At 38.6% G+C, this 254,201-nt stretch overlaps 9 protein-coding genes and 1 long non-coding RNA gene across 16 annotated transcripts; 4 read left to right on the top strand and 6 right to left on the bottom strand.

The window, feature by feature from the left end:
- Positions 1 to 3,452: 3,452 nt before the first annotated feature.
- LOC111571071 (vesicle-associated membrane protein 2-like) lies at positions 3,453 to 15,307 on the top strand. Its single transcript, XM_023274138.3, has 5 exons — positions 3,453 to 3,617; positions 6,394 to 6,514; positions 7,534 to 7,692; positions 11,341 to 11,392; positions 12,489 to 15,307. Coding segments are annotated over exons 1-5 (351 nt in total). The 5' UTR covers positions 3,453 to 3,615; the 3' UTR covers positions 12,506 to 15,307.
- Positions 12,489 to 66,201, bottom strand: LOC111571070 (chromodomain-helicase-DNA-binding protein 4-like). Of its 4 annotated transcripts, none has more exons than XM_055017771.1 (41): positions 65,958 to 66,201; positions 65,417 to 65,567; positions 62,257 to 62,366; positions 61,835 to 62,065; positions 58,003 to 58,121; positions 56,633 to 56,898; positions 56,393 to 56,523; positions 56,146 to 56,284; positions 53,378 to 53,547; positions 51,211 to 51,444; positions 47,766 to 47,969; positions 47,469 to 47,677; positions 45,561 to 45,692; positions 44,919 to 45,018; positions 44,547 to 44,738; positions 40,469 to 40,669; positions 40,208 to 40,345; positions 39,789 to 39,910; positions 37,718 to 37,891; positions 37,471 to 37,612; positions 37,029 to 37,160; positions 36,802 to 36,919; positions 35,862 to 35,986; positions 35,661 to 35,753; positions 34,791 to 34,929; positions 34,536 to 34,705; positions 34,270 to 34,447; positions 33,527 to 33,616; positions 33,086 to 33,177; positions 32,237 to 32,370; positions 31,869 to 32,013; positions 30,271 to 30,424; positions 29,193 to 29,299; positions 28,851 to 29,103; positions 28,260 to 28,322; positions 24,643 to 24,822; positions 24,451 to 24,559; positions 24,209 to 24,341; positions 22,471 to 22,666; positions 20,944 to 21,113; positions 12,489 to 18,744 (listed from the first exon to the last, which is right to left on the bottom strand). In XM_055017771.1, exons 2-41 carry the CDS (start codon positions 65,475 to 65,477, stop codon positions 18,730 to 18,732), a joined length of 5,871 nt encoding a protein of 1,956 aa, XP_054873746.1. In that variant the 5' UTR covers positions 65,478 to 65,567; positions 65,958 to 66,201; the 3' UTR covers positions 12,489 to 18,729. The 4 variants fall into 4 exon arrangements, with proteins under 4 accessions (XP_054873746.1, XP_054873745.1, XP_054873748.1 ...); XM_055017770.1 differs by having other exon boundaries at positions 65,962 to 66,201; XM_055017773.1 differs by having other exon boundaries at positions 28,260 to 28,319; positions 65,962 to 66,201.
- A 27,691-nt stretch (positions 66,202 to 93,892) lies between these two features.
- LOC111571068 (cell division control protein 42 homolog) lies at positions 93,893 to 118,283 on the bottom strand. The gene is made up of 6 exons (XM_023274135.3): positions 118,194 to 118,283; positions 113,965 to 114,069; positions 101,838 to 101,910; positions 101,456 to 101,565; positions 100,998 to 101,195; positions 93,893 to 97,207 (listed from the first exon to the last, which is right to left on the bottom strand). The coding sequence occupies exons 2-6, from the start codon at positions 114,067 to 114,069 to the stop codon at positions 97,118 to 97,120; spliced, it is 576 nt and encodes a 191-aa protein (XP_023129903.1). The 5' UTR covers positions 118,194 to 118,283; the 3' UTR covers positions 93,893 to 97,117.
- A 15,058-nt stretch (positions 118,284 to 133,341) lies between these two features.
- eno2 (enolase 2) lies at positions 133,342 to 178,882 on the top strand. The gene is made up of 13 exons (XM_055017774.1): positions 133,342 to 133,596; positions 149,772 to 149,857; positions 151,378 to 151,473; positions 152,245 to 152,303; positions 158,973 to 159,042; positions 160,364 to 160,497; positions 160,779 to 160,870; positions 161,305 to 161,435; positions 161,733 to 161,930; positions 167,114 to 167,315; positions 171,388 to 171,496; positions 173,148 to 173,206; positions 177,700 to 178,882. Exons 2-13 carry the CDS (start codon positions 149,773 to 149,775, stop codon positions 177,767 to 177,769), a joined length of 1,305 nt encoding a protein of 434 aa, XP_054873749.1. The 5' UTR covers positions 133,342 to 133,596; position 149,772; the 3' UTR covers positions 177,770 to 178,882.
- A 2,354-nt stretch (positions 178,883 to 181,236) lies between these two features.
- tpi1a (triosephosphate isomerase 1a) lies at positions 181,237 to 192,953 on the bottom strand. Its single transcript, XM_055017775.1, has 7 exons — positions 192,708 to 192,953; positions 190,287 to 190,410; positions 188,964 to 189,063; positions 187,835 to 187,952; positions 186,497 to 186,582; positions 184,455 to 184,542; positions 181,237 to 182,095 (listed from the first exon to the last, which is right to left on the bottom strand). The coding sequence occupies exons 1-7, from the start codon at positions 192,817 to 192,819 to the stop codon at positions 181,977 to 181,979; spliced, it is 747 nt and encodes a 248-aa protein (XP_054873750.1). The 5' UTR covers positions 192,820 to 192,953; the 3' UTR covers positions 181,237 to 181,976.
- Positions 192,954 to 195,920: 2,967 nt separating this feature from the next.
- Positions 195,921 to 210,135, bottom strand: gnb3b (guanine nucleotide binding protein (G protein), beta polypeptide 3b). The gene is made up of 9 exons (XM_035948645.2): positions 209,974 to 210,135; positions 206,902 to 207,018; positions 204,387 to 204,532; positions 203,240 to 203,303; positions 202,276 to 202,432; positions 201,051 to 201,117; positions 199,636 to 199,837; positions 198,581 to 198,797; positions 195,921 to 196,977 (listed from the first exon to the last, which is right to left on the bottom strand). The coding sequence occupies exons 2-9, from the start codon at positions 206,968 to 206,970 to the stop codon at positions 196,871 to 196,873; spliced, it is 1,029 nt and encodes a 342-aa protein (XP_035804538.1). The 5' UTR covers positions 206,971 to 207,018; positions 209,974 to 210,135; the 3' UTR covers positions 195,921 to 196,870.
- A 5,781-nt stretch (positions 210,136 to 215,916) lies between these two features.
- LOC111569230 (CD209 antigen-like protein E) lies at positions 215,917 to 236,003 on the bottom strand. Of its 4 annotated transcripts, none has more exons than XR_002746200.3 (7): positions 235,815 to 236,003; positions 232,329 to 232,457; positions 230,219 to 230,392; positions 228,186 to 228,361; positions 225,835 to 225,950; positions 221,489 to 221,720; positions 215,917 to 218,652 (listed from the first exon to the last, which is right to left on the bottom strand). XR_002746200.3 is itself a non-coding variant. In XM_023271248.3 (6 exons), exons 1-6 carry the CDS (start codon positions 235,921 to 235,923, stop codon positions 221,540 to 221,542), a joined length of 885 nt encoding a protein of 294 aa, XP_023127016.1. In that variant the 5' UTR covers positions 235,924 to 236,003; the 3' UTR covers positions 219,488 to 221,539. The 4 variants fall into 4 exon arrangements, 1 of the variants encoding a protein (XP_023127016.1); XR_002746199.3 differs by having other exon boundaries at positions 215,917 to 218,643; XR_002746201.3 differs by having other exon boundaries at positions 215,917 to 218,640.
- Positions 230,800 to 232,501, top strand: LOC129350663 (uncharacterized). The gene is made up of 2 exons (XR_008604137.1): positions 230,800 to 231,060; positions 231,162 to 232,501. It is a non-coding gene; the product is annotated as an uncharacterized LOC129350663 (long non-coding RNA).
- Positions 236,004 to 238,206: 2,203 nt separating the features above from the next.
- On the bottom strand, positions 238,207 to 243,874 carry LOC111569228 (zinc finger protein 84-like). The gene is made up of 2 exons (XM_023271247.3): positions 243,723 to 243,874; positions 238,207 to 242,754 (listed from the first exon to the last, which is right to left on the bottom strand). The coding sequence occupies exons 1-2, from the start codon at positions 243,739 to 243,741 to the stop codon at positions 241,133 to 241,135; spliced, it is 1,641 nt and encodes a 546-aa protein (XP_023127015.1). The 5' UTR covers positions 243,742 to 243,874; the 3' UTR covers positions 238,207 to 241,132.
- Positions 243,875 to 245,230: 1,356 nt separating this feature from the next.
- LOC111569227 (oocyte zinc finger protein XlCOF7.1-like) lies at positions 245,231 to 251,250 on the top strand. Its single transcript, XM_023271246.3, has 3 exons — positions 245,231 to 245,459; positions 247,638 to 247,817; positions 248,246 to 251,250. The coding sequence occupies exons 1-3, from the start codon at positions 245,396 to 245,398 to the stop codon at positions 250,186 to 250,188; spliced, it is 2,187 nt and encodes a 728-aa protein (XP_023127014.2). The 5' UTR covers positions 245,231 to 245,395; the 3' UTR covers positions 250,189 to 251,250.
- The last annotated feature ends 2,951 nt before the right edge of the window (positions 251,251 to 254,201 follow it).

The following is a 254,201-nucleotide window of genomic DNA, read 5'->3' as shown; positions in this document are numbered from 1 at the left end:
CTGTTGCATATGCAATGACTGAAATGACGGCACACTTAACATACACACTGAACTCATACTAAATTAACTTGAGCAATGACTTCATCTCTCCACATGTTTGAGGAACCAAAACCATCCACTCTGGACTGTCCCGCCTGTCCCGCCAAGCAAAGATGGAGAAACGGCCCAAACGAAAGGGGGGCGCTGAAAAATTGCGCGAAAAAAGGCTTAAAAGCCTGCAAGTCGATGCAGCAAAATGCAGCAAAATAAGTGACATGTTTGCAGTTGCTTCCACTAGTTCACCTGCGGCAGCGAGTGCTGCTGCCAGGATAGAAAAAGAAGCCGAAGTTCAGGGGGAGTCGGAGGAAAAGGAGCAGGAGGAGGAGGACGGAGGGAGAGACATGACACAGCAGGGACAGATCGAGGAGGTCAGATTAGCTTTAAAACTATACCTTAACTGATTCCAGCTCTCTTTCTTTTCTTTATCATCTATGCATCTCTCTCTCAATCTCTCTCTTCATACTTTAAGGTTCCATTTTGGTGAAGAGCTCCACTTTTAATTCAAGTTGGTAATTTTGACACTTTGAAATAAAATTTTAAATAAAGTCTCTGTGAGAAGTGATAGAGTGTTTTTTTTTAACATGGTTACTCTCTTCCACGTAGGCTGCTGCGTTTTATTTTAATTTTTGAAACAATACAATGTGCACATATATCCTCTGGTATGTCGTATGCCTTGGCATATTGTATAAATAATCATGGTGGGCCGCCATGACCAAAAATGGCAGGGCCGTATTTTGGTCCCAGTCCAGCCCTGGGTTATAGCATGAATCTGTTATAAATCACAGGTTATAATATCACAGTGTTCTGCCAGAGTCTCACCCTTGTGGCTGATTCTGGGATCTCATACCTCCATGTTTCTCAACACCCCCTACTATGAGATCACAGTCAGCCCTTATAAATGACTGATTCTGGGATCCCATATCTCTGTGCTTCACAACACATACTAAACTATGACGTTTTTGTAACATTTTTGTACGTCATACTAAACTATGATGTTTTTGTGACATTTTGGACGACATACTAAACTACGACGTTTTTTTTCAAATTTTGGACGACATACTAAACTATGATGTTTTTGTGACATTTTGGACGACATACTAAACTATGATGTTTTTGTGACATTTTGGACGACATACTAAACTATGATGTTTTTGTGACATTTTGGACGACATACTAAACTATGAAGTTTTTGTGACATTTTGGACGACATACTAAACTATGATGTTTTTGTGACATTTTGGACGACATACTAAACTATGACGTTTTTCTGACATTTTGGACGACATACTAAACTATGACCTTTTTTCAAATTTTGGACGACATACTAATCTATGACATTTTAGTGACATTTTTCACGACATACTAAACTATGACGTTTTTGTAACTTTTTTGGACGTCATACTAAACTATGACGTTTTAGTGACATTTTTCACGACATACTAAACTATGATGTTTTAGTAACTTTTTTGGACGACATACTAAACTATGACCTTTTTTCAAATTTTGGACGACATACTAATCTATGACGTTTTAGTGACATTTTTCACGACATACTAAACTAGGACGTTTTTGTCGACATACTAAACTATGACGTTTTTGTAACTTTTTTGGACGTCATACTAAACTATGACGTTTTTGTGACATTTTGGACGACATATTAAACTATAATGATTTTGTGACATTTTTGACAACAAACTATGACTTTTTAGTAACATTTTGGACGACATACTAAACTATGACATTGTTGTGACATTTTGGACGACATTCTAAACTATGACAATTTTATGACATTTTTCACGACATACTTAACTATGATGATTTTGTTACATTTTTGACTACATACTAAACTATGACGTTTTTGTGACATTTTGGACGACATACTAAACTATGACTTTTTAGTGACATTTTGGACGACATACTAAACTATGACGTTTTTGTGACATTTTGGACAACATAAAAAACTATGATGTTTTTGTGACATTTTGGATGACATACCTTCCGTCTCAGACCTCCGGTGTCTCAGTTCGTGAGGGTGGGAGCGCGATAATACAGCAGGTTGCTATGGAGACGTCCTCGGTTGGCCCGGTCCAAAAATCAACAGGTGTCCTTGGGAGGGAGGGGTGGGGGGGGTGTGTGGGGGGTGGGGGGGTGGTTTAGGAGAGCTATCTCTTGGCCATGAAACTTCCAGAGGAGTTTGTTATTGTTCCAGGGGCGCCAGAATTTAATCAGTTTCCTTCTTGTTTAGGCGGGGGATAGGAGCAATTTCACCTTCCCCCTACTGCTCTCAACAATGTTACACCACAGCTGTAGTGATTCTCACCCTGAGGCTTCCACTTTGCCACTCACATCAACAGTCACACCAAGCAAATTGTTCATATTACGATTGAGTTCGTCATACCGAGCATCGGCAGCTGTGATCCGATCGTTTGCGTAGACCAGCAGTCTTTGGACGTCGTTTCCATCTGCGGTCTTCCTGATTTTCCAGAAGCTCAGGCCAGTGAACAAGCCAATTATAAGCAGGCCTGTCATCATAAATCCGAATATATAAACATCTTCCACATCCTCCATGGATAGGGGTGCCAGGCACATGATCCCCTTCCACTTCCCCCAGGCGTCGATCACGTAACCAGAGGCAAAACTCCCATCCGGGCAGGTAGGCTCCCCTAGGCCTGTGCTCTTTGTGGCGACAATCTTGTCAATTGCATTGAGAGACCAGTTAATCAATTCCATGATCGGTGTTTCGAAGGTCCAGTGCCAAGCGATCACTCCAAGTCAGACAGACGAGACGAGACAAAAAAGTGCAGCAAGCAGAAGACATGAGGGAGTGGGGAGAACAGAGATAGAAACGGAGCGAGCAAAAGTGCGACTGCCTCCTACGAGAGCTCAGACGTTTTTGTGACTTTTTTTCACAAAATTTCAAGGAAAGTCCTTTAAAATGTATGAAAACTTCCCCCAATAATTTCCAAAATTTTGCAGGAAAATTCCCATGACATTTCATATAAAACCCTCAGAAAAATTCGTGTAATATTTTCATAAAATTTCTATAAAGTTCTCCAAAATTCTTCTTACATTCCCACAAAATTTCTAGGAAAATACCAGGAATTTTCAATAAAACTCCTGTAAAATCTTGGGAAAATTTCAGTAAAATTCCTATAGAATTCCTGGATCACCTGAGATCACATATATACACTATATATATATATATATATATATATATATATATATATATATATATATATATATATATATATATATATATATAAAAAAATAAAATGGACAGCAGTGATTTCCGGTGTTACAGCCTCTGTGTGTGTGTGTGTGTGTGTGTGTGTGTGTGTGTGTGTAGGGGCGGAGTTTGTGTGTGACGCACTGATTTTTTTGTTTTTTTTCCTGCGCAGCCTCTTCAGTTGTAGTGTTTTTTGGTTTAACAGAAAAAGTGAATCAGGATATTGGATGGACAATAAAACTGAAGGAGTCCTTCATTTATATTTAGCTGCTCTCTCTCTCTTTCTGTTTATTTCTCCCTCACCCTCTTCTTCTCTCTCAGATTATCTCCATCATCCTGCCTAGGCTGAGATGTAAGTACTCCAACATGTTTTATTTAATTTTAATTGTATAGAAACCTAAAAAATCTCTCAGTGTCTATTCACTATTTCAAAACAAAGTCCACTTAATAGGCTACAGAGAGAAATGTGTCTTTAAACATCCAAGTTCCAGCAAAATTTTCCTTCATTAATTCATATTTTCTTCATTTTGAACACACCGTTTCTTCTTCAAACTTGTTATCACTCTGTGTTAAATGTCTGGGCTGCAACTGTACGACTGCAGAAATACGACCATGACTCACCGGCTGACTCACCTACAAAACTATCCATCAACATTGTGATCGGCTCTGCTTTTCTACAATCTGCATCAGCTCTTTTTCTATCAAACTAATTGATTCAGCTCACAAAACAACTGCGGCGAGTTCCATACAAGCAAAGAGACGATGTAAATACAATTACACAAACCTAGAAACACCTGGAAGATGGATTTTTTTTTCCAGAAGACGACTGATATTGTGTGGATTTGAAAGTATTGTTTGTGGGGGAGGGGAGGTGGAGTATTAGTGCGTGCATGTTGATCTCCATCAGTCCGGCTGTTGCTGCTGCTGCTGCACTAATCTTTCTCCATTTTCGTTTGGAAAACAAGCCTGTCTGGCAGTAAACGTGAGCTGCTGTTTGGTCTGATCAGGCATCCAACAACCTGCTGCTGTGTGGAAGTAAAAACACTAAATGCATTTTGTTGAGATGTTATCATTTGATTCTCCTAAACTGCTGATCCGTTCCAGCCGCCGATGCTTCGATTATGTGGACGGAGGCCAGAGTTAGATGAGTCATGTTCCTATTATTAAATTAGAGTTTGTGTTTTATAATTCAGACTGTGTGTTCCTTCAGTTTGAGCTTCATGAAGTTACCAAGAAATGTCATATTTATCTTTGTTTTCCATATATTGTTTGAAAAAAATATTTAAATTTAAGTTGTTAGTGAAAATACTCACAAGAAATGTCAAAGTCCTGAGCGCTAATTTCAAATAAAAGTATGTATCATGCAAATTTCTCCATTTTGGAATAATATTTAATGAATTGACATTGCACTATGGGATTAATAAAAGCTGATCTTTACTTATATTAGAATTATTTCAAATCTGCACATTCCTTGTTTTTTGAGATTTACTTTACTGTTGCATTTGGTAAAGGTGAGGCCAGATGTAGAGCAGTAAAATGTGTCGTATTTTTCTCTGAATTGTCATGGAATTGAAGCAAAAGGGAGAGAAATGCAAATTAAATAAAAGTTTTACACTTGAATCAATAACATAGTTACTACTTTGATTTTAATCACACAACTGCAATGTAAGAAGCTTTATCGTTGTTTTTTTTTTGGGGGGGGTCTCTGTCCTTTTTCCATTTTGCACTTGGTGAAAAAGTCTGTCTGGATTTCTGACAACATAACAGCCTCGCCTTGGTGACAAAGGCTACAAGCTTCAATCTTGGCTGAAAAGCTAACATTTAAAGATGTTTTCTTCTAGTGCTTGTTGAGTTTTTTTTCCTCTGTTTCTCTTCTCTCTGACCTTGGAGGCAGATGACGACATCAGTAAACATCAAGTATTATGTGTGCAGCTCACTGATGTTAACGAATTTCTAACTAATGCTTCTGTATAATGCTTCTCTCTAGCTTTGAACCATTAAGAAAATATATTCCTCCTCCTCTAAATGAAAAGTTGAATTCCAAAGCAGAAAAAGTACCTTTGGCTGGTCCGTTATATTCAGTGGTTTTCTTGGTTGAACAAACTTTAGCTTGATAGAACTGAGCTCTGACTACAGAGCATCACTGTCCTCTGAAACCAATCTATTTTTAATCTCATAAAACTCACGAATTATGAGAATATATTCAGTTTGCTAGTTATCTGAAAAGTTTAAAAATCAACAAGTCTATAGAGTCAAGATTTTTCAACAAAGTCTCTCAAATGTGAGCTGCAGCGTTCAACACGGCTTCATCTGGTCTCAAGTTAATTTAGTCTTTTTTAAATTGTCATGCATGAACACAGGAGAGGGCTATACATAATTCTGAATCAGTTAATTGATCTGCATGAGCACAGTGCTTTCATGTTCCTTTAATGGGACCGGCCACTGGTTTGAGGTTAGATGATTTCTGATTCAGAGACATGAAGCTACGTTGATCAGTTTAACCCTCGTGTCATCCTGCGGGTCAAAATTGACCCGTTTTAAAGTTTGAAAATGTGGGAAAAAAATATATTTTAACAGTGAAACTTCTGATGTCCACATTTTCAACATTTTGGGGAAATCTTTAAACATTTTTTGGTGGAAAAAAAAGAAATATTAAAAATGTTTCTTTAAGAACATTCACATAAAAATCAACCAAAATCCAGCGAAATTCACTGGATTCTGGTTGATTTTTATGTGAATATTCTTAAGAAAAGAAAATATTAGAAGTTTTACTGATATATATGGAATCACTTCAGATATGTTTAGGATTTTCTGGAAGATTTTTCTTACCAAATTTGGGTTTTCTTTTTTTTTTTTTTTTTTTTTAAATAAAACTTATAAGGTAAACTTTTAAGGAATTATTGGAATTTTCTCCCTGAAGGCTTTGCAAATTTTCAGAAATTTGGGGAATTTTTTAGCTGAATTTTTGGATTTTTTTTTTTTTTCAGACAAGGAAACAATATGTTTTGGTGCCTGTAAATGAGGATAACAGGAGGGTTAACCAAAGATATCAGTGGTGATGCAGAGCTCGTCTGTTCATGATGTCTTTGATGAAACATCCATCTCTCTCCATCTTTCTTTCACTGCAGGTCGACTCCAGAAGGAGGAGCTGCTTCAGGGGCCCCGGAGGGCGAAGGAGGCCCTCCGGCTCCGGCCCCAAACCTGACCAGCAACAGACGCCTGCAGCAGACTCAGGCTCAGGTGGACGAGGTGAGGAACCTCTGCTGTTAGAACCAGAGACTATTCAGGATCACTGTGAATGGTTTAGGGAGGACAGCTTCATCCAGAATGGATTCAATTTAACCCTCGTGTCGTCCTGCAGGTCAAAACTGACCTGTTTCAAAGTTTGAAAATGTGGGGGAAAAATTATTTTCACAGTGAAATTTCTGATTTCCAGATTTTCAACATTTTTGGGAAATTTTTGAACATTTTTTGGTGGAAAAAAAATGTTTCTTTAAGAACATTTACAAAAAAAATCAACCAAAATCCAGCAAATTTTGCTGGATTTTGGTTGATTTTTATGTGAATGTTCTTCAAGAAAATATTAAAAGTTTTACTGATATACACTATATATATATATATATATATATATATATATATATATATATATATATATATATATATATATAAATAAAAATAAATAAAAATCACTTTAGATATTTTTAGGATTTTTTTGGAAGATTTTTAGGATTTTTTTGAAAATATTTGCAAGAATTTTTTTGTCAAATTTGTGGGGTTTTTTTTGTTTGTTTTTTTAAATAAAACTTTGAAGGGAAACTTTTACAGAATTATTGGCATTTTCTTCCTGAAGGTTTTGCAAATTTTAATAAATTTGGGTAATTTTTTTGCTGAATTTCTGGATTTTTTTCAGACAAGGAAACAAGATTTTTTGGTGCCCGTAAATGAGGACAACAGGAGGGTTAAAGGAATGAAGCTAAATGAGCTCAAAGGTTGAAGATATGGGAAAAGACTGAAATTTTGACTTCACTTTGGATCTCTGCAGTCATTAGCTGTCATCTTGGTTACAGGTGGGATCATAATGTTGCACCAGGGTTTGTGCTGTCGTACAGATTCTCTCTCAGAAAGACCAACATCTTCTTCCAGACGTCCTCCTGAGCATGAGGACGTTCCACCGTCTATACAGATTCTACAATTAAAAGTAGAACACTCTCCAGGTCTAAGCTGGATGTTTACCTGACGGAGAGGCTGACGGGTGTTTTCGTCCTCAGGTGGTGGACATCATGCGTGTGAACGTGGACAAAGTCCTGGAAAGAGATCAGAAGCTGTCAGAGCTGGACGACCGGGCCGATGCCTTGCAGGCCGGAGCCTCGCAGTTCGAGAGCAGCGCTGCAAAACTCAAGAACAAGTACTGGTGGAAGAACTGCAAGGTGTGTCTGTTTTATTTATAAAAAATAAAGATTTAATATGCGTTTCCCAAGTTGAGTAGTTCAAGGTCTGTTGTAAAGATAATAATCCAGAGATTTATTCTGTTTTTTAATGACAGCTTCCTATTCAAAGCTGCTCATTAGAAACCAAAGGACACAATCTGAATTATATTGAAACATTTTCCCATATTTATAATCTTATTTATTATGTAATTTAAATTTCAACATTTGTTTTTTTTATCTCAGAACTTGAATTGTTCTTATTAAAGAGCATATTATTTTAATCTTGTACATTTTAGAACAGAATTTAGTTTTGTAATTTCTAAATTGTTTGCATTTTTTTTGTCTGAAATGCTGGTTCCTCTCCTACACACTGCTCTTATGAAATAGATGCTTAAACTTGGTAATATTTTCTGACAGCTCATCACACAAATGTTGCTAGAACGTTTAAAATCCAGTGATTGTGTCTGTTTTTATAGTTTCTGGCTGTAAAATAGTGTCATTTAGGCATTTAAAAAAAACAGACAAGATGCCTTATTTGGCCTCAGTGACGTCTGCTTGTTTTAGTTAGGAAATGAATGCAGTAAATATTCTTTCATGCATGTGATTAGAAAAGTATTTAAAGACTCCAAAGTTGTTTAAATCAATCCAACTGGACTTTAAGAAGGTTCCTTGAAGACGTTTCACCTCTCATCCAAGAGGCTTCTTCAGTTCAGAACTGAATTTGGGAAAAGACTGAACTTCAGTTCTGAACTGAAGAAGCCTCTTGGATGAGAGGTGAAACGTCTTCAAGGAACCTTCTTAAAGTCCAGTTGGATTGATTTAAACAACTTTGGATAACCATGACCTGGATGAATGAGAAACTACACAGACATATTTAAAGACTCCTACGATACCTACAACATGTTTTAAACAGCACTGGTGGTTAAATAGCTTTAACGAAACCATCTGGCTTATCAGAGAACGGATCTTTGCATGAAATTTCTGGACTACAGGCAGTTTCTGGGCATTTCTAGTTAGTTTCCATACTCTGTGTAAAACTCAACCTACCGCTTCAGCCAAAAGCTCCTCCATTTCCCCCACATGTTGACTCTGCTCACCTTCCTTCCTGTTGGAGTTTTGTTTGATGGCAGCTGGAAAACCTCAAGGTCACTCACTTCTGCCACCTCCTGCTTCGGAGTGTGTGGTTGTTGATCACACCTTGTTGGTTGAGGCCACAGCCAAGCCAGATTTACCATCCATCCATCCATTATCTATACCAATACCAATCCTCATTAGGGTCATGGGGGGCTGGAGTCTATCCCAGCTGACTTAGGGTGAAGGCAGGAGACACCTGGAGAGGTAACAGTCTATCACAGGGCTACATATAGAGACAAACAATCACATTCACACCTATGGACAATTTAGAATCACCAATTAACCTCAGCATGTTTTTTGGACTGTGGGAGGAAGCTGGAGAACCCAGAGAAAATCCACACATGCACAGAAAAAACATTTAAACGCCATGCAGAAAGATCCCAGGAAGGCCGGGACGCAAACCGGGATCTTCTATTAACCACTAAGCCACTGTGCAGCCCCCAGATTTACCCACTGAATCACAAGTGACAGTGGGTTTGATGCATTTTTCATAATGCTTGGGAATCTAATTTTAGCTTATGTTTTTTGTACATTTACAAGTTCTTTAACCCTCCTGTTGTCCTGTGGGTCAAAATTGACTCGTTTTAAAGTTTGAAAATGTGGAGAAAAAAAAATTTTCGCAATGAAACTTCTGATGTCCACATTTTTGGGAAATCTTTGAACATTTTTTGGTGTAAATAAAGAAATGCTAAAAATGTTTCTTAAGAACATTCACATTAAAATTTGACAAACGACACAAAACTAAACAAAAAAGAGACAAAAAATTTGACAAAAAGTTAGAAAGTGACAACAAAAACAGGACAAAAAATTACACAATTGACACAAACGAGACAAAAAATGACAAAAGCGAGAAACCAAACGACAAAAGATAGGCAACACAAGCAAGACAAAAAAACCACAAAACTACAAAAACAATCCTCAAAACAACGAATAAAGCAAAACACAAAATGACAAAAATAAGACAAAAAACACAGATGAGACAAAAAGCAAACAAAAAACAGAAACAAACGACACAAGTCAGACAAAAAAAGACAAAAACCAACAAAAACAAGACAAAATATTACAAAAATGAGACACAAAACAACAAAAACAATCTAATATTTTACTTTCTGATTCAAACAACTTGTCATGGTCTAGAAATGATTTTAAATTTATAGTTTTACTAATTTACAATCTGCAGTTAATGTCTTCTCTGGAATTTTTACACTTTGAGGGCCGGATTGGACCCTCTGGAGGACCGCTTTTAGCCCGCGGGCCTCATGTTGGACACCCCTGCTTTAGATGATTAGATGATGTGTTTTTGAGCTCCTCACTGCAGCTCAGTGAAACTTTGGTGAGAAACCAAAGTGAAAACTGAACCAGATTTGCCTCTCATCCGCCTCCCCTCGCTTCCTGCTCATCCATCCATCTCATCCGGCCTCAGGTGCCAGTCCTCTTCCCATCCCAGCTCCGCCTCCAAATGTGCAGCGCAGAGGGTCCAATCAGAGAAGAGATTACATTAGCGAGAGGAGGGGACATGTTTGAGTGGCGGCGGCGTCACCGAGAGGAAACATTTCAATCTGGATTACAGCGAACGTCGGGATTAAAGAGCCAGCTGTGGGTCGTGATGTAACTCAAAGCTGAACGTGTCCGACTGTCAGCCACCGTATGAAATCTTTGTGTCTCATTCTGCTTTGATGAGCCGAACTGTTACCAGTTTATTTTCCCACAAACGCCATCCTGCTGTCCCATATAGCCACTAGAGCGCCAAATGTGGATTAATCCGCCGCTGAAAATAGTCCCTCAGAAAAATTCCTGTGTGTTTGATTTAAAGGTGGCAATGAGAACATTTAGTTTAATTTTTTTTCATTTGTTTTCAGACGACCTGACTCTCACATCACACAAACACACAAATCAAACACACACAAATCAAACACACACATGCACATCAATCTCTCTCTCTCTCTCTCTCCCTCTACCCTGTTGTTGCGTTAATCTCGCTCGCCCTCCCCCCATCAGAGGTGATTTACTTTCTCTGATGATCATGTTATCATGTGGATTTTGTTTATGAAGCATTTAAATAAACACACACACACACACACACACACACACACACACACACACACACACACACACACACACACACACACACACACACACACACACACACACACACACACACACACACACACACACACACACACACACACACAAGCTTAAAATAGAGGCATCTGAGATTCTTCAAAATTCCAAACAGAAAAAAAGGAAGTATTTAGATCCGTCGTACGAGTAAAAAGTACTAATCCTGCTCTCTACAAAATATTTATTCCTCTTATATTTACACATTTATTTCCTTTTTTTTTTTTAACAGATTTATCTTTTATTGTGGCACTTCTGTGATTCCATACTGAAAATATGTCAAAGACAAAAACAATGAAACTCTTTTTTCCCTTTTCTGGGTGGAATTAAAGAGCTGTTTCATTTGATCACACTCTGGTTTTGTTCTGACATTTTGATTTTTGTCTTTTTTTCCAGATGATGATCATCATGGCGATCGTAGGCATTATATTTGTGGGCGTCATTTTCTGTAAGTGAAACTTCACTTTTTTACTGTTATTTTAAAGGCCTTAAACTTTATTCTGCAGTGCATAAAAATATATTAGTAAATCATATATTTTTTACTTTTCATACACTGATGCTTTTTTATCTTTAATACTGCATTAATATTAAGTTTGTGTCTTGCATGTTTTATGTTATTCTGTTTTTGTTTCATAATTAATTTTCTGTGCTTTTACTTCTAATGGAAAAAAAAGAAACCTGAACAGTTTCCAAAAATCAAACCCCACAAAAATACTGGAAAGTTACCATCTCATAAAAGTAGTCATTTTTCATTCTAAAATTAAATATTTTTAGCATTATTTCAACATGAGATCATTTGTATTTTTGTTGCTTTTTATTGTGTAAAGACAAATATTTACACATAAAGACAATGAAGTTCCATATAATGAATGACAATCACAGATAGATGTAATTATAAATGATTTTCATGAGTATTTTGACTGATTCATCTACATATTATACATGGATGAACACACATTAATTCAACATTTTTGTTTTGAAAGATTTCTGCAGTCATACAAGATTCCTCTCATTCATCGTTTTCTGTTTCTCTCTCTCTCTCTCTCTCTATATATATATATATATATATATATATATAAAAAAATAATAAATAAAAATGTAAAATATTCTATATATGTATATATAAATTGTAAAACTCAAATATAGAAAAAATAGCAAAAATAATATATATTTATTTTGCTATAAATAATAACAAATAGTAATTAAAAAATATAACTGATACAGGGTTTTACAGGGTTAAAAAAATGAACTTTTGTGGGTGTTCACAGTTACAGCTTTCTAATGTTATTTTATATTAAACATAATTATTCACAGTGTTTTTGTAATCATTTTTATAAGAATTTGTTGATATCTTTGTGTATTTAAAAAAACACTGAAAAACTAAAATAAATCAAAAATGTTTATTGAAATGACAGATTTTTTACAGTGTAGTGTGAACTAGACTACTGAATCAAATCACTGAAAATGTTTCATAAATTCCATGTCAGAAGTTTTTGTTTGTTTGTTTGTTTGTTTGTTTTAATGACTGTGTTTTCTGTCCTCAGTGTATTTCTTCTACTGAGCTGCTCTTCAGGGACGAACGCACAACTCACAGGACGAGTCTGAACCGAGATCCTGCCGAGACAAATCCAGCCTCTCCTCAGCTGCTCTTGGTCCTCCTTCCTCTTCCTCCATGATGCCTTCCTCTCAAACCTCCGTGCATGATCTGTGTTGTTCTCCACAAACTCCTCCTTCTGCTGCTCCAGTTCAGGTCACCTGACTTTCAGTAGCAGCTGTGATCATTTTTCTGTTCGCTGGGAGTCTGAGGGATTTAATCACATCAGGACAGTTTGCAGAAAAGTGAACCAAACAGACTTTTTCTTTCTTGTGTAAAAATCTTTAACCCACATTTGTTCAACAGTCCAAAATGAAAGAAGCCTCCTGATGCTGTCAGTTTATCAGTAGTTCTTAGAGGAGAAACTAAAACCAAATAGTCGCTTTACTTCACTTCTTTACTTTCTTGCTATCTGAGTTTTAAAACAAGACTTTGACTGTTTGGGTCAATTTATAATTGCGGTACTTTTTGTATCATAGTTGACATATTTGCTGTTTTCAGGCCTAAAATCAACATGGCCGCCTATAACCAAACGCCACAGGGCATTTTAGAGAAAGATTCTTCTAAATATTATATATACAACTGAGTAAAATTGAAATTGAAAGTTATATATAAAGATACTGCAGTAAATCTGTTGACTACTTTACATTAAATAAGTCAGAAAGCCTTGGAGTCTGGCCAGTCTTTTCTTCAGGAGGAAATGACATCATGTGGAGCAGGTCATGTGATCTGGAATTAACACACTTCCTGGAGAGGTGTTTAGTAATGGGGAACTTAGTGGAAAGTGATTTCTAGGACACAGAAACAATCTGTTATTTTCCATATAAAATTTGATTCCATATTTCCAAAAAAGAAATATTTGTCATGATTATTTCAACTTAATAAAAAGAACACAATCCAAACTATTTCTGAATAAACTCATTTTAATTTTGTTCAGCTCATTAGAAGGTGGTTGTTATTAAATTCAGACGGTTATTTAGTTGACATTTTAGTGATTTCCAGTAATTTTTTATTAATAAGTGATTGTTTCCATAATAAATAATTATGGAATTTGTAAAGACATGATCAAAATGAAAATAAAAACATTACTTTTTTTTATTTTAATGAAAATATCCATCCATCCATTATCTATACACCACTTAATCCTCATTAGGGTCATGGGGGGGGCTGGAGTCTATCCCAGCTGACTCAGGTGAAGGCAGGGGACACCCTAGACAGGTCACCAGTCTGTCACAGGGCTACATATATAGACAAACAATCACTCTCACATTCACACCTACGGGCAATTTAGAATGATCAATTAACCTCAGCATATTTTTGGACTGTGGGAGGAAGCCGGAGTACCCGGAGAAAACCCACGCATGCACAGGGAGAACATGCAAACTCCATGCAGAAAGATCCCGGGAAAGCCGGGACGCAAACCAGGGATCTTCTAGCTGCAAGGCGAAAGTGCTAACCACTACACCACTGTGCAGCCCTAATGAAAATATATGCAAGATATATCCCATGGACTTCAAAAGTCCCTCAATTATATATTGACCCATTTGCTGTGTCGTGGTTTTAAACAGATTTCAGGCTAAATATCTGGAAAAAAACACAGCATCTAGTAAATCAGTGGCACTTATCAGATAAATTGTCATCTTCACACAATTTTGTGCTCTGCAGCAGTAAAAAATTTCACTTTGGCTTAAGAATACCTGGAAATTCTATGTAGAAAATGTATCTGAAATGACCAAAATTAAATTTGTTGTATTCGTTTATTTGTTCAGGAGAATTTAGAGTTGGTTGGTCTAAAAGGTGTTGACTTCACAGCAGACAGGTGGTTAGAACTGTTTGAACAGGAAGTTTATTTTTCTTACAACATTTATAGAGAAGTCGTCCCAGTAAAAGCCGGAATTAGTGATTTTTATCTCAAATTTATTCCTAATAAAATAAAATGCAAGAGATCTGTATAAGATTGGAGAAAAGCTGTTTTATCAGCAAGGTTTATAGAAAATATAATGAAGTAAAGATTTTAGAAAGTGTGCTTAAGTGTGTGCACATGATAGAGTTAAATATCATCTGCATACATGGCTAAGGACTGTCAATCAAAATGGATTCCAGTTAATTATCCCAAACCTACAGACGGATAGGAAGTCTGGATAGGCTCATAGTGTCAGACACAGGTCACAGTTATGATAAATGGCCAAATATAACAAGAAATCCTGTTTGTTTTCTTTATTATACAGATTATAATCTGCCTGTAAAAGGACTGAAACAGTGAACATGTATTTTCTCTCTCCTGTGTTTTCCATCTGTCCTCCCTCAGCCTTTTCCGTCCTGTACTCATGTTTTTCTGTCAGCGTTGCTGCTACTGCTGCTAATTTAATTCCACTTTGAGCAGAAAATTCACCTCCTGGATAAACATGACTGGAATAATTTAGATATTTCTTTTCTGTTCGTCTGCCCAGCTTCAGTTTCGACTTAAGATGCAGTGTTTCTTTTTGTTGTGTTGTGAACCGACCTGACTTGTTTTCTGTGGTTTGAATGTGCAACATGTGTCTTTGTTCTTTCTGGTTCCTCTTTACATGAATGAAAACGTAGAATGTGAGTTTACTGTAGATATTAAAGCACTCATTATTTAACATGGAGGGATAAATAATTGCATTTAAGACTGAATGGTTAAAGTTTGAAGTGGAATTCAGGATCAGAGCTGCTTCTGTCCTGCTGGATGTTCTTAAGATGTTGAGAATGTTCTTAGAATTCAAATAAATTCATGTTTGCAACAGACATGGAGTGTTTCAGCTCTGATTTGTTAACTATCCTCAATATATTCTCAATAAACTCAAAAAAACATCATCACATATCTTAACCTTTTCAGTTATTACATTTTCTTTCATTGGAGTCGTAGTTTTGCCAACCTAGTCACTGTTTTGGCTCCGTTTTTGGTCTCTACCAGCTTCTAAGGTTAATATTTGGCTCTTTAGCTGCTAAAGGCTCCATTATGTGCATCAGCTGGCTCTAATTATTGCCTGTCTGCTGTGTAGATTGTGTGTTTTGGCTAATAAAGGACTTTTAACTTGTAAAATGGCTGCCTGCCATGGCTGGAAAGTCTGTTTTTATCATAGGAGCCTTTAGAAGAACACGAGGAGGCATCTGTACAAACAGTTTAAAGTATATTTACCAAACAGAAAGACCCTCTGAAAGCTGAAACCCACTGCTAAGTTTGACAAGTATGTGAAAACGTGACCAAAGTGATCCCATTTATCTGCCAGATACTGTTAAAACTGTTTCAACTCTCAGACGGTCCTTAAACTACTCATCTGCCACCTTCTGTTCTACTGGAAAGAATAACCAAATGTAAACTTGAAATCATGATATTTAATTTTTTCTGCATGTCTCATTTAAAAAATGTTCCAAAAATAAAGCATTTGCACCAGATCAAGTAAAAACAAAACCAAAAACTGTGAACTCCTAAAGCACAACTGTGAAGCGTCACAAAGTTTATGAAAGTTTTCAGGTGACCTGCAGCCTGAGATGGACGACAAGACTGAGGAATAAATGCAGCATGGCTCAAAAACAGGATACATGGAAGATATATCTTCCAAAACTTACTGCTCTGATCTCACTTTGGGTGACACAATGATGACACAAAAAATACTGGAATGCTGATGCAACACCACCAACATTATCCACCTCGAAGTAAGTTCGTTGTTGTCATAATGACAAACTGATTTGTTGTCGAGTTTTACCCATCAGGGAGGAATTGTTATAAGAAGGCTGGTTCTAGATCTCAAGAAATTTTTGGAATTGCCAAACTTGGTGGTTTACTTTTGTCAGTTCCATGTCATCTCAAGCTTTTTAAAGTGCATGAGGATGTACAGAGTTTACAGCTCTGAGGAAAAAGCTCTTCCTCAGTCTGGTTGTTCGAGTTCTTATCGACCTGAACTTTCTTCCTGAGGGCAGAAGCACAAACAGTTTGTTACCAGGACGGGTTGAATCAGTGCTGCCAGCCTTTCTCCGGAGATGACCAGCATAGACAGAGTCCAGGTTTAGTAGAGGATGTCCCACAGTCCCCTGAGCTGTCTTCACCACACTAGGAAAGTCCTTCAGATGTTTTGCCAAACCACCATACCGAGACAGAGAATGCTCTCTATGGTGGTTCTATAAAAGTGTCAGCAGCTGAGAATGGAGCCTCCTGAGGAAATAAAGTCTTTGCTGGGCCTTTTTTCCCCCTTTTTAACCAGGTGAGAGGCGTTCAGGGTCCATGGGAGGTCAGTGGTGAACCGGATGAGGAGAGGAGCATGGGTGGTCTTCCTGGATCTCTCGAGGTCCACGATGACCTCCTTGGCTTTCCTGGTGTTCAGGACCAGTTTGTTGTGTGAACTCCACTCAGTCAGGGGCTGGACCTCCTCCCTGTAGTAGGTCTGATCATTGTCTGATAAAAGATCCACCACAGTGGTGTCATCTGCAAACTTCACGACCTCAGGACCAGTGTAGATGATAGGCGGCTGCTGATTCTGACCAGCTGAGGCCTGTTGGACAGAAAGTCAAGGATGCAGGAGCACAGCGGTGAGGACAGTCCCAGGTTTGTTCTGGTTACGGTTCCACTACCAATTATTAGGAATATTTGGAAACCAGGGTTTCTGTGATGGAGCATCTGCACCTTCACCACAGGGACCATCAGGGGGCAGTAATCCTCAACATTCAGGAACTTTGGGGGCATTTCATAGCTCGGTATCACCAATTGGTCAAGTACAGCCAGCATTTTTAAAAACCTGCAAAACACTGTCTTGTTGACTCGCTTTTCTGCAACATTCAGAAGGGATGTGAGGTTGTCATGGACTAATTTAAACCTTTCCAAGGCTTTACTGTGGTAAAATATCACAAAGAGCTGGAGGAACTTTTACCCCAAGAAGTCATCTTTTAAGAAATAAGGAAATAAATGTGTAAATATAAAGAGGAATAAATAAATAAAAAATACATTTGTTAAAAATAAGGAAATAAGGGCGCCCGTATGGCTCGCCGCATTGAGCGGGCGGCCCATGTACAGGGGCTGGTCCCCGACGCAGCTGGCCCGGGTTCGATTCCCGCTCGCGGCCCTTTGCTGCGTGTCTTCCCCCGACTCTTCTCCCCTGTTTCCTGTCTCTCTCTCACTACGCCTATCTAATAAAAAGCCGACAAAAAGGCCAAAAAAATAACTTTAAAAAAAAAAAAAAATAAGGAAATAAATGTGCAAATATAAAGAGAAATAAATAAAAGAATTGAAAACAATAATCTGTTAAAAAATAAGGACATAAATGTATAGAGGAATAAATAAAAGAATAAAAAATAAATCTTAAAAATAAAGAAATAAATGTGTAACTGTAAAGAGGAATAAATGAAATAAATAAATTTGTTTAAAATAAAGGAAATAAATGCGTAAATATAAAGAGGAATGAATTTTAAAAAAAACATGGAAATATAAAGTAAAATTTTGTCTTTTTCCTTTTCCATTTTTCCATTTTGTCATTGCTTTTTCCTAAAAGGAAAAACTGTTCTTCCTGTTCTTTTTACTCAGTTATTTCACTTTTACATATTTCCTTATTTTTTTTAGATTTATTTATTTTTAATTTATTCCTCTTTATATTTTACACATTTATTTCCTTATTTTTTAACAGATTGTTTATTATGGCAATCCTATGATTCCATAAAAACAAAACAGGACATGAATATAAAATCATCAGTCCACAGATTGAATTGAGTTAAATCAGTTTTTAATGACGGTATGGAACACCAGGAGATATTAGACAGTAGTTTTATTTCTCCAGCTATGATTTAAGAACATTTTGGATTCATCTTTTTGTAGCCCCCCCCCTCACCCTGAAATGACCAAACACACAGTTTCTTTATTACATTTTTTTATTTAGGTCCCAAAAAACCATCATAATAACATTATATCAATAATATTAATACAGAAATTGAAAAAAGGAGGAAAAAAAATAAAATAGCTTTTCTGTCCACAGCCTCATTCTCGGGTTGGGGGGTGTTGGGAGGGGATTCGATCCTCCAGAAAAACTGTAAAGTCTGTTTTTTTGGGGGGTAAGGGAGATAAAAAGTGAACTGGGCGTGGCTTCAAGCTTGGGCGTGCTGTCCGTCATTCTGCTGTGCACCAATCAGGAATGTCGAGGTGAGGCAGGGGTGGTTGACGAGGTAAAGAGCCGAACTTCAGTCTACTGCTGCGACATCTGAGAAGGAGAAGAAGAAGACATCCTTCAAGCAGCTCTGAAAAGTGGATTTTTTAACCTGAGAATCCTGGATTGGTGCTGCTCATGTTGTGGGAATCTGTTTCTACAGTCACACTGTTGGAAACGATGGAAATTAAAAACATGAAGCCTTAATAGAGGAGCGATGAGAACGCAGAGGAGAGGAGGTTTTTGCAGAAATAATGTTCTGCCAGTAACTTCATCTGTGCAACAAGAAGTACCAGACCAGACGTATTTCAGAACTTATTTATAGATTGACTCTTTTTAAGGTTCTATAATTTCCCAGAGGCTTAATGCTTTGTTTCATGTTTTTGTATGTAAAAATTCCTCTCTGTTGTAAAGTTAAACAAATACTAGAGGACAAAGTATTGTAGAAAAGTAAAATGTTCTGCCTGTAATTCATATCTTTGTTGCTGTAAGCATCAAGGGACCAAAAAAGAAGTTATTTATTCTGCCGATTAATCAGTTATTGGAATTTTTTTCTGCCAAATATCGAGATCGGCATCGACCTCAAAAAATCCATGTCGGTCAGTCCGTATACATCACAGCACAGTGAAATTTTCTTTCCACAGCTTGATAGGAAGCTGGAAGCAAAAAGCCACAATAAACCAATTTAATAATCAACTTAAATCTGAATTTAAAAAGAGTCTGGTACATTTACAGGTTCATGGTTGGATTATTTGGGGTCTATGTGAACATGTTTACATGCTTTAATGTCCAAAAAATCCCTTTGATGTGGACCTTTGGCTCTTGTAAGTTTGTTGACCTTTTAAAATGGCACAAAATAGCAACTATATACACACACACACACGCATATATATATACATTAGTGGTGGGACGTGATTAAAAAATATAATCTAATTAATTACAGGCTTTGTAATTAATTAATCGAAATAATTGCAGTTTTGTTAAATAGCAATATTTGACACAATAAGTGAAGTTTTTGAATTCAAATAAAATTGTGGTTGACAGTTGAATCAATGAATACACGTGTTTATAATTAAAATTTATTTTTAAAAAAAAGGAAAATGGGACATATAGAAAAAAGTGATTTTGATGACTTAAAGCCTGAATTTAGTTTTTTTTTCCACTGTATGGCACATAAAATCAGCATAAGTAGTTCAAGGAGCTTCAGAAAGTAGAAAATCCAGAGTTTCATTCTGTTTTCATCTTTTCTGGGTCTGATAAATGGTGGAATTTTGATGGTTCTTTTTATAGGAATATCAATTTTTATTTATGTAATTTTTTTTTATAAACAAAAAGTTTATAATTAAGTTATTAAAAGAGATATTTTTGTTGTTTAGGTTATTCCTCCTCCAAGGAGGCAGAGCCTCAACGGAGTAAAAACTTAAACCACAAAAATGTTTCATTTCTATTTATCTGCATTTTTCATCTGTCTGCTACATTCACAGATTACTGCAAATCTAACTGCAATTATAGCGATTTTATTCAACATTTTAAGACTTTCTGTAAACTCAAGCACTATCTAGAAAAGTGGACTATTATGGGATGGCTACACCATTAGCCGTTAGCATGACTCGTAGCTAACGTTAGCTCTGGTGCTAACAGCAACATGTTTTACATTGAGGTGATACCGTCGGCTGGAAGTGACACAGTGATCAGAAAACTCTTTGTTGTACAATTTGCACACAACCAGGCTTTTATCCAAGCTGCCATCAGGAAGATTTTTAAAAGAAAACCTTCTGCCCAACAAGCTCAATCTGGTCTTCTTTCACTGTTCACCAGTGCCTGACTTCACTCAGTACTTCCTGTGCTTCTTCTTCATGGCCTCAAACAGACTTTAGGTTCATTACCGCCACCTACTGGGCTGGAGTGTTCATCAGAGTTACCGGTGTGCCAGAAATGACGGAGCTGAGGAGGGTGCAATTAATTCCGTTAATATTTTTAACGCGTTATTTTCGCGGTATTTAATTAATCGAAATTAACGCATTAAAGTCCCAGCCCTAATATATATATATATATATATATATATATATATATATATATTTCTTTGTTTGCAGTATACAAAGAAACTCACTGCAGTGCTAAGAAACATCGCTGCTAACTAGCGACAAAGACACAGCAGTGAAAAAGTAGAAATGCAGTTCAGTCGTTGACAGGAGTGGAATTAAATCCCAAATCCAGTGAGTCTTAAGTGTAACGATGTGTGATGTGTGCTACCTGCTGTGTCTGTGCCTGTGTGTCGGGTCCTCGGCTCGCCAGGCGGCTGAGGATGTTCCTCTCAGACATCTGGAGTCGCACGGCAACCGGCGGTATCCGGGCGATGGTTGCCGGGAGGCGAGTGACATCCGCCTTCATGTCACTCAGCAGCTCCTCCAGCTGCTTCAGCACTGAGGGAAGACAGAAGAAATGAGAAACTATGGTCTGTGCTGTACGTTATGGAAGTTCAGCTTAGTTTTATAGTTCTGAAGGTTCATTTTTTTAAAATCAGCCTGAGTCCATATTATTTCCTGCTGTAGTGATGGTAATGGATGTTCTGGAAACAAGAAGAAACTGAAGAACAAAGAAAGTTATGAAGAACTAAAAAGTAATAAATGACTAGCATCACCTCTAAACAGTGATAAGACGGAACTTCTCCTTGTAGGTACTAAATCCACCCTATCCAAAGCTGACAGTTTCTTTCTCACCATTGACAGCTCCAAGGTGTCCCCCTCCCCTCAGGTAAAGAGTCTGGGTGTCATCCTCGACAGCTCACTTTCTTTTCACTCCCACATTAATAACATTACTCGGCCTGCTTATTTCCATTTACGCAACATTAATCGTCTCCGCCCCTCACTCACCCCTCATACCACGGCCATTCTAGTTCATAGCCTCGTCACCTCCCATATTGATTATTGTAACTCCCTCCTCTATGGTGTCCCCCACAAATCCCTCCATAAACTCCAACTGGTTCAGAATTCTGCAGCCCGCATCATCACCCGTACTCCCTCCTTTCACCACATCACCCCCGTCCTCCAGCAGCTTCACTGGCTCCCGGTCCAATTCCGCATCATTTTCAAAATCCTGTTGTATACATTTAAATCCATCCACAACCTCGCTCCCCACTATCTGTCTGATCTCCTCCACATTGCCACTCCGTCTCGTTCCCTCAGGTCTTCCTCCTCCTCCCTTCACCTCTCTTTACCTTCTGCCTTCCTCAGCACCATGGGGAGCAGAGCTTTCAGCCGCTCTGCTCCCCAACTCTGGAATTCTCTCCCACCAGACATCCGTAACATTGTTTCTTTACCCCAGTTTAAGTCAAGACTCAAAACTCATCTGTTTAAATCCGCATACTCATTGTAATTTCATTGTTTCTTTTAACTGTTGTGTTACTTTGTCTGCTGTTTAGTTTTATTTATTTTATTGTGTTTTATCCTCTGTAAAGTGACCTTGGGTGTTTTGAAAGGCGCTGCCAAATAAAATGTATTATTATTATTATTATTATTATTATTATTATTATTATTATTATTAATAAACAAAAGCAATAAAGCAAAAAAGATGAACAGAATAAAGTCCAACATTTTGTGTGACAATATGAAGAGCCTATTTACCACATTTTTTTTTGGATTACTGGGAGAGAAAAGTATCTCCAAGAGTTTTCAAACCATCATGAATAGCGTTAAAGCCATTCTGGTGGGCGAGTATTTTAAAACGTACTGCTTAAGTTGATCTATTCTGCCTGTACAGAGTCTATCGTCTGGTCTTTACCTTTGTGCAGGACGGCGTTGGCCGGTTTGTTCCCGGACATGGACTCCTTGCTGAGGTGCTGGTGGGACTCGGCCAGACACTCCACCTCGCTGAAGCGGGTGTTGAGGGCCATGGAGGGGTGGGAGGGGTCCTCCGACATGTTGAGGTAGGCGGCGCGACGCAGCTGCTCCTCGATCACCAGCGCCTGTTCCAACAGCTGGAGAGCACAGAGAGAAAACCGTCATCACACCGAGCTTCATCTCACATCTTAGTTTGTTGTTCAATGGATATTTTTTAAAGAAAACTGGCTCCGTGCACATTCACTGATGTTCTTTCAAGAACTGTAAAGGTGCTGAAGTGTCAACCGTTTGCAGTAATGGGAACTAAATTACCGTATTTTACATTAAAAAACGGATTATTCCTCATCTATTGACTTGTTACTGACATTACCACCAACAGATGTTTAGAGCAGGGGTGTCAGACTCATTCTAGTCCAGGTTCCACATTCAGGCCAATTTGATCTGAAGTGGGCGGGACCAGTACAATTACAGCATATTAAGCCATAAAATTCGAAATTTTTCCTTTGTTTTTGTGCAAAAAAGTATGTTCTTCAAATGTTCACATTTAAACAACAAAACATTTATGAACAACCTGAAGTTTCTACAGAAAAATAAATTCAATTTCAGCAATAATATGCCTCAGTTTATCATTTACACATTACAACGTCCAGATCAGAGTGTCTACAAAGGAACACAACATTTAGTCACGATCAAAACAACAATCGGACAAGAAAAGACAAAAAAAACTGCAAAAAAACAAGACAAAATATTACAAAAATGAGACAAAATGACGAGAACAAAACGCAAAAAATGAGACAAACTACATGAAAGAAATCAGAAAAGAGCCAAAAAAATACGCAAAAAAGTGACAAACGACAAAAATGAGACAAAAAAGTTACACAAACAACACAAGTGAGACAAAAAACAATACACAAAACAATGAATAAAGCGAAACACAAAATGAGAAAAATAAGAAAAAATACATGCGTGACAAAAAGGAAACAAAACGACAAAAACAAGAAACAAAACAAAAAAACATGACACAAATGACAAAACTCAGACAAAAAACAACAACAAAAACAAGACATAATACTACAAAAATGAGACACAGAGCGACAAAAGAACAATGAGCAATCAAGTATTTTACTTTGTGATCAAAACAACTTGTCCAGAAATGATTTTAAATTCATAGCTTTACAAATGTACAATCTGCAGTGAATGTCTTCTCTGGAATTTTTACTCTTTACAAAGTCATCCTGCGGGCCGGATTGGACCCTCTGGAGGGCCGGTTTTGGCCCACAGACCACATGTTGGACACCTCTGGTTTAGAGGATTGTTTGACAGCAGAAATTCCACAATTTATTCAAAGATGTTTTAACAGAACCTCTGCACGGAGCCTTAATTCTAAATCTAACTTTAAAACCACAACATGTCCAGTAACTCTGATGGCTGCAGTTGGCTAACAGAAGCAAACAGAAATTCAAAACAAACAACACAAAACAGAAACCAGCAACCAGGTACACCAAATTTAAAGCTTAGTATTCTGAACAGTTATAGGGTCATAGATTTATGTTTGGGGTCTATTACAACACATTTACATGCTGTTATGTTCAAAAATTTGTTTTGCGGTGGACTTCAAAAAGCACTTGATTGTTCTTTAACTAATGACTGTGTTTCGTCTGTAACTTTCACATTCATACCTTGAATCTTCTGGCAAGGAACTTGTTCTTGATTTCCAGGAAGTTGCCTCTGTTCATCTCTCCTTTAAAAGGCTCATTGAGGATGGCGAACTTCACGTCGTTCTGGATGTCCTGCCAGCGGGCGTAACCGTGCCTGAGGGAAGCAGCGGTCAAAGGCAACAACTTATCCTGATCAGTTCACTGCTACATCCTCCAGACAAAACAAGCCAAACGAGCCAATCAATCAGGTGGGAAAAGGATACTGTATGATGCCAGCTAGCAGCCAGTAGTCGTGGCGACGGTGCCAGATCTCATTGGTTTTCTTGGTAACTGTGGCAGCACGTTCCTCATTCTGCCACAAAGAGTGGAGCTCTGAGAGAGAAGGAGGAGAGTCAGTCAGTGATGTAAACTTTAAACGCTGGTCAGTGTTTCTGTGAGTGTTCAGGTGTCAGTACCTGTGAATCCACCGTCAGCGATGTTGAACATGAACCGGGTCTTGGCCTTCTTCTTCTCCTCGCTCGGTCCGCTCACCGTGGCGGCGGCAGCAGCCGGCGCTGTGCTCTCCTTGCTGCTGTCTCCGTTCTGCAGTTTGGTCGCTTCCTCTGGCTTCTGAGCCTCTTTCTCCTCCTTTAGATCTGCAGGACAGAGGAGGAGCGATTAACAACCGGACAAGAGAAGTCAGGAGAGAGCTGGATGAGATAAACCAGGGGTGGCAAACATGCGGCCCGCAGGCCAAAACCAGCCTGGCAGAGGGTCCGATCCGGCCCGCAGGACCCTTTGTAAAGTGTAAAAATTACAGAGAGGACATCAACTCCAAATTGTGCATTTGTAAAACTGTAAATTTAAAATAATTTCTAGACCACGACAAGTTGTTTGGATCATAAAGTAAAATATTATTAGGGTCTGAGCACCGAATGGTGCGAAGACCCTATTGGAATGCTAGGGTTTATTAGGGTCCGAGCACCGAATGGTGCGAAGACCCTATTGGAATGCAAGGAATTATTTATTATTATTAGGGTCAGAGTACCGGCGGTGCGAAGACCCTATTGGAATGCAAGGAATTATTTATTATTAGGGTCCGAGCACCGGCGGTGCGAAGACCCTATTGAAATGCAAGGAATTATTAGGGTCCGAGCACTGGCGGTGCGAAGACCCTATTGGAATGCTAGGGTTTCTTATTAGGGTCCGAGCACCAAATGGTGCGAAGACCCTATTGGAATGCAAGGAATTATTTATTAGGGTCCGAGCACCGACTGGTGCGAAGACCCTATTGGAATGCAAGGAATTATTAGGGTCCGAGCACCGAATGGTGCGAAGACCCTATTGAAATGCAAGGAATTATTATTATTCCGCTTTTTTCTACGGACGTGGAAAATGCATTTTTGGCGGCCTTATCATACCCCAAAATGCATTAAACTTGGCATGCTCATCAGGACCTGCAAAAAATTTGATATTTTACGGGAGTTGCGCATGTGTGTGGGAAAATGGCTCTATAGCGCCCCCTGGAAAATTGAAAATTTGGTCATTAGGCCAACTTGTACGACGTTTCATCTACAGCTACAAAATTTTGTATGCATATTCAGCACATCAGGAAACCCAAAAAAGTCAATCACGGCCATACTGTAAATCCAACAGGAAGTCGGCCATCTTGAATTAGCTGTAAATATTTTGAGATTAATAACTCCGTGAGGGTAAGTCCGAGAGACGCCAAATTTGGCCAGTATATGCAACAGCCCAACCTGATAAAAAGTTATCAAAATGCTCTGCAAAAGTCAAAGGACGTGGCCATGGTGACCCCCAGAAATATTGATCCTTCGCCATGAAACAGGAAGTGGTGTCTAACTCAGCTGTACATGCTCCAATCTGCCTGAAATTTTACATGTGTGATCAGGGTCCAGCCCTGACGACATCCATGTGATTATGTACATTGACAGTCATAGCGCCACCTTGTGGTAGCAGGAAATTGACATTTTTTACACTTTGATTTACTATTCTTAGCACGTTGATCAGATTCACCTCAAATGTGGTGACATAAGCCAGAACACATTGATGATGATTCCCAGAGAAAATGGTGGCTCGTCGTCAAGGGGCGTGTCTGTGGCGGCGCGGCGAATTTCGATTTCTCGCCATGAAAATTGAATTATTAATATCTCAGCTGGAAATGATGCAATCCGGACCAAACTTGATGTGATAGACACCAGTCCAGTTCTGAACACATCCACATTCATAAATTTAGAAATACTCATAGCGCCACCTATTGGCAACAGGAAGAAATTGTCATTACATTTGCACGTGCCATTGCCAGAAACTTTGTCATATCGTTCAGAAAATTGGTCAGGTGAGTGGTTACACCTTGACGATGCCACAGTGTGAAGATTTTGACGATTCATAAAATGCTGTTACCATGGCAACGCAATGTTGCCGTAATAAACAAAGTACTTTTTGACAGGTTAGGAACACTTATATGCTCGCCAAAATTGCCACACACATCACGACTACTGAAATAATTGATATTTTAGACGAATTGCACATGATTGTTGCAAAATGGCTCCATAGCGCCACCTGGAAAATTTCAAACATTTACTACGGCCAGTACGTGTTACCTAGAATTATGAAACTTGGTAGGCATATGTAACTCATCAAGACGCACAAAAATGTAATTGACACCCATGGCCAAAACCCAACAGGAAGTTGGCCATTTTGAAATATATGTCATATGTTTTGACAATTTTGGGTCATTTTTAGACATTTTCAAAAGCTATAAACTCAAACAGGGTAACGCCGAGAGAGCTGAAATTTGGCCAGGATGTACAGCAGGCATGGGTGATCAAAAGTTATCAAAATGCTCCGCAAAAGTCTGAGGGCGTGGCCATGGCGGCCTCCTGAATTTTGATGCTTCGCCATGAAACATCAACTGCTGTGTAACTGCCCTAAACATGCTCCAATCTGCCTCAAACTTTACATGTATGATCAGAGTCCCGCCCTGATGACATTCACATGCTGAAATACAGCCACAGTCATAGCGCCACCTGTTGGATGGACAGGAAATGCTGTGTAACTGGCCTGTACATGGTCCGATCTGCCTGAAATTTTATGTGTGTGATCAGAGTCCAGCCCTCATCGCATCCACAGGCCGACATATACTCTCGGTCGCAGCGCCACCTGGTGGACATGCGTGGATTCGCCGACTGGCAAGGATGCGAGGACCCGTCCAACGCTGCTTGAAGCTTTAATATTCCTCATTGTTCTTTTGCCATTGTGTCATTTTTGTAATATTTTGTCTTTTTTTGTCGTTATGTTTCTCGTTTTTGTCATTTTGTTTCCTTTTTGTCTCGCTTGTGTTTGTCTTATTTTTGTCGTTTTGTGTTTTGCTTTATTTGTTGTTTTGTATATCGTTTGTGTCGTTTTGTGTTTTGTCTACTCGCTTGTGTTGTCTGCTTTTAGCTGTTTTGCTTCACGCTTTTGTCATTTTTTTTCTTGTTTGAGTCATTTGTGTAATTTTTGGTGTCATTTTTGTCGTTTGTCCATTTTTTGTCGCTTTTTTACTTTTTTCAGATTTTTTTGTCTCTGTTTTGTTTTGTTTCATGTCATTTGTCTCACTTTTTTGCCATTTTGTGTCTCAATTTTGTAATACTTTGTCTTGTTTTTGTTGTTTTTTGCCTTTTTTTGTCAGACTTTTGTCACTTTGGTCATAAATACATAGTTCAGTTCCAGATGACTAAATGTTGTGTTCCTTTGTAGACTCTGTGATCTGGAAGTTTTAATGTGGAAATGATGAACTGAGGCAGAATGTTGCTGAAATTGAGTTTATTTTTCTTAAGAAATTTCAGGTTGTTCATAATGTTTTGTAAAAAGATAATTCATTAAATGTGAACATTTTCAGAATGTATTTTTGCACTAAAACAAAGGAAACATCTGTAGTTGTGGTTATTTATTGGTTATTATGCTGTGATTTTACTGATGTGGTCCACTGGAGATCAAATTGGGCTGAATATGGAACCTGAACTAAGATAAGTTTGACACTCCTGAGATATACAGTGTGAAAATACTAAGAAAGAAAAGCTGTGGGTACCTTTCTTTTCATCTGCAGGAGGAGTGGTGTCCATTTTCTCTGTCTTCTCTTCTTTTTCTTCTGCTGCATCACAGAAATAAAAAATATTAAGAGGAAATAAAGATAAACCAGGGCTTTAAAGATCATGACAGACATCCACACACAAGTGTTGTTGCACCATTTCAGAGATAAACTCGAATTTCTGTGTCATGTTTCACAGAAGACATGAGGACACAGAAGTCCTACCATAGAGGTGCAGGACTTTATATAAAAAAAATGAGCCCACAGTGGATAAACATTGTGACAGAAAGAAGAAACTACTTGCCCAGAAGGATAAAATATTAAAATTTAACAAACTGTCCTTGTAATAATGCTGACTCATTGACAGAATCTGAGCCTGTGAAAAGTCAAAGGCTCAAATTGACACATTTTTAAATACTACAGTGCCTCTTGTGAGAAGTTTTTCACGTCGTATTCTACTGAATCGACTGTTTTCTTTGAGAATAAAATCAAAACAAACCCAGTTTCCTCTCCAGTGACACACATCATGACTCATTTTGGCAGCTGTCACAGTTAAAAAACAACAAACACTGTTCAAAACATCTGTCTTACCTTTGACCTCCGAGTCCTCAGGTTTGACCTCTGACCCCTCAGTCTTTGCTTCTGAAGGCGACTTGGTTTCCTCCGCTGCTTCTTCACTCTTCTTCTCTGCTTCTCCTTCTGTCTCCTTCTCGACCTCCTTCTCTTTGAGCCCCTCTGCTTCGCCGTTGCTCGGTTTGTCCATCTCCATCGGCTCCTCCCCGTTCTTCTTCTTGTCCTGCTCCTCTGTCGGACTCTTCTCGTCGTCGTCTGGGATGGCGATCACCTGTGGGAGACGAGGAGTACCGTTAGTCTCCGTTGTCATGCCAAAGATACAGTTGTTATCCGTGTCGCTCTAATGCATGACGTCTTTACCTCGTTGCTGGCTTTTGCTGGTTCTTTGCCATTCTTCTCCACCTCGACTTCCTTCTTCACCTCCTTCTCTCCGTCCTTCGCTGCCTCATCGTTCTTTGAGTCGTCAACTATAAACACATCCAGTCATTAAATATTTTTTGTTTGGCATAAATGGGACATGTTAACCCAAATACAGTGGTCCTTCGTCTATCGTGGTTTACTTGTCGCGGTCTCACTGTATCGTGGAATTTTAAATTGCGTTTGGTATTGTGGATTTTTCGTTATATCGTGGGATTTTTCCAGTATATAGGTATTTTTATATATTTATTATTGTGGCAAGCGACATTGAAGAACAACGCTGGAGAAAGGACATCTGCCTTTTACGCACTCTGCAACTGACAAATGCTTTTATTTTGACACACAAAGAAAGCAGCACTATTGAAAATGTGGCAGGAAGTGATCAAACACACTTCACATCACAGTCCCTGACAACAAAACACTTAACCAAACTAACTAGGCTGGATAAACCACAAAAACACAATAAAACACAAACACTGATAACACTGGAACACCAACATAAACCACAATAATGACATTTAAACCCCCAACCTCCCGAACTCCCACGGTGCATTGCAGCACCACAGTTCAGTCATAGACCGGCTCTGCGATTGCTACATTATTTTGATTATTTTTGCGGTAAAATAAGCATTTTCTAGCCTAAAAATTGGAAATGATCTAAAAAATTAATAATACAAACATATTAAAAGAATATTTAATGGAAATAAAATGCGTAGCATCCAGTGCTGGGCTCTGATTGGCTCAGCGACTGTCGCATCAGTCTTCTCGGTCTCCCCTGTATAGCAGTATTCAGCATCTTGTCCATTTCACAGATGTCTGATCACTGCATAGTGTTGCTCTGCTGTGTGGGGAGGGTTTATAAAGCCTTAAAATATACATAAATAATAGAATAAATCGCTACTTTGCGGATTTTCGTCTATCACGAGGGACCACTGTACACTGATATCTGCAGCAGCCAGGCAGGGCAGAGTGTGTGCTTGTTGGTTTAACTGTATAAAAAGTCAACCTGTGTGTGTGTTACCTGGAGCGGGTGTGTTGGGTTGTGTGTCGGCGGGGGTGCCGGTGGACGGGGTTTTTCCCGGAGAGTCGGGCTGAGCTGCAGCCCTCTTGTTCTCCTCCAACTCGGCCATCCAGGGCATCGACCACTGACCGTTGACGTGCTCGAACTCCTGAACCTGCACAGCACATCAGTTTCATTCAGTTTAACATCACTGCTCATCTGGAGAGTCAAAGCAAACACTGTCACCACGCTTCGCTTCCAAATGTTCCACATGTTTATTTTCTGCTGTCATATTTTTCCATCTAATTAACTGCTGTGTATTGTCAACAAATGGTAAACAGTCACAATGCTCCAGCTGCTCCTTTCATTCACTTAGTATTTTTTTTAAAACGCAGCAGTGAATTTCCAGAAATCACTACAGCTTCTGACACGCTGATCGAAACTTTTTAAAGATCTTTTTCACTCCAGTTCAGCTTAACTCCTATTTTACAATCACATCATTCAAACGATGACTTGTCTTCGTATGTTTCAGCACATCCCCACAGATTTACATGAAACCACTGAAGCCCAAATCAGCAAACTGACACCATTTATCAACCAGACCCAGAAAAAACAAGATTTCAGCCGTCGGAAATGGTATGGCGACTAAGCAGCCCTAGCGGAACATTGCGCTCTCTGAGTGCTTTTCTAGTTCTACGTCTTGTTTTTAAAAAATTGACAAAAATAAACTGTTTGCACCAGATTCTGCGAGCTGGATAACCAAGAATAAAGCAGTTAAAAATGTTTACTGTATGTCCTTTCTGAGCTACTGCAGAGAGAATAGTACCCGTTTGCAGCAAGTTCTCCACAAAAGAGTTTAAACAGTGTAACACACTATCACAACAATCATACTTTTAGTTCAGAGGTGCGAAACGTTTCTTAACAGCCTGTGATCAATTACAGAATCATTGCATCTATTGCAACAAGAGAGACCATATTTAGGACTACATTTTAATACTTCTGAATAGAGGTAGACCGATATATCGGCCGGCCGATATTTTGAGCCGATGTATGGACTTTTTTCAATATCGGCCATCGGCCGATATTTACAAATAAAAAGCTGATTTGTGATCAGGCACCTGTACGGGCAGCTGCCGCGACCACTTTTCCCTTAGAAGGACCCCCGGCACTGAGAGAGCGGAGCGAGTGAGCCAGGCAACAACAAGCCTAACCCTAACCACTTTCAGGTTACTTTTTAATTGTATTTTTTTGTAAACTTTAAGTATGTTTTTTATGTTATTGTACTTTTTCATTTTTTGTGTTCAATAAATGTTAGTGTTCTACTAGTGTATTTAATTTGTAATATATACATGTATATACTTTTAGTGTTTAAATTGCCTTTTGTAATCGATGTGCTTTTAAAAAAAAAAAAGGATATCGGCCTTAAAAATCGGCTTCTACAATCGGCTTTAGATATCGGCCATCGGCTGAAAATTTTTTTAAAAATCGGTATTGGCATCGGCCTTTGAAAATCCCATATCGGTCGACCTCTACTTCTGAACCCTATGAACTTCAAAACCCACCAGCTGATCTGAGCTGAAAGAAGACACAGAAGAGGCAAAACTAAAGTTTCTTTTTACCTTTTTGCGAATAAGTGACATAACACCGATGCGGGTGAGGACGTGTTGCCGTGACAACCCTTCTCTGGGGACACCGTCAGCAAAAGTCTCGGCCCCGTCGGCTCCGGGTTCACAAAGGTGACGCATGAACAGAGAGACGTAGGCTCTAAGAGAGGAAGGACAAGCAGGAGATAAAAGGGTTAATCTCCTGTAATATCAGAGAAAAAACATGATACAACTATAAAACTGTGATTTTCTTTTTATGTACTGAAAAAATGAGCTTTGTAAGAGGCTGATGGTGGAAATATTGTGCAAAAAAAGAGTGGAAACATCTGGAATCTGACCTGGAAGAATGATATTTTACTGAGAGGAGTAGCAGTGATTCTTACTTGAACTCTTTCTCAGATTTCCCTCGCAGGTCTCGAACCAGCCATTGGGTGGTGAAGGCGTCTTGAGGAGGCATCCCATAACGCATCACTGCATTCAGGAAGGCCTTTCTCTGCCGGGAATTGAAACCCAACACCTGGGAAACAGCGGGAGATCAAACGTTCACATACAGAACCTCCAGTCAAGCCTCAGGGGAAATAAAACCGCATTTCACAGTTACAGAAACACACAATAAAAAACTCTGTATGTCTGTAAACTGTCAGTCTGTGGCAGCATGAACACTGCGTGTCTGATGCAGATATTTAACCTTCGTGTCATCCTGCAATTTGAAAATGTGGGAAAAATAAGTATTTTCCCAGTGAAACTTCTGATGTCCACATTTTCAACATTTTTGGGAAATATTTGAACATTTTTTTGTGGAAAAAAGAAATGCTAAAAATGTTTCTTAAGAACATTCACAAAAAAATGAACCAAAATCCAGCGATTTTGATTTTTATGTGAATGTTCTTAAGAGAGTATTAGAAGTTTCACTGATACATATGTCATCATTTTAGGTATTTTTAGGATTTTTTTTGAAGACTTTTATTCTTTTTTTAAAATATTTACAAGAATTTTTTTGTCAAATTTGGAGGATTTTTTAAATAAAACTTTTAAGGGAAACTTTTAAGGAATTATTGGAATTTTCTTCCTGAAGGTTTTGCAAATTTTCAGAAATTTGGGGAATTTTTTTGCAGAATTTCTGAATTTTTTTCAGACAAGGAAACAATATTTTATGGCGCCCGTAAATGAAGACAACAGGAGGGTTAAGAGAAGGATATTTAACAGGCCCAAACGAGAGCTGAGCTGCTCACCTCAATGTTGCCTCCCACCCTGGCCAGCAGGGGGGGCAGTGGTTTGTCTTTGTCGTTCCTCAGGCCCTTCCTGTTCGGCCTGCGAGAGTTAGCTGCAAAGAGAAAACAGCTGTGGTGACGATACAGATAATAGCAGATACTGTACACTGAGACAACGAGCTGCATCACCCAAAATGTAACTTTTATATATTATTAACAAGTTCCTGCTTAAGGATTATTATATTATATGCTCTGAATGTATGATATTGATTCTTTGTTGGCAGCTTTTTATGGTTTCTGATCATCAAAAGACACTTAAATTATCACCTGTAAAAAACAAACAAGACTAAATAAATGCAGGACTTGCAGACTGCTACTTAAAACCAATTAATGCTTTAGAAAATAAATATCATATGGACAACATGCATATCTTAATCTTAGCAAACAAATTACAGTCCCTACCTTCTGTTCTCTCATCGAAGTCCTCGTCTCCCTCCTCTGATGCCACAGAGTAATCTGACTGGCCGTCGGACTGGTCGTCCTGCCAATCAGCTTTAAGACAAATTAAAAACACCAGTTAAATATCTATAAATGTTAACACTTCAATATCTATCATATGTAGAGCCACCATTTCTTTGCAGTAACTTGGAAAAATGTTGTACATGTTGATTCTGTTTCTTTTTTTCAAAACAAATATTTAGAAACTTCACCTTCATGATTTGTGGTAATACATCTGTGTCATAATGTCCACAACACAACGTTGCATTCTCTCTACTTCTAGTCCTGGTTGTGCTGTTTGCATAGAGGTGCAGGACTTTATACTGCAGCAAACAGCAAACCCACAGTGTGGAAGAATGTCACGACCCACTGACAGAGAGTCATCTGAGGTTTCACCTAGCTATGAAATCTGTCAAAAGCCCCTTCTTGTGATGAATTTAAGAACCTTTGCAAAAAAATACTTTTTCAGATACATGAATTATGTTTTTCCTTCGTTAAAGTTAGATCCAGACTATTAACGGATATGAAAAAAGTCAAAATAAAGCTCAGCTCATTCTTGGACATCCCTGGAACCTTAAATTTAAGCTTCAGTTGTATTTTTATTACACACACAGCTAAATTCCAGAAATGTAGACATCTCAAATACTGTCTGCTTGCAATTCAGGTTCTAAACTCCTTCAGAAAACTCAGTAAAAATGATTTCTCACCTCTGTCTTCTTGTGAGCCGTCGTTGTAGTTGACTTGCTTGCGGATACGTTTGCCTTTTCCCAGGTTTCGGGCCAGATCCTCCTGCTGTTGCTCATAATGGTGACGCAGCAGCTTCTCCCAGTAGTCTGGATCCACGCTCTCCTCCTGCTTGATGATCTCCCGCTGCACTTCCTCCTCCTGGGTAAAGACGAAGGAACGGGTTGAGAAGAAGAACAAAGCTGGATGGGTAAATTGTCACAGCAGCCCCGTGTCAGCAGGTGTTCACCTCCTCCTCCTCGTCTTTCACCACATACTGAGCCACTTTGAAGGAGCTCAGGTATTCGTTCATGCTCTGCAGCTCCGTGTCGTCTGTGGCATCCTGGTTCCTGTCCAGCAGCCGATCGATGGCCTTGTCGTCGTAGTGAATGATGCTGCTGTCCTCCTCTTTGTTTTCCCCTGAAGGCAAACATTAGCTGTTGTAACACACTTTTTTTCTCCAGTACATCTGTCCATGTGTATCTGCACTATAATCCATCCTCACCTTCTCCCTCGTCCTTGAAGAGCTCCTCTGTTCCAAACTTGAGGATGTCGTCCAGTTCCTGTTTGGACATGGAGCCGGTCTTGGATCCGAGACCAGGTCGCACCACCAGGTGAGTCAGCATCATCTTTTTCTTGGCAACCTGGACGGAGAACCAGTGAGGAAGGACAGATGAAAATGAGTTACTGTGAAATGTGGAACTGCAGCTGTTTGTTTTGACACTCGTAACTCCGAAATCTGCGTGAAGATTTGAAAGGCATGTCATTACACACACACAAAAATACAAATCTAAGCTTAAAATCTCTTTAAATCTTACAAAAACAGTTGCAATTATCGAATCATCTGTTAAGGTACGTGTCCACTAGATCTGGCAATTTCCTGCATCCCATTCATGGGCTATGTGAAACACACCGCATTGCATGCTGGTCTGGTTGCGGTGCGTCTCCCCGCAGCTCATTTGCATAAACTAGACTCGACTTCTACTTTATGCAATTTCGATGCGGCGTGCGAAGATCCGACGCATCGTGAAACTTTCGTCAAACATCTAAACCGGCCATCAGTGAACTAAAACCAGGACAGATTCAGCTGCTGCACAGATTATTTCTCACCTCAAACGTTTTCAGAAATACTTTTCACTGAACTGTTTTTGTAATAAAGGAGAAAGTCGCGACCGAGCCGCCATGTTGGTCCGACTTGAAATCCAGGAGCAGACAGCTCCCGAGTCTATTTTCAGATGCGATGCGTCTACATGCGGGAGAAATGCATCTAGTGGACACGCAGCAGTAGGAAACACACGCTAAAGGCCAAAGAATAAAGATGTTCTATAGGCCTCAGACTGAACAACACTAAGTGCAATACATCTGTCGTGTTTACCTGAGTAATCCTCTCCTCCACTGATGCCTTGGTGACGAAGCGATAGATCATCACCTTCTTGTTTTGACCGATACGATGAGCTCTGCTGAAGGCCTGAACGCGAACAAGGAGGAAAACAAGATGCACATTTCAATAACGTAAAGAAGCAGTTTTAACTCCTGTTTAATATGAAATTTAAGAGTGACAGCGATCCTGCTGTACCTGGATATCATTGTGAGGATTCCAGTCGGAGTCATAGATGATGACAGTGTCGGCGGTGGCCAGATTGATACCCAAACCTCCGGCCCTCGTCGACAGCAGGAAGGCAAACTGTTGAGCGCCAGGAGCTGAGGGATGAAGATGGTAAATAAGGCAGAAAAAGCTCAAAAAGGGCAGTTTACAGGTTTTCTAAAATTCTAAAAGACTGAAGAGGTTTATTGTCTAAAGCAGAGGTGTAAAACATGCGGCCTGCAGGCCAAAAGTGGTCCTCCAGAGGGTCCAATCTGGTCCTCAAAGTGTAAAAATTCCAGAGAAGACATTAACTGCAGATTGTAAATTAGTAAAACTATAAATTTAAAATCATTTCTAGACCATGACAAGTTGTTTGGATCATAAAGTAAAATACTAGATTGTTCATTGTTCTTTAGTTGTTTTGTGTCTCATTTTTGTAATATTTTACCATGTTTTTGTTGTTTTTGTCTATTTTTGTCTGACTTTTGTTGCTAGTCTCATGCTTTTGTTGCTTTGTTTCTCCCTTTGTTGTTTTGCATCTCATTTTTGGAATATTTTGTTTTCTTTTGGGTTGTTTTTTTGTCATTCCGATCATGAATCATTGTCCTTTTGTCATTTGGTGTCTCATTTCATAATATTTTGTCTTGTTTTTGGTCTGACAAAAATATTTTTTGCACTAAAACAAAGGGAAAAATTTGAAGCTGTTGTTATTCATAGGTTACTAGTCTCTGATTTGAATGGTCCGGCCCACTTCAGATCAAATTGGGCTGAATGTGGTCCCTGAACTAAAATGAGTTTGACACCCCTGTTCCAAAGCTTAGAGTGTGAACTGATGTGTCAATGAGCATAGCAACCAGAGGCGCTACAATAAAGTGAAGAAGAATGAAAAAGGGAGAAATAAATGTAGAAGGTAGTTTGTTTTTAGTCTCACCATTGAAACGGTCAATAGCTTCCTGTCTCATCCCTCCTGTGATTCCTCCATCAATCCTCTCGTATTTGTAGCCCTCATTCTCCAGGAAGTCCTCCAGCAGGTCCAACATCTTGGTCATCTGAAAAATAAAGAGGAGATGCTTTGTTAATATGTATAAAAACTACAAAAAAACTGATATTCAAGCAAATGTAACTGTAGCATCAGAGTGTTCATGAAGCGTCTCTTACCTGAGAGAAGACCAGCACTCTGTGGCCGCCCTCCTTCAGCTTCCTCATCATCTTCTGCAGTAGCAGCAGTTTCCCAGCAGCCTTTGTGAGAGCGGCTCCATCATACATCCCGTTGGGCATCTTTGGAGCTTCCTGTTTGGAGTGACCAATCAAAAGTTAAGGTTTGAAAAACGGTGAGATGACAGCAGAGAAATTCTGTCTAAAAAGAATATTTAGACAAAAATCTTTTCTAAAATGAAAACTGACTCCAGTTAAATCACAGTAAACACATTTTTTTGATGAATATTTACATTGAGGTAAATTATTCATTAGTTATGTCTTTAGTGTCCTGTCACAGCTTTTCCTGATGAATTAAACGACGTATTTTTCTGTATTACTAGAGAAATCAATGAACCCCAAGTTTAAATCAAATAATGGTTTATCCCTGGTGTTTGGGTCGTACCATTGCAGCTGCAGGGAAGAGGTAGGGGTGGTTGCAGCACTTCTTAAGATCCATGACGACGTTGAGCAGAGAAACCTGATTTCCGCCTCCTTTGGTGTTTAGGGCCTCAAAGTTTTTCGTCAGAATAAATTTGTAGTATTTCCTGCAATACAAACATTGAGCCTCATTTTCAGTCCATCCTCAACTTTCAAAGATCGGTGAGATCTACAAAGACCCTCGTAGCACTCGCTCTGCCCTCCTGACTCACTTCTGCATGGGGCTGAGCTCCACTCTGACGATGAGTTCAGTCTTGGAGGGCATGTGTTTGAAGACGTCAGCCTTCAGCCTCCTGAGCATGTGTGGACCCAGCATGTCATGCAGCTTCTTGATCTGGTCCTCCTTAGCGATGTCGGCAAACTCCTCCAGAAAGACCTCCAACTTGCTGCAAATGAAGATGCAGACAGGTGAGCTATTGTGTGGAGGGATTGTATTTTGGTAGCTGCTGTGAACGTGTCTGTTTTGGGTCATTGGTCAGGCCTCGTATGTGGACTCTTTGTTCCTTGGTGCTGAATTTACAACTTAATACCAAATCTGTTCTGTTTTAGTAAGCAATTTGTGTCCTGACATTTTATTACTGAACACGACCAGCCAGAGTGCTTTTCATAGTCGGTGTGATGCAGCTTCATTTGAGTGTTGGGTGGTTGAGATTACAGTTGAAACAATCAGTTCTTTATGATAAATCAGTCCCTCCAGGAATTCACAATGTTGCGATCACAATTAATTCAACCAACCTACGTGAATAAGTAAGAAATTCATCACTCAGGTAACCACTGTGTTTCTACTATGTGTATGACAAAAAAGTTCTTGAATTCTACGCAACCTTGCAATTTTGTCCAATCATCGCAACTTTTCTGCAATTTTGTCCCGCCTCCCGTGACTTCCACCAATCATAGCAGTCCCCAGCGCAAACGTAATGCACGTACGTCACCGAACTCACTTCCTCATTTATGATTCTAATGTCTCTCATTTACCAACAAAAACTACTGCTAAAGACTGTGAAAAACAATTCCCTGATGTTCTTCACCAAAGCGGAGCTGAACTGTTTTACACCCATGGAATATTGTGGTGGAAAACAAACGAAAACCATCGACTGATAAACACTTTTCTACCACAAACATATCAGAAGGTCTGAAAGGAGCGGAAACAGACCAGACAGATCACCGTGATGGAAGCTGTTGATCCAGATCTGTTGGAGCTCTGAAACAATGAAGGGAAGTTAGATTCATTGACAGATATGTCCAAATATGATTCATTCAATAGTAAATGATCATTTAGTGCCTTAAATCCACCAACCACTTCCTGTTAAACCAGTATCTGGCTGCTGCTAGTTTCCCACCGTGGTGCACCAGCTGGTGGAAATGGGTTGGAGTGTTAAAGAATTAGCTTAGGAAGAAATATTGGCAATTAAAATGTTGAAACATGTTCTAAAAGCTGAAGAAATGCAATTTTTTTTACGAACTGTCACTGTCTCCCACAATTTCATTGCAACAAATATGCTTAAAACATCGCAACTTACATCACTACTTTTTTAGAAAAGCTGCCACTAATTCAGGCATTATAGGACGCAACAATCTCGAAAAACACCCACAAAATCCTGGAGGGACTGACAAAACGGTCACAACATACAATCTAAGCGTTAATGAGAAGTTAAAAACAATGGAGTAACAGAGCAAGCACATTTCTGCTTAACAAATTTACAAAGCTTTGTTTTTTCCCCTTAAATTTCTGGACAACTTTAACCCTGCAAAACCTCTCAAAGTACAGAAATAAACCAAACTGAGAGGGGATCGAGATATACAATCTGTATATGAATTGTTTTAAAGGACTGTGTCAAGAAAAACATTGAAGAAAATTTTGATGTACAAGCATGAGAAAACAATGTCCACCACCCATGTCCAGTAAGGCTTGCTTGTGCTGTAAAAACTGTTTAATTAATCTTTAGAAGGTCTACAAGGCTATTTCCAGGTTCATTTCATCACCTTTACTTCTAGGCTCTTGGTAATTTTAAGGACTAGTCATACATGATGTATGTTGTTTAATTCAGAAAAGCCTCGCCTAATCAGATCTTCCATTAGCTGATACCCTTTTAATATTGGTCTTTATGTCAAGGGAAAATTAGGCAATATTAGAACCGTGTTGGTGGGATACTGATTTAGAAACCCAAAAAAGGTACGTGTTAAGTGCCTAGCAGAAATTAATGTAATCACACACAGTAGCCTGCTTGCAGAGATCCACCGTCAATACAGACAAAAAGTGAAATCATTAACAGCCAGACTTACCTGAACCTCTCAGGTGTGAGGAAGTTGAGCAGGTGGAAAAGCTCCTCCAGGTTGTTTTGCAGAGGAGTTCCAGTTAGCAGCAGTTTGTGCTGCAGAGGATAGTTGTTCAACACCCTGAAAAACTGAAGCAGAGGAAACAACATGCTTACAACAGCTTATGGTCCCGTGTGGTTTTACAAACAGTTGCACGGCAGTTTTACTACAGCGGTTTAGAGGAAATAAGCTTGTAAACAGAGATTCAGACAATAAAGCTTCCGATTCAATCATGTATCAAAGCAGGGCGTGAGTTTTTATAGTTAAGTACATGTATTGCCTGCTTCATTCTTACAGCAGTACAAAAATAATGCAGAATGGGTCACTTGAAAATTCCTGAGTTGCTTATTCTGAAGTTCCTATATTTTGCTTGTGTGTGTGCGTACCTTGGACTGGTTGTTCTTCAGCCTGTGAGCTTCGTCCACCACCAGACAAGCCCAGTCGATGGAGCCCAGGATGGCCATGTCGATGGTGATCAGCTCGTAGGACGTCAGCAGAACGTGGAATTTGATGGATGAGTCTTTCTGTTAGATGGAATCAACACCAAAGACCTTTAATTCAAGTTTTAACCCAAATGTTCTCGCATTAAACCAGAAATTCTTTATGAGTTTCCATTCCCGCCTTCATTCACTGCCATGTCCTCTCACCTTCATCCTGGAGGCCTTCTTCCCTCCTCGGATGGCGTTGTCCTCGAAGGAGAACTCGTTTTCCCTGATGACGGCTCTGCTGTCCTTGTCTCCAACGTATGTCACCACATACATGTCGGGTGCCCACATCTCAAACTCTCTCTCCCAGTTGATGATGGTGGACAGCGGGGCGCTGACCAGGAACGGTCCCTTGGAGTGACCCTGAAGGTGGAGAGAGGAGATCACTAGAACACATCCTACAGACCAGCAGCTATAAGCTTCAGTAAATACACTGGATGTTCACATCTCTGCAACATGACAAAATTACAGGACGTTTTATGAATGAATGAATGGTTTTATTTCGGTTACAAAATTATAGTACAAAAACTTCATTTTATGCGTTCAAAAAATATATTATACATTCTTGCAAGAATTTCCTCCCCCCCCCCAAAAAAAGAAAGAGGATCAAAAAGAAAGGAAAAAAGACAAAAAAACAGACAAAACAAAAACAGAAAATAATCAAACAAAAAAATATACATATATATACAATAACATATATTCACATATCTATACATGTACACATACATACATACACACACACACACATATATATATATATATATATATATATATATATATATATATATATATATATATATATATATATATATATATATATATACATACATATACACATACATATATATATACATATACATATACATACATACATATACACATACACATATTCTTCCCTTTCCCACCGCCTTCTACTCCCCCCCCTCCCCTTTTCTTTTTACGAGTTCTGTAACCGAAACAAGGAATAGGCAGAAGCCAAGGCTTATTTTGCCTATCCTGTACAATCCATAGAATCCCCCAGCAAATCAGTAATACATGAAATAAAAGACAAAAAGAAAAAAACAAAACAAGACTTTACTCTAAATTGTTCTTCTTATCATTTCACGTCAGTCATTTTACATTGTAATCCTGGATTATTTTGCCTTTCAGTGCTTTTTTGAAACTCACCAAAGATCTACACAGTTTCAACTCATCACTAAGTCCATTCCATAAAATAACCCCCAAATGTGAAACACATCTGTATTTAACATTAGTTCTTATATGACCTCTTTCAAAGATACCCTGTCCTCTTAAATTATAATTTTTTTCTCTTAATTTAAAAAATTGTTGAATACAGGTAGGAAGACTTTTATTCTTTACACGAAATAGTATTTCTAATGTTCTTAAATATACAATATCTAAAAATTTCAAGGTGCAAGATTCTATAAATGGTTTATTAGTAGTTTCACAGTAGGAAGATTTATTTATTATTCTAATAACTCTTTTCCAGAGTTTAATTATAGGGTCTATATATGTTCTATATGTATTTCCCCAAACCTCAACACAATATGTCATATATGGCATTATAAGTGAGAAATACAAAATACGCAGACCTTTCTTCTTCAAAAAATCCCTAGTTTCATAAATAATACCAATACTTTTAGATAATTTCTGTTTTATATATTCTATATGTGGCCTCCAACTGAGTTTATAATCTAAAATTACTCCCAAGAATTTGGTTTCATATACTCTTTCAATTTTAACTCCATTTAGGATTAATTGAGTTTCACAATTAGCCCTAACACCACCAAATACCATAAATTTGGTTTTATTTTCGTTTAATGATAACTTATTGATATTAAACCATTCCTTTAACCTAATCAACTCTTTTTCTACTGTTGTCAACAATTCCTTAATGTCTGGTCCTGAACTAACTAAATTTGTATCATCTGCAAATATAATAAATTTCAACTTATTAAGTACTGTACCTATATCATTCAAATAAAGTATAAATAACTTAGGTCCTAATACTGAACCCTGTGGAACGCCACAGGTTACTTTCTAAAATGTGACACAGCATTGTTAAATTTTACATACTGAAACCTATTATTTAAGTAACTTCTTATCCAGTTTAGTGTAACACCTCTTATACCATAACGCTCCAATTTCTGCAGAAGTAAGGAATGATTAATTGTGTCGAACGCTTTACGCAAGTCCACAAAAACTCCTACAGCATATTGTTTCTTGTCAATAGCTGTAGATATATTTTCTACTAATTCCATCACTGCTAAGGATGTTGATCGGTTACTCCTAAACCCATATTGATGGTCACTCAGTAACTCATATTTCTCCATGAAAGCATCCAGTCTATTTACAAACAGTTTCTCAAGTATTTTTGAAAACTGAGGCAGCAAAGACACGGGTCTGTAATTTGATAAAATGTGTTTGTCACCATGCAGAGAATTTGGATAGAAGTGCTTGATTAGATTCTTCGTCACCCCAAAGCAGAAAGCACACTTTCCAGGAGAGGACCCTGAATGTTGGAGACTGTGTGGGAGTCAGAATGCAAACCTTCGGCATGTTTTTTGGGAATGTCCAGCTATAAAAAATTTCTGGACAGAGATACACAAAACAATGGAAGAAATATTCAACACTAAAATACCATTTCAATGTAATATTTTCATCTTAGGAAATGCTGATATTCAATCAGGATACTCCAATAAATATCTATCTGGTGTTCAGATATTTGCTGGCAAAAAGTGTATAAACCAGGTACTGGCTGGCACCCGATTCCCCCACAAAGAAGGAATGGATAAAAGTTGTTCATGAAATTAACATAATGAAAAAAATTACTTTCTCAGTCCGTTTACAAATTAACACATTTATAAAATTATGGTCAAAATAGGTTTCATACGTGCAGCTTTCACAACCACACCCTCCATAGCTGACACATTTGTGCATCCTTAGTGGATGGGTGGACAAAACTGGATGGATGGAATACTGCTTGACCTTTATTTAAAAAAGGGACACTTTTGGTGCTCTATTATTTATTAGTTTATTAATTTTTCTTTCTCATAATGGACAAAGCAATGCAAGCACCCTGTTTCTAAGCACTTTTGTCGACTTCGTAAAATAGTTTTTATGACTTGTTTGAGACTATATCATGAAAAGAAAAAAGGACAAAGAGAAGAAAAGAGATTCAAGTTGCGCTCTACATTCTGAATACTTGTGAAAGGCTACTTTGAGTGTACTTGAAGTCTATGTTGTTATCCTTTGAAAATAAAGAACTGGGGGAAAAAAATCCAGGATTTTTCAGCTGAAATGCAGGCTGTGTTTACACAGCAGAAAGGAGACAAGTACAGAAAAAACTGAAATGTAAGTAGCAAAATATCAACTGTATGTCAAGTCTCCAACCTTATTTCCTCAGTAACAAATGTAGATACAACACTTAGCAAATTACTGGACATGTCGATTCCACGTTTTTCAATTTTTGGATAATTATCAAAGAAAATGAACCTTTGTTTTTCTTTTTTATATGATTTGTAACCTAAATGTCTCATAAAGCACAGAAGACATTTTAAGTTCAATTAAAATTGAGCAAACAAGGAAGAAAAATGCAGCAGCAGCACTAAACCACATTAAAACACGTGTAGAGATCAAAACAAACATAAATGCTGGTAAATCCAGAACGAAAACATAAAAACGTGATTTATAAAGTTTAAAAATCAGCACACTAAGTTATAGGATCTCCTGTGGCTCTGGCAGGAAGTGTATTCTGGCCTCCCACCTTTAGGTGGCAGCAGCCGCACACATGAGGAGTGTCTGAATGTTTACTGTTTGAGATCCAACTTAATGTCGTCAGATTTCACCTGACTTATACAAAATGGCTGGATGGCTCCTGACCAATAGGACGGCAGCTACCTACAGACTACCACAGCCACACACAAAGAAGTTCAGGAACGACTGTGAGCCAATAACTGCATCAAAAATGTCAAATTAACTCTTTTTAAACTTAATATGACATTAATTCAATAAAGATGACAACAAGGACAAACTTTAAATTCTTAATTTAATCCTCATTTTGTGTTGAGCTGATGTAGAAGCTCGGATTTCCAACAAACCGGTTGAGAATAAGCACTTCCACAGCATTATACCACAAAACCAGTGTATATAGTTTCATTGTGTGTGGCCCCTGAGGGAGCACAACACGTCTTTACAACAGAGACACACACACACAACACAGCATCTCACAGCTACGCACCTCTTTATACAGCGAGTAGAGAAAGACGGCAGTCTGGACCGTCTTTCCCAAACCCATCTCGTCGGCCAGGATGGTGTCAGTGCCCTGAGCCCAGGAGAACCGCAGCCAGTTGAGTCCCTCCAGCTGGTAGGGATGCAGCGTCCCCCCAGTGCTGTCCAGGTACTCCGGCTGACGCTCAAACTTTATGGTCGGCTGGAAACACAGACACAAAGTTAGACAAGGACAGATCAATGTTACGTAAGTTAGAGGGCAACTTTGCAAAAAAAAAAGATAAAGCTCAACATCTAACTTTTTTAGCTATCAAGCAGTGTCACAAAGTGGCAGGTGCATTGTGGGTACATATACATATAAAAGTCATCAGTTTTGACTTACATCTACCACTGGGTTCTCAGGAGGTCTGTCTGGACGCTTCACTCTTCCTTTCACCTTGATCTTCTTCCCAGGTTTGCCGTCTTCTCCCATCATCAGCTCTCTGAAACAAAAAAGTGTGAGTTTGAGGCTGCACTAGAGGCGCTTTTCCACTAGCATCTACTCAGCTCGACTCAGTTTAGGTCGTTTTTCATTACAACTGAGTACCACTTCATGGTGGGTGGAGTCGTCATAGCACGGTGGCCCGGAAGTTCCTTAACGTCATTTGTGTGCGACACAAACGCGACACAACAATGGAGGATATTGAGGTGATAGTAAACCTGCTGCTCGGTCTGTGGCTTTTTGTCAGATTCGAAGTAAAAGAAGAGGGTCAGAGAAAGCACCATCGCTGTTGCCAGTTTTTGTTAAAAATGGCGGGTTTGGTTTTCGTGAAGGAGTCGCTCTCGTGTGTCGTCACTCCCTGTCCAATCAGTGGCCTGCACTCTGCAGACGTCACATTATCGGCTCGACTCAGCTCACTGGGAACCCCGGCTGAGTAGGAACTAAAATAGCACTACGTCCTAATAGAAAACCCCACAAACCAAGTCGAGTAGATACTAGTGGAAAAGAGCCATAGATGTCGACATCGTGCTGAACTAGTCTTACCTGTGATTCCAATACTGCACTTTGTAGGGGTCAAACTCAGGTACGTCCATGTCCTCGGCCTCCCAGGTTGCCTGGTCGTACGCCAGTTCTCTCCACTTGATCAGGTAGTGGACGTTGTTCTTCCTGTCCACACTGGGGGGGGATCTCATTTTAATTCAAGTCATTTTCAGGTTTGTTACATGGTTCACTCCATAACTGTAAGCGTGACATAAATATCTAAAACAGTAAAACAAAATCCAACAGGACTTGTGTTGAACTGTTTTTGGATAAAAGCGTGTGCTGGAATTCATGTCATGGTTAAACCTCTGAACTCCACAACTGCCAGTGGGTTGAAAGGCATGAATCACCAAAATTACACCATTCGTCATGGCCAGGAAGTGTGAAAACACAAAGAATTGTTGGATAGTGAAAAGTCCTCGAACCACTCATCCAGTGATGTGCCATTTGGTTTGGGAGGCTTAACCAAATCGAAGCTTAGAATTTTGATATTTCATTCTACATGTAACGAAAACTTAAAATTTTTTGCTCTATGAACGAAAACATTACTGACTTAGCTACAGGAGAGCAGAGAGAAGAGATATAAATATATATATATATTATTACACAATTAGTTAAATATATAGAACATGTGGAGCAACCACTTTTGTCAGGATTGGTAACTTATGTGGGCACTTGGACAATAATGGACATATTTCTGTTTTTTTTTTACATTTTTGTAAAATTAATGAACTTTTTCCCTCTCTTATTGTGATTTCTGGCATTATAACTGTGTCTTACTGCACTTTTGAGCTCCATAGTTGTACTGTTTCCATAAAGGTACAGGACTTTCTATTGCAGTGAAGAATGAATAAAAATGTGACAGGACCAAAAACCACCCAATAACTGCTCGGAGCTCATAGCGTTAAAAAACAAAAAAGCTTTCCTGCAATGTACTAACTCAAAATGAAACAGCTGGTCAGCATTAACCCTCCTGTTGTCTTCATTTACGGGCACCAAAAAATAATGTTTCCTTGTCTCAAAAAAATCCAAAAATTCAGCAAAAAAAATTCACAAAATTTCAGAAAATTTGGCAAAACCTTTAGGAAGAAAATTCCAGTAATTCCTTAAAAGTTTCCTTTCAAAGTTTTATTTAAAAAAAAAATAAATTAAAAAATCCCCCAAATTTGGCAAGAAAATTCTCATAAATATATAAAAAAAAGTAAAAATCTTCCAAAAAAAATCCTAAAAATATCTGAAGTGATTACATATATATCAGTAAAACTTCTAATATTTTCTTTAAGAACATTCACATAAAAATCAACCAAAATCCAGCGAAATTCACTGGATTTTGGTTGATATTTTTGTGAATGTTCTTAAAGAAATTTTTTTTTTAGCATTTCTTTTTTCCACCAAAAAATGTTTAGAAATTTCCCAAAAATGTTGCAAATGTGGACATCAGAACTTTCACTGTGAAAAAAATTTTTTCCCCACATTTTCAAACTTCAAAATGGGTCAATTTTGACCTGCAAGACAACACGAGGGTTAATAAATATTCCTAAAAAAGATGTAATGAAAATAGGTTTATATCTATTAATGACAGATGGATGCCAAGGGAAAAAATATCCACTTGTGGTAAAGTCTTCCTGTAACAGGCCAAACTCTAGGGACTATTCTTGCTAAATAAACGGTTAAATACATATTACAATTAAAGGAGGGACAGAAAGTGTAGGTTTAACGTAGCTTTATCTTGTGGTAACGTCTGAAAAGCAGAAGGGGTTTCTGAAGATGGGTCATTTTAATCTGACAAAGGTGCTATGCTTGATTTTTCAGTAAGATACAAAGCTTGATGCAACCATGATCTTCTAATTCATTTGAATTGGGCATTTTAATTAAAAATATATTCTTTTCTAGCATAAAAGCTGTGCTGACCTGTGATTGAGGATGCGGTGGATCATCAGCCACTCCATCTTGATCCCAAACCGAAGGTATTTCTCCTCCAGCTGAGCGTACATGGGGTCCTTGTTCTTCCTCTTAACGCTCTTGTCCTCCTCTCCGTCGCCAAAGTCGATGGGTGGAGGCTCGTCCATGTCATTCTTCCTCTGGTAATTCCTGAACATCACCTGGCAGTGCAGCTCCAGCTACAGAGGACAGTGAATTGAAAGGTTTAAGGAGGACATCTGAAGGAGAGCAGATGGTTTTTCGGGTTTATCTAGGAGCTGTACACACCTGGAGCTCTGTGACCCAGGAGCAGTGCCAGTACGACATGTTGGACCATTTGGCGAAGAACTCCCTCTCAGGGCGCCCGGCCAGCGGGGCGGGGTCAGGGGCATCAGGCGCGAGGTCTGGAGGGCGGGGCACCGGTGTGGGTGGAGGAGGGTCTCCCCACCGCCAGGTCAGGATCTTCTGGACCTTCCCCTTCATGGGTGGACACTGTAGAGGAGGGACAGTGGGTTCATTATTAGTTTATCTTTTAATTCCCACCTTATCGCTGAAGTCTGCCAATGGTCAGGGCCCACAATATAATAAAAATGTTTGCTGAGTATCTGTAAAGGCTGGACTATACTTTCCGCACGAACGAGCTGCGCGGAAATCAGCCGCACGGAAATCCGTGCGAGAGAACGTGTGTGCATTTATACTCCGTGCGCGTCTGCTCCAAAACTGCAGGGGGCAGTGTATCACAATCACACGTCTACTTGGTCTACTCTAGTAATAAGCTAGAGAAGAAGAAGTCTGCTCCAAAACTGCAGGGGGCAGTGTATCACAATCACACGTCTACCTGGTCTACTCTGGTACTAAACTAGAGAAGAAGAAGTTTGCCATGGTTTACGCCACTTACAACACGGCATTTTACCGAATAAAAGCATTCCAGCAGTTAGTTTTAATTTCACACCATGAATACTTCATAACTCGGTTACCACGGTGATCTCTGTGTGATGAATCGTATAAGTTCACGTATTTCTAGACTTCAGCTACGAGTAGGTCCTGGCCCTCCGCCATGTTTTTCCGTGCGGCTCCGTCCGCGTTGGTTAGAAAAATGTGGAGGTTCGCGGAGCAGAAATTTTCCGCACGGAAAGGCCGCTGGAGGGGGCGTGGGTGCGAAAATGACGTAATTTTTCCGCACGGAGCCGCACGGACCTCGCAGACGCGGTAAGCATAAAACAAGCTTAAATGCACACACATTCTCTCGCACGGATTTCCGTGCGGCTGGTTTCCGCGCGGCTCGTTCGTGCGGAAAGTATATTCCAACCTTAAGCATAAAACAAGCTTAAGGTGCACAGAGTTCAGCCCAGATAAGGTAAACTAGGGTTTAGTCTTTTGTTGTCCATAGCTGGAACAAGCTCAGCTAATTAATCAGATATATTATGAAGTCTGGTCTAAACTGCCAATAATTTTAAACTTGTACTTTTAAATTTCATCTTTTACATTTTACTACTATTATAGCTTGTCTTTTTCTGCTGTTTTTGTTGATGAGTGTTAATTATTCTGTAAAATTTACCGAAAACCGAATTCAACTTCAACTTCGTCTGTGCAGGTTTTTTTTTTAAACCAAATTAAATGGAGTTTACTCTGCTGTATTTTGGATTTAATCCTTTACATATTAAATTTTTCGCCTTTACCTGTAAAGCATTTTGAATAACATAACCTCAAATCAAGCTGCTTGCCTATTAATGTTTTCTGAAGACATCCTAAAGTTTAACCCTAGAAACCTGGAAAAATAATGGGAGCGAGAGAGTAATACAGTAATATTGAATGAAGATTGGTTGAGCATATGCTGTTCTCAATGGAAATACACCAGCTCCTGTGTGTGGCGTGAGTTTGGGTGGAAATGCTTGGTCCGTTTCTTCATTACTCCAAAACAAAAAGCACGCTTCAGTGGTGGGGTAGCAACATGTTGGAGACAGTGTGGACACCAAGAGGCCAGTTACTGGCATATCTTCTGGGAGTGCCCAGTGGTTCAACTGTTTTGGATAGAGCTCCACAAAGCTTTAAAGATCATTATCAACACCAACCTACCAATGCAGTTTTCCACACTGTTTTTAGGAAAACTGGACTTACAGATTAGAGCAGCTGATAAATATTTATTTGGAATTTTGATAACCGCTGGCAAAAAGGTAATTACAAGGCATTGGTTGCTTCCGGACCCACCCACATTACAGGAGTGTACAAGTATTGTGAATGACATTTATCTGATGGAAAGAATTACTTTCTCTCTTCGCCTTCAGAAAGAAACATTTACTAAACTGTGGTCCAAATGGGCTGAATATCTACACGCTTTACAAAAAGAAAACACAGATGTTTAACTATGTGTCTCTGTCCAAGTGTGCTTTGCGATCCGGTAATGTTTAAAATCCTGTCTACAAACCTCCTGGTAAACATTCACCCCTTTTTTATTATTCTATAGCTTGACATGAATCTTTCCCTGTTCGTGAGTTCTCAGAAATAACACTTTTGTCTTCTTTGGTACTCTGTATTTTTACTGTTAGTTGAAATTGTATTCTTTAAAAAAAAAAAAAAAAACCTAAATGTGAGAGGCAAAAAATGTATCAATGTACTAATGTACCCCTTGTTTTATGGTCTGGAAACTCTCACATTGAAAATAAAGAATGTCAAAAAAAAGAAACCTGGAAAAATAACCAAAGTGGCACTGCATCAAAATCACTTCAATCTGCATGTCTCCTTTCAAAATCTGGCAAAAACAATCTGTAATCTAGCAAAATTCTGAGAAAAGCAGAAAATTCTACACTTCTTGGCAAAACTGAGAAGCCATGACAGACTGCACTGAGACAAAGAGCCATGTGGTAAAATTCTGAGAGTTTTGTGGTGAACTGGGCTGAACTGCAGGCTTTGTTTACACAGAGCACAGGGAAGATAGAGAGGACTTTATATTGAGGTGAAAAATAATCCCCCAGTGAGGAAAACAGTTTGACAAGGATCAAAAACTACACAAAAATGATCACAGATATAGAAGGAAGAAGTGTTGTGGTGATGAGACATAACAGAGCTCCCACCTGGACATGATTTCACCAACCTGGTGTACATCAGAACATTTGCACATAAGATAAAATGATTAGATGACAGCTGAGAATTCGTCAGCCACTATTTTTAAAATCTATTTTTTGTCCATTTTTTGACAAAAACAACAAAAATAAGGCATTTAATACCTGCAACAAATGTCAGTTTTTATAAAGGGAAATCATGACACATTTTTCACCATTTTCTGACATTTTAGTGACAAAACATTACAAAATAATGAGCAGATTATTTTAAAATTAAATATTTTTGTGACTGCAGTGAATTATTTTAATCATTGTTTAATCTGCTGCTTATTTTCTTGAGTAATTTTGCCATTTAAAGTCTTAAACCCTATTTTATCCGTCAAAATACCTGCAGAATAAGCTCTAATAATCATTTTTAGCTACAGCAGTATCTTAACTCAAAACTCCTATTTAGCTGCTGCCAAACATCCACTAAAAGATGCTTCATGTGTCTCTTCTGTGGAGATGGTTGTGGGATAAAACCATAATAGTATTTTTAAACTACTAATCCAGCACATAAAATAGCCTGGATCAGAGAAAAACCTTTGCTGCTTTGACAAAACAGAGATCAAACAGTGCGTCCATCCCCCCAGCAGTTTTCCACCCTGCCTGACCCTGGCTGCTGGCCGACTCACCGTGCAGCGGGGGCAGATCCACTCTCCGTTGGGGATCTCGGGGAGCGGTGGGTTGAGGCAGTGGATGTGGTACGACGAGGGGCATGAGTCGCAGCAGAGCAGCTCGCCTCCGTCCTTGCAAACCCTGCAGAACTCCATGTGGTGGTCGTCCTCCTCCATCTCTCCCGCCTCGCCGTTGTCCTCCTCGGCATCTGAGCCCTCCTCCCGGGCTTCCCACTGGATGCCTTCCTTCTCCTGAGACAGAAGCAGCACAAAAGCAAAGTGTTTAATACCCAATGCTGTTCTGCACTTCTTCAACGTAAAACAAATCTTGTTTTGAGGGGTTGGATCCATGTTTAGCAAAATAAAAAACATTCTGTAAAAACTCCCTTTAAAATGTTTCAGTGTTTCCTGGAGAAACCACCTGCTGACAATGTTAGCAATCTGAAAAACACGGTGAGTTTCCAGCTTTTCCACCTGCCTTAAATACTACTCTGAAAATAGGGCTGCACGATTAAGCAAATGTTAATCACAGCTACAATTTTAGCTTCCCACAATTAAATTTCTTCATATTGCAGCAAAAATGAGCACCTAGTGAGTAAAAATGTGGTATTCAGAGGAGTAAAACGCTCCAACTGTAGAAGGCAGGCAATGCAGATAAAATCACTCGGTATCACTTGTGAAAATCTGACATTAGAACTCCTTATTCCACTCTTTTCAAACTAAATTTTGACCTGAGCTGCTGGAACTGACTGCAGACTAGAGGCATCTGTGGGCACGGCTGCTTAGCATCTACAGATGTATGTGATGTGTTTAGGGAACACTGGTGAATTTCAGCGTCTATTGATCAGCAAATGCTCAGCAAATGAGGCGTTTTGGGTACAAGTGTGTTTATATTTAACCTCTACAACAGGGGTGTCAAACATGTGGCCCAAAATCGGCCCTCTAGAGGGTCCAATCTGGCTCACAGGACGACTTTGTAAAGTGTAAAAATTACAGCTAAGACATCGACTGCAAATTGTGAATTGGTAAAACTGTATATTTTAAACAATTGCTAGACCATGGCAAGTTGTTGTTCTTTTGTCACTTTGTGTCTCAGTTCTGTCATATTTTGTCTTGTTTTTCTTGTTTGTTGTGGGGTCTTTTGTCTGACGTTTGTTGCTTGTCTCATGTTTTGGTCGTTTTGTTTCTCATCGTTGACATTTTGTGTTTCCTTTTTGTCTCGCTTATGTCATTCGTCTGTTTTTTTGGTCATTTTGTTTGTCGCTTTTGTCACTTTGTGTCTCATTTATGTCATTTTGTGTCTCATCTTTGGAATATTTTGTTCTGTTTTTGCAGTTTTTTGTCTGACTTTTGTCATTTTGATCATAAAGTAAAATACTACATTGTTCAGTTCCACATGTATAAATGTTGTGTTCCTTTGTAGACACTCTGTGATCTGGAAGTTGTAATGTGGAAATGATAAACCAAGGGATAATATGGTAGAAACAAATAAATTTTTTGTAAAAAAAAAAAAAAAGAATTCCTTCAATGTGAACATTTTCAGAATGTACTTTTTGCACTAAAACAAAAGAACTATTTGGAGTTGTGGTTATTTATAGGTTATTTTGCTCTGACTTAACTGCTCTGGCCCACAAAAGATCAAACTGGGCTGAATGTGGAACCTGGACTAAGGTGAGTTTGACACCCCTGCTCAAGGAGATGCTCTGAACCCAGCTGAAGAACATTTCAAGTCTTATTTCGATGCATTCGCAGAAATGTGTCACCAAATGAAAGTGAAAGCAGTGTTGTGTTTATGCAAATGTAAAAGTGGAATACAAAGATTGTGTGTCTAAAATCAAGCAATAATGATGAAGATGTGATTGTCATTCTGTCTCTCATTGTCCTTTAAGTACCTGACAAAAAAGTTCACCCTCAAACAGAACTAGTTTTGTCCTGACATGTTGGAAGTCAAAAGTATTTACACAGAATTGTGGGGTGGTTTGGCAAGGCAGCCTTCCGAAAGAGGGGTGTGACATTAGGACTGTTGGAATTTCAGGGTAAAAGATGTTCTAGCAAACTGAACATGTGCATCAACTGGAACAAAGTAGGTTAGAAGGCAGCTGAAGATGCTTTCTCTCCATGCTTAAAAAGGTGAGATATTCCTTGAAGCGGCCAAGAACAGGAAGGTATGAGCACGCTTTCTTACACAATGTGGGCAGCTCCAGGTGCCCTCGGGTGCCTTCTCCATGTCGGGGTCCAGGCAGACCATGTGGTACGCTCTGGGACAGGTGTCACACAGGATGATCTCTCCACCCTGTTGGCAAACCTCACAGTAGTCCTGGTGGTCCGTCTCGTAGCCGTCGCCATCCTCTGCTTCTGATGAAGAGGGACAAATGATTTCACCAAAACAGCTCTCTCTCATTTATAGACACAGGATGTAAAATGTGTTGTGATCTGGGCTCGGCATTTACAACACTGTGCTGTGTGTTTGTGTTGTTTGTCAGAGGAAAACCCATTCAGTGAGTCACCCTTTCCCTTCAGGTATGGATCTTCTCACAAACATCAACAGACTGAAACTCAAGGGTTTCACTGTGCCGCTAAAAATAGCAATCTTAGCACAGTTAAGACAGATTTTCAAAGCTAATTTCTTCAGCTTTTGCTAAAAACTTGATAAATTTTCATCTGGAGTTAATAAGGGGCTTAAGAGACACGATTTACATTTTGGGAGAAAAGTTGCAGCATTTCTTCAGGATGCATTTGATATTTTGGAAAGAATTTGCATGTATTTTAGCAGATATGAGTTCAGGACGTTCAACAACAAACCCTAAACTTTCATCTGAGTAATCCAAAACGGAACAAAACACCCCTGCTGAAAGGATTTCCACTGTGCAACGGCCGCTTCTCTGCAAGGACTCTGACCTCTTTCAGTGCCAATCTGAATCCATCCGTGTCGTTGCGTGAACGCTGCTTCGATCTTGTGACAGCAGCTACAGAGGATGCGTCAGTTGGCGACAAACGAGACGAAGATGTTGTCTTCTAAATATACCAAACGCTGCTGATTCAGTCCCAGTGACTAATTTGTGTGTGAGTACACCTCCTCATGCTGTTGTGCATTCCACAGACTTTACCCTGAAAGCAGTCATTACCATTCGCTGCTTAACACTTAACCAGCAATCTTTGGTCTGTATCGACAACTATTAGAGCAGTAACTGAATCAGCAAAGAAGCCATTACAAAAAATCCAACACTAATAAGCAGAACTTATTAACTTTCTGAGCCCCAAAACACGCTAGCAGATTTGAAAAGAAAAATTATAAAAAATTACCAAAATGGAAGTAGAAATGTAAAAACAAAGTCGTTGGGATTTCAACTTTCTGATGGTCCTTGAACTACTCATCTGTGAAGAAATTGACCAAATCTAAGCCTAAATTTATGATACTTCATGAAAATCACTTTATCCTACAGGTCTCATTCAAAAATGAGCCAATACTCAACCTTCTGATTCTAATCAGAATGTGTAAAAAGCAAAAAATTCTGCTCTTCGTAGCGCAGTTGTGAAGCCATCATTGACCTTGCTGTGACCTGCTGTCACGTGAAAAGAAATCGGCAACTTCTTGGCTGAACAACAGGCTGTTTACCCAGAGCAAAGAGGAGACCAGTGTGGAAACACACAATATCTGAAGTATGTAGATTTAGTAACACCTGTAAAAATGTTGTACATGTGGATTCCATGTCTTTTCAGTTTTTGGAAGATCAATAATCAAATTAAATCAACAGTTTTTCCAGGCATGGCAACAGCAAATTTTGATTTCACCTGAAAATGTTCGGTATACAATCTTCAGGGGGGGTCCAGGGGGGGCACAGCCCCCCCTGAAGCCGAGAGGTTTTCAGTAAAATAGAGGTAATTAGAATGAAAAACATGCATAGAATTACAGAAGACTAGATTGTAATGAATAAGTTAATTTAATGAAAAGTTATTTTCTTTTATCTATTTCTAGCACCGATGACTCTTGATCTTTCGATAAAAACCTCATGATTCCACCGAAAACGATCCCAATAGCTCAAAATTCCAACACGAACATGCCGCCATGAATTGTAACAAAAGAATGCATCGAGCAATTTGATTGGTCCAATTGTTGGCAGCTAACCAATTTCGACCAATCACAAGGCCTTTAAACAATGCAGCAGGAGCTAGACTGGTTCTCTTTGTCTGTTACGCTGTGGGAGAAACGCCGAGCGCTTCTCAAAAACCGGGAGCAAGAGTAACAAAAACATACCTCACCCCCCAAAAAATTTCCTCAATGGATTTGGACGATTCACAGAAATGATCAATTTGAAAATTAAAACGGCGGATTTCCACGGAACGGCGGAAAATTGCCATGCCTGTTTTTCTATTGTGTGTGATTTATAGCACTCTGACATTTCTGAGTTCTCTCTACTTCTTGCCGTGGTTGTTCTGTTTCCATAGAGGTGCAGGACTTCATCCATCCATCCATCCATTATCTATACACCGCTTAATCCTCACTAGGGTCATGGGGGTGCTGGAGCCTATCCCAGCTGACTCGGGCGAAGGCAGGGGACACCCTAGACAGGTCGCCAGTCTGTCGCAGGGCCACATACAAAGACAAACAAGCACTCTCACATTCACATCTACGGGCAATTTAGAGTAATCAATTAACCTCAGCATATTTTTGGACTGTGGGAGGAAGCCGGAGTACCCGGAGAAAACCCACGCATGCACAGGGAGAACATGCAAACTCCATGCAGAAAGATCCCGGGAAAGCCGGGACGCGAACCAGGGACCTTCTTGCTGCAAGGCGAAAGTGCTAACCACTACGCCACTGTGCAGCCCTGCAGGACTTCATATTGCAGTAAAAAATTAGTCCACATTAAAGAAAAATGTGACACAACTAGGCCCAGAAACTGCTTGGAGGGTCAAAGAAGAGTCTCACACAGTCTGGGAATGAAGACATACCTTTCTTCTTCTTGGGTTTGCTCTTGGACGGCTTCTTTTTGCTGCGGCTGCTGCGACTGTTTGATCCCTCTGAGATGGAGACACTGTTCATGCTGCCGTCTTCAAAATCACTGTCGACATCAGGCTCGTCGTCCTCGCTCTGTGAACACGACAAACACAAAATTTCCAGCTGTGTTAAGAACACCCTATTGTACATGCAGTCTGCATGCACAATGGTGGGTTCAGTCAAAGAAGAGAGAGTTCATACGGATGAGCGTTTCCTCTTGCTGTTGAAGCCTCCCAGTTTGATTTTGAGCGGAGCCACTTTCTTTGTCTTGCCGTTGTTCTTCTTCTCCTGTGGTTTCGGAGCAGGTTTTGACTTCTTGCGGGCATTGGGCCCTGCAGCAGCAACAGACAGGCAGGTCAGTCACAGAGAAACGCAAAAAATAACAACAGAGAACTGAACCTGAGGTCAAAACACTTGGTTTGACTCTTCTGCCAGCTGTACCTTTGCCTTCCTTGGTCTTGGCTTTGCGGAGTGGTGCTGGAGGGGCCTGCTGAGGTGCTACTGGGGCCGGTGGAGCTGCAGCAGGTGGGGCAACCTCCGCCACCATGGTGTCCACAGCGGCCGGTACGTTGGCGGTAGCCAGGGCGGCGTTCGCAGCGGCAGCTCCTCTCAGGGGGTTATTGGTGCTGAACTCACGCCACTTGGCGCCCAGAACCATCATCATCTTGGACACAGCGATCTTGGGGTTCTTGGCTGCGATGAGGGGCCTGGTAGGGAGGGAAATAATAGTTTTTATGCATTTTTTTCAATCACCAAAAATGGTTGCAGTGAATATTTAAACACATTTGGTTGACTGCATGTTGCTCCAAGATAAGTTAAATTCCAAAATGGTCACAAGCGCAACCGGGAATTTCTGCTATCAGTTTGAAAGGCATATTATCGTATATATTAAATGTGAAAAAAAACAAAAAAACAAAAAGAAAACATTATCTATCAGCCAGAAACTATAAACACCGAAGGAATCCTCTGATTTTCAACTTTCACACAGTCCCTGAAGTCATCGGTGACAGGTCATTCTGTCAAAAACGTACCCAAATGTCAGCATAAAATTGTAATATTTCACCAAAATTACTTAATAATAATAACTTAAATAGTGCTGTTAAGAACAGTGTTCACAAAGTGCTTTGACAGTTAAAACATGCAACACAGACAATCAAGCAAGATATAGGAGACAACTCAGAAAAGTCAATTCAAACAAATAGTAAAAATGATGAATTAAATGAATAATTAGCTGGATTAGCATGCAAATCAAACAAGTGAACTAGGCAGTTTGAAAATGAAAGAACAAGATTGAGGGTTGAAATTAAAAGTAAAAAAATTTGAGAATTAAAGAATTAAAGAGACGACGCCACACCAAAGAACCAGACAGCTAAAAGTACAATAAAACGAGAAAATAAAATAAACAGGAAATAATACAGAATAAAACAATAAAACTAAATAAAGCTAAAAGTAAATTTCACATAAAAGTAAGTCTATAAAAGTGGGTTTTAAGAAGTGACTTAAAAGCAGGATATATCTCAATTAAAGGTTAAACAAAAGTTAACGATTCACGCTAATCATACTTGGGGCAACATTGAGGCCATTTGTAACCCAGCTGGGAACTTTTTGGCTGAACTGGGATAAAATGCAGTCTTCTCTCTGCTCTGCGTTTACAGAGAGACAGGATTTTATATTGAGGTAAGTGAGGAAAACGTGGCAGGAGTAAAGAAATGCACAGAAATCGTTTGGGGTTCAGAGGTTAAAAAAGCACTCCAAAACCAAAGCAAAGTTAAACATTTTTCCGACAGATTACAGCAAAAGTGTGCATCTACCTGACAAACTGGCTGAAGGCCTTGTAATTGGTCAGAGATCGGTAGTCTTCCTCACTGAAGACATGGTCGATGTCCTCCATGCCCCAGTCATCCAGCAGCTGAGATGACGACTTTGGTTCCTACAGGAAATATTAAAGAACAATTATTGTCAGCCAAATGTAAAAATGTGCAACAGTGGTTGAATAAAAACAAAAACATAGAAACAGACACCAAAGATGACCAAGACTCTGCTGTAGTCATCACTCTAGCAGGTAAAGGACTTCATAATATTAAAAAAAAAAACAATGTCATATTGCAACAGTTTTAGGAGAAGTGGTAATTTTCTTTTTCCCCCAGCATTTTAAAAAATATATAAAGATCTTAGTTGTGGTCTGCCTCAAACAAGCATGTTCCCTTACACCTGGAGGATATCATTTAGAGGCTGGGGTGCCTCTGGTGTGTTTCAAATTTACCTTGATTTAAAAAAAAAAAAAAAAAAGCAGCTCCTATGATGTGGATATTGTACATAGCGATACGTGTTCAGCCTTAGCCAAGACCAAATTATTCTTCCAAAAAAACCCAAAACACAGCACACGTCCCAAGAAAGATTTGTTAAGTCAAAAGGAAGAAAACATCACTTTAGTGTCCTAAAAAACACTCAACTGGCTGTTTTCTCTTAAAAAATGAAGTGATGGAGAACCTGGTTTAACAAACAACACACAAAAAGGTGCAAAGAAGCTCTATGATAATTCAAAATCTGCTGAAGAGGTATACGTGATGCTCCTGCTGGATGACTACACCACTGACTGATCACACACAGACGAAGTGACCAACATGTGGGAATCTGTGGCATGAAACCAAGCTGGACCATTTCATTGTGATTTTTTTTTTATAAAGCATAAACCGCTGCCGCGTCCCTGCGCAGCACAAAAGCCGCTTCTTACAAAAAGACTTTTGTTCCCTCTGCGCACATCAGCAGGAGTCTCTAATGGGGGAATATTTACCTCAAAATATAGAAAAATTACTCCAGCACAGACACTTGCCTTATCAGTGGAATTACAGCGTTTCCTAACACTGCGTTTCATTTGACATAACTACACCAGCGGACCACATTTGCATGGTTGAGAGGTTTGAGTGGCGAGTGAAGAGGCTCTAAAATTAGCATCCTGCAGCGAAGCAAATTGACACTGACCACTGTGTTTCTGGAGATAATTGTATTAGATTGCTTGGTGATATAGTTACTAATTTAGTGCCAGTAGAGTTGATTTGTTATTTGCAAGTAATATGAATGATTAGTCATTTATCAGGAGCAGCTAGTTTTTTTACATGGTTAAGAGTCGCCAGTTCCCTGAGTTTCATGTCGCTGTTAATTGTAAGCAGTAAAGGAATTTTTGGTGCCTTTCAAAAGGATTTTAAAGAAAAAATCACCAGCACTAAAATGACAAGAACTGGGCTTAATTAATGTTTAATTTACTCAAGCATAACAGGCATTTCTGGTGATCAAATGGCCAGAAATAAAAGGAAAATTTAAACATTTTTGTCAAACAGTGCAAGACAGACTCCTTGCTTCCAGTAAAGCTTTAATTTTCCTCAAAAATGCGGACATTGGGATGGAAATCTGTCCTGATGTTTGATGATAAATTGAAAAAAAAATGTTCATTGATGGTAAAAATAATCATTAGTAACTATCTGCCACTGTCAAACCTTTGTCCCTGCTGTCCACGAGCCAGTAATATCAAAGCACACCACAGCTAGCAATTATTTTCAGCTGATTACGAATTAGGAGTAAAAAATTTATCATTTGGTGTATAAAAGCCCAGAATATAGTGGAAACACAACAAGTCGACGCCTACAAAATGCTGCCATTGTCCAACTTGGTGTTTAAAATACAAACAATTTCAGTCCATGATGACACTGGACAAAGAAAAACACCAAATCATTACAAATTTTAAAACTGGAATTACAAATTTTTGGGTATCTTTGTCCATCAGTTACTTCTAAACTTGCATTTCAGCGGCTGCCTCCATCCAGTCTAATGCCATTTTTCTCTTTATAAATAAAACCAGCTTCTTTAAAACTGAAGCTTTATCTCTCTCATTTAAAGTTTAAATTCCCTTCAGAAGGTGAGCAGAGAATTTCAGCCCCTATCAGTTTGATTGAGACGCCTTGGTTTCCTGCGCACTTTTTCCCTTCTAGTCGCCTTGCAGAGCGGCCCTGCAGACGGGATTGAGGGCGGCTCTGCCAATGAATCAAAATGTGTTTATCTAACCAAAAAGAAAAGGGTCAAGTGCGCAGTGCAGTGCGGGGTTGCCATGGTAACAGCATATATGCCTTGCACACCCATCCCAGACACACACACACCCCCACACAACCACCACCCACCAACCCCCCCTTCCTTGCGCAAGTCTCATTAAGTACAAGGCCCCCTATTGGCCGCCGGGCTGCGACTCCACCAGACGCAGCTCTTTGTTTAACCATCTCTCATATCACGTCTCTGTTTTGTCAAACCACGGCCGACTCCATTACAGGTACGCAGTCAATAGGTGCTCATCACGGCGCAAAGAAAGGGCTGTTACTAAAGTTCTTTTCCAACAAAAGGGCAGCTTCTGGAATTGGACCACACGCTAGATGCTTTGACATTTCAACCAAAAATAAAAAGGTCCATGTACCCTACCCCACCATATCGGCACAGTTCCTGCGTCTGTGCACACTTTTAAACAACTACACAAGTGGTTTTTCATGTTCTGGCCCATTTACTTCAATTGGCATATACTTCGCACAATATATAAATATATTTGCAAATAATGCAAGAAATTTTAATGTATGTTGTTTTAATAATTCAGTCAGTGCGGTGGAGTGCATATATTCCTACACATTGTAAGATTTATTAGCAGAACCTTGCTTTAGCTGCACAATCTATCACAGAGAACATCAACAGAGTGTTCCTGTATGGTAAAGTTAGATTATCTATAGAGCAACTGGGAAAAAACACATTACAAATCTTCAGCTGTGTAGCATCCAAGGTTTTTCCTGGCTCAGAATGGTCCTTTGGGGGTGACTAAACCCAGCAGTAAGCATGACTAGTCCACGTGCACAAAGGTAGTGAGACTGTGTTACCTGATGTGACACGAATCTATCCTTTTTCTAGTCAATTGTGACCATTTTAGAAACAAAAATGTCAAGTGAATGAAGCCCAGTTTGACAAATCTGGTTATTATTCTCAGTTCTTACCATCTTGATTCTTCAGCACTGGCTAGAACCAGGGCACCAAAATTCACCCCAACGTCAAAAATTATGACCCAAAATACATACACAATTTGCAGTTCTAGATATAAAACCAGCAACCTGCAAACACACTTGTGGTATCTAAAAAATGAACATTGGAGATTGTTCACACCTAGACACACAGAATCACACCTGTGCAGTGATGAAAAACAACATTTGCAGATCAGTTTGTAGGAGATTTACCAACAGCTCTTTTAAAAGCACCACACTACGTTTCATTGTATGATGAACATAATCGACATCATGTTGTATCATGCCTGATAAACTGTATGCTGCTTGGGTGTTTTGAAAACCGGCAACAAACAAAATGAGCTTTTACCACTTCTATCGCTCCTTATTCTTCTATTCAACCATCTGACATGATCAAGAACAATGTGACTGGAAACCACACTTGTAATCAATTATTAGCACGACTATTCTTAAAATTCTTGATTTTTCTGGGGTTAAGAGAACATTTTTTGTGTCTGATTACGGTACAAATGATCTGTGAGACACCCTTCAGCTCAACTGATTCTTTGAGAGAAGCCTCACTAAATTACTTTCACCTCCTCAGAAAGTTCTTCCTTACCGACATGTCGTCATCATCGTCGTCGTCATCTTCCTCCGGCTCCGGGTCTTTCTTCTTAGATGCCCCAGCACTGCTCCTTTTCTTTTCCTTGCCGGCGCTCGCCCTCTTCTTTTTCTTGCGTCCTGGAGTGTAATCGCTGCCCTCGCTGTCAGAGCGATGGGCAGGGCCGCCGTCTTCCGCCTCTTCCACCCCGCCCAAGTCCATGGGCTCTGGGGAGCTGATGGCTAACTCCTGGAACAAGGAGGATGGTCAGCAACCGGAGACCAAATGACCAAGAAACAACGCAAACAAGACAAGAAACCCCTCCCCACCCCCCGGAATTCTGCTGCACTCTTTATAAAGTTAGAGCAGGTTTTCTGAAAGAAACTGATCATGATAAAACTTAAAAACTACAGTAACCTTCTAATACTCTGCATCCTCACCTCTCTGCGTGATCGCCTCTTGCTGCCTTTGCTCTCTCTGCTCTTCTTGGCCTTCTTCTTCTTCTTCACCTTCGGGGCCTCATTCTCGGAGATCTCCTCTTCCTCGTCATCTGAAAATCAGGCCAGCGGGGACATTTCATAGTTAAGGTGAACAGAGGTGCGACTGTTTGATAACAGTACTTAACAGCGAGCTGTGAAGATAGCATGCATATCCGGCTGGAAACAAAACTCTTAGCACATGCTGGTGAGTTTAGTTTGCTTCCTTAATCAGCCTGTCATCATCATTGTTTAGCATTTAATGAACCGCTGTGATTTTTTGCCACACAAGGTTTAATAATTCGTATCTGAAATACTAATATCGGGTTGCACCATTCCCCTTTTTCATGTCCACAACTTAGGGAACAAAACGTCTACCTGGGCGGTATATTCTAGTCCTCTATCCACTGCTACCAAACAGTAACCACACTCATCAGTGTCAAACAGTATCATGAAATAAAAACCAGCAGGAGCGCAGAGAACCTGGAGTAGTAAAGGATAAACTAGTGGTCTGAGTTACTACCACATTTTATGGGTTGCTCTTAGGGGGGCTTATCCAGAACAGTTCTGCTCTGCTGGTTAAAGCAGTAACACACAGTCATTATGATGTAGTTCACTCCTGAAGCCCTATTGACAGAGAGAATCTGAGTCCGGTATCTGGTGCTGCCCCTCTGCCACTCAGAGCCTATTAATGTAATTGACTATGGTAAGAAGTAAATGGCAAGCCGCCATTAAGATGCACCTGGTAAGGAAGAGGGATTAATGTGATGGGTTTTTTAGGTCATATAAAGGAGACTACGTAGGCAGATGCACAAGATCCACACACAGAGCCTTGTAAACACTGTGGCAGCATTTTATACTTTAAAAAAAACCTTTTCCAGAAGCATCTTGAGACTACAATGATTTTAGTGCTGAGATTTAGAGATGCTTTAGGGAAATGTGGCCTACAGCTGTAGGCCTGAGATAGCCTAGTCATGCTTAAGCAACAAAAACATGTATTTGCGCCTTCACTTAAGCCCTTCTCAGACATGGGATATGCAACACTGTTGCTTCATCAGTCTGTTAAAGTTAGGTCACTTTTAATGCTCCTCCCAGCTCCACGGTGCATAACAAAGTTGCGTGTCAGTGCTTTGTAACCTTGTGTGTGTGAATGTGACTGCATGAAGTTTAGACTTGTGCCATGTTGAAGGTGAAACATAAATATTACCCGATCAGGCCTCTTAAGATTGTCATCCCGACTTTTACAGAGAAGTCAGCAGGGTGCTTATACTTTAGATGCCATCAGATTAATGGAAAAGAGTGCATGTCATAGTAGGTGCTCTGGGATTCGATCCACTTGAGATATGAGCGTTTAAAGCAAATAATGTTCAAGTATGAAGTCTTGAATCTAGCAAAAGGAATAATGGAAAAAAACACGAGAAGTATTTACAAAAGGAATCTAAACAAAGCTACAAAAGGGAAATTAACAACTGATTTGAATTTTTTTTTTTAAAAAGTGAATAGGGCTGAAATTAAAAGTGCACATTAATTACATAATTGATTTATGAAATCAACGTGTTTTCAGTTTTACCTATTTTCTCCATTTGATATAATTCTAATTGGTTGGACAGAAGAAAGGAGTGATGGATTTTTTTTTTCTTTAAACCAAATGCCGACATGTTTCCTTACCGGCTGGTCTGCAATTATTTCAACAATAATCAAATACAAGAAACACCACTTCTGCAATTCCTTCAATTTGTCCAGCACCGTCTTCAGACACCTCTGCCTGAATAACAGCTGAAATGATAAGCTGATTATCAAAACAGTTTCCAATTAGTGTCCTGCAGATCAGCTACTCAATTAACAGACTAATTACTGCAGCTCTGCATCTTGTAAACTACGTGATTAATTGAGAAAACAGGAAAATAATTGAAAAATCAATGAACGATTGGAGCTGCAGCAATTAATCGATTGAGAACTAATAAATTAATCACCAATTATTTTGATAATCAATCGGTCTGAGTGATTTTCAACAGAAATAAAGTCTAAATGGACTCACTGCAGCCTCTTACATGGGAGTATTTTCTGGTTTCTTTGCTCCTCTGTGGCAGTAAATGGATTATCTTGTTATGGACAAAGCAAATCATTTGTCATCTTGGGTTTTGGCAAACACTGATCTACGTTTTTCACCAGTTCCTGACATTTCTAGAATAAACAACTAATCGATTCATCCAGAAAGTAATGACATTGATTGACAACAAGCATGCTGCTAGGCTGCAGGGTTACTTGTCACTTGTTCCAAACAAAGACTCATATGCATTTCCAGTTGCAGTATGGATTATCATAAGATAGACAATAATCACGGACTGTTGAAAGGAACAATAAGGAAACGGTTTTCCACGTGTGCTTCGGCTTCTGTTTGCACAATAATTTAACTGTTCACCACCGTTCGGCAGATTTGTGCAACATTTGTGCGGTTTGGTGAACAAAATGCGAGGTTTTGTGCGGATTTTAGCACTTGCGGCTAACTTGCAGGACTATTTGTTCTCAATGGCTCCACCGTGAGCGCCGCGCGTGCTCGTCGCTATCAAACAACCGGTAAACAAAGCGGCGTTTAGCCCGAAAAATACACCGGAGATGTGACATAACAAAAGATTCGTCAAGATGCTGGAAATGGCTTTACTCCGGGGTATTATTTTTTACTTTCCCCCCCCCACACACTCAAACCGAAGGCGCCGGCCATGAGGAGGGGAATGCTACGGAACGTCATCCGCCAGCTTTCAAGCTAACTGGCTGCCTCCATCTTGTCATCGACACGTAAAATAATACCGGTAGCTGGCAAACGTTAGGCCCCGGGAACATGCCGGTCTGTCGGCGTGACTTCACTACAACGCAACTATCGGCGCTCTGGTTCAGGGTTTAGGGGGTAAAAAAAACGTCAACTATTTAGAAAAAAAGGTGCTCAACCGGCAGCGCAGTCGAGAGGAGAGCCGCTTTGCTAACCGGTAGTTAGCCTCGACTAGCATCGACTAGCTTATGCTAACAGAACATGATTGATGTGAACGTCAAAAACATCTGCTCATGCTAGCATGTAACCAGTGTGAACATTAGCAACCCGGGCTAACAAATGAGCCCCCGTTCTTACCGTGTATTAACCGCTCCTCCGGACCTCCGTAGTCGTCTCTTTCGTCGTCGCTTCCAGACATAGCGCCCAGCCGAAAACTTTCTATTTAGTTAGCTAACAGTTCAGCCAACTAAATAATAGTTTGTGGGATAATCCAGAGTTGTGACCCAGTCTTGAGTATATCCAGGAGTGTGTTGTTGGGAGCAGCCGGCCAGGTTTCACCCGAGACAAATAAGAACAACAAAAAAAAGAAGTGAGCACTCAGAGGCAAAACACACTCACCGCATGTACGATAAATCTAACTTTACCCGGCTGCAAGTTCACAAAGATCAGCTCTCACTCTCTCACTCCATCCCTGCCTTCAGCTAACATCTTGCCACTAGTTTCATTAGCATGCGTGCTAGCCGAGCTGGACCGGTTCAGATTACCGAATCAGGCTAACATTTTTCCCGCAAACCGGGTGTTACAACCCGGCAATCGAGCCCACCTCACCCCCGGCCAACAATAATTAAAAAAAAAACCAAAACAAAACAAAACAAAAAAAACACCCAAACTGACATACTCACAACTTGATTCATCCAAAAACACTAACTCCGGCCTCAGTTTGTGTGTCAAGTCAACACTTCTTGGCGGCTCTTTTTAATTTTGCCTCACGGCACCGATGAACACACACACAATTTAAATATATTTCCGTGTCTTTTGTGGGCAGCGTGTGCGCACGACTCCTCTCCGACTCCTCTTTCTCTTCCTCGCACACTACACACACCCCGCGCGCGCGCACACACACACACACACACACAAAGAGATCAGGGGGCAGGCATCCCATAATATCCCCCCCTCCACACACACATACACACACACACTCTTCACTCACCCCTCCCCCACTCTGCATAGTTACCTTGCAACGTACAGACCATAATAGTCAACTCACCCCCTCCCTCTCCTACAGTCTCTTCCCCATTCCTCCATGCACACACACACACACACTAACCACCCCCCCCACGCACACACACAAACACCTCCACCCCTCCCTTAGCAACCGGGGTTGCCATGGAGACCCCCCCCACCCCTGTGTGCCATCCCATAATAGTAATGAGCACAGTCACTGACATCCCACAATAAGCATAACTCCAAAAAGAGAGAGATAGGAAGGGAAAAAAAAGGAAAAGGCATCACATGGCAATTGTGTGTGAGTGTGTGTGTGTGTGTGTGTGTTTGTGTGTGTGCCAGCCACATGACTGCTTAAGTTGAGCGTGCATGTTTGCATGTATGCGCCGGCACTGTACCATACATGCTGCTGCTGGAGACTGTGCACAGGATGCAGATGCAGCGCCGGGAGGAGAGGAGTGCCTCCAAAAAGCACCAAAAAGTGGGGGGTGACACCAGGTGGACCAGATGTTTATCACCCCCCAAACAGCATGATGCACCATAAGCTGAAATATCAAACTTGAGTTGAGGATAAACTCTCAGCTGGAGGTTCAAAAACTTCCAAAATCCCATATTTTGCGAGGTTAAAAAGTCACTCCGGGGCCCCCCAACAGAAAGAGGTCACGGGGGTCAAACTAGTCACAACCTTGGAGTATGCAGCTCTAATATAAGCCCCCCTCGAAAACACTGGGAGCCCAGAAGCCAGCAGCTGAGTTAAGCTGTCTGCACACATCCAGGCTGGCTCGCTCCACAGGCTGCTGCTGCTGCTGCTGCTGGAAATGCATTGCAGTCAATGGTGGGAAAAATGTCTGGGTCCTAGACAGCTTTTTCCCACCATTGACTGACTGTATTCCAGTTAGACTGTAGGGCAGAAAGCAGAGCTGTTTGTGCTCACCGCGGCCGAGGAGCTTCTCGGTGACATTTCGCCCGCCGTGCGCACGCCGGCTAACGGGGGGATTCTGTTTTTGGGGGGCCTGAGAAGCATCAGCATGTGTTGTTATTGTAGCACTGGTGGGACACAGTCTGGTATGCAGATGCTGCTTTAGTCAGCCTGTAAAAGAGGAAAAGTCTGAAAAAGTTTTTCACCAACTATAAATGCAACATGTGGCCGAAAGTATGTGGACGTTCTACGGCACTAAGGGGTGTCAAACTCACCTTAGTCCAGGTTCCACATTTAGCCCAATTTGATCTCAAGTGGGCCAGACCAGTAAAATCACAGCATAATATACTATAAATAACCACAACTCCACATATTTTGCTTTGTTTTAGTGCCAAAAAGCATGTTCTAAAAATGTTGACAAAGTTTTTTTTAACGAAATATGAACCTGAAATTTCTTAAGAAAATTAAGTTCAGTTTCAACCATATTATCCCTCAGTTTGTCATTTCCACATTACAACTTCCAGATCACAGAGGGTCTACAAAGGAACACATTTATACATGTAGAACTGAACCATGTAGTATTTTATTTTATGATCAAAGCGACAACAGTCAGACAAAAACTTCACTATCATCTTGGCTTTGTGTCCTTTCTGTGACATTTGGGACACAGTAAAACCACATTTTTCATGATAGCATTGTCATTTTGATTAAGTTTTTTTGCTCCAACCATGAAAAAATAACCTCAGAAAAAACAAAAAAAGAGACAAGAAATTAGACAAAAACTGTTACAAAGCGACAAAAACTTACACAAATGGCACAAACGAGACCAAAGATGACAAAAGCGAGAAACAAAACAGCAAAAAAGGAGACAACACAAGCGAGACAAAAAAAACATAAAACACACAAAACAATGAATAAAGCAATACACAAAATGATAAAAATAAGACAAAAATCACAAGTGAGACAAATAGGAAAGACAAAACGACAAAAAACAAGAAACAAAATGACAAAAACTTCAGACGAATGACAAAAGTCAAACAAAAACAAGACAAAATATTCAAAAAATGAGATGCAAAATGACAAAAGAACAATGAACAATCTAGTATTTTACTTTATGATCAAAACAACTTGTTGTGGTCTAGAAATGATTTTAAATTTATAGTTTTACTAATTTACAATTTGCAGTTAATGTCTTCTCTGGAATTTTTCCACTTTGAGGGCCAGATTGGACCCTCTGGAGGACCGCTTTTGGCCCACGGGCCGCATGTTTGACGCCCCTGATTTAGACTATAGAGGAGAACTGGTTTGATGGCAGCTGGTGGTAATTTCCCTAGGTGAGTGTGCATTATTCACTCCTAATGAAGGACTTACTGTGCAGGAATAAAAGCGTATGTTGTTCAGCGGTGACCGCTGCAGCGGGATAAAGGTTTAATCACAACGCTGGCCTCCTTTGCAGATGTCGTCATTTTTAATAATGTTTTGTTATATATGTACTTTTGATTCTATTATTTAATGTTGATATTTTATTTCTTCTTGCTTGTTGTTGTGCACTGTCCAGCAGAAGCTATTTATATTTTCATCATGCCATGTATTATGACAATAAAGCCATTCTAATTCTAATTCAAATATCCTGGTGTCATTTTTACCAATAAAACTGAAAAAACAGACCCCATTATGAGGCCGCTTTAATCCTCCTGTTGTCCTCATTTACAGGCACCAAAAAATATTGTTTCCTTGTCTGAAAAAAAAATCCCAAAATTCTGAAAAAAAATTCCCCAAATTTCTGAAAAAAAATTCCCCAAATTTCTGAAAATTTTCAAAACCTTCAGGGAGAAAATTCCAATAATTCCTTAAAAGTTTCCCTTGAAAGTTTTATTTTTTAAAAAAAAAATCCCCCAAATTTCGCAAGAAAATTCTTGTAAATATTTTCAAAAAATGAGTAAAAGTAAATACCTTCAGCTTAGAGATTTTATTCGATCAAATCAAAATAATGCGCTCACTCGACCTACTTATTCACCCTTGGAAAAAACCTTGATTAAGGACAGTAAAAGAAAAGGTATAATTTCAGAGTTGTATAATTTTTTGACACTTTCCTCATCTGAAAACTCACAGAAGAGGCTGAATGCCTGGAAAGAAGACCTCCAAACTGAGGTTTCAGAGGAACACCGGGAAAAGGCGTGTGCAGGAGTCCAAACCAAATCAATAAATTCACGTCTTAAATTGATACATTGTAAATGGTTAATGCGGATGTATGTTACACCAGTGCAACTAAATGGATATAATAAAAATATACCAGACACATGTACAAAATGTATGGAAAGTAAAGGAGCTCTATTTCATTGTTTATGGCAATGTAGGAAAATTAGAATGTTTTGGGAAGAGGTGAGAGTAACAATTGAAAGAAAAATTTCAAAACAAATCACATTGAACCCTAAACTGTTTTTGTTGGGTCTATATCTGGAAAAACATAACTTCAATAAAAATGAAAGAACGTTCATAGACCTCAGTTTGCTGAATGCCAAAAAATGCATTGCACTATTATGGAAAAAGACTAATAGACCAGCTGTGACTTAGCGGTTGAGACAGATGTTAACAAACCTTCCACTTGAAAGAATAACATATATACTGAAATCTAAAAAGCATGAGTTTAAGAAGATATGTCAGCCTTTTATTGATTATGTTATGAATTCAAATGTAACACCTGAAGAAGAAGGTGAATGATGAGAGTGGACCATGCAGTTTTCATGTTTGTGATTTGCTGTTTTAGATTTTCTTTTATTAAGATGTTTGTAACGTACTTTTTGTAACAGGTTATTCAATCAAAACAGAGAAGCACTGTTGTTGGTTTGATTGTGTTTGTGGTAGTTATGATTGTGTGTATTTTTTATTTATTTATTTATTTTTGTTTTTGCTGTTTTGTTTTTGAAAAATCCAATAAAAAATATTGTGGAAAAATAATGAGTAAAAGTCTTCCAAAAAAATCCTAAAAATATCTAAAGTGATTCCATATATATCAGTAAAATTTGTGAAACTCGCTGAATTTTGGTTGATTTTTTTGTGAATGTTCTTAAGAAACATTTTTAACATTTATTTTTTTCCACCAAAAAATGTTCAGATTTTCCAAAAATGTTGAAAACGTGGACATCAGAAGTTTCACTGTGAAAATATATTTTTGTTCCACATTTTCAAACTTTCAAATGGGTCAATTTTGACCCGCAGGACGACATGAGGGTTAATCTGGGGAGGGTTTACGAATCGTCTCACAAATTATTCATGTGGGCATATTGTCGCAGCGGCCCGACTCTTTGGCTTTTAACCCTCTTCTCGTCTGTTTCTCGGTCCAGAGGCCTCCCTTCTCCCTCCGGTGTCTTTTCTTTCCTCTGACTCAGCACACCTTCGTTTTGACTCTCCTTTTGTCCCCGTCCTCTCTACCTCCTCACACAGCGGCCTACACAAAGAGCGAAAAACAACTTCTCCGTCTTTCCTGTCTCTTTTTTTCCCATTTCTGCCTCTTTTTTTCCCTCTCCCGTGCTTTTGCATCTTCCCCCCTCCCCCACACTTGTCTTTTTCCAGACTATGGACACAGTGTTCATGTGTACAGGAGAGGTGGTGGTGGTGGTGGTGGTGGTGGTGGTGGAGGGTGGGTGGGGGGTGATGAGGGTGTAGGGGTAACATCCCATAATCACCAATCAGAAGGAAACTGGGGGCAGTTGTCATAGAAACCTCGTGCAAGGCTCTCGACGCCCCTCCCACCCCTGCACCGTGCTCGCTGGAGTTGCATATCTCATAATGATAATAATATCATTTCTGAGGCAAAAAGGAAAAAAAAGGAGAGCGGGGGAGGCAGAGGGGGGAGACTACAGACCATAATAGTGCTCCTGTGCTGCTGGTCGCCATGGAGATAAGCAGAGGGGTGGCAGCGGCGGTGGTGGCGGCAGAGGGAGGAGGGTTACAGGCGGGGTCAGATTACCATGTAAGTCAAAATGCATACCATAATACTTCTTGACTGCACCCCTCCTTCCTCCTCCTCCAGCTCTGCTCCACCTATCCGGCCCTGCAGTCCACGCTGTGAAGCTGCACCAGATAACAAAAGTGCAAATGGATGTGATCAGTCCCAACATGTCTGCCGTACGAGATAACGCAGCGCAGCGGGAGGCTGGCAGACGGACGTGCACGAAAACCAAACGTGCACACCAGATATCAGTGCATCACGGTCATCTGGACGTCCCGCAAGGCTCCGGAGCTCAGTGTCACGGGATAATCCGGGATTCATTTGTCATTCACAGACAAGAAAAAAAAAAGAAGAAAAAAAGTGTTTCTGTTTTTTGTTTCAAAACCAAAAACTGGAAAAACTGTTTCAGGTGTCAGAATCAAAAAGAATCAAAAAAATCAATCAAACATGGTCCATTTTTGTCTTTCGGCAGTTCGTCTTTTCCTTTTGCTTTTGGAAACTAAAAACAGAAGTCTTTGTTTGTATGAAAAACAAGAACATCAAACTAGAAAAAAAAATGCTGAGATTTTGGTTTTTGCAAATTCATTTTGTCTAAATTAGGGGTGTCCAACTCATCTTAGTTCAGGTTCCACATTCAGCCCAGTATGATCTCCAGTGACCAGTAAAATCACAGCACAGTAACCAAGAAATAACCACAACTCCTAATGTTTCCTTTGTTTTAGTGCAAAAGAAAACATTCTGAAAATGACCACATTTAAGGAACTATCTTTTTTACAAAACATCATGAACAACCTGAAATTTCTGAAAAAAATATGTTAAATTTCAACAACATTCATCCTCAGTTTATCATTTAAACATTACAACTTCCAGATCACAGAGTGTCTACAAAGGAACACAACATTTAGTCATCTGGAACTGAACATATAGTATTTTACTTTATGATCAAAATGACAAAAAAGACAAAAAACAGCAAAATACTAGAAAAACGAGACACAAAGTGACATAAAAAGAGACAAACAACACAAGCGAGGCAAAAACACACAAAACAACAAAAAAAGACAGAAAACAACGAATAAAGCGAAACAAAATGAAAAAAATAAGACAAAAAACACAAGCGAGACAAAAAGAAAACAAAATGACAAAAACATGAGACAAATGACAAAAGTCAGACAAAAAACAAAAGCGAGACAAAATATAACAAAAGTGAGGCACAAAATGACAAAAGAACAATGCTCAATCTAATATTTTACTTTATGATCAAAAAAACTTGTCATGGTCTAGAAATTATTTAAGTTTACAGTTTTATTAATTTACAATCTGCAGTTAATGTCTTCTCTGGAATTTTTACTCTTTACAAAGTCGACCCGCAGGCCGGATTGGACCCTCTGGAGGACCGCTTTTGGCCCGCGGGCCGCATGTTGGACACCCCTGATCTAAATGAAAAGCAAAAAACTATCTATCCTGGTATAGATCTTGGCTTTTTCATCGCCTGTCCAGTCCACTCTTCTACTTTTTGAATTAGCAAAAAAACTAAATTAAACAGATTTTTAAATGTATTTATTCCCATTTTTTGTTTAGAAACAGAAAACAAACCGACCAAGCGACTTAGTTTTTGGTTTAAGATTGATAAACAACAAAGCCATGTGACTTCCATTTTTCGGTTCCCAAATGAGAAATTAAAGCAGAATTTGTCAACAACCAAAAATGAACCATATTTGATGTGTTTATTCATTGTTTTGATTCTGACATCTGAAGCAGTTTTTCCATTTTTGGTTTTCAAACAAAGAACAGAAATATTTTATGATGATGTGGAGATCGACTAGATGCTTTTCTGTCTTTTTCCCAGTGCTGCTAAAACATGTAGTCAACGGAAAACTCATAGATAACTTTAATAATTGCTTAATCGCTTAAGTGATTAATCAGGAAACAAGACTAAGGGACTATTCATGCTTTCTGCATCCATGTGGACAAACCAAAGTGGACAGACGTGGTTCTATTGGACTGCCACTCATTACGGAACACAGAAAAACACATGCTGGTTTGTGGGTGTTTCTGAAAGACTACAGCTTTGCTCTTTTTACAGCTGGTTACTGATTGGACCATGTTGACGACGTTGAGTACAGTGAATAAACACAGCACAGGACTTCTGGAGAATGTAGAACTTCCACACACAAAGAATATGTTTGCAGTTTACTAATGGCAATGTCAAAGTCCAACAATATCCTCCAGAGAACCGAGGGAAAAAGTATCTTTCAATTTAACTTTTTTGTGATTTCCAGCCTCCAAACTATTTTTATTTTAGATTTTACAACATAGTAGTGTAGTATAGTTGACAACAGAACGATTTTCGTGACTCTTCGAAATCAAGAAAACAAGAAAGCCAATCCATTTTGTAATGAAACTGTAAGAAACTAAAATAAATAACAATAGTGTCAAATTTAAGAGGTTGCATGAAAGATAGATATTTCCAACTATTTATTATATTAATTACTTTACATAGAAAATACATTCAATGTGTTTATTACCCCACAAAGAAATGTGTTTTGGGGCAGAAATCTGAATAGAAACAAAGAACTAGCATGCTAGTTAGCTATCAGCTAACCCCATTAAATCGTTCTCATGTCCACTACAGCTGACATTCATAAAGGGGAGATTATTTCTCCTGACAAAAAGTTTAACTGAACTTTGACCCCAATTTATAAATCCTGATGTGTTCATAAACAAGAACACACGATTGCAAAAATAATCGATTTAACTTTTCTCTTTTCCTGTCAGGTGCATTTCGCTGAGTCTCCATTTTGTCTCAACATGAAAACAAAGTTCCCCTCATCCCACCTACTCACATGAGATATCACTGGAAAGGCCAGGATGTCCTCCACTGAGCACATCAGGATTTAGTACGGTAGCTGAAATGAGTCAAAAGATAGAGCTCAAAAACAAATGTCCAGTGCAGAGGACATAAATGAATGGGCCGGGTCTCAGGAGGACATGGAGATGACATCCTCACAACCATGGTTATCTTGTTCATTTGCCACCATCACTTGACCTTCATGTCTCCAGAATATGGACAGTAGCTGGAAATGTTCTAGTCCAGACATGTCACCCATCCAACATTTGTGGGACGCTCTGGATGAATGTGTCTGATTTAGTCCCCCAGAATGTCCACCAACTTCACCGAGCCCTTCAGGAAGAGCTAGACGGCGTTCCACAAGCAGCATCAACAGCCTCATTAACTCCAAGCATCGCAGACATGTGACTCATTACTGACTCCTAGTCTGAACCCAATATCTGGCTATTATCTATCCCATAATAGCTGCATTTGGTTGTTTCATTGTTCAGTGTCCATTCTATTGTTGCTGAAGCAATGAATACTTGCTCTCCTGTGTTTATATTGTTGTTCAGTGTGTCACGATTTCAATGTTTCTCTCCGGTTTTAAATTAAATTGTGTCATTTTAGTGACTTTTTAAAAATGTAACCTTCAAACCTGCCATTAGATTCAGAGTTAAAAGTCTTACAAATGCCAAGACCTATTCCCGCTTTCTATAAAGTATAAATCTGCAGATTGCATCTCCGGGTATTTGTTGCCTAATTACACAGAGATGGAAATGTTCCTATTCACCAGCGTGTTGTAATATTCTGGTGCCAACGGCTGGAACACGCCTGTTCCTGCTGGTCACAGACCGACTGCTTCCAGTGTGGGAACAGCTGGGCCCAAATCCAGAATCCAACTGTGACGAATGAATTTCCACTCATTTTTTTGTGCAGTTTTTGAATCGATACCGATCATGAAAGCAACACATCACGTCCTCTTCATGTAACTGAAGAGGTCTGATGGCCAGCTGCGGTGACTATAATGAATTTCAAGCTCTAAAGGACAGTGCAGAGGATCTACAGTAGTTTGGGCAGTAAACAAGGCAGAATGAGTGCACACGAGCCCGCTGATGGCTCCACGGCTGCCTCGCTCATTTACATTACAGGGGACAGGGGGTGTATTGTGCTCAGTGTGCTGCTCAGATAGTTTGCCAGTGAAGTTTCTGATGAATTCCCAGCTGCCGGTCCGCCTCACCGCCTTTGTGTTGCCTCCCCTCTCGGGTCTCGCTACCTTCGTGAAGATAGACACTATTTCTACCGACACGCTCGCTCTGTGCACGTCAGGCTGGGATGTCAGCGTGGAGGGCTGCTGCTGCTGGTGCTGCTGGGGGGGAGAAACCACCGCCACACAAAAAAAACAGGCCTAGGCCAGACCATAATACCCCCTCCCCCCACCTGACAACACAGACATCCCATAATATGCATTTGCCTGCCCCCCCTCACCACCACCACCACTTCCTCCTCCTCCTTTCTTCACTGCTCAGCCTGCCACTCCATAATAATCACACGGCTAGTTCGCCTCCTCCCTCCTCCACCATCATCATCACTTCCTGTCTTAAAGGTTCCTCAAGTGCACAGTACAGTATGTCTCCACCTCCAGCAGTAGCAGCAGCAGCAGCAGCCACTTACAGAGGCTCAGAATACCCAGCGCTGCCATCTGTGACGTCCTCATCGCACTCCGTCAGGCCGGGGTTCCTCTCTCTCCCACGGAGCTGCAGATCATCACAGATAAACACACCAAGAGAGTGTTTATCTGGTCCGAACCACCAAGGGAAAGTTCACTGAAATCAGACAGGGTTAGGAAACACAAAAAGTGACTCACACTGATCGTGTTGTCGATGTTATTGCTGGTAACATGCCATCATCTGTGTCGTGTTAGTGCGGCGGTGTACCCAGTTGTTTGGGCATGTAGGTGGTTACGTTTCCATGAAATTTTCTGAGCAGTTTGCCCATAAAATGCTCAGAAAGGAACAGGAAAATGAAGATCATGTGGTAGAGGCTAACAGACAGCCATGAAGTGGGTCTAATAAGAGAATGACTTTACCTAATTTTGTCTTTTTTCTTGCAAAATAAAAGAGAAAACACTTTAAAAATCCTTGAAATAATACGATCTACCCTCTGAACCCCTAAACTTGCTGTTGATGTGTGGTTCCATTGGGAAAATGAACCAAATCAAAGGCTGAAATTGTAATATCTCATCAAAATCACCATCTCTTTTAAATATCGGTCATAAAGAAACCACTTCCTCTGATCAAGTTCTGTAAAAAAAACTAAAAAGTCTGCACTTCTCTCCACAACTGAGAAGCAACCAACAACCAGCAGTCATGTGGAGCTTTTCCACCAGCACCTACTCGGCTCAACTCTACTCAGTTTGTGAGGTTTTCTATTTGGACGTAGTACCTGGTACCAGGTACTATTTTAGTACCTTCTCTGCCGAGGTTCCAGCGAGCTGAGTGGAGCCGATAATGTGATGTCTACAGAGTGCAGGCCACTGATTGGACAGGGAGTGATGACACACCAGACCTGTACCGTGAACGAATGAAGAGGTCAAGACTTTTCAGTCTTTGCTGACGGACCAAAGAACACAGAGGGAGCTGGACGGTGTGACTCACAATGAGAAAGTATATCAGGAGGTCTCCGAGCGGAAGGCTGTCCACAGACACAGCAGGACAATGAAGCAGCGTCAGGAGAAGCTGAAAAAGCTCCAAAGTGACTGTCGGTCCATCAAGGACCACAACGGCCGGCGTGGGTCAAACCGGAAGTGTTGGAAGTGGTTTAGCCAAATGGACGCCATTTACGGGCACCAACCGGTGAGAGTGGCCTCGACTCCACTGCTGGATTATTGGAGACCATGCTGGAGGACAGTGACTCCACCCACAATCCACAACGACCTTAACCGAGTCGAGCCAAGTAGGTGCTAGTGGAAAAGCGCCTATAATGTAGTAGACTTTTCAAATGAACTGCAGGCTGTGTTTCCACAGAGCAGAAAGGACAAGGATGGAAACAAATTCAAAATATAAATAGTTAAATATCTTTATCACATGGAGTCCTCATTTTTTTTTTATTTGGAAGCATCTTGGGATAATGTTGGATGCTTAGATTCCAGGATTTTCAAAATTTGAACTATAAATAAAGAAGAGTTGAAGTGTTTTATACTGCACTGAGGACATGTTGAAGTTCTCTCTACATGCAGTCATGGTTGTTCTGTTTCCATACAGGACAGAACTTTATACTGCTGTTAAAAAAAAAAAAAAAAAAAGAGCCTCCAGAGAGGAAAAGTGTGGTGAGACCAAAAAACATCTAGAAACTGCTTGGAGTTCGAAGGGTTAAATGACGGGAAAAAACACTTTGGTTTTCCAGCAGCCATATGAGTTGGGAACAATGGTGTTAAGCCGTGTTCACATGATATAAACATGTGCCTCCTCTATTATTGCGTGTGTGTGATGTATTGCGACAGTCTTGTGCTCAGTTAAGCAGCATTCAGAGTTGACCAAGGCTGCACATGAAGATCAGATGTGCTGAGGTTTGGTCTGAGCTGTGCAGATCCTGGCTGAAGGCTGTTAAAGATGGGAAGCAAATTAATATTTTGCATGTAAATGCACAATAGTAAATGATAACACTGGTGATGTCAACACACCGGGGTACGGTTGACGGTTTGACTCGGCGCTGCAGATGCAACTCTCATTAGCAACAATCAGGCCCACCGGTGTAAACGTTCCACAGTTATTGTTTCAGACTAGTGGGAATTCTATTATCCTAATTAAGGGATGATAAAAAGATTGTTTCTAATTATGGACACATGCAACACCCAGGACCTTGAAGATAGTCACGATCCAGCTGATTAAAGTTGTGTCTCATGAGCTCAGTTATTTCTAAAATGACTCTGGCCCAGGTTAAAAATAGGTTTTCTTACTGTGTACCAACATGTCAAAAGCCTTTTTTCATATAACTGAATTTTTTAAAATGTAAAGGTGGTAGCGCTGTAGGCTACATGGCCGTAATAAACAGAGTTTACAAACCACTGTAAAACTTTGAAAAACAAGAAGAAACACACAAAGCTGGAAGAGAAAAATGAAGAGGGGTCTCCAGGAGTGGTCTCCAATTGGGAAAGCTGTAGCTATTCTTTCATGTCAGCTGATATTGATCATGTTTCATATTATCCGGAGACAAAGACAACAAAAGAAGTGGAGACAAAATTTCAACAAAATTTGTTACTCAGTTTTTAAGTAATGTTGCACACAGACAGACTAACAGACGGACAAACGTACGCCGATCGTCACATAACGCCATCGTGTTCCTTGGCGGAGTAAAAATGCATCATGGAAACCCAGCTACAGTTATGGCAGCAGCCACACATGTATATGAAGGTGTCCACCCACGATCTGCTCAGAACAGATGCTTTTTGTACCTTTGTTGCAAAGAAAAAACTCGAATCTGCACTAAGGTCTTACTGAAGAAGTCAAATAAATTCCAACCCCATAAGCAGATTTCTCAACTTTTACAGACATTTTTACTCCTGACTCATGCATGGTTCTTATTTCTTTACCAAACCGCCCTCAACCACACATGATCCTTCTAGAAACAAACATTCATGACATCTATCAGCTATTCAGTCATCATTCTTTACTTGATAAGACCTGCATGTATCGTCCATGTGCAGCAAACACACTGTGACTCAACCGTGTGTTTGCAGCTGCATAGAAACATCTAAGTCATGGTGCAAGGACGTACCGAGGTGTACACACCGATCACCCAGCAGATCAATGGCAGAGTGTATTTAAACGTGGAGCAGTGGCGCTGTGGAACAACCGAAGAACGAGCCAGTGTTGAGGCCACCTTTGCTCTAAATTCAAGTGCCGTGTCGTCTGAGAACATGATGTTTTAGTCATATTCATGCGTGCTTTGTTGGTCCCATTGGTTTGTCACATGCCTCCATTCATCTAAAGCTCGTCTTTTTTGAGCCATCATACCATACCGTGTACCATTTGCTGTCATTCAGGATTAACATTTTTCACTCTTTTGCAGATTTTCTTGGCCTTGTCTGTATAATTAGTCCCAACTGTCACCTCAATGACGAAGTCTTACTGTATCATATCCTGTCTGTAAGAGGTGATTTTATTCAACATGGCAAGGCCAAAGCACTGGCAATAGAACATTCAGTTGCTGACATATTAAAACAGACTTGCAGGTTTGAAAGGCATGTTATCTTTTAAAAATCACCAAAAGGACAACATTTCTTAGCTAGAAACTGTAAAAACTAAAGAATTGTCTGATTTTGTCTGAGACAGTCCTTGAACTACTCATGTGTGACATGCTGTTGGATTAGGAACCAAACCTAAGCTTAAAATCATTATATTTCATCAAAATCACTTATTCTGTCTCAAAAATTACCCAAAATAATCCGTGTACACCAGATTCTGAAAAAAAATAAATAAATTCTGTGCTCTTCAGCACAACCGTGAAGCCATGACTGACTAGACTGAACTGCAGGCTGTGTTTACATAAAACAGAGGAGAAAGAATGTGTCCTCCTAAGGTTCAGGTTATAGAGATCTCTGGGTTATGACTCATTAAGTTCCTGTAGTTTTAAAAGTTTTTTTTTTTCCAGCCTCAGCAGGTTACCTTAAAAAAATCCAATGGATTTCTATTTTACTTGGCAGAAAAATGCATCTTGGCTTCAGCAGCAAGAGTTTATGGTGTTTTAGATCCATCCACACTCTAGACTTGATCTAAATGTTTGGCTTTAGAGCCTCATACAGCCTCTACATTAAATAGAGACGTCCACCACAATGATTCCTTTTTGATAGTGTCACAACTGTTCTGTTTGCGAGCAAAGCAAGAAGCATGTTTGACAGAGATGTGATTTCACAGAGCAGGAATCGACCCAAAGCAGCAGGGAAAAAGCCAAAATCCATTTGGACTCTTCTCTCCTGCCAGCTCTGGAAACTCCTGTTGTCAAGTGTCAAAGATGTTCAACCTCATCTGTCCATCAGCTGCAAACTGTAGACATGTATTCCAGTTCAGGTGTAAAGCAGTATCTACAGAGTTCAGCAACACATAAAGACATTGGCTGGTAGTCTTGATTAAAGTGAACTGTTGTCATTAAAGGATCATTCAAATTTGTTTTCAGTCTGATTGTTGTAGAGATTTGGGGAAACCACAAAACGATGTGCAAATGATGTACGCTACCACTCAAACATTTTAGAACACCCCAGTTTTTCCTTTTTTATAGGAAATTCTGCATGTTTTTGTCTCATTGTACTCTGAAATGAATGCATAGAACAAATAAACAAATAAATAAAGTTAAAAAAAATTATCAATTTACAAACCAAAATGTATTGGAAACTTTTGACTCATCAAAGTACCACCTTTGGCAGATATAACAGCTGAACACACTGGTGGTATTCTGTCTCTCTTCTATTGTTAATTGCTTATTTCTGGCCATTTTTATAGCAACACACCACTTTCTACAGTACCATGTAAGTGATCAAAAAAAGTTGGGACACCTGTAGGATTTGGTGGCACCAGCCTTCCAGGCTTGATCAACCTCCATTGCTGCAGAACAGCTTTAAGTTGTTAACCCATTTCCTGTTCCCTGAAAAAGGCCTTTTTGTGCAATTCTGAAATGTACATTATTTTTCAGTTTCGGGTAACCATGCTGTCTGGCAGTTCATCACTTACTTTGTACCATTTCAAGGGATTCATTGGACTTGAACTTGAATTTCAATTTTAAAAAAATGGAAAACTTGGGGCATTCTAAATCTTTTGATCAATCATTAAAATGTCAACTTGTCGCCTCAATATAAGTTGACATTTTAGTGATATCCAGTCATTTTTTATTAATAAGTGATTGTTTCCATAATAAATAATTGTGGAATTTGTAAAGACATGATCATAATGAACATAAAAACATTAGTTTTTTTAACTTTTTATAAAAATGTATGCAAGATAAATCCCATGGACTTAGAAAGTCCCTCAGTTATAGACTGACCCATTTGGTTTTTCCAATATTGTGCAGGCCTAGTTGAGTTTTGGAGATGATCATGTTGAAAATGACCACAAATAAAAAGTCACAGGCTTTAATGGACAACAACCTAAGTCAATCAAGTGTCGAGTCTGCTGTTGTTCAGAAGTCTAAACTTTATACTCTACAACATCACAGCAGTCTCGTCTTTAATTAAATGTGCAAAATCTGTGTAAAATCACCGCTCTGGTCTATTGTAGTGACAGTAGAGTTGAGGAACCACTTGAAGTTCCTCCACATGATGTGTTAACACTTGAAGGATTGAAGTGCCTTAAAGTTTTGCCATTATGACACCATTAATTCCTCTCAGCTGTGGTCACAGTGAGTAAAAAATACAAAAGAAGCAGATCAGGTCTTAAATGAGCTCACTGCAGGTAAATGAAGAGCCGGAGTAAACTTTACAATCAACCTGAGAGGCCTGCAAGCACGCACACACCAGCCGCCATTTTATCTTAGCTCCTCAAAAACAACACATGCATGCTCTCGCTCACTCTCTCTCATGCACACATTACACGCTCACACACAGACACACACACACCCAACCCCCACCCAATCCCCTGCTCCACACGCAAACATGCACCCTTTCCCCTCTCGCAGACACACACACACATAAAAACACACATATACCTCCCCCTCAAACACGTATGCACCCCCCCTCCACGCACACACATTCACGCACACACATTCACGCACACACACACACACACACACACACACACACACACACACACACACACACACACACACACACCCTGTTCCCCTCCCCCCTCCCATTCCATACCAGGGCACGTCATGACAAAACAAAGAACACCCCATAATAGTCAGTCGCACAGTATGCATGGTAACCAGTTATGTCAGAGATGAAGGCAGTGCGTGTTTCACTGTATATCTGAGCACACACACACACACACACACACACACACACACACACACACACACACACACACACACACACACACACACACACACACACACACACACACACACACACACAGCTGTGCGTCTGCAGATAATGCTCAGTTCATACATAAATAAACACACTAAATTACACACGAACATTCCACAAAGCCACATATATACACACCTCCCACACACACCAGAACATACAGACACACAAAATGACAGGCTAACAGGCACACACACACACACACACACTCAAAAGTGCACGTACACGTACACACCCAGACACACACAAAAGTACACCCTGTATAAATAATGACACACATGAACAAGAACATGGAGGCAGAAGAAAAAGTGCACAAAGAGAGACACACAAGACTCAACGCAAAAATGAGTAGAAAAAAAGAACCGCTTAAAAAAAAAAAAAAACCAGACACATAAAATATAACGTAAAGCGTACGGATTACCACGCAGGAAACAAACACATAATTAAACACATAGACAGGAGGTAAACACACAGGAAAAACAATACAATATATACAAAGACACACAACACAAAATTAAACGAGCAGTCAGGAGAAACAACAAAGTATAACGCTCAGAAAACATACACGAACACAGGCACACAATTAGAAACGCAATACATGGGCACAAGCACACAAACACAAAAATGCAAGTTTGGTGCACACAATTAAATATACAAACACACAACATGCAATTACAAATGATGCATCATAAAATGGGGAACACACAAAGCGAAAAAGCACAAAACAAAAAAAAACACAGCACTGTCAGAAATGTAGAATTAAACACACGGATAGACAAAAATATTACCGCACACTAACAGTAAGACACTAATCTTTGAATTTAACACATTACACACAACAACACAAACTTATTCTAATGATCGCTGGGAGACAGAAAATGACACACAATTCACACAACAGAAAACCATAAAACAATCACACAGTAGTCATGATATGGACATAAAACTACAACACTGCAACACTAAACTGAACACACGCACACACACACACACACACACACACACACACACACACACACACACACACACACACACACACACACACACACACACACACACACACACACACACACACACACACACACACACACACACACACACACACACACACACACATTTCCCCTCAGGGCTCCATAAAGTCTTATCTTTATTTGATTTACATTTAATTAAAGGATGAACAATGAGCACACACACAGACACACACTGACTTAAACAAGCAAATCATGCACACAACATTAATGACACAAACACACTAAATACATGAACACAGAGACCTGCTTAAAAGCACTGTGGGGCTAAAAACACACAACACATAACGCACAACATTTACTGAAGTACAAAATATATGAACTATGACTGTCTGCAATAACACAAAATCACACACAATATGCATATAATTAAATGGAACATGTTGAGCTCAACTCTTTATGTGCAAAATTTAAACACAAATGCAGATTTAAATTTCATTGCAGGAACACAACCACAGATACAACACACAGTATCTAAATTTAAGTTTTGCATTATTGTCTCTTTACGCTGCTATAAACACTTAGACTGAATGTACAGATCAATACATAACTGAGGGACTTTTGAAGTCCATGGGATATATCTTGCATACATTTTTATTAACAGTAAAACAACTAATGTTTTTATGTTCATTATGATCATGTCTTTACAAATTCCATAATTATTTATTATGGAAACAATCACTTATAAATAAAAAATGACTGGATATCACTAAAATGTCAACTAAATAACCATCTGAATTTAATAACAACCACCTTCTAATGAGCTAAACAATAATAAAATGAGCTGATTCAGAAATAGTTTGGATTGTGTTCTTTTGTTAAGTTGAGCTAATCATGATAGATGTTTCTTTTTTGGCAATATATCAAATTTTATATGGAAAATAACAAATTGCATCTGTGTCCTAGAAATCACTTTCCACTAAGTTCCCCATAATAAAAACACCTCTACAGGAAGTGTGTTGATTCCAGATCACATGACCTGCTCCACATGATGTCATTTCCTCCTGAAGAAACGACTGGCCAGACTCCAAGGCTTTCTGACTTATTTAATATAAAGTAATCAACAGGTTTACTGCAATATCTTCATAAATAACTTTCAATTTCGATTATACTCAACTGTATATATAATATTTAGAAGAATCTTTCTCTAAAATGCCCTGTGGTGTTTGGTTATAGACGGCCATGTTGATTTTAGGCCAAGGAGAAGAACTCAAAGAAGACCCGAAAATGTCATTGTGAAGCTTCACAAAGATGAATAAAGACAGAGAAAGATCAGCAAGCAACTAAAAACCAGTCACAGTTGTAGCAGTAATCAAGACGTATAGAACTAGTCATAGAACCACTAATCAGCGCTGCAGTTAGTCTACCTGAAACTGCACAATGGGCAGTACACGACTACTGAAAAACAGACAGTCAGGTGCATCGGGTTTCACACTGGGGTCATCAGTAGAAATCAGTGTTTCTGTGACAACTCAGACAGTACATGAAATCTACTTTCATGGTTGATGCCAAAGAAAAACAATCATTGCTCGCTGTTCACAACAAAACTGCAAGATGATGTGTAGAGAAGCCTGATGAATATTAGGAGCACATTCTTTGGTCAGATAAGACCAATAAAAATGTGTTCAACTAAGATGAGGTCCAGCATGTTTGGTGTGAACCTGCTCAAGACCACCACAGTCCTGACAGTCAAGTTCAGAGCAGGGAGTGTCATGATGTAGGGCTGCAGGAGTGCAAAATGTGTTGGGGAGATGACATTTATTGATTGCTCCATGAATATCTTGTGGCTGTACCAAAATACTGGCCAACAACATGACTGCAGAAGAGGAATATTCCATCATGATGATGACCCAAAGCGCACTGCCAGAATTTGACAAGAGTTTCCAAAGGAGAACAAAATAGAAAACCACGGCCTGGACAAGTCCGTCGCTTGATCTGAATCCAACAGAACACCTTTGGGGTATTTTAAGAACAGCAGAACAGTTGCTCCAGCAAAGAGCAACTGACAAAAAAAACGCCTCTGAGGAATTGGCAGAACATTTTTCCAGAACTTTGTGCAATGTTTGCATCGTCCATGCTGAGGACGATTCTGATGTTTGCCATCAGAAATAAAGGTGGGAATAAGGCATTTAAAAAAATAAAACATTAGAATCTCAGTAATATGAGCTGTACTGACTTGTGCTTAGCTGACTTACTGCTGTGGTGCCTGGATTTTTAAAATAGTAAAACTAAACTGATAGTTTTTTGATTTCACATCAGTGCAACACTCCACTGTTTAAATTAGAAGTAATCTGATTACTGTCAGATGATACAGTTTGGGATGGATGGATGAACAGACAGACGGACAGACAGACAGATATTTTATTAATCCCGAGGGAAATTTAAGATCAGAATCAGAGTTGTGCTCCCTTCTGTTTTGCTTTAGCTGCTTTTTTATACTTTCAGTGACAAACAAACTTGCAAACTCTGTTAACACACAGACACACAAACAGTAGCACACACTGTTGCTTGTCTTGAACAATAGCATCCAGTGTGTGGGTCTGTGTGTTGTTGTTGTGCGTTTTTCTTTACATTCAGCCACAAACAGACGTGTTGTTCACACTGAAGAGGCCCGTCCTGCTTTTCCTCCTCCTTTCGAATATATCTTTGTTTAGGCAAACTGTGTGTGTGTGTGTGTGTCATTGCATGTGTGCACGTGTACACATGTGCAGTTGTGCACGTGTGCGTCCTCCGACAGCAAGATAAAAAAAGAGGAGAGAGGTCAGGTTTCTATCCCATGATGCAACTCTGCCCCGCTCCTCACCCCCCTGCTCCCGCTCCACTCCACCCCTCCCTTTTCACCCAGCTGGTTGCCCATGGCAACGCACTTATAATGAGGTCAGATGGACATCCAATAATATTCACCAGCCAAACAGGCGAGCAGCAGCGAGACGAGGGACAAAACAGCAGTCAGAGTGTCAGAGGCTGAGTGTAAATACGATCATCTGGCAGTGATCGATCCTCTGAACCTGATCTGAAAACACTTTAAGGGTCAGTCGGAGTTGCTTCACACAGCGGTGGAGCTCCACTGGCTCACGTTTTGTTAATTGTTTACATGCTTGTTGACCCAAAACTAAGTTCTGTAAAATATTTTGGCTGAATTTCGAGAATTTCCTGCATTTCTAGTTCTGGGAATTTTAGCATTTTCATCCTCCAAGAAAAACAAGAACGTGTTACCTGGAAAGTCACTTTGAGTTCAATATAACCCAGACATGTAACCCACAGCCATGAAATGTGTGAAGTACACAGAAGAAATTGCTTCCAGCAGGTCCAAATGGACCAATGGCTCCTACAGAGGTCAAATGTTTAATTATTGGCTGTTGAAAGTGGGAAAAAAAACTTCACAAAGTTCCTGGATTTCTCGAGACACTGAACCCTAAATATGGCCTCACAGCTAAGATGCTTTTAATAAATATACACTGAGAATCTATCAAGTGTGAAAAATGTCTCAAAAGTCAGCCCTACTTGTTTTTTAGGACCGAAAATCAAGTTCTGTTAAATGTTTTGGCTGAATTTTGAGAATTTACGATGTGTTTAGAAAACAAAAGTCTCACCTGAGGAGTTTTTTTAAGTATCTCCTGAAATTTAACTCCTGCAGCCATGAAATGTGGCAAGGGCACAGTCAAAATAGTTTCCAGCAGATCCAAATGGACCAATGGCTCCAACAGAGGTCAAATGTTTAATTATTGGCCCTTGGAAATGGAAAAAATAACTTAAGTTCCTGGATTTCTAGAGACATTGAACTCTAAATATGGCTTCACAGCTAAGGTACTTTTCTTTAAAATTCGAAACTGAGGATTTCCCACTTAAGAAATTCTCAAAATCCAATCCTATTTGTTGTTTGGGACCCAAAAAGAAGTTCTGTGAAATACTTGGGGGGAATTTTGCTATTTTTATCCTTGAATAAGTCCTACCTGGGAAGCCATTTGAAAGGGTTAAAGATATTCAGAAATTTAACTCCCATAGCCGTGATATTTGGTGAGGACACGGACAAAATAGCTTCCAGCAGATCCAAATGGACCAATGGCTCCTACAGAGGTCAATTTAAAAAAAAAATTTGTCCCTTGAAAGTGGAAAAAATAACTTATTGGAATCCCAGAAAGTTCCCGGGGAGACATTGAACTCTAAATATGGCTTCACAGCTAAGATGTTTTTTTTTTCAAATTCAAAACTGAGAATTTCCCAGCTGTTAAGAAATTCTCAAAATTTTATCATATTTGTTGTTTGGGAGCCAAAAAAGGGGAATTTTGGTATTTTACCCTTGAAAAAAGTCCTACCTGGGAAGCCATTTGAAAGGGTTAAAGATATTCAGAAATTTAACTCCCATAGCCGTGATATTTGGTGAGAACACAGATAAAATAGTTTCCAGCAGATCCAAATGGACCAATGATCCTATGGAGGTCAAATTGTTACTTATTGGCCCTAAAAAATGGGAAGAAGTGAACACACAAATCACAAAATTTAGCCAAAATGTCTTACAGGACTTTTGGTTTTTGTCCACAATGAATACATTTGTGAAAAACAAACAAAATCTGAGACATTTTTCCTGAATTCGGTCTGAATTGACACAAACTGACCTTTTAATCTAAACTTTGCTTCAGCTTGAAATTACATTCATATGAGAAATTTGACTGAGAGGTTAAGTCACAAAAAATAAGAACAGAAACTTCAAAACCCAACGTGAAACCCGGTAGAAAGTTCAAGTTCACTCTGTTAGTCAACTAAAGGTGATGTAGAACTGAAAAACTGGTTTACGACCAACAAGTATTTCAACTGAATCTGACTGTTGCTCTGTGAAGAACTGGATTCTGCTGGTTTCATGGGTCTCAAAGCACAAATTAGACTGTATTATTATCACACCTCAGTAAGTATTCAGTCAAACTCTGTCACCAACCAAAGATTATTGTTAGTGAGCAACACATGATGTCAACTGAAAGCTTGACTCAAAGAAGTTGAGATTAGTTCATCAAACACAAGTTATTTTTTTGATTTTTCAATAGAAAATTCAATGTTTTCCTTCCATAATTGCTATTTTGTCAAAATGAACAGTCCAAAACTCAAATACAGTAATGGAAAAAATGATTAGACCATCCTTGTTTTCTTTAATTTCTTGTTCATTTCAATACCTGGTACCACTAAAGGTCCATTACCTGAAGAATACACTGAACACGACAAAAAATGCAGCTGATTCCATAATACTTTATGTCCTATTTGACATGCTTCAGCTTCATTGTATTCCAGAGTATATAAGAGGACATTTCATGTCATCAGCAGCACATGCAAAGGCCTAGAGTGGTTTTCTGCTGACATTCAAGCCGTAGCACAACTCAGAAGTTGTCAGCTCTCACGTAATGTCTAAAATAAAAGAATTATGTGAAGCCACAAAGTCAGCCACCTTGGCACTGCTGGAAATTGGCATGAGTGAGAGACAGGTAGCAAAAAAATTAAAGATCTCCAAGACAGCCGTTCATTACAACAAGAAAAAACAATCCCAACATGGTTCTACCAAACTGCTAGCTGGTCAGGAAACATCTTTCTACCCACCAGATGACCGTCACTCATCTGTTCCTGTCAGGAATCATCCTCAGACCTCAAGGGACCTTAAAATGAGTGGACACTGTGGAGAAATGGGACTTTTTGGACAAGGACGGTTGGAAAGCGACTTGTTGAAGCTGGTCTGAAGTCACACAGGACAGGAAGAAGCCCTACATCAAGGAAAGGCAGAGGAAAGCTGGTTAGTCTTTGCTGGGATCACAAGGATTGGACTGTTGATGATTGGACTGAGGTTCTCTTCAGGGATGAATCCAGTTTTCAGTTGATGCCCACTTCAGCCAACTTACTGGTTAGGAGGAAGCCTGGAGAAGCTACAAACCAGACTGTCTGCCCCTACAGTAAAACATGGGGGTGGATCAGTGACCATCTGGGGTAGTTTCAGTCTGGGTGGAACAGGGCAAATGAACCAGGTCATGTACAGGACTACTCTTGAAAACAGTGTTCTTCCATAAATCTGTGGATGTTCTCAGTCATCCAGGTCATGATAAGTCTCAAGCAAGCATAAGTTATGGCAACTGGACACACGAGGTTAGTCCAGTTGCCATAACTTATGCTTGCTTGAGAGTGTTCTTCCATCAGCTGGAAAACTCTTTCCTGTCTCCAATGACTGGATTTTCCAACAAGACAAGGTCAGTTAAAGCCTGGATGGAGAACCAGAACATTGGAACCATGTCTTGGCTGCTCAATCACCAGATCTAAATCCAACTGAAAACCTGTGGAAAATCATCAAACGCTAAATGGAGAAGCACAAGCCCAAAAACAAAACAGATTAGTTAGAATTAGTGCAACAGGAATGGGCTGCTGTGACAGCAGAACAATGTCAGAAGCTGGTGGAGAGCATATTGTCAAGAAAACCATGGAAAATGTCTGATATCAGCTCTTAAACTCTTATGAGCTAGTTTTGGTGTTATCATTAAATTTGTCCAAACAAATGTACCTTTAGTTGTACCAGGCATTAAAATGAACAAGAAATTGAAGAGGGTAGAATAATAATTTTTTCCATGGCTGTATCTTCAGTCTACTCATAACAGCAGAACAGCCTCATGAAGCTTCAACAGACAACTGATGACAAAAAAGCTCTCTGTTGGTCAGTTTACCATCGAATCGTTTCACTTTCACTTTCAACGTGACTCTAAAGACCAACTTCACAGCCAGAATACATCCTGGTTAAAGTGAAACTGTCCAACATGCAAATCAGCGCAGACTTAACGTTCAGCTTAATGAATGGCAGGACCAACCTCAAGTTTCCACATTCTGTCAACTGACTAACGTGAGCAGCCAAACTCAACACGTGTCGATTAGACAGAGTTCACTGTGTCGACATACGGATCAGTATCTGGATGAATCTGATCGATAAATAAACACATAAATGTACATTCTGTAAATGCGGCTCCATCAGGAACTCATTTTATTCCGTTTTCCATGCCAGATAACTGATTTACAAACTTAATTTAATCAGGTAATCTCATCAAGTTCAAGACGATTCTCAGATATTTACAGTCAGATGGAGACAGCGGCTAATAGTGAATTTGTGACTACTTTGGGACCAGTTTTGGGCAATAAAATGAGCTGTGTTCCATCTAAATGAACAGAATTTAACATTTTCTAACAGGATTACTCCAGACATCATCTGGGCCATAAAGTAATGAGATAAAATATACAGAAGCTGTGTTTGATATGCCAGAGGAGTCTTCTGGTGGACAAAATCAGTGTTTTACTGCGCTTGTTGTTGTTGTATTTTGGTTATTTTTACAATCCTGGCTGAGGTGTAATTGCACGTAAGAATGTGTCAAACGGCCTCTCAGTGCTCCGGTGTGGTTTATGTCTGGACGCAGACATGTGGCTCACACTTGTGTTCCCAAATTAAGACCCACCGCTGGCAGAGGTGTAAATCAGACGGCCATGTTGCAATAATGACATTAACTCCCTGAACTCAGCGCGGTGCGAAGCTGTTGCGAAAGGAAGATGACTCAAGTTTGTCACTGAGGCGACTCGAAGACCTCAGACAAAAGAAACGAGAGATGAAGGGAGAAAGGGATGATGGGAAAAGCTGCTGAAGAAGAGGCTGGGAGTGAAAGAGAGATCAAGTTGTAGTGTGAATGAAGAGTTAGCTGCTTTTTTTTATTGTTTTTTTTCCGGTTTCGTTCACGCTCCAGCTGCCGTCATCCAGACAAAGGAGCTCTGAGCCTCCATGCTGCGACGGTCTGAAGGATCCATTTTATACTGCCAATCAAAATGAACCCAGGTCATTTACATACTGTATCCACTGAGGCCCATTGAAAACCAGTGGAGCGGCGTCCCCTACTGCTCACTGTAGGACGCTGCATTAACCCTCCAGCTGCAGGCCACGTCTGGAGGCTTCATATGGAGTCTCACATGTGCCAATTATATAATTAAACCCACAAATTGAAAATCTGTAAAATCATTATTGGAGAAACTACTTAAAATTGTATCAGACTGGTCAATATATAATTTTGCAACATAGTTGACAGGTATCATGGTTGACATTTTTGCTGAAAAATAGTTGAAAATGATTTTTCAAACACAGATAAAATTATTTTGTGTTAGAAAAGATCACAAATGACCACAGAAAAACACAAAATGACTCAAAGAGATGCAAAATTATCATATAAAGATACAAAAGGACGAGACACACAAAATAACTACAAAAAGTTGCAAAATAACCAGAGACACACAAAATGACCACAAAACACACACAATTATCAGACAGAAAACAGCCACAAAAATGCACAAAATGACCACAAAAAGAACTAAAATGCCTACAAAACAGTCCGAAAATGACCAAAAAAGAAACAAAATGAGCACAAAGACACACAAAACAACCACAAAAAGACACATGACCACAAAAACACAAAAAATGACTCTGAGACACATAATTATCATATAAAGACACAAAATGATGAGAGACACAAAATAACTACAAAAAAATTGCAAAATGACCACAAAAACACATAATTATCACAAATAGACTGAAAATGACCAAAAAAAGAAACAAAATGAGCAGGTCATGTGATCTGGAATTAACACACTTCCTGGAGAGGTGTTTCTGTAATGGGGAACTTAGTGGAAAGTGATTTAATTTGCTATTTTCCATATAAAATGTGATTTTTTGCCAAAAAAGAAACATCTATCATGATTCTCTCAGCTTAATAAAAGAACACAATCTAAACTATTTCTGAATCAGCTCATTTTATTATTGTTTAGCTCATTAGAAGGTGGTTGTTATTAAATTCAGATGGTTATTTAGTTGACATTTTAGTGATATCCAGTCATTTTTTATTAATAAGTGATTGTTTCCATAATAAATAATTATGGAATTTGTAAAGACATGTTTTTGTTTTTTTTTGTTTTTTTTTTTACTTTTAATAAAAATCTATGCAAGATATATCCCATGGACTTCAAAAGTCCCCCAGTTATAGATTGACCCAGACTCACACTACTAACCTTCAGGTGCTTTCAGAAAAATACAGGAAAAAGTTCCAAAATGACACCATTTCTCATACAAGATTCATCGGAGTTTCAGTTTTCTGACATGTGGTGTCTTCAGTCGGGAATAAAGTAATAATATTTGATAAAAATGTATTATTCTACACATCTTGAGTAAAAAAATAACCATTTACTCTACCAACATTCTGTAAAAATGAAGAAATCTTACATTCGTCATACATTAGTGATTTAACTGTGACCATGAGTGACAATAATGAATGGTCGTTTCGGCTGAACTGCAGGAAGTGTTTACACAAAACTACTGGTGATTACTTTTTTTTCTTCCTTTGTTGCAAAGCAAACAGAGAGTTGAGAGTCAACATTTTAAAAACTGATTTATGGCATTAGAACTGTGTTATGTTGCACAGAAGACATTTTTCTGTTTTCTCTACTTGTAGTCATGCTTGTGGTCGTGCTGTTTCTGTAGATTTTATATTGCAGTGAAAAATGAGCCCACAGTGAGGAAAAATGTGACAGGAGCAGAAAATAAAACACCCAGAAACTGTTTAGGGTTCAGAGTGTTTAAAAAAAAACCTTTAGTGGAAGAAACTTGAAGGAATATCTTAAATGGTACAAAATGAGAACAGTTTCAGACATTTGTTTGCATTTACATTTTCCTTTTTAAAGAATCTTCTGTTCTTTTAATACACATTTTAAAAGTATTGTATTATGAATATTCTTCTTTAGTTATTGCTGATAATGGATGTTTGTACACTGTATTTATGGATTTAATTCAGTTTATTGAACTACTGATTCTAAATCTACTCACATTTACCTGATTAATCTATATTTTGCCTTTTCAAATCAAGACATTAACATTTTAAATCTTCGTGTTCTCTGGAGCAGAAAACACTTAACTCTCGTGTCGTCCTGCGGATCAAAATTGACCCATTTTAAAGTTTGAAAATGTGGAGAAAAAAAAATTCACAGTGAAACTTCTGATGTCCACATTTTCAACATTTTTGGAAAATCTTTGAACATTTTCTTTTAGTGGGAAAAAAGAAATGTTATAAATGTTTCTTAAGAACATTCACATAAAAATCAACCAAAATCCAGCAAAATTCGCTGGATTTTGGTTGATTTTTTGGTGAATGTTCTGAAAGAAAATATTAGAAGTTTTACTGATATATATAGAATCACTTTAGATATTTTTGCTCATTTTTTGAAAATATTTACAAGAATTTTCTTGCCAAATTTTGGAGATTTTTTAAAAATTTAACTTTTAAGGGAAACTTTTAAGGAATTATTGGAATTTTCTTCCTGAAGGTTTTGCAAATTTTCAGAAATTTGGGGGATTTTTTTGCTGAATTTTTGGATTTTTTTCAGACAAGTAAACAATATTTTTTGGTGAAGACAACAGGAGGGTTAACGTGTTTTCTTAATACTTCTCATATCATATTTATATTTAGCTCAAAAATTTGTAGAAAAGATGCTTAAAATTCCTGCGTATAAAAAGAAGAAGTAAACAAAGATGTTTTTGAATTCTTAAGATTTTATTCATCAAATGTACAGTTGATATTATTCGTTCTTGAAAACGCTAACTGTCCACTTGGATTTTAAATTGATCTTTTTCTAACTAGATGATGATTAAAACTTATGGAAAAGTCACGAAACGAGGATCCTATATCGAGCTAATTTTAGCAACTTTATTCCTGCGACAGACTGAATTTCAAAGAGTGAAATAAAAATAAAAAAAGCTACTGAACTAAACCAAAGAAATGTGGTTCATTTAAGTCAACAAAAGTGAAATCAAGTCGAGGTGAAACAACATTCAAGTATTGTTTTTATTATTTCCAAACACCCACAACTTCCAACATTCATCTTTCAGTACAGAGTTTCCCACATCTGGAATTATTGCTTCAGCTGTTCTGTTTTCTGCCATCAAAAGCTTATAATCAGGATTGTTTAGTTTGTCAAACCAGGTCGGCCATACTCAATCTAACTGTTGGCACTCAACCATCCAGTAATAAGTAAAAATATCTAAAAAGAAAAAAGAAATAAAAACTCCAAACAACGTGCTACGATAATGTTCCCCTACGAAACAATAAAGGAGCAAAGAAAAATATCTATAATACTTGTAATCATCCATACATTATCGGAATAAACAGTCATCTCCAAAACTATAGAGAAAGAAATGAGAAGAAAAGTGGAATTTCAGTTCATTTTGATGGGAAATACGTTCAGTTTAAGGGTTGAATAGTTTCCTAGATAACATTAGAATCAATTAATCCACCTTCTGTTGCTCAGTTTGAGAATGACGAATAAAACGTCTTTTTATTACTCTTCATTGTGCCGATTGGAATCGGCAGCATTCTCATGAAACACATCTAATATCTGAAAAACTTCTGAACCCTGTGAAGCTGCTTCTAGATAACTGAAGGTGCAACTGGTGACGCTATGGATTCAAGTCTAAACTGTGACGTTTCTTTATGTCCTCGCGTTATAATTTGGTCTACGTTTGGCCAAAGAAACGGCACAAATGAACCTTTAAACTGAGCGGCGTTCCCCTTTAAGGCCTCCAGGAGGTGCTAACACATCTTGAGGCTTCCAGTCAGGAGAAGAGAGAAGCAGGAGATCTGTGAGGAGGTGGTAAAACAGCTGTTTGCTCTTTGGCCACGTCTGCTTTAACAGTGTTAGGCTTCATTTTAAGACAAAAAGAGGGAACATTTCCACCGTGTCGACTGGTTGTAAGGAATAAGGCAGCGAATATCTCCAGTAGGGAAAGGAAATATTGTTTCTTAAGGCGTTTCCAGAGCTGGAAGATTCATTTGCTGATGTTTGACACTCATTTGGAACAATCAAAGTGAAATTAAGGCTTAAAATTCAAGTTTTCTGTGTGCAACATGAAGCCACTTCTAATAATATTCAGTTATCTGTGTTTGGTGACTCTGCACAACCATAAGTATGAGTATAAGTCTGACAGAAATCTCTTCATTTTCTTGTTATTTCTGACTATTTGATGAACAGAAATGCTACCTAAATTAAACCCTGACTGACAACAGTGGTTAAATCATTGAATTTGTAGATTTATTCTCAGTTCTGATCATCTTGGTGCTGATGATTCTGAACACCTTGAATGAAACGCCTCCAGATCTGTGTGCAGTTTAGAGTTTTTAGTCAACATTAATGAACATCCACTGTTCAATAGAGATTCTGTGTCTGCTTCTGCAGAGAAAAGGCCTCTGTTTGCCAAACATTCACGTGTTGTCAGGTGAAAACCCCGTGACTCTGACTGAATTTGGTGATTGCTCTACATTTGTAGCCAGACGACTTTAGGAGAATTTAGGAGAGAAAATTGTTTGGAAAGCAGCGTTTTCACTGAGAAAGTTTAAAATAAATTGCTGCTAGTATGCATGTAGGCACCGTGAACTACTGCATGGACGTGTGTGTGTTCTGTCAGTCAGTAAAGATCTGATCCTGTGGCTACACTGAACCTGTCGCCGGGCGGACGTGTCGTGGAACGTATCGTACATCGTAGGGTGAAGGTGAGCTTTCATTTTGGGATTGTCGTGTCTTCAGGTTTTAGATGCAAGTTTGTGTAACGTTTAAGTTAACACCTACAGGTTAAAGTTAGCTGGTACTGACAAATAAACGCTGCAGGGTGTTCATTTCCTCTGTACCTGTAGCTTCATTTCACACAATATTCACACTTTAACCCGACTGTTGTCCTGCAGGTCAAAATTGACCCGGTTAAAGGTTTGAAAATGTGGAAAGAAAAAAAAAATTCAGTGAAACTTCTGATGTCCACATTTTCAACATTTTTGGGAAATCTTTGAACATTTTTTGGTGGAAAAAAGAAATGTTAAAAATGTTTCTTAAGAACATTCACATAAAAATCGATTTTTATGTGAATGTTCTTAAAGAAAATATTAGAAGTTTTACTGATATATATGGAATCACTTTAGATATTTTTAGGATTTTTTTTGAAGATTTTTACTAATTTTTTGAAAATATTTACAAGAATTTTCTTGCCAAATTAGGGGGATTTTTTTTTTTTTTTAAATAAAACTTTTAAGGGAAACTTTTAAGGAATGATTGGAATTTTCTTATTGAAGGTTTTGCAAATTTGCAGAAATTTGGGGAATTTTTTTTGCTGAATTTTTGGATTTTTTTCAGACAAGGAAACTATATTTTTTGGTGCCCGTAAATGAAGACAACAGGAGGGTTAAGATCTGTTTCTATGCACTAAAACTATAAATAAAAGATTGCTCCATTGTTTTGTGTACATTGATTACAGTCTGCTTACATTCAGTGTAGCCATAGTTTGAGTTTCCTTTCACATGGATGAAGTCATGTTCCAGACGTCACTGACTGCTGAAGCTCTGATGGGATGTTGCCGTTGAAACATCCCATAAGGTTGAAAAGCTGCCCGGAAGCGGTGTTAAAAGCTGACGATGTGGTGCCATTTTCTCTACTGCAGACCAAAGACATAATTTTTTCCACTTCAAAACTTTTTATTTTTCCAAGTCGCGCGGTGCAGGAACCCAAACAACAGCAGATCATTAAAACTAAAACCAGCAGTTTACAGGCCAAACACGGATCCCCCCAAACTAGGTTCAGTCATTTTACATCATTCTTTAAGACTCTAATGATTTGTGCAGAGATTTTTATGACTTTCTAATGAAGGCGGTCGCCAGTTTCAGCTGTAAACGTGACTCCATCCATTGTGTATGTCTTCAAGGCATCTGAAGTTCAAACCTCTGTGCTGCTTCCTCCCATTATTAAAACCCCGTTTCCTGGGTAGTGAGGAGTGTTGTTCAAATGTGTTAGTCATATTAGGCTGACATGAATCGCCCGTCTGTTCCAAAACCACACCCAAGTTAAGTCACTACGACTGAAGGCACTGTTTAAACACGTCTGCCTCGTCCACCTCCATACCCTCCCACCCCTCCCTCGGTTCTCCCCCCCTCGGTTCCCATCTGGGTTCATCATCACCTCCCTGTCCTCCTCGTCCTCCTCTTCTTCCTCCTCCTCTTCTTCTTCTTCTGGTGGCGTCTACAACAGGACGCAGCGCTTCTTGGGTTTGTTGTCTGGAGGCTCCAGAGCTGCCAGGATGGCCTCATCAAACACATTCTTCAGTCCTCTCTGAAAACGAAACAGAAAGAGACCATGAGGAATTTTGCTTTTATCTCTGGGGAAAGAAAAACCTGAGTGGATAAATGAGAAATAAAAAGACAGAATCTCATAAAAATGCTCATCTTCTAGATCTGCTACTGCAGACAAGCATTCCTATCACTTTGTCATGTATGCATGTCCTTTAAAAAGACAAAAAAATAAAAAATAAAAATAAAAAGTAATGTAAGAACAGTCCCATTCGCAGGTGCAACTCCATTTTCCATTTTGCAGGCTTTTCAGTAAATGATCAGTGTGCAGTAGAGCTGATGGATTAATTGGATTTTATTTTCAATTTGGCTTTCAGTGATTATGAAAACAAGATAGCTGGAATAAATTAATTACTGTCACATTCAGTGCTTTCGTTTTGTCGTATGTTAAACATCCAGCGCACCAGTGTCCTGCGCTTTGCCTTTCCTTAGGCGGAATTCATTCAATACATACAAAAACAGTACAGGAGGTCCTTGACTTATGTTGGAGTTCCGTTCCAACTGATCTACGCAAGTCGATTTTCGGCATAAGTCTGCGAAAATGTAACCAAATCCGTTCCGTGCATCACGATATCCATCAGTTCTTCATAAAGTCATGAACACCAACGACTTTCATGCATGTATGAATCATTTTACTAGAAGATAACAGAATATTGTAATGGACTGATATTGTTGATGTTGAGGTTTCAATGTTTATTGTTCAGTTCCAGATTTACCTAATGTCAGTGAACGTGCCATGTTTAGTTAGCTCACCTCTGATTGGCTGAGAGTCAGCAGTAGAGAGAGCTGGGAACGGCGGCTAAAAGTTAGTGAATGTAGCACAATCCAAGGTGGCGTCCAACCAGAGAATGGAAACAAAGCCGTCTGATAGCGCCGCGTGACGATGTATTCATCTGCTCAACTAGTTCCATGTAACCAGTTCTGACGTAATGACGAAACGCCGTAAGTCAAGGACGCCGTAAACCGAGGACACCCAGTATTGTTGGTCTTTCCCTTATATCAAACACAGAAGAACACCCAGGTCTCCATGTGTGTCTCTGAAAGGCTGTGACTTTGCTCTTTTTACTGGTTCATGGTTGGACTGTAGCATCTTTACTCCTGAAGTGTGTTGAGAACAGAGTGGACACAGCACAGGATTTCTGGAGAATTATAAACTTCCGACTATGTTTGAGCTCCATCTATGCAAAGCATCTCTAAAATCCTGCAGTGACTTCAATGAAAACTATGACAATGTTGTTTACTTGTAGACTTTAACATATAAATGACTCCTCGTTACGTTCAAACCAAACAAGTTCACACACTGCAGATAAATCCATTCAGAGGCGAGTAAATTACTCCGTATTTGACAGTATAACTGAATGTTTTAATCTGGTTTCTGTGGTCACATTCCTGCAATTTCCATATGTCATTATGTTTTAGTGTTTGTGTAATTACTCACACTGCTAGAAGGGGGAGACCAAAGTTACACACTGCAGTTTCAATTTACTATGATGTAAAGTTAAAAAAAAAAAAAAAAAACAGCAACAAATTATTATCATTTGAACTTGAAATATTACTTCAATAACAGATTATTTAAAAAGCTGCTGGTGATATTCTAATTGCTCAACTGACGAATCAAACCCCAAATCGCTGCTAACAGCTTTACTCTTTACTCCTTTGGAAATGCTCTTCAGCTGTAATTTTTTGTATTTAAAACTCCTCACCTTTCACCAAGTTTAGAATCAGATATTTTTGTGGCAGTGAAATCTTATCGTGCTTTTAAGAATGTGACCAGACCATCCTTCCTCACGTGTCCTGGGCTCAGTGGAACTCACTAAGGCCACAGGTGGATTTCCTACAAGTACCTACAAAGATGATGAATGTTTCTTGTTTATCCAAATTTTGTGAAAAGGTAAGACGTGATGAAACACAGCCAACTGCTGTTCAGTCAGCCAGATCAAGACGTGTCTCGTCCTGTGATCAGTTTAGTAACTAAATGTTGCAACATGGAGCTGTTTATACCTGTCTAAACACTCGACGCAGGGAACACACAATTCTGGTTCTAGCACCATTACACTGGTTCCTCATCTATTATACAGTCTGGACACATAGGAAATCTCATTAATTAGCATTTTTTTGCATCAAGTTCACATGAATCTTGCAAAGTGCATCAACCTTTGCATCACAAATGATGGAAATCATATTGAAGATGTTGTCTGTCTGTCCATCCATCCATCCATCATCCATCCATCCATCTTCTTCCTCTTATAAGGGGTTGGGTCATAGAGGCAGCAGATGAAGCAGGTCATTCCAGGCGTCCCTCCTCCCAGCAACACTTTTCAGCTCTTCCTGGGGGATCCTGAGGCGTTCCCAGGCCAGATGAGATATATAATCCCTCCAGAGGGTTCTGGATCTGCCCCGGGGTCTCCTCCCAGGTGGACGTGTTCAGAAAACCTCCAAAGGAAGTCTCCCTGGAGGATCTGAATCAGATGTCCAAACCTCCTCAGCTGGTTCCTTTAGAGGTGAAGGATCAGCAGCTCTACTCTGAGCTCCCTCTGGATGTCTGAGCTTCTCCCCCTGTCTCTAAGGCTGAGCCTAGCCACCCTACAGAGGAAGCTCATTTCAGCCGCTTGTATCTGTGATCTTGTTCTTTCAGTCATTACCCGGAGCTCATGACCATAGGTGAGGGTTGGAACGTAGATAGATGGTAAATTGAGCAGGGATGAGAATGACAAATGGAAAAAAACTCTGAAAATGTCTGCCGAAGCCCCGAAGCCCCCTCCCCCCCGAAAATAGGCGGGTGTTGTCATTAAAAAACAGCAAGTGATGTTTACAGATAGCAATGCCGATTTCCGTTCTCACAGCTGTATCTGATTTTGCAATGCGCATTGCCGAAAGATGTCGGCAGCGGGATGGTCATCACAAGCCTCGGCTCGCGACGCGTCGGCCGGCCGGCCGCTTGCCTACCCCTACCCCCCTACAATTTTCTCAACGGATTTACACGATTCACAAAAACTATACTTTCGGCGGAAAAAAACTCGGAATTCCGCGGATCCGCGGAAAATTCTCATCCCTGATTGAGAGCTTCTCCTTGCGGCTCAGTTCCCTCTTCACCACAACGGTTTGGTAGAACACCTACATTACTGCTGCCGCACCAATCCTCCTGTCCATCCCTCGCTCCATTTTCCCGTCACTCATGAACAAGATCCCGAGACACTTGAACTCCTTCGGGATGTTATCTGTTAATAATCCTACTGAATAAAATGTTAAACATTTCCTTTCTTGAAAACATGTATTTTTCCTCCGTGTCCAGACTTTAGGGACACTCTCTAGAATTCAGTTCAAAATTCAGTTGCTAACATTTAAATCTCTACAAGGCACAACTTTTAATGCCTTATTCTGCACCTCGATGGCTGAGATCTGAATCCCAGCTACTGCTAACCATTCCACCATCCCAGATCAAAACTAAGGGTTTTTACATTTTCAGCCCCAACGTTACAGAACAAGCTCCCTGTGACTGCCAGAACAACACAGTCAGTTCCTCAGTTTAAAAAGCTTTTAAAAACACACCTGTACAGACAAGTGTTATTATAAATGTTATGCTTGGTTATTGATATTCTAAGGTTGCAATGTTTTGTGTATTTTAATGTTATATGAAGCACTTTGTAACCCCTATTTTGAAAGGTGCTATAGAAATAAAGTTTATCATTATTATCTGCCTGCTTACCTGGATGGATCGCTTAAAACTGACATGAGTTTAACATTGTCTTTTCCTGTTAAGCGTCTCTTTTTACCTGCGTAAGAGCCGAGCACTCCACGTATTTGACGGCCTTCAGCTCGCGGCCCAGCTTCTCTCCGCTCTCACAGGTCAGGGCTCGCTGTTTGTTCTTGGCCAGTTTCTCCAGAGTGTTGCTGTCATCTCTCAGATCCACCTGAGTCCCGACCAGCAGGAAGGGCGTCCGTGGGCAGTGGTGTGAAATTTCTGGCACCCACTGTGAAAAAGTGAGTCAAAGGTCAGGTCTGATAGACTTCAGCCACAACTCCCACTGGTCTGCACAAACTAAACGTCAACACAAAACAAAACTCCCCTTCCCCTTTAGTTTGTGGATGGTAAATCTGGATGTGGAAAAACAACTCTAGTTCACTCTTCTTCTAGTGCAGACCAAGATACTGGTTCTATTTACTAGTTAGGTTTGCGGATTAATGTGTCAGTAATTAATTTAAAACTAAAACAGAAACCAATTAAACAAACCTTCTCTCTGACGTTCTCAAAGGAGGAGGGCGACACGACGGAGAAACAGACGAGGAAGACGTCGGTCTGAGGATAGCTGAGGGGTCGCAGTCTGTCGTAGTCCTCCTGACCTGAAGGTGGAGACATGAAGACACTCCAATCAATAACAGCAGATTAAGGATGAAAGAGTATTTCTCTGTTAGTCTAAAGATTAACCCACCAGCAGATGTGAATTTATGTCATTAGTGGATGATTTTATGTCACTAGTGGATGATTTTATGTCATTAGTGGATGATCACAAGTTCAGAATGACACAACAAATACTAATACTACTTCTATATGCTGCTATTGTTACTATTATCCTACACAGAATTATATATTAACTGTGCAGATTCATTTTTACCTGCAGTGTCAAACAGTCCCAGAGTGTACGGTTCCCCGCCAATCATCACTGTCACAGCATAGTTATCAAACACCTGGGGGAGACAGAGGGGGAGAGGAAACGGAGGGTGGAGAGTAAGACCGAGAGAGCAGAAGGGAAGGCGAAAAAGGAAGTAAAAATGTGACAAAGACATATGATCTGGGGCATACATCAAAACAAAACAGGAAGCATGCATGTCATCTTTAACAGGCTCACGCGTGGCCGACAAACGCGACACTCAGTATCACCAAACCTTAATCTAATTCTACAACCATTTCACTTAAGGTTTCACATTATTGCAACATTTGTTAGATACCTGTTACCTGTATGAAATAATCTTTTATAATACGGAAATATTTCCTTTTAACGTCATCAAAACAAAGGTGTAAACAGGACTGAATATTCAAAAGCCACTTGGAACTACTTTGCAAACAAAGTCGGTGAACTCCACAGATTTTCCTGTTTTCCCCAGCGTGCACGTCAAAGGTCACCAGGTTTACACACCAGAACACATGAAGTGTTAGATAAGCTCTTTGTCAGCTTGAGACCTTCAGGCTGCTGCATGTTTACCAGCATACAAATACTCTGATTCATGGGAATAATCACAAAATGCCTTTAAAAATCCAGCAGTGAGTTGATTTTAACCATATCTTTGACATTTTAATAATTAAAAGTTGCTTGGATTTCTCTAAATCTGTTTTTAGTTCCCACAGTCCCCTGGCAAGATGTTTTAGAAGTTATGTAGATTAAATTTACTTACTTGAACCTAGTTGGGTAAAGGTGTGACCCCAACCAATGACAAAATGACATAAATAATGCAAATTTCTTCATGCTGCATCTTTCCCACCAAAAGCTGTGGTTAAAGGGAGGTAAAGGAAAGGAAAAGGTTGAATTCGAGGAAGTTTTGCTGGTATTTTCAGAAGTTACTTTTCTGGAAGATGTGCTTCGATTATATGGTCAAATATTTAATTAAAAGTAGGAAACGTTGGTTAACCTTCTGAACTCAAAAACCTGCCTTCAGGTTTGAAGGTGCTGTTTCTGTAGAGCTGCAGGAGTTGAGTCGGTGAATAAATCAGAGGTGTAGCGGTCTGACAGCTGCATCTTCTTACAAGTCTAGGTGCGGTTTTACCACATTGTACTGACGGCAGTGTCTCCCTGACAACATGAGCAAACAACTAAACAACTGCAGATTTTTTTGTTAATATTATTATGTAATATAACTGGTAATTGGAATAAGATGACATAACCTTTTTGCTACAAGGCCCCGCATTGATCCAGCCAGAAATAATAAGTAATATTTGAACTCTGGGAGATAATGATGTGGTCACGATTGCTGATAATTTCTAAGGACCAATTAATGGCATTTAAATGAAAAATTCAACGACTGAACTGGCTTTAATGAGTTAAAAATGACAGACAGCAATTTAAATATCCTAATTACTGAATGACAGAATGAAGAAAGTAATGGAAATGAGCTGAGCTCTCTCAGTCGAGGGAACTGCTTTGCTGCTGTCCAGGTGAGCAGAAATGTCACCTCACAGTTCCCTCCTCCCTCCTGTTTCATCACTCCCAAAGCTCCAGGCTGCTGCCACGTGCAATAACAAGAAGCACGTTCCCGACATGCCTGCTGGCCTCGGCTCTGAACTGGGAGGTGAGCTGCAGCAGGGGGTGTCTTAGAGTCACTGCGGCTGCTCGAATTGAGCACGACTTCAACATGTCGGCCTGCTGTCGCTTGCAAACACTGTTTGGTTCTAATGAAGCTCCGTATGCACAGGCATGTTCCAGATAAACTGGAGGATGTAGCCTGTAGGAGAGGAAGTGGTACATACACGGATTCAAGCTCTGATCTTTATTTAACCAGGCAGGCTCACAGCAGGTGACTTGAAATGCTCGTTGCTTGATATCAACAAGGTCTCGACACGGCACGTCTACAACTCCGACACACTTGGAGTCCCTTTTTCTGCTCTGATGGAGATGCAGCATCAGGAGGTAGAATATATTTGTTGATTAAAGTGTGATAAACAACATGTTAACAGTTTACCATATTTACCATATAAGCCAGTGGGGCCAAACTTATTTTAGTTCAGGTTCCAGTGATCCGGGCTGGTAAAACCACAGCATAACTTATGATTAACCACAACTCCAAACCTTTCCTTTGTTTTAGTGCAAAAAAAGTTCATTCTAAAAATGTTCACATTTAAGGAATTATCTTTTTACAAACTATTATGAACAACCTGAAATTTCTGAAGAAAAATAGGTTCAATTACAGCAGCATTATGCCTCAGTTTATCATTTCCACATTACAACTTCCAGATCACAGAGTCTCTACAAAGGAACACAACATTTAGTCATCTGGAACTGAATGACATAGTACTTTACTTTATGATCAAAATGACAAAAGTCAGACAAGAAAAGCCAAAAAACAACAAAAACAAGACAAAATATTACAAAAATCAGACACAGAATGACAAAAAATGAGATAAACGACAAGAAACACAACAAAAAAAGAGACAAAAAATTTGACAAAAAAGTTACAAAGCAACAAAAAATGGACAAATGACAAAAACGAGACAAAAAAAATTACACAAATGAAACAAACAAGACCGAAAATGACAAAAGCGAGAAACAAAACAACAAAAAAGCAGGGATGAGAATGACATATGGAAAAAAACTCGGAAAATGTCTGCCAAAGCCGTCCCCCCCCAAAATGTTTAAAATGTTCGTCATCCAACATAAAATGTTGTATTTGTTTGGGGGGGGATTTATAATCTCCAAGTGGTTTCAAAAAGCATTCACTGGTAATATGACAGTAATGTCCCAATAGATGAAAACAACATGCAATACCTAGGAAATTAGCCTTCTTCACTGACAAAGCGTCATAGATATTTACTACAAATGCTACTAGCAGGGAGCAAAAAAGCAGTAACAACAAAAAAAAAAGGTTGAGTAAAGATATCCCAAAAGTCACAGAATGAACAGAAATAATTCAGAAAATATACATTATGGAACGACTGACTTTTTCCAAATGAACTTTAACCCATAAATACTCAAGAGAGACCTGGAGGATCAACGTTTTTTGTTGACAATCTTGGACCCCTGGTACCTTGTCTTGGTCCTTACTGTATTATACTGTGAAGGCTATTATTCTGTCTGTATGTTGTTGTGTTTGCTTGTTTGTTTGCCATGACAACTAATAAAAAATAAAGTTTAAAAAAAAAGAAGGTACATGTTAAAAATGGGGGAGGATGTAGTCTCAGAAAACCTAAAAAAAATAAACACAAAGCAACAAAAATCAAATCAACTAATGCAAATCAAATTAAGAACTATGAGAAAGAGAAAGAACTATGACTAAATCTGCAACAAATGTTGGTCACGTTTGGCTAAACATTTATACCTTATTAAATATACTATATAACATAAACACATGATTATAAGTAGGGTTGAACAAAAATATCAATTTTTCTGCCATACTGTGATTTGATCAATGATTATCATTACAATACTAAATACAAACATGTTTATATTATACAGGTGTCGGCGCTAGCAGTTAATAATGTGGTACAAAGTGTTTATTGTTAGAGTTTAATGCAGCATGCCTTGTAATTAGGGCACAACAATTTATTCAAAAATAAAATTGTAATTTGAAACGGTGCAATTAGTAAGTCACAGAGGCTGCAGTTTGGCTGTTAAATAATGAGATTAACGCTGTAAATCAGTTATATTTAATTGCAGCAGATTGCCACTTCATAGTTGCACCTCGTACATGTAGCATGCCTGACAAACTGTGTGTCGGTGGTTTTACTAATTCCTGTGGGTTTTCCTTGTGTGGCAGTCACATTTTTGATGGGATCTCATGTGGTAACGCTCCATCACGTTTAAAATCCATTAGAAAGCAACTATTGAACTGAAGCTTTACATTAAAAAATTTAAAAATCATTGATCGAATTACAATATGTCAGACAAAATATTTATTTTCCCAATTTCTTTTTAAATCTTAAACTTTTAAAAACTTCACCATCTGACCAAATCAGAAGTTTGACATCTCATCTGCTTGATTCACCCGACATAACACGAGTTCAGTTGTGTTTTCATCAGTTTTTCAAAAAGGCACTGGGGCAACAAGAAATTTCAGAAATCTGAACGGACAAAATAAAGTAACGCTGATGTTTTCTTGTATGTTTTATGGTGATGTGAGCGCTGATGGAAAAGTTCTGTTGATGCACAGGCAACATGTTCGGGCAGTAACTGTCATGAGTCAGGAGATGGCATAACAGCTCCAGATGTTTTTGTAACCACTGGCACTTACACATTCAAGATTTTACCTTGGAACTTAAAGTGGAAAAAAAAAAATAAATAAATTTAAGTTGCAGGGTTGACACAACGGGACTTCGAGTGAGTGTTACAGAAGCTCTGGCAGCAGAGTATCACTGCACAATGGGGATGACAGCCAAATCAGTTGAAATTAGTTTGGATTTTTATCGATGCAGTCGCTAAACCAGGAGTGTCAAACTCATTTTAGTTCAGGTTCCACATTCAGCCCAATCTGATCTCGAGGGCCGGACCAGTAAAATCATAACATAATAACCTATAAATAACGGAGAAAAAATGCAAAACGAGAAACAAAGCGACAAAAACAAATTACAAAAGTCTGACAAAAACCAACAAAAACAAGACAAAACAATACAACAATAAGACACAAAACAACAAAAGCGAGAAATAAATTGACAAAAACATGTGACAAACAACAAAAGCCAGACAAAATATTACAAAAATGACAAAAGCGAGAAACAAAATGACCAAAAATGAGACAAACAACACGAAACAAAACAAAGATACAAAAAAATTTGACAAAAAAGTTACAAAGCGACAAAAAATGACAAAAGTGAGAAACAAAACAACCAAAAAATAGACAAATAACGAAAGTGAAACAAAAGAGGAAACACAAAACGACAAAAATATGAGACAAACGACAAAAGCCAGACAACAAAAAACAAGACAAAATATTACAAATATGAGACACAAAATGACAAAAGAACAATGAACAATCTAGTATTTTACTTTCTGATCCAATCAACTTGTCATGGTCTAGAAATGATTTTAAATTTATAGTTTTACTAATTTACAATCTGCAGTTAATGTCTTCTCTGGAATTTTTACCCTTTGAGGGCCGGATTGGACCCTCTGGAGGGCCGGGTTTGGCCCGCGGGCCTCATGTTGGACACCCCTGCTCTAAACCTTCTGTTGCTCAGTAGTTTGTGTTGGACGACGCACTTTGGGTTTGAAATTTTAGCTCTGAGGAAAGGCTGTTGAGTGAACTGTAAAGAACTTCTGTAAATGCTATCTGTTTTTTCCAGAATTAGAAAGCAACCTTGGACTTTACTCAGACAGACTGACAAGACAGTTCATGGTGCAACCTTCAGAAACACACCAGCAGTAATGGAAACCCAGAGCTACTAGTTAGGTCACGTTTAGACAGAAACTGTGCAATACGTTGAGGTACGGTGGAAGGGTGAGGCAAACATTTCACTAAAATACTAACTCACTGTTAACACAAACAGAAACACCGAGCACAGCAGACACAGGTTTGTGATGATGATGTGTTTGGATGGAGCTCAGACTATAGAAGCTGCTGGAAACAGTCAGATCACAACAGACTGGTGGAAAACAGCTGCACAGAAAAGTCCCCCAACAGTATCTGTGTTATTTAGAGTGACGGTTACTTCACTTTAGTCACTCTGCTCTGAATGTTCCATTCACATTTCCTGGAAGAAACCACCCAACAAGGACCCTCCAGATAAAATGCAATGGATGAGAGATTAAATTATGGTCCGCTGACCTGTTTCTAAAGGAATTATTTCCTGGACAAAACTTCCTCTCTCCTGTTTTGTTATTGTGGTGGCTGTCAGCTGACTGACAGGATGCAACACTGATGTGAAAACGCTCAGCAAAAAACACAATGAAGCAAGAAAGAAGTTTGCACAAGTTTACTGTGATGAATCTAAGCTGCAGCTCGTCCTCACAGAAAGCAGAGAAACTGATATCTGGAACTGTGCTGAGTCTGCAAACAGCAGCTAGAAGAATACAGTAGAGGTTGATGGTGTTAAAAAAAAAAAAAACACCATTATCATTTAAAATGTACGATGCTATAAAGTTGAAAGGTTTTGTCCAGAAACTGGTTCTTCAGCTGCATGATAGCTGGTCTCAAAGGTTTAAGATAAAGCTAGAGTGTTGACGTGGAGTAATAAAGCTGTTACTAACAATAGGATAACACTGGGAGGAACAGGATGTTGTGCATACAATAATAACAATGGGACAATAAGCAATAAAAAAATGCTTAACTGTTGCAGATTGACCTAAATGTTGAGCTGACTTGATGGATGTAAAACTGTGTTGTTATTCACTATGATGACGACTAAATAATTTATTTTTCTTCAAGATTTTTAAAATTAAAATGGTCTTAAAATACATTGTAATATTACAAGCTGTTTTGTCTCATCTGAAAACATCACATCTTAACTCCAGAAGTATTCTGACATTCTTCTCAGAAACATTACAGCTTAATTCTTGAATGTTGCAACAACGTTTTTCACAATGTATTAGATTATTATCTAGAATCTGAGAGCTCGTGTCTTTCCCTCTGGCAGAATCTGGCATCTGGCCCTCCTCCCGTTCAAACAGACTTTCTCATGGTCTACCTGTGAACGGGCCAACAGTCACAGCTGTTTATCTCATATGTTTGGTGAGTTGACTGAGGCACTTTCATAAACAAACAAGATGGCCGTTGTTTATGTAGGATGGTCTTTTGAGTCCGCTACTGTGTCATTATCGTACATTTTGTCTAAAAGAAGAACAATCAGCTGCACTTGCACCTGTTTATAGTCGTTTTTCACTCAGCTCGTCGTGTGTTTCGTTGCTCTGATTGGGTAAATTCCCGTCTAATTGCGTCCAGAGGTATTTCAGGCTGCACACATTTTGATTTTCATAAATTTTGACATAAAAATGAACTGAGAGGTTTCACACTAATTTGCATTTGTCTGATGATGCCATGCTAGAGTATTAAAATAAAGATAAATTAATGCAAGTTCATGGACTGTCAGCAAAATTTTTGAAATATATATATATATATCTATCTATATCTATCTATATCTATATCTATATATATATATATATATATATATATATATATAGACATAGATGTGAAACGCAAATAACACATTAAAAAATAATAGACATTAATCCACAGCAACCCTGTGATTAATCTGATTTAAAAAGTTAATTGTATGACAGCACTAATATTTTTTTGTTTTTCTTGTTAATTGACTTTTTTTTATGTATTATTCTCAAAACATTAACAAAGCTGTCACTGATATTCAAAAACTTAGAAGCATCTTTGGATACAGCTTTTGGAAAGCCAAAGCTGGATAGGCATTTAGTTTACCTGTGTGGTCCCAATCTTTACCCCCCGTTCTTGTACATTTCAGCAATTTCAGGGAAAAAAACTGCAAACTACTGACTGGACACCAAACATCAGTCAGGAACAGCTGGAGACTCACTGGTGAATGCCGATATATTAAGTAAAATATCTGTACTATGTAGAGCTACATGTTTTTCCAGTGTTGGCAACACCTTGGAAACATGTAAATAATAATGCGAAAACTAAATTATAGTGTAGGCATTATAATTGTCATATTGCACAGAAGACACGTTGACTCTATGGTTGTGCTGTTTCCATTGAGGTGCGGGATTTTATACTGCAGTTGAAAAAAATGAACCCACAGTAGAGTAGCGATAAACACCCAGGAACTGTTGAATGTTCAAAACGCTATTTGCCTTGATTTGTCAGGTATTTAACAAATAATCTTACTTCATCTATGAATGGCTGCCCTAATAAATACCTATGAGACATATTTTACATTATTCAATCCGGGATTTATGTCAACACATATCAGCGTTTCCAAAAATCTATAAATGTATTCAGGTGAGGAAAATCAACTAGAAACCTTAAATAGGATGAATAAAGTCATACCACACAGCTAAAAATAACGCATGGGGAGGCAGGTGAGAGAGATGGACAGGGAGACAGGAAGAGGAAGATAAAGTTGAGTCAGCACTGTTGCTTCTGCAATCCTCTGATCAAACTGTGCTGACCGCTGACAGATAGAGCGACGGGGTACCGATAGAAAACAGAAGAGAATTACTCATCAGTTTGCAGCCACCAGTCAGTGAAGCTGCCCATCAAGTCGGGCTATTTGAGCTATTTCCAGCCCTGCCTGTCACGAACCAAAAAAGTCAGAGCTTGCAGGATCAGTCGAGCTGACGTTAAATTCTGGACCACATTTTGCATCAGACTGCAGAGGCAGTGATGCAGCTTCCTCATCGTGCTGCTACAGCATGACACGACACTTCAGAGAGGTCACGAATCAAACAGGATGTGTACGGATGCAAGTGTACATCTGTAAATCCTGCAGGTACAAAAACACCTTGCACAAGTTAACGCACGCTGACACACAGAGAACCCAAGAATCTGACCAAACAGCAAGCAGGTGGAGAAGCTCATACAAGACAGATTTACAGCGACTGAAAAACAACAAACTGGTGTCGAAGTTTTTTCAAAATGGAACTTTTTCTAATGCGACACTTCAAAATGCACACAGCAATATGCTGTGGAAACACAACAAATGATACTGTGAAGATTTGATTTCAAATACAGCTTGCTTTCTAAAAAATGGAATTCTGAGGAATCATTTGTTTGAATCAAACAATCAAGTGCCATGCCATTCAGCGTAGGCGATCATTTCTCTGCATTTAATCCGATCTTTTGCTTTCTGCATTGTGAATGTTGCCCTTTCATGTGTAGCCATGATGTCAGTCCATCTATCATTTCCATTCTCTGTCTGCCTCGTCCTCTCAGCATTAATTTTTCCAGTTGTGACGATATTTTCCAGGGTCTCTTTCATTATGATGTGTCCAAAAAAACGCTACTTGCCGTTTTCTAATTTTGTTCAGTAGCATAGAATTTGTGTTCAGTATTTTTAAAACATCTTCATTGATTATTCTGGCTGTGTAAGTAGGGCTGGGTGATAAATCGATTTTATCGATTAATTCGAGTTTGTACTTAATGTCGATTTGTTTTAATGAAAATCGATTTTCTCATCAACATCCGCCACCAACGCCTTCCCGCTGGGCTCCCGTAGTTCAGAATGCGCCCCCCTCCCCCCCACGCTTGATACACAAACAACATGGCGGCTAGCGGTGCAGATCTAAAGACACGTGTCCACTAGATGCTATTTTCCCGCAGGGCAACGCACCACATCTGAAAATCACACCGACAGCGGTCACTAGCGAACCACAACATGGTCACATGACAGCACTGAGCAACAGCAGGCCGCTACGTGGTCACATGACCGAGCTTTCAGCTGGACAGTCCTGCAGACAAGTCGGATAAACACAGCGGCTCGGCCGCAAATTTTCCCTTTTATTTCAAAAACACGTCACCGAAAAGTATTTCTGAAAGAATTTGAAGCGAGAAATAATCTGTGCAGCAGCTAAATCTGTCCTTGTTTTAGGTCACTGACGTCTAGTTTAGAAGTTTGAGGACAGTTTCATGATGCCTGGAATCTCTGCACGCCGCATGTAATTTGCATAAAGTAGAAGTCCAGTCTACTTTATGCAAATGAGCTGCAGCCCTCTCCAGGTAAACACACCTGATCACAGCTGGAAACGCACCAACCGGACCAGTATCCCACATGCAGCGCATTTCCAGCTGTGATCCGGTGTGTTTACCTGGAGAGGACTGCAGCTCATTTGCATAAAGTAGACTGGACTTCGGTGTGCAGAGATTAGGGTAAAAAAAAACAACGGGATTTTTTGTGAAAAAATCAGAGATTTTTTTTAGGCCATATGGCCCAGCCCTACGTGTAAGATATACGTAGCATGCGTCTGGAAAATCACATCTCTGCTGCAGTGATTCTGTTTGACATTGTATTAGTATATTTTTCATTTTCGTAAATGCTGTTCTTTGCTGTTTCTTTGAATAGGTGACTGAATTCCTGCTTAAATGTGAATATTTTCAGGTTTCTTTCCACTTCTATGACAGTAAACTGAAGATCTTTGGGTTCTAGATGAAACAAGACATTTGCAGATGTCATCTTGGGCTTTGGCAAACACAAATCAACATAATTTCCTGACCTTTTACAGGTCAAACAACTGAAGTCGAACCAAAATATCTGTTGGACGATACTACAGACCTCTTATTAGAGTTTATGTTGTCCAATATACATCAATAAAAAAACTTTTTTCAACAGTGCAAAACACAGAAGGAGGGAATTTAGAATCGGTGTCAACACATAGTTTATCCAGCAGCTCCAACTCCACAACTCTCTTGTTCACAATACTGTCAGCACAATTTCTAGACCTCACAGCTGAGCAGACAGCGGTGTTTTCATGGAAAATCACCAAGTAGTTTGTGAAATACATTGGTGGAAAATTAATTAACACTATCAGCCAAAAGATCAAAATTTCTTTCTACCTATAATCTATATCAGCCATAAAAACCCAGCAATGGTTGGCCTCCACAAACAATTAATCAATTAATCAATATTCACAAGCAGGAGTTCTAGTTTAGGCAGAGCCCACTGCTCCCGGTCTTTATGCTAAGCTAAGCTAACCCTGAGGAACGTCTATCATCTCAATTAACTCTCAGCAAATCAGAAAATAAGCCTATTTTCTACTAAAAGGCAGGAATGTCCCAATCCAGTGTTGAAGATGTGGATCAGGACCAATCAAAGCATTTTTTTAACTGATCAATATCAGCATTATTGTCCACTAACCTAAGTCCAATCCTTTTACGTCTGGTGCCAAAAAAAGGAGAACACAGTTTGTTGTAGGACATAAAAGGAGTCCAATTATATTATCTGTAATATGATCATTTAAACAGAACTGCAATCAATAAAACCAATATGATAGAGCACCTGAAAAAAAAGTCTGAAGCAACAGCTGTACCAAAGCAACACAGACGAGACGATACTTTTGAAAGGGAAGAGAAATTCCCTTGTGACAGATGACAAAGCCAACCAGATTACAGAGATAGTAACTGAATCTGTTGCACTGGATGAGCATTCAGTGCATCAATGTGGTAGAAAATGCAGGTTTTCTCTATCTTTTAGAGCTTTACTATGGAAAGCAGCAAATTCATCTCTGCTTACACATGATTCAAATCAAAACAACATTTTTACGCAGTGTCTGACCTTTACAATGAGGTTCCCGACCACCTATGAGGTTTTTTTAATCAGATGTGATTGATGATGGATTTATCAAATTGAAGAGAAATTGAAATTTCTGTCGTTCATTTTTAGTATACAAGCTTTACGACAACTCTGCACCAAGGGAAAAATGTCAAAGTTATTACTGCACCACTATGAAGTTGAACTGTGCTAGTATTTGCCATTTTGAACACTCTAGTCCAACTACTATACACAGTACTAAATGGAATTGTTTTTGTTATTCTGAAAATAAAAAAAGGATTAAGGAAATAAATTGACACAGGCATTTTTTTCCATTATTAAGCATCTACATTTGACTGATTTTAATCATTTTATTGTGCTTGAAGTATGCATTATGCAACTGTACTGTCTAAGAAAAAAGTATTGGTCTGGGACTCAGTATCAGCAGATACCTGAAATTAAAGAACTCTGATCAGATCAGGGGCAGCTGATAGTCACATTCCTACAAAATGGGTTTTATTTTATTGGCCATTTATTTGAAGGTAAAAACCACAGTGAGTGCACCTAAAACGTTGTTAATCTCTCTCTGAGCAGTAAAACCATGTGCATGCTTTAGATACAGCAGCAGAGGCACTGTGATGTATTTCTCCTTCACTTTATGGTGAACGCTGCTGTACTTTTGGTGATGGATGGCTGCTTGTGGAACACACGTTAGTTTTATGTCTGTTCAGTCCACACGCTACAAGTATCACTTCCTGTGCAACAAGCGTAGAGCAGCACGCTGAGTGCAAACGGAAAATCGCACTACCCATTTCAGATACGATCAGTTTGCTGCAGAGCACAAAAAGTGTTTGTTGATTTGTTAGCATTATCAAAACATTACTCACCGTGGGGACGTATTCAGAGGGAAACTTGTTGGTGGTATAAGAGATAAGCAGGCAGGTCTTTCCCACTGCACCATCGCCAACCACCACACACTTTATAGTCTGCATCTGTGGTGGAGGAAGACAGGAAATTAAAGGCAAAACTGAGACATCTGACGAGGAATGACTTTAAACATAGCTGAAAAGATCTAATTATGCAGGTTTCAAACATATAAATGTGCATATTATAACTAATCTATTCAAAAACACACAAATACTATTAACCAACTGAACCACAAACCCCAAAGAAAGGGAAAAAATTGCCAATTTACAGCATTCACTAGCCAAAAACTGAAGAACTTTTCACTAGCTCTTCATCTACTCCTCTATGTTGTTCTTTTAATTTGGAAAACTGAACCAAATCTATGCTTAAAGTCAGATTTTAAGCAAAATCACAATTTTTAAATACCTCATTTTAAACAAATGCCAAAAATAAAGTGTTTGCTATGACCAATTTTGTGAAAAACTAAATTTCTGAGCTCCTTAGTGACTCAGCTACAACCAAAGGTCACTCTGGAAATTTTAGACTGAACTGCAGGCTGTGTTTACACAGAGCTGGGAGGTGACGGATACAGAAACCAAAACCACTTAATATAAAAAAAAAGTTGGGGTTTCAGAGGGTTAATCATTTGCTGGTATATCATCATAATTATTGAGAATTTTTGTCACTGTAAATGCTATGTATATAATATTATAATAATACCAATAATATACAAATATTAAAAACATAAAAATTACAAGAATTTCAATGTTACACCTTCATAAATGCAAAGAGATTTATAATTGTTCTGGATAATTTGAAGACTTTTTAAGGTTGTTTTTACATAGCTGGGCAGACTAAAATGGGAAGCGCTGAATCCTGTAACAGAAAATGTGGTGAAATTGCTTTTTTTTACATAGGTAATATGAAACTCCTCATTTTACACTCAACTGTGCCCCGACTAACTGAGCCAGCAGCCTGTGTTGTGCAGTTTCTCTGCTCTATTTAATATCTGACAACATTTCTCAAATCACCAGATACGATTTGCAGATTTAAAGAAACAGAGCAGAATTACTGCAAATGACACTTAATTGCTTTAAGATTAAAACATATTACCTCACTGTTGTCAGTAGTGGTGAAAGGATTACTTGATTAATCTACAGACGACTGATAGAAAGTTTGGTTTTATTATTAATTTGTGGAAAAAAATCAAATGTGTCCCAAAATGTGAAAATTTATGTGTTTTCTCATATTTCCGTGGTATTACACTGAGCGTACCTGGGGTTTTGGTTGTGCAAAATGTATGATTTTTTTTTTAACTACTTTGGAACTATTACTGAAGAAAATAGCGGGCAGGTTGATTTAAAATAGAAATGAAACACAAAAGCAGATAATCAATCGTCTGTAGGTTAATCAAGTAATCCTTTCACCACTACTTGTATGTAAAGTCTATCTATCTATCTATCTATCTATCTATAGTCTATCTATCTGTAGTCTATCTATTTATCTATCTATCTATAGTCTATCTATCTATCTATCTATCGTCTGTCTATCTATCTATCGTTTATCTATCTACCTATCTATAATCTATCTGTCTATTGTTTATCTATCTACTTATCTATAATCTATCTATCTATCATCTATCTATCTATCGTTTATCTATCTACCTATCTATAATCTATCTATCTATCATCTATGTGTCTATTGTTTATCTATCTACCTATCTATAATCTATCTACCGACCTATCTATAGTTTATCTATCTATCTATACTAGTCAGTCTATCTACCTATTTATAGCCTATTTATCTATGTATCTATCTATAGTCTATCTACCTACCTACCTACCTATCTATCTATCTACCTACCTATCTATAGTCTAACTGTAGTCTGGATGGATGGATGGATGGATGGATGGATGGATGGATGGATGGACGGATAGACTTTACACACAAGTAGTGGTGAAAGGATTACTTGATCAATGCAAGGCACTACAGATTGAGAATTTCTAAACGACTGTCGACAAATTAACCTTTCCTTCCCTTCTTTTCAGTGTCTTATTTGTTTGGGCTGCATGTAAACAACCTGCAGCTTCCAGCCCATGTGTTTCAGGTGTCAGGCTGAGTCAATGGAAACAGTGGCAGCGCTATAAAACAGTGTTTAGTCCATACTGGCTGGAGAACCTGTGATCAACCAGATGTTGAGCAGCTTGCATATCCAGGCTGCTGCTTTATTAAAAGGGACAATGGTAAAAGACATCAGCTGCCACTTCATCACTGACTCTTTGTTTGGGGGAATTTAGCAGCGGCAGCAGTTGGGGACAAGGTAAGCGGTGTCTGCAGAGACGATGACACCAGATAGAGGATTCATTCCTCAGTGATAATCCACAGACACAAGCAGACAATTATGGACGGACGACGCCGTCTTTCCCATGCGCTGCTGTTTCTTGTACACAACATTATCTGCATCAAGGTAGTCCAGCAGCTTTTAGAGATGCAGCAAATGATTACTTCACATATTTGCATATTTAGTCCACAGTGTAAAAAAACTATATCTCTATCTCTCTCTCTATGTAGGTAGGTATATTATTATAAATATTATGTCAATAGGCTACTATTTATATTACTTATTTATTAGATTAGTATTATTGTTTTAGTAGGACAGAAGCCCGAGTACTGGATTTTGTTCCTCATGTTCTTTATGCTGTGAATGACAATGAAGTATCTATCTATCTATCTATCTATAGTCTATGTATCCAACTATAGTCTATCATCTATCGATCATCTATCTATAGTCTATCCATCAATCAATCTATCTATCTATCTATCTATCTATTGTTTCATCTATCTATAGTCAGTCTAGCTATCTATCTATCTATCTATCTATTTATCTATCTATCATCTATGTATCAACTATAGTCTATCATCTATCGATCATCTATCTATAGTCTATCCATCAATCAATCTATCTATCTATCTATCTATTGTTTCATCTATCTATAGTCAGTCTATCTATCTATCTATCTATTTATCTATCTATTGTCTATGTATCAACTATAGTCTATCATCTATCTATAGTCTATCTACCTACCTATCTATCTATAGTCTATCCATCAATCTATCTATAGCCTATCTATCATCAATCTAGCTATCTATCTATCTATCTATCTATCTATCTATCTATCTATCTATCTATCTATCAATAGTCTATCTATCTATGTGGTTATTGGTCAATTAACTGATTGTCTTGGCTGCAATTAACTTTTAAGTTTGATGTGCATCCAGATAAATAAATAAATAAATCTTTACAACTTGAGGAAAATTGAACACAAGAACATATTTTGTAATAACACATAATAATATATTAAACATAATCCAGTTATAATAACTGGATTAAATCAATTTTCTTTAAGGTGCTGCCTACAGGAAACTAGAAAAACGTTCCTTCATTCAACAGTGTTGTCGGTTTAATCAAAATGACACAACACATAGGTGATTCAGCTTTAGTCCCTTAAGTGTGTACAAACTTGTAATAATAATGATTTCTCAGTTTCTATGTTTTTGAGCTCTGAATGGTTTAACATCCAACCAGTTTCTCCGAAGTGACACTGTGCTTTTCAGTCACTTCCGCATACAAAGCCATGGCAGAAACTTAGAAAAGCATACTTTCATCACGGGCCAAACCGTCAGCTAGTCAGTTCCTGTAAATTTAGAGTATTTACAGCATAAAATAAATACCTGTTGACAGTTTGTAAGAGCTACTAGACGTTCAATGTTGAAAAGCTTACTCCTGCGAGGCGAGCTAACTGTCCAGCTAAGCTGGTCGGTAGCTAACTGAAGTTACATCCGCCGGACCCCCACCCACAACGAAAAACACCGTTTAAAGTTATTTTAAAACACGTATAAGTACAAAACAACACGTCAGGGTGGTGAATGTAAACGTATAAGTAAGAGTCGGTGCCACATCTGCTCTGAATCGCAGTAAAAACCCAACCGGTAACTTTCGGCGGAGATTTCAGAGCAGAGCTAACCCGAAGTTAGCTGAAGGAAACGGTTTGTTTTGACAGCTGCCGGTGAGCCCAGTTTATCTGTCAGCGGACCAACCGAAGCGCATTTAACACAGAAACACGTCCCCTGAGTTGTACCGATGTTTCTCTGACGATGTTTCGCCGTTTTTCGTGGGTAAATCACAGTTTGGGTCACTGACAGGACCTACCTTTCTGCTCACCGCCGCCGGAGTGCTGCTAATGTGGTGCTGCGTTCAGGTGCTTCCCGTAAATGTCCACGGAAATGTGACGTGCTGTGTTCACGTTCTTAAAGGTGTGTCGGTCATTGCAATGTTAACTTTCGGTTCAGTTCAGTTTGGTTTTGTTTATATAGCGCCAGTTCACACCTGCTTATGGAAATTTACACAGAAAGATGAAGACGTTACAATGTTTTTAAAAAGTAATTGATTGCTATATTGAGGAAACTTAGATGGATTCTTTAAAATGTTAAATACAATTTTAAAGAAATAATAGATCTTAAAATTTCATTTAAGAACAGAACAAAGAATTTGTAATATTTTGTCTTGTTTTTGTTGTTTTTTCTCTGATTTTTGTCGTTTGTCTCATGTTTTTGTTGTTTTGTTTCTGGTTTTTGTCATTTTGTTTCCTTTTTGTCTCAGTTGTTTTTTTTATAATATTCTTGTCATTTTGTGTTATTCATCATTTTGTGCTTTTTTTTGTCTCCCTTGTGTTGTCTACTTTTTTGTTGTTTTGTTTCTCACTTTTGTCATTTTTTGTCTTGTATTTGTCATTTTGTCCATTTTTTGGCACTTGATTACTTTTTTGTCTAATTTTTGTCTCTTTTTGTTTTGTTTGGTTGGGGTTTGTTGCATTTTTTTGTCGTTTCATTTCTTGATTTTATTTTTTATGTCTCATTTTTGTCTGGCTTGCATTTTTTGTCTTATTTTTGTTATTTTGTCTTTTGCTTCATTCTTTGTTTTGTGTCTCGTTTTCGTCATTTTGTGTTTTTTTTGTCTTGCTTGTGTTGTGTTGTCTATGTTTTTGTCATTTTGTTTCTCGCTTTTGTCAGTTTTGGTCTTGTTTGTGTCATTTGTGTAATTTTTTTCCTCATTTTTGTCATTAACTTTTTTGTCTTTCTGTAACAGTTTTTGTCAGATTCTTTGCCTCATTTTTCGTCGTTTTGTGACTCGTCTTTGTCATTTTGCAACTCGTTTTTGTAATATTTTGTCTTGTGTTTGTTGTTTTTTTTGTCTTTTCTTGTCTGACTTTTGTCGTTTTGATCATAAAATTGTTTTGTGCCTTTGTAGAAGCACAACAATGTAACACGGGCCACATTAAAAGAGAAAAGAAAGTGTGGAGTAAAGTTCACTAAAAATTAACAACAATAGTTCATAAAATAATAATAAAAATTCATCTAAATGTTGAACTAAACATTGTCATGGAGTGAGAGGTTTATGCTTTTTTAGGGTCATTTTTTATGACCAGTTTTTAGAGCCACATTGAGCTGAGTCCAGTAAAGAAATGTAATCAAGCCAGAGTGCTGTTGTTCTCCCATAGCAGAACGATAATAAAGTGCCTCTGTACTCCAACACTCCACTGGCCTGTATGTCTGGATCACACCCAGATTTACCTACACGTAGCTAAATGTACCATTTCTTAAGTCTGACCAAATGAGATAAGATCTACTTTATTCATCCCGGAGGAAATTATTTTTGCCACAGTACGATACAATGAACAATAAACAAAGGTTAGTGGATTATGCACAATTAGTTAAATTAGTAGTAAAGTAGACATAAAAAAGAATACAAAGTACAAAATGCAGTGTCTAAAAGTGTTTGTGTGAAGTGTCTAGAAAAAATAAGAAAATAGAATATAAAAGATAACACAAGTACAACATGTAAACTGTGTACAAATAACAAGAATATATATGTGTGTATATATGTGTATATATACACACACACACACGCACACACACACACATATATATAACACTAATTTTATTAAATTCTAGTTTATTTTTTTCTATATTTGGTTTTGTATTTATTTTTTACTTTTTTTCTATATTTGGGTCTTGCAGGCTTAACAAGTCAGAGTGAACAGATGTATTGCTCTAGAAATATTGCACTTGAACAATGATCATACAGATTATGAGTCTATTAGGAAAGAGTCCGATGATATTTTACATGGAAAAGTTTGTTGATTATGTATCCTTTCTGCAGAAGGGAGAGGAATTGTACAGTCTGATTGTCTCAGGTAGGAAGGACCTCCTGTGGCATTCTGTGGTGCACCTCAGTGGTCTAACTAGGGTTGTCCATGATGCTGAGCAGCTTCCTCAGCATCCTCCTCTCTCAGACCTCCACCACAGACTCCAGTTCAACCCCCAGGACAGAGCCAGCTCTCCTGATGAGCTTGTTGAGTCTGGTAGTGTCAGCTGTCTTCAGCATGCTGTCCCGGTACAGAAGATGATGCTGGAGACCACCGAATTAGAAAACATCTGCAGACATTGAACAATCTGAGCCTCCTGAGAAAGTCCAGCCGGCTCTGACCCTTCTGTACCACCAAAGCCAGAGCTGACTCACTCTTGGTGCTATTTGTGTCGGCTACCTGCAGCCTTGTCTTGTATAGCCAGACTGCTGATACAGCGCTGTGTAGAATGGTCTGGCTGCACCTCATTATCATCCAGCTATAGAGGAGAAAAAGCTCTGACATGTGTACATCTTTAAACCATTCTCTAAGGAGAGGTGTTCCCTAAAGAGTACTCTAAATAGTCATGTGGTTTGATTTGTTGGAACATTTGCACACATGAAAGCGTCATTAAAATGGATAAATCAGAACGTTTTACATCCTGCTCTGGTTTAGGAAAATCTATGAAGCACAAGTAAGCCTGCAGTCTGACAGCGAAGCATAGCATGCTAGCATAAAATGATGCATTAATGTCTTTAAAGTATGATGGGGTTTGGTCATCACGAGCTTTAGATGTGAGGAGACTTCTCTATACTCTATATTGGATTTTACAGGGAGACAGTAAAGAGAACCCAATATGAGAGAAATATGATCTCTTTTGCTGGTTTCTGTCAGAACTCTGCTGCAGCATTTTGGATCAGCGGGAGGTTTTTAGAGAGTTAATGGGACGTCCTAGTTAGTCTAGAACAGAGGTGTCAAACTCATCTTAGTTCAGGTTCCACATTCAGCCCAATTTGATCTCAAGTGACCAGTAAAATCACAGCATAATAACCTATAATTAACCACAACTCCAGATTTTTCCTCGTTTTAGTGCAAAAAAGTACATTCTGAAAATGTTCACATTCAAGGAATTATCTTTTTACAAAACATTATGAACGACCACCTGAAATTTTTAAAGAAAAATAAATTATATTTCAACAATATTATGCCTCAGTTTATCATTTCCACATCACAACTTCCAGATCACAGAATGTCTACAAAGGAACACAACATTTAGTCACAGATACCTGGGACTGAATAATATAGTACTTTGTTTTAAGTCAGACAAAAAAGACAAAAAACAAGACAAAATATTACAAAAATGAGACAAAATGACAAACAAGAGACAAACAACACGAAATGAAACAAAAAAAGACAAAGAAATAGATTTTAAAAATTTACAAAGCAACAAAAAAATTGACAAAAAATGACAATAAGGGAACAAATTGACACAAAAATAGACAAAAAACACAAGCGAGACAAAAAGGAAAAACAAAACAACAAAAACAGAGAAAAATGACAAAAATCGGACCAAAAAAGGACAAAAAACAAGAAAAACAAGACATTAAAAAAATGTGACACAAAGTGACAAAAATGAGACAAACTACATGAACGTAAAACAGAAACAGACAAAATATTAGACCAAAAAGTTACGAGGCGACAAAAAATGGACACAAATGAGACAAAAAATGAGAAAACAACAAAAAATAGACAAAAAACACAAGCGACACAAAAATGAGAAACAAAACCACAAAAGTCAGACAAAAAAAGACAAAAAACAACAAAAACAATTACTTTAAATTTATAGTTTTACTAATTTACAATCTGTAGTTAATGTCTTCTCTGGATTTTTTTACACTTTACAAAATCATCCCGCGGGCCGGATCGGACCCTTTAGTGGGCCGGTTTTGGCTCGTGGGCTGCATGTTTGACACCTCTGGTCTAAAATATACAAATACATGGACTCGTTTAAAAACTACTTTTCCTTACGTGGTGAGAGATGATCAGGTTCTCTGGAGAGCGAGTAAGTGAATGTTGAGCTCTAAAAACGGACATAAATGTGTGTTTCCAAACTCAGCAGTGAACCTCTATGCTGAAAACCACAGCATAAAAAGATATTTTATACAATAATGTGCTTCTGATGCCACATAGCCGTTTTTATATGTGTTTAGTTTTAATGTTTTTCTATATTTCAGAAAGCAGCATGTCAGTGTTAGTGTTTTCCTGCTTTAACATGTTGAGAATGCTTCCAGCACATAAAGTCAGGTCCAGAAAAAAAATGTTTTCCTAATTTGTTGTGGGGGAACCTGACTAGACACATTTCAAACAGTCCCTGAAGGCAACATCTGTTGCTTCATTTACCATTTAGAGGTGTCATGTGGAGCTACTTCATTTTTTAAACAGATATTTAGGTTCACATGCCACTGAATTCATGACATGATGACCATCATTGTGTTTGAATCCTACAGACTGAGGGATGGAGAAGTTTCTGAGCAGCCAGCAGAGGGAGATGAAGCTCAGACTGCTGGTGTTTTTGAGGTTACTGCATTGTTTACAGTGCAGTGCTATTTTAGATGCTTTAACACCATCCTAGAGTGTCACAATGTTCATCTCTTCTGTCCTCAGTGTGCCCTGTCGTCCTCCTCTATGTCCCTTCTCCTCTAATGCTTAAAAATTAGAGGAAAATAGCTTTAAATTCATGTTACCCTGCATATCATCAATTCAGTCTACAATATTTGGTATTTTTGGGAAACATGGGATATTAAATGAAATTTAAAACATACACTACCAGTCAAAAGTTTAGACACATTTTCTCATTCAATGTTTTTTATTTAATGATCTTATACATTGGAGATTAAAACCGAAGACATCAAAACTATAAAAGAAAACATATGGAATTATGTTATAAACAAAAAAAGTGTTAATCTCCAGTATTAATTTACAATGTATAAAATAGTACAAATAAATTTAAAAAAAAACACTGAATGAGAACTGTACAATGCTTTTGAGTCTACTCCTTATGGCAAATTATATACATTTTATTCAATATAAGCTGTATTTCAGGCTATGCAGATGTATGATGTGAGGTAACATGTTTGCTGCATACTACAAAATGCAGGAATTCATAAAGTTTTTCTGATTCTTGTTCTACTGGGTTTAAACCTGCTGGTTGGTCAGAGCATTTCTGTACGGAGTTTATGGAGCCACAAACTTTGTCTGCATGTGGACGTCTACAGAGGAACTCTCCTGGACTGGAGCAGATGATGACGTTTACGTCATACAGACCCTCCTGTGCTAGTAGACAAGTATTGTACTGGTATTGTACTACTTTCCAGTACACTTGAATTCCACTGCAAGGACTCCATCACATACATGCACAGTAGGTTGGTATCTACATACTCCATTTATGCACACCCTGCCCTCAAAGCGTAGTTACGTATTTGAGGACCAGTTTGCCAGACAGCACTACCGCTGTATCCTGTTGCTGTACTTCCAGGTACTTCTGATGCTTCACATTTCAACACTGGCCCTGACAACCTCATTTCTTCAGTTGATGCATGTTTCATAAAAATAAACAACAAAAAAATCAAAATGTTTGTTTGATTTTAATATAAAGTAAAATCAAAGTTTTTAGTGCTTAAATATCATTGTTGCTATTTTCAATGTGCCCGTAAAAAAGTTCCAGTAAAATTGATCTAGAAGCACCACTGGAAAGAGTCATTGCTAACAAGCTTGGAATCATCAGACAGCTGCTTTTCAACCAGAGAAGAAAACACAGTACGATTCCACAGTGGTCACAGTGGTGAAATAATTATTTCCAAGGCTGTGTGTTGCAGTGAAAAATGAGCCACCAGTGAGGAAAAATATGAGAGGAGGAAGTAAAACTGCACAGAAACTGCTGAGTTCGGAGTGCTATGAGGAACCTGTGTACTGTGTGTTTAATAGGGATGAATGTGTTTGTTCTGGATGGCCTGGCCAGCGGTGATGTGCTGGAAGCGGGGGGGGAAAGGCTAGTCGACCTTCGCTGGTAACGTAGCAGAAAATGAGATAATTACAATGCAAGCCACTTCTCCATGACCCTCTCCCTCCGGATGGCCTCTCTGTTCCTCACTTCACAAGCATTTCGTCACACTTTGATCTCCTCACTGCTCGTTTTTTTCCCTCTTTGTTGCTTTCTCCTGCTCTCTCTCTCTCTCTGTATGTATTTGTGTCTATCAGTCGCTCACCCGTGGCTAAGGGGATGGATGTCAATGACGTTGTGCTGCTTGTCTCCCAAACATAATCACATTAAACTCGGGAATTTAATTATAGATTATCTCACACACTCACACGCATGCACTCACACATAGGCTCATGCAGAGGCGTGCACACAGGTGGACATGCGCACCTGCCTGTGCACAGAAATACATGAAGTGCCATGCTGAGAAAACACTCACACATGCAGGCAGAGACACTTCATCCTGCACAGCTGTAACACACACACACACACACACACACACACACACACACACACACACACACACACACACACACACACACACACACACACACACACACACACACACACACACACACCGAGCACAAAGTGGCTTCACCCTTTTGCCCTGTCAATGTGTATCAGTGTCACCCTCCAGTCGGCATTAACAACTTCAGCAGTCTGTTTTTAGAGCAGCAAGGATGCAGCTCCACACGATTCTGCAGCGAACAGAGGAGGTTCAATGAAATTAGTCACCGCTGTACAGGAAACATTTGCATTTTTTTGTAAACTCTGGTTTTGCAGCAACGACCCAACAGGATCGAAGCACAGGAATTTACAGGAGAATAGTGTGTGTCTGCTGATATGTGCTCTAGGTTTGGTTGAAGGTGTCATCGGATCATGTGTGATTCATTTGTAATTTAAAAAACAAAAACGTAGAACTGTTCTTTCATTCAAACTAAAACTGAAAAGCAGTTTCAGGTGTGACTATCAAAATAAATCACTCAAACACAATCTATTTTTGCTTGTTGACAATTTTTTTTGCCATTTATCATTTGGAAAACCAAAAATGGAAGTCATGTTGGGTTTTTGTATGTCAGTTTTGCATCACTTTCTAAATGAAAAATGGAAAACCCAAACTGAAAAAAAACCAATTCAAATTCAGATTTTTTTTTTGTCTGCATTTGTTCTCATTGTTTAACTCCACAAAAGAGGTGCCAACATTGTATGAGATTGATGCATATTTTAGTCTTGCAGCCAAATATTTTAATATTTAGTGCATGTGTGTGACCATCACCAGCCCTCCATGAAAGCTAAGCAGATATTCTTTATTAGAATTCCCTATGATGAGCCAGGGAGGGCAGTGCTACACCTCAGTGATGTGTGGGGGAAACAAAGACTGGACAGGATGAACAGGACGAACAGGATGAAAAGGGATAGAAAATAACAGGTGGTGCTATGGCAATTAAAGATTGTAAGGTGGTGTGTTATTCCCAACTACTAACTGTCCATCAATTAAAAAAATTTGAAAAAAGAAAAGAAAACCAAACCAACACAAAAGAAAAAGAGATCCAATAAATAAATAATTAAACAAACGGTACTGAGCACCATAATTGTGGATGTCTTGATAGTATAGAATAGAATAGAATAGGCCAGAAGAGGATACTAGTGAAAGAGAGAATAAGTTTAGGGTAGAGACTCTGGAGAGATTCTCAGCACATTCTGGTGGGTCCCATCATTCGCTGACAATGGGACTCGGCAGTAGCTGGTGAGACCTGATCAAACATGCAAGTGTGAAGAACCCCGAAGCCCAGAACAGCAATCACGGCAAGGCAGAGGACGAGCAGCCAGGCAGGAGAGGAGGGACGAGGAGGGAAGCAGAGCAGGAAGGGACAGGGGAGCGACGGGAGGGCCGACCCACCCCAAACCCCAGGGCCAGCCAGGGCGCCCCAGAAGAGACCAGCCGCCGCCACCCCCAAGGCCCCGGGAGAGCGCACAGACCCAGCAGACCCAGGGCTCAAAGGGAGAGACACCGGGGACACCCACCCCTAGGCAGAGGGGCCCGAGCCACGCCGGCCCCGCAGAGCCAGAGAGCGACCCCAAGAGCAATAGGGAAAGGACACCACCAGTGCATGCACACAGCCTTGAAGTCCATGGTGCCATCCTACTTAAAAAAGGTAGAGGATTAATAAACTGAAATAAAGCAGACAGAAGTCAGACCATACACACAGACAGAATAATAATTACAATTTTATGAGGGAAGTGGCATACGCCCACATACAAGCGGAGCCTATAGATTAATATTTATTGATTTAATAAATGGAGACCATTTTTCTTTGAAGGAGTCCAATTGTTTTTTTCTGATAGCAGATATTCTCTCAAGTGAAATGTGTTCTGTGAGGAGGTTCAGCCACTGGATGATGCTGAGGGCTTTCTTATCTTTCCAGTTAACTAAAATAGTTTTTTTGGCAATAGCGATAGCTACAAGTGTGGGTTGGATATGAATGTCTGGTAGGGCTGTTTACGTTAGATCGCCAATGAGGCAAACGTTTGGGGAATGTGGAATCCCGCAGTCCAAAATATTGGAGAGTTTCTGTGTGATCGTTACCCAGAATTGATAGACAGGTGTACAAAGCCACAGAGCGTGAAAGTAAGTGTCCGTCATGTTTTGGGTGCATTGCGTACATGTGTCTGAGCGCGAGAAGCCCATTTTATACAGTTTATATTGCGTTATATGCGTTCTGTGAAGCACCTTAAATTGAATTAATTGTAAGTTGGTGTTTTTAGTCATTTTAAATGTGTTAAAAGATTTGGATATGTCTTTTTCCCATTTTTGAGTTGATAGGTGTATAGAGTGTGTCTTTGAAAGTGAACTATAAATTTTTGAGAGATTCTTTTTATTTCTTGGAGACAATTTCACAATGTATTTGACAAATTCAGGTGACTGTAAATCCGTTGGCTGTAAAGTAGTCTGAAGCAACGGAATTCTACTTGTAATCGTCTTCTTTACCTGTAGGTATTGAAGAAAATTTCCATTTCTTATTTCAAATGTTTGGAATAAGTTTATATATGTCCTAAATGTGTTATCATCCAGAAGGTGATGGAGGTGAGTGACTCCTCTCTCTGCCCATGTGCTGAAATAAAGAGCTATTTTGTTGTTTGCAAAATCAGGGTTGTGCCAGATTGGGGAGCGTATACTGGGTTTTAATTGGGAGACTGTGATTTCCAGTGCTTTCCACCAAGCAGACAAGGTGGAAGCGATCATAGGGTTCTTGAAGCAGGAGTGATGTTTAAGGGCAGAAGTGATAAAGGGAAGATCAGAGATTTTGATCTGGTTACAATCTAACTGTTCCAGTTCCAGCCATGAGTTCTATTCTTCATGTGGATGTATCCATTTGGTGAGATATTGTATTTGGTTGGATAAATAATAATACATGAAGTTGGGAGCCTCCAGTCCCCCTTCGGATTTATTCTTCTGGAGGGTAGTCAAACTGATTTTAGCCTTTTTATTCTTTGAGTAGAATTTACCAATAGCAGAGTCTAACGATTGGAACCACTTTGATGTGGGTTTAAATGGAATCATGGAGAAGAGATAGTTGATTTTAGGTAATATTTTCATTTTGACTGTAGCTATTCGTCCCAAAAGGGAGATGGGGAGGTTGTTCCAACGCCTCAGATCATCACGGACTTTGTCCAAAAGTGGAGTGAAGTTCAGGTGAACTAATTCTGAGAGTTTGGAGGAAATATTTATGCCCAGATATCTGATGTTGCCAGTAGGAAAAGAATAATGCGAGTTTTGGACTGCGGGATTCCACGAGTTTTCTGTTAAAGGTAATATAATTGATTTTGACCAGTTGATGGAGTAGTCTGAAAGACGCGAGAAGGTTGTGATGAGGTTAAACACTTCCTTTACTGAAGTTTTGGGTTCTTGTAGATAAAGTAAAATGTCATCTGCGTATAGGTTAATTTTATGTTCAGACTCCAGAGCGCAGATACCTTTGATATCGGTGTTCTGACGTACAGCTGTTGCTAATGGTTCGATAAAGATCGCAAACAATAAGGGAGAGAGTGGGCATCCCTGTCTCGTTCCCCTTTGCAGACTGAAGCTTTGTGAAGTGATCCCATTAGTGGTGACTGTAGCCTTGGGTGAGTTGTACAGAGCTGATACCCACTGGATAAACGATTCTCCGAAGCCAAATTTGTGGAGCACAGCGAAGAGAAAGGACCAATTAACTTTGTCAAAGGCTTTTTCTGCGTCCAGTGACATAACAATAGCTTCTTTGTTGTGGCGTTGCGTCAAAGAGATTAGATTTAGAAGTCTTCTGATATTGTTGGTGGAGTGTCGGCCATTTATGAATCCTGTTTGATCACTGTGAATTATTGACGGGATGATTTTCTCCAGCCTGGAGGCGAGAGCTTTTGAGATAATCTTGATGTCGGTGTTGATCAGTGACAGAGGTCGATAGCTAGAGGGAAGCGTAGGATCTTTGTCTGGTTTCAATAATAATTTAATTGCAGCTGTATTCATGTGCAGACTGATATAACCATTATTTTTAATCTCTGTCACTGTCCTGAAGAAAAGGGGTGCTAACATTGACCAAAAATGTTTAAGAAATTCAGCAGGGAAACCATCAGGACCAGGTGCCTTGCCTGCTGGCATACTGTCTAATGCACATTGTAATTCTTTGATAGTCAATGGAGCATCTAGTATGTCTCTGTAATCTGACGTTAGTTCAGGCATGTTTAGATTGTTGAGAAAATTATGAATATCTTCTATGTCTGGGTTAACTGCTGCTGAGTATAAACTCCGGTAATAATTATAGAAGGTCTGGTTAATTTCCTGAGGTGACTGAGTATATTTTCCTGAGGGATCCTGAATTGCTGTTATGAAGGATTTTTCTTTATTGCGCTGGAGTTGGTTCGCCAGAAATTTTCCTGATTTATTATTGTGCTCATAATCATTATATCTTAGTTGTAATAAAAACTCTGTTTTCTTGGATAGAATATTATCGAGGTTTAGTTTTGCATTTTGTAGTTTGGACCATAATTGATCACTTGGGTTTATTGCATAATTCTCTGTAAGTTGTTTAATTTTTCCTTCAATTTCTTTCTCTGTTTGTAGATCTTTTTTTTTCTTGTATGAGGAGTACGATATTATTTTACCTCTGATTACGGCCTTTCCAGTTTCCCAAAGCAAAGATGGAGATAAGTCATCAGAGTCATTGTTTTTTATAAAGTCTGCCCACTCACTCCTTATTACTCGATCAAATTCTGGGTCTTTGAGTAGAGAGATGTTGAGGCGCCAAGTCTGAGGAGGTTTAGGGATGGAATCTGTTTGCAGGCTGAGAGATATTGATGCATGGTCGCTGATAATTACTGGGTGGATTTTAGTGGTAACTTTATGTGCGATAGAGTTATTTAAGAGGAAAAAGTCAATTCTTGAAAATGTTTTGTGTACCGGAGAGAAGAACATATAGTCCCTCTTTGTTGGGTGTTTGAGTCTCCAGACGTCGTCTAGTCCAAAATCTTTCATATAATCATGTATAACTTTAACTGATTGTGATTGTTTTGAATGTATTGGACTATTAGATTGATCTACTGAAGGGTTTAAAACTATGTTGAAGTCACCACCGATAATAGTTGTTGAGTTAGCAGATAAGTCTGCTAAGTGAGAGAAAACAGTGTGAAAGAATGCTGGATCTTCATTATTCGGAGCATAGAGGTTTACAATACAATGTAATTTATTAAAGATTGTTGCCTGGATAATAATATATCTGCCCTCTGAGTCCATTACTGTACTGTTTAAAGTGAATGGTACTCTCTTATGGACTAGAATGGAGACCCCTCTTTGTCTGCTGTTATAACAAGATGAAAAGATAATACTATAATTCGAATCTGATAGAGATTTTTCTTCCGACTGTAGTAAATGCGTTTCTTGGAGGAGCAAAATATCTGCTTTTAATTTAGAGACATAGTCCATGATTTTAACTCTTTTTGTTTGTGAGCGTATGACATTAACATTCCAGGCTACGATATTAAACTTGAACATAGAGAGAGAAGATGTTCTGTCACTGAGTATGTAGTAATGTAATATAACATCTGTGTGTGTCCTTGTGAGCTGTCTGTTGCTGTCTGTGAGCTGTGAGTGTTGGAGAGAGATGTATACAGCAGGTCAGGATCTATATATACATTATACAATAGCACATCATTGCCTGAAAAACTATCAACAAACACATTATAAAACATACAAGCACAATAAACATGGGGGGTACATAGAGTGTGAGTGAGAGTGTAGGGGGTGAGAGTGTGAGAGGGGAGAGGGCTAAAGGGAGACATATAGAGAGGAACAGAGAGAAAAGTAGAAGGAGGAGGGGGTTCTCCAGTGGGGAGTGTAGGTTAGGAGAGTGAGACATTTACACCTGTGAGTTTTTTTTGTTTTGTTTTTTTTTTGGATTACATTTTGTAGCATAAATGACTAAGTGATATATTAAGCATTTAAGCCATTTTTTTTTTTTTTAAAGAAGAGCCAGGGGGTAATGGAGGGTTCCCGAAATAGCTGCCCATCTATGTACAGTTTGTCCACAACCAGTGCAGTCCGTTTACCTTTCTGTCTGTGTTCTTTCATGATGGGGTATAATACTTTGCGCCTCTCGTTGATTTCCCTGGGAAACTGGTCGTTCATCCCGAACGATGTGCCTTTCAGCTCCCGTCCTTTGCTTCTTACGAGCACTTTCTGCTGGAAGTGCTCGAACTTTGCAATGATAGGACGGTGTCGGTTTCCTCCTCGGGGTCCGAGCCGGTGGACGCGGTGGAAAGTGATGTTTTTAACAGTTTCTGCAGGGATTTTAAGCGCCGACACCATGAAGTTTTTAACAAGGGTCTCTGGGTTATCCGATGTGGACTCAGGGATACCAGAAAAGATCAGGTTGTCCCGCATGCTCCTCGACTGGACGTCCAGGACGGTCTCCCTCAGGGTTTTGTTTTCTTTTTTAAGTGTATTCACCTCTGAAGTGACCGCTGTCAGCGTGGACCGGAGTTCGGTGTTGTCCCTCTGCAGATCCTCTATCTGCTGGTGGGTGAACTCCAGGCTTGCTTTCAGGTCTTTTATCTCCTGGTGAAGCAAACTAAGGACATCAAGCTTCTTATTAATTGACTCGAGAACACCTACCTGGATATCCGTGACCTCCAAGTCTTGCGTGTCTGTTGAAGAGTCTGCCTTCTTCCTCTTGCTCGGGTTGGCGTCTTCCATCGTGCACCGGACGAAGTAGTCGTCAATAAAGTTCTCAAGGTCCTCCACTGTGAGCACTACCATTTCCGATCTTGAGCAGGCTATTTAGTTAGGTTGTTGTTTTTTTTTTTTAATATAAATACGTCGAGACAACGGCGATTTGTTTACTTCTCATGTAGCAGCTGGGAGCTGCCATGTTGAATTTCGTCACTCTCACTGAATCTCGTGATCTCACAGCATCTCAGGCCACCAATCCAAATTCAGATTTTTGAGAAAAATGTTTTTCACGAGAGAATGTTTGACTTCCTAGACAAAAAAAAACACAAAATGAATTGCCAGAAAACAAATATGGGCTGTCTGATAGGAGATTTTCTTGCTGGTGTTGTTGGAGGTTTTCATTTATTTTTTGGTTTTCCAGTTTTTCGCAAATACATTTTTTGTTGTTTTTGAGCTACAAACGAATTACAGATCATCCAGTGATACCCAGAAAGTTGAGTCTGGTATTTTTAACATCAATAAATCATTATATATTTTCAAGACCCATTAACTCATGTCAGTTAGAACAGATGTAACAAATCAGCATCAATCATATTAGCAGAGCTGTGTAGTTATTATGATTACAGCAACTTTACATGTTGTTCCTGCCAGCAGTCAAACACCACTGTAAATACATTACAGCTCTGCACTTCAGCACACTTTCTGCCGTTTTCTGCAGTTAAATGTTCACATATCTTCTTTCTTTCTGAGCTGTGCAGACAGATGATCTGTGGTGAAAGAGTGAGGACATAAAATCTGAGTGAACAAAGATCCAAACACATCTGCTCCTTTAACAAAAATCTGGGTACATTTTCATGAAAATGAGTAAAAATCCCAAGAGTTGATCAACTATAAGAGCAATAAAGTTGGAATGTGCTGCACAGAAGCAAGCAAAGGAGACATTTTAATGTTTGTGTACCTGTGTATTCTAGCATTAATACAGTATTTTCACAAGTTGGATCAGCCATTTGGTCTTCTTGGTGTTGAGGGGTTTTTTTTGTTTGTTTTTTTGTTTTTTGTTTTTTTTACACATTTTTTGCTGAGATTTGCACAAGATCTTCGTGAAAAATTAATGCATCTCTGGATAGAAATAAATACTGTGACATTGCAGAAGCTTATCATGAATGAGTGCCGTAATCAAAGCTAAGGGTGGTTCAACCAAATATTAGTGTGACTTTTTTTTGCTGGGCAGTGCATCTTGCAGCTCAGCACACCAGCTCACCTATGACTTTGCTCAAACACTGTAAAACTGCTCTATCCTATTCAATGGACATGTTGTAATCTTGGAGTAATTAAGCCCATTCCTGTTTTTGAGGCTGTCATCTGTACGCTGCGGCTTCAAGACACACTCAGCCATGGTGCGGTGCACTTAATCCACTCATTATGCCTCTTCTAGCATATAAAACACCATCTGGACATGTTAACAAGGTACAAAACTGGATTCTTACCACAGGGTGTCTTTAAAACCAGTGAAAAGGCTCAGATTTAAGCCCGTTTAAGCTTCATACGAGCAGTAAAGTTGAAGGTGTTTAAAAGTAGATCACAGGTTGGTCCACCACTCCCTGCAACATCAATCATTCAGAGGCCTTTTTAGCTTTTAGAAGGGTTTCTGCTGCTGCACTAACCTTAATCTAAACTTAAGTCACCCTAAAAGTGAACGAACGGGATTTCAAAAGCGAGTCGGATCCCCCAAAATGTGACGGTATCAGCAGACGTCGCCACAACATGAGCAAACACCCAGACAGCGAGCGTCCTCATGTATGAGTGTGTGTTGGAGGAGGATGCATTATGTAACTGAATATACATCCACTGAACCCCACTGCAGCACCACAGAATCACTGGGAGACGCAAATGGAGAAGCCGGTCCTCCCCTCATCTATTTCTGCTTCCTGTCTCCGTCGGGCAGCGAGCCTCTGCACCCCGTCCTTATCTCTTCATCCCACCCCTCCGTCCATCTCCTCCGTTTTAATTAGCCCTCCTCTTCCTCCCTCCATCTCCCTCTGAGTCATCTCCCCTCCCCCCTCTGTCACACATCTCTCACCCCTCCTCCTCCCTTCCTGTTTTCCTCTCCCTCTCTCTCCCGGCGCTCTGCCTCTCCAGTATTTTCTCGGTGGCTGTGGAAGGCAGGACACACACACACAGGCGGCAGGTAAAGGCAGGAAATCATCTTCCTCTGTTCGTCTGCTCAACAAGCTTTCGTGTTTTTGCATCATTGATCTGTGTGTTGCCTGGAGGTTGAGGGAGGGATGCTGCTTGTATGTGTGTGTGTGTGTGTGTGTGTGTGTGTGTGTGTGTGTGTGTGTGTGTGTGCTTCATGCATTTTTGAAAAATGGTTTTCATGTGTGTGAGAGAGGAGACAGGGATTCATACAAGTGTGTGCATTTGTTTGCATATGTTGTAGGTGTTACTGTATGTGTGTGTGTGTGTGTGCGAATGTGGCTGTCAAAAATGTGTGTGTGTGCGTGAAGGTGTGAAAGGGGGAAGGAAATGATGTGTGTGTATGTGTGTATTTTGGCAGCAGCAGCGTTGTGTGTGTGACAGGCACAGAAATGTGTGTGCGTAGTGCAATTTTGTGGAGGAATGGTTTGTTTGTGTGGCTGCAGAAATATTGTACGTGTGTGTGAGCATTCAGTTAGGACATGAAGAATATGCGTGTGTGTGTGTGTGTGTGTGTGTGTGTGTGTGTGTGTGTGTGTGTTTGTGTGATTTACTGCATGCATTTCTTCCGATTTCTTGCAAAATGGCAGTCAAGTGTATGTGTGTTTGTTCATGTGGGTCTCAGCTGCAGAAATATTGTGTGTGTGCGTGTGCATGTGTGTGTGTGTGTGTGTGTGTGTGTGTGTGTGTGTGTGTGAGATGGGATCCTGCAGTCAATTACGGCTGAGTTCAAGTGTGTGCTTGTGTTTGATGGTGGGGCAGGGATGTGTTGTTTGAGTGTGTGTTTGTCAGAGAAACACATGATGCAGTGTGTAGGTGTTGTGTGTACGTGTTTGTTTATGTGTGTTCTGGCAGCAGGATGATATATAGGATAATATTTACTCTGAATACAGAATATCTATATTGTCATTATGATTTGCAGTGAAATTAGTGTATTTTTCAGTGCATGATAAATTGCTGCCACACACAGGAATATATGTTTTTTGGTGTTGTTTTGATTAATATATATAGTAAATCTGTGCGTTAGGTCGCAGTCAATATGTGTGTTTAATCCAATTATTTTACAGTTTTTATGTCAATTTATTAAACAATTTTTTTTTAAAAATCAATATTTTGCAAAAATGTAGGGCCATCAAAATTAACACATTACTGTGGATTAATCCATCATCATGACTAATCTGATTAAACATTTTAATGCAATTAACCCATTTGCAATGCAGAATGACTCAAAATATCCTACAAATTATATCATATAAATTTATCTGACCGATGTAAATTATTATATAGAAAACAAATTTACCTGATCAATTTACATTTTAAGGTTAGGACCCTAAATGTTTTATAAAACACCATTTTAAGATCAAGACACCACAAAAGGGATTTTGAGTCATTCTGTGCTGCAGATGGGTTAATTGCGTTAACATCATGATGATGGATTACTCCGCATGATCCTGTTAATTTTGACAGCCCTATATATGTGTATATATGTGTGTGTATATATATATATATGTATAAAAATAATTTTTTTCTTCTTTTTTGTTGTCTGTTTGCTCATGCAAAATGAAACGCGATTAATTTTGATGAAAAAAGAATAATACGTAGTCACGATTAATCAAAATTAATCCACAGCAACCCTGTGATTAATCTGATTTTTTAAAAAATTCATCATTTGACAGCACTACAAAAAAAAATTTAATTTTGTTGCGAACATTTTATATTAATATTCATATTAATATTCAAAAAACTAAATGCAAAAAAAAAAACAGGTGGATAAAAGATGACAGATGAAACAGAACTTGCACATTTCATGAATTGTGGTTTAATGAAGCTGGTGAATTAATGCTACTCGCTGTTGCATCTCAGTAAACAATGGAAACAGGGTTTTTTTTTGCTAATTTTATTGAAATTTGGTTCAAATTTGTGGTACATTTGGATGAAAACGATGGTTTGGAATTCATATACAGCAGCTGCATCTATCTATCTAATTCAGCTAATATTATGGCTGCATTGTGATACTGGCCAATAAAGGCAAATGTGACGTGTTTCGTATATTTTGCCCAGTGAATATGTGCATCTGTGCACCTGGCTTACTAAAAATAGGCTTAATAATGTGTTAATTCAACTACAGGAGAGATTTGATTTAGGTAGAAGTCATACAAATATACCAGAAATCAGACAGAATGATATTGGTATATTGAATTTCAGCAAAAATCCAATATTGTGCATTCTTAGCTAATCAATGCACAGATGTGTGTGGAAAGTGCATCATTAAACATTAGGTGACTCAGCTTCAGGTCAGGTTTAAGCCAATCGAGCTCAGGGTCGCAGTGACTCTCCGTGGAATTAAAGTGATCAATTGTGTGTGTGAGACATTTTCATTGCTGTTGAGTGCGTGTTTATGATTTTACTTCATCTGTTTCTTGCTAAGTGGATGTCAGACTGTGTTTGTTGATGTACGCAATCAGTTCTGTCAGAGTCTTTACTGCTCTGCTAATGTGTCTTTTACTGCTCTTTTAATACTGGAAGAAAAATACATCCGTTAATGCTCTGATTTCTTGGAAAATGGCTGAGTCTGTGTTTGTGTGATCTTGATTATTGTCTGGTTTTTGTGTGTGTGTGCGTTTGATATCTGCATCCTCAGCACCCTGTGTGATGTGTGGGTGGACGCTAAGTATGTGTGTCACAGCACTCGTTATAATTACGAGCTGAAACTACATGTGTGGACGCAGCGCTACATATGTGTGAGACTGATCTACTGCCTGCGTTTGTGTGTGTCCTAATGTGTGTGTTCTAGTGTGTGTGTGTGTGTGTGTGTGTGTGTGTGTGTGTGTGTGTGTGTGTTCGCCATACGAGCCACGAGCAGCCTTCTGTTCCTCCTCTTCCTCTTCCTCATCCCTCCATTCCTGCTCTCTCCTCCAGCCAAACAGGGTCATTTAATTATTTATCTCCGTCCCTTTATCCCCACGCTCTGCCTCGTTTCCACTCACTCTCCATTTCGTCCTTCATCGCTCCCTCCGTCTCTCCTTCCTCCTGGCCGTTCTCTACGTCTCTCTGCCTTTTTTTTCCTCTTTGCATATGTTTAAATCCACATTTCATCACTCATCCTCCACCCATCTTCACGTTTCCCTCCATCCCCAACCAACTCCCAATATCTCTCTTCCTTTTTTCACCTCATATTACAGAATTATGTCATTTTGACTATAAAAGTTTTGAGATAAATTGTGAAATCCATTATTTTTCTCCGTTGTATGATTTGCTCTAAACAGCTTTATGAAGTTTTTTCCAGCAATATACCAAACATTATATAGAAAATAACAAATTGTATCTGTCGGTATCGGTTAATATTGGAATTGGAAATTGAGAGTTGGACAATAGCGGCATATCAGTTATTGGCAAAAATATCGGACATCCCTAAATTGTGAGAGCACTTTACATCAAAATGAATGTAAATCTCTACGGGGTGAATCATTAGTTCAATAAGACAAACAAATGTGTTAAAAAAAAATGCTTTTTGTTTTCTAAAAATGTCCCAAGTCCAAGCGTGTGCTCCTAAAAATGTGGGTTATTGTGAGTAAAAGAAGAAAAAACTCTACAGTACTTTATGTTTGCTTTTGTTTGATAAAACAACCTTTGCTAATGGTCAGTTTATTAGCTTTTTGTTGATTCCTTCACCAGCAGACTGTACTGACTAAAGGCCACATCATGGTTTCTGCATGATCAAAGTTGATGCACATGTGGTTCTATTCACACTGCAGTAAATACATCTTGGTGGGGTGCAATGGCCTTCATACTGAATAGAGAATGACAATCAGGGCTCTGTGGGTGTTTTTGAAAGGCTGCAATTTTACACTTTTTTTTTGCAGAATACAGCTGCTGGTTACAGTGGTTGGACACAGCACAAGATATCTGGAGAGTTTAGAGCTTCCCACTGGGCGCCGTTGATAGGAATCATGTACAAATTAAATCACCACCAAAGTCCTGAAGCGACTCGTTCAATTCCGGCTCTGATGTGCTCAATTCTAAAGGTGTGGATGATGGAGGATCACCTCTCATAACAAACGTTAGTTTTAAGCAGCTGTCAGTTCAGTCGCTGTGCAGACAGTCTGCATGCTCACAACCATTCAGACGTCCACAGAATCATCCTGACTAAAATTTATATCACACGGAATAGTCATGTACATGACCAGAATTTCAGATTTCAGCTTGATTTTGGATAAACACAGCAGCTATAGGGCTATTTTGTTCCCAAATGCGGCAATCATTCTTTGTAAATTTGCTGCAACTTTAACTAGCAATTTTAACTAGCCAGCAACAACAGCTGATATCTGTGGGTATTGCAGCATTAGAGTCACAGTGGGCATCAAGTCTCGAATAAATTAAATTGAAGATGCAGCCACAGACTGCTGCAAACATCATAGATGCATGGTTGTTGGTACTAATGTATTAGTTTTCCATTCTGTGGGAGTCTGCTTGGAGAATTCTGCTCATTATTGTAGTGTGGTCGTCACCAGGGATGAGAATGACAAATGGAAAAAAACTCTGAAAATGTCTGCCGAAGCCCCGAAGCCCCCCCCCCCCCCGAAAATAGGCGGATGTTGTCATTAACATAAACAGCGAGTGATGTTTACAGATAGCAATGCCGATTTCCATTCTCACAGCTGTATCTGATTTTGCAATGCGCGTTGCCGAAAGATGTCGGCGGCGGGATGGCCATCACAAGCCTCGGCTCGCGACGCGTCGGCCGGCCGGCCGCTTGCCTACCCCTACCCAGTGCCGTAGCAAGGGTTCCCTGGGGCCCCAAGCAATTGCCTGCCTTGCCTAATGGAAAGCTACGGCTCTGCCCCTACCCCCCTACAATTTTCTCAACGGATTTACACGATTCACAAAAACTATACTTTCGGCGGAAAAAAACTCGGAATTCCGCGGATCCGCGGAAAATTCTCATCCCTGCGTCACATAGAGCCTCATGCATGACAAAATATACATCACATGGGCCCTTATGTAGTCCCAGGTGTGGAAAGTATGCTATAAAACTGGCTTTACTGTGTTTGGAAGATTCTTAAAGAGCCTGTTGAGTGTCTTATGAAGCAGCTTTTTTGTGTATGTAAAAGGGCTGCGAGTTCCAAGCTATTGCTGGACATTATTTTTGACATTTTGTACAGTTTTTGAGTAATTTTGGACACATTTTGAAATTTCCTTGGCATGCTGAGCATTTTTTTTTTTTAGCATTTACAACAACTTTTGAGTCATTCTGGACAAGCTTTACATCAGTATTGTACATTTTTGTGTCATTTTGGACAAATTTTAAGTAATTTTGGAAAGAACACAGGTAGCAGAGACACACATTAAATGCATTAAATAGTTAATATTCTTCTTTTTGGCTCCTCAGTTCTCTCAGTGTGTTATATACCTGCTGTTTTGTGCATGTTCATGTCTGCAAACACACCTAACAGAGTTCATTTCTAGCACAGAAAACACTGCTCCTTACCTAATTTGAAGCGCATCAGCGTGTCACAGGTTCGTCAGTCTGGCCCTCAAACAAAGATTAAGGATTATTTCCTCACTTGAACTGGAGATCTGTGCTACTAACCAGTGTTTCCTGGCTTCTGTCAGCTGACCAATCAGAGCAGACTGGTTGGATGGAGGCCTTAAAGAGACAGGAGCTAAAACTGAGTATTTCTGACAGACGGTGAGAAAAAGTGCTGCAGCAAAGATCAGAATGAGAAAAATAATGTGTTTTTGAACATTAGAACATATAAATATATTCCAGTATAGCCCTAAAATGAACTTATAAATCCATAAATGTGCAATCTCTGGGCTCTTTATTTTGTCCACACGTCTTAGCGTGTATCTGCATACTCTAGAGCAGGAGAGTCAAACTCATCTTAGTTCAGGTTCCACATTCTGCCCAATTTGATCTCCAGTTGACCGGACCAGTAAAACCACAGCATAATAACCTAGAAAGAACCACAATTCCACATTTTTCCATTGTTTTAGAGCAAAAATATTCACATTTAAGGATTTTTTTCAAAACATTATGAACAACCTGAAAATTCTTAAGAAAAATAAATTAAATTTCAGCAACATTCAGCCTCAGTTTATCATTTCCACATTACAACTTCCAGATCACAGAGTGTCGACAAAGGAACACAACATTTAGTCATCTGGAACTGAATGATATAGTATTTTACTTTATGATCAAAATGAAGTCAGATAAAAAAAAAACAAAAAATATCAAAATAAGACAAAATATAACAAAAACAAGACACAAAACGACAAAATCGAGAAACAAAATCACAAAAAATTAGACAAACGACATGAAACAAAACAAAAAGGAAACAAAAAAAGAGACAAAAGTTAAAAAGCAACAAAAAATGACAGATGACACAAAAGAGACAAAAAATGACAAAATGAGAAAACAAAACGATAAAAAAAAACAGGCAAACAGCACAAGCAAGACAAAAAACCCGCGAAACTACAAAAACAATCCTCAAAACAATGAATAAAGCAAAACAAAATGACAAAAGTAAGACAAAAAACACAAGCAAGACAAAAAGGAAACACAAAGCGAGAAACAAAACAACAAAAGTCAGACAAAAAAACAGCAAAAAAGACAAAATATTACAAAAATGAGGCATAAAATGACAAAAGCTTGAGACAAATGACATGAAACAAAACAAAAAACAGACAAAAAATTCGACAAAAAAGGTACAAAGTGACAAAAAATTGGACAAACGACAAAAACAAGACAAAAAATTACACAAAGCGGCACAAACAACAATGTAATTGACAAAAGCGAGAAACAAAACAACAAAAAAGTAGACTAACAAGACAAGTGAGACAAAAAAGACACACAAAACAATGAATAAAGCAAAACACAAAATGACAAAAATAAGACAAAAAACACAAGTGAGGCAAAAAGGAAACACAAAATGACAATAACATGAGACAAACAACAAAACTTGGACAGAAAAAGACAAAAACACGACGAAATATTACAAAAATGACTCACAAAATCACAAAAAATGAGACAAACGACATGAAACTAAACAAAAAACTGACAAAAATGTTACAAAGCGACAAAGAAATTGACAAATGACAAAAACAAGGCACAAAAATTACACAAAACAACACAACTGAGAAAAAATTACACAAATCGACACAAACGATACACAAAACGATGAATAAAGTGAAACACAAAGGGACAAAAATAAGACAAAAAACACAAGCGAGACAAAAAGGAAACACAAAATGATGAAAACGAGACAAAACAAAAACGAGAGAAACGACAAAAGGCAAACAAAAAAAAAACAACAAGATAAAATATTACAAAACTGAGACCCAAAATGACAAAAGAACGATGAAAAATCTAGTATTTTACTTTATGATCGAAACAGCTTTTCAGGAAATAATTTTTTTAATAGTTTTACATATTTACAATCTGCAGTTAATGTCTTCTCTGGAATTTTTACACTTTGAGGGCCAGATTGGACCCTCTGGAGGACCACTTTTGGCCCACGGACCGCATGTTTGACACCCCGGGTTTAGAGAGAAAACAAATTGGCATTTCTCTTTATTCTTTTGTGGAATAAAGAGAATTTTGACAGAATTTCTGAGATGTGTTTTCATATCTATGCAGTATTATGATTTATCTGATGTGAAAACGTGTTTAACCCTGATGTCGTCCTGTGGGTCAGAATTGATCCACTTTAAAGTTTGAAAATGTGGGGGGGGAAAAAATTCACAGTGAAACTTCTGATGTCCACATTTTCAACATTTTTGGGAAATCTTTAAACATTTTTTGGTGGAAAAAAAGAAATGTTAAAAATGTTTCTTAAGAACATTCACACAAAAAAAGATTTTTATATGAATGTTCTTAAAGAAAATATTAGAAGTTTTACTGATATATATGGAATCACTAGATATTTTTAGGATTTTTTGGAAGATTTTTACTAATTTTTTGAGAATACTTACAAGAATTTTCTTGCCAAATTTGGGGGATTTTTTTAAAAATAAAAATTTCAAGGAAAACTTTTAAGGAATTATTGGAATTTTCTTTCTGAAGGTTTTGCAAATTTTCTGAAATTTGGGGATTTTATTTTGCTGAATGTTTGGATTTTTTTCAGACAAGGAAACGATATTTTTTGGTGCCTGTAAATGAGGACAACAGGAGGGTTAATTGAAACACATCAGGAGATCCACATCCTGCATTCAATCCATTCTTTTTCTTGCTTGCGTTTCTCTCCCTGTCCCTTCTTTGTCTTTCGATCTTTTCATATAATTTTCAGACATCTCCTAGATCTGTCCTCGTCTGTCTTTCTTGCTCTTCATCCTTCCATCCACTCTGCCATTTATCCCTGAGCTGATATTTTCCTCTCTCTCTCTCCATCTCCTTCATTCACCCCTTCCCTGGCTCGCCCACTCGTGTTTTGTTCAGTGCTGGTGTATTTTCTGCTGAGCACTGCAGTCTCTGGTAGGTGTGGTGCATTCATGGTATCCTCCCTCTCTGCTGATGCTGATGCTGATGCTGATGCTGATGCTGATGCTGATGCTGATGCTGATGCTGATGCTGATGCTGATGCTGATGCTGATGCTGATGCTGATGCTGCTGCTGCTGTAGAGTTACATAACTCAAAGCACAAACAGCATCGGGCGAGAGACACAGCAACAGGGAAGGAGAGGTGATGGAGAGGAGAGTTACGAGATGATCTCACCGAGGTGGTGGCAGATCTGAAACGTGTGTTAATGGATACGAGATGGATGATAGCACAGAGAAACACTGCTGCTGCAGCTGTGAATTCACGCTTGATAGGCGAATATCTCGGTGGCTTTATTGTCTCAGAGGATGAAAAATGAAGTTTCCAGGGTGATTTAATAAACCTGCTTCAAATTGTAAACTGTACAAGGCAATAAAATTATTTTTCTGACAGTAAAATATGCAAAAACTGAAATGTCCTCGAGCAGATGTTGCACAACACTTTCATATTTGCAATCTCCTGGAAGATACTGTGCATGTATGGACTTTTTAACCCTCCTGTTTCCTCATTTATGGGCACCAAAAAATATTGTTTCCTTGTCTGAAAAAAATCCAAAAATTCAGCAAAAAAAAAATCCCCAAAATTTCTGAAAATTTGCAAAACCTTCAGGAAGAAAATTCCAATAATTCCTTAAAAGTTTCCCTTAATAGTTTTTTTTTTTTAAATCCCCCAAATTTGGCAAGAAAATTCTTGTAAATATTTTCAAAAAATGAGTAAAAATCTTCCAAAAAAATTTCAAAAAAATATCTAAAGTGATTCCATATATATCAGTAAAACTTCTAAGATTTTCTTTAAGAACATTCACAAAAAAAAATCAACCTAACCCTAACCCTGGATTTTGGTTGATTTTTTTTGTGAATGTTATTAAGAAACTTTTCTAAAATTTCTTTTTTTCCACCAAAAAATGTTCAAAGATTTCCCAAAAATGTTGAAAATGTGGACATCAGAAGTTTCACTGTGAAAATAATTTTTTTGTCCACATTTTCAAACCTTAAACTGGGTCAATTCTGACCCACAGGACGACACCAGGGTCAAAGCCAGACATTCAGTCTACAATTCCACATTCAGCCAAGTTTTACCTCATCTGGTTGCATTAAATGGAAATTTGAAATGTCACAGTTGCTGTGCAGGTGTCTTCTGCTGCTGCTGCTCCACCCTTTGGAGGAACAAAACTCTGCAGTACTGCAGGGTGGGGCTTCCAAACGGCACTGAAAAAGAAAAGAAAAAGCCATAAAATGAATACAAGCCAGTAGAGAAAACCACCCACACATCAATCCACTTTGCTCCTGAGTGAGCAGATGCGGCTCTCACCTTATCTGCCGGTTCTTATGCTGAGCACCGTTTATACATTTCACACATTTCGCTGACGCTTTTATCCCCTGTGACTTACAACCAGAGGAAGAACTGAATAAGCATGAATTTGTAGGTTGTCGAGGCTGTAATCAACCGTCGGCGAGAGGAACAAGGTTCAGAGCCGCTGAGAAAATGGGTGGAAATATTCCTGAGTGTGAATCATGTGCTTTATGATGGAGGAGTAATGTGACTTTGCATCAGGTTAAAAGCATCATAAAGGGGCATTTATGTCCCAGAGGATGAGAGTGAAGGTGACGCAGGGACATCAGGTGTAATCAGAGAGGAATTAAATACTAAACAACACAAGTTATGAAGTGAAAAGAATCACAAATGAGAACACTATTAGTTTTAGGTGACATAATTTACATATTAATGTTAATAAATATGAAAATATCCATGCTGGGAGTTGGGTATTGCACTGGCCAAGAGCATAAAAGACAGAAATAAGAGAAAAAAGCTGGCAAATTTGAGATTTTTATGTGTTATACTTTCCCTTAACCCTCGTGTCATCCTGCAGGTCAAATTGACCCATTTTAAAGTTTGAAAATGGGGAATATATGTAAAAAATGTCTAAAATGTCTAAAAATGTTCAAAAATTTCCCAAAAATGTTGAAAATGTGGACATCAGAAGTTTCACTGTGAAAATAAATTTTTTTCACATTTTCAAACTTTAAACAGGTCAATTTTGACCCACAGGACGAGACGAGGGTTAACAAATGAAAACAATCTGATTAGAGCAAATTATTTATCTTGGGCAAATTGGGCAAAATGAGATTAAGTATGTAGAATACAGTAGATTTGATGAAATTTTACATTTTTAAAATTAAATTTGGCCATTTTTCCTCATTGAACAGCACGCCACTGATGATTATTTCAAGTAAAAGTTGAAAAAAGTTGAAGATTTTATACGCTTTTACAGTTTCTTGCTCTAATGAACTGTGATTTTTTTATTTTTGAGGGGGTTTCAGAGGGAAATTCTGCTCCATCATTAATGAATCACTGTAACCTCTGAAGTGTTATTTCTCCTCTGGTTTAATTCCAAGAGGTGTTTCATGATGGATAGATGGATAATAATGCTGGTTTGACAAATGGACTATAAAGTGCACGTAAAGGAAGGAGCTCCATCTTCCTGTCAGAGCGTTTGGAAAAGATGCTTTCCGCTCCAGGTTTCTGGCAGCGAGCAGCGATCCAGATTTAGCTCACAGATCGATAAAGTATTCATACAGTACGCAGACGGGGATGTAGAAAAGGCCTTTTTGACGTATCAGTGCAGTTCCAGAGCTGTGTGTCTGGAATATCAATGAGGGGAAAGAGGGGAAACACCCACAGAGACAAGAAACAGCAGGAGGATGGAGGTTTTAATGATGGAGGTTGGATTTGTGTAGATGAATAACGTGATCTAGAAATTTAAAATGCATCATCAAGGAGGACAAGTGCAGTTTGAAACTTGTGCTGAGTCAGTTAAAGTCATTTTGTTTCTCTGTGCTAATTTTCAGTCCATGTTGTGGGCATTTTAGGTCTTTTTGTGGTCATTTTGTGCATTTTTGTGGTCATGTGTCTTTTTGTGGTTGTTTTGTGTGTCTTTGTGCTCATTTTGTTTCTTTCTTTCTTTCTTCTTTTTTGGTCATTTTCAGTCCATTTTGTGGGCATTTTAGGTCTTTTTCTGGTCATTTTGTGCATTTTTGTGGCCATTTTCAGTCCGTTTGTATAATTTTAGGTGTTGTGTGGTCCTTTTGTGTGTGTGTGTGGTCATTTTGCAAATTTTTGTAGGTTTTTTTGTGTGTTTCTCATCATTTTACATCTTTATATGATAACTGTGTCTCACTGAGTCATTTTGTGTCTTTCTGTGGTCATTTTGTTTTTCTGTGGTCATTTTGTTTGTTTTTGTGGTTGTTTTTTGTGTCTTTGTGCTCATTTTGTTTTGTGAAAAACAGCAGTTTTACTGAAGTAAAATAATAGAATAAATAGAACTGTCAATGTTTTTTAAATGGATGTATGCGTCGGTACGTTTGCTGTGGTTGAAAGTGTCGAGTGGCACCCAGAGGTGCATCTTTCCTGCATTAGAGCTGCATGATTTTCCGCCTTTTCTCTCCTGGGATGAAGCAGCAGCAGTAAACAGCAGCACCAGGGTCAACACCTTTATCTAATTTTGTCTTCATTTACTGAAAAAAGTGAGACATGCCAGCTTAGAAATCGCAGAGCAATCTAGCATTTGATTTTAAAACCGTATATTTGGGATAGATTTCTCCTAAGATCAAAAACATAAATAGATACTTACTCAGTCTATTACTAGCTGCAGGGGAAAAAGCAACAACAAAATGATGGTTGACACAAGAAGAACCTACAACAAATAACTAGATAGACAAAACCATGGAAAGAATAAGCTTTACTGTAAACCTGAAGATGGATTCCTCTGTGTGACACTGGGAGGGATGGGTGAGGCCCGGTTTGATGGGACAACTGCAACAATATGGACTCAAAACCTTTAAACTGAAGGAAATGTTAAAAGTAGGGCTGGAACGGTAACGCGTTAATTTCGATTAATTAATTACAGCGAAAATAACGCGTTAAAAACAATAACACAATTAATTGCACCCTCCTCAGTTCCCTCATTTCTGGCACACTGGTAACGCTGATGAACACTCCAGCCCAGTAGGTGGCGGTAATGAACCTAAAGTCTGTAGCCATGAAGAAGAAGCACAGGAAGCACTGAGTGAAGTCAGGCACTGGTGAACAGTGAAAGAAGACCAGATTGAGCTTGTTGGGCAGAAGGTTTTCTTTTAAAAATCTTCCTGATCGCAGCTTGGATAAAAGCCTGGTTGTGTGCAAATTGTACAACAAAGAGTTTTCTGATCACTGCGTCACTTCCAGCCGACGGTATCACCTCAATGTAAAACATGTTGCTGTTAGCACCAGAGCTAACGTTAGCTACGAGTCATGCTAACGGCTAACGGTGTAGCCATCCCATAATAGACCACTTTTCTAGACAGTGCTTGAGTTTACAGAAAGTCTTAAAATGTTGAATAAAATTGCTATAGTTGCACTTAGATTTCCCACTTATCCTGCTCACCCACTCCACTGGACTGTAGAGGGGCAAAGGAGCTCCTTCTCCAACAGACTCTTCCAGCTGCGCTGTCACAGTGAGCTACAGGAGCACATTCATACCATACTCTATACAGCTGTACAATAACTCCCCACTCTGTGATAGATAGATAACTCACTCATCTATGTCAATACTCGTGGGTAAACTGGCACTGCATTATAGCTACCTGTTCCATATTGTAAATTCCTAATATTATTCAAAATTCTTCTATTTTGTAATTATAATTCTATTGCTGTTCTGGTCTATTTAAGATTACCATTCTGAGCTACTGTGACAACAAAATTTCCCTTGTGGATCAATAAAGTCTGTCTAAGTCTAAGTCTAAGTCTAGATTTGCAGTAATCTGTGAATGTAGCAGACAGATGAAAAATGCAGATAAATAGAAATGAAACATTTTTGTTGTTTAAGTTTTTACTCCGTTGAGGCTCTGCCTCCTTGGAGGAGGAATAGCCTAAACAACAAAATATCACTTTAAATAACTTAATTATAAAGTTTTTGTTTATGAAAAAAATAGATAAATAAAAATTGATATTCCTATAAAAAGAACCATCAAAATTACACCATTTATCAGACCCAGAAAAGATGGAAACAAAATGAATCTCTGGATTTTCAACTTTCTGAAGCTCCTTGAACTACTTATGCTGATTTTATGTGCCATACAGTGGAAAAAACAACTAAATTCAGGCTTTAAGTCATCAAAATCACTTTTTTCTATATGTCCCATTTTCCTTTTTTAAAATAAATTTTAAATTATAAACACGTATATGTCTATTCATTGATTCAACTGTCAGCCACAATTTTATTTGAACTGAAAAACTTCATTTATTGTGTCAAATACTGCTATTTGACAAAAGTGCAATTAATTGCGATTAATTAATTATAAAGCCTGTAATTAATTAGATTACATTTTTTAATCGTGTCCCACCACTAGTTAAAAGATTTATTTATTGATGCTTTACTTTGAAATCCTGCGTGCCAAGGCAATAATGAGCTGCTGTAAATGTTGTGGTTTTTCGCATCTACTCTCTGGATGGATATAGTTTGTGTATATCTAATTTTTTCAGATGTTGTAAAAATCTAACTTCCTTTAATAAAAAGAGAATTGAAAAAAGAAAAAAATAGCAGAGCAGTGATTCAGTGCAATAGTTTTGCATTGGGACATAAGATTTCATTGAATTTTGCAGATAAAACACCTTATTAATGTGTACATGTAGTTCAGTGTTGGTACTGGGTGCAGGAAACTGTGTCTAATGTCTGCAGAGTCACAGAAACCTCAGCAAGAACAGCTTTTTATAGAGTTCTAACCATTTATAGTCCGGTTTATTTCTGGACCAGACAAAACTGTGAACCTGGGTCTTGAATGCAAAAGGAAACAAGATGCTAGACTTCCTTTAACTCAATATTAATTTGATTCAGTGATTTGTGACATAAGGAAGAGAGATAATTGAGTTTTGAGGCACTTAACAGGGTGTAGTATGTCGACATTAAATAATGCATCAGCTCGTCTCTGCTTTCATGCAGACTGGAATCTGTCATCATTCTCTCTGTTTCTAGGATGATATTCTCTCATTTTTTATTGTCGATTAAAGCAGCGAGGCATCGATCCCTCTGCTTGTACTCTATTCTTCTGCAGCCTGAGTCCTTCTGCTGCCTAAAAACTATTAAACACATCAATGAGCCGCTCCGCTGCACCGGCTGACATGTTCCTTCATCACTACAAACACAAACACACCTTCCTGCTGCCCCAGATACTCACCAGAGCACCTAATGTGGATTAATCCGCCTCTGAAAATAGTCCCTGCTAAATGCAACAGTAACTAAAAACTATAACTTCCATTGAAGGTGCATCTTTAAACTCATCTCCTGAGCTGAAAAGCTAGAACATATTCAGTATTTATTTAATTTCCTTTACTTACTAAAAGCTTCTTTATGTCATGTTTAACCCTCCTGTCGTCTTCATTCACGGGCACTAAAAAAATATTGTTACATTGTCTGAAAAAAATCCAAAAAGTCAGCAAAGTATTCCCCAAATTTCTGAAAATTTGCAAAACCTTCAGGAAGAAAATTTCAAGAATTCCTTAAAAGTTTCCCTGAAAAAATTTTTTTAATTCCCCAAATTTGGCAAGAAATAAAAATGTAGAAAATAATTTTTTTTAAATGTAATTTTTTCCCCTAATGTTCTTAAAGAAATATTTTTTTTAGCATTTATTTTTTTGCACCAAAAAATTTTCAAAAATTTCCCAAAGATGTTGAAAATGTAGAAGTTTACACTGTGAAAATATATTTTTTTCCACATTTTCAAACTTTAAAACGGGTCAAATTGACCCGCAGGACAACAGGAGGGTTAACCCTCCTGCTGTCTTCATTTGAAGGCACCAAAAAATATAGTTTCCTTGCCTGTAAAAAATCCAAAAATTCAGCAAAAAAATTCACCAAATTTCTGAAAATTTCCAAAACCCTCAGGAAGAGAATTTCAATAATTCCTTAAAAGTTTTCCTTAAAAGTTTTATTTTTTTTTTAAAAATCCCCCAAATTTGGCAAGAAAATTCTTGTAAATATTTTCAAAAAATTAGTCAAAATCTTCCAAAAAAAATCCTAAAAATACCTAAAGTGATTACATATATATCAGTAAAACTTCTAATATTTTCTTCAGAACATTCACATAAAAATCAACCAAAATCCAGCAAAAATTGCTGGATTTTGGTTGATTTTTTTTTTGGTGAATGTTCTGAAGAAACATTTTTAACATTTCTTTTTTTCCCACCAAAAAATGTTCAAAGTTTTCCCAAAAATGTTGAAAATGTGGACGTCAGAAGTTTCACTGTGAAAATATATTTTTTCCACATTTTTAAACTTTAAAACGGGGTAACTTTGACCCACAGGACGACACGAGGGTTAACTTCCAGAAGCAGCAGAGTAGCTGCAGTGTTTCTGGCTGTGGATGAGTCTCTGTAGCCAGCTCTGGTTTTCACTGAGAATCTGCGGTGATGTTGTTTGTCATCTCCCCTGACAGGTTGTTGCGTGTGTGCTCAGTGTAAAAATAGGTCTTTTTTCCCATGAGATCTTTCTTTCCGTTTGTTTTCCTCTTCAGTGTGAGGCTGACACAGTTTCAGTGTATGGTATCAGTGTGAAGCATCTAATCCTGGCCTCTTTTTCCCTCTCTGTGCCTCTCAGGATGTCGATCGTCAGCATCATTGCCAGGGAGATCTTGGACTCCCGAGGAAATCCCACTGTGGAGGTAGACCTTCGCACAGAAAAAGGTGACCACCAGCGAGCATGTCAGCAAATATCAGCGGAAGGAAACAGCATAATCTCCAGCACCAGGACGCCTGCTCACACTCATCATGTCAGAAACTTGCCAAAAAGCGAGATGAGATCTCAGCAGCATCTCTGCTGTCACCGTAAATTACTTCAGTCATCAAATGACCTTCAGCTGATCTCCATCCACATCCACTGGGTCAATAAATAACTGAGGGACTTTTGAAGTCCATGGGATATATCTGGCATACATTTTTATAAAAAGCAGAAAAAGTATTGTTTTTATGTTCATTATGATCATGTCTTTACAAATTCCATCATTATTTATTATGGAAACAATAACTAATTAATAAAAAATGACTGGATATCACTAAAATGTCAACTATGTTACAAAAAGTCCTGCAATTCTATATTGACCCATCCAGAATGACTTGAAAATGATCCATAATTATGGAAAATTAGTCCAGAATGACATGAAATTTGTGTTAAATGACCTGAAAATTATCCCAAAGACACAAAAATGATCCAAAATGACGAGAAACGATCCAAGCTGACATAAAGCCGGTTGAAAATTGACAAGAAAATTGTCCAGAATGACTCAAAAATTGTTCAAAATTACTCGAAAATTATCCATAATTACGGAAAATTAGTCCAGAATGACATGAAATTTGTCCGAAATTACTTGAAAATTATCCCAAAGACACAAAAACGATCCAAACTGACATAAAACTTGTTGAAATTGACAAGAAAATTGTCCAGAATGACTCAAAAATTGTTCAAAATTACTCGAAAATTATCCATAATTACGGAAAATTAGTCCAGAATGACATGAAATTTGTCCTAAATGACTTGAAAATTATCCCAAAGACACAAAAATGATCCAAAATGATGAAAAACAATCCAAACTGACACAAATGCTGTTGAAAATGACAAGAAAATTGTCCAAAATTACTCAAAATTTGTCCGGGTCAATCTACAACTGAGGGACTTTTGAAGTCCATGGAATATATATGCATACATTTTTATTAAAAGTAAATAAACTCATGATTTTTATGTTCATTATGATCACGTCTTTGCAAATTCCATAATTATTTATTATGGAAACAATCACTTGACTGGATATCACTAAAATGTCAACTAAATAACCGTCTGGATTTAATACCAACCACCTTCTAATTAGCTAAACAATAATAAATTGAGTAAATCAAGTGAGTTTGATGAAATATCATAATTTTAAGCTTTGACTTGTAATTTTCTTGAAGAAACCACACAGAAAACACAGTTAAGAACCACTGGAAATGGAAAATCCATCAATTCATTCTGTTTTTACAGTTACTGGCTAATAGCTGGTTTGATAGCAAGGTTTTAAAACAACAACGTGCCTTTCAAACCTGCTGGTGGGTTTTGGGGTTTAACAGTCTATTGAGAAACAGTCTACTTGAGGAACAGTCTGTATGAGCTTTACATTGGTTTGTTTATTATTTTTTGAGGTATATATTGATATTCTCTGTGTGTGTTTCAGGCTTGTTCAGGGCTGCGGTGCCCAGTGGAGCATCTACAGGGATCTATGAGGCTCTGGAGCTCCGGGATGGAGACAAGAGCCGCTACAAGGGCAAAGGTATGAAGACAGACCAGCTGAACCACAGATAGACATTCAACAGGAACTTACAGCTGGATTCATCACGTCAACAATGATAGCTGTCAGCTATGTTACAAAAAGACCCACAATCATACATCCACCCGAGTTCTTATCTTGTAGACATGCATTTAATTAACCCTCCTGTTGTCTTCATTTGCAGGCACCAAAAAATATTGTTTCCTTGTCTGGAAAAAATCCCAAAATTGAGCAAAAAAATTCCCCAAATTTCTGAAAATTTGCAAAACCTTCAGGAAGAAAATTCAAATAATTCCTCAAAGTTTCCCTTAAAAGTTTTATTTTAAAAAAAATCCCCCAAATTTGGCAAGAAAATTGAGTAAAAATCTTCCCAAAAAATCCTAAAAATATCTAAAGTGATTCCATATATATCAGTAAAACTTCTAATATTTTCTTAAGAAGATTCACATAAAAATCAACCAAAATCCAGTGAAATTCACTGGATTTTGGTTGATTTTTTTGTGAATGTTCTTCAGAAACATTTTTAACATTTCTTTTTTTCCACCAAAAAATCTGCATAGATTTCCCAAAAATGTTGAAAATGTGGACATCAGAAGTTTCACTGTGAAAATATTTTTTTCCACATTTTCAAACTTTAAAACAGGTCAATTTTGACTTGCAGGACGACACCAGGGTTAAGTGGTGGGAATAAGAGCCTTCAGTTCATTCTTATAGATCAAAGCTGCTGCACATTTTTCTAACACTCCTCTGTTTGTTTTTCTTGGTGTGTTTCAGGTGTTTTGAAGGCAGTCGGACACATCAACGACACTCTGGGTCCGGCCCTTATAGCCTCTGTAAGTCTCCAAAATAATCATTTGTCAGTCGTGATCACATGTAAAGATAGAACTTCACGTATCTCCTCCTCAGACTGAAGGGTTAATGGAATAATTAGTGGCGTTTTCTCAGGTTGTATCTCAGTGGTAGAAGTACACATTATTACATTTACTCAAGTTAATTTGGGTGTTTTCAGTTCATGTTATGCTCCACTTCAACTCCACTACAAAAATGATTTAACACTCGTGTTCTGCGGGTCAAAATTGACCCGTTTTAAAGTTTGAAAATGTGGTGGGAAAAAACTATATTTTCACAGTGAAACTTCTGATGTCCACATTTTCAGCATTTTTTGGGAAAACTTTGAACATTTTTTGGTGGAAAAAAAAGAAATGTTAAAAATGTTTCTTTAAGAACATTCACAAAAAAATCTACCAAAATCCAGCAAATTTCGCTGGATTTTGGTTGATTTTTATGTGAATGTTCTAAAAGAAAATATTAGAAGTTTTTTTAGAAGATGAGGCAAAGAACGGTGAGGCATATGCGGAGCTAGTGCAATGCCTGGACAACAAGAGTTTGTCGTTGATAATGAGAGATGCGAAACGTGATGGAAGAAAAGCACTGAAAATACTTCGCGAACACTACGCAGGAAAGGACAAACCCCGAGTTGTGAGTTTATATTGTGAACTTTCTTCGCTCTACAAAGCTAGCAATGAAACAGTGACAGACTATATTATTCGAGCAGAGACTATATTCACGTCATTAAGAAGGGCAGACGAACAAATTAGGGATGGACTTCAGATAGCAATGGTAGTTAAAGGGCTACCTGACTCATACAAGCCATTCATTGTGCACATCACACAGACGAAGGATGTTGTAATGTTCGTCGAGTTTAAACCAAAACTGCGAAGTTATGAGAGTACAGAGAAATATGGGAGAGGCGACGTGAATGTTGAAGACAAAGTAATGAAGACCAGCGGGGCAACGAGAGCGCGCGGGAGAGGACGTGGAAAGAAAATGGACCTGGCTGATGTCGAGTGCTACACGTGCGGTAAAAAGGGACACATGGCCAGGGCATGTCCTGACGACACCCAACAGAGAAGAGAGGATCGAAAGTGGGACACACCACAGCGGGGAAGAGGCCGCGGTCGAGGGCGAGGCCGTGACTACGTGAAGAAAGCTGATGGAGAGACTGAGGAAGAGTCTCCAACTTTCTGTTTCTTCCAGATGAGTGACTGTGCTATACAGCAAGGAAACAAGAATGGTCTCATGGTCGACTGCGGGGCCACATCGCATATGATCAACGATGCCACAAAGTTCAAAACGGTGGATAAGAGCTTCAGACCCGAGGACCACAAGATCGAGCTTGCCGACGGAACCAAGGTGAGCGGGATGGCCAAAATGAGAGGAGACGCTGAAATGTACTTGCTGGACAGCGAGGGACGACGAGTGAGAACGAGGCTTAAGCAAGCTCTCTACATCCCATCGTTCCCACAGAACATCTTTTCAGTTAAGGCGGCGACAGCCAATGGAGCTGAGATCCACTTCAAGGACGGTGATGACTGGCTGGTCAATAAGAATAGTACAAAATTCAAGATGGACGTGTATGGTAGGCTGTATTACCTTAGCACGGTAGAGGATGAAAATGTTGATGAAGTATATGGTTGTCATGACATTCAAACCTGGCATAGGATACTTGGTCATTGTAATTTTGATGATATTGCAAAATTTGAAGTCCAATCAAAACTGTGAAATATGCACACAGGGCAAGTTTACACAAACCAGAAACAGGCAGGCAGATGCTAAAGCTACTGCCATACTAGAGTTAGTACACACAGACTTATGCGGTCCTATAGAACCAGCAGATAAAGATGGATACAAATATGCAATAGCATTTACTGATGATCACAGTGGGATTATTTTTCCATACTTTATCAGAGCAAAGAATGACACGACAAACGCTGCAGAGAAATTCATAGCAGACATAGCTCCGTATGGAAAGATAAAGTGCATAAGATCAGATAACGGTACGGAGTTTACCGGGCAAGAGTTCCAGTCTTTACTTAGGAGTAAAGGGATAAAGCACGAGACAAGTGCACCCTACTCACCTCACCAAAACGGACCTGCTGAAAGAGGGTGGAGAACCTTATTTGAAATGTCATGATGCATGCTATTGGAGAGTAACCTCCCAAAGCAATTATGGACCTATGCTGTACAGAAAGCAGCTCAAATTTGCAACAGGTGTTACAGTAAACGCCTAGAGCAGACACCTTACCATGTTTTCACAGGAAAAACACCTAACCTATCTCATATGAAGGTATTTGGCTCTGAATGTTACGTATATAAGCAGGAAAAGAAGAAGTTGGATTCTAGATGTGACAAAGGAATCTTTGTCGGCTATGATAAATATAGCCCAGCATACGTGTATTATCCTGAGACAGGAAAAGTCCTAAAACACAGACTCGTGAAATCAATCACAAAAGGCAGCGCAAAGAGTCAGACTCAGACAGAGTGTGACATGAGGGATGACATTGAGAGTTATGTAGATACACCACCACAGGTAGTTAACCAGGGTCAGGGACAGCCCGAAGAGAGTAAAGAGCCTAGTGTGGAGGAGATTATTGAGGCAAGTCCAACCCAAACAGATAACACTCAGAGAGAACAGGGAGAAGAGAGATATCCTACGAGAGAGAGAAAACCCCCAGAGTACTTAAAGGAGTACCAATGTAAAGCTGAGTGTAACAATGATGAATGTGAAAATGTGGATTATTTCTACAGAGTAGCTTATGATGTACCTAAAACATTTAGAGAGGCTATGGACTCTGAGAAATCAAAAATGTGGACTGATGCAATGAAAGAAGAGATGAACTCTTTGACAGAGAATAAAACTTTCACTCTGACCCCACTGCCAAGGGGTAAACAAGCAGTGGGAGGTCGCTGGGTATATGCAGTGAAAGAGAACCCAGATGGATCTGAGACTTGTAAAGCCAGATGCGTGGCAAAGGGGTATGGTCAAGTGGAAGGGATTGACTATAAAGAGACATTTTCACCCACAGCCAACATGACCTCTGTCCGAGCATTAATGCAGGTGGCTGTACAAGAGGATCTTACCTTACACCAAATGGATGTAAAGACTGCTTACCTCCATGCTCCGATGGACTGTGAGGTATATATGGAGCAGCCAGAAGGTTTTAAGTTTAGGTCAGAAACAGGAGAACGTTTAGTGTGCAAACTCAACAAGTCATTGTATGGTTTAAAACAGTCCGGTCGTAACTGGAATTTGTTACTGCATGATCACCTTACAGGGAATGGTTTTGTGCAAAATGATGCTGATCATTGTGTCTACAGCAGAGAATCTGAGAATGAGAAAGTGATTCTGTTAGTGTGGGTAGACGACTTAATCATAGCAGCAAGTAACAATACATTACTCAGTGATGTAAAGGAGATGCTGAAGAGAAGGTTTAAGATGAAGGATATGGGTCCACTAAAACACTTCCTAGGTATTGACTTTAGTCACAATGAGGGCGAGATCAAGATGACTCAAAAGAGACACATAGTGAAGATGTTAACAAAATTTGGAATGTCTGAATGCAAACCGAGGTCCACTCCATCTGAGCAAAAGTTAAATTTTGACAGTGAGGGTGAGGCTATTGACTCAACAGGATATAGAGAGATTGTAGGTAGCTTGATCTATATTATGACATGCACCAGACCAGACTTGAGCTGGGTTGTTAGTAAGCTATCACAACATCTGACTGAACCAAAGCAACAACATTGGGCTGCAGCAAAACACCTACTGAGATACTTAAAGGACACAACAGATCAAGAATTACACTATTGAAAATGTAAGGAAAGCCTACAGCTTGAGGGATATAGTGATGCTGATTGGGCAGCTGACAAAAATGATAGGAGGAGCACAACTGGATACTGTTTCAGCTTAACTGAGTGTGGTCCAGTTATATCTTGGAAGAGCAGGAAGCAGCCAACAGTGGCACTATCTACTTGTGAAGCAGAGTATATGGCACTAGCAGCCACGACTCAAGAGAGTATGTACCTTGTACAACTACTTAGAGGAATGGATGGTAGTAACCAGCATGTACCAGTCAAGATATATGAGGACAATCAGGGGGCAATAGCTTTGTCTAAAAACCCAGTATGCAGACAGAGAAGCAAACATGTGGATATCAAGTATCACTTTGTACGGACTGCACACACAGAAGGGAAGATATCCATAGTATACTGCCCTACTGCAGACATGGTAGCTGATGTTCTTACCAAGCCGTTAACAAAGGCTAAATTTGAGAAGTTCGAGGGATATTTGTTTGGAGAGTAATGTGAACTGGCAGATATGAATGTTTCTGGATAGAAATATGAACTGCAAAGTTTTATAATGATGTAAAATTTTTTATTTTTGAGGTTTTCAGAACACTGCCAGGATGTCAAAGGTTTTATTTTAGAGTTATGTATTTTTGGTTTTGTTCACCACTAGAGAGAGCTATAAACATGTCTTTGAGTGGGAGTGTTAAGCATATTTGATAAATGGTGGCAAAGCCATGTTGAATAGCCGACGCAGTGGCGTCATGCTGAACGTGAGTGCCTGTATGCACCAGAATGTATATTGTGAGCATGCGCAGAATAAATTGCCAGTGTATGAGAGAGAGTTCCAGGCCGAAGAGACAATGAAGTGTCAGTTATTTTCTCCCGTGAATATTAGCCAGGGCTGCACAGTGGCGTAGTGGTTAGCACTTTCACCTTGCAGCAAGAAGGTCCCTGGTTTGCGTCCCGGCTTTCCCGGGATCTTTCTGCATGGAGTTTGCATGTTCTCCCTGGGCATGCGTGGGTTCTCTCCGGGTACTCCGGCTTCCTCCCACAGTCCAAAAATATGCTGAGGTTAATTGATTACTCTAAATTGCCCGTAGGTGTGAATGTGTGAGTGCTTGTTTGTCTTTGTATGTGGCCCTGCGACAGACTGGCGACCTGTCTAGGGTGTCCCCTGCCTTCGCCCGTGTCAGCTGGGATAGACTCCAGCCCCCCCATGACCCTAGTGAGGATTAAGCGGTGTATAGATAATGGATGGATGGATGGATGAATATTAGCCATTAGCTAGTGCTAGTTAGCCACAGTGGTGACTGCATACACGATAGACTGCTGCGAGATGTCTAACGCTACAATATGTAATCACTTTAGATATTTTTAGGATTTTTTTGGAGGATTTTGACAAATTTTTTGAAAATATTTATAAGAATTTTCTTGCCAAATTTGGGAGATTTATTATTATTATTATTATTATTATTATTATTATTATTATTATTATTATTATTATTATTATTATTATTATTATTATTATTATTTTAAATAAATCTTTTAAGGGAAACTTTTAATGAATTACTGGAATTTTTTCCTGAAGGTCTTGCTAATTTTCTGAAATTTTGTGAATTTTTTTGCTGAATTTTTATCAGACAAGGAAATAATATTTTTTGGTGCCCGTAAATGAGGACAACAGGAGGGTTAATTAACGCTTGTTTCTGAGCTTCATTCATGAATCCCAGCTGCACCGACACCTGTTTGTTCATCATGCTGATGTTCCTCCACAGTCAGACTGAATCCGTTCATCAGTCATTAATACTTTACAGTCGGAATGTGAACTAAACGGTACCGGAGGTGTCGCTGCGTGAGGAACCAGTTGATGAATATGCAGACGCCTCGCACATCTGTCATGGCTGTGGCGGCAAGATCGAGCCGACTAGGTGGAGGAGAGCGAGCGTATGAGTGAAGATGATGAGAATGTGTGAAGGAGATGTGTCTCAGAGTAGAATGATTCAGATATCCGTAGCAGTGCAACATGGGTAAATGCCATCAGGCGGGAAAGCAACAAAGCTCCTGAATGTGTGTGGCATCATAATGATCAGAATGCTTTAGAAATGAAGCCACTTTTATCCAAATTCTGACTTGAAACAATGTAAAACAACAAAATGAGGTTCCTATGCAACTAAACTGCATCTCAGTTCCATTTTGACGGAAACGTATTTTCTGTAACACGTTTCTAATCAACATATCTTTGCCATTTGTTCTATTTTTTTCACTGTTGCTCCTTTTCAATCAACCAACGACGTATCAAATGGACCAGGACTCGTCACCCTGGTAACCGGGAAAATGGAGGAGAGGCTTCAAACATTTTGTGAAAGAGTCGTATTGTAACCCAAATCCGTGAGATTTTCCTAAATGTAATCAAACAGCAAATAAAAATAAAGCTGGTTCACAGTCCTACATCAGATCTGACCCATTTTAAAGTTTGAAAATGTGGAAAAAAAAATATATTTTCACAGTGAAACTTCTGATGTCCACATTTTCAACATTTTTGGTGGAAAAAAAGAAATGTTAAAAATGTTTCTTTAAGAACATTCACATAAAAATCAACCAAAATCCAGCTTTTTAGATTTTTAGCTTTTTGCAGAATCTGGTTAAAGCAATGAAATGTTGATATAAACTGAGCTGCTATTGCAGATTCTAGCTCTGAAAAATCTTGTAATTTTGGTGATTTCTTCAAGATTTTGAGGTTCAGACGGTTAAATTAAAGCTCTAATATGTTTTGCAGATTAACTGTAACATGACGTGCTTCTCAAAGGACATCCGACTTGAAAACTGAGAGCTAGAAGTGATGCTGTACGTTCGTTCTGTGTTTGTGGCTGCAGGGCATCAGCGTGGTGGAGCAGGAGAAGTTGGACAACATGATGATCGAGATGGACGGCACAGAAAACAAATGTGAGTCAGAACAGTTGAAATGACTAACGGCTCGTCATCAGATGGAAACCTGCAGCTCCACATCCACTCCTGTGAAGTCACACATTTTATGTTTACAGAGGCATAAATCCAGACGGGAACGAGGCAGAGCAGATAGATTGTTTTGGCACGAGCAACCCAAACTCACGTCCTCAATAAATAAATGCCCCGGTCACTTATTTTATTCTATAATCATGTCGACTAATCATCTCAGGCAGCAGAATAAACAGCCCTGAATGAAGTTCTGTCAGGAGAAATTCATTTCGGACGGAGCAGGAAAACAATTTTTTGGTTGTTTATTAGCGGTCAGAATAAATTGCAGCTTAATGCGTTGCAAAAAGATTTTAATTCACTTTCTCTACATGCCGAGATCTACAGCATACGAAAAAAGAATTGGCCTTCTTCAAACTGAATGATTATGACTCATTTTATAACAGTAAGAAAAAGAAACTAGACGGATACCAAGCAAAAAGTATGGAATCACAGGAGTGCCATAATAAAAGATAAATCTGTTTAGAAATAAGGAAATACATGTGTAAATATAAAGACGAATAAAAAAAGAATAAATAAAAAATAAATCTGTTAAAAATAAGGAAATAAATGTGTATAGAGGAATACATTTTTAAAAATATGTTAATCAGAAAAAAAGTAAATATAAAGAGGAATAAATAAAAAAAATCTGTTAAAAATATGGAAATAAATGGGAAAATATGAAGAGGAATAAATAAAAGAAGAAATAAAAAATAAATCTTTAAAAAAAATAAGGAAATAAATGCATAAATATAGAGGAATACATTTTTTAAAAAATCTGTTAAAAATAAGAAAAAAGTAAATATAAAGAGGAATACATTTAAAAATAAATAAATCTGTTAAAAAATAAGGAAATAGATGTGTAAATATAAAGAGGATTAAATAAAAAAATGACAAAAGGAAAAACAAAAGGAAAAAACAATGGGAAAGGGGAAAAACAAAATTTACCTCTATATTTTCGTATCTTTTATTTTTTTTTATTCATTCCTCTTAATATTTACACATTTTTTCCTTATTTTTTAAAACAGATTTATCTTTTATTATGGCACTCCTGCAGCTTCAAATTAAAGGATAAGTCAAATCTTTTGGTTGCTTTAAGTGGCAACAATAACAAGTTATTTACAGGTGATAAATTATCTGATATTTAAGTGATATTCCACAGGGTTTTACTCACGTCTATTCTCTACTGTATTTGCTTATTTTTATACCAGTAAAACTCTAAAATTGTATTCAATCTGAAGTAAATTTTGATATGAACACTGTCTTGAAACAGCTCAGTTTGGGGCCAACGCCATCCTGGGAGTGTCTCTCACCATCTGTAAGGCCGGCGCAGCAGAAAAAGACACCCCCCTGTACCGCCACATAGCCGACCTGGCCGGAAACACGGAGCTGGTGCTGCCGGTTCCTGTAAGACGAAAACACTACACATTCACCTCTGACTGTTTCTGCACAACGTTCCTACAAAATGATGCTAATAAAATGACTATTTTTACAGCTATTTTTACAGATATTAATCACGTTGAGTGACAGATGTTTGACACGTTTTTTCTTTAAAGAGGCAATGTTTTAAATAATTACAATCCTTATGATGTCAGACCTCACTGCAAATTTATTGTGTGTATTTATATAATAATATTTAATAATAATGTTCAGGGTTTTATTAAACTATTCCATTGTTTTTTCGTAAGGCTTTCAACGTGATAAATGGAGGATCTCATGCAGGAAACAAACTGGCCATGCAGGAGTTCATGGTTCTGCCTGTTGGAGCCGAATCTTTCAAGTAAGAGTTCATCTTGTTTATCGGAATTTTTCTCACATGACTGTTGGTTGCAGCCGAATCACTAATGTCTTCTTCCTCTTCATTTTTGGCAAATTTTTTGAAGAGACAAGTAGAATAAAGTGATTTTGATGGTCTAGTTACATTTCCTGACATAGCACTACAGAACAGCCTTGCAAGGACTGTTGCAAAGTAAAAAAAAAATCAAGCTAATATTTACGATTTTACAGATTCTGGCTGATAAATTTTGTCATTTTGGTAATTTGTAAAAAAGAAAACAGCAGTAGGTTTGTGGTTCAGAATGTTAAAACATTCTAGTAGGCAGTTCTAGATACACTGTAATTTGCTTTTCATCGTTCAGTATAAATAACGTGAAGCTATAAACAGTCCGATATGAAGCTGTGCTACATTCCGAGTGCATTCATCCTGTCTTCCAGGGAGGCGTTGAGGATAGGAGCTGAGCTTTACCACACACTGAAGGGTGTGATTCAGGAGAAATATGGCCAAGACGCCACCAACGTGGGAGATGAGGGAGGATTTGCTCCCAACATTCTGGAGAACAGTGAAGGTGAGGACGAGGAGATGAAGGCCTCAGATCCTCCATAACTGATCAATATCACCAGGGATATCTATTTTCTTTCTACCGCGGGTCCTTAGACACGCTTGATCGGTCTTAAAAAAAGACGCAATTAAATGTGAAACTATAATTTGCATAATTAAAACAGTCAATAGCTTCAGTCAGCAGAAATCATCTCCTGAACTGGAGATTTTTCAGCCTTCAGTCTGCAGACCCAGATCTCTAACAGTTAGAGGCCTCTCTGCAGTCTGACAAGTTAAGCCTGAGGCCATCCTCCATTTCTTATAGCTCTGGATCTGCTGCAGACGGCCATAGAGAAGGCCGGGTTCACGGACAAGGTGGTGGTCGGGATGGACGTGGCCGCCTCGGAGTTCTACCGCGACGGGAAATACGACCTGGACTTCAAGTCACCACCACATCCAGAGCGACACATCAGTGGAGAGGAGCTGGCCGATATCTACCAGGGCTTCGTCAACAACTACCCAGGTGAAATACTTTGGTTCTGTTAGTTGATCTAGGTTGTACATTTTAGAAGCACATTTCTTTGTAGGCCTCAGCAGAGGTGGAGCCAAGATGGTCCAATAATAAAGCAGTGTGAGGTTGCAATTAGATGGGAGTCCTTAGCTGAACAAGGACACATTAGCTCACGGGTGTCAAACTCTTTCTAGTTCAGGTTCCACATTCAGCCCAATTTGATCTCAAGTGGGCCGGACCAATAAAATCACAGCATATTAACCTATAAATAACCACAACTCCTAACTTTTCCTTTGTTTTAGTACAAAATGCTCACATTTAAGGGATTATCTTTTTACAAAACATTATGAACAACCTCAAATTTCTACAGAAAAATAAATTCAACTTCAGCAACATTATTCCTCAGTTTATCATTTACACATCACCACCTACAGATCACAGAGTGTCTACAAAGGAACACAACATTTAGTCACAGCTATCTGGAACTGAACAATGTAATATTTTACTTAATGATCAAAACGATAAGTCAGGTTTTTTTTTAAAAAGGCAAAAAACAACAAAAACAAGACAATATTACAAAAAAGAGACACAAAATGACACAAGCAAGAAACAAAATGAGACAAATGATATGAAACAAAACAAAAAAGAGACAAAATATTAGACAAAAAAGTTAGAGAATGATCAAAAAATAGACAAATAACAGAAGCAAGACCAAAAAAACCATAAAACAACATAAACGATACACAAAACAATGAATAAAGCAAAACACAAAATGACAAAAATTAAGACAAAAAACACAAGCGAGACAAAACGGAAACAGAAAACGACAAAAACATGAGACAAAAAACAACAAAAACAAGACAAAATACAGTATTACAAAAATGAGACAAAATAACAATGAGCAATCCAGTATTTTACTTTCTGATCCAAACAACTTGTCACGGTCTAGAAATGATTTTAAATTTATAGTTTTACTAATTTACAATCTGCAGTTAATGTCTTCTCTGGAATTTTTACACTTTGAGGGCCGGATTGGATTTTGGCCCGTGGGCCACATGTTGGACACCTCTGCTTTAGACAGAAGAGTCTTACGTGTACTTTCATTATGTCGTTAAGATTTAAGCATCTTATGAGCTTCATCAAAAAACAAAAGAAAACATTCCAATCAGCCGAGGGTGACATAAAACAGCTTGTTATGTTGTATATGAGCCCTCATGTAATTCTACACGACAGTCAAGTAAATGATAAGATTAAGAGACCAAAAATGACTATTTAGCTTACAGCAATTTGCTTAAAAAAACACTGAGACATTTTGCCACAACAATATGAGTAACAGTCTCAGCCCAGAGGGGATTTTGTAGCGTCCACATGACACAACGAGGCTAAATGCAGCTTATTTGTCAATAAACTCTTTAAAACAGCCAAAAACCTTTAAACAATCAAGACTGCATCACCTACCTGACAGTCACAGAGGAATCCACGTGGCAAACAGCAGCCATGATAAACATGTGCTTTAAATATCCTCATTCAGGGGCGGGGCCGTGGGAGGAGTCAACCTTTCTCTGGTGGTGGTGGTTCAATGGCTATCAGGAAATATCAAATTTGCCTGAGCACAAATGTTCCCACCACACAGACATCCTGTGAAAACTGTTCGCGACAAATTGGCATTTTCCCATGACCTGTGAACTGAAAACATCCAATCAACGCATTTTTTATTATATATTAAACAAGATGCCTAACGAATTCAGCCACCTAAAGTTATTCACTACTTCAAGCTAAAGGACAAAATACAACTTCAGGAATACTCTCCTTCAAAAACATCAGTTTCAACAGAGGAGTTTTCTTTTTTAATAATCTTGTGTTAATAAATGTGTCAGGCAGAAAACATCTGCAATCTGAATTGGGATCACTTTAACATTTGCTCAAAGCATCTTTACATTCTTTAGCAGAAAAAAATAAGCTACAAATGCTTTGTTTTTTAAAAAAGGTAAACTTTCCAGGACAATTCATTTAGGTTGGATTAGACTTGGACTAGAGCTGTGCGTCTTAATCTGCAGATTAAAAAGTTAATATGAAATTAAAGTCTGCAGAAATGTACATTTTTGTTGTCTTCTTTTAGCAGGTGCCAGTTAATTCAATAGCCAATCAGCAGCTTGATAAAAACACATTAACCCCAGATAGCTGACATTATGAAACCCAAATGAAAAACAGCTGAACCTCCTCATGTACCGAGGCAACATTTTCAGCTGACCTAATGATCTAATAGTAGAACTTCAGGACACTGATCCTCATCCTCTTTTACAAACTGATGCATCAGAAAACTCTCTGGCTTGTTTGGGCTCCGATAACTGCCATAAATCATAGAACAAGAAAAAACAAATGTTGAATTTCTTCAATTACTTACTGGAATCACCATGTCTAACATTTTTCAAGTGTCCACAGTTGCTTTCGATACAGAGTTCCGTACCTACCGTGTGACGTAAGTCGCTTTTCGGCGTAAGTCGGAACTCCTGTGAAAATGTAAACAGACCTGTTAAGTGCATCACGATATCGATCAGTTTACATATTTGTACAACTACAGCAACAAAAACAGTCATTAGCTCACACTGAATACAACTTGGTAGGAAAACACCGGCGAAAATGTAAACTGTAAGTCTGACTTACGCTTGGGAGCCATAATGAAGTTAGCGAATGTAGCATAATCCAATGTGGCAGAGAATGTAAACAAAGCCATCTTATAGCGCCGCATCACAATGTATTCGTCCGCCAACTAGTTCCACTGAACCAGTTCCAAAGTAATTATGAAACGCTGTAGGTTGAGGACGTCTTAAACCGAGGACTCCCTGTACTTTTGAAAATTATGACTTTACTGTAGATCAGAGATGACTCGATCAAGATCTTCCAATGGGATCAGGCCCAATCAAGGCAGCTGTTATCTAATCAGTATCAGCACAAACCTAACATATGATATTACTGTTTTGTTGCCACAGATACACAATCTGGGCCACAAAGGTGGTTGATACATAACCCACTGCAATGTAAGAATGCCATCCTGGTCAGTTCCAACTTGATCTGCTACATGTGCGCTAGTTGAATGTCATGAACTGTAACAGAAGACTTTGTCATGGTGCCCCTTCACTGGCTGAACCCCAGCAATGTTCTCTACTTGCCTGTTTCTTCTGGTCACTTCAATATGAAACAGTAAGAGGCTTCCCCTGTTGGCACAACCAGGTACTACAGCTAATCCACAATGCTTAAACTAGAGTACTGTAATTTCCGGACTACTGAGCGCACCTGAATATAAGCCTCACCCACTAAATTTAAAAAGAAAAGAAGTTTTGTACATAAACAAGCTGCACCTGACTATAAGCCGCAAATGTATCGTGAGATATTTACACAGAAAGATATTTTTTTAACTTTTAATTAAAGTATGCTTTTTCCGAACGGTGCCTGTAACCTGGCAGTAAAAAGCATTGTCAGTTCACGCTGCCGACTCCAAAGTCTCACCATTGATTCATTGATATCAAGCTTATGTACAGGAGCTCTATTTCCTTCTTCGACAGGCAGATCGGTTGCCTTTAACTTAAAAACTGTGTTTCTGACCCGATTCTGCCAGCCGCCGAACCGCGATTGGGCAGCCTCGGGTCGCGCTAGCCCGCTTAGCTTAGCGGTTGGGCATAGTGATGGTCCTCTGATACCCGAGGCTTCGACACATGCGCTGTAGCTCATGAAGCAAACGTATCGAGCCACTGTGCCGAGGCGTGGTTTGGTCACGTGACTCGTGACGTTTGAATCACTTCAGTGACGTTTGAAGCACTCAACTGCTTCGAATCACCTGATTGGTTCGGTTTGTTATGTGAATCACTCAGCGGGATCGAGTGTTCCGGGATAGGAGATCCCTATTTAGTGTCGTTCATTTGAATTGTTTTTCGCAGAATAGATTGGTTTTTTTGCTGTTGTTTTTGCTTTGAGAGTTAGTAGTATGTCAGATTTCGTATTTCGTAGAGAATAGATAGATAGATAGATAGATAGATAGATAGATAGATAGATAGATAGATAGATAGATAGATAGATAGATAGATAGATAGATAGATAGATAGATAGATAGATAGATAGATAGATAGATCCTATATATATATATATATATTCCCAACTCACCACCCCCATGCCACAACACCTGGCACAGAACCTTGTCAGGTGCTTAGCTGACAGACTACAAACCAAAGAAAAGAACAGTTCACTGACTGTTGCTACACTTGTGGCTCTGCAGTTCAAAACTTTTGGATTCACCAATCAGAGTGGCAGCCAGTGTGAAAGAACGTTTAATAACAGAATGAACAACAATTAACATAAAGAATACCAAGCAGCAGTCATCTACGCCACAAGCACCACCACAGCCTCGTCCTCCACCACCAGCAGCACCTTCCACAGGTATTTTTTTTCTCTTCTGAATAGGGAATGACTGACATTTCTGGTGATGATGATGATGATCTTCAATATTTTTCAGTTCAACTGTGGAGCCTATTAGACGAAGACGCAAGTAGAGCCTGGCAAATGCAAAGCGCCACAGCGAATGCAATTGTAGTAAGAACGGCAGACCCACTGGCCAGTGGCAAAGAATTTAGTGTGAGTGCGTTTGATTTAATTCGAACAGTTTCACTGGTCCACTGCGACTTGTTCGGTAATTTTATTGGTCTGATGTGATGAGGCTAAATGTATTGATGGCATGATGCTCGCACGTAAAAATCTATACATTAGCCGCATCGTTGTATAAGCCGCAGGGTTCAAAGCGTGAGAAAAAAGTAGCGGCTTATAGTCCGGAAATTACGGTATATTTTTTTGTTTTTTAGCGTGGATAGCGCAAATACAAGGTTTATTGCCTTTTTCCAAGGATTCAGAGGGTTAAACCACTGAATCCTCTAGTTTGGCCCTCTTCCTTTATGACTAGAATGCTTCACCACCTCCATCCACTTCATGTTTTAAGTAATCTAAGAATTCTCATTGACATGTGTCACTGTGCACTCCTAAACTTTGCCTTCTCCTGGTTCAACCCTTTGATGAACAACATGGGTCAAGAGATACTCATTTTCCATTGAATATGGGTCACTTTTGACCCATGTTGTGCATCAAAGGGTTAAAGGAATAAGACGATAGTTCTTCCTCAACAATATTTCTCTCTCCTCCCTCCTTCCCAGTGGTGTCCATCGAGGACCCGTTCGACCAGGACGACTGGGAGGCCTGGTCCCGTCTGACGGCCCAGGTGGGGATCCAGGTTGTCGGTGACGACCTGACGGTGACCAACCCCAAAAGGATAGAGAAGGCAGCTGAGGAACGAGCCTGCAACTGCCTGCTGCTCAAAGTCAACCAGATCGGCTCAGTCACCGAAGCTATCCAGGCGTATGTCTGCTCTGTTGTTGTTTAAAGTAAACACACTATTTACATGGAAGGAGAACACCAGTGAGCAACTGTGCTTGTTTTTAAGTAACCCAAGGACTCCTCCACATGTCACAAGTGTCCTGTGAAAGACACTAAAACCCAAGGTGTTCCTGTGATGGCAGGCAAGCTTCTTGCAAGGCAGTTCTATCATCATTAATGTGTGAGTGTGTGTGAATGAGAAATATACTGTAAAGACCTTTGTAGAACTAAGTGAAGGTTAAAAGGCGTTATATAAGTGCACACCCTAGAGAAGCTTTAGTGTTAAGGGATGATTCTTTCTTCTAGTGTCTGATTGGTGATTTAATCGTGAGTTTATTTTGGCCACCATCCCCTTTGAAATAGTCTCCTTGTGCGGTGATACTCAGCTCCCAGTGTTCCTGCAACAAATCCCTGGAGTAAGTAGAGCAAGTAGAAATGATGAATCACTACACTGTGACCGAACGCAGAGCACATTAGAGCACCCAGTTTGCTCTGAATGTTCAACCTCAGGTGCCTCGGGACGTTGCAGTAGAACTTTGCATTGAGCGTTTGACTTTTGGGGATGAATTCACGGTGCACCCACATGAAAACTGATGTAGTTTTGTAGCACATAACATTCTCACTGCACATCACCATCAGTCCACTATAGGGGGAACAACACTCTGGCTTGTTTGTATTTCTTTAAACCAATTACACTCGTCAGTGGACAGTAAAGGATGCGACTTCAGTGTTCAAAAAAGTGACCGCTGGAATTGTTGTGCTGGAACATTTACATGCAGGAAGACAAGGACTGTGAATGAAGTGAATGATCCACCACAAATAACTAGCAGAGCTGCCTTATTGCACAATCCTAGTCCTTGGCAAAACCTTAACTTTGGATTTCATTTTCCATACTGTAGTGTTCAGTCTGAAACTTGTTGTTCTTGTTTCTGTAAAACTGTAACATGCAGATACCAGAAGAACAGAAGAATGGCGACTGAGATGCTGGCCAATGGCAGACTTAAACATGCAATGTGTTTCTGGTCATTTTGCATCTCTTTGTGGTTGTTTTTGGGTCTCATTGTGGTGGTTTTATGCCTCTTTATGGTCAGTTTTCTTCCACTGTGGAAACAACTGTTTAGTCTCTTGGTGGTGGTCGCAAACCCACCTCACATCAGCAGTGATGATCCTCAACATGAAAGCTGGATCATCTCAGCTGCTGACTAACACTGAATGTGATCACTGTGTGGTCAGAAAAACATTCAGAACACATATCCTGATGGGACGCAATATCCTAATACAGGGGGTCCTCGGTTTACGACTTCCTCCACCTACGGCGTTTCGTCGTTACGTTGGAACTGGTTAAGTGGAACTAGTTGGTTAACAGAGCGGACGAATACGTTGTTATGCGGCGCTATCAGACGGCTTTGTTTCCATTCTCCGGTTGTACACCACCTTGGATTGTGCTACATTCACTAACTTTTTGTCCTTCATTATGGCTCCCAGCGTAAGTCAGACTCTTCTGATGCTTGGAAGAAAAGGAAAGTCGTCTCCATCCAGCTACTTAAACTTGTTCTTGCACAATGAATCGTGAATCGCAGCAAACTTGACTTCTTTACTGTGGCTCTTGATTGTGTGAAAACTGCAACAAAAACAGAATAAAACAACATAAATGTATGTAAATAAATCTTTTTAACTTAACCGGTAAGTTCAAAAATGAAGTTAGTTATTTACGACATTGTCTCTGTGGCGTTTACAAAGTAGAGAGCCGTGCATCCAGACAAGCATGTACATGTGTAAAGCTAAACATCAAAATAGCAGACAGGAAGTGACAGCTGTCATCAGATAACTTCAAAATAAAGTACATCGATAATTCTGCCTTAAGGTCAACACACCATGGAAGTGAAATTAGATTTAATTAAACGCTTGGAACAGGACGAAACACCGACGAACATCAGCATTATTAGATCAAGTTGTAAAAACAGTGCAACATATTCTGTTATCTTCTTGTGAAATGTTTCAAATGTGCATGAAAGTTGTTGGTATTCATGACTTATGAAGAACTGATCGATGTCGTGATGCACATAACGGTTTTGTTTCCATTTTTTCCGGAGTTCTGACTTACGGTGAAAATCGACTTAAATAATCTGTAGGAACGGAGCTCGGGCATAAGTCGAGGACCCCTGTTCAGACAATCTCAGAACTTTGTGATCAATCCATGTCAAATAACTATAGATTTTTGGTTTTATTTCAAACAGTCTTAGCTTCTGAGATCCAAAAACAATCAGGATGATAAAAAAGTGACTTCCAGGTGCAACCAAACACACCTGGGTCACGTCATCTAGATGTTGTCTTCTCTGAAAGAACCTAACATGGCTACCTCAGGCTGGTGCTAGACTTGGAAATGACCGTCGTCCTCCTCCGCTCAGCAGTCCCACGATCAGTCACCATGTTGTCGGTCACATCAGCTGTCAGCCATGTTGACCTTGTGCCAAAGACGATCCGCGACAAACAGGCATTTACAGGAGATAAATGAAGGACCAGAAGGGACGTGAGGTTTTTAGTATGAAGATTAGCTGTCAGTCAGACGTACAGCTGCCTGCCACTGCTGCGTGCATCTATCTTGTCTTAGTTGATGTCTTTGTAGAGAGAGTGTGTACTGCTATCCTGAATGTGTGTCATCAATCGGAGGCTTAACAAAATGTCACTCAGTGTTATGAAGCTATCAGTCATGACGGCGTGGCTGGATTACAGCAGCAGGAGAAGAGGACAATTAAATGATGGAACCAGGGCTGATGACAGTACAGGTGATGAATCGCGTCCGTCACGTGAAGAGCTTCCTGCATCGTTGATCTGATATATCGGCTGCTTCTTAGAATGCCGCCGGCTGAGTGGGAACCACAAGAACCCCGAAGCATCAGTGCACATCTTAATTTTCATGTTGTTAGCAGCTGTCAGATGAGCTGCAGTCACAAATGAATCACAATCAGATTTACTGACTTGTGTAGTAAACATACAAAAAAATGTTATCGGGATGAAATTCCAGCATCTGCAGCTGTAAAAATAGACTATAAAACATCTATCTTTTGAAAATAGAGCAATTTCCCACAATTGAAATACATTTTCTAACCATAACAACTATAAAATTACATAGATTGAAAGATAAGTGATACATACGTTAATGAAAACTGTATTTTGACAGATTCATTTAACATTTGTGCTGAAAAAAGGCTTGTAATTATACAAGATATCTCTCATTTAACAAACAAATCTCTGTAAAATTGCAAAATCAACGCTTCTTATCTGTAAATTCTCACTAATTGTATCTAATTTTAGAAATATTTATAACAACTTGAAAGTAATAGTTTTTTTCTTATAAACAACAGGAAATATTTGGGAAATTGCGATGTCAACACACAAAGTGTGGTAAAATAAACACTAAATGTGTGTTTTGGATGTTTTCTCTTCACTTATGAAAAAAGATGTGGAAAAAAATAAAAAAATCTCTGCCACCTGCAGACAGCTAATAGATCATCAGGTTAATATAACAATATTTAGCTTAAACCAGGGCTGCACAGTGGTGTAGTGGTTAGTACTGTCGCCTTGCAGCTAGAAGATCCCTGGTTCGCGTCCCGGCTTTCCCGGGATTTTTCTGCATGGAGTTTGCATGTTCTCCCTGTGCATGCGTGGGTTTTCTCCGGGTACTCCGGCTTCCTCCCACAGTCCAAAAATATGCTGAGGTTAATTGATCATTCTAAATTGCCCGTAGGTGTGAATGTGAGAGTGATTGTTTGTCTCTGTATGTAGCCCTGTGACAGACTGGTGACCTGTCCAGGGTGTCCCCTGCCTTCACCTGAGTCAGCTGGGATAGACTCCAGCCCCCCCATGACCCTAGTGAGGATTAAGCGGTGTATAGATAATGGATGGATGGATGGATAGCTTAAACCATCCAGGTGCTCAGGTGCATCCTCACAGACTTACTCGTGTTTGACGTCAAACTGTTCATGATGAGGATTCATTGTCGGACCAACAGTTTGGCTGGAAATCCAGCTCTGATGTTGCGTCTGTGTCTCAGGTGTAAGCTGGCTCAGGCCAACGGCTGGGGTGTGATGGTCAGCCATCGCTCAGGAGAGACGGAGGACACCTTCATTGCCGACCTGGTGGTGGGACTCTGCACCGGACAGGTAACTCATCGAGTCATCAAATGCTAACGTATAGATCAGGGGTGTCAACATGCGGCCCGTGGGCCTAAACTGGCCCTCCAGAGGGTCCAATCCGGCCCTCAAAGTGTAAAAATTCCAGAGAAGACATGAACTGCAGATTGTAAATTAGTAAAACCATAAATTTAAAATAATTTCTAGACCATGACAAGTTGTTTTGATCATAAAGTAAAATACTAGCTTGTTCTTTGTTTTTTTGTCATTTTGTGTCTCATTTTTGTAATATTTTTTCTTGCTATTGTTTTTTTTTTTTGTCTTTTTTTATCTGACTTTTGTCATTTTGATCATGTAGTAAAAACTGGTTCGGCCCACCTGAGATCAAACTGGACTGAATGTGGCCCCTGAACTAAAATGAGTTTGACACCTCTGGTATAGATGAATCTGGAGGCTGACTTGTTGTCTTCAAAATAGCGAACTGTAAATCATTTCGAGCTGTTTTTTTAGGTGGAGCTCAACTTTAATTTTTTTTACAGAATCTGGCTAAAGCAAAGGGTCTGTTTTAGTCAGTTTTTAAAATTGTGCATGTAATATTAAGCGATTTTGTTGAAATTTTAGGATTTCAGGGTTAGATTTGGTTGTTTTTCAATAGAGTACCATCAGAAATGTGATAATCTATTAATTCTTTCTGTCTTTCTCAGTTTCTGGCTGATAAATGGTGTCATTTTGGTGAAGTTTTTTTAACCCTCGTGTCATCCTGCGGATCAAAATTGGCCCATTTTAAAGGAAGGAAAACAAACATATTTTCACAGCGAAACTTCTGATGTCCACATTTTCAACATTTTTGGGAAATCTTTGAACATTTTTTGGTGGAAAAAAAAGAAATGTTAAAAATCAACCAAAATCCAGCGAATTTCGCTGGATTTTGGTTGATTTTTATGTGAATGTTCTTAAAGAAAATATTAGAAGTTTCACTGATATATATGGAATACTTTAGATATTATTAGGATTTTTTGGGAATATTTTTACTCATTTTTTGAAAATATTTACAAGAATTTTGTCAAATTTGGGGGATTTTTGGGAAACTTTTGAGGAATTATTGTAATTTTCTTCCTGAAGTTTTTTTTTTTTTTTTTTTTTTTGGGGGGGGGGGGTTGCTGATTTTTTTGGATTTTTTTCAGACAAGGAAACAATATTTTTTGGTGCCCGTAAATGAAGACAACAGGAGGGTTAAAGACACGCCTTTCAAACTCACCTGTGGGTTTGGGGTTCAGATAAATCTCTGCTTTTACTGTATGTTTTAAGAGCCTGAAGGTTAGATTCCTGCACTGCTGCACTGGTAGTGAGCTGAAGGGTGAAACCAATGCAGTGATGGAGGCGGAGTAGCTTCAGAGCCAAAAAAAAAGGTTTCTGATGCTGCAGTTTAAAAATACACTTCAGAGGATGGATTATAACCTGTAAAAAAGGACAAACTGAACAAACAATTTCCCCTCGGCGATCATTAAAATATTTCTGATTCTGATTTCTCTACATAGCGTGTGAAACCCAGTAACTCCAATTTAGAAAATGTCTCTGATGGCTTCAGGACATTTTCATAATTTTCCATGTCACAGATGGGTGTTTCTTTTTTCTGTTCTCTGATTAGTCTGCAGGATGATTCTCTGTGTCTCTGTTGCAGATTAAGACCGGCGCCCCCTGCAGATCTGAGCGACTGGCCAAGTACAACCAGCTCATGAGGTCAGTGTGCTGCAGACAGGATCAGTCGCTCTACAGTCACGTGATGCACTCGTTTCGGTTGGTCGGTGAAGCATTTTAGGGCATTTTTTCTTCTGCTCTCTACATTCTGTTTAGCTGAGCTTGGTCCAGGTTTCTAGTCCTGTTGGTTGCTGTTGGGATTCACTGGAACACCTGATGGAACTGAGCCACGGTTGACCAAACTATATACATACGGTGTGATGTAGATCAGCAACCCTGTGATTAATCTGATTCAAAATGTTAATCGTTGACAGCACTACTACAAATTGCTCAAATCTGGACTGGATTGTCCTACAATGAAATTAAATTCTTTAAAGCACAGTTTCTGATCTGTGATTTTTAAAAATTTTACCTGTAAAAACAAAAGAAAAAGGAAGATTGCAGTGCCTTTTCCCATTTGGACTGAACACGTTAGAGCTGGATACTAAATGCTCTACTTATTTAGCATTTTCACAAATAGCATAAAGCTTTCGCAAATTTGAAGGTGGGTTTTAGGCTTTATTAAGGGTTAATCCAAAGTGTCTCTCTCACCTTTAAATTGTTAAACTGTTTAAAAGTTTAAATTTCCCTTAACTTTCCCCTTAACTATGAATCAGAAGCAAACTTCAGTCTGGTTTCTTTGTGTTGTGTTGAAATGTGACACAACATTGACAAAGAAAACACACAGATGAGATAAATATGGCAAAAAAAAAAAATCTAAATATTTTGGTAAGTGTTTCAGCACTTGTGCTGTCAGGACACACTTAATACCATGTTATATTATTTTCTGACATCATGTAATTGGGTCAAAAGTGAATTTTTCAGTGGGAAAAGTGAATAACATATATCTCTATCTATCTATCTAGCTATCTATCTATCTATCTCTCTATCTGTCTGTCTGTCTGTCTGTCTGTCTATATATATATATATATATCCCTTCTTTGAGTCTGTTTGTTCATGCAAAATGAAACGCGATTAATATAGATTAAAAATTAATGATAAATAAAACTATTCGCGATTAATCGAAATTAGTCCACAGCAACCTTGTGATTAATCTGATTCCTACCACTACTTTCTACAGAATGTGTTTAGCCCAAACACTTTTATTAGGGACATTTTTGAAATGAAACAGGCGGAAAATGAAATACAACATTAATATGTTGAATATCTTTGCACTTTTAAACTTTTTTTTTAAGCCACTTTATACTACATTGTCTTACAGTGTGTCAATACTATACTATTTCATCCTCATCTCTCACCCCTGTATATATTGCAAATATTATTACTACTGACAATGACTTGTTTTGTCAGCAGCAGTTGCATAATCTGCTGCCAATTCTGTCACAGGAGCAGATTCATCAGTCAGTTTGTAGGAAAACACAAGAGGTTTAGGGGGTAAATTGGCAGAAAATGTCACTTGTACATCTTTTATTTCAGCCTTCTGAATCAAATTGACAGATTTTCTGTTTCAAACCTCAGCTTTTTACTAATTCATGTTGTTATTATGACTTTCGTTGGCATTTGGTTGATTTTTTTGTGAATGTTCTTAAAGAAAATAGAAGTTTTACTGATATATATGGAATCACTTTAGATATTTTTAGGATTTTTTTGGAAGATTTTTACTCATTTTTTGAAAATATTTGCAAGAATTTTCCTGCCAAATTTAGGGGATTTTTTTTTTTTTTTTTTTAAATAAAACTTTGAAGGGAAACTTTGAAGTTGAGAAAAACTGGAGAAAAGTGGTTTAACCCTCGTGTTTTCCTGCGGGTCAAAATTGACCCGTTTTAAAGTTTGAAAATGTGGAAAAAATATATTTTCACAGTGAAACTTCTGATGTCCACATTTTCAACATTTTTGGGAAATCTTTGAACATTTTTCGGTGGAAAAAAAGAAATGTTAAAAATGTTTCTTAAGAACATTCACATAAAAATCAACCACAATCCAGCGAATGTCACTGGATTTTGGTAGATTTTTATGTGAATGTTCTTAAAAAAATATTAGAAGTTTTACTGATTTATATGGAATCACTTTAGATATTTTTAGGATTTTTTGGGAAGATTTTTATTCATTTTTTGAAAACATTTACAAGAATTTTCTTGCCAAATTTGGGGGATTTTTTTTTTTAAACCAAACTTTTAAGGGAAATTTTTAAGGAATAATTGGAATTTTCTTCCTGAAGGTTTTGCAAATTTTCAGAAATTTGGGGAATTTTTTTGCTGGGTTTTTGGATTTTTTCCAGACAAGGAAACAATATTTTGTGATGCCCATACATGATGACAGCAGGAGGGTTAAAACCATAATAACTCTTTCGAGAAACAATCACTTTTAGCACTTCTTTCATGGCACTCTGCCCAACTGAATATTAAGCTGTCACTTTTTTTGGTATTCAACATTTTTGGTGTCCTCTTTCAGCTCCAAATCTGCTCTAACATGGCTCCTCGTGTTCCCGCTCTGTCTTAGCGCTTAGCATCAGAGAGCTAATTGACGTGACAGGCAACAGCAGCGCCTATTAAATGTTAAATACACAAACTGTTGTGATGATAATGGAAAAATGCTGTAATATTTCTAATAAGTTACTCAAACGTTATTTTTTATGGTATTTTCATGGAAAGAAACACGTTTTTTAACTGTAAAATCAGCAATATCAACACATTTCTTACGGCTGGGCGATAAATCAATGTTATCGATTAATTCGAGTTTGTACTTAATGTCGATTTGTTTTAATGAAAATCGATTTTCTCATCAACATCCACCATCAACGCCTTCCCGCTGGGCTCCCGTAGTTCAGAGTGCGCCCCTCTCCCCCCCACGCTTGATACACAAACAACATGGCGGCGAGCGGTGCAGATCTAAAGGCTCGTGTCCACTAGATGCTATTTTCCCGCACGGCAACGCACCACATCTGAAAATCTCATGGACGGCGGTCACTAGCGAACCACAACATGGTCACATGACAGCACTGACCAACAGCAGGATGCTACGTGGTCACATGACCGAGCTTTCAGCTGGACAGTCCTGCAGACAAGTCGGATAAACACAGCGGCTCGGCCGCAAACTTTCCCTTTTATTTCAAAAACACGTCAGCGAAAAGTATTTCTGAAAGCATTTGAAGCGAGAAATAATCTGTGCAGCAGCTGAATCTGTCCTTGTTTTAGGTCACCGACGCCTAGTTTTGACGTTTGAGGACAGTTTCACGATGCATGGAATCTCCGCACCTGCATCCAATTTGCATAAAGTAGAACAGTGGTTCTCAACCTGGGGTCCGCTTTGTCTGCTCTGAGGCTGTGATGTTATATAAAATAGATTTTTACATTCTGGATAAAATCAGAGTAACAGACTCGCTTTGTCATCACAAGTCTACTTATAAAACATTTTAAAAACATTTATTTGGTCTTTCTTCAGGTTGGCTCTAGTTCATCCCGATTCATTAGTTTGTGTTACAGTTAGAAAATTACTGACGGAAACGGTGTCTGAAAAACGCAAAACCGCTGCAAACAGCGAAGAGACACAAATATTCAACAAATTTACTGCAGCCAGCAACTGACTCCTGCTGCTCATACTACAACTCTTGGTTTAATATTAAATATTTTTTCTCATAATTGTAAGGAATTTTTTAGTTTAAAAAAAATTAAAAATCAATAACTTAACTCTTATGCATTGTAGTGTCAACAAATTTACTGCAGCCATAAACTCTCTCCTCCCCGTCATAGTACAACTCTTGAACTCTTGGTTTGATATAAAATATTTTTTTGTAATTTTAGGAAATTTTCTATTAGTAATACAATTCAATAACTTCCCTCTTATGTTTTGTAGTGTACTTATGTGGTGGTGGTGGTGGTTGTGGTGGTGGTGGGTGGGGCGCTGGGGCTGGGTGCAGCTTATAGGAGGGGCTCCAAGCCACACAGGTTGGGAACCACTGAAGTAGAAGTCAGTCTACTTTATGCAAATGAACTGCAGCCCTCTCCAGGTAAACACACCGGATCGCAGCAGGAAATGCACCGCAACCGGACCAGCATGCCACATGCAGCGCATTTCCAGCTGCGATCCGCTGTGTTTACCTGGAGAGGGCTGCAGCTTATTTGCATAGAGTAGACTGGACTCCGGGGTGCAGAGATTAGGTAGGGGGCAAAAAAAAAAAAAAATCGGATAAATCGTGAATCGGGATTTTTTTGTGAAAAAATCGGAGATTTTTTTTTATACCATATCGCCCAGCCCTAACATTTTTTTACTGTAAATGTAGAAAATGTTTTCCCGTAATTTTACAGTGGCATTGTGGTGACCACAGCTGCCAAAATTTTACCATAGAACCTTTTTTTTTTTTTGTTTGTGTACTTCCACACTGGATTCAGCCTCAAGCTGCGGCACTAAAGTGTAGATAATGAGGAACTCTGCCCAGCTGCAGACCCACTTTTTGATGCATGATCTTATAAAAATGTTTAGCGCAGCTGGAACTAAATTCTCTCTTTCTTCCTTTTTCTATTTTTTCGTCTCTGCAGAATTGAGGAGGAGTTGGGCGACCAGGCTCGCTTCGCCGGCCATAACTTCAGGAACCCCAGCGCCCTGTGAACCTGACAGACGAATGACTCGCGCACACACACACACACACACACACACACACACACACACACACACACACACACACACACACACACACACACACACACACACACACATGCACGCATGCAAACACACACACGCACACAAACACACGTGCACGCAAACATACACACACAAACTGACCAACACGACAAACAAGGAATGAGCCATGTACTACAAAGAAAGATCTCACAGATTCATGACAAAAAAAACAACAAAAAAAAACAACAAAACACAAGAGCAAAGGAGCCTAGCAAAATAAATAAATGAATGAATAAATTATGCACTGGACTTACAGGTAGGGACATGATGCTGTATGCACACACACACACACATATATAGAGTACACAGATGCAACACACGCTAATGCACATGCAGGGGAATAGCATAAAAATATCCTATTTATAAGCCAGACATGCACTGTTACTGTAGTTTCAGAGGAATAGTTCATGTACAGTCGGAGGGGAGATGTGCAAAAACCAAGATTATTGTTGTTAAAAAAAAAAGAAAATGAGTAGAGATATTGTAGAATAACGTAGACTGAAGCACGCAAGTGAAAGAGATGCAACACCAAAAGCAGATGTTTTGCAGAAAGCAGCAGTTTCAGGGACTGGGTGGAAGTAAGAGCAGAACTACACACTGTAACACCTGAACACTCACACACTCAGCTGTGTCACACTCTCACCTGGACACTCCAGCACCTGCACTCCTCCTCTTCCTCCTCTTCTTCTTCTTCTATCTTTTCGTCTCCTTTTTCTTCTCGTCGTGTCTCGCCCCTTCTTCTTCTCCTCCTCCTCTTCCTCCTGATGTGATTCTGATTATTTGTCCTTCATGCTTGAAGTCCCGCCTCCATCTCAAAGAAGAAAAAAGAAAAGAAGAAAAAATATCGAAACCCTGAGTCCCCTTTGTTCCTTCGGTTCCTCCTGAATGTCCATAGAATAGCTGTGTTGAAAAAGAAGAAAGAGAATTTTAAAAAATGATTTAAAAAAAAAAAAAAAAGAATATTCAACAGAACGCTTGTCATTGAGAATAATGTGAAAATATGTGAAATAAAAAAGATGATAATTTACAATTTCAATCACAGTTGAAGGAGTTTTGTCATTTTGTACTTGTGTTCCTTCTCAATCTTTCGTTTCAGCTCATTTAGTAAAATCTGTGGCAAAGCTAAGAAGCTTATAGAGTTGTTACGTTGTGATTTTTCCACCTTAAACTATGGAATTACAGGAGTGCCATAATGAATGATAAATCTCTTAAAAAAGATAAGGAAATGTGTAAATATAAAGTGGAATAAATAAAGAATAAATAAATAAATAAATCTGTTAAAAAAAATAAGGAATAAATGTGTAAATATACAGAGGAATAAATAAATCTTTAAAAAATAAGGAAATAAATGTGTAAATATAAAGAGGAATAACTCAAAGAATGAATAAAAAAATAAATCTGTTAAAAAATAAGGAAATAGATGTGTAAATATAAAGAGGAATAAATAAAAGAATAAATAAATTAATCTGTTCAAAAATAAGGAAATAAATGTGTTGATATGACGAGGAATAAAGAAAAGAATAAACAACAAATAAATTGTTAACAAATAAGGAAATAAATGTGTAAATATAAAAAGGAATACAATTAAAAACCTGTTAAAAAGCAAGGAAATAAATGTAAAAATATAGAGGAATAAAAAAAGAATAAATAAAAAATAAATATGTTGAAAATAAGGAAATAAATGTGTAAATAAAAAGAATAAATAATAAATAAATCTTTAAAAATAAAGAAATGTGTAAATATAAAGAGGAATTAATAAAAAATCTTTAAAAAAATAAGGAAATAAATGCAAATTTAAAGAGGAATAAATAAAAGCATAAATATAAAATAAATCTGTTAAAAAATAAGGAAATACATGTGTAAATATAAAGAGGACTTAATAAAACAAAAAATGGAAATATAAAGGTAAATTTTGTCGTTGCTTTCTCTTTTTCCTTTTGTTTTTTCCCTTTTGTCAAGGCTTTTTCCTTATTTGTTGCTCTTTATATTTATTTATATTTATTTTTATATTTATTTTCTTATTTTTATAACAGATTTATTTATTTATGTATGTTTTTATTCCTCTTCATATTTACACATTTATTTCCTTATTGTTGAACAGATTTATCTTTTATTATGGCACTCCTGTGATTCCATATAAACTGGTTGATTTTACAGCTGCTTCCCATAAAAATAGTTGAGTTTTTGCAATTAATTGCAGTTAAAATTGCTGAGATAGAAAATAATCACAACAAAGCAGTTAATTTCAGTGAGAGAGCAAAATTATTTGACACTAACACATTATTTTAGAGGACTTAATATTTAATCAGTGCTCGTGCAGCATGTTTTAGTCTCACTAGATAGACTTTTCTGAAAGAATAGAAAAGATAGAATCTTGTGTAATTATCATATTGCAAACTTACCCCACTTTTCTCATGTACAAAGCCTCTCCATCTGTCTACAGCAGCCTGTAGGTGCAGTGTGATGTGGGAGCTGGACTCTTTCCTTTTCAGGGGCTTTGGGTAGTGTTGGTTCAGTGGTTTAGGCTCTGGTTTTAATCAAAAGTTCGGGATTCAAGTCTTCAAGCTCTGCCTCCTCCACAGAGGACATGTTTATTGGGTTCAGGAGTTCCTCAAAGTGCTCTTTCCACCACTCAACAATGTCTTTAGACTGTGGGAGGAAGCTGGAGAACAGGGAGAACATGCAGACTCCAAACAGAAAGATCCCAGCCCCAGGCCGGGACGCAAACCGGGGAACTGGGACAGTGCTAACCAAATCAATCTCTGTGCAGTCGTCAGGAAAAACAGTTCTGGCTTAGTAAGATATAAACAGAAAAATATGAAAACCACTTGTTGCTCAGGAGTTATTTGAACTTGCAGACATGGTTTGCTTTGGGAGTTGCTTCCCCGAGCGAAGGAGTTCAAGTATCTTGGGATCTTGTTCACGAGTGTTGGGAAAATGGAGCGTGAGATCCTTCACCTCTAAAGGAGCCAGAATAACAAGACAGAAAACGACAAAAACAAGACCTAAAAGACAAAAACAAGACAGAAAACGACAAAAACAAGACAGAAAAGACAAAGATGAGACAGAAATCCTGATTTCAGTGCAATATCTATTTATATTACAGTTGAGGTGGTTTGCACATCTGATTCAGATCCTCCAGGGAGACTTCTTTTGGAGGTTTTCTGAACACGTCCTCCTGGGAAGAGACCCAGAACTAGCTGGAGGGATTATATATCTCATCTGGCCTGGGAACACCTCGGAATCCCCCAGGAAGAGCTGGAAAGACTTGCTGGGAGGAGGAACATCTGGAATGACCTGCTTCATCTGCTGCCTCCAAGACCCGAGCCCGGATAAGAGGAAGAACATGGATGGATGGATGGATGGGTTAACAAAACATGACAAACACATTAAACTGGACCTTTCCCCACAGTTTATTTATTTCTTTACTCCTTTCATTGGTCCATTCAGCCAGTGTTGAACTACAGAAGCTTCAGTGCTGACTGGTGACAACATCACAATAAAACTCCCTGATTGTTATATATTTTCTCTTTCTATTATATATTTAAGTACATTCTGTCTGAACTTTACTTGTTACAGACCCTAAATAACAGTTAGTGCAGTGATGTGAGCAGTCTCTTAGCAAACACACAAAACAAACTGGGCTGACTGACCCCCTGCTGGAAATAACATCTGTCATTTCACCCTCAGATTAACAGCAGATGACGCCGTTTGTCTCAGGAAAAACCTCACTAAAGATTACTTCATCTCCCTTCTTGATTTCTTTCTAAAATAGCACATAAAGCAGCTGAAATTATTAGTAGCTAATGAAATATCCTAATTTTCCAGCTGCTCAGAGCCGTTTTGTTGCCTTTTTAAGTCTTTTCATTGAGACTGAAAATAAAGTTTAATGGTATTTAATAACTCAACTCTGTCACCTTGATGTAAAAAGGAAAAAACAGTGACAAGCAAAAAACAACTAATTCACAAAAATAACAGTAAAACAAAAAAACTTACTGATTCACCTGCATTTGACTGTTAAACACATATTTTGCGAATTGAATACACTCATCTGTCCAGTCAGCCCAGTCTGCAGACACAAGGTGACGATCTAAACGGCAGAGTGGTTTTCATCGCTCCCGTTGTTTTTAGGTTTTTATTTGCGAGCGTTGATGATGTCGACAAACTCCGGTTTCAGAGAGGCTCCGCCCACCAGGAAGCCGTCCACGTCGTCCTGAGACGCCAGCTCTCTGCAGTTCGCTCCTGTGACCGAACCTGGAGGACAAACAGAGTAAAAAGACGAGTCAAATTAGCACATTTCTGTTTCGTGTTCGATGAGGAAAGAGGATTTACGACAGCATAAATCCTGCTGGGACCAGTCAGAAAAAGCAAACAAGTTCCACTCAGCCCACCAGTTTTAATGTTGCTCAATTTAATCTTTTAAAATGATTGATAAAAACATTCATACCCACCCATGTAGCAGCAGTGAGTCAAATGTGAAGCTCTACTTTCACTCTTAAGAGCTGAAAATTCATAATGTGACCTCATGCATATTTTTTGGAGTGTAAAATGTAACATATTTGATTTACAGCTAACAGTGTATAAACATCAGTCAAGATAAAGCAGCAGTGGCCCGTTTTCTCTTGATTACATTACTTACATGTGTTTTGATAACAGATTTAATTCAGCTTACATATAGAAATGCAGGAAATACAATTCACAGACACAAAACAACCATAAAAAGACACAAAACAGCTATGAGGAGACACAACATGGCTTTATAAAGTACAAAATGACTGTAAAGAGACACAAAAGGACGACAAAGACACCAAAAACAGCTACAAACAGATGCAAAACGGCTACAAAGAAGTACTAAATGACCACATAGATACACAAAGCAAGCACACTCGGTCAAAACTGCATCTTTAAAAGGTGTCGGGTAAATATGAGTGAAAAGAGAAAGTAGCATAAGATAGAAATACTGAAGTACACCAAAGTTCCACGTAGCTCTTCATAGGGCAAGTGATCATATTTGGTAACTCCCGCCTCTCAGTGAGGTCGAGAAGCATGTGGTTTCCACCCCGCCAATCAGCGAAGATCACACTACGTTACATTACACTACATCATGGCGTTCGACCAATCAGCAGAAGCCTGGAACGGATCAAACTTTCTCTTTTATCCGAAGTTGGAAAAAGACAGACTTGCAGCTCAGTCCTCTTCCATATTTGTGGTTGAAATGTTACAACTAATCATGGTTAGGTGACCAAACTCACACATTTTACAGTTGAGTAGTTGTGCTAAGGGATGATACAGGGAGTCCTGCACACTTTGTTTACATTTTCACAGAAGTTCCAACTTACGGCGAAAATCGACTTACGTCACACTGTAGGAACGGAACTCTGATGTAAGTCGATTTTCGCCGTAAGTCGGAACTCCGCTGAAAATGTAAACAAAGCCATTCCGTGCATCATGATATCGATTGGTTTACATATTTGTACAACTACAGTAACGACCAACAGTCATTAGCTCTCACTGAAACACAACTTTGTGGGAAAATACTGGCAAAAATGTAAACTGTCAGTCTGACTTACGCTGGGAGCCATAATGAAGTTAGTGAATGTAGCATAATCCAATGTGGTGGCAAATGTAGACAAAGACATCTTTTAGCATCATGTGACTACCGTACATACAGTATTGATCCGCTCCGCTCGCCGCGTGATGATGTATCCGTCTGCTTCACTCACCAACTAGTTCTACTGAACCAGTTCCGACGTAACGATGAAATGACGTAAGTCGAGGACGTCGTAAACCGAGGACCTCCTTGTTATTAGTATATACATTTCTTGGAATATTTTTTTTTTACCACTAGGGCAAATAATCGTATGTGGTAACTTCACTGACCTTGAAATTCAACATGAAAATGTCACAAAAGTAAAAAAGTCTTATGTCCTCCAACAACACTCTAGGGTTGAAGTTTTGAATTTTAAAGTATTTTAATGAGTCCCATTAAGAAAATCTACTTCTAGCTCATACAATGTTTCAATCAGCCGTGTCACAGAGAAGACGCAATATTGTCTAAATTTGAAGATAACAGCCAGCATTTTCAACATTTTCCCTCCTTGGTGACGTTCACTGGTGTGTGAAGAAATGATTGGACACAGCAGCTCCCTCTGGGAGAGCTGGAGAAAGGTTTCTGAGCACTTATGGAGGACAAGAGCAGGTTAAGAGTCTCAGAACTAATCCATAAAATTTAGCTTACGACCATGTCAAACAAGTTCATAGTCTTTACAAACGGCTTCAGTGGAAGGAGGAGTAGAGGAAGAAGAAACAAGAGGCTGCAGAAAGTTTTTTCTTGTGCTTTTAAGTAGCATCAGGATGTAAATAAAAGTGCAACGAATGGAAAGGAAAGCTAGAAAGAGAGGAATAATGGGCGACTCCTTTCTCACCTGGGTGTAAAAATCAAATCGTCAGTTTTACAAAGTTACATGAGCGACACAGACGGCGCTGATCCAACATTAGAAAGGTGTGAGAGGAACATTCAGCCAGACCATAAATCCAGTTTAAAATCAGCTGAGGACTGTAATGACTATAAATATATATATTATTTATATATATATGACACATCAGCACTGACCTCCGTAGATGATCCTCACAGAGTTGGCCACATCGTCCGAGACGTTTGCTCTGATCCAGGCCCTCAGCTTCTCATGGACCTCCTGAGCCTTTAACAAAAAAAACACATTTAACATTAGCAGACCTACAGTCTTTCAAAAATCTGTAAACTTGATCTGTCGAACCTCTACACACTAAAAAAAATAAAAAATACTCCTTTCATTTTCATCATTAGAAAATGCCGTCTCTGCAAACGGGAAATCAAAAACGTTCATGTTGTCCTGAACCCAGGAGGGTTTGTGGTCTACAAGGTTCTGGAAATAACCACAGCTGAATGTGATGCTGTCAGCAGTGTGGGCTGAGAAAATACTGGCAGCTTTTATACTGGAAAACTGGATGTGCAGAGTCAGAAGTGTCAGCAGTGTTAGTGGGTTCAATGAGGACAGAAACACTGAAAACACGGACAGTCACAGTAAACACAAAGAACGTCTGACATATGAAGTCTGTTACAAACTGCAGGAATGAATGTTTATTACCTATTGAGAAACAAATACATCTATTTCTAATTTGTATTCCTGATAATAGTTCCAGTTAAAACATCAAGAAAAACTAGATTTGGAAACTAAAATTACAGCATTTCTTCTGTTTATTTCATTGATATTCTGAACCCCAAAACCCAACAGTGAATATGAAAAGCATATTATCTCAAAAATATAAATATGATGTAATTTATCTGTCGGAAATTGTGTAAAATAGAAAAAATCTTTGGATTTTCAACTGTCCAACGGTCCTCGAACTACTCATATGTGATCTGCCGTTACATCGGGAAATTTTACAAAAGCTAAGCTTAAATTTGGATATTTCAAAATCCCATGATTCCCTATAACTAATTAAAATTCACCAAAAAAATAAACTGTTTTCTCTAATTGTAAAAAACAAAAATTGTGAGATTTTTCAGTTGAACTGCAGGCAATGTTTATACAGAGGAGAGAGAAAACAAGGAATGTTTTTCAATAACTCTGAATTTCCCCACTGTGGGATCAAGAAAGGTTTTATCTATCTACCTACCTACCTATCCATCCATCCATCCATCCATCCATCCATCCATCCATCCATCCATCCATCCATCCATCCATCCATCCAACCCCAAAACCCACCAGCAGGTTTGAAAAACTTATCTTAAAAAATAAAAGCCAAAATGACAACAATTATCAGCAGAAAACTGTAAAAACAAAAAGATCCATCAGAATTTCAACGGTCATTGAACTACTCATTCTGGTGGAAAACTTACATTTACTCTACATGCAAAAATAATAATAACTTTCTTTATATAGCAGCCTTTGTTCACAAAGTGCTTTGACAGTTAAAACATGCAACACAGACAATCAAGCAAGATATAGGAGACAAGTCAGATCAGTCAATTAAAATAAATAGTAAAAATGACAATTCATTAAATGAATAATTAGCTAGATTAGCACACAACTCAAACAAAGGAACCTGGCAGTTTGAAAATTAAAGAACAAGATTGAGGGCTAAAACTAAAAATAAAATAAATTAGAGAGACGACATCACACCAAAACCAGGCAGCTAAAAGTCAAATAAAACCAGAGAGAAGATCTAAAATAAACAGGACATAACACAGAATAAAACACTAAAACTAAGTAAAGCTAAAAGTAAACCTCACATAAAAGCATATCTGCAAAAATGGGTTTTAAGAAGTGATTTAAAAGAAGTTAGTGACTCTGCGAGCCTTATCTCCTCAGGCATGTCTGCATTAATATTTACACCAGATTCTGTGCAAAACAAAAGAAATATTTGATGTACTATTCAGCTGAACTGCAGGCAGTGTTTACACAGAGCAGAGAGGAAACACATTAAAAATGTCAAAAAGTTGAGGTGGAAACAAACCGTCTGCAAATGAGACATCAAGTGAACTCACTGTACCTTGTATTGTTCAGGTTTAATGAAAACTTGAGCTACTTTACTGCCTTTTAATGCTGTCACATTAATTATTGGGTTTGATTCATTATCAGTGTCGTCAGCAGAGGGATGTGGTCGTGTTACCTGCTCAGGTGTGGCTGTCTTTCCTGTGCCGATGGCCCACACAGGTTCATACGCCAGAACCACCTTCCCCCAGTCCTTCACGTTCTCTGGAACACAACATCCTCCCTGCGTTAGACGGAAAATACTAAACCTCCCGTTAAAAAATTGAATTAAAACCATATCAACAAGGAAGCAGAAACTAATCGACAAGGAAGCAGAAATATTTGTACTAAGCAGATGAATATGAGCTCCAGTGTTTGCCTTTATCAGTGCTGTCGCCTACTGACAGTTTCAGAAGGAAATAAACAGAAAATTAATTTTGAATTGGCTTCAAACATCCATCAGTTCTCCACCGTGGACTGACAGAAAAGAAAATCCTGCTTTAACAGGGAAGGAAACCACTCAGTCTACTGGAGGATCTTGACCCATTTACATTTTAAATCAGCTGACTCTGAGCACAGAAGTAGAATACATGAGGCCAGCAGGGAGCCGTCATCAATTCTCTGAGAAATGTGACTGCAGACTGAGTGATACAGAAGGAAACAGCCGCAGTTTTTCACATTAAAAGGCAGAACAGTGAAATTCAGTAGCTTAGTTTGTCTTCTAGGAGGTAAACGAGGATTGAATAAGAAAATCATTGACCATTACTGAAGTATTTTTCCCCACTAGTGGGTATAAAATGTCAGAAAACTTTCTAAATATACAATTTTTTTTTTCAATTATGAATTTTCAGTTAGCAAGACAGTTCTTGAGTCATTTAATTTCAGTTGATTCATTGATTAATTGATTTAGTTTTCCTCAGTGCTTAGGAAGCACAGCAAGAATCTAATGATAAATTTAAAAAATCACTTTATATGTTCATTGTTTTATTTTACCTGTAAAACCAAAAGGAAAAAGCAAATAAATAAAAAAGTAATTAAAATATTAAGTTATCAACTTCAATGAAAAACAACAGAAAAGAAATAATATATTATGAGATCTAATTAAATAATATGTATAAAAAAGGGCTTGCTGACTTTAAAAAAAGATAGAAAAAATACATTAAACACATAATAATAATAATAATAATAATAATAATAATAATAATAATAATAATAATAATAATAATAATAATAATAATAATAATAATAATACATTTTATTTGCAATGCACTTTTCATCTCAGCAAAATCTCAAAGTGCTGCATTAAAGATATAAAAGGATAAAACCAAAACAAACAGGTAAAATAAAAATAAAAATTTTAGGGACACATTCGATTAAAAGCTTTTTTAAAAAACATCCCTTATCTGTGGAGCTCTACATAATATTAACTAAAAAGATGAACACATACTGGACATTCATTGTTATTTCTATTATTTACCTGCGATGACCTGCGTCTGAGCGTACACGACTTCTTCTGTGGTGCCGGCTTCACGCTCCTCCAGCTTCTCCCCGATGCAGGCGATCACTCCCAGATCACTCTCCAGAGCGTGAGCCACCTAACCCCACAGACAGGGACAGATTAGGAAAACAGAAATCTCCTTAAAACATTCTCTGAACATTGGCGAAAAACATTATTGTTATGAAAACATCATTAAAACATGTAGGTAACGTAAGCAAGTGTTGTGGGAACATTCTCTGCTAGTTGAATCTTGAATTTCCATCCATCCATCCATCCATTATCTACATACCACTTAATCCTCATTAGGGTCATGGGGGGGGCTGGAGTCTATCCCAGCTGACTCAGGTGAAGGCAGGGGACACCCTAGACAGGTCACCAGTCTGTCGCAGGGCTACATACAGAGACAAACAATCACTCTCACATTCACACCTACGGGCAATTTAGAATAATCAATTAACCTCAGCATATTTTTGGACTGTGGGAGGAAGCCGGAGTACCCGGAGAAAACCCACGCATGCACAGGGAGAACATGCAAACTCCATGCAGAAAGATCCCGGGAAAGCCAGGACGCGAACCAGGGACCTTCTTGCTGCAAGGCGAAAGTGCTAACCACTACACCACTGTGCAGCCCATCTTGAATTTCCTTCAGGATAAATAAAGTATCATCAATCTATCTATCTATAGTCTGTCTATCTATCTATAGTCTATCTATTTATCGTCTGTCTATCTATCTATCTATCTATCTATCTATCTATCTATCTATAGTCTGTCTGTCTGTCTGTCTGTCTGTCTATCTATCTATCTATCTATCTATAGTCAATCTATCTATCTATCTATCTATAGTCTATCTATCTATCCATCATCCATCCATCCATCCATCCATGTGGCAGCACTTAAGTTTAGATACATCAACATTTATCTTTGTGATTAGAGTATCTTATAGTTTTCTGTTTCATCTAGAGGGTCTCTTCTCTGTCCTTCATACAGTTCTGTTCCTGAATTTATTTTATCTTCCAGAGTTCATCTACTATGACAAGTTTTGAGATTGAATGACATCAATGCAAACGTCTTCCATTTGACACACAATCGGTAGGTAAAACAGTTTCACCTTCTGTCCAATCAGCTCGTCACTTTCCCCAAACACATGACGGCGCTCCGAGTGTCCAAGAATCACCCAGTCGACCCCACAGTCCTTAATCATGGCCGGACTGGAGGGAGACGAAACAAGATCAGCTGTTTCAGAACCAGATTTACATCCACCAAAGGCTGTAGCTGTCTACTGTTTTCCTTATCAAGCCATTTGGTGATCATTTTTCAAACAAATCACTTCATAACTAAGGTACTGTAGAATTAAAACATCTTCTGTTGTCTGAACATCTGAAACTCAAATACTTTTCTGAATTTATGATATAAATCAGATGCCGGCAGAAAATTCTCATTTTTAAGACGCCATAGATGGAAAAATCTGACATTTTTACTCAACAGATGATTGAAAAATGAATGAATGACCCAACTGTTGACTGTAATTAACTGACAACCACTTATTTTTTCCAGCAGTTCCCAACACATTTGAGTCTAATAATGTAGCATGAGGACAGACTAAAGACTAAGACAGAAACGAGACAGAAAACGACAAAATCAACACACAAAACAACAAAAACAAGACACAAAATGACAAAATCAAGACACAAATCGACAAAGATGAGACACAAAATGACAAAATCAAGACACAAATCGACAAAGATGAGACACAAAATGACAAAATCAAGACACAAAATGACAAAGATGAGACACAAAATGACCAAATCAAGACACAAAACGACAAAAACAAGACACAAAATGACAGAAACGAGACAGACAATGACAGAAACGAGACAGAAAATGGTAAAAATGAGACACAAAATGACAAAAACAAGACACAAAATGACAAAAACAAGACACAAAACGACAAAAACAAGACACAAAACGACAAAAACAAGACATAAAATGACAAAGACACAAAATGACAAAATCAAGACACAAAATGACAGAAATGAAATAGAAAATGACAAAAACAAGACACAAAATGACAAAAACAAGACAGAAAACAACAAAAACATCATCAACAGGTTATGCTACATGTTGTGGGACACATGTTCCACGTAGAATAATTATTATTTAAAATAATACGTTGATTAAAAAAATGTTCTCACAATTACAAGAGACGTCAAAGAAGAAAGGGGGAACTCCAGACTTATTTGGTATTTTAAAAATATTTTCAGACATTCTCTTCTCCTAGTCTCCACAGGACATGAACATTTAGACAACGACTGCATGTTTTAGGATTTAGTACATGGATTATTTGAAATTTGATGGGTGTCTGATTGTGCATTAATCTACATTTCATCCATGAAATGTCTTAAATAAGTCTCTGAGTGGGAGGCTGAGTTACCTGATCTCTCCTGTAAACGCTCCTTTGGCCACCTTGTAGCAGTTCTGGGCTGCAACGCCGATCCTGAGATCCAAACTGGACCGAGCAAAGTCCAGGTAGATGGACGGAGCTCCACACACCACCTCTGAAGGAAGAACAAGTCTGGGTTTTAGTTCAAGACTCAAGTTTCAAGACCTTTATTCAGCACAAACACAATCATGCAGAGTAGAATGTACAGTGGAATGTATTGTGCACCTGTTCGGACGGACGGACGGACAGACGGACAGATAGATAGATAGATAGATAGATAGATAGATAGATAGATAGATAGATAGATAGATAGATAGATAGATAGATAGATAGATAGATAGATAGATAGATAGATAGATAGATAGATAGATAGATAGATAGATAGATAGATAGATAGAACCTGCTTAATGAGTAATGGAATTTAAACATATATAACTCTCTTTTTATTTTCGTGACCAAATATTTCACAATAAAAGGTATTCTTTAGGTTTTATTTTGGATTACTGTGACATCGAACTACATGTGGTTCAGACAATATCACAACAGTTGACTTCTGCACATCAATGTTTTTGATTTTCACATATTTCTGTTTACTCAGAGACTTTTTGATTGATTTGTCCAACATATTTCAAACAAAGCCTTGAATTTCAACATGGGAAAGAAGCTTTTGTTTTTTTAATTAACCTGAAAAATATTTAATATATCAACCTAAAAATTCACAGATATCTTTACAAATATCCAGAGGCAAATGAGAGATGGTCAAGCAGAAAAAAATTATTTAGAATGACCTCATTATTAGTCGATCTCTGTGGAGTATTATTGTAGATGTACCACTGGCAGCAGCTTTTTGAATTAACGCCAGCCTTTGGAAGTTTCGCTAGCTGATATTAGAATAAAAGACAAATGCTCGAGTTGAAAAAATGAGAGACTACAATGAATTTACTTAAAATTAAGTTATAGCGATGTTCATTTGGGAGGAATGAGACCATTTAAGTGAATCTAACTTAAACAAGCTGCATTATTTCTACTTCTGGGGAATCATGAGCTCAAAGATGGGACTTTTTATGATGGCTTCAAATAAATTTTCATACAATATGCAAAATCTAAGAAAAGATTAAAATTAATTAAAAATAAAATGAATATACACAAATTTAAATAAATTAAGAAATATAAGTAAAAATAAAAAATATCTGAAAACATCATATATAGAGCAAAAAAAATAGAAATAATTTTTTTCCCCAATAGGAAATAATCAGTAAAAGTGGCTGGTTTAGCTCCAGGATGGATCCTTTTAGCTCATATTAGAATATGCAAAATCTAAAATAAAAAAAACAAAAGCAAAAAAAACTATAAATTAATATTTAATAAATAGATATAATTCAAATAAATTAATAAATATCAAGAAAAATAAATAAAGAGAGAGAGAGAGAGAGAGAGAGAGAGAGAGATAAATACATTTTTGAACCACGGAGAGTTTACAGCCAAAAACCGCAGCAGGATATTACTGTTTAGACTATTTACAACAAGAGAGGAGGAAATAGTCAGTAAAAGTGGCAGATTTTTTCATAATTCGAGCCTATTTGATCTAATGTTGCAGATTCTGAACTAATGACATGATGAGGAATTTTAAAAAAGTGAAAATTTCAGGCTTTTATCTGCAATAGTTAATTAACAAATAAATACCGGAAAAATGGGAAACTTCAAATTAAGTTGCAGCAATGCTTATTTGAGAGAAATCTATTAATTTAAGTACATCTGACTTATACCTGTCATATTATTCTGACTTGATAACCCTCATGTCGTCCTGCGGGTCAAAACTGACCCGTTTTAAAGTTTGAAAATGTGGGAAAAAAATATATATTTTCACAGTGAAAAGATCTTGCCAAATTTGGGGGATTTTTTTTTTTTTTTTAATCAAACTTTTAAGGGAAACTTTTAAGGAATTATTGGAATTTTCTTCTTGAACATTTTGCAATTTTTTAAATATAAATTTGGAGAAGTTTTTTGCTGAATTTTTGGATTTTTTTCAGACAAGGTAATAACTTTTTTGGTGTCTATAAATGAGGACAATAATTCAATTTGGATAAACTCCATTCAACTGCATGCTGAAAATGACAACAATTCATGCAAGTCAGTCCAAAAATCCTCCTTTTTTCCAGAGCATGGAGGTGAACTTTTCAAAGACGAGTACAAACACTTCAGGGAAAGTACTTCTACCACAACAGGAACAAACGTCAGAGGCCTTTATGCAACTCATCCTGGACACGTGACTCTCAATGTCACCGTGTCATCTGAGCAGCAGCATCATCCAACCATCGACCACTTCCTGTCCTGCTGATCAACACCTGATCGATCATCTGCATCGATCACCTCAGCGGGTTCTCTCTGATCCTGCAGGTTCCGTCCACTCACCGGTCTGGTCGTGCAGGCTGGCGGTGTTCAGGGTGCTGATGATCCCTCCCAGACTCTCCTTGTTCCCGTTCATCTTCCAGTTTCCTCCCACGAAGAACCTCCGCTGCGCCATGGCGGCTGAACGTGTCCGGTACCCGGTGAGGAGAGGAGCTGGATGAGTCCGGCAGGTGCGTGGGTGTGGATCAGCTGCTGTCGGTCAGAAAAGCGCCAAACACCGGCTGGACGGGATTCTTCTTCTGGTTTGGGTTTATAAAAGGCAGTGGAGCAGCTTTATGGGGAATTACCGCCACCTGCTGGACACCTGGTGAACTCCATGACGCAGGAAATACAGCAAGATTCAAGATTCAAGACCTTTATTGACCACAAACACAATTACACACAGAATAATGAGCAGTGACATGCACACAAACACAATAATAAAAATAAAGAATAAAAACACACAAGAAATGTATCTATCTATCTATCTATCTATCTATCTATCTATCTATCTATCTCTCTATCTATCTATCTATCTATCTATAGTCTATCTATGTATCTATCTATCTATCTATCTATCTATCTATCTATCTATCTATCTATCTATCTATCTATCTATCTATCTATTTTGATCCATTTCTCTGGAAATGTTTTTTTTTTTCCTGTGATCAGTCTGACATCCTGGTTCTTTGGATTTTTTTTACTGTTCAAGTCTGTTTGACTTCAGTCTCAAAACATTCGACTCCAAGCTACAATGAAAGGGTTTCGCCATTTCTTATGCTCAGTATTTGATTCAAGTAGGAAACATTTTGGGTTAAATCCTCCCTAGAATGCTTTTTAATATGAAATACTTGATCATGAACATGAAAAAAAGATATTTTCTTGGAACTGTCATAACTGACAGCATTTCTTAAGAGTTGTACCACAGAAACAGTACTATGATTATTAAATTTCTGTGTGCATGTTTCTGTTCTGTGGCATATTGTCTTTTATAACAGAGTTATCATGCCACAACTCCGTTCTCTGGCAGAAGTAGATTTTAAATGTAATAGATACTCACTGTACAGCCAGAATTTAGCGTCAGCATTAGTGTTTCGTCCTGCTGCTCTGTCCAGTTATGACTCATACATCTGAGCTGTGTTGACCTCAGTAATCCAACTTCCCTCCAGACTGATTCGTCCTCCAGATGTGAAGAACAAATATAACCTGCTTTATTCCTAAATGAGCTGGAGCATTGTTCATATACACTGCTCAGTCATAAAAAAAGTCACACACTAATATTTCATTGGACTGTCTTTAGCTTTGAGTATGGTACTCATTCACTGTGGCATCGTTTCGATAAACCTCTGGAACGTCACAGCATTTATATCTGTCCAGAGGTGCATTAATATTTCACCAAGATCTTATATTGGTGAAGGGAGAGACAAAGTCTTCTCCAGAACATCCCAAAGATCCTCAGTGGGGCTGAGGTCTGGACTCTGTGGAGGACAATCCATCTCATGCTCCCTGATCCACTCATTCTCAATGTAACCCTATGAATCCTGACATCGTCATCTTGGAACATGTCCATGTCATCAGAGAAGAAAAACTCCACTGATGGAAAGACCTGGTCATTCAGTATCTTCAGGTAGTCAGCTGACCTCATTCTTTGGGAACATAACGTTGCTGAACCTGACCAACCCCAGATCATAACCCTAACCCCCACAGGCTGGTAGACACTAGCTATGATGAGGGCATCACTTCATCTGTTTCTCTTCTTACCCTGATGCCCTCATCTGCTGGTTTATCTTCGACTCCTCTAGACACTACACCTACCTTCAAGCATGGAGGTGGCAGTATCATTATACTATCAATTTAACTGACTCAAGTCTGAGACAGAAAGATAAATGTAGTGGAACGGCACCAATTCTGGTGCCTTTCCACTAAATTTGTCATCTTTCTGACTTGGTTCTTCAGGTTCTTGATGGGTTTAAGTCAGGACTGTGGGGAGACCAGTCTAGAACCTTCATTCCAGCCAGATGGAACCATTTCTTTACCACGTCTGATATGTGTTTGGACTCATTGTCTTGTTGAAACATCCAACTGTGTCCAAAATCAACCTTCTGCTGATGGTTTTAGGTTTTCCTGAAGAACGTGGAGGTGATCCTCCTTCTTCATGATTCCATTTATTTTGTGTAAAGCTCCAGTTTCACAGAGCATGATACTGCCACCTCCATGCTTGGTGGTAGGTTTGGTGTTCTTGTGGTTAAAAAGTCTAAGATCTGCCTAAGACAGTCTGAAATCAATCTTAAACCAGGATCAAAATCAAAGCTAAACCAGGCCAAAAGATGTTCAGAACCAGTCAGAATCCAGTCTGAAACCAGTCCCAAAAAGTCAAAAACCAGCACAAAGTCAGGACCAAAACCAAACCTAAACTACTGCACCATCACTTTGGAACAGGGTAAATCTGGGCTCATCAGACCACATGACCTTCTGAAGCCTGAAGCCTTTTTTCTTATTAGCCTCAATGATCAGTGGTTTTCTTAGAGCTACAGCTGTTTAATCCTAATCCTTTGAATTCCCTTCACATTGTTCATGTGAAAATGTTATTACTTTCACTATTAAAGAGCCGTGAGTTCTACTGTTGGTTTCCTACGATCATCTAAGAGTTTGTTCCTCTAAGATGATGGTTCTCCACTATCCTTCAGGTTTTAATAATGTGTTGGATGGTTCTTAACCTGATTTTAATAGTTTCATCTCCTTAGTTGTTTTCTTTGCTTGATTCAGGCCAATAATTTGACTCTTCTGAGACAGATTAACATCCTTTCCATGACCACAGGATATGTCTTCCAACAGGTTGTATAAGAAATGAGAAGCTGCTCACTGCATCAGCTAGAGTTAAAGAAGTTGTTTCATCACTGCAGTAATTATCCAATGGAAGGCTCTGACCTATTTGCTCAGTTAAATCCAGGTGGAGACTTTTCTTTGGCCATGAAGTTAGGCTGATTGGAAATCGCAGGTGTACTTGGATTACTTTTAGTGTTAGCAGGTTTGTCAGTGATCACAGGTGTGTTCACTTTTGTTGCACTGAGTTTCTAGTATATTTTAATTGTAGTCTTTCCAATTTGTTTTGATGGCTTATAAAAGGAAAACTGTATTGACCTGACTTTTGTTGTATTCTGTACCGTAACCCTTTGAAATCCAACTGAATGTCAATCCTAGTTGTTAACACACACAATCACAGACTCTGACATGGTGTTAATGCAGAATTCTATGTTTATTAGAAAGATTTTCCACAAACATTTTGTCTTTTTACAGAGAGACTGCTGAAGTGTAAAAGTACTACAAAATGCAGCTGAACCCAGGGGAGTCAAATAAAGTTTGCAGGTGTTTACAGAGTGTTTTGCAGGTGGGACCACCACCCGGCAGCCAGTCTCACAGTCTGCCGGCCTGGCTCCGCCCTCAGATCATCATTCGTGTGGGTACTTCATCGTAAGGTCATGGGGAAACAGCAGCCGCCATCTTAGATCAAAGTCTGCTGGTTGTTAGCAGTGGACCCAAGATGGCGGCTTTACCAGAAACATACACTCTGAATATATGCAGCCCGAAAAAAAAAGACACTGTACATCGACTCTCCATTCTAATGTGTTAAACTATAAAAAACAAATAAATGTACATATCAATCTAAACGAGTGCAGGGCTCTTTTACAGGTTTAAAGACAATAAAAATAAATCTGTGATTCTATAGTCTTATTTTCAACATTCACCTGTTCTTTCTGCTTTTATTGCCAAAGATCTAGATGAGTTTAATTGAGATTCTCAATTAGAGCTTAATTTCTGCTCTGCTTTCCTTTTTGAATAATGTGCTATTTTTTTTTTACGTTTTTAGTTTCTTTGGTGTTTAAATTGTCTCGACAACAATAAAGCTCTCTTGTACATACATGCATCGTGTTTACCTGATGCCATTTATACAGCTCGACTCATTCGCAACGTCTCAGCTTTTGCATACATGGATGAGAAAGAAGTAGAGAGGGAGCGAGGAAGAGAGGACGGTCAAACATCTGCAAACCCCTCACTCATCTCCTGCTTTGGTTTCCTCTCATCCCATCTCCTCTATCTTCACCCTCCTCTCCTCCTCCTCCTCCTCCTCCTCCTCCTCCTCCTCTTCTTCTTCTTCATCTCCCGGTGGTTTCCTCGGTCGGGATGCCTCAGTTCCACAGTTTGAGGAAGCTGTCCCAGGATCCTGTGCAGACGCCCATACCGTCGGCAGGGACGCCGGTGCAGCTCACCCTGTTGTCATGGCCGGACAGCACACCTGGAGAAAGAGGAGGAGGAGGAAGGACAACATGAGGTGGTATGACAAAGAAGAAAAATGGAAAAAACCGAAAGATGTGAAAGACAGGAGAGCGTGGAGAAGGAAGGATGAGTATAGGAAAGGGAAAAGGAAAGGAAAGGAAATTGACCCGTTTTAAACTTCTGATGTCCACATTTTCAACATTTTTGGGAAATCTTTGAACATTTTTTGGTGGAAAAAAAGACATGTTAAAAAAAAGTTTCTTAAGAACATTCAAATAAAAATCAACCAAAATCCAGCGAATTTCGTTGGATTTTGGTTGATTTTTTTTGTCAATGTTCTTAAAGAAAATATTAGAAATTTTGCTGATATATATGGAATCACTTTAGATATTTTTAGGATTTTTTTGGAAGATTTTTACTCATTTTTTGAAAATATTTACAAGAATTTTCTAGCCAAATTTGGGGGATTTTTTTTTTTTTTTTTTTAAATAAAATTTTTTAAGGGAAACTTTTAAGGAATTATTGGAATTTTCTTTTTGAAGGTTTTGCAAATTTAGAGTTTGAAAGCATGGGAAAAAATATTTTACAGTGAAACTTCTGATGTCCACATTTTCAACATTTTTGGGAAATCTTTGAACATTTTCGGTGGAAAAAAAAGAAATGTTAAAAATGTTTCTTAAGAACATTCACATAAAAATCAACCAAAATCCAGTGAACGTCACTGGATTTTGGTTGAGTTTTATGTGAATGTTCTTAAAGAAAATATTAGAAGTTTTACTGATATATATGGAATCACCTTAGATATATTTAGGATTTTTTTTGGAAGATTTTTACTCATTTCATTGCCAAATTTGGGAGATTTTTTTTTTTTTTTTTTTAAATAAAACTTTTAAGGGAAACTTTTAAGGAATTATTGGAATTTACTTCCTGAAGGTTTTGCAAATTTTCGGAAATTTGGGGAATTTTTTTGCAGAATTTTTGGATTTTTTTCAGACAAGGAAACAATATTTTTTGGTGCCTGTAAATGAAGACAACAGGAGGGTTAAAGGGAATAAAGGCAAGGAGAAACAAAACAAATGAAAGGAGTGAAAAAGGAAGGAGAGCAAGCAGAAAGTAAAGGAAAGATGAGCAGAAAGGGCATCATAAAGGAAAAGAAACAGCGTAAGGAAACATTGAAGAAGATGAAAGAGGATATAATTGAATAATCATAGCAGATTCTTGGTCTTATTTGATATTCATGCTTCATGTAAGTAAATGGCAGTGCTGAAAAAAGCTCTCTGTTAAAGAAGTGATCAGCAGTTTTCTATTGGAAGCAAGCAGACAGAACATTAGCTGCATTTCCTGCAATATCACCAGCTTTTGAGGGGTTTTTATCAAAATTCACAGTGAAAACGTTGCTTTTGAGACTCCTTTTCAATCATTTGAGATTTCAAAAATGCAAATTAGAAAGTTTTACAGATGTTTTATGCTGCTGGTGTAATATTTGTCAGTCACTGAGTGGTTAAATGTGACTTCTTTTCTCTGGTGTCAATGTTTTAGTGTTTGTCTTTACTGTCACTCGTCTCTTGTTTCATCATGCGATTAACACTTTTAAATCTTAATTAAAGGTAAACGCCACCCACCGACTTTCTCTCCCTTCAGTGAGTCCCAGATGTGGCAGTTGAAGTCGTCATATCCTGCAAAGATGAGACGACCCGAGCTGGACAGAGCCAGAGACGTGACGCCGGCGTTCAGGCTGGTGTCCTGGTAGCCGATCACCTCCTGGTCGGAGCGCAGGTCGTACATCTTGCAGGAGCAATCGTCGGATCCTGTGATGATGGCATTTCCACTGGGGAAGAACTGGAGTGGGGAGAGAGAAGGACAGTTTGTGATGTGCATTCTTTTTTTTAAGCGCAAAAAGTGTGTTTTTTTGACTCTCAGGCTCCCACTGCTCAGCGTGTTTTTGGGTAAATCAAGAAAAAGCATTGGTGATGAATACTGGATTTCATCATTACCATTGATGACTGGATAAAAACATTATCATTAACAATATTTGCATTGAGAATTTGCCTGTTTGCACTGGAAAAAATGCCCCTCTCAAAACAAGGAAAAAAAATTATTTCAAGGAACTTTTTATCTTGAAATAAGTGAAAAATCTGCCAATAGAACAAGTGAAAAATGTCTTGGTGAGATTTCTTGAAATAAGATATGATATTTAGAATATTGAGATCTTAAAATTAGCTGGAAAAACTTATTTTAAGCTATATTTTACCCAGATTGTCAAGCTTAGGTGTCTGACAATAAGCCAGAAATGCTAAAAAAATGCAGTTTTTCACTCAAAAATAGATTTTTGCTTTCATGTAACATCCTAATTTGAGATGTATTAAACTTATTTTGAGCTTTCTTGCAAAATACAACGCAGAACAAGATAATTGCAAGATTGTTTGACTTAACAAGATATTTAAGATGCATTGTCTTAAAACAAGTCCCTCCATCTACTGAAATGTCTCTTGTTAAGTGAATTTATCTTAAATCTAGTGGGATGAGACATTTTGACTAAAAATCAGACAAACAAACTTGGTAAGATTTAGAGTTTTTGCAGTGTGTTAAATGCATCTGTCTACTTTGTTGACACTCTGACAGACAGCTGTACAGGTCATGTCAGTTCTGTTGTGTGTTTTTTCTGCCGCATCCTCACAGCGATGGCGTTGATGTCGCTGGTGTGTCCGGAGAAGGTCTGCTTGCAGGTTCCGTCCCTGATGTCCCACAGCTTGGCCAGAGAGTCGCAGGCTCCGGAGATGAAGGTGTTCATGTCGGGGGACAGGCCCAGAGACATGCAGTCTCCAATGTGGTTGGTGAAGACGACCTTCTGCTTGCCGGTCTCCAGATCCCACAGGACGCTGGGCAGGACGAGAGGGAGGCGTTAAACGACAGAAAACTGGCTGTTAAATCAGTGTAATTATGCTCTGGTAGGTTTGGGTACAGTCTGATTACTTTTCTTAAGTCTAATATGCATCATATTCAAAATTTTTAACCTGTGAAAACTCCTACCAGTTGAGAAAAACTGGAGAAAAGTGGTTTAACCCTCGTGTTTTCCTGCGGGTCAAAATTGACCCGTTTTAAAGTTTGAAAATGTGGAAAAACATCTATTTTCACAGTGAAACTTCTGATGTCCACATTTTCAACATTTTTGGGAAATCTTTGAACATTTTTCGGTGGAAAAAAAGAAATGTTAAAAATGTTTCTTAAGAACATTCACATAAAAATCAACCAAAATCCAGCGAATGTCACTGGATTTTGGTAGATTTTTATGTGAATGTTCTTAAAAAAATATTAGAAGTTTTACTGATTTATATGGAATCACTTTAGATATTTTTAGGATTTTTTGGGAAGATTTTTATTCATTTTTTGAAAACATTTACAAGAATTTTCTTGCCAAATTTGGGGGATTTTTTTTAAGATCAAATTTTTAAGGGAAACTTTTGAGGAATTATTGGAATTTTCTTCTTGAAGGTTTTGCAAATTTTCAGAAATGTGGGGCTTTTTTTTGTTGAATTTCTGGATTTTTTTTAGACAAGGAAACAGTATTTTTTGGTGCCTGTACATGAGGATAACAGGAGGGTTAAGAGTGCTTGATCAAAGGGAATCTATAGTTTGGCAGCATATTAACCTTAATTTTCAGATGAAATCAGGTAACTATGTGCCTTGTATAATCAAGAATAATGAAGGGATTTAATCTTAATATTTAAATTACAACTCTGAGAACAGCTGAACAAAGTGAAGAAATCTTTGGATAAGGAATTCTACTCATCTGTCCTCCTGAGTTGCAGTTTTGTTGTGTTTCTTGTCGGTTCTTTAAACCCTTTTATGTTCATCACCAACTTTTACACTGTTCTTTTAAAGTAAGGTGTGATATTTTGAAGATGTTTCCAGTTATTAGACAGGTTAGTAGAGGCAGACAGGAAAGTAGGGGGAAGGACCGTGAGCTGGAATCGAACCCAGGCTGCTGCTTTAGGGACTACAGCCCCTGTTTATGGGTCAACCAGCTGAGCTATGTGGGCGTCCCGTTTCCATATTGTTAACCGTAAAATGCAAATAAAGCCGTATACGCACCAGGTGGTGTCACCGGAGGCTGTCAGAATCTCGGTGTCGCTGAGGAAACGGCAGCAGGACAGGTAGCCTGGGTGGGAGGAGGAGTTTTATGAAACCAAACATCAGTACGTTTCTTTTATTGCTTTGCTATGATCTAAAACAGGGGTTTCAAACAAAAGCGGTCCTCCAGAGGGTCCAATCCGGTCCTTCAGAGGGTCCAATCCGGCCCTCCAAAGGATCCAATCCGGTCCTCTAGAGGGTCCAATCCGGCCCTCAAAGTGTAAAAATTCCACAGAAGACATTAACTGCAGATTGTAAATTAGTAAAACTATAAATTTAAAATAATTTCTAGACCATGACAAGTTGTTTTGATCAGAAAGTAAAATACTAGATTGTTCATTGTTCTTTTGTCATTTTGTGTCTCATTTTATAATATTTTGTCTTGGTTTTGTTGTTTTTTTGTCTTCTTCTGTCTGATTTTTGTCGTTTGTCTCATGTTGTTGTCTTTTTGTGTTCCTTTTCCGTCTCGCTTGTGTTTTTTGTCTCATTTTTTGTTGTTTTGTGTTTTGCTTTATTTGTTGTTTTGTGCATCGTTTTTGTCGTTTTGTGTTTTTTCTTGCATTTGTTGTTGTTTTGTTTCTTGCTTTTGTCATTCCATTTTTGTCATTTGTTCATTTTTTTTGTCATTTTGTAACTTTTTTGTCAAATTTTTTGTCTGCTTTTTGTTTTGTTTCGTGTCGTTTGTCTCATTTGTTGTCATTTTGTTTCTTTCCTTTGTCATGTTGTGTCTCATTTTTGTAGGATTTTGTCTTATTTTTGTTGTTTTTTGTCTTTATTTGTCTGACTTTTGTAATTTTGATCACGAAGTAAAATACTAGATTCAGTTCCAGATAGCTGTGACTAAATGTTGTGTTCCTTTGTAGACACTCTGCGATCTGGAAGTTGTAATGTAGAAATGTTAAACTGAGGCATAATATTGTTGAAATTGAATTTATTTTTCTTAACAAATTTCAGTTTCTTCATAATGCTTATTTAAAAAGGATAATTCCTTAAATGTGATCATTTTCAGAATGTACTTTTTTGCACTAAAACAAAGGGGAAAATGTGGAGTTGTGGTTAATTATACGTTATTATGCTGTGATTTTACTGGTCCGGTTCACTGGAGATTAAACTGGGCTGAATGTGGAACCTGAACTAAGGTGAATTTGCCACCCCTGACTAAACCTGAAACCCTCTTCTTCCTCACCTGTGTGTGCGTCCAGCTCCCTGAGGGTTTTGGGGCTGGCAGCCTTGATGTTGTAGACTGTGCAGATGTTGTCCAGACCACCGCTGGCCACCAGGTTCCCAGAGGGGGCAAAGGCGACGCTCATCACCCAGGCGGACTTTAGTGGGACGGCAACCAACTGGGAGGTGGATAGTTCAGGTCAGTTTAGTCGATTTGCAACCAGCAGAGCACATCCAATATGAAAGACTTTTACCATCACAGGCAACTTAACTCAATCCAGACTAATCTAATTATGTGAGGATGAGAAGCTACTGAAGGTAAGGTGAGCTGCTGCAGCCAATCACAGCCTCCGTTTAACTGATTTAACCCTCCTGTTGTCCTCATTTACAGGCACAAAAAAATATTGTTTCCTTGTCTGAAAAAAATCAAAAAATTCAGCAAAAAATTCCTCAAATTTCTGAAAATTTGCAAAACATTCAGAAAGAAAATTCCAATAATTCCTTAAAAGTTTCCCTTCAAAGTTTTATTTAAAAAAAAAAAAATCCCCTAAATTTGGCAGGAAAATTCTTGTAAATATTTTCAAAAAATGAGTAAAAATCTTCCAAAAAAATCCTAAAAATATCTAAAGTGATTCCATATATATCAGTAAAACTTCTAATATTTTCTTTAAGAACATTCACATAAAAATCAACCATTTTTTGTGAATGATCTTAAAAAAAAAACATTATTTGTTTTACATTTCTTTTTTTCCACCCAAAAAATTTCAAAAGTTTCCCAAAAATGTTGCCTGTAAATGAAGACAGCAGTTAACTCTGGATTTTGTATGAGTATAGAGCATAAACTAGCGATAATTACTTGTGATTGTGTCTTACTTTCTACACTACATGAGGCTGACTTTGTTAGTTTGTGCAGCACTTATTGTCCTGCATGGAGGAGACTCCTCTAATCAACGTTAAACATCATTTATTGCATGTTTTCCCCCCACCTTGTTCCCTGTGAAGCAGTCCCAGACCAGCAGCTTGCCATCCTGTGATGCACTGACCATTTGCCTGTGAAAGAGATGAGAACATGAGTTCTTTTAAACCTTCAGACTAAAGAAATACAATGAAAACACAATATTTCCCACAGGATGCCACTGAAAAAGCCTCACTGACTGGCTGGTAGAAGCAACAAAGTTGAAAAAAACAACAAAACAAACAAATGCTGATGTTTGGAATCTTAGTTTCCTTCATATCTGACTGTTTTGTAGTTTAACTTCTTTCTGCAGCGCCCCCTGGCGTGTGGAGGCAGCAACATATAATGTACAAATATGTGAAATTATCAGCTTATTGGTGCTGTTTTTGATTAATAAATGAATCTTTCAATGATGTGTGGAAACCAAGAAATGTTCAAAAATGTGTATTTATCATCTATAAGGACTGGTAATGTGTCAAAAATACAGTTTTTCTTCATCAATCATATCATTATATATATTGTAATTATTATATATTATCATGTATTTGTTTTATGCATGTAAAAAAATATATTAAACAACATAAAGCCCCAAAAATAAACATGATGTAATGCAAAATTAAGACCAGAAAATGTATTTTAACTCTGTGACATTCCTGAATTTTTATGAGATACTTATGTCTGGTGTTTAACAGTTTTTGAAAGGTATGACATTTAATTAATTTATTAATTAATTGATGCCACAGGTGCAGACATATTATAGTTTTTTAAAAATGTATCTCTATCTTTATCTTTGATGTCAAACTTTACTGTCAAACAAAAGCAAATCTTTTTTAAAGGAAATTATGTAGTCAATGTCCAAAATTTTCATGTCGATAAAATAAATAGGCCCATAAATTTATTGTTCTGTGCCATTTACATGAGAAAATAAGATATGGTGATTACAGAAAGGGGTTAAATTTTGACTCATGTTTTCTGGACAGCCTGCAGTTCTTCTTTTTTAACTGACAGCAAATAGCAGCGTTATTGTTTTGCTTTTTTTACCTGAACTGTGCATTCTGAAGCAAATTGTAATTTCTCTTTGTCTCCCTCCACAGAGTCTATAGATCATTCCTGCTCTTTTCCTGCCATGCTGGGTGAAAATGTCGAACAGAGAAGACTTCCTCCCTCCTCGTCCTCACCTGGAGTCAGCTGACCAGTGCATGGCATAGATTTTGGCCAGGTGACCCTTGAGTGTCTTCCTGAGCTTCAGCTGCACTCGGCCCACAGAGGCGACCCCTCCTGCTACTCCAGACATGGTGTTGTCGTTCACAGCCTTACGGGCCGCCTGGGGGAGAACAGAGAGCATCATGGGAGGAGGACAGAACAGATTGAAAGAGTTATTTTTCTTGATTTCTGTCACCTATGATCACGTGAAACCAAGACGCTGTAGTGCAGCAGAACTTATAGAGCTACAGGTGAGAAACATCTGTATTAACAGATGGAAGACGACACTCCTGTTCAAAACTCACACTTTTATCCATGTGCTAACATAACTGTACAAGGGTTTTCTAATCATCAATGACTGTGGGGTGGCTGTGGCTCAGGTGGTAGAGCGGGTCGTCCAATGATTGAAAGGTCGGCGTTTCGATTCCCGCTCTGTCCTAGTCATGTGCTGTTGTGTCCTTGGGCGAGACACTTTACCCACCTGGCCTCCATTATTAGTTGGGTTTGTTCTTTTCTTTCTGTTGTGTTTTGCTGTGGTTAGGTCCTTTTGTCTTTGTCCCTTTGTACAGAAAATTCCAGTTTTTAAATCTCAAAGACCAAATTCTTTTTCCTGCTATTTTAGGGATTTCTTTTTCAGTGGGTAAAAGTTAGTAAACTACTTTAAATAAATGTTCTGTCCATAGAAAAGGTTTGGTCATCTTACAGTCTTGGTAATTAGCCACTGTAATACTATTACTAACTAATTAATCCTAATTGATGATGTTTAGTTCACTTTATGACCTCTGTGGTGAAACATTGTCTTTCCTGTTTTGGTACTTTTCCAAATAAACGACAAATTGTCTTTTGTTGTTGTTTTCTTTTCATGTCGATATGTTCAAAATAAACTGTCAGAAATCTAAATCTAAAAATCAATCACACACACTTGTGCCCTGGACTTTGAAGGAATGATATGTAAGTATATTTTTTTTAAAATTAGTTTTAGAATTTTTTAGTTATTATCACAGTAGGTATATCATGAAATAAATGAACAGTTCCATTTTTATTTTTATGGCTGTAGGTCTTTTTTTCCATTTATAGGAGGTGAACCGTACACTAATAGAAATCATTTTAGTTACAGAACAAAGTCTGCATAATGGGTTGTGAGCATATTTTCTGTTATTTTATAGATTTATTAGTTTACTTGCATAAAAATTCACTGAGGATGTACCATTAAATAAGTTTCACTGTAGATGCTGAATGTTTTTTGTCTTTTTTTAACTATAAATGTACGATTAAATGACATGAAAGGTTGAGAAGTGTGAAATTAAATTTTTTATTTTTTTACTCTAGAAACACCAATAAAATATGTTTTGTTTTATTGTTTAGTTTTTTTGTTTGTGTTTTAACTGTGAGAACATTTCCATTTTAAATTGCAGGACAAAGTTCAGGGAATGAGCTTAAAATATACTGTTTTAAAAGAGGAATTATCTGTTATTTATTTCTATCACAAAGTCATAGAAAATGCCCTTTTTTTAAGCTGTGGGCTCATCATTATTTATTTAACCCTCGTGTCGTCCTGCAGGTCAAAATTGACCCGTTTTAAAGTTTGAAACTGTGGAGGAAAAAAAAAATCATTTTCACAGTGACACTTCTGATGTCCACATTTTCAACATTTTGGGGAAATCTTTGAACATTTTTTGGTGGAAAAAATACATTTTAAATATGATTCTTAAGCACATTCACAAAAAAATCTATTTTTATGTGAATGTTCTTAAAGAAAATATTAGAAGTTTTACTGATATATATGGAATCATTTTAGATATTTTTATGATTTTTTTGGAAGATTTTAACTCCTTTTTTGAAATTATGTACAAGAATTTTCTTGCCAAATTTGGAGTATTTTTTTTAAAAAAAAAATAAAACTATTAAGGGAAGTTTTTAAGGAATTATTGGAATTTTCTTCCTGAAGGTTTTGCAAATTTTCAGAAATTTGGGGAATTTTTTGCTGAATTTTTGGATTTTTTTCAGACAAGGAAATAATATTTTTTGGTGCCTGTAAATGAGGACAACAGGAGGGTTAACAGAAACTTGCAGTTTTTTAAATTCAAAAAACAAGTTCCTTGTCTTGCTATTTTAGCAATATTTTCCCTAAAACAGCAGGACTTAGTGGTAAAAGTTAGTTAACTCCATTAAGTTAATGTTCTATATTGCCCCTGTCCATAGAAAAGGTTTGGTCGTCTTACAGTCACAGTAATTAGGACTAATTAGTTCATTACTAACAGCATTACAGTGGCTAATTGATTATGTTTAGTTCACTTTATGACCTCTGTGGTGAAACAAACTACAGGATTTAAAGTTTCTCTGTTGCAACCCGTTGGTAATCTAACAGTTTCTTTATGGTTTAAGTAAAATCTACTACCATTAATGGGTAAATAAAGTGTTTAAAGCCACGGGATGATCTAAAAAATTCTACAAAGGCATGATTTTTAATGACGTTCAACAAGTGCTCACCTCAATCTGTGCACGGAGGCCATCGCACTCCTTTTTCAGTGCATCCATTTCAGCTTTCTCAGCTGCCATGGCGACGGTTGCTAGGGGATGTTACTGGCAAAAAGCGAAACTGTCACTCTGCAGCAGGAGAGAGAGAAAAAACACAAAGTTAGTTTATTCTTTGGGAGCATTTTTCAGCCAAACTTTGCTGCACAGACAGAATACTAGACAGCTGATGAGAACTCCTGCCCTCGTCCTTGCATTAAAGTCATTATGCAAGATGTCTCCTGACACATAAAGCTGAGGACGTCCTCACGTTTGACCCTGACAGCTTAAGCCTGCAGTCCATTAGAGGCCAGGTACACAGAGATCCAGTCTGAATATCACTCAGTGACCCTGATTCCTCCAACTGGAACACTTGGGTTGCTGTTGCACCATCAAGAAAAGATTAGACCCAAAGGTGACAAGTGGAATGATTCACTCCACCAAAGTTCCTCCTGTACTGGTCCAGCTACGTACAAAGGTAGAAAGCAGTTAATAAGGAGTGGAAATGAAGGCGGAAAACAGCATGATTTATGTATTAGAGGCAAGAAACATTTAGGATGAAAGCAAGAAAGCAAAGACACTTCTCTGGATGTATAAATGCACTTAATATGTACATTTTAATGTGTAAAGTGGCAGATAAGGTTTGTCCAAAATCAACAGAAGACCAAAATCTTTAGTTTTCACTGGTTCTCTCTGAAATGTATGGTTTTACATCAAGGTGTTAGATCATAATCTTCCCTCTTAAGGACTTTGTGACCTTCCCATCATCACTGTCAGCCATTTTTGACATCAATTTATGCACTATTTTGGAATTTTATTCCAGATTTTGAGAGAAAAATCAACTCTGTGATTGTGAAATAATACAGTTTCAGAATATATTCAACTTCTGTTCTGGTTGGAGGTCTTCACTTTCAAACAAAACAATATGCACTAAGTTCACGAATAAATCAAAGATTTCAGGTATTGAGCATTGGCTAAGAGTGACTCTAATATTCAATGTAGACACGGAACCTTTAACTCCTCGTATTCGATGTCTTCTTTTTTAAACTTGTTGTTTCTTCAACTTTGACACAATGTTCATTTTTCAACGGCTCTGCATGCAGTAGGTTAATGAACGTCTCTAATACTCTAATAGGATGCTGACGTCGGACTAATTGAACACCACCTACGTGCACGACTCTGTCCAAGGAAGAGCTTTTTTTCTTTTTTCTTTAGATTAGATTTATATAGCGCTTTTCAAGGCACTCAAAGCGCTTCACAATGAATCCATTATTCATTCACTCACACATTCTCACTCAGCGGTGGTAAACTACATTTGTAGTCACAGCTGCCCTGGGGCAGATTGACGGAAGCGTGGCTCACAATCTGCGCCTACGGCCCCTCCGACCACCACCAACATTCACACGCATTCATACTCCAGTGTGAGTAGCAGCACTGGAGGCCAGGTGGGTAAAGTGTCTTGCCCAAGGACACAACAGCACATGACTAGGACAGAGAGGGAATCCAAACGCCGACCCTTCGGTCATTGGACGACCCGCTCTACCACCTGAGCCACAGCCGCCCCGAGAGCCTCCACTAACCAGGGAAATATGAACGCTGATGGTAAACAGGTAAATCCCAGGAGTACCAGTGCATAACAAATACATTTTGTGTTCTCTTTTAGTGAAAATGATGCAGTAACATCAAAACATTTCAGTGGTTTAAACGTGCAACAGCAACTACAGAGAATCAGTTCAATGTATTGAATGTACAGACATTAGCTTTGATCAAGCACATGTGCCAAACATTTACTAGTGCCAGCTTCTCAAAAGTGAGTATTTTCAGCCATTTTCTCTTTTCTATCTCTGCAACTTGCACATCTTAAAGTCTTAAAAAGCTCACAGCACAAATCGAGCGATTCTAAGATGCCACTGGGACCAAGCATGAAGCATGTTTTCTGCTATTTTCTGACTTTTCGTAGACTAAAAAAAAAAAAAAAAACACATCAAAAAGCTATCTCAAATGGCAAACCCTAAACCCAAAGCCTCAACATGTCTTTATGAGTAGAGTCTGCAGGTCAGGACGAGGCCTTCGGGCAGCTTGAACCTGTGACAGGATGCAGGATGGAGGAAACAGGAGGGGCAGCAGCGGTGACAACGGCGGTGAAAAGGCTGTCGGGGTTGGGTTTGCTGCTGGGCTTTAAATCCCAGCAGGAGATCTTAAGGGAAGCTTTACCGGTGAAATCTCCTGTCATCCGATTACTGACTGCTCTTTACCTCAGGATCAGGGGCAGAGGGAGGGAGGCGGAAGAAGCTCTGAAACTACAAACAGCTCCTCGTCCAAGGTCCCGTCGTCTGATTCAAGACACTCCAACTCATTAATGCATCTGCTGTCACTCTCCAGAGCAGAAAACACTCTGTTAAATCCAAGTAAAATCTGTTTTAACTTCCAAAGAAGTCAAATGACGTCCCTAGAAGTCCCAAAGCTGCAGCAGCAGAGGAGCTGTGGATGTGGTTTGGCCTTGTGTGACAGATCAGGCTGCAGCTTACTGCGACCACACCGGAGGCACCAATCCTCTTTGGCAGCTTCACTACAATCCAAAGATCACCTTCAAAAGGTTTAAAGAATCACTACATCGGATACAGGCGCACAGGGGACTAAAAATTAATCAGAAATCAGTGCTTCAAGACCCCTTTCCTGTTAGAAATGTAGCGTCTGTTTCTTGCATGAAGCACGGAGATGAGTTGTTATAAAATGACTCAGGAGTGAATTGGGCTGTTTTAGGAGCTTTTTTGGAAACGCGCAAACTGCAGCTGCATTTCATGGTTTCGCAAAAGCAGCAATGTGTTGAAAATCCTCATTAATGCACAAGTTGTCCATCAAACTGACCCTTTTCCTGCACAGCAAACCAAAAGTCAGCTTCATGGTTTCCAAATTTAAAAAGGAAAAACTCCACCTCTCCTCTTTAAACTCTCAAAGTAAGATGATGAAGCTTCTCAGCAGCTCCAACAGCAAAGGAAGAACCTGGAAAGAGTGCAACTACAAAACCAGAAGAAGAAAGAAACTCACCTTTTCCCTTCTCTCGCTCTGCACCGGTGCAGCTCCTGGCCTTCTCAGCTGCTTTAGATCCACCAGACGCTCTTCAGACGCTCTCACCAGGCAGACTGCTAGCAGCTCGACTTGTGGAAAACTCTCTCTTTCTCTCTCCCTTCCTCCACAGTGAAGAACAGATGAGGATTGGAGGGGATGAAGGAGATAAGGGATGAAGGGATAAAGCTCAAAGATGGAAATAGAGAGAGAGAGAGAGAGAGAGAGGGAGAAACAAGGAGAGGGAGCACGGCGAGAGGAGGCAGGTAAACCGATTGGAGGAAGAAAATCAGGTTATGAGGTCAAAAGACAAGAGCAAGTGAAGAAATGAAGGAACAAAGTGGGGAGAGAAAGGGAACAGGTGGAAAGGAAATGTGAGAATATGAGATTGTGGGAGGTACACCAGCTCCAAGCACCTGAAGAGCAATGATGTTGTTAGATGTTAGATGTTAGACTTTTACAGGTAGAACACAACATATTAGGACAGAAAAAATACTTTACATTCCTTTTAATCACATCCGATCATTAGATTTTACGGATAAATCTGAGACTTTACTGTGGCGTGTAGTTTGATTGGTTGCTTCTCTGCTGGTATATGGATGTTTTTGGTGATTCTTGACATTTCAGAGCATGTTTCCTGTCAGGATGGATGGTCTGGAGCCGAGGGTGACAGAGGGTGAATTGGTTTGTCGGAGCTAATGAGCTGAGCCCGGTTAATCAGGGTCTAATGGGATATCCGGGGACAGCCAATCTCGTTAGGGAATTAGAGCAGGTCAGGCTAAACGTGCGTCACACCTGACACACCGCAGAGGCAGCGGCCGGAAAGTGGATCAACAGTCAAACGCTGCCTCAGAAACTCTCGCAGAAGGTTGCTCTTTTAACTGATGGATTGATGGATGCAAACTTTGGCAACACTTCCTGCCTCAGAACAAGCTGATGATCATTTGAACTCAGGTGTACTGAGGCAGGCAGGAGAGCTCAGACATATCTGGCTGCAGACAGACAGACAGACAGACAGACAGACAGACAGACAGACAGACAGACAGACAGACAGACAGACAGACAGACAGACAGACAGACAGACAGACAGACAGACAGACAGACAGACAGACAGACAGACAGACAGACAGACAGACCTGCACAAAGGTTCTGGGTCGAGATGTGAAGCCGAGCAGGTATTGCTCTTCCAGGACAGATGATCTTGTTCGGGCTGCCCTCTTTAACATCCTGTAATCTGACTTGTGGCTGCAGATGAGATTTCCTTTTCTTTTTTTTCTGGGAGGAAAGGTGGGCTGCGGGGAAGTGACACTAATTAGATATCCAAAGGAAAATGCACATGGGAGTCATGTTTTGCTCAGTAGCACTTCAGCAGGGAAAATCCTGAAGCTCTGAAGTCTTCCCATAAAATCTGACATCCCTACTAACACACCCAGACAACAGATTCAGTGATTTGATCAAATATTTCCCCAACAACAATAGTCAAAGTGGGAATAAGCTAAAGAAATTCAAGTATGAATTTGATTCCCAATGTGGGTTTCTGCCAAAATAAAGTTGTTTGGCTCAGATGGGCTCCAGCAGGTTTGGTGTGAACATGACCAGGACTACCACAGTGAATGAATAGTCCTGACAGTGAAGAGCAGCAACAGTGATTTAAAGAGTAAAATCAAGAGAGCACACCAGTAGACTTTTTTAATGAAGTCAGACCTATTGAAACTCAAAGACTGAGCTGAATTACAGGCAAGATTATGGAATTATCAAAGGAATTTTTAAACTTCAGTATGCACAGACCATCTTAAAGCTGATGCATTCTTCTGTGGTTGGTGTCAAACTGTGGAAATAGTCTCAGAAACACGGGAAATGTTGCCCTCTGTGGTCCTCTAGGTCATCAGGTCTAGTTACTTCACTGCAGCTCTAAGCCTCGTCCCCATTGGTCCCACATCCTGGTAATCCACCGTTTGGCCTGATGCATCATGGGAGTACGCTGACATCACCAATGATGTCTGACGGCCTCCTCTAACGGAGAACTTCCAGGTTAAGCTTCACCTCAGCAGTGTCCTGTTTTCAGTAATTGATGCTGCAGGTTGGGTTGGTGACATCACAGTGACATCAGTGTTATGTAGTCTCGGTTGTCCTGGTGCTTCATCAGAAAGTCAAACGATTTTAATGTTCATTACATTACGGGTCTGGTTGAGCAAGGTTTGAAAGTGTTTCAGACGCTGCATAATTATGTTTACATCCAAGCTGGTTATAGTAACGCTTTGAACTCAACAGTTTCTGGGGGTTTTTGTCACATTTTTGGGGTTCGTTTTTTTACTGCAATATTAAGTCCTGCACAACCATGGATCATATTATCATATTTTAAACGTGCCAAATTCATCAGCACATGACATTTCATAAAATGCTTGAAGCACAAATCTAGTGCCTAAATAAATGTTATTTTTAAAATTCTGACATTTTGTTTCATTTAGTTCTACATGAACATGAAAGTTTATAACTAAAGAGACTAAACTAGAGATTTGGCTTTGCTTCACTGTATATTCCTATTTTCTTATAAGGTAACAACTAATTACACTGAAACTGCTACCTCAAGTTGTTTAAGGGTGTAAACCGTAATAATCCTCCCTATGAGATGCCACCAGTAGAGAGCAGTTATCCCCACATTTAGCCAATCACATTTCAATACTTGGATTATATGTTTATGTTATGTAGCCAATCACATATTGCACCATACTGTATGAGATGTTGTGTTCATATCAGACTGGATCCTTTTCTGTGAGGCTGCTCCAAACAGAAAAGGTCCTTCATCAAGATTTTTTGAGACACTGATATTAGAGAATAAACAGCTTAATTTGAGAGAAATGGTTTGTCTTCTGTCTCAAATAAATGAACATGTTCAACACAACTATTCCAGCAAAGAGCAGCCGAGAAGAATTTTCTCTTAAGAATGTCAGAACGAGGACGGCTGAGTCTGTGTTGATAAAAATAAGAGATTAGAACCTCAGTAATGAAAGGTGTACTGACATTGTTGCATGGAATTCCTAGTTTGGAATTCACTTTTAAAATATCGTAAATCTAAACTTTTCAATCTGACATCCGAGCATACATTCTACTGTTCTTAGAAGCAATCTGATTACTGTGCTGGGACACAGTTTAGAATCCTTTCACTTTTGTACGGCATTAATTGGAGAGAGTTTGGCCGATAATCTCTCCTTCGGTGATCCCTACTGGTCCTCTGTGCTGTTTTTTTCTGCTCATTCTGCGCCATTTATTCCATCTGTATGAACATTTTCTGTCCACGGTGTAGTTCAGAGTTCCTGAAGCTGACTATCTGAAATCTGCGTTCCCCTGATTGATTTGTTTATGCCACAGTGTCAGTAAGTATGTTTTCTGCCTCTTTCTGTCCCCGGTAAGTCTCGGCCTGTAATCCAGGCTAATAAGCTGTGACAGAAGAGGGCTGGCTGACTTCCTGATAACTCCCTGTGGTAACGAGCTCAGGAGTACGAACCCTGCACTCGACCGGTGCCCTCCACCTTTGGCCTCTTCATTCAGGGACGCCGTTAGTCCATTTATTCATCTTAGACGAGATGACAGGAAGACCGAATGTAGGTCTTTCAGCTTGGGGGTGGGGGTGGGGGGGTGGGGTGGGGGGTTTGACCCTTGTTGTGCACGTGCATGGATTTAAGTGCACAATAAAAAGGAAAAAAAATACATGTTGATCTAAAATTGATTTGAATATTGTCTGAAAATAAAACAGAGGGAGGAAAGACAGTTTAAACGGCACATAAATTTGGATTCTTTCCTCGTTAATTCTCAGAATAACATAGTAGGGAGGCTAAGGCCAAAAGATAGACCTTTGACTTCAAGTCATGATGCAAAAGTCCCGTTTGGTATAAAAGTACCTTAACGTCATACAAATAAATTTATCCTAAGACACAAGTGAGGTCATACTTTGTATTGGAAATAAACAGGTTTTTTCAAAAATGTCCACTAATGCACCAAGAATACGCTAGAACCCATATCTTTGCTTCTGTAATAGGTATAAAGACAAATTTGGTGTCAAAGTGTACATTTTTGAGGTCAAGGAATCCAATAGAATAGGTTTCAAGTTTTTTAAAAAAAGCAACAGTTTTCTCCTTACCATGACAACTGGGGGTACATTTCAAATAAATTGTGTCATCAGAGTGACTTTACTTATCTTTTCCTTCTAAGAATGTATTGAAGCTGTGCAGCTACTTCTGTACATTACATTTGTCATAAATTTCATGAAATTTTGACCAGTCAGGAGTAACACATGTCTAGATGCACCAGGGGCTGTGGCAGCTGTTGAAGGTCAAAGGTGACAGGTTAACACTTTGAGCTTTGTATGACTAAAAATAGAAAAATCTTTTTAATGTTAGATAACTAATAACTAGCTAGCTAGCAAATAGTTAGCTACATTAAAACTAGCTCGCTACTAACTAGTCAGCTTAATTTTAAATAGCTTGCTAGTAACTAGTTAGCTTCATTATTATTGAAGCAAGCTCATAGCCTACATTTAACTGTGTTTTGTATTTGCTGCTGCCTATCTTGGCGAGGACTCCCTGTCAAAAGAGGTTCCTAATCTTAAAACAGGATTTATCCTGGTTTGATAAAGGTTAAAAAAAAAAGAAAGAAGAAAAAACACTAGATCCCTCTTCATCATTCAAACTGAGAAGCAATCCTGAAAGATTGCAATCATGTTACAAAAAAGCTGTAGATAGCATCCAGGAGTTGAAGGTATTATAAAGATGCAGAAATGCTATTGCATCACAGAGGCTACTTCACCCATCCAAATCATACATTTTGCCACAGTTTACTGAGTTGCCTACCAGGTCCCACTATGGCTTGGCATGCAATGAAAATCCTCAGACAATCAATCAGCTACCTTAGTCCAGGTCAGACACCTATGCTCCAGAGATTTGTCCTGATGCTCTATGGTGTATCTGAGGACAACATCACAACTGTGGATGCTGGGCAACTCTCCCTCTTCTTTCACAAAGGAAAAGACTTTGACTACATCTCCAAATACCAAGTTTGTCATTCTAGCTACAACAGAAGCAAAGATATGGGCCTCTAAAGTATGGCCAAAAAGTGATCTCTCTTATGTCTTAGGATAAATTTATTTCCATGGCCCTAAGGTACTTCCATGCCAAAGGGGACCTTTGCATCATGATTTGAAGTCAAAAGTCACTTACCTCCTTACTAGGGGGCGGACCAGGAGAAGCAAGCGGCAGCGGGCGCAGGTGACAGGTGTTCGCTTCCTGACAATACCTACCCCTGGATGCTTTCTGTCTCTTTGCAGCCTGATTGACAATCACAGGGATGTAGGGTGGTTTGGAACCAGCTGCCTTTCCATGCATGCAAGTGGGACAAGTGGGAGAGCTGGGATGGTTTGGCTGCAAAGAAAAGAGGGGAGAGGGCTGGATGGTGAGACTTTGTCCTGGGATGTGAATAGAGTGGGAGAGGAGGGTTTTAGAGTGGGCGAGTGATGATGAAACAGCAATGCTTGCGATCCACACCGGACCACATACTGAATATTTGAGGAAAGTATTTGGCTACCATGCTTGTTGGGCTGAATCCCATCACTTTTAAAAAGTGAGGGACGGTCCCAGAACAGATTGAAGTTCTCAATAAAAACCATGTTGGAAGCTGTGCAGGGAGAGGATCTGGCTAAAGCTATCTGATCAAAGGTGCTGTCCGAGCACTGGCTGGAACACCTGGGCTGGAACACCTGGGCTGGAACATCTGGGCTGTCATTAGCTGTAACACATTAGATCAAATACATTAGCTGCGGTACATAAGTTGCAAACAACGAGCTCCTATACATTAGCTGCGGTACAAAAGATGCAATACATTAGCTCAAATACATTACTGAATATGCAGGAAGGACGATAAAATAACCCCATATCAAAGAAAAGCACACAGAAATACTGATTTTATTATAAACATGCATCAAATACTTGTGTAATGACTCTACATATGTGCTGCCTTTTAGCTAAATGTTGTTCCAAGTGGCTAATTTCTGTTTCCTTTCAATCAGTTTTATTAAGGAGCCTTAATATGAACCTAAATGCTTTTCTACCAGTTTCAACAGTGAAACAAATCCAGTAACAAACACGTCTTTGTAATGAATGTGCAGCAGGTTGACTGAGTAACACATTTAAAATCCTGTTTCTGAGGCCAACTGCTTCTCTTTCTGTACAGTGTAGTTGTTGTGTTTGTCCAGCAGATGTCAGCAGAACAGCATCTTGTGAGGAGAGCTTGTTAAAGATGTGAATATTCCAGAACAAACAGTGAGCTGAGTTTTGGACTGATGCAGGGCTGCAGAGAACAACATCACAGTTATTCATGCCAGCTGCAGTAGAACAGTAGATAAAAGCAGTAAAACTTCTCCCTACATGTTGAACTCTTGTTACAGATGTGTGTAATTTTATTCATGTGTGAAGCTAAAGGGGGAAACAAACCTGACAGCCAACAGCAGTCCAGAATAATTTCAATTCAATTCAGTTCAATTTTATTTATATAGCACCAATTAAAGTCAAATTGTCTCGAGACGCTTTACAGAACCCATATGCTTGAACCCCCAGAGCAGCCCTAAGGAGACAGTGGCAGGAAAACACCCTTTTAACAGGGAAAAAACCTTGAGCAGAACCCGGGTCTTTATGTGGGGGAACCCATCTGCTGCTGGCCGGGCGGGTTGAGAGGGACAGAAGAGGTAGAGAGGTAGAGAGATAGAGGGATAGAGGTAGAGATAGAGGGATGGAGGTAGAGGGGTGGGGGTGGGGGTGGGGGGGGCTGGATCCAGCTGTGTGTCCATGAAGAGTGACTGGTCAAAGGAGCAACCCCTTCTTTTCAGACGATCTGCAGGTGGAAGGTGAGAGTAAAACTGACAGAAAGACGTTTCAGACTCAAAGTTGTTGTTGTTGTGTTTGCTAACAGCTTGAAGATGTTTTTCATCAGTTTTTATCTGTTCTGGATTGGTTTCAGGATCCAGCAGCAGAGACCAGACTGTCCTGAACCCAGCTGTGTGTCCTGAATCCAGCTGTCTGTCCTTCAAGAGCGACCAGTCGAAGGATGAATTAATGAACTTTTAAGACGTCCGTCCATCTGCTGATCAGATGTAAGCTGGAACTGACTGAAAGAGTCACTTATTGTAGAACAGAACCAATTTGTACGACGTGTTGTCTGACCTGCTCTGAAATCCAAAGTGTTTCTGTCTGTTGTGAACGTCCACGTCACAGCGAGGTGGTTTACATGTGGAGATGACTGGTTCCATTTTCAGACTCTCCTGAAGACGTTCATGGTGTCGTAGCTGCTGTTTGTCTCTGTGTGGACTGTCATTTAATCATTGATCTCATTTGTTGTGTTTTTTTTCAGAATTTACTGCTGCAGTTTGTAGACATAAACTTAAACGTGGTCTGAAGAAGAAGTTCCAGAGAGTGTTTGAGAGCATCAACCCTCCTGAATGAGCTCTACACAGAGCTGTACATCACAGAGGGAGGGACTGCAGAGGTCAATGATGAACATGAGGTCAGACAGACTGAAGCAGCAGACAGAACAGAAACAAGCATCAGACCTGAAGACATCTTTAAAGGTTCACCTGGAACAGATGGACCAGTCAGAACAGTGATGACACAGGGAGTGGCTGGCATCGGGAAAACAGTGTTAACACAGAAGTTGACTCGCGACTGGGCTGAAGACAAAAGCAACCAGGACATCCACTTCATGTTTCCATTGACTTTCAGAGAGCTGAATGTGCTGAAAGAGAGAAAGTTCAGCTTGGTGGAACTTGTTCATCACTTCTTCATAGAAACCAAAGCAGCAGGAATCTGCAGCTTTGAAGACTTCCAGGTTGTGTTGATCTTTGACGGTCTGGATGAGTGTCGCCTTCCTCTGGACTTCCACAACAATGAGATCCTGACTGATGTTACAGAGTCCACCTCAGTGGATGTGCTGCTGACAAACCTGATCAGGGGGAAGCTGCTTCCTTCTGCTCGCCTCTGGATAACCACACGACCTGCAGCAGCCAATCAGATCCCTCCTGACTGTGTGGACATGGTGACGGAGGTCAGAGGGTTCAGCGACCCACAGAAGGAGGAGTACTTCAGGAAGAGTTCCAGAGATGAGGAGCAGGCCAGCAGCATCATCTCCCACATGAAGACATCACAAATCCTCCACATCATGTGCCACATCCCAGTGTTCTGCTGGATCACTGCTACAGTTCTGGAGAAGCTGCTGAGAACCAGAGAGGGAGGAGATCTGCCCAGAACCCTGACTGAGATGTTCATCCACCACCTGGTGGTTCAGGCCAAAGTCAAGAAGGTCAAGTATGATGGAGGAGCTGAGACAGATCCACACTGGAGTCCAGACAGCAGGAGGATGATTGAGTCTCTGGGAAAACTGGCTTTTAATCAGCTGCAGAGAGGAAACCTGATCTTCTATGAGTCCGACCTGACATAGTGTGGCATCGATGTGGAAGCAGCCTCAGTGTACTCAGGAATGTTCACACAGATCTTTAAAGAGGAGAGTAGACTGTACCAGGACAAGGTGTTCTGCTTCGTCCATCTGAGTGTTCAGGAGTTTCTGGCTGCTCTTCATGTCCTTCAGACCTTCATCACCTCTGGAATCAACCTGCTGGAAGAACTACCAATAGGTAAATGAATTTTTAATACAGTGGATAGAGATGAGCTCATCATAGAAGACTGCTGTAAATTTTAAGTTTAAATAGTTTAAAAAGGCCAAATGTTGATTTGCAATCTTCATTAATGCTTTATTGTGCTTTAAAGTTGTTGTTGTTTTACTTTTATTCAACAAAAATTCAAAGTTTCTCATCTATAAATGCAACAGGAGAAAGTATGTCACATAACTTCATCATAAAGACTTTTAAAATCAACTTCAGCTGCTCTGCACATTTTAAGTCCCACAAAGTGAACATTTAGACTGCAGGTTGCAGCGCCACCTGCTGGGAAACCACAAAGCTGAAAGAATCTAATCTTATTTCATCAAGATGGATTGTTTCTTTTCAAAATTATGTCACATGCTGTGTTTTCATTTACTACTTATTTCAAAAATATGCATATTCCAAAATAAATATGTTTCACACAGTAAAAAAAAACCTTCCTTTTTATTTTAAAGATTTTTATATAAACATTTCCATAGGCTGTGATTTCACTGAAAATTTCCAGTTTTTAAAGGAAATTTGCATTTTTTTTTGTTCTGTTGTAATAATTTATGACCATTTTATGATTTTTAAAGAAAAATGGAAATTTTATGGTTATTTATGGTCACAGTTTTTCTTATTTCACAGTTTATGACATTTTGTGGATTTTGGGGTATTTTATGGTAAAATAAAAAGAAAAAAACAGCAAAATTCAAAAAATTTTCACAGTTTTTGTGGACATGGCAAGATCTTTTTCAGATTGTTCTCAAAAAAGTAAAATAAACACATGAAACAGATTTATTCACCGAAGCATTAATATACAAAACAATTACCTTTATTATTATTTACAGATCCACAGAACACACGTCTGTCTCATTTCATATATTTGATTTATGCTGCATTTAAAAACCCTCAATCACAGCAGAAAATTAAAAAGGGAATCAACATTTTTACATTTCAAAATGCATCAAGCATTACATCAAATATAATCAGAGACCAGCAACGTGTTTTATGTACAGGTAATATAAGACTAGAGCTCATTTAAAATGTTAAAACATCAAAAAAAAATATTGTTATCTTGAATCCCTGATCATAGAGTACATCAGAATCGACATTAATTGAGTTATTTAAGGCACCGACACAGAAACACGTTAGGGTGTAAACACACCGAAGTCCTACAGCTGCAGACAAACAGGTTCAGGTTTTGTTGGAATTTAGAGCATCTCATCTCCGCTTTGATATCTCTTACTTTAATTTTCAAGCTAGTTAACCCTCTGAACTCCAAGCACTTTCTGGGTGTTTTTTAATTTATTTTTATTCGCTGTGGGCTCATTTGTAAAAGCTGCACAACCGCAGCTAGAAGTAGAAGGAACTCAGGAATGTCTTCTGTGCACGATGATGCAGTTAAATCAGAAATAAAGAAGAAAGTTGAATTTCTTTAATGATTTATTTGACTTTGTTTTCAAATGGAATTAACGTGCAAAATTTTGTGGTGTTACCTGGGTCAATATATAACTGAGGGTCTTCTGAAGTCCATGGGATACATCCTGCATACATTTTTATTAAAAGTAAAACTAATGTTTTTATGTTCATTATGATCATGTCTTTACAAATTCCATCATTATTTATTATGGAAACAATCACTTATTAATAAAAAATGACTGGATATCATTAAAATATCAACTAAATAACCGTCTGAATTTAATAACAACCACCTTCTAATGAGCTAAACAATAATAAAATGAACTGATTCAGAAATAGTTTGGATTGTGTTCTTTTATTAAGTTGAGATAATCATGACAGATATTTCTTTTTGGCAATATGTCAAATTTTATATGGAAAATAACAAATTAAATCCCTTTCCACTCATTTCCCCATTCCAGAAACACCTCTCCAGGAAGTGTGTTAATTCCAGATCACATGACCTGCTCATTTTGTTTCTCTGTGGTCGTTTTGTTTCTTTCTTTGGTTGTTTTCAGTCCGTTTTGTGGTTATTTTGTGCATTTGTGTGGCCATTTTCAGTCTGTTTGTGATAATTTTATAAGTTTTGTGGTCATTTTGCATTTTTTGTAGTTATTTTGTGTCTCTCATCATTTTATGTCTTCATATGATAACTATCTGTCTCACTGAGTCATTTTGTGTTTTTCTGTGGTCGTTTTGTGTCATTTTCAGACTGTTTTGTGGGTATTTTAGGTGTTTTTGTGGTCATTTTGTGCCCCTTTGTAGCCGTTTTCAGTCTGTTTGTGATAATTGTATTAATAATGGCAATAATGGTTTCATAGTCATGCTGAGAAGCAGATAATTTTTAGTTTTTTACAGAATCTGATCATAAACAAAAGTTTATTTTTGACAAATTTTCAAATGAGACATTTAGACGAGGTCATTTTGAAGAAATATCCTGATTTGAAGCTGAGATTTGGTTCAGTTCACAGATAATAAGCTTGTCTGAAAGTTGAAAATGTGATCTGATTTCACTGTTTCTCACTGCTAAATGGTGTTATTTTTAAAACATGCCTTTCTAACCTGGAGGCAGGTTTTAGGGTTCAGAGGGTTAAAAGCAGTTTAAATAATCAGTGAAATTCAAAAACTCTGGTAACTACTGCTGTAAACCCATTTTAACACCTTCAGTCATGTTTCTGTCCGTTGCTGCTGATGACAAATGAGGAAGGAGAAAATCCTACACAAGGATAAACAGTAAAATCAATCTGAATTGTGTCCACTCATAGCAACGGGTTCATTTAAATTTAAGCTGACATTATAGTCGGTAAGCATCAGCTTTGACGATGAAAACGGACACAAACAGCCTGACGAGCTACTGACCGGTTGCACTCCTCCTCCTCCTGTGGTTCCCCAGGTGATCAGGGCTGAGGTTCAGTGAGGCATGGCGGTGCTGGCTCCAGGAATCATCTCCTTCTCGCAGATGAAGGGCCAGTACATGGTGCAGGGGGCGTCGTACCAGCTCCGGATGGGAACCCGCTCCAACACCCGAGTCTTCACTATGTAGCCGCAGTCCTCGTCGATGTGGTTGTTGGGCTCGCCGACTTCCCAGAAACTAGTCAGAAGAAGACAGAAAGATGGCAAATTGTAAAAGGCTTCATGATTCTTATTGTTGGATTTGTAGGTTTACAGAGTCCCATATTTGAAAACAGAAATATCAGATCGGAGAATGTCTCTTATGGATCCATCTCGCCGAACGTTTTGCTCCTCTCAGCACTTCTGTTTTTCAGATGAATATTTTAGCAAACCAACCTCCAGCATCACCACAGCATCATGAAGCCAGGTTTGATTTATTAGTTTATTTAAAATTTAATGTTTTCCATCACAACATCAACTGACAACGTAATTTAATCATGTTGCATTCATATAAACCACGGCAGTATTAATATTTATTGAATGTTTCAGGCACCGATTTGTCCTGTATTTATGATATTTCCTTATATTGTTTGTATATCGATGTAAAAGAGAATATTATCTGTCAGAATTTAAGGTTGTTTTTATTATTTATGGAGAGCTTATTGTATCTGAATCCAAACGCATCATCAAAAATCTCATGCGGCACTTTAATTTTTTAAAAAAAGCTGTAATTTTACAAAATTTTCCATTTTTATTTGACTTTTTTTGGCTTTTTTGAAGTGCACAAATATAAATAAAGTTACAAAGTAAATTATGAACTTGCAGTAAAAAGCTGTAACCGATAAAGTAAACAGATACTTAAAAACATAACTTTTATCATATTTTTAAAAATATCTCCTTTTTATTTAATGGTTGAAACTGTTGAATGTAAGTTTAATATTTTAAATAATTAAATGCAAAGTAACATTCAAAACCTGAAGCTCTAAATAACCACAAAATTTCATTTTTTTCTAAGAAAATTTAATTTGTTTAACGTAAAAAGAATGTTAAAATACATTCACAATTTTAATGTAAACTTCAATAATATTTTGTTTTATTTAAACAGATTTCTAAAATTAAATATAATCAGTGACAGTAAACAGAAAAACAAGTATTGTTTCTGTAATTTTACATAGATTTGTTTGTTAAATGAGTGATATCTTGTGGTATTCGTACAACAAACAATATTTACTTGCGTTTTTTTATTTTATTATTTATTTTACAAAAATTAAAGTTGAGGAGAGTCACTCATGGCTTCAAAGTTTTGCTGAAAAGCTCAGAATTTTTTTGCTTTTTGCAGAATCTTGATGTTTAATTTCTTGTTAAGTTTGTAAATAAGACGTGTAGAATAAAGTGATTTGATGTAACGTCACGATTTTAAGCAAATAATTCACTTTTAAGGTTATATTTGGTTGAAAAGTTTAAAATTCAATGACGACTTTCTGTTTTGGGGCTCAAATTAAACTCTAACTTAATGTCAACTTTTCTGCTTCTGCTGACAGGATGCTGTTTATTCAGGTTACAGGGAGAAATCAAATCAAACAATCCCAAAACAAACCAACAACTAGCACAGCTTGTAGGAAGTTAATGAGTTATTAGTTTCAAACTGAGGCACTGATTTTCTGTTGATGCACCAAATAACTTATCTAATCAGTCCAAAGAGGTTACAAAAATCCACAAATTCCACTGATTTCAACATCTACTGGTGCAGAAAAGCAGACTGGAAATAAGAAGCTGCAAAGGGTGTTAAAAAAAAGAACACTAAATAACACCGTAAAGGAGAAATCATGCAGAAACATTGGAGCAGAACCGAGTCAGAACCACATGAGGACAAAATATAAAAACATCACAGCAGGAAAAGAGGAAGAAAATGATTCAGGGGACAAAAGAGGAATGACAGCAGGTTAGTCATGGACGCATATTCTCAAAACGAGGAAGAGAAATCAGATGGTTATTAGAAAATCTGTCCAGTTGGCACAAAATAGGAAAGAAATGACGTGGGAAATAAAGAACTACAGTGACCCTGAGGCTTGAAGCGGAAATGAGAAGAAAAATGTCTAAGGGGAGAACAAGATGTTATCAAACTGGACGAAGAAGAAGATCTGACGCTGCATTTTAGAGGAAGAACGATCTCTCCACAGTTCCCTGTTTGGCTGAGACATGTTTTCCATCAGAGGTCAGCAGGACGCCGCTCAGAGCTGCTGTTAGGTAACATCTGGAAGCTCAACTTTTAACTCTTTATGGACTCATTCAGTGTTCATTGACTTCGAAATGAGGTGAAGAAACCAGAGTGTCAAAAGAAATCAAGGTAATAGTAAAAAAAAAAAAAGAAAAGTGGATTGTTTTTTTTTTTATCCATACATTGAAAAAAGTAAGTTTTATTGTTCTTAAATGTGAAATTTTACAATATGCAGTTCCAAGTGCTCAGAAATTAGGCTTCTAAACTGCTTTTTTTCTGACCGACAGTCCAACGTGTCCCAAATATCAAACTTACAGTGAACATAACACAGAAAAGCAGAAGTGAAATGAAAGGATTTTTAGGTACAGTGGTTAGATAGTAGTTGAGTCTTTTCCTGTCGCGACACAAAGGAGTTTTTGACTCCTCTACATTTATCCGATAGCTTTAGTTACTTTACGGTAATATGAGGAGCTTCTATAATATAATGAGTAAATTATTAATTTTATAATTTGACTTGGTGTAAACAAACTTCCCTGCATACAAAGCAACCCTCCGCCCCCACCTCGGCCACTCTGAGCATCTTTCTGTTATGCTGGTGCTTACAAACCCCGACTGAAGCGCAGCAGGCCAGTGATGAAGCAAGCCAGGATATGGCCAGAGGGTCCATCCTCAGCACTTCAAGACTGTTTTATGAACACTGATTGGGAGGTTTTCAAGACAGCAGCCTCCCAGGGCGATCAGACTGACGTTGAGGAGTATGCTGAGGCGGTGACCAGCTACACTGCAAAGTGTACAGAGAATGTCACTGTATTTAAGACCACCTTATTTTCCCTTTCCCTATGTACTATTGGTCACTTAGAGGAAAAACTACAAAAATGGCATTGAACTTTACTGTTTATTATAGTCAACAAATCCCATAAAAAGACCAAAACTATCTGCGTGTCATTCATTTTTAAATACTGTGTAACACTAAAAATGTCCATCTTACAATACAAACATATTTTCAAGTAGGGATGTCCCAATCAATTTGTTGGCAGTTAGAAAAACCACACCGATGTTTCGTGAAGACTTTTCATCCAGTATCGTCATCCTGCATTAAAAGCGTTAATCTCACATCAGGCTCTGAACTGACAAAGACACTAAAATTCACTAGACTGTCAGTGATTAATGTCGTGTCGAATGTAAATATCGCCTTTGTGTGTGTTTCTTCTCAGACATTTCTGAAATGTTATTAGACATGTAAATTCACTGTTTCTGTGCAATAAAGAGGAAAACCTTCAGTGTGAACCTCGTCACAGCTCAATTAGGACATGAGGTCAGTGTGAATATTGGACCGTTGTTTTGTGAAGCTACAGAAATGGTCTGACACACTCTAATCAGACAATGGAAAGGTGTGTGTGTGTGTGTGTGTGTGTGTGTGTGTTTCTAGTGTGTCCAACTGTAAGATCCACATAAAGAAGAAAGAGGTAAAGAACTTTTCCAGACAACCCAGGAACCATCAGTTCCTTCTCTACTACTTGGTTTCTAAAGGTTTCTCCATCTGAGGTGTGATTTTCCAGTGAAACAGGAAGTATTAAGTTGAAGTGTGGACTTAACATTCTTACTTTACGTCTTCTTCTGTCCGTGACGGCTGGACCTTGTCGTCCCCCTGATTCTTTATCTTTGTTTAGTGTAAATCAAGCCAACACTGTGCCAAAACCTGAAGGTGTGCAAAAGGTCAGTGTTCAGCAAAGGTAAAAGTCCAGCAGCTGGTCAGTGTTTGTCCAAGTATGTGAGGATCACAGACAGACTGGAGCCAGAAGAGCGACACAGCAGAAACTATCTCCCAACTGACGTTCCTTGTTTCTTTTGAATGATTTATGTCATTATAACAGCATCACACTGCAAAAAAGACATTTCTGGGTTCACTCTCTTTCTAGTCATAGTTGTGTTGTTCCCATAGAGGTGCAGGACTTCATATTACAGTGAAGAAAAATGCACCAGATGCAAAAAAACACCCAGAAACTGCTTGGAGTTCAGAGGGTTACGTTGGTGGTCTCACTCCTGAAAAAATAAAAAATGTTTAAAAAAAAAAATGGAAACGAAGTGAACTTACCCTCCGACCAGCGGAGTCCCATCAACCCATTTCCACTGATCCTCCGTGTGTTCGTCAGTGATCCCAAACCAGTAGGCGTTCCAGTGTCCTCTGGGGAGAAGGTTCCACAGAAACGTCTGAGAAGAAACACACAAAGGAGATGTTTATGTTCAACATGACATTAATCACTGACAGTCTAGTAAAGTTCAGGGTCTTTGTAGGGTCAGTTCAGAGCCTGACGTGAAGATGAACATCTTGAACACAGGATGACGATACTGGATGGAAAGTCCTCACGAAACATCGGTGTGGTTTTTCTTACTGCCAACAAATCCCACGAAATGACCAAAGAGTGAAGGGATCCTTCTTTATGCAAAGTCTGAACCGCCTCACTCCTTGGTGTCACGCAGGTCATCATCCAAAAAAAGGATTATTTTGACAGAATCCCACAAAATCCAAAGGTGTAATGATCCACAACTGAAAATAGTCCTCAAGAAATGCAACACTGCTTCCTGTCTGTGTAGCGTCTGCTGAAACCTCAACTAACTTGGGCTTTTTACAGCTGGAACGAGGAAACCCTTATCAATCAATGATCTACTTATATTAAAGGTCATTAAGCATCACAATAGTCTTTGTCATGGTGCTCCTTTACTAGCTAAACCCCCACAATGTTCTGTCTTTGCTAACATGGAACTGCCCACATCCTCTGGGCACTACAGTAGTAAACGATAAGAGGCTCCACCTGGTGGTGCAACGAGGTACTACAGCTAATATACAATACATCAAGTGTGTATTATGTAGGAAAGTGGTATTAATTTGGCAGATACTCAATATTTATTAACTCGGATTGGGGGCAAAAAAACCTGATTGGGATTTCCCTACTTGAAAATATGTATGTATTGTAAGATTGGTATATTTAGTGTTTTACAGTGTTTAAAAATGAAAGTAGACAGAAGTCAGAAATGAATGACATGCTGATAGTTTTGGTCTTTTTATTTGTTGACTATAAGAAACAAAGTAAAGTTCAATGTCATTTTTGTAGTTTATCCCCAAAGCAACCAATAGTATTGAATTTCCTCAAGAGGAAATAAAGAATCTATCTATCTATCTATCTATAGATAGATATATCTATGGATCAATCCATCTATGACTGCTTCCTCTCCTCAGCAGCTCAACTCAAAGAGAGAAGTTGTTTTTAAATCCTCTCTGTGCTCAGCAGTTCTTAGTTTTGCTACATTCCTGTCTTTCTGATTTTATTATCCTTACTTTGCAGTCTGCTGTTCACTTCTAGCTATTATGCAGCTCTGTTAAGTTACTTCTGATGCAATCTGAACCTTTCCTGCCGTCACGTCTTCAAATTAAAAACTTTTCACTGTCTGGACACTCGTCATCATTTAATCCTATTACACAGCTGTGGAAAATTTTGTCATAATTAATGTCTTAATTCTTAGGATAAGGCCAAAAACATGTTTTATGAGACCACAGTGACCTTTCAGCACCAAAAATCTAATTAGTTGGTGAACGTTTGACCACATATTGTTATCAAAATCAGGAACATCCTGTCTCAGAGTGAAGCGGGAAAACTAGTCCATGCATTTGCAACTTCTAGGCTCAACTAATATAGTTCCTTATCACCAGGATGTCCCAGTAATATCCTGAAAAACCTCCAACTGAATCAAAATGCTGCAGTCAGTAAATCTTACATAGGCACCAGGCTGCATTGTTGTGGGGATGCAAAAAAACATTCTGGAAGGCAGAATGCTGAAGTATTAGTATTAGTAAAGCAGCAGGTCAGCAGGTGCCTGTAGGCCCACTTTAGTGTCTGCTTGGGAAGGTTCCTGATTCTCTTAAAGCAACTGAAGATGTAATCCAGTTGCTTTTAATGTTAGCAAGACAAGCCAGAATGGTGAAGTGGGTCGGAGAAGACCTCTGTTCTATCTCTGATCTCAGAGGTTGTGACTCTGGAAAAACTTGGACATTATATTAATGGAAGGACTCATATTTTTCTGCAGAAATGGAGGAAGCCACTATAACTTTTAGGAGTTGATTAAAACCTGAACTTAAATTAGTAATATGATGGTCAGTTGTCATATTCTTGAATAGAGAACAGAGGGCACAGGTTTGATCTATATTGTATTTTTCTGAGCAATATCTGGCACAAGATTCTCCATCTTATCTCATCTTATCGTATCTCATCTTATCTCATCGTATCTCATCTCATCTCAACTCATCGTATCTCATTGTATCTTATATCTCATCGTATCTCATCGTATTTCATCTTATCTCATCTCACCATACCTCACCGTATCTCATCTCATCTCATCTCATCTCGTCTTTGTAACAGATTTACGCAGAATAAACTCATGTTTCTGTACCTGCTCCTCTGCTGTGTGGATGATGGCCAGATGAGCTCCTTGGCTCTCACAGAAGGATTTGCTTTCCGGCCAGTCCCTGGTGGTTCTGGAGATGAAGTAACAGCTGCCGTTGAAGAGATGCCAGTCCGTGGGGCAGACGATGGCGGCCTGTGGCGTCGGTTTGATCACGTTTGGAGCTGATTACACACAAAAAATCAAAACAAAAAAGAAAAAGAGATTGATGCAAAATAAACTGGAAAAAGGGACTTTAGATTCTGCAAACATGTTGACCCGTGGAACATCAAAATAATTTTTTTTTAAAAAATCATCAAAATGACACTGTTTATCAGCCAGAAACTTTCAAAACAGAAAGAATTTTCTGATGTTCAACTTCCCGACGGCTCATGAACTATTCATCTGTGTTCAATGGTGCAGTTGTAAAAAAAATAGTGGTGGGACGCGATTAAAAAATTTAATCTAATTAATTACAGGCTTTGTAATTAATGACACAATAAGTGAAGTTTTTGAATTCAAATAAAATTGTGGTTGACAGTTGAATCAATGAATAGACATATATGTGTTTATAATTAAAATTTATTTTAAAAAAGGAAAATGGGACATATAGAAAAAAGTGATTTTCATGACTTAAAGCCTGAATTTAGTTGTTTTTTCCACTGTATGGCACATAAAATCAGCATAAGTAGTTCAAGGAGCTTCAGAAAGTTGAAAATCCACAGATTCATTCTGTTTCCATCTTTTCTGGGTCTGATAAATGGTGGAATTTTGATGGTTCTTTTTATAGGAATATCAATTTTTATTTATGTAATTTTTTTATAAACAAAAAGTTTATAATTAAGTTATTAAAAGAGATATTTTTGTTGTTTAGGTTATTCCTCCTCCAAGGAGGCAGAGCCTCGACGGAGTAAAAACTTAAACCACAAAAATGTTTCATTTCTATTTATCTGCATTTTTCATCTGTCTGCTACATTCACAGATTACTGCAAATCTAAGTGCAATTATAGCGATTTTATTCAACATTTTAAGACTTTCTGTAAACTCAAGCACTGTCTAGAAAAATGGTCTATTATGGGATGGCTACACCGTTAGCCGTTAGCATGACTCGTAGCTAACGTTAGCTCTGGTGCTAACAGCAATATGTTTTACATTGAGGTGATACCGTCAGCTTGAAGTGACGCAGTGATCAGAAAACTCTTTGTTGTACAATTTGCACACAACCAGGCTTTTATCCAAGCTGCCATCAGGAAGATTTTTAAAAGGAAACTTTCTGTCCAACAAGCTCAATCTGCTCTTCCTTCACTGTTCACCAGTGCCTGACTTCACGCAGTGCTTCCTGTGCTTCTTCTTCATGGCTACAAACAGACTTTAGGTTCATTACCGCCACCTACTGGGCTGGAGTGTTCATCAGCGTTACCGGGGGGGACAGAAATGAGGGAACTGAGGAGGGTGCAATTAATGGCGTTATTATTCTAACGCGTTATTTTAGCTGTAATTGATTAATCGAAATGAACGCGTTAAAGTCCCAGCCCTAAAAAACAACAAAAAAACCAAACAAATTCAAGCCTAAAATCATGACATATGATCGAAATCACTTTATTGTACATGTGTCATTTGAAATGTCTCCAAAAATAAAGCATTTGATGCAGTTGGATTCTGTTAAAAACTACAAATTCAGCACAACCGAGAAGTTACTCAGCTGCGATCAAGATAGTTCTCGATTGAAATGCAGGCTGTGTTTTTAGCATAGCCGAGAGGAGACAAGTATGAAAACAAATTCAAAATGGAAATAAATTATTTGCAGTATGTAGAGCCACCATTTACTCACAGTACTGGTGTACAGTACTCTGTATATTTCTAGTTTTTTAGAAAAAAATGTGTTGTAATAAAATATTGATGGAACTGCAACATAACTCCAGTGTATGGACAGATTTTGACAAACAAAACACCAGTTTTCCTCAAAGTGAGATGAGGAAATCCATGGTTTGTTGTCAGGATCCAATCAAATACTGGTTAAACACTGCTAAATGTGCTGCTACCTTTAGTGGTCCTCCTGGAAGCCAGTCCGAGCAGCAGCTCGTCCTTCTCCTCCTGCAGCTTCTTCTTCTCCTGCTGCAGTTTGCTGATGGACGCCATCAGAGCCGTCACGTTGGCCTCCTGCTTCTGTTTCTGCACCTCTGACGTCTCTTCACTCTTCTGAGATTTGTTCTTATCTGTGGAACGCAAGAAACGATTTCACTGATATGAAGGGCCACCCTGCGAAAGGAACATCGAATGAGGTTTCTGTCTCCTGATGGCTGTTTTGCGTATCTTTTTAGTAGTTTTGAGTCCGTTTGTGGTTTTCTTGCATCTCTTTTCAGTCCTTTTGTCTCCCATGGTCTCTCTTTGTGGTCATATTGTGTCTTTTTGTGGTTATTTTCTATCTGTTTTTCATTACTTTTTGTTAATTTGTGGTTGTTTTGTACCTGTTTTTAGTCATTTTGGGTCAATCTGTAGTTGTCTTGTAATTCTTTTTAGCCTTCATGTGTCTCTTTTTGGTCGCTTTGTGTCTCTTTGTGGTCTATGAGTGTCTCTTTTTAAGCAGTTTTGTGTCTTTGTGGTTATTTCACGTCAGGTGTAAAGGACTTAAATTCATTATGGTTAAAACGTGTGGAATTTTATTTTGAAATGTACTTCTTGTGTTTTATGTTGTCATTTCCTGTTATAAAGGAAGTTTATTGTGAAAGGTCACTTAGCATGCGCAGCCAGCTACAAAAGTAAACGGTACACGGTAATGACGGTAAGAGGCACAGAGAGAGTAACGAGTGATACAAAAAGGCAACCATAAACGGGAGAGTAAGGTGTAACAAGGAATTTAGCTCCAGTTGAAAGTGGCAACAAGGTACGGTAATTAAACATTCTCAAGGTTATAGTTTAAAGGAAATACGGTGGTACTTTTGAAGCAAGCTAATGTGACATTTCTGTGTTTCATTTCCGGTTTAGCTCTTACGTTGGTCCTATGTTGAGCTACGTTGGTCTAAGTTGGACTTGCAAACTGCAGCCTGGTTTATGACCTGCAATAAAAGACATTTGACCATCAGTCCTGGCTTTCACTAATTTCGACTGGTACGCTACATCAGGTTTTAGTTGTTTTTGTTTCTTTGCTGTTGTTTTTTGTCTCTGTGGTGGTTTCACATCTCTTTTTAATTGTTTTATCTCTGTGGTTGTTTTGCGTCTATTTTTTTACAATTTTTTTTGCCTGTTTGTGGTTTTCTTGCATCTCTTTTTAGTCCTTTTTTCTCCCTTGGTGTCACTTTGTGGTCATTTTGTGTCTTTTTGTGGTTGTCTTGTGTCTCTTTTTTACCTGTTTGTGTTTTTTTGCATCTGTTTTTAGTCCTTTTGTCTCCCTTGGTGTCTCTTTGTGGTCATTTCACATCAGTCTTTAGTTGTTGTTGTTTCTTTGCTGTTGTTTTGTGTCTCTGTGGTAGTTTTACATCTCTTTTTAGTGGTTTTGAGTCTGTGGTTATCTTAAATCTCTTTTTTACTTATTTTTTGCCTGTTTGCGGTTTTCATGCGTCTCTTTTTAGTCCTTTTGTCTCTCTTTGTGGTCATTTTGCATCCGTTTTTAGTTGCTTTTTGTTCCTTTGTGGTTGTTTCACACCTCTTTTTAGTTGTTTTGGGTCCGTTTGTGGTTGCCTTGCATCTCTTTTTACTCATTTGTTGCCTGTTTGTGGTGGTTTTGTATCTCTTTGTGGTCATTTTGGGTCTTCTTTAGCTGTTTAGTGATTTATTTCTAGTCATTGTGCATCTTTCTCGTTTTGTCTTTCTTTTTAATTGTTTTGTGTCTCTCTGTTGTATTTTGTGTCATTCGTTGTTGTTTTGCATCTAGTCTGAGTTGTTTCGTGTGTCCTCGCTGTTGTTTTGCAGGTCTTTGTGGTTGCTTTGTCTCTTTTTAAGTTGTTCTGTAAGTTTTTGTCATTGCTGACCCTGACACCGGTTTACCGGTTGATCCATGTGTTGTCAATTTTCCTTCTTCCTACACGTCATCTGACTGTTAACCCGCTGCCATGGTAACCAGAAAATCAGATTTGTTCACTTCAGCTGTCAGGGTTTGAATGTTGTACGTCCGTATGATCAAACCAAAGTCATTTCAGACAGTCGTGCACTCACTGTTTGCGGTGACGGCTATGATGGAGATGAGCAGGATGGCACACAGCGTCGCCAGACAGATGGTGGCGAGGCGGTAGGGCCCGGGGCCACTCGGTCTGGGGATGATTCTGATCGGAGACACCGGGTGAACTGGAGGAAAGATCCATCATAAACAAAATAAAGCTTTCTCTTCAGTTTTGTTCTGTCCAGACATTGGTATAAAAAAAAAGTGTCAATTAACTGTCTTCAAGATCTTGATATCATCAGAGACAAAAACTTTGGTATGAAATAAAGGTAGACGCCTTTTCATTCCAATAGACGAAAACATCAAGAAAAACACATTTAACAACAACAGAAAAACCCCTGCCTTTTCACCTCCTGTTTGAACAAACAGGGGAAAAGGTCACTTGTTAGGTAAAAGAAAGAACATTAATTTACATTGCTTTGCTTTGCTCATTTCTCACAAATCAGATTCATGGATATTTTGATTTTAAGTCTTCGCTGAAATGTTCGAAACATAAATGCACAGGCAACATGCAAAACTATCACAAAAGGGTCACAAAATGTGCAAAACTACCACAAAAATGTGAAAAACTACCACAAAAATTTGAAAAATTACCACAAAAACATGCAAAACTATCACAAAAGCATCATAAAGGGACTCAAAAGGGGCACAAAACATGCAAAACTACAGCAAAAAATGCAAAACTACCACAAAAATGTGCAAAACTATCACAAAGCATCATAAACAGACTCAAAAGGGCCACACATGCAAAACTATCACAAAAGCATTCTAAACAGACTCAAAAGGGCCACAAAATATGCAAAACTGCCGTAAAATGTGCAAAACTACCAAAAAATGTGCAAAACTACCACAAAATCATCATAAACAACTCAAAAGGGCCACAAAAAATGTGTAACTACCACAAAAATGTGTAAAACTACCATAAAAATGTGCAAAATTGAGAAAAAAGTGCGAAACTACCACAAAAACATGCAAAATTACCACAAAAACATCCTAAATAGATTCAAAAGGGCAATGAAATATGCAAAACTACCACAAAAACATGCTAAACTATCAAAAAAAAATGCAAAACTACCACAAAAGCATCATAAAGAGATTCAAAGGGGCCACAAAACACACAAAACTACCACAATAACATGCAAAATTATCACAAAAGCATCCTAAATAGATTTAAAAGGCCCACAAAATACGCAAAACTACCACTAAAAACGTGCAAAATTACCACAAAAACATGCAAAACTATCACAAAAACTACCACAAAAGCATCGTAAATAACTCAAAAGGGCCACAAAAAATGCGCAACTATGCCACAAAAACGTGCAAAACTACCATAAAAATGTGCATAATTTTGAGAAAATTGTGCGAAACTACCATAAAAACATGCAAAATTATATAAATAATAAAAATATAAATATAAATATAAATAAAAACATCCTACATAGATTCAAAAGGGCAATGAAATATGCAAAATTACCACAAAATGTGCACAATTATCACAAAAATGTGCAAAACTACTATAAAAACATGAAAAATTACCACAAAAGCATCATAAATACATTCAAAAGAGCAATAAAATATGCAAAACTATCACAAAAAAGTGCAAAATTACCACAAAAGCCTCATGAAGAGATCAGGATTTATTTGCGACTTTACTGTAGATGTCTAAACAAGACATTCACACCCACTAACTAGTTATTTCTTTTTTTTTTTTTTTTTAAATCTGAGGCTCTTTATCCATAAAGGAATCTCCTCGGCTCTGTTCAGACTTGTAAATGTCAAACATGCCAGAGTTGATTCAGGGACGTGGAAAAACTAAAATGCTGTACAATTATCTAACAAAGCAAAGCGCATTGAGGGAATTTACTGAGATTTGTTTGGATGTGAGGCTGTGATCACAAGCAGAAAGATTAAATGCAGCCAGCAAATCATTTAGAAGAAGGAAGATTCAGTTTGATTCAGGATTCATCCAGGATTTAAGTCAAAATCTGTGCATGAAAAAGTGAAAAAGACATGCTCCAGCTGTGGAAGTGAAGTTTATAACAACCCATTCTCACAACACCTTTCCTTTCGGTACTTATTTAAACTTTGTTCTGCTTTATTTCTTGTAGACGTCAATTATATTTAGAATTCAGGATGTGAGAAAACATGCAAAGAGACTAAAACTGTCACAAACACAAGAAAAACTACCATAAAAACACAAAATGACCACAAAAAGGATGCAAAGTTGTCACAAAAGCAAAGCCACCACAAACGCACAAAAATGATGACACAGTGGGCATAAAAACATTTAACACTGACTACAATGACCCAAAAGAAATTAAAATCAACCGCCAAAACAACTACAAAGAGACTCAAAATGACTAGAAAGTGAATTAAAACAAGAATAAATAGATGTGAAACAACAGAAAACATCCTCAGAACGGCCTAAAACACTCAAACAAACCATAAAATAACCTCAAAGAAACTCAAAATGGACATAAAACAAGCAAAACTAACACATGAACACGCAGAATGATGCAGAAAGAGACTAAAAAACGACAATGAGGAGACTCAAAATGATCCAAAAGTGATTCAAATCAACAACAGGCACACAAAACAACCACAAAGAGACTGAAAATGATCAAAAAGTGATATGAAATGCATGAAAACACCCTTAAAATGACCTAAAGATTCAAACCAACCACAAAAACAAGCAAAAACCAAAGAAAGACTCAAAACTGCAACAAAACCATGTCAAGCTGACACATAAAAACGCAGAATGGTGCAGAAAGAGATTAAAAAGAGACAATAAGGAAACTTTAAATGACAAAAAAGAGACTAAAGACAATAACAAGGAGATGCAAAAACACTGAAAACAGCCTCAAAAGGACCACAGAGAGATTCTAATCAAACACAAAAATGTACAAATCAATCACAAGGAGATCGAAATTGTCCCAAAACAATATAGTGTCTTCAAATGGGCACAGAAATAAGCAAAGCCACCACAAAAACATGACGCACTGAATTCAAAGACACTCAAAATGAGTACAACTGAGACTCCAACGTTGCCTAAGTTGCAACAAGACATGCAAAACTAACACAAAAGCATTATGAAGCGACTCTAAAGGATCACAAAATATGCAAAACTACCACAGAAATGTGCAAAATTACTACAAAAGCATCATAAATAGACTGAAAAGGCCACAAAATATGCAAAGCTATCACAAAAACATGCAAAACTATCACAAAAGCATCATAAAGAAACTCAAAAGGGCCACAAAATATAAGCAAACTACCACAAAAACATGCACAAAAGCATCATAAATTGACTAATGGGCAACAAAATATGCAAAATTACCACAAAAATGGGAAAAACTATCATAAAGAGACTGAAAAGGGCAACAAAATATGCAGAATTACCACAAAAACATGCAAAACCACCACAAAAGCATCATAATTACATTCAAAGGGGCCATGAAATATGAAAAACTACTACTTCTCACCGCTGTGTCCCACATCTGGCCTGATGTTTAGCTCTCCGTAACCGGCCTCGTCGTCTATCAGCTTGGAGTACATCCCGTCACCGGCCCCGGAGCCCCCGGTGTTCGACATCTCAACAGAACGGAGCAGAGATAGAAATAAAGTCCTCAAAGTTTCAGCGACAAACTCCCAGCTGCTCTGCTGCTGCGCTGTACGACTCCGGTTATAAACAAGCTGAGAAACTGCCAAGAGCCCCGCAGGAGGTAAAACATATTCCGCTCTAATGTTTCAAGATAAAAGCCCGTTTACTGAGCGTCTTCTGCTGTTTACGGAGCATTTTATCTGTGATTAGCCGTTAAATTCACACATTACCTCATTAAACACACGAAAACATGCAACACTACCATAAAATCATGGAAAACTATCACAAATCTATCATGAAGAAGCTCAAAAGGGGCACAAAATATGCAAATCTACCTCTGATCACAAAACCAGCAAAAAGAGTCACAGACGATGCAAAACTACCACAAAACACCATTTAGAGACTCCAAGCCCTGATATAAACATTCAAAACAACTACAAAAAACACCTGAAAGAGAGTCCAAGTGGCAACAAAAGCATGCAAAACTACCTCTGATCACAGAGACGCAAAACATCCAAAACTACCACAAACACCTGAAAGAGACTCCAAGTGGTGATACAAACATGCAAAACTAAAAGAAAACTATCACAAACAACCTCGAAGGTGGTACAGAATATGGAAAACTAACACAAAAACATGTAAAACTACCAGAAAATCATGGAAAACTGTCACAAATCTGTCATTAAGACAATCAAAAGGGGCACAAAATATGCACAACTACCACAAAAGCATCTAAAACTACCTCTGATCACAAAATCATCAACAGCTGTCACCCACAATGCAAACCTACCACAAAAAACACCGCAAAGAGACTTCAAGTGGTGACAAAAACTCACAAAACCAAACCCAAAACTATCACAGGGAAACGCAAAAGGCCACAAAACTTTACAAAAAATATATTTTCCAGCAGGATGTAGTTTGTAGTTGGAGAAGGTCCACATGGAAGTTGTTGATGTTTGTTATTTTACAAAGTGCAGATTGAAATTCAATCCGCCTGCAATAAGCCCTAGAATAGCAACATTTCAGGACTTTTATTTTGGAACATGCACTTGCACATCTTCCGGTCTTGCTGTGTCCTACTTGACTTTCACTCTGACTCATGATTTACCGTAAAAGACCCCAGATTTGTGCCGCTCTGCAGCTTCTTCAGAGATTTACGGGAACGTGGATCTATGACGTTTTTGTCCGGACAAGTTTCCTGAACAGATCAGTTCCTGAAGAGTTTGACTGAAAACATGTTTTAAATATAAATACAAACCCTTACCTTTATCATCAACTCCTCTTATGGGTTGTTGTTTAATACAAACTTTTTTTTTAGTTCAACGTTTTTTATTATACTTTCATTACTTCAAACATAACAAAGATTTCAAAACATATAACACATAACCCCTGACAGGCATGTAGGCAATTCAAACAAAGATAAAAACAATAGACAATAAATGGAGGGTAGTTCATTATTCCTGGCAAAGTGTAAGGCTATAATGTGTTGTAATACATTCCGGGTATCTAAAACAATATCATTTCAATATTAGTCTTACATGATCTGGCTGTTTCTTCCTGACATGTATATTCCAAAACTTTCCCACTGTTCGATGGACATATCATTCTGCCAATTCAGTCTCCCCAACATTTTCTCACATGCAACAGTTTCTGTCATTTGTATTCTCCATATATTCAATGGGGGAGTGTCAGGGTCCTTCCAATACCTCAGAATTGTCCGTGCACAAGTCATTAGGCCAGTTTTAAATATTCTAAATATAGATTTATTTAAGTGGGGTACCATAGTTCTGTCTCCAAGGAGACACAGTCTTGGTGACCTGGGAAGTTCACAATTCAACCACTTTCCCATATAATCCATAACGTTCTCCCACAGGGGGTGGACCTTAGTACATTCCCTACCTTTTTCCCCACATTTCCAACACAGATCGTCATTAAGTAGGCCCATTCTGAAAAGTCTTGACGGAGTAAAACAATATCTATGAATTATTTTATATTGAGTAAATTTGCCTCTGGCTTCTCTTATGTATTCTTCAGTATTGGAAAGAATCCCCTCCCATGTCTTTTCATCCAATGTACAAGATAAGTCTTTTTCCCAAATTAGCTTAAGATTATTACATCCATTATTAGTTGTCCAGGGACATATATCATACCATTTTGATGCCTTATGATACATTTTAGGTAGCTGTAAATAGCATTCTATTGGGCTTCTGTCTTGACTGAAGGGCGCAATGTCTTTAATACAGTGTCTAAGTTGTAAATATTTCCAAAAATGGTCTCGACCCTCCAGATGCATTTAATACAAACTTAAATATTTGCTAATTAAACAACACATTTGCCATTTTAATCAGTTATGAGCCGCGGACTAGACAGAAGAAGAGCAGAAAGAATTAATGAAGATGGACGAGGATGAAGATGAGGAGAGTAATAACTGATGATGAAGAGTTCATTTCAGTCCTCAACTTTCCAAAGGTTTGTCTTTAAAACAAGTGTTGACATACTCAGTCAAATAAAGACTTCTTGGTGACTTAAATGATGAAGGCAGCAGGATAATCAGTTCCAGCGTCCAGATGTTTGGGTTCTGTGATGACAGATTGTAAAACTGCTCTTTAATCCAATATTATGTGTCTGCAGGACAGGAAGCTGTGATTTCAGGACCACACTTCTAGGACCCTTCTTGTTTTTCCTTCCTTTACACCATAACCGAAATCCAAAGTGATACAGGAGGGTTTCAGGAGAAAAAGAGAGTTATTTGTGTCCTTATGTTTCAAATAATAATTCAAATCTGAAATGTTTTCAGAGAATCAGAGCATCAAGTTCCAAAACCGAGTAGCACCTGGTTTCTTCTGAGTGTAGCATCCAGCTGGGTTTACATCAGCTCTAAGCTCTTTGGCTCATTTCCATCCCCTCTCACATCATTCCCAGGAACTTCTTTCACCAAAACACACCCATGGTGGGTGGTGTGAAGCCGTCGTTACGTAACAACATGCTGCTCGGTCAGTCATCGCTCCTAATAAATGAGATTAAGTGGGATAAAATATGCATGAGAGATATTTTTATATTAACCCTCGTGTCGTCCTGTGGGTCGAAATTCATCCGTTTTAAAGTTTGAAAATGTGGAGAAAAAATGCATATTTTCACAGTGAAACTTCTGATGTCCACATTTTCAACATTTTTGGGAAATCTTAGAACATTTTTTGGGTGGAAAAAAGAAATGTTAAAAATGTTTCTTAAGAACACTCACATAAAAATCAACCAAAAGCCCAAAATTTCGCTGGATTTTGGTTGATTTTTATGTGAATGTTCTTAAAGAAATTATTAGAAGTTTTATTGATATATATGGAATCACTTTAGATATTTTTAGGATTTTTTGGAAGATTTTTATTCATTTTTTGAAAATATTTACAAGAATTTTCTTGCCAAAATTTGGGGGATTTTTTAAAATAAAACTTTTAAGGGAAACTTTTCAGGAATTATTGGAATTTTCTTCCTTAAGGTTTTGCAAATTTTCAGAAATTTTTTTCAGACAAGGAAACTATATTTTTTGGTGTCCATAAATGAGGACAACAGGAGGGTTAAACTATGAATTTGATCGAGGGTTAGTGTTGGAATAACTTCTCTTTAGTATCTGAAAATAGTTTTTTGTATTTTTTTTTTTTGTTTGTTTGTGCACACCCATCTGTCCTGACAACACAAGTCAGTTACTTCAGTTACACCGGATACGAGAAAACTGTGTTTTAGTTCTCACATAAACAGATATGCTTCAAAATTACTTAAAAAAAAAAAATTTAAACCATACAAATACAAAAAGAACAAGTAGAAAAAGATCTCCAAGTATAAAAATGTAAGTATTTAGTGAGAAAGCAGTGTCATGCTGCAGTCAAACTTTTGATTTTGCAGCCTTAACTTTTTTTGGATCCCAATTAAAACAAACAAACAAACAAAACCTAGTACAGTGGTCCCTCGCCATATTGTGGTTCACTTTTTGCAGTCTTGCCATATATAGGTATTTTTATTTTTTGTGGTAAAATAAGCATTTTATAGCCTAAAAAATTTAAAACAATATAAAAAATATTAAAAATAACAATTAAAACATATTAAAAGAATATCTACCCATATAGTACCAAGATAGAATTTTATACGTTGTTAAAATTACATAGGTTTAAGAGTGTAGAAAGTGTTAAAGGGCATAGGAAGTGTTTATAAGAGTGTGGGGAGGGTTTATAAAGCCTTAAAATATATATATAAATAATAAAAAAAAAATATGGTCACTACTTTGCAGATTTTCATCTGGAACATAACCCCCGCGATAGACTAGACCACTGTAACGTCACAAAGGTTTTCATTTTCTTCAGTCTGTTAATTCAAGACTTACAAAAGAAAAAAAACATAAAAAACCTAGTACAGTTTTCACTGTATCGCAGGATTTTGCAGTATATAGCTATTTTTAAACATTGATTATTATTTTTTGGTGGAAAAATAAGCATTTCCTGGCCTAAAAAAAATTCCAAAAAAATGTCTAAAAAAAAATCTTAAAAATATTAATTCAAGCATATTGAAAGAATATTAAATCAAAATAAAATACGTAGCGTACTGCGCTGTTGCAACGTTCAGCATCTTGTCCATTCTCACTATGCTGTACATTCATCTCATCTTCATCATTTAAGTTGTAGTATATCCACTGGTGACTACCCATACAGAATTTTATATGTTGTTAAAATTACGTAGGGTAGAAAGTGTTAAAGAACATAGGAGGTGTTTATAAGAGGGTGGGGAAGGTTTATAAAGCCTTAAAATATATCTAAAAAAACAAAATAAATATGGTCACTACTTGGCAGATTTTCGGTGAGGAACCATTGTATTGTCACAAAGCTTTTCATTTTCTTCAGTCTGTTAATTCAAGACGTACAACGAACGATTCCTTGGTTCGATGTCTCACATGCTCTTACAATATGTTCATGTTGGACTCGCTGTGTTGAAAAAAATAAAAATAATTAGAATAATAATAAAATGCAACATCATAATCTGTAATTTAAGTTTTAAAGGGCTAAAATGAAGTCCAGGGTGCTTATTTTATATAAAGATGTAAAATATATTGAAGAGCAAATACACAATCACACACAAAGTGTCTGAAAATTGAAAATCTGACAACTCTTTATGTTTTTAACGTTTCTGTTTAACAACTGGTGCACTTCAGCCAATTTAATTTGAAGTAATCTCAGTGTGCGGTGGACGGAGGCAGGAGGCGGGCTGTTGGGTTCCTACCAACGCTGAGTCTAAACCTACATCTTTCACGAGCACCACCAGTCTGTGGATGTTCGGTTGGGGCATCAGGGTTCGTTTCCTGTCCGGTTTCGGTCGTCCACGGCTCACTGACGTACACATGCGCTCATGGTCGATCATGTGATGTTTCCGGGTGAATCTTCTGTCGCAGAATCGACAGCTGAACCTCTTCTCTCCTCTGTGGATCCTCAGATGAGCATTCAGGTTGGTGCTACGGCTGAAGGTTTTCCCGCACTCAGAGCAGCCGAAGGGTTTCTCTCCAGTGTGCGTCTTCAGGTGTTGTGTGAGACTCACGCTGTGTTTGAAGTTTCTACCGCAAACCGAACAGCCAAAGGGTTTCTGCCCGGTGTGAGTCCTCAGGTGGTTAGTCAGAGTTGACTTGTCGTTGAAACCCCGGCTGCACTCGGAGCAGCTGAAGGTTTTCTCTCCAGTATGGGACCTCAGGTGTCTGCTCAGATCGCTGCCGTGTCTGAATCTCCTTCCACACTCCGAGCAGCTGTGTGGTTTCTCATCTTTATTTCCTTTTGGATCAGATGAGTTCCTGGCAGGTCTGGATCCGTCACAGTCTGCTGATTTGCTGACACACCTGTGGGTTTTCAGGTGATGGTTCCAGGTGAATCTTTTGTGGCAGGAGCTGCAGCTGAACCTTTTCTCTCCACTGTGGATTCTCAGGTGAGCTTTCAGGTTCGTGTTGCGGCTGAATGTTTTACTGCATTCTGAGCAGCTGAAGGGTTTCTCACCTGTGTGAGTCCTCAGGTGTTGTTTCAGATTCCAGCTGTGATTAAATCTTCTCCCACACTCAGAGCAGCTGAGTGGTTTCTCATCTTTATTTCTTGTTGGATCAGGTGAGTTCCCGGCAGGTCTGGATCCGTCACAGTCTGCTGATTTGCTGACACACCTGTGGGTTTTCAGGTGATGGTTCCAGGTGAATCTCTTGTGGCAGACGCTGCAGCTGAACCTTTTCTCTCCACTGTGGATTCTCAGGTGAGCTTTCAGGTTCGTGTTGCGGCTGAATGTTTTACTGCACTCTGAGCAGCTGAAGGGTTTCTCACCTGTGTGAATTCTCAGGTGTTGTTTCAGATTCCAGCTGTGATTAAATCTTCTCCCACATTCAGAGCAGCCGAATGGTTTCTCATCGTCATCCTCACATGTTTCAGCTGTGGGTATTTTATTAATGGGATTTAAACGTGAGTGAGTTTTACTGGTTTCCTCCCAGTCACCATCACTGACGTCTGTCTCTGAAGAGTCTGTCATCTTGTCATCTTCTTCTAAACGTGGTTCTGGTTCTCCAACAGAGTCTCTGGAATGGAGCTGTGAGAGCTGAGGTTTCTCTTCATCATCCTCAGTCTTCACAGAGACCAGACTGAAGGTGAACTTGGTGGTTTCTGTCTCCTGAAGGTCTAGAAGTTGATCTTCTGCTTGACTGCTCCACAGCTGCTCCTCTTTAATGTTCAGGTCATCATGATCCTCCTGGTTCTCCTGATTCGTACTAGAACTCCCCTCCTGATGCTTTTCTTCACCAACAGTAACTTTCTGGACATCTGGAAGTAAACATGAAACACAGACCTTAATATTATCACTAAAATTACTTTCACACAGACACACGAAGCTGAAACAATTCTTCAACTGAATCAAATAACTGCTATTAAATTAATCTCCAATTATATTGATCATCAATGAAATTAGCCACAGCAGATGATTATTTACTTTGTTGATTAAACTGACAGTCATTTTCTGCATCAACTAATTAGTCACTTTGTCAATAAACTGTCTGAAAAGGGTGAGAAATCAGTGCTTCACGAAGCTCAAGAAGTTCCTCTTTCTAACCTCCTGATCTTAATCTATTTCAATCTTTTATTTTCTCTTCAGCTTCTCTTCTAACCTCTTTGTGTGATGTCGTCCTTTTAACCAGCTTTTAATCAGCTATCCATTCTGTACATTTTTGTCATTTTTTATGTTCTACCTGCCAAAGCACTTTGTGAATGTTTTTCTTAAAGGTGCTATACAAAAAAAGTTATTAATACTATTATTATTAGTAGTAATTATTGCATGTGTGGACATGGAAAGTTTCAACCAGCATTCAAACTGTAGCACTAACTGCAGATGATGGACAATCAGAGCTAAAAAGTACTGACATTGTGGATGCAATGATTACACAGAGCTGTTCAATTATAACAGCTCACCTTTTCAGAATGTTCACAGAATGGTTTAAAGGCTTGATAAAAGTAGGAGTAGGTGTCTGACATTTACAGCTTTAAGAGGAACAAACAACTAATAACAGCTGCAGCATCCATTACTTTTTACTTCTAATTAAGAGAAAAGTTAATTTAAACAACCAAAGAATTCAACATTTTATATAAGACTTCTATTACTGTTCATCCGCTCTATCATCAAGTTAAATATTAAATCAGTGGTTTCCTGTTGGGAGTTAGTTAGCACACTGCTAACGTTAGCTTAGCATCATTAGCCTCGCAATTAGCCTGCTTCCAGCAGCAGGAGGTGAACCAACCTTCTCCTCCAGCCTCCATCTCAGCTCCTTCCTCACGATGTCGGTCCTCCTTCGACCCGTTAACAGAACCGGGCTCCGTCCTGCAGGTTCTGGAAGCAGCCGCGAGTCAAACAGACTGTAAAGTCAACGGAAATGTAAGACGAAATTTCCGGAAAGAGTTTCAAAAATGAAACTCACAATGACGAAGCTAGTTTAAAAAAATAATGTAAAGTACTAATAATTTGAAAATAAAACAAAATAAAATGTATGTAGATGAAAATTCTTCACCACAGTTATTTTCCTGCCCTAAGACTCTTAAATCTTAATTTTTTTATTTTATTTGTTGCTTTTATTGATTTGCTTTTGAATATTTATAATGCTGACTTCATCTCTTCCATTAGTGTGACTACATCTTCTGTTTATTTATGTCTGTCTTCTCAGCTGTACTGAAAATATGGCTTTTAGTCAAGTCACTGTTATTTAGACAGCACACAAAACGAGAGCTGTTTAGCAAAAGTACTTTCCAATAGAGAAGTTTACCTAACAATATATTAGGGTTAAAAACCTGCGATATGAAGCAAAATATGATTTTACCTGACTAAATTAAATCTTAGGATGAAGAACCCACAATATTATACATTGAAAAAAAAACAAAAAATCCAAAGATTCCCTACACCAGGGGTGTCAAACTCATCTTAGTTTAGGTTTCAAATTCAGCCCAATTTGATCTGAAGCGGACCGGACCAGTAAAATCACGGCATAATAACCTAGAAAGAACTCCAGTTTTTTCCTTTGTTTTTGGGGGAAAAAGTACGTAATGAAAATGTTCACATTTTTGGAATTATCTTTTTACAAAACATTATGAACAACCTTATTTTCATAAGACACATAAATTCAATTTCAACAACATTCAGCCTCAGTTTATCATTTCCACATTACAACTTCCAGATCACAGAGTGTCTACAAAGGAACACAACATTTAATCATCTGGAACTGAACGATGAAAATGACAAAAGTGAGACAAAAACCCCCCACAAAAACAAGACAAAATATTACAAAAATGAGACACAAAATGCTGAAAATGAGACACAAAATGACAAAAAATGAGACAAAACAATGAAAACAAGAGACAAACAGCAAAAGTCAGACAATAAAAGACAAAAAACTACAAAAACAAGACAAAATATTACAAAAATGAGTCACGAAATGACAAAAATGAGACACAAAACAATGAAAACATGAGACAAATGTCAAAAGTCAGACAATAATAGAGAAAACAAGACAAAATATTACAAAAATGAGACACAGAACGACAAAAATGAGGCACAAAAAGACAAAAGAACAATAAGCAATCTAGTATTTTACTCTATGATCAAAACAACTTGTCGTGGTCTAGAAATTTTAAATTTATAGTTTTACTGATTTACAATCTGCGGTTAATGTCTTGTCTGGAATTCTCACATTTTGAGGACCGGGTTGGATCCTCTGGATGACCGCTTTTGGATACCCCTGTTGGACACCCCTGTGGGCAGTTCATTCCTCATGTTCTAGTTAATGTTTTATTTTGAAAGGACTTCCCAGAAGCGGCAGTGGCGCTGATCTGACGGTTGTCGCTGTTAGCAGACGAACCGGGGGCTGGGTCCGGATAACGGAACGAACCCATCTCAGTCCTGTACTGTGTGCAGAGACCCGAGATGGACCGACACCGGGAACCGCTGCCTGTGGATATAAAGCTGGAACCGGAGCAGCAGAGGGCCGGTGAGTCCTGCGGGGAGCTGCCCTGCTGCTGCTACCGTTAGACGGTTCTACTCCGCCGCTCGGAGCCGGTCATCAGTGATCTAACAGCTGGCCGTCAGTGTCCGGTCATAGACACCCGGTTCGCGGCCGCCGAACCTGACGCTGCTCGCAGCTTGATCTTAGCTTAGCATGTTAGCACGCTACCTTTAGAGCGTTTCCTTTATCATGAAGCAATCTGACCTTTGACCCCCGGCGCGTCACCATGGCAACTAGGTCTCGCCGGGTCACCATAGTAACAGTTCCTTTTATTGACCGATCGGTTTGGATCAATACGGCACCAAAACAGCAGCAACAGGAACATTCTTCTTCTTAATATATTCAAATTATAATAAACATTTTACAGCAACAATAATAATAATAATCAGGATCTCCTTAATAATAATTGCTATTTCAATTAATGTTTATTTATGATTATATTATTAATTATAATACGTTATATCAAATAAATTAAGTACAATATAGTTCAGTTTGAGTAAATAATAATAATGATAATACTAATACTTAATTATTACTATGTTATGTGACAATCAGCGTTGGTTTGTCTGTCTGTCTGTCTGTCTGTCTGTTACCAACATTACTCAAAAACGGATTTGGATGAAATTTTCAGGGAAGGTCAGGAATGACTCAAGGACCAAGTGATTAGATTTTGGCCGTGATGCAGCTTATAGTCTGGATCCATGGTTTTGTTAAAGGTTTCTGTATTGCGTGATCTCAGGAAAATTCTTCAGTGAAGTCCTGACTTCTCCAAATTAATACTCAGAGTCGTTTGTCAAATGAAAGTAGAGTTTTACTTGCTGCAAGGAACCCCATGAACAGAACACAGTTTGAACAAGTGACTGACAATATACAGAAACAGTTTAGCTTTTATACAGGCACATAAACAAGTTACATTACCATGAGTTACAGGACTTTTTTTTTTTCGCGGTGGTATTATCAGTTTCTGACCAGCTGGTTTCAACCTGCTTGCAAGACCAACTTGTTTTATTTTTATGGTCCAAGTCAATCATGGAAATTTACTGAGTACATTGGGTTATATGAGTTCAAAGTCTCACAGTTATACAGTAGTTTGAAATCATAAAGAGCATTTAATCATAACATTATTATAATTTATTGCATGTGACATGATGCCGTGCCACAAGTGAACACTACGTCAGCTGCCTGCTGATGATCATATGATTATGATCCTACTGCAAATCCACCAGGACTTACCTGGCGTAAATGATACAAGGATCAGCTGATTAAAATGTGGAGGTGTTTCCGAGTCCCATCAATTCCCGTCACCCGCTACATATTTTGGTCACGCAATCCAGTATCCGTACATAACGTACACATGTATAACACACGCCTGTGCTCAGTGAAAGGTCATTCTGTTTATGGGAACATCTAAACTAAATGTTGCGTGATTTCTGATCATTAATAACTAATGAACAAATGCTGCATTTCTGACAGTGCCATATGGGGGAATGAAAAGCCTTGGAGGAGTACTGAGCTCTCTGAGTGCCGTTCTTGTTGTTTTTGTTTCAGTTTTGGTTATTGAGGAGATTTAAGGGGTCCATCAGGCGATCTTTTTATTTATTGACCTGTTTTATTGGGTTCTAGTGGTCCTCTATAAATTCTTGGAATTTCTCAAAGATGTTTTCGGGTCCTTGTAATGATTGCTGAGGTTCTGTGGGCCTTTTAAGTGGTTCTAATTTTACAGAATTAGGCTTTTGGTGCCAGTGTGATCCTTCAAGAGATTCTTCAGTGTTTTAGTGACTCTTTATCCTATGATTAGGAGGTCTGAGGAATCTTTGTGGTGGTTCTTCTTTTCCTTTCAGAGCTTCTAGTGTTCAGTGCAAAGGTTCCAGGGGCACTTTGGAATTTCTATCTGTACACTGAACGGTTTTAGTTTTGTCTTTTTGGTTCTACTTAAGGAACTATTTTAGTGGATTCTAGTGGTCATTAAGGACGTCGTATTTTTCATTTCAGTTGGCTTTGCAGTTCTTGAAGATATTTAGGGTCCTTCAGATGTTGATTGTGATAATTCACTTTCTACAGGTCCCTTTGGTGGTTCTAGTTTTAATGAAGAAGGTACTAGCTCTCAGTGAAGCTTTTTCAAGTCTCAGACTTGGGTTTTTATTTTCTGTTTGTTCTCTGCAGACTTCCAGCAAAGCGAAGACGAATATGTCCTTAAAGGGGAGAGCTCCAGTGTGGACCAAGAGGACTCAAAGCCCTCCTACATTAAACAGGAGCAGGAGGAACTGTGGAGCAGTGAGGAGGCTGATACCAAGTTCACCCTCAGACCTGCTCCTGTGAAGACAGAAGATGATGAAGTCTCAGGTAGCGACAAAAATCAATACTCAAATAAACCAGAATTTGTCTTAGATCTGCTACCGTTTGTTCAGTGTTTGGATAAAGAGGTTCAATGATTCTTTAACTGGTTCTAGTTGAGTCTTTAGGTGATGTTTGAGGGCTTTAGTCCTTTAAAAATGTTGTAGTCGTCCCACAGGTGGTTATGTCAGAATAATTCGTCTCAGAGCAGCAGATCTAGAATAAAATATTTCAAATAACTGCCTGCAACATTTTAAAGACAGTTCTTTTACAAACAGGAAGTACAAGTGTACAGACACGAGACGTAGACTGATGTGATCCGGTTTCCCGGTCTAACTGAGAACTCTGGCAGTTCTGACCATCAAATTAGGAATTTAACAATCTATAATATAGGACAAACGTAATTTTTTATTGACTTCTGTTTCTTTCTCCTGAAGATGTCGAACAGCTGCTTATAAAGAAAGAAGAGAAGGAGAGGAGCTGTAGCCTGAACCAGATAGTCCAGGAAGACCCAGAACCCCGACACATCAAAGAGGAGCAGGAGGAACTGTGGAGCAGTAAATCAGAGCCAGTCTGGAACTCATCTCCAGAGAGACGTTTAGAACCAGGCTCTGAGACTTCTGAGCTTTCAGGGTGTAAGTTGGAGAATTCTGATGGTGATAGCCAGGACCGCAGTGAACCTCAGTCCATTTTAAAGTCCCTGAAAATCATCAAAGTGCCTGTGAGAAAAATGAGATGCAATGCCAGTAAGAAAACGTACAGCTGCAAGGAGTGCGGGAAAATATTCGGCCGCAGTCCACACCTGAAGATACACATGAGGACGCACACTGGAGAGAGACCGTTCAGCTGCTCCATCTGCGGGAAAAGCTTTGCTCAGAAGGTGAACCTGACGTATCACATGTCTGTCCACACCGGCGAAAAACCCTTCAGCTGCCGTTTCTGCAAAGAGAAATTCACCTGGTACACTCAGCTGAAGAATCACCACTGTGATCGTGAGTTTTCAGAGCTTCCTCAAACTGAAGCTGAGGAGGACAATGATACAGAGAAAGTCTTCACTTGCTCTGAGTGCGGCAAAATATTCAGCCGCAAGCACAACCTGAACATACACATGAGGATCCACACTGGAGAGAGACCGTTCAGCTGCTCTGTTTGCAAGAAGAGCTTCAAACACGGAGGACACCTGACGCAACACATGGCCGTCCATGCTAAGGAGAACCGCTTCAACTGTTGCATTTGTGACAAAAAATTCACGTGGCTTTACCAGCTCAGACGACACTCGTGTGGTAGTGAGTCCTCTCAGCTGCAAGAACCCCAAACCAGTCAGGAGGGTGAGACGTTTGGAATCCGGCAGGAGGCTGAGGTCATGGTCACTTCTGTCACTGTGAAGAGCGAAGAGGTTGAAGAGAAACCTCAGCTTCATCACAGAGACTTTGAGCAAGGATCACAACCACAAACTGAAGACAGGAAAGGAACCAAAGAGTCTGTGAGTGTCCCTGCAGGTAATACAGGATGCAATCTAGGCAGGAAGTCGTTCAGCTGCTCCGAGTGCGGCAAGACATTTGTCCGAAAAGAGCATCTGAAGACCCATGTCAGAATCCACACTGGAGAGAGACCATTCATCTGCTCTGTCTGTGGTAAAACCTTTGGCTGCAAGCGGTCGCTGCTGGGTCACATGACCAGTCACACTGGAGAGAAACCCTTCAACTGCTTTCAGTGTGGAAAACGATTTGGCCGCATGGTCAACCTGAAAACCCACGAGAGGCTTCACACAGGTGAGCGTCCATTCAGCTGTCCATTCTGTGGCAAAGGTTTCACTCAGAAGGTTCACATGACTCAGCACATGGCCGTCCACACAGGTCAGAAACAATTCACCTGCAGCGTCTGTGACAAGAAGTTCACTTGGCTGTCAGGCTTCAGGCGACACAAATGTGGCCGTGAAGAGCATAATGACTGCCAGACTGAAGAAAACTCAGAGCTAGCACCGGGCGAGAAACCGTTTCGCTGCCTTAAGTGTGGTAACAGGTTCAGTCATAAACACAATCTGAAAACACACATGAGGATTCACACCGGAGAGAAACCGTTCAGCTGCTCCGTCTGCAGTAAAAGTTTTTTAGCAAGTGCAGCTCTGAAGAAACACCTGAGGACTCACTCAGGTGAGAAACCCTTCAGTTGCTCCGTCTGTGGCATCAGGTTCACTCAGGGAGGAAACCTGAAAAGACACATGATGCAGCACACCAGGGAGGCCAGAGAGAAACCATTTCACTGCTCAGTGTGTGGTAAAGGCTTTACGCAGGTGTCGAATATGAAGCGACACATGACAAAACACACAGAAACACGTCAGCCACAGGAAGACAAAGCTGTGACCAGCTCAGAACATTGACCGGAAGAAAATGAAAGCCTGCTGACATCTGACAGCAAACCATCTGACTGCTCATAGCGCTTATTTTATTATTTTAAAAGTGTGATATCAGATCAGAATGTATTTTTTTAAATGAGTTTAAAGGTGTTTCAGTCCCCATAAGTTGCACATCTGAAATGTGTTTATGATGTAAACAGCCTTTAAAAAAAAGAGAAATCAGGCAGTTTTCCACTGCAGGAACTTGCAGACTGTTTTGTAGTTGCCTGGACCGTTGCCTGGAATCGTCTACGAAGTGCCATTTTTCTATCTTCTCAAAGTGTACCATCCAGTAGCTGTACCTTGTGTTTTGGTGCACTTAGAGTTGACATCACAGTCAAAGCTGTTGGATCCTACAAAGCCTGAGTTCCTGCAGTGGAAAGGCACCCTATGTTTTCTGGTTTTTCATTGATATGTTCAGTGACTGTTTGACAATCTCATATTTTGAGCCTTGACTATATAAAAAAGAAAATCTATGTTATATTTATATGTGTTTATCCGTCTTAAAGCAGTTGGATGAAGCAGCTGACAGGTAAATGGGTTTGGAGGATCTCTCTCTGAACAACAGAACTCAAAGTGCAGTCTTCCACCAATACCCTGTCTCACAGTTTTACCAAAAGATGATCTAGATCCACGTCATATCAATCGTCTTTTCAGAATCAGCAAAGACCAGTAAAATATGTTAATCTGTGTTTGTTTGTTTGATTAAGTAGGGTTAGGGTTAGGGTAAACCTGACCATCTGCACACCGGACCCGGTGCTGCATAAAGCCTTATGATTGGACCGGTCACAGGACCTTTAAAGTGAGATCAGGTGAAATGTGTGTGGAGGAAACATCTTCATCCTCATTCTGATTGTTTATTATGGACTGAAAAACTGTCAGGAACACGGAGTTGTGTTGATTCATCTGGTTTTGTCTGCCCAAATAGATTAAGTTCACCCACACATAAATATTTTATTCATAAAGCTGCAGTCAAAATAAGTTTTTCTAATGATGTCTTCGATGATAATCAGTTATTAAAACTGTTGCTGATTGTTCTTGTTTCCATGTGCAGATTTTTAATTGTGATTCAATGAATAGTTACGTGAGACATGGGATGAGAGAGGACAGATCAGGACCAGAGCCAGATCTGTCCTCTTCATCCCAGTTCCCATCCAAATGTCCAGAAAACATTTGACTCAGCACACGAGGTAGATGAATGTGGAGAAAATCCTTCAGTGGAATACTGTGTGCTCAAAAGAACACTCAGTGTCGTCTCTCAAGTCAAAGCGAATGTTTTACTTGCAGCAAGGAGTAAACATGAACAGAGCAGAGTCTGAACAAGTGATTGATAATATGTGGAAACAGTTTAGCTTTTGTACAGGCACATAAACGAGTACATTACCATGACTTACAGGGCGTTCTTTTGCAGAGGTATTATCTGTTGAAACCAGCTTGTTATATTTTTATGGCCAAAGTTAATCATTGAAATTTACTGAGTACGTTTGGTTATATGAGTTCACAGTCACACAGTTATACAGTAGTTTGAAATCGTAAAGAGCATTTAATCATAACATTATTATAATTTTATAACAATGACCTGCAGCATGTGCAGGTATGTCTTTAAGGTAAAACACAGAAATGCAGAATTTCACAATGTAAAGGTTGCTGGAAATGCAGGGATCTGTAGATAAACTCAGGCAGTATGCAGCTTCCAAAGCATGTCAGATATTTTGAGTGTCATTACCTGGTTTAATTTCTCTCCATAATCAAAGCTGAACCAACCGCAATGAGCTGAAATGACAAAACACTGGTGGGAGATGGACGTATTCAAGACAGAATTTCTTCATTTCATCATTCATTTCATTTCAGTGACAAATGAGCTAATGGGTCAATTTATAATTGTGGGACTTTTTGTAACATAGTTGACATTTTAGTGATTTCCAGTCTTTTTTTTTAATCAATAAGTGATTGTTTCCATTATAAATAATTATGGAATTTGTAAAGACATGATCTTAATGCCCATAAAAACATTAGTTTTTTTTACTTTTAATAAAAATATATGCAAGATATATCCCATGGATTTCAAAAGTCCCTCAATTATATATTGACCCTAATAATGATAATAATGATGATAATAATAATAACAGTAATAGTAATGATTATTGTTATTATTATTAGACTTTATTTGTACGGCATCTTTTGTGCAGCACATGAAGCTTAAAGTTTTTTAACATTAGAATTAAATAAAACGCAAAAAATGTCAAACAGCAGGACAGACAGAGTTTGGAGATATTAACTGGATTTGCTAAGGAGAGTCCGTCTGTTGCATCACCGCAGAACAGAGGGACGTGGACCAGAATATCACACGTAACCATGGTAACAAAGACAGAGACAGCTGTGGCTTCAAAATGATCTGAAGATATAAAAAGCTCTCAAAGTAAAAATGACATTAAATTCTTTTTGTTTTTTGTGGGTCTGGTGACAACTAGATAATAATAATAATAATAATAATAATAATAATAATAATAATAATAATAATAATAATAATAATAATAATAATAATAATAATAATAATGGATTAGATTTATATAGCTTCTAGTGATCATTAATGACTTTTTAGACGTCGTATATCAGGTTCTAGTTGTAGTTATTTAGGAAGTCCAGGATCTACGGAATATTCAGGAGGTTCTACTTGTTACTGTGGAGTTTAGGGGATCTTCTATGATGTTCTGGTAGTCCTACAGAGACTCTAGTGGTTCTTTTAGTGGTCATAGTGGTAATTAATTAGCTTCTAGTGATCTTTAAGGACATTTTAAATGTTGCATATCAGGTTCTAGTTGTAGTTATTTAGGAAGTCCAGGATCTACGGAATATTCAGGAGGTTCTACTTGTTACTGAGGAGTTTAGGGGATCTTCTATGATGTTCTGGTAGTCCTACAGAGACTCTAGTGGTTCTTTTAGTGGTCATAGTGGTAATTAATTAGCTTCTAGTGATCTTTAAGGACATTTTAAATGTTGCATATCAGGTTCTAGTTGTAGTTATTTGTAGTTATTTGTCTAAGGGATATTCAGGAGGTTCTACTTGTTACTGAGGAGTTTAGGGGATCTTCTATGATGTTCTGGTAGTCCTGCTAAGGTTCTAGGGATCCTTTTAGTGGTTCTCGACACAATTAAGTAGCTTCTACTGAACATTAGGTGTGTTGTAGACATCAAATATCAGGTTCTATTATTACCTAGAAGGGCAGGGTTTGAAGATTTATTCAGGAGGTTATTCTGGTTTCAGAGATGTTTAGGGGGTCTCATATGATATTCTGATAGGTCTACATAGGATCTAGGCATCCTTTTAGTTGTTCTGGGTCCAATTAAGTGGTGTGTAGTCATTATTAAGGATGTTCTGGTGGTTCTGCAGACACTAAACACAGCTGAGTTACAACAAGGCGTCAGGGGCCCTTTGGGAATTTCTAGTGGCCCTTGAAGCCCTTGTTCTACTTGTCATTGACAATGTTCCTCTGTTGTATATATCATTGACAAGGTCCTAGTTATCACTGAGGAGAAAGTCAGCTCTCTCCTCAAGGTCATTAAGAAGACAGGTAAGCCCTACTCAAGTTATCAGGCTGTCTGTCGGGGGATGAGCTGTGAGTTAGGAGGTTCTACTGACCATGAAGATCATCAACAAGGAGTTGTCCTGTTTTTTCTTCCTCCTGAGTAACTCCAAAGACTGTTGTGAAAATCCAGCAGATCAGCAGCATCACAAACACTCATAAGTCATTCATCACCATCCTGAAGTTGCTGACCTGCTCCTGCACTTTTAATTTCAAACTGGACTCAGCTTTAAACAACACCAGGTCCAGTCTTCAGGTAGAGGTGTAAACAGTGTGTGAACTACTTTGGTTTAGGAGGTTCTAGATGAGAAACGTTCTGATGGAGTCACTGAGGAGGTTCTAGAAGATGTGTGGGAGGTATTCTTTATTACTGTGGAGGTTCTTTGGTAGATTCAGGGGGTTCATTAGAGTTTA

Source organism: Amphiprion ocellaris, chromosome 15 (genome assembly GCF_022539595.1).
Source record: "Amphiprion ocellaris isolate individual 3 ecotype Okinawa chromosome 15, ASM2253959v1, whole genome shotgun sequence".
Lineage (NCBI taxonomy): Eukaryota > Metazoa > Chordata > Actinopteri > Pomacentridae > Amphiprion > Amphiprion ocellaris.
The sequence above is the reverse complement of the archived record's forward strand: the minus strand, read 5'-3'. Positions and strand labels throughout refer to the sequence as shown.

Coding starts and splice junctions, on each gene's coding strand:
- LOC111571071 (XM_023274138.3), top strand. Junction 6,515..7,533: donor CTCAGGCTCAGGTGGACGAG/GTGAGGAACCTC, acceptor TTTCGTCCTCAG/GTGGTGGACATCATGCGTGT. Junction 7,693..11,340: donor ACTGGTGGAAGAACTGCAAG/GTGTGTCTGTTT, acceptor CTTTTTTTCCAG/ATGATGATCATCATGGCGAT.
- LOC111571070 (XM_055017771.1), bottom strand. CDS start 65,477: ATGTCTGGAAGCGACGACGAAAGAGACGACTACGGAGGTCCGGAGGAG. Junction 45,693..47,468: donor CACCGCATCCTCAATCACAG/GTCAGCACAGCT, acceptor ATCCCCCCCCAG/TGTGGACAGGAAGAACAACG. Junction 34,930..35,660: donor TGGAGGAGAGGATTACTCAG/GTAAACACGACA, acceptor TTCTCCGTCCAG/GTTGCCAAGAAAAAGATGAT.
- LOC111571068 (XM_023274135.3), bottom strand. CDS start 114,069: ATGCAGACTATAAAGTGTGTGGTGGTTGGCGATGGTGCAGTGGGAAAG. Junction 101,911..113,964: donor CCTCTGAATACGTCCCCACG/GTGAGTAATGTT, acceptor TGTCTCCCCCAG/GTGTTTGATAACTATGCTGT. Junction 101,566..101,837: donor GGGACTGTTTGACACTGCAG/GTAAAAATGAAT, acceptor CTCCACCTTCAG/GTCAGGAGGACTACGACAGA.
- eno2 (XM_055017774.1), top strand. CDS start 149,773: ATGTCGATCGTCAGCATCATTGCCAGGGAGATCTTGGACTCCCGAGGA. Junction 159,043..160,363: donor GGACGGCACAGAAAACAAAT/GTGAGTCAGAAC, acceptor GTCTTGAAACAG/CTCAGTTTGGGGCCAACGCC. Junction 161,931..167,113: donor CTTCGTCAACAACTACCCAG/GTGAAATACTTT, acceptor CCTCCTTCCCAG/TGGTGTCCATCGAGGACCCG.
- tpi1a (XM_055017775.1), bottom strand. CDS start 192,819: ATGGCGCAGCGGAGGTTCTTCGTGGGAGGAAACTGGAAGATGAACGGG. Junction 184,543..186,496: donor AGACAGCCACACCTGAGCAG/GTAACACGACCA, acceptor TTTTTGTTAAAG/GCTCAGGAGGTCCATGAGAA. Junction 182,096..184,454: donor TGTGAGGATCATCTACGGAG/GTCAGTGCTGAT, acceptor TTTGTCCTCCAG/GTTCGGTCACAGGAGCGAAC.
- gnb3b (XM_035948645.2), bottom strand. CDS start 206,970: ATGGCAGCTGAGAAAGCTGAAATGGATGCACTGAAAAAGGAGTGCGAT. Junction 204,533..206,901: donor GCCTCCGTGCACAGATTGAG/GTGAGCACTTGT, acceptor GTTCTCCCCCAG/GCGGCCCGTAAGGCTGTGAA. Junction 199,838..201,050: donor GCCTCCGGTGACACCACCTG/GTGCGTATACGG, acceptor CGTCCTGCCCAG/CGTCCTGTGGGATCTGGAGA.
- LOC111569230 (XM_023271248.3), bottom strand. CDS start 235,923: ATGTCGAACACCGGGGGCTCCGGGGCCGGTGACGGGATGTACTCCAAG. Junction 230,393..232,328: donor CATAGCCGTCACCGCAAACA/GTGAGTGCACGA, acceptor TGCGTTCCACAG/ATAAGAACAAATCTCAGAAG. Junction 225,951..228,185: donor TCCACACAGCAGAGGAGCAG/GTACAGAAACAT, acceptor GTTTCTTCTCAG/ACGTTTCTGTGGAACCTTCT.
- LOC111569227 (XM_023271246.3), top strand. CDS start 245,396: ATGGACCGACACCGGGAACCGCTGCCTGTGGATATAAAGCTGGAACCG. Junction 245,460..247,637: donor ACCGGAGCAGCAGAGGGCCG/GTGAGTCCTGCG, acceptor TGTTCTCTGCAG/ACTTCCAGCAAAGCGAAGAC. Junction 247,818..248,245: donor AGAAGATGATGAAGTCTCAG/GTAGCGACAAAA, acceptor TTTCTCCTGAAG/ATGTCGAACAGCTGCTTATA.